The 288,358-nt window shown below is 39.8% G+C and overlaps 4 protein-coding genes across 11 annotated transcripts; 1 reads left to right on the top strand and 3 right to left on the bottom strand.

Moving 5' to 3' along the window:
• Positions 1-13,782: 13,782 nt before the first annotated feature.
• PTPN20 (protein tyrosine phosphatase non-receptor type 20) lies at positions 13,783-32,508 on the bottom strand. Its single transcript, XM_069864325.1, has 13 exons — positions 32,345-32,508; positions 31,830-31,894; positions 30,173-30,334; positions 29,117-29,288; positions 27,397-27,476; positions 25,240-25,319; positions 22,811-22,926; positions 21,277-21,425; positions 19,617-19,707; positions 18,584-18,918; positions 16,880-17,095; positions 16,523-16,585; positions 13,783-15,700 (listed from the first exon to the last, which is right to left on the bottom strand). The coding sequence occupies exons 1-13, from the start codon at positions 32,439-32,441 to the stop codon at positions 15,629-15,631; spliced, it is 1,698 nt and encodes a 565-aa protein (XP_069720426.1). The 5' UTR covers positions 32,442-32,508; the 3' UTR covers positions 13,783-15,628.
• Positions 32,509-34,253: 1,745 nt separating this feature from the next.
• FRMPD2 (FERM and PDZ domain containing 2) lies at positions 34,254-83,944 on the bottom strand. The gene is made up of 34 exons (XM_069864143.1): positions 83,551-83,944; positions 75,344-75,472; positions 72,517-72,674; positions 71,489-71,554; positions 70,139-70,324; positions 69,162-69,288; positions 67,282-67,413; positions 63,755-63,839; positions 60,545-60,695; positions 58,918-58,989; positions 58,088-58,262; positions 57,230-57,380; positions 56,995-57,133; positions 55,960-56,112; positions 53,523-53,708; positions 52,471-52,627; positions 51,524-51,734; positions 50,472-50,575; positions 49,365-49,463; positions 48,131-48,238; positions 47,897-48,013; positions 47,158-47,393; positions 46,475-46,573; positions 45,163-45,256; positions 44,578-44,663; positions 44,245-44,392; positions 43,010-43,221; positions 41,623-41,721; positions 40,113-40,477; positions 38,365-38,650; positions 37,661-37,819; positions 36,829-37,003; positions 35,543-35,753; positions 34,254-34,366 (listed from the first exon to the last, which is right to left on the bottom strand). The coding sequence occupies exons 2-34, from the start codon at positions 75,465-75,467 to the stop codon at positions 34,321-34,323; spliced, it is 4,917 nt and encodes a 1,638-aa protein (XP_069720244.1). The 5' UTR covers positions 75,468-75,472; positions 83,551-83,944; the 3' UTR covers positions 34,254-34,320.
• An 8,810-nt stretch (positions 83,945-92,754) lies between these two features.
• Positions 92,755-141,077, top strand: MAPK8 (mitogen-activated protein kinase 8). Of its 3 annotated transcripts, none has more exons than XM_069864330.1 (12): positions 92,755-92,822; positions 114,704-114,870; positions 117,438-117,567; positions 118,836-118,894; positions 119,030-119,168; positions 123,955-124,120; positions 128,902-128,973; positions 130,985-131,167; positions 132,018-132,142; positions 133,097-133,160; positions 135,104-135,181; positions 136,085-141,077. In XM_069864330.1, exons 2-12 carry the CDS (start codon positions 114,749-114,751, stop codon positions 136,228-136,230), a joined length of 1,284 nt encoding a protein of 427 aa, XP_069720431.1. In that variant the 5' UTR covers positions 92,755-92,822; positions 114,704-114,748; the 3' UTR covers positions 136,231-141,077. The 3 variants fall into 3 exon arrangements, with proteins under 3 accessions (XP_069720431.1, XP_069720433.1, XP_069720434.1); XM_069864332.1 differs by lacking the exon at positions 128,902-128,973 and adding an exon at positions 128,485-128,556; XM_069864333.1 differs by having other exon boundaries at positions 136,080-136,235.
• A 3,087-nt stretch (positions 141,078-144,164) lies between these two features.
• ARHGAP22 (Rho GTPase activating protein 22) lies at positions 144,165-276,979 on the bottom strand. Of its 6 annotated transcripts, none has more exons than XM_069863251.1 (10): positions 276,848-276,979; positions 259,207-259,406; positions 255,185-255,272; positions 177,480-177,656; positions 162,530-162,737; positions 158,411-158,543; positions 154,145-154,218; positions 152,365-152,501; positions 149,335-150,235; positions 144,165-145,057 (listed from the first exon to the last, which is right to left on the bottom strand). In XM_069863251.1, the coding sequence occupies exons 1-10, from the start codon at positions 276,879-276,881 to the stop codon at positions 144,829-144,831; spliced, it is 2,181 nt and encodes a 726-aa protein (XP_069719352.1). In that variant the 5' UTR covers positions 276,882-276,979; the 3' UTR covers positions 144,165-144,828. The 6 variants fall into 6 exon arrangements, with proteins under 6 accessions (XP_069719352.1, XP_069719353.1, XP_069719354.1 ...); XM_069863252.1 differs by having other exon boundaries at positions 152,365-152,486; XM_069863253.1 differs by having other exon boundaries at positions 177,528-177,656.
• Positions 276,980-288,358: the final 11,379 nt, after the last annotated feature.

Below are 288,358 nucleotides of genomic sequence, written 5' to 3'. Positions count from 1 at the left end.
AATTCTAAACAAATGACTGTTTAATTGTGTATTTAAAGAACTGAGAAGACTTGCCAGAATCAGAGAGATCCAAAGTTTAGAACAAGATGAAGCTTCTGCCTGCAAGAGTAGTTAATCCGCCTGCAGGCTACTGTAAGTTCTCTTTCTCCTGGGCATTTCTCAGCTGTAGAGATAGTGCTGACATAGACTAAATAGATTGATTTGGCAGCAAAGTACTTTCTTCTCTTACAGACTGAAAGAATACTTTACAGAAGGGCATGTGGCGTGTCCCCTTAGAAGTAATGTACCATAGCAGAATAAGTCCTGCTACGAGACTGAGGACACATTCTGCAGGACCAGAATTCTCCCATGCTCTACAATGTTACTGACTGTGCTCATGTGGAGGACACTAGCCTCTGCTTGCACAGTGAGCATAGTTACAGATACCAAACAGATCTTGCCTCCATAACTGACTGTGAATTCCCATCTCTGCTTCAGAGTACTCAAAACATAATTCTGTTTAGGGCTTTTGGCAGTTTCTGTTGCTGTATAAACAGCTCAGTTTGGCTATAGATTTAGGGAGAACTGTAACAGGATCATAGACTCCTCTGACTTGGAAATGTAGTAGAAACAATTGGAACTGGCTACACCCAAAAGCATCAATGAAAAATTCCTTTTGAGTTTGCTCTAAAATTCTGCCTTCTTTCAACTTCTTCCCACACTGTATCTCCTTCATTTATGGTGGTCTTAATCAAATTTCCCTGTTCAAACTATGCTGAACTAACAGAAGTTTGATAGCACAGATGAGAGCAGCTATTCAGACACGTTCCTGTTTTCTGATCTAAGCACTAAGAAGTGTTCATCTGCATCCATTTTCCTTTAGAAAGAGGGAACTGGCAGAGTAGCATGCCGAAAATTACCTGTAAGCCAGGGTATGAAATGAACTTATCTTAGCCATAATTGGCTATTGTTCCAAACTTGAACCTCGGAGTTTCAGAGGGGTGGTCAAAAGAGACCCAGAGCTGGAACCCAGAGAGATGGGCTGGCAAACAGTCCCACTGTTGTAGGTGTTGCAATTATTTGTCTACTTCTAAGTCTCCTGGATGCTTCTGACATCCACGAACTGCAGAAATGGTGTAAGAGTGGAAACGGTGAGAATATGGACTATTATATTCTTATGAAGAAGGTAACTTGTGTAGTCTTCTGTATCTGGACTGAAGATTAGGACCTGATCAGAGATGTAATTAGCTAAGTTTTCACAACCTGGCTAAGTCTCTATCCATCAGGACCTTACAGACTCAAGGCATCATTAAAGGGCAGGAGGCAGCTTCTTTACATGCTGGTACTGTCTAGTGATCTGAGGAGAAACAGTGGCTAGTGTGAATGGCTTTGATGAGCAGCACACCCTGCTGCCTGTCACAGTCACATGTTAATCAGGGTACAGTAATTTGTGAGAACATTAATAAATACAAATCACTCTCTAGGGGTCTTCAGTACATTATTTTACCGCTCAACAATAACAGACCTTGTTATCTTGCAGAGAGAAGTTCCTGTCAGGGCAATCAATGATGGCCACTTTTAATGAAGACAAATGATCTCTTTCAAAGGAGCGGTGAGCCTTGATTTGGCTTGATGGCTCACTAGTACAAAGCATGGATTTAATCAGAGTTCCAGCTTCTGTCACGCATGGGCCTTGAAGTCAGGTAATTGGAAGCAGGTGCTAAATACAATTTAAATGAAATGTCTAGTTAATAAGGGCAGTTTGAAACAAGCTATTTATATGCCTCCCCCAAGCCCTGGTTCTTTCAGGGACATGAAGGCAGCCAGCTGTGCTCAGGAACCAAATGACTTAATTCTTCAGCATTGCCTTTCTTATTCCCAACACTGTGCTGCTACTTTTAGCTGGCCAGATGTCCCAACTGGAGTGATCCTTTTTCAGATAAAATAGGCAACTGAGGGACTGTCAGAGCTCAATATGGCTTTTTTTTCTTTTTTTTTGTGCTGGAAGAGGCAGCTAAGCCAAAATCGGAACATAAAATCATGAACTCATAGAATCATAGAATTGTTTGGATTAGAAGGGACCTTAAAAATCATCCAGTTCCAACGCTTCTGACATGGACAGGGTCACCTCCCACTAGATTAGGCCGCTCTAAGGCCACATCCAACCTGGCCTTGAACATTTGCAGGGAAGGGAAATCCACAACTTCCATGGGCAACCTGTTCCAGTGTCTCACCACCCTCATCTTGAAGAATTTCTTCCTCATGTCTAATCTGAGTCTTTCCTCTTCCAATTTAAAGCCATTCCACCTCATGCTGTCATTTCATGCCCTTGTAAAAAGTTCCTCCCCAGCTTTCTTGTAGGTCCTTTTCAGGTAGTAGAAGGCTTCTATAAGTTCTCCTCAGAGACTTGTGTTCTCCAGGCTGAACAACTCCGACTCTCTCAGCCTGTCCTCATAGCAGAGGTGCTCCAGCCCTCTGATCATCTTCATGGTCCTCCTCAGGACTTGTTCCAACAGTTCCCTATCCTTCTTAAGTTGATGATTCGAGAACTGGACACAATACTCCAGGTGAGGTCTCACAAGAGCAGAGCAGAGGGGAAGAATGATCTCCCTCAACCTGCTGGCCACGCATCTTTTGATGCAGCCCAAGATATGGTTGGCCTTCTGGGCTGTGAGCACATGTTGATGGTTCATGTAGAGCTTCTAATCAAACAGCACCCCCAAATCTGCAGGGCTGCTCTGAATGACATCATCCCCCGTCCTGTATTGAAACCACAGATTGCCCTGACCCAGCTGTAGGACCTTGCACTTGGCCGTGTTGAACCCCATGAGATTGACACAGTCCCACTTCTCCAGTTTGTCCAGGTCCTTCTGGATGACATCCTGTCACACTGGTGTGGCAGCTGCATCACTCAACTTAGTGTCATCTGCAAACTTGCTGAGGGTGCACTCTATCTCGCTTCATTGGTGAAGATATTAAGCAACACTGACCCTAATATGGATCCCTGGTGGTCACCACTTTTCATGCATATCTATCTGGACATTGAGCCTTTGACCACTACTCTCTGAATGTGACCATCCAAGCAATTCCTTATGCACTGAACAGTCTGCATATCTCTCCAATTTAGAGAGGTGCTCAAACAGAGATGTGACCCATAAGATTTTGGCTTTTAGGCATCTCATAGTCCAGGGAAGGACTGGGAAGGAAGAAAGTAGCAGTGTTTCCCTAAGATGTGTATCATTGTTCACCCCTAAACTGTGGATCTGAATGAGGGGATTTGACTCACCAGGCTGTATTGTGCAGGTCACTTAAGGTGATCACAACTACTACGTCAAAATTGGAGTAAGTGTGACCCACAATGTCTCTCATAATACAAACTAAGGAGTCTTCTGAAGAACACCGTGTCCCTTTTCCCACCTGCTAAGCTGTTAGGCTTCAAGAAAACGATCACAGTTCATATTTATATTTTTTTTCTTTTTAGTGGGGGTGGAGCAGGGAGGAGAGCAGATTGTCTGAACTTGTGGGTGCTAGCAAGAAATGTTCCTACAGTCGATGTCCTCTAGGCAGGTCTGTTTGGAACCACGTAGTAATTTGCAGCATCATTAAGTCTTGTGCTTTAAAAGAAAATCTTAAAACATTTGTGGTTTTCCTTGAAAACCCAGCTCACACAGTTTTGTGCTTATGAAGTAAATAATAATTATGGCTTGGGAAGAATATTTTAACATGTTATCTAAAAGAACGACAATATCAACCCAACATTTCACTGAGAAAGAAATACTTATTTTTAAGTGATTCTCATATTTTTGAAAAATAGCCTCTCCTAGCTTCAGGCATTTGATGCCAGCAATGCTGAACCTTATAGTAAATTCAGGGAGTTATATCAAACTCAGTGAATTATCTTTTATATGTTTGTCATATTCTAGATTTTCAGATATGAATCAACAAGATAACAAGCTAAGTTTTAAACCCTAATTACCAGTTACTTAAAAGCAGAGTCTAACAGGCAAAAGCCTATTATTAGTGAGAGTATTACTGTAGGTACTACAGGATCTTCCTTGTCCCATTTGGGTCTTTCTGCCATCCTTTGAAGGTAACAGTTTAGAGAACATTCAGAAGAAAACAAGATTTTTCTTCTGAAGGAGAAAGTAATTAGCCACTGGGTGTTGAAGTATTTTCCGTTAACAATTTTTTTAAACACAGGCTGGAATGCAACTATGCCTGTAGGGGCTACGTGACTGGGAGAAACCACAGACCTTCCCTACAGGGAGAGGTCTATGATCAAGTCCTGAAAAACTCATTTCTTAGTCAAGGAAGTTCACACAGGCAGGCAAGGACCACTGATGCAATTAAGGAGTCAGGTGCCTTATGTGCTTTCTCAGAGTCACATGTTCTGTTTTGCTTTGTAGTAGGGCCAAGCAACAGGTAGGACTGTCTTTCTACAGCAGGACCAATGTTACAAAACCTGAGCCATGGTAGGTGTATCTACTTCTGGGAGAATGACATGGCAGTAATACTAGAAATTGATTTCTCTCCATTAATAATTTATTGTAGCTGGACCATTCAAGTTTAGTTGCTCTCTAAGGATTTTTTTAAGAGAAGAATTAAAGTAATCCCTGGCTCAAATTGTTTACTGAACTGCTTGAAGCAAGAATTCATCCTGAGGGCCTCTGCAGTTTTGTCTAGATTTTGGGAAACCAAAGAGGTTTTGGCTTTTCAGATACATTTTGAAATTAATTGTTGATTTTTTTTGGTACTTTTTTTAATTAGGAAAAAATCATAGGCTATAAATAACTGATGAGAAATAGAACAATCTTGATAACGCAAATTGATCAAGAAAAGTCAGAAGCAAAACACAGGCCTTTTAGATTAGAAGTTAGTGTTCAGCTGATCAGAGGCTTACTATCCTTCTGCTTTATGGCTTGAATTCCTTCCAGCAGCTGCAAAGGTGAAAAAATTTCCAGCAGTAACAAAATAATTAATAGAAAAAATATTCAGATGTCTTTCAAAGTTTACAATAACATTGTAATCATGGATGTGATTGCAACTCAGGTAGCTGCAAAAGACCTGCCAGCTATTAGAATTACTAAATCTAGCCAAGTTGGGTACCAGAAGCAGTGGACATTCAATCGTGTGAGCTACACCACAAACTGAACAAGGCTGACTGGTGTGTGAGCAAATGCACTGTGTCAGTTGTGATCATATCTGTCGGAAGTGCAGGAGAGAAGCAGCGTTCTTTAAGCGGCAGAGGTTTATTCTTCCAATTCCATAGTCACTTCCTATTCATGTTTATATAAGTAGGGTTTGTCATGGGCATGCATGATGATGAACGCTGGTGGGAGGGAGAAAAGTAGGGTAATTTGATACCATACCAGAAGGGGAAGGCTTACAATATCCAACTTGCCTTTTAAATGTTGGGTGTTTCTGTGTACCTGTTAAAGCAAGATGTATATGGCAGAAAGTGTAACTACTATTCTGACAGAAACTGAAGCATAGGAAATGGTATGATATAGGATTTATTCATCAGTGCAGCTGAGGAAAAAGTGAAGTTCCTGGGAGAGGAGAAGGAGTTTGTAATAACTATAGATCACTTTTGTTGATTGAAGGAAAATAGAGGAGAGAAAGCCCAGATGGGATTATAGTTCCCCCTGTGGGAAGCAGAATTGGGACCATGTAATCATGGAGCAGTAAATGGCTTGTGTCTGTTCTGCCTGCAGTCATGAACTATTTTAAAAAGATACACTCAATTTTTAGAAGCAACTTTCACTTTAACAATAAGATATTCCAGTTCTAGATTAGAAGCTATTTTAGTAGGCCAGGAGGAGAGTGAAACACTGACAGATGCAATGGGCAGGAGGCAAGACTACAGTTACCTACTGACTCACAGAAATAATGCCTAAGGCTAACTCCCAAGCGGAATCACTGTGTGACTGTTGTCAGCTTGCCAGAGCACCAAAGAGTAAGAGCTAACTGTGCTTGTTCTGTATGCCCTTGGCTGCTGTGTGCACTGTAGGGAGCAATACGCACTCTTGTTCCCAGCTACACAGGGCAAACAAGCTTTGCTGTTCTTATGGACAAGGATCTCTTCATTCCAATGTTATTTGTGAGAGCTGGTGCAATAGAAACCAACTGCCATGCTTTCCTAGGAGCAAGGCTACAAAAATAAGGCGCTTGGCCAAAAGTTCATTTATACCAATCGGGATTCACTTTCTCAGCTCTGGCTGCTGCTCACCGTGAGGCCAAGTCATTTTGTCTCAGTGCATACTTCAGTGTCTGTAAAAAGCCCAGAATAACGCTACCAGCCTCTCAGAAGTGAAATGATTTGAAGCCCTCCATGAAAGGTGCTATACAAGCCCAAGCTGCCGTAGTTAAGCTAGCCCCAACAATACCTCATGAAATGTGTTCCTTTCATGTTTTTCTGGGGCCGTGGAGAACAATGCCCTTTCAAGACAATAGATGTCTGTGATTCACGGTGAATTTCCTCTCCTTCTCTCATTAAAATCCATTCATTTCCAGTTCAGCCTCTTCATACCTCTTGGATATTTGTCAACTTCTATTCATCCTACTTAGTCTGTGCATCTAATCTCTTTGAGACCAAGCGTTTCCTCTGATGGCAGAGCCTTAAGAGTGCAATTCTGCCAATTGGGATGCATTGAGGAGAGCCTCTTGGCAAGCTGGCTCATTCTTGGGGTACACACATATTTGAGTAGTGAGACCTCAGGCATTTATGCTGTGCAAAACACCACAAAGCCCACTAAAACTCAGTAAAACTCAGAAGGAAACCACTGCCTTGAAAAGCAGGATGCTTATTGGAGAGTGTTTTTCAAGATGGGTATGGAAAGCTGGTGTCAGTCTCCAGTTTAACTCATGACTCCCTGTGCAGTTTCAGGCAGGCCACTTCATCTCAGAGTCTGTAACATGTAAAGCAGTATCACAAACTAAATTCTTGTGCATGTTATTGTACCTCCTGCCTGCTGTGCCTGGTGTTTCAAGTAGAGGAGAGCAGAAGAACTGTGATGGTAGTGTTCCATAGCAGTAAGTGAAGGGAGACTTGACTCCTTTCAGATTAAACTATCCAACAGCGATGAAATTATAGCAGCTTTGTCTCAGTAGCAATTCAGCAGTGTTGCATCCACTGACACAAGCAGTGCTCTGTCCTCAGCTCCTTACCTTTGCTGTTTTACCCTGTTCTCTCTAAAAGGAATAGACACCTTATTTAACTGGCACTAAAGCAGGAGGCTTCTGCTGCCCTGACTTGAGATCTCTGAGAGCTTGCTGACATCTAGTGGGAACTGGAAGTATCACAAGCTTTTTGCTTCCAACTGCCGTCAACCTTCTTCTGCACTGTGAGCTTTTCCCTCACTCTCAAGTAGTTTATGAAACAAATTTTAAAAATATTCCCACCAAACAAGCCATAATAATTTCTATAGATTTTATGCTCAGAATCATAACGTGTTGCTATAATGATGCATACTGAACACTGTATGGTTTAACAAAGAGCTTGAAGTGCTGAGGGACATGACAGATCTGAAACATGATGAATTTGGCATTGGATATTTGCAGGTATGTAAATGAGGTGTGGTCATCCCACTGCTGCTGGCCTCCCAGGCTTTGTCAAGATTCTGATTATGGGAACAGTTTTAGATCTTTTGATATAAAAGTGCTATCACGTAAAAGTCTATGCTAAGTGGCACAAGTTAGGTGATACTAATAGAATTTCTAGCTGTAAAATAATTACTTTGTTCCTACTCACTCTTCAAATACCACATTAACAGAATCCTACCTTTTCCAGGGGGCAGGCACATGCAATGGAAATAGCTCACAGTCCCTTAATGAAGCAGTACAAATTTCCTAATAATACAGACAGATGCTTGCTAAATGTACTCTAACTCACATACAGTATTGGAAAAAAAGTGCAACCAGGAGACTATTTTATCCTTCATATTGTCTTTTCCTTAAGTACTTCCTTGACCCTTAGCAAGCATTACCCGTGACTCACGCATCTCCTCTAAAATGGCAAGAGGAATATGAGGCATGATATTGTTAAGAAACTTGTCTCACAATTAATTAACATATGATGAAGAGAGGAACACAGGAATTTGGGAGGGATAAATGTAGTGCTTTCAGCACAGTGTTGCAAAAAGTGTCAGAACTCACTCTCTGTGTTCCTGTTGAATACACAACTATAAGTTTTGCCTAGCTTCTATGCATAAAATAAGTGTGCAATGGAAGCAGGATAGTTTAGTGAGAGACCAAGATTCAGTTCCTATCTCTGGAACAATGGCAATCCCCTGATCACCAAGGAAGTGTTATCATTAGATGGTTCCTTTGATGAAATGGTGCTAAACCTGCAGTAAAATCGGGAACCAGCTGAGTGAGGTTTGGGATTTCCTTGCAAAGACTCAGCAATTTGGGGTCTGTTGTTTCACCCAGCATTTCCAAAAGTGTTTGTGCTAAGTTTCTGTCTGCTATAGGTGTGCTTTTGGCAGGACTGCAGTGTCCAGGCATGCTCTCTGCTCATGCTGTATCCCAAGCTCCTGCTTTATCAGCACTTTTACATGTACAATAACAGCAGTTTCCTTGCACTCATGCTGGGGTTTTGCTTTGTGAATAGTAGTGTTGCTATAGCTACATTTCCCTAATGTTCATTATTTCCCATAGTGTTGTTGTCACTCATCCAGGATGCTGGCATTAAGCAAGCTCACAGCATGTTGTTTCTGCCTTGGGAGCTATTGGTAGGTGTACTGAATGGGCCAAGAGGTACTGCAGCTGGTGCTTTCCCCGGGCCAAATCTACTTCAGGCATGAAGGAAGTAGTCAGGATAATAGTTAGGAGCTCTTTTACATCAATGTGATGGGAAAGGAAAGCCTAAAATCACTAGGGCTCCTTTCCAAGAGGGCTGAACAGGAAGGAGAAGAAGGAATTATTATCTCTCAAGAGAACAAATGCAGGGAGGGGAGGGAGCACAGGCAACTTCAGTTAATTGCTAGGTTGTGTAATGGGCTGGGGTGCTGAACAGCTACTCTATAGTCCCCATTGTGTCAGTCGCCTGGTTGGGGGTGTATTGCTCTCTGGCATTTTAGCTGGGGTTTGGGTTTTGGTTTTTTTTTGTTTTTGAATGGTTTAATGAGCAAGCTAAATAGCTGTAAAATTCAGAGCAGGATCTCAAAAAGTTCACTGTCCCTCAGTCATGCATGTGTATCTGTTGCAGAAGGGGCAGTGAATTCTGAACAGCTACCTACTTCCTATGGAGCTATGAACAGAACTCAGATACACAAAGAAAGATACTAAAGACTTAAGAATAGCTAAGAAGTAGAGCTGGCCACTGGCAGATCTTGCAGACCAACATCCAAGAGGTACTCCAGGCTGCATCTTCTCTTAAAATCCCATATAAGCTTCTCAGGCCTTGATCAGTGTTTAAGTGGTATTAAAATGTCAACTTTCTCATACTAGTAGGCAGCAAAATAATATGTCTCATAATTTCAGTAGACATGTAGCTGTTGGACAGAATCTCATCCTCTCTCTGAATCAGCGTATGCCTATTAATGCCACTGAGATGATTAAGAAATTGGAATGTCTGTCTTGTAAGGAGAAGGTGAGAGAGCTGTGGGTGTTCAGTGTGGAGAACAGAATGCTTTGCAGGATCTTCTAAATATATACAAATTCCTAAATTGGAGGGTGTAAAGGAGTAAAGGAGTAAAGAATTGAAGAAGGTGGAAGTAGACTCTTTGTAGTGGTGTCAAGTGCCAGGACAAGATGCAGTGGGCACTAACTGAAATACAGGAAACTCCATTTAAACATCAGAAAAAAACCCATTTTTTTACTCTAAGGATGGTCAAATATGAGAACAGGTTGCCTAGACAGGTCATGGAGTCTCTGTCCTTGGAGATATTCAAGACCCAGCTGAACACAGTCCTGAGCTCTAGATAACAATGCTCTGAGTTGTGGGGGTTAAACTTGATTATCTCCAGAGGTTTCTTACAATCTCAACTATTTTGTGGTTTTGTGGTTCTGTGGTTTGGTGTTAATTGTTCCATCTTAGCGGGTATGGAGAAGCACGAATGAAGTATGAGGTCCTGCTGTTCCTGGTGTGCATTAAGTAATGGACAAAGACAAGAAAAACCACACTATGGATACTACGGATACTCTGGTTTCACAAGCTTATTTCTAAACCTACAGAGTTACATCAGTGCAAGATTGTGTGCAAATCACACTTTATTTTTACATATATCTTCTTAAGTGCTCTGCCTTTCCATCACAAACATTACTAGACATTTAAAAGTTCAGTCTAATAGTGGACTGTTACCCTCAGTCTGCTTTGCCTACAAGGGTGAGCTCTCTTTTCAGTGGAGACATCTCAGCTGGCATCTGTTTTTTGTAAATTACAGTAATATTCAGTCATCTTTGCAAGCAGTAGGCAGCCGATCTTCAGGTTGAGCCCAGCTTTGTGACTTAACAACTGTGAGAAATACCATTGTTCTTCACTTGTAGCGCAGTGCTTTGCACCAGGAGGTGCTATTCCATTATAATTCCAGTAAGAAAGGCACTGAGACTATGTAAAGTATCATTTAAACTGCTATTTACTACTGCTGACACTGTAAAGGAAGAGAGTGTAATACAAATAATCTTATGTCCCTTCAGATGCCAGGCTCTCCAGGTAATGTAGTACCAAACAGGCATCTGACCCAGGCACAGCACACCATGCAGACCCTATCTGTGGAAGGGTTACCTGTTTTGGTCATTTGAATTATTATAGGATTTTCTCACAAGAAAACAATTCCATTCAGCATTTTTATGCCCAACGGAAAGAAGGTTCACATTAGAACTTCTTGCTGCACTTTTAGGTAAAGACAAGGACTCACAGATGGCATAATTACCAGTAGCAAGTGGGAGCTGCCTCCAGGCTCTCTGATACAATTAGCTGGCTACCTTTATCCTGCAGCTAAGAGATATTCACAGCACAACATAGGCCCGAAGGCTAAGCTGTATGTGCAGCACAGCACATGCTTGGACCTACCCAGCTTAGCTGTTAGCTGAATCATATTCCTCAATGTGCAATGGTCGGGATCGTTACACTGAGATGTGTGACACTATCTCCAGTCCTCATTTACAACATACTTGACAAAAGAAAACAGTTTACAGGGATTCTCTTAGACTAAACATACCCCAACCCAATTGGATTCAGCTGCTCACAGTGTTTCATAAAACCAGTTTTTGTAAAACTGCAGGAGGATTTTCTGTTACTCATAATTTTCAGGAAAAGTGTAAAAAGAAAGCACTTCATTCCAAAAGCACTCATGGATTAAGGTCAAGATCAAGTTTATCCATAAGTTAGGCTCTCATCAGATTTGCACAGATCCCTTCAAATTTCAAGATACCCTTTCCTGAGACCGTCTGAGTACTTAATTGTCATTATTTTAGGGTCTGTAGGACCCGCAGCACTATGACTGTATAGTTGTCAGTAGCATGCAGCACCTGCCTGGCCAGGCTGGAGCAAGACTGCTGCATCCTGCCAGGTACATCTTAGTGATGCTGTTGAGTGAACCTCACTGAAAGTTCTTGGAGCTGTTCTGTGCCAACGACAGGAGTGACTGATCGGGATGAACCGCAGTAGTGGTTTGCCCATAGATGGCAGTATTTGCTATTCTTTTGCAATACTAATGGTATTTTCATTTACTGGATTTGTTCCATCACAGAATATTCTGCTGTTCAGTAAAACTACTCCAACAAAAAGACAGTTAGAGAAAACTTACTGACTCATCTCTCAGGCTTTCTAAGAAAATTAAAAGGAAGCCTGATTATGTTAGTACAAGTTGTAAAAATACAAATTGGGAGTTTTAAGAAGCCAGTTATTCAAAGTTGGCAATATACTTGTAGCCAATAACACCTGCTTTGGTATATGCAGATATTCCAAGGTATTTTACTGCTGCAGATGGGGAATTGGAATACATGGAGCCATCAGCTGTCCTGAGTTCATGGAACTCAATGAAAATGTTGAAGACGTAGACATTTCTCTCTATTCACATGTGATTTTGTAACTTAATAGCTATGAGATGGTTGTTCTTGCTATACTTGCTTTTAAATGGAGATAAAATGTTAGGTGTGAAAAATTTAGCCCCAGCCTCAATGCCAATAAAATAATTGCTTCCCCAGGGTAATATGGTGAGATTTGCTGTTCCATGGACGGAGCTGCTGTCTGAGGATAGAGTAGCACTGACAAGGCTTTGTGCTACAGTATGAATCTGAGGACTAGCAGATGTGTGTCTTGAGTGCTTATTATGGCAGGTACTGCCTCAAATAAATTCTGTTTTGTTTGCATTAGTGCTGCAGCTTGTCCTGATCGGTGACTAGGCGGTAGAGTAACACAGTTTAGAAATACAAACTGTGATCTCAGTGCTTCTTCTGAAGCAAGCAGTGTGACCATAGGCACAGCCTGATGTTCTGTACCATAATACACATCTTGCATGTTAGGACGTGTGCAAGTTCCAGTCAGACCACTTTCTAAGCTAAATAATTTCACATGAGAAACAGGCCAGGGCAGTATGATCCTATTTGCTCACTGAGGAAAGACATTTTTGCATGAAGGCACAGAATTAAGAGCTTATATCATCTGGTGTTAGTTCCCAAGTTTTCCAAAAACTCTGTAGATCTTGACCTGTAGTTTATCTACACTTTTGGCTCAGTTGCCCCATCTATGAAGGATACAGCTGTGCTCCAGTAGTGCAGTGTAAAAGAAGAAGCCTGTGAGGTGCAGAAAATCCTATTTAAGTGGTTTGGCTTATTCAGGAAGCCTGCAGCAGAGCTGGAAGTTGGATCCCCAGATCCTGCCTTTACAGGGGAAGCTGATAAGAGGTTGTTCTTTAACATCTCCAAGACAGCATGTAGAGAGACCATACCTGCTAAGCATTTTCTGGTGATGGCTCACTGTTTATTACTCCAAACACGGTGTCTGTTGTAGGAAGATGTTGTGCCTATCATTTCAGTTCTTTCCTCCTCAGAATTTATCTGCTGTACACTGACTGACAGCAGTGGAGCTCACTGAGCAGCACTAGTAATGAAGTTACCAGCCTTTAGCTTCAAGCGCTTGCAGAACTCTTGCAATTCTGCAGTTTTCTTAAAATGTTGTAATGTTGTGGACTGAGAGACTTGCTCTGGGACTGTGACAGATGCAGCCCTGCCACCCAGCATGTGGTAAATTCCATCTATCTGGCTCTGCACAAAGTTGGTCTGAGAGGCTTTGGAATTTTCTGTGGATGGGTTTCTTTGTTATTTAACAGATTACAAAATATCTGGAAGGAGAGTCCTGTTTTGTTTTACTCTGCTAGCAGACTTAGAGACTGGATCTGTGTGAAAGTGTATGTGTCATCCAAAACCAAGTTCGGCCTGAGTGAGGATGTCATTATGGGGATCATAACCACAGTGTCTATTTAAAAGTGTTTAATGATTATATTCCTGAAGGATAACAACATGGGATATGGTACAATGTCTCAGAGGTCAGTAAGACCTGCTCTGGGGCAATGTACAAAAGGTACTGTCATCACAAAATCTCTCCTCTAGAGGAAGTTTAAATATAAGTCCTAATTAATAAAAAGATTATTTTCCTTGGCACTCTTACTGGTTAGTAGTTAAGTAACATGGCTGCATTTTCATATAAAAAAATTTGACCTGAAACGCAGTGTTTTCAGAAATCTTTTTACTATCCCTGTAAACCAGGAAAAACTTCTGTCAAACAGCAAACACTTCTGCTGAACAAAGATGTTGCACAAATGAGGAGGAACAAATAATGCCATGAAGATTGTCTTCTAAATCCCAGAAAAAAACACCTTTGTGTAAAGTAGCGGAATCTTTTCACTGAGAAGATTTTTAAAATTTTGTGATATAAGAAATGAATTGTGCATTCATGTGCAGTGTAGTGCATTCATTGCATAGTCATAATTAAAATCAAAGTAAAAGGCCAAATATCAAATGAAGTTTAGAAAAAAGTTATGAATAAAAATTCAGCAGATGACACTTGACAAAACTGTGCAAATAGTCCTTTATATGCAACATAGAGATAGTAACTGCAGAATATATGGAGAGTAATGCTTCTGGGAAGGCTCAAATTCAATGAATTTAAGACAAAACATTGAATTCTGTTTATGTTTATATCAATATAAGTCCAGGGTTACTCCACTAATTTAGTGTTACTCTGGATCTCTATAAATATATTTTAAATTAGCATCTGGCTCACATAATACATTTCATTTCCATGTTTTCCTAACTTCCAGCAGATTATCTGAGGTCATAAAAAAAAGGCCCTTGGCCTTAGTTGTAATTGTATTACAGTGGCTTTTTCTAAAAGTCGTACTTTTAATTTGTATTTAATCCCTCATTCTTTCTGAATCATAAACCTGTAATTCATAATGAAAATAAACAGCTACTTTATTCCTGTTACTAATGCAGTTGTATATCCAAATGTCTCTTAATATTTTCCCCTTTCTTGAAATCAAAGAAGATTTAAAAATATGTACAATTCAATTAAATAAATGCTGTTATCATTTTATATGTTTAAAATTTACTCTTTCAATGCACATCTAATAACTTCACTTCCATATAAATCACCTTCTAGCTAAAGGGCTCAGAAGTGGTTCTATAGATGCAAGAACAATCTTACAAACTTAAACAGGAATCTGCTCAAATCCACTCAAACTTACAATACAAAATCCACTTTTTACAAGAGAAATAAACTGTACAGATAGTTATTTCTTCCAGTTTAAAGATCTGATTCAGCCCCTACAGAAACTAAGGAGGCTTCCCATAGATTGAGTCAGATTCTAGATAAGAATTACAAGATAGTTACTTACAGAAAGGATCAGGAGAAGATTAAATGTATATGTGTGCCACAATGCAGACACAGTACTTTCATCTGGCTAAGTGCTGCATTCCTTTTTACATGGATGCAGAATGAAAGAATGCTGATGCTATCTACAGCTATTCATATTGCTGGGAAAAAGTAATATTCCATTCAATTATTAGAACGCTCTTCTTGCTTTGAAGAGAACCAACTAGGATTTAAAGGCATCCTATTTTTCCATCAGTTACTTGATTTAAGATGTCTAGTGACAGTGGTATAAATTCCTGGGCTGGAGAAATGACTGGAAATTGTTCTACATTGTTCAAGCAACCAAAGGTAAACTCTTTCCACACAAAAGCATCACCTCTGTAGAAAACACTCATTTGCAATCCAGAAGCCAGTAATACACAACAATGTGTAAGAGACAACTAATCTCCATCAAACCCAGCATATTTTATGTCTTTATAGCTGCCCTCTGGAAAGTAAAGCTAATTCCAAAGGCTGCTATCTCCTTGTCACAGTACCAAAATATTTTCCTAACAATCAATATGTTATTAATCAGAACACAGAAATTGTCCGTGACAATTTATCAGCAGTGTTGCAGTGCTGGCTGGCTGTTTCTCCAAACTGTGAGCCAAAATTTAAATTACTTACCCAGGACATGTTAAGCAAGGCCTTGAAATGCCTTAGAAATGAGAGTAATGTAACAAAGCGTGTAATAGAACACTTGTCTCTACTGGCTTAACATCTCTTTAAAGCGACTGCTGAGTGGTCCCTGGAGTCCAAGGGGAATAGCAACAGGGAAAAATCATATTGCAGTCAGTAGGAATCCATTGCTTGAAGGTTCTGAAGGACTTCCAGCACAACTTCATAACAGAATATATACTCATCCTGTATACAGAGACACCAATGTGAAACACCTGATTATGTTCAACATAAATTCTAGACAAAGAAAGGACTGGCTGAAGTGCTGTTTATAACATTAACAGCTTTGTAACATGGGTAGAAACACTTTACGATCACTTTGTTCTTTTTGTTCCCACACTTGCAGAAGTTCCAGAACACGGTAACAGTAAGCATGTGCTCAAGTCTCATTTAGGTCCGGGAAGGTTACTTGCTCTATTATAATCACATGCTCAACTGTTATGCTGGAAAGAAACATATCAAAGCACATGCTAAAATATTTGCCTGTAGGAAGAACTTATCCTAGTTTTGTCTCACTTTTCTTCCCACCACCTGGAAGTTTCGTCTCAGTTTTCTCCACCACCTAAATGGAGTTAGCCACTAATTGTCTTTTCCTGTGTGAAAACTCTCCTCAGGGGAAGATTGAAGTCAGCAGTAGAAGGGTTTAGTGAGGTAATGGTAACTCCACAATAGCAAGAATTCAGCTGAAGGCCTCAGTTTTGCTGGGTAGATTTTATGGTATCTCCCTGGTTTTGTTGTTGATCCCTGCTTTTCTTATTGATTATAAAAAATGGGAAATGGGAGGGGCTGGTGTCTGTACTATACTGGTGCTTTACTTGTATTTCAATTAGTTAATAAGGGACAGACCTTTCATACTTAAATCTAGAGGTCATTTGCTTGGAAGGCTATTTTGCTCAAATGAGAGGGCTAAAATTATGCCTTAAGCCACAGACTTATCAAAGCATGTGGTTATGTACTACTAATTGAGGCTTTTAACAATCATTAGCCAGTTGAATATTGAGAACTTACCTTAGTTGGGATCATGCCAAAACGCTGATGTCTCAAATCTCTCACTGTCTGCTTGATGTTGAACTATTGGAAGAAAATAGTTTTTATTGTGTTGACATGCAAGTTACAAAGAAAGATTTAACCATGGTTACATGGGGAAGCTGTGACTCAGTTGTCCTACAAACAGTATTTTTGTAGTTATTATTATCTTTGTTGTTTTAAACAACAAAAGCTCAGTTTATTCCATTTTATTAGGATGAATTCTACCAGGACTTACTCTTATCTAAGATAGCCCCACATGTTGTTGACATCCACATCATTTTTTAATACTTAACAATGTATTATTTAATATTTAACAACAATCTGTTTAATACTTACACACAGATTTTTTTCTATGTAGCTGAGCAGAACTTCAACACACAGCAAAACTCCACTTCGTCCAATGCCAGTGTTGCAGTGAGCAACTATAGGCCCTGTATTGTGAGCTTTTCTCATGTAACAAATAAATTTTACAAGCTGCTCAGCCAATCTGGGAGTATTGTGGTCTGGCCAAGTGATAAACTGCAAATGACTTATAATGCGCTTCTCTTCTGTCTGGAAGAAAAAGATGAGAAATGTTAAAAATTATTAGTGCTAAGACTAATTTGCAAGGAATTCCACTGTTAAATTTTGCTTCAGCCTCACTCTTAGCAATTTTTTTGTGTACCCTACAATTCTCCAGCTTTTCATACTTCACCCTCTTAAGGTTTCTTCAGAAAGGATGCTTCAGAAATTCACTCAGAGGACACAGGCCTAGGAAATTTACTTCATGTAGTTTTGATGAGACATTGAAGTTACTATGTTGCCCCGAAAGGATGCAGTTATCTTATTTGTTGATTAGAAAGCAAAACCAAAAATGTCTGTTAAATTAGAGCATTCAGTACTAAAATAGTTGTTGTATCTTAACTAACCTGTACTGACAGAACAGTAGTGATATTATAGCCTTGTTGTTAAACAGAATTGTAAATATTCTTCCGGCTATCAGATATAAAAGAACAATTTGTGACTAGATACCCTAGCATACAAACCAAATCAACTGAAAAAATGCTTACCGAATGTAGATAAAATAAAGAGTATTATTAATTGACTAGTACTAGAACAGTACTTCTTGTTGTCAGCTTGCCAAAACACGTTAAGCTGAATGCAAAAGAACTACCTGGATTTTACCATCAGAACAATTTGAATGCATATCTGGATTTTTTCTGATGTAAATCTGTGGCATTCTGTATTAATTTCATACTGGTCCAAGACAAACATAGCAAACAGTCATTGAAACAATCATATATGTTAATAATCGTTTGTGAAGACTCATATCAAATGCTTTGCTATGCTTCTCACTCAGTAACATCAAGTGAATTGCCTTTTTCTTCACAGAGTGAAGTTGTTTTCATGATGGAGACACCATTTTAGTCTGGCACAATCTTTTAATTATTAATTAATTATTAATTAATTTGTCCTGCAGAAAGTTTTGCAAAGCTTTACCTAAACAATACTGTTGATTTGAAACAAGACTGTTTGATTTAGAGTTGTCCTGAATTCCATGTTCTTTCATATGAATCCTGTATTTGTCACGTTTCTGAAAATTTGCTGCTAGATTTGTAGTTTCATGTGTATTCATGTCATTTCATGAATGAAAGAATGTGTTCTAAACTCTAGGATGGAAACCACCTTCTTTGCCCCTTTTCTTCCAGCGACCACTACAGAATATGAACCCACTCCTGCAGCTTTTACTGGTTTGATTTGATGAGAAGAGTAAGCAATTCTGCAAAACAATAAGCTCACCAGCTTCATGACTATTAAAGGACTAATTTTTGGACATTCTTGTCCAAATGTGTGTAATATTGAATACATCACTTGTGCAATTAACAAAGAAGAAGCATCTCATTAACACTAATTTCATGCTCATTATTCAGATTTCTACATTCCTAAAAAATATTCCTGAGCAAATATTATGGAAGAATCAAATAATAATATTATTATTTACTCATGTAAAATATCTAATCAGTTGCATCATCTGTGAAAGTATTGGTATGCTCAACTTACCTGCTTGTTGACCATTTCTATTGTTCTAATTATGAAGTTTTCCAGAATCTGGTACCTGTCTAGCCTGAGATGGAAAACAGACAGGTCTATAGAGTCATGGGGGGGTTCAGGCCAGTATCGATGACATTTAACTTGCCCTAGCTCCACTTCTTTTGTCATCATGGCAATCACATCTGATTGACTCTCCCAGACCATTTGCCAGAAATCAGCCATAGTGGATGGCAGAGGCCCTTGGGTTGTAATATAGAAATGTTCCTCTTCTCCAACTTTCATTCTAATGTAACTTGCATTAATGTAGCCCTTCTTTTCTCCCAGAGGAACGCGTGTCTTATCATCTGTACAGAAACAGAAAGTTGCTTTTCAGCTATAGATCTGAAATGGAATTCTACTAACTCTATCAGTCAGGAGTGGTCTAACCTCAGACTCTAACAGCAAAGTCTGCCTCTGGATTTTAGAATACATTTGGCTAGTAGAACTAATATTAATCCCTGCTAACCGGAATTGTCATAGATTAATTGTATGGTTCACTACAGCTTTATTTTTCTTAAGATACTTGCATAACACTCTGACAAGCCTTCTAATTACCATAGAATTACTTGGTATTAATTCCAAATAGTGTATCCAAAACTGTTTTTAATGTATGGCATGGGAAGGTTATCACTGGATATTGGTGTTATAAAACAGGAAACTTCTGAGAATGTATGTTGTATCACTAAGGTAAAGGTAATTGTGCTATAATGCAGTAGATGAATATCTCTGAGAAAGAGGGAAGGAAACCCTAAGAGAGCTGCCCACCTACCAGCCCAAGTCCTGCCTTGTGGAAGACGAGGCTTTCGAAAATTACATATTGTGCAATGCAGTCATCCTTACGTGAACTCTACCTCTTTTGGAAAAATCTCAGTACGTTTCATTATTAGTCGAGCTCTATGTGGCTAAGGATGTGGTGGGATTTGCCTGCTACTTCTCAGTGCCATAGCTGTTTTTCTGGTGTCTTTATTACTTAATGTATGTTTTCATTAGCTTGCTTACTTACACGGAAGAATATCTTGGTATCTGTTCTTATCCTGGTTTTCTGGTGCTTTGCCAGTTCTACAGTCATCTGTTGGCTGCATATGTTCTAAAGCCTAGGTCAAAGAGAAATAGTCCATGTTGTTCACATTCATTGTAGACAACCTTCACAGAGCTGGTGTGAGCAAACTTTACTGCTGTATGGGAACCAAGACTTCTTACGGAGGAGAATGAATACATCATTCTCTAAACTCCTAGGCAAGGTATTTTAATTGTTTTGTATTTTCTTCTGACTGCACAAAATTTCTGGGGGTTTCAATTAGGATTTCTAACCCACATCCTCAGGCCCTGTCCCTACAGATCCCTGTTGTGTATTGCTGTAAAATAAATGTTTGGAATAATGTTTTTCCCAAATGTCACCATTCATAATTGATAATGAAGCACCAACTATGGCACTGTTAAGAAGTAGTTGATGTCAGTGAATATTTTTCAGTGGCAGATGAAGTGATGGATATAGGGGGCAGAATCAATGATGTTAAGTGCAATCATATGGTCGTAGGTACTTCATAGCACATTTAGGAGAACAGAATACAGTGTAGCTGCAAGCAGGAATGCACAAAGTTAATTTCATTTACAGTTTTGAATTACCTTCACTTCTTTTCATTCTCTTACCTCTTTGGTATGTATTGCACAATCCTCAGCCATCACATTATGCTGCTATACAGTGTATACGGACTGAAATACATGACAGTTCTTTAACCTCTTCATGAGTTATTACAGCTTTTACTCAGATAAAATATCCATTTCCTCTGGTAACCAGTGCCTTCCCTATTAGATCTTTACATTTTCTGAGTAGATGCGTTACTCAGCTCATACTATGCCTGCATCAGTAATGGAATGGAATGAATGGAAATTAATACATGCCCTTGAGCCTTCAGGGAAAGTCAGTAAATCCTGTGCAATTGAGCCTGGAGGATTTTATACCCAGAAAGTCAGAGATACAAAGGCAAGTGAAAGAAACTGCTAACATTGTAATCACTATGGAAAAGTGGTAGCAGTCAGATGATCAGTACATCCTTTAAAGGAAATTCCAGTACTGTATTGTACAGTTATGAAATAATTCATTCTTTGGGAATTTGCTGATAACTATTTGTATCCAGAAAGAATGGATTTTACATCCTTTCCAAAGTTACTTTTAAATTTCTTAAAGTTCCTGACCTTAATAGCATTTTGTGGCAATGAGTTCCATGGATCACTGGAGTATTGTGTGAAACAATTTGCTTTCATCAACTAAGTGTTTCAACACTAATGAATCCCTAGCAGCATGGATTTCTTGCTTTAATGCAGCCTCTAGAATAGTTCTTAGGTAGATGTTCAGCAGAGCTGAGGGGGTAATAGGAAGAAGTCAGTCCAGAAAAAAATGATTAATGCTCTACTTTTGTGTATTATTTATTTTCTGTTCAATGTAGGCAAGTATCTTTAGACTTGGGACAGTGTAAACCTGACCAATGTGGAAAGAGACATCCAATTACTATAGCATCACCCAAACAGCAGAGTAGAAGCACCATTCTGGCTGGAATAATTCTCTGAGAAAGCAGATCTCCGACACGGTATGCAGAAGGTTGCTAAAGTCACTTTCTTAGCTCTGCTAAACACTCAGATCTTAAAAAGGAATCATGCTTTACCATAAACTCCTTTAACACCTCTTGACTCTCAATCCGCAACTGAAGGCCTCGAATAAGACCTGTGATGCCAGTCCTTGGACCTGCTCCAGTCAGTGATGGTTTAAAGTTAATTAACTGAGTCAGTTCATCTCCAGAAGAAAAGGTACTCCCTATATATCAACAAAAAACCAAAGAAGTATTTAATTATTGTTGTTCACGGTGCATTCTTGGCTTTAAAAACTAGGGAGTTGTAGCACTTAAGTACATTTTGATGCTTATACTCTGGAACTGAAATGTGAAAAAAGTATTTTTGGTTTGCTTATGCTCACAGCAGAAAGAATAAGAAGTCAGCACCACGGATACAACTAGCACCCCATTTCCTGTAGTTTGGAAGCAGAACCAGCTATTGCAACTCAGTGTCTCATACAGTTTCTGAATACAGACTGTTCTAAACAAAGTGTTCCTGGAAAGCTGTAAACATTAATGCTAGTGTATATTGATATAGGAGACTCTGGCCGCATCTTCACTGGGAATAATCTTCATGCTTCAAACACTTCCCTGAAAAATAGTATGGCCACACCCCACTGCTGGGAACAATCACTGTAAATTTTTCCTCCATGAAGTAGGAAAATATCTTCTGTTCTTTTCATCTTACCTCACATTAACCTTAAAGAACAAGATGTTAAGTATCTTTGGTGCAACAAAATCAGGATTCAGTTTTACTAATGAGCTCATCCTGAAGTACGTGTTCTGATCCAAAACTTGACAGATTATGAAGATGGGTGAATGTTTATACCTACAGAAATATCGCTACTCTACTGGAGCAATTGAAGAATATTTTTTACCACGTAGTATAAAACCAGTATCTTAATTCATTAAAAAAGTGGTTTGAGAGAGAGGAATTGTGCAATTTGTTATCTTAGTCATTTAGGCTAGTGTTGGCAAATTATGCACTGGGGAGCTCTCACAAACTTGCTTCTGAGCCATACATGTTTTGGGTTTGGGTTTTTTTGTGTAGCCAATGTGCCATTTCTTTGCACTATCCAATACTGCATGATTTGACTAAATGTCATGATTTTGCTCAGATGAATTTAACAACTTTCATTTCCTCTTATTTGCTCAGTTTGTACACTGAGTTGAAGGTAATCAAGGTATTCAGAGATTTTCCTTTGGGGAAGGACATGAAATATAAAATTAAAAAACAAAAAAAAACCTATCAAACCCCCAAAAAATAGTTTCTTATCCTTTTAAAACTGGAGTTCCAAAGAACAGCTGCCCCCCTGGGTTCATTCAGACTCATGTTCCTTTCTTCTAGTGGTTGTCCAAAAGAATTGGGAGAATTCTTGATGTAGGCCTTCTTCTTATGGATGTTACAAAGGTTTGATGGCCTTCATATGTACCATTGTAAAAATTTTATCCTGAGTGCCCTGGTCTTTGAGACATAAAAAGCAAATTCTTAGCTTGCATACAAGGGATTAGTGTTGTTCTCACTGTCCATATATGGAGGACCTGGCCTATAATGTTAAAGAAACAGGAGAAGGTTTTGCATGTTTACTTCTAGGTATAGTGGAAATCCTGCAGGGCAAATCATTGTCTTCATTGTTCCACCTGTCTGTCTCAGACTGCTGACTCCCTCCTCTGCAGCCTTCACTTTCTGCATGTTTCTGTGACCTGTAAAACAGCATTAGTTCAATGGTCTTATGGAAGCCGGAGAAGCTTTGACAATCTGAAATGTACAAAGGTTTTAGTTTTAATCTATTTCGGTCACTTTGAACTTTCTTGATCAACTATTTTCAAGGATTACTGTGAACTCTGAGGAACATAAGTTCAAGGAGTCATTGTTGCATTTTGTTGAAGTAGTTTGCAAATATTTCTAGTGAGAAATACTACTATCTGTATGATATTTTATTTTTTTTGAAGAGATAAGAACATAATTTGTATAAAATGCTGCACAAAAATTGATCAGGAAATGAACAAGGAGAAATGATTGTCACAGTTGTAAGCAATTTTTCCTGTACAACATTTTTTAGTTTTGAGGCACTCATAGCTAAATAGGCTTTGCTTGTTATTGTTTCCTAAACTTTAGAAAATTTTAGAGCATTTAAAAATGTTTTAGGTAGAAGATACGATAGCAATCCAAATACAACAATAATATGTGCAGAATGTGCCAAATATTCCTCTACTGGCTAATTCTAATACCCTCAGACCTAACATTTAACTATGCTTGTAGGCTTAACCATATGATAGTTTTACATTATGTTATCCTGTGTATGATGATAATACATAATGTTAGAAATAGTAAAAGGTACATGTAGGAAGGAGAATAAGTAGCAGCTTTGCAAATATTCGTAATCATAGAATCATATAATGGTTTGGGTTTGAAGGGACCTTAAAAATCATCCAGTTCCAATCCCCCTGCCATAAGCAGGGACACCTCCCACCAGACCAGGCTGCTTAAAGCCCAATCCACCCTGGCCTTGAACACTTCCAGGGAAGGGGCATCCACAACTTCCCCAGGCAACCTGTTCCAGTGTCTCATCACCCTCATCTTGAAGAATTTTTTCCTCATGTCTAATCTGAATCTTCCCCCTTCCAATTCAAAGCCATTCCCCCTCATCCTACCACTACATGACCTTGTAAAAAGTCTCTCCTAGGCTTTCTTGCAGCCCCGATCAGGTACTGGAAGGCTGCTATAAGGTCTCCTCGGAGGCTTCTTCTTCATCTGGATATCAAGCCATTGACCACTACTCTCTGGATGCAATCATTCACCAAATTTCTTATCCACTGAACAGTCTAGCCATCGAATCCATATCTCTCCAATTTAGAGAGAAGGATGTTGTGGGGGACTGTGTCAAAGGCTTTACAAAGTCCAAATAAATTACATCCACTGCTTTTCCTATGTCCACTGATTTGGTCACTCCGTCACAGAAAGCCACTTCAAGTTAGCCAGATCTTTTGCAATAGAAATATCAGAAAATACTGGTAGTATAAAGGTTTAGATTACAGTAAAGGGGCCAGAAAACCATCCTGTTTGCAAAACAACCAGAAAAGATGCTTCTTATCCCTACGTATTTTAGGATGGCTTTGTATTAGCCATAGATGCATTTATGCATCTGCACACAGGGCAAGATAATGTAATAGTTATCACACCTGGTCACCTGGCATATCGCAAGATAATGTTATATTAGCAATGAGATAATAGCAAGTGTCACTGAGCCTACGCTCACATGGATGTTCTCACTTGCAGATGCTCTCAAAGCTTCTTTCAAACTTTATCTCTGCAAGCAGGTAAGTTAGGGAAGATTTTCATCCCTAATTCATTGGCCAAGTTCTTACAAAATTGTAAGTTTCTAATGTAAACATTTAGAATTTTTTTTTATGTGGGTTATAAATGGCAAAGAAAACAATCATATTTCATGTATTCTGAATCACAGTAACAGACAAATCTGCCCATGTCTTATCAACACTCCATGATTCTTTGATTTCCCATAATACTGTAGATTTAAAACTTGAAGTTAAATCCTTCTATTTCTTTACTTTCTTTGGAGTAACATCCTCAAATTCTCTTCATTTTCAGATGTTTGTAGTTCAACGCCTATATCACTACAGCCATAGTAGAACAGTGTCCAGCCTGGGCTGCAAAGCCAGCTTGGAACACTTAGTAAAACCCCCGGGGACCCTATCCACACCAATGCAATAGTGCCACCATCGTTCTCTCTCCTCCTCTGCTAGAAAGGCTAAAGCTAACTTTGGCACATCTGCATAAGCTGTTACATCTAGAAGCTTCTGTTTCATTTGTCTTAGTAGTTGTGTAGAAGCTATTTAGCAATTCTCACTGCAGATAGACCTGCATTCCAACATTTCTGTGATTTGGGACATCAATGCCCAGTGCCTTTGCATGCCATTTTAGGACAGCTCTGGTAATATAAGATAAATTATCCATACTATTTATTTTAGTAGTTTTACTGCATTTGAAGGACTTACCTGTCTGAAATGTCACTAATGATATATTCTCTTCCAGCCATCTCATCTTGCAGAGGGGAATTGTGTATATTTTCTGGACCCTGCAAATTTAAAATAAGAAAAGCTGTGAAAAAATCAGTACACAGAAACATCAAAAATGTTGTTTTCATCAACTTTCTTTCTTATATCTGGCAAAAATGTGTCCTTCACTTAAGCAGGAAAGGGAAAATAAAACCATTTCCACTTTTAAAACAAAACATTTAACTTTTATTCAGCATTGCAGTATCTATTAGGCATTAAGTGCCACGTCAGCTGTATTTGTGAGCTTCATATGACTAGGGTCTTCAGACATCTCTACAACTCAGCAAGCATGACTAAATTTTGAACAAGTTCACGATAGTTACATCCTCTCTGACCTCATAAAGAAAATGCAATCACAGGAATCATGAGTTGCACTCTATTCTTCACCTCCCAGCTCTTGGCAGCAGAAAGCAGTGTCTGAGATGGAATTGTTGGTAATAATTTCCTTTCTTATCTCAGACATAACCATGCCAGCTGTTAGAAGCAGGGCGCAGATGCTTTACTGAAGAAGCACTCAACTAACAGAGATGGCAGACCCTTGATCACTCCCCATATGCAGTAGAAGCAATAGTACTGGTGGCTGGTTTTCCATCCTAGGGAATTATAACTCAGTCCTGCATTTGAATAATGATGTAGGACATCTGCAGTTAGTAAATGGAAGTGGCTCCTTCTCCGTTGTAACATTTGATAGATAATTATTCAATTTTTAGTTCAGAGTGGTGTTTCTTCTTTCCCTGCTTAATATTCAAGAGGCACTCAGGAATCACCCTGGCATGTTACACAGCACAAACTACTGAATGCCCCACATAATCTTAAGAGAAGCTGCTGCTTATACCTTATTTTCTTACATTTGTACTTGTATTTCCCTACTAGACTAGGGGAATTAATTGCTGCCTATTTAGCCATTAGTTAATTTACCCAGTTTCTGCGTCCACTGACTAAACTGAGCAGAGTATGCTATATGGATTTTTGTTTTCTATTTGCAAACGAAAGGTATTTTACAGCTCTTTATTGCATCTGGTTTTTTTCAGTAGCTTGTCATTTTCAAAGTCTACATCTTTGGAGTAGGTGGCAGCTGTGCTCCATAAAGTAAAACATAAATAAACTAGTTTCTATTCATAGGAGACAGCTAAAGCCAAGCTGGAAATTATGAGGAAAAGAGAGTTAATGGAACAAATTCAGAAAAAAATAGCATATGCTTCAAGTTAGGCATGTTCTGTGCTGAACTAGATAGACTTGATCATATGCTTAAAACTAAAAGTGTGGTTTAATACCTCACTAACTCACGTATCTAATAAGGAACCTGCAACCTCAGTACTATCTCCTAATTCTCATTGATATTATTCCTTGGTTGTAATTCTTTGTCAGATCATGGACATGACCTTGGTTTAACACTACATTGCATCCATCTCTAACAGTTTGTTTCCAACACCCCTTCCATAAGTGTATTTAAAACTTCCTCCATCAAATTGCTCTTCAAGGTTTTCTCAGCTTATTCACATGAAGGAATTCTTCCATTTTTCTTTCTCCATTTTTATTATGTTGGTTGAGGCAGGGTTTGAGTTTTTTTTATTTGTTATAGAGGATAAGACAACTTATATTAAACACATTTTCTGAGGAGAGGTTTTACAGTTGTAAAAGTAGAAATAATAGATGCTGTAAAATTTGATATGGAATGTCTTGCAAGGCTTACTAAGATTCAAAAATATAACCAATTTGAAGAATCTTGGGTGCGTTGGGCTTATGAATATTAATGGCAGACAGTTGAATAGAAATCTTTTAAAGTATATTGTTTGAAAATACTGAAAGAATGGCAAAATTATTAAATAATTCTTTCAGATTTTATAAAGCACTAGAACTATACTTGCATATACACCCTTCTTCTCCCCGCCCTTTTAGCACATGTATTGCACTAATCGTATGCTTTTATCTCAGTGTGATTTCCCTGACTCATTCAAATGTTAGCAGTTCCAGTCATTGTCCCTTGCATTAATCTTTTTCACTGAGAACTTGTGATTCTGGCCTGCATTGCAGTATACCCATTTTGTCAACAAACATATTTTCTGATAACTTCTAGAAGCCTGATTCAGGTTTTACCTTTGTGCACATCTGGCTGGATTCTTCTTCTTCCATGAAAGTGAAAACAGGCGGAGATTCTAGGCTTCCCTCAGCACTATCTGAATACCGGAAAACAAAATTAAGATAAGATGCCTATAAAGTATGAAAAGATAGATCCATTTATTTTGTGCCACCCACACCAGAGGGCATAGTTAAAATCTGCTCTCCCTAGCCCAGCCCATTCCTTTGCAGTGCTGAGGGACAAATCCCATAGATTAACTTTGATGCCACTGCTTCTGTAACACAGTTGGGTTATACTGGTTTAGGAAAACAGTTTAAACTTTTCAGCAACTGTGTAATTCACTAATGTCACATGAGAGGAAAATAAACATCCCTGTTGCTAGTTCCTTGAATTTGCAGAGCTGGAGAAAAGGCTAGTCTTGCTTAAGTGAATGGGAGTATTTCCACAACCCTTAACAGTGTAAGACCTTCAATTACCCTTCTTATAACTGGCTGTCCTTCCATATTTTTTTGCACCATTAACCCCCCAAATTAGTTTAATTCTGCTTTAAAATAGAGATAGGGCAATGGACATCCTCCTTCCAGGCCAATGCTGAGCAGAGTTTTCCATCCTTATGGAAAAGCTTTGCTCTTGAAATGTACAGGGTAGCTCACATTAAGTGAAGGAGTGTCCGGTGCTTATGACCCAGGCTAGGAGTTCAAGAGGACTAGGTTTAATTTAATATTGAAAAAAAATAGATCTTTGAATCCTAGGGGCAGCTGCTGCCTAAGAGCAGAACTGCATAAAATACATATGCAGTTACATTTGCCTAAGTAAAGCTGACTATATGCAAAAATGTTTGCTGTACAGCATGTCCACAAACCACAGCCAGCTCTATATCTCTTCCTGGTCAGCTGGGAAGAAAGCAAATAGCAGCGGCAGTGGTTTCTTGTCTGAGAAGGTTTGAAACAAAGCCTCTAAATTGTAATCAGCATGCTAGAAGGTAACTTAGGGAGGAATTCTGTATTCCTCACATTAAATTTTCTCCACATTATAGGAAACTTTTCAATGTTTGAAGAAAGAAAAAGTTGGGGAATATAAACCCATAATCTATTGGTAATAGTATACTCTTGCCTCCACTCACAGCTTTAATTAGTATTTAGATTTTGAGCATTCAGTCAAGCAGAGCCTGCAACGCATGTTTCTTCTATTAGAGTTAGTCAGCTCTCTAAGTACTGCCCTGTGCAGGTGGATGTGCTCTCAAATTAGTACCAATCAGCCTGGGAGCAGAGACTTCTGGGTTTGAACATGAACAAGCACAGAAGGGAGAGGAGCTGTCTCCTAGGTACAGCAGGAGGTGTGATGTTTCTAAGAGATAAGGTAGGAGTGCTGGGATGTGAAATTTGTGAAAAATATACTTTTGCAGCTGGGTCAGTAATTGGCTGTGGTTCATGACAGAAACCTTCATGACTTCAAAACATAAGCTGAGTTACAGCATCTTTGATGATCTTGTAGTTTTGATTCCACTATACTTGGGCTTAAAAAACTGACACTTGAGCATTCTTTTCTTATAGTCCTATGTCTTGATTAACTTAGCTGGAGCTGTAAATCAGAATGAAAAGTTGTTTGTATCTACAGCTGTGAATCGGGAGTAACTGTAAAGTTAATAATATTGAATTGTTTAACTAACAGGAAAGTTGAATTCAGGCAACATGTAATCCCACTTTTGTCATGTGCTAAGGGGATGTGGCTGCTTACCAGGTTCTGCTTTTGTGTTTGGGGGAGAAGGCATATTATTGCTCTGATTGCCTGAATAAGCCCAATGCAAAGCCATGCTTCTGCAGACAGTGAGTTGAACAGTGCCTTGAGCCTTGCGCAACAAATCTATAACTGCTTGGCGTGACAGACCAGATACAAAAGTCTCATTCACCTGAAAAATACAACAATAGGGAATCCATATTCTTGTAATAGAAAGCTTTTTTTTAATCACCTATCCCAGCACTGAGTAATCCTACTGCAGCTGCTTCTTTGCACTTTGCAGTTCACTACCGCTTATCCTCATTCTCTCCCATTTTTGTAACTTGCTTTATCTTCTCCTCTCTACTTTTGTATATCACAATTGCCAGCAATACACCACAAGGATATAGTCTGCATTGCTTCTGAGATGCTAAGAGGGTGCTTTCCCCCCCAACCTTCAGATGGAAGATGGAAGAAAGATGAAAGTAGATGAAAAATAGCAAAGCAGTTAAAAATATTGAAACTCTTGGAGGGGGGAAAAAATAATTTGGGGTAAAAGAAAAAAAATCATTTATGTTAAAAGGCAGTTACAACTTTAAATAACAATTCAAAAGCTCCAGTTTCAGTGCTTTTTGCTTGTCTTGATAACACCTAAGTGGCACTGGTGATGGGTTCCTCCCAGTATCCTCCTGGTTAGTTGTTATATGCATACTTGGTCAGTTAATTCTTGTTTCCCTGTAATCCTCAGTGGGCACAGTTAAGCTATGGAGTAATTGCCCTTTACCACTCATCCTATTTCTCTCGGTCTGCTGCTCTGCATACCCCACAGCCACTTCCAGCTGCAGACAAGCCCAACCCTATGGAAAGTGGAAATCTAGGAAAGAGGGAAGGAAGAGCCTAGGGTGGAAGGGTGCCAGAACAGCCCTCTGACTCCCAGGAGCTGAGGGGCACCATCTTCTATATGTTACTGTGTCAAGCATCCTCAGATTTCTGATCTGTGCTGCCGTTACACCAAACAATATGCTCATTGTAGAACTAGAGCAAATGTAGACCATAACCATGAAGAACAAGCATTACCTTAAGTAGGATGTCACCAACTTGAAGCCTCCCATCCAGATCTGCAATGCTGTCAGGGCTGATAGCTTTTATTAGGATAGCCCTGCCATTTCTTCCACCTACCAGTGCGAATCCTAGGCTTCCATTTTCTGATTTTTCCAGCTCAATCTTAATAATGAAGTCCTACAATAGAAAAGGATGTGTTCTGAAGTGGAGTTTATTCAGGGCTGTTTCGTTTGCATATGTAACACCAGAGAATCTCATTATACTTTACAGTCCTCACTGGCTAACATAGATTATGAAATGTATCCTTCTCTTAAGTAGGTGTATAAAGATTCCAGTAATAATGTAACAGCTGCATGTATATTTCAGAATGAAAACAGTAGTTCCATAATTTCCATATTTTTTTAATAATTCCTGGAAGGAAAAATAACCTCTTAAAAGCAAGGAAACAAATGCTTTCATAGTCCTTTGATTTATTTTATGTATATATCAAATACATCACCTTCATTGATGAACAAGTCATTCTTAACTCCAGCTCCACAATAACACAGTATGTACTCCGTTCTTTTATTTTTCTGTAATGAAAATCTTAGCCTTGCAACCACAACATTTTTTTTTTTCTATTTGTCTTTAGCGTTTCATTCAGTTTTACAGTCATTTGCTTTTTAGGGTCAAATATTATGCCAGAAATAGCAGCAACCCAGAAACATTTATGACTTTCAGCATGACTAGTTTCAGTGTTTCAAATAATCATCCTCAGAAATTATTTTAGCAAGTTGAACAGATAAACCATCATGGATTAAATGGTGCCGAAGAATCAGCAACAGAGATGCCTTAAAAATGAGAAAATTGGTCCAGTTTTTCTACCAGGTTGGCAGAATCAAGAGAAAACTAGCAAATCTATTCCCATGAAATATCAGTCCCAATGTAATTTCAATTCTATGTAACATTATTTTCCACATGTTTGTACAAACAGAAGTGATGTTTGCATTTGTAAGAATCTTGAAGCATTGTATGTTCAGCATGGAAGTTGTTACTTTTTTCAAAGAACACACCTGTGTACTTTAAGAATTCATCATTTCAAAATTGGCATTATGTTTGCCAAATTCAAACTATTATGGTCTATGTCAATGCTGCAAAACACTCCAAAGGTCTGCAGTCGTTTTACCCTCTTTTCAGATGCCCCATCTGAGAATTATGAAATAAAACATATTGATCTCAAGTTTCAAAGACTGTTGTGGAAAATACTTCACAGGTACTGTTATGATTATACTTATTTTCCCCAGAATTCCATGTTCTGACATTCCGTATCTTTTTCCTGTGCTACTTTCTTTCTGAGCTAAGGATTAATCTTGTAAACTTTAAATACTGTGCCGACCTAATGCAGAGGCTACACCGTGTGAGTTGTACTTATGTTACCAAGCTAGTAAAAGTAATATTATGCGCTGAAAACAGCAACAGAAGAGTCTGACCCCAGACGGTGCTCAGCGCATTCTAGTCTGTGAATACTAAGGCAGTTCAGCACTTCACAGGATATTCGCCAAATGCATTATATTCACATTTTCAAAGAAACTGGAGATGAAGCAAATGTATTAAATACTATTATTGAAAAAATCTCACTCCATATACTTCACTTTACTTGATAAGTCTTACACTTGATAAAATTGTCACTTACTTTACACTCTGGAGAATCAGGAGCATTTTTCTGAGCACCACAATTTGTTTCCTCTGATTTTTTCTCTGTGAAAAATGCAGCAACATTTTTTTTTACACAATTGAAAAACACTGGTAAAATGTTCTGTAGTATAACACTCAAAATCATATTCAGATATTTAAGAAAACATTTTACATTTGACTAGCAAAATGCAGGAAAAAAAATCCTGTGGGTTTGTGTGGGCCTGTGCTCCTGAACTGTAAACTGAGCACTCTGCATGTTGTCCCTGTAGATGTTTTACCTCCCAGTGAGCACCTTCTGAAACAAGCTGTAAAAGCTCCATGTTATAGGGTCAGAGGGACTAGATGGACCAGAGGTAATGTATAAATGTTCTCTGATAGTCTGAATGAGGCAGCTTTGTTTATGAAGAATTAATCTTCCCCAGGTACTGCCAGCATCACCTACAGACTTTTTTTTCCTTTCAAAGAGGGTACAAAATTTTACGAAACCTAATTGAAAAATACGAAGTTCCTTACCAGGTTGATCCAATAGATGCTGTTCCTGGGATTTCAGGTTTTCATTTGAGAAAGAAATATTGGCTTTCACTGTCTCATCAAGTGGCCTTAAAATCATACGTGTAGGTTTGTTCTGACAGACCTCCTTCTAACCCTCATATGCACACAAGGAAATGTAAACTCTATGCATATGGATTCTTTCTTTAATAATTATGCAATGTTGATAGTGTATGAGGCTGTTTGAGAAGCTTGCTAGTGCATGATTAAGTTTGCAAATATGCACAATGATGTAAACAATTCTGTCATGAATTGCAGAGATATTGCATCTCAGTTGTTGCTATTTTTAAAACACTAAAAAAAAATCAGATCAGATTGAGTCATTCTAGACATGTGGCAATGATCAGGCAGAGAAAGAAGCAGGGAGCGTTAGTGTCTGCAAAGACGGATATGTAAGAAGACAATGTGCATTTGTTGACACTCCCACCTCTACCCGCCCCCCCCAGTTTTGGTGTTTTGCTTTCTTTTATATCTTGATAATCTTCATTGTCTTCCACAGAGTACCCTTAATGTATGAATTGTAGAAAATGATGAGTGTTCTGTTGTTTGGTTGGTTTTTTTTAAAAAAAGCAACAAAAAAAACGCTCCCTGTTGCATCTGAAATTTTAGTATGCATTTTTGTAACTAAGAGTCTATAAAATGAAAGCTTGCTTCCTTAATAGCAAATTGTTATAGGTCTATCTATAAATCTACTAGAGATGACAGCGAACAGGACAACAAGTATGAAATTACTATAGGTATTTTTTAGTGCCTTATAAAAGGGAAGAATCTCCTTTTATAAGAGAGGCAGGTAACTGTATCATTGTAGAGATCATAAATCCATATCAGAGGTGGATAATATCTGGTAATCTGTTTTGAGAAATCTTGGAATCTGCAAAGCTCATGAAGTAAGGATGTGTAAGCAAGGTAGTCCTAGGATATGCATTTGCCATGCATTACACCATGGTAGTTACATCACAGTAACTGAGAAAGTAAATATAACTTTATCCATATCTTGTAGTAAATTAAAAGAAGCTTTTTCTTCGGTGAGTAAAATAAGTTGCTTCAGTTTACAAAAACAAACACATGGCTAGTTGTTGTAGATTGGGAAATCTGTAACTAGCTTGATTTGGGATAATTTCTTCAGGTAGCCATGTGCTAGCACTGAGTGTAGGCATGTGAGCAATTCTGGCCCTGGGTTATTTATTCAGGACATTTTGCATGTTTAAAAAAAAAAATCTAAATATCCAGTCAGGTAATTGAGACTGAGTTAGGCCTGACTTAATACTCTAGCCAAGCGTACACTGGAAAGTGTTACTTGTGTAGCTAAAGTGCTTTCTGCACACTGATGTAGATGTGATAACTGTTCTTCCACCTGATGGTGTAGATGCAACCTCTGCTTGTGGAGACTCTTTCTGCTGCTAGAGCAACTTGAGTCAGGTCTTTGCAGTGCAGATGATTAATGAAGTTTCCTGTCAGTTATAGTATTAAACATAAATGAGAGTTCCTTTCAGGGGATTATTTACTGAGGGATATTGGTGCTACCTGCTTCTGATTTTCTATAGATATATTTTTACAAGTTTAAAAGGTTGGTCTAGATAATCAAGTAGTGGTGCTAAATAGCACCCCAAAGTGCTGAAAAACCCTTTAGATAATAGTTTCAATCAAAACAGATGTTAAAATATGACCATGTAAAATTCCCATTTAGTAAAAACAAATTAAAAAAATAGAAACTGACTATACAAAACGTAATAAATATGGAAAATGTAATTTTTTTTTCAGAGAACTATATCTATTATTTCTGTCTTTAAAGAGCTATCAATTTTTTTCAGACCCTTAAGACGACTTTAATGGAAATACGAATGCCAAGTTACAATCTGTTATTAACTTTTTAAATAACTTTATGCTTATTTCCAAAATCAGAAGCAAGTTTTTAACTAGAAAACCCCAAAATATTAGCCTTACTTACTATTGTCCTGCTCTATAGGAACCACTGGATTGCCATTTCTGAGGGCAGAAAAAGTGAAATATGTGAGCCATTAAGAGCTGCATGCTTTGTAAAGCAGATATGAAAAATATTTTTAGAAAGTCAAAGTCAGTTATCTAAATTGTAGTTGTACTTCTGTGATTTTGTTAGTGGTGCTTTCCCAAAGGGCATTTATATCAGTATATAAATTATTTGAATGTATCTAAGAACAGTGAAATATTTAAATGGATTGGAGAAAGAAAGAACATTTTAAACCATCTGTCCCAATACGGAACTGCTTTGTGGTACACTTTGAATTCAGCTTTAATTCTCCCTCTATAAGGTGGGAATGATCTTTTGTAATTTCCTTTACCTTATTTCTATTCTTGGGATGTGTTGCTTACTAACTGCTTGTACAGAAAGAAGTACAGTGAGGCTGCAGTTTCTTCATCTGCTAGCCCAGTGCAAATTAATGAAACATTGAAAGTTTGGACTACGTTAAGACAAGTGACAGACTTACTGTCACTCACTCTGGTATATAACTTAGTTATTCACGTACATTCGGATTACTGTTTGACTGTTCCCCTGAGATCTTTGGAAGCTATTTTTATATCAGTCCAAGACCTCTGCTGATGCTATCTATATCAGACTGTAGAATACAAGAAATCTAAAGTGCAGCTGAGAACCGATGAGGAAAATTCTTAATTGTGGGTTATTGATCAAACCTGGGGTGACTTTCTGTTATGTGCTGCAGATTAAATGCTGCTTTTTTAATACCTAAAACATTTGGCTGTTGAACGTGACTCAGTTTCCCATCAGAGTTCGTTTCTTCCCTGTAGTTGTGAATCTGAGAATTTATGGATAAGGCTGACACTAGTAGAGGAGGTACAAAGACTTTTCTTACAGAACAGGATATCCAAAAATGGTGGCCAGCCTCAGTTAAAGGATTCACATTTGTGTTTGGATTATGAAGTTTGAAGTAGTTCTTATTTGTGTTGTATGAGTCTGCTTGTACTCACTGTGTTAGCTGTAATTACAAGGAGTTAAGATATTTTACGGATGTTATGTATCAGGTTGCAGTGTTCAGACCTTTGAAGGAAATAATTTTTCTTGTGGTGTCTTGTTTTTATTGTTTGACTTATTGATGTAAAATTTAGAAACCCGCTTCAACATTAGGATTGAGTATGCTTAGATTTACCTTGTCAGCTCAGATTTACCTTGTGGCTTTGATTTGGACATTCTGGGTGGCAGATTCACATACTCTCACTGCGTCATCCAGGCTAATGCCCTCAGTCCACAGTCCACAGATGTAAACAATCTGATCTCGTGGCTGCAAACTGCCTTCCACACTGGCAGGAGAGCCAGGCACTATCTCTAGCACATAAATACCTCGCAACTTGCTTCCAGCTCCTCCTGTCAGCTTCAAGCCTAGAATAATGCAGAAAAAGCATCTTTTGTGGCAGCATGTTTTGCATTTCACTGTCAGTGATGTGCAGCCTAATGGAATAGATGTGGATCTTTGAAAGACAGGCTGAACAAGTCACTGACATTATAAATAACAATCTTGCCCCAATACGATGGGGTAGAAGGGCTGGACAGTGAGAGTGAAATGCAATTAGATGTTTAAAAAGTATGGAAAAAAAAAATGCTATTGCCCATCTCTATGCTTCAGGTATTCCATAGTGCTTTATTTCACCTGATGTTGAATAATCATTTGAATAAGACACTGTGGCTGGAAAACAGTAATTCTGTCATTACTAGGTTGCTTAAGCACCTTGCAATCTTTATAGTGCCAAAGGGAATGGAGGTATATGACAACTAAGGAGATACTTCTATTGTGCAGAACTGAATTGTGCAATGATATTCAAGCCATCTCTAAACAAACGAGTTTCTGGACTGGAAACAGGTTGCTATACCTGACTGAATGTACTTATACTGTTTCCTGGCTCTACAGGTTTATCTCTGTGCAGTACTTGCCATATTCTGCAGAAATACCAAGATGCACACTCTGTGGGGATTTCTTATATCACTTGTACTAAACAATGTAGGTAAAGTCTTGTTTCTGTGGTGAGTAATGGATCTGAGTGGAGGTTTTTTGAATAGCAAAACGTTGCCCTAACCAGTGGCTCATAGTTCTTAAACTTTGTCTTTTACCCCACCCGCTCCAAGCAGATGTTTATGTATCGCAGCAGGCAGTAGACATTATTATCAGTGACATAAGAACATGAGACTGGAAATCTGCCAGAAACTTCAGCTGATAGGGTGATAATACAACGATCACTTTTTTCAACTATCTTCATTGATCTAATAAGAGGCATTAGTCTTCCCTTTAAGGCCTGGCCCACAATAAAGCTCTTCATCCTTTGCTTATGGGTGATGGAGAAGAGCGTAAAAGGTGTCGTTTGTTCAGAATCGTATTTATCCAAGACCACTGTTGCTTATGATTATCTTACAATTGCTGTAATCCTTCTCCATAATAGCAAGCATAATATCTGCTACACACCTAGCTGTCCATTGGCACCTTTTGTGAGAGTAATTTCAGGAATCTCATCTGGCTTAATAGAGGGACGGGGATCACTCTCAACGCGACCAACCACAAGGTGCAGATCAGGAGGAGAGCTTTGCAGTAAAGTCAGGGCTTCATTGCATGGTAAAGATGTGACATCAATTCCATTCACCTGAATGACAGACCAATAAAGTGTTATTATAGATCTCATTGATCATAATATACTTCTCTCTGCACTCTGAATAGTGCATAGGAGTTTAAATTAGTTTTCACTTTCAGGTTACTGCTTTGCTATGGTATCTAATGTCAGTGAATGCAACAGTTAACACAGCAGAAAGATTTGGTATTTTACCTTTTGTTTTTCTGAACACAGAGCTTTCATAAAAAAAAATTTTGGTTTGTTTTTTTTTTTCTTGAAACTTAGTCTTGTGGCTAAAAATAAGGAAGACAATCTAATGTAACAAACTGAAGAACTAGGCTGAAAGCAGGATTATTCATACATTACAAAAGTCATAACTCCTGCTTCCTTTGTATGTCACCTATCTTATCAGATTAATTCAGTTTGCTGTTTAGTTGAGAAGGCATTTAATGTCTCGGGAGTCTACCTGTGCTGCTAAATGATTCATATTGTTTGCCTAGTCATGTAATCAATTCAGCCTGAAATTTGTCCTACTGAAGTCAGCATAATTACACTTATTATATGGTTAATTTGCACTTGCATTCCTATATATGTGATAAAGTGGACCCTATGAAAGGAAGAATACTGAAGCTAAATGACATTGATCCACAAATATTTTCTCCTCTGTATAAACTTAAAGAATCACTGTACCATAATGATTCTGTCTCCCCTTCTTAGTCTTCCATCAGACAGGGCAGGGTCATGCAAGATTTCATCAACATACAGACAATTGTCAGCTTTGTTAAGAACTACAGAGAATCCATAACCATTGTTCTGTGACTTGGTCAAAGTCACAAAGATCTCCATTTCCTATTAAAATAAGCATAAGATATGTTTGAGGTAGGCTTGGAGTCCTCTGACCTGACAAGCATTACAGTAGTAGGGTGCAGAGTTAAAGGCTGTAGCTGTCCCACTGGAGAAAATGGCTGGGCCTAAACTCCATGCTCTCAAATTAGTAGGAGTTCAGAGCTCATTAGTGTCAGCAGGAACATAAGATGTTCAGCATTTGGCAGGACTTAACCATATATTCTGAACACTAATTAGCACAAGGTTCAGACTTTCTTATCTGGGCATCACCGAAACAAAGTGATTTTCCGCATGGGTTAAGAATGTGACAGAAAAAAAAACAAGTAGCTGGCTCCAATTAATTTTAGTACGTATTAGAGGGCTTTTCGGCCTTTGGAAATAATACTGCAGAATGCTGGAAAGCTGAAGAAGTGCAAGATGGCAAAAGCAAGGAGATGGCCTAAGGCAAACGATAAAGAATTATAGAGAGCTGGGCATAGCAGAAGGTCTGCTTAACTTGAAGATTATGGACATCCTACCTATTAATAATCTTGATGCCTGTCACATACCTTAATGCAATCTTCCTTTTCTTCCTCTGGCTCCTCCAAGTCTTCCCATTCATTGTCACTGTCATGTGTCTCTCTAGCCGGCAGGGATGATGAGAAAGGACTACACGCGTGCGGTTGTGGCATCACCATGGCTGTGGACAGCATCTCGGAGCTTCCTCCTCCAGAAAGTGAGGTCACAGACATTGAGCTGATAGTGAGATACTCTTCATCAATAGGGGTTAGAGAGAGAGTTTCAGGCATACATTTTGTGTTCGATAGGTCATCATCACTCTTATTAAATATGTGGCTGGAAAATAAAAAGATCACAGTGCTGGTGTTTTCCTCCATATCCTTTATTTAGATGGCCACTGAAAAGTCTACTACTTATACGTGACCTGATTTTAATTTTAGCTGAAGTACTAGTCATGGTATTAAATTGTTGTCTGTGTTCTCCAGTGTCACTATAAAAATAAATAAATAATAAATGCTTTGTAAGGCTGGTTAAAAGATTAAAAAGCCTTCAAAGTTTGAAGACAGCCATTGCAAAATCTTGCATTTTTTTTTAAGTAATTCATCTGCAACAAAAAACTTAGTTAACCTATCTGGTAACTGTTATTTAACACATTATAACACTTCTACAATTTTTGTTTGCTGTTTTGTTGACAAAGGAATGCCAGTCATGTTCCTGGCTCCTACAGATCTTTCCTTGGTAACTAGAGCACAGACCAGAAATGTGAAATATAAAATTATTTGTCTCCCTATAAAAAAATTGCAAGTCTTGATTTTTCTTTGTAAGCCTGCTTTTATTTTTATCCTTGCATTAAAGCATAACAGTTGTCCTATGAAAACTGATGAATTTGTTTAATTACTTGAATTAAAATTATTATTGACTTGATTCCACTATATTGGAGAGACAGTGTTCAACGTTTTTAATGTTAAAGCCCAGACTGTAATTGTATGTGTTCTGTTTAATACTGTTTTGCCTGTTGTCATTAACGACCTTTAACAGACTACTATAGCAATGTCTATTTACCATTGAAGTTAATAGAAATGCTTGAAATATATTTTTTTAAATTATCTGTTCTATTCATCTCAATCTTCATTAAACTGTTGCTGAACTTTATTAGTCTTAAAAGCACTTGCAATGGAATAGTTGTTATTAATGTTTCACACAGCAAAGATGCAATGCCATTCATGTATAACAGTTGACTAGAACCTTTCTGTCTCTGATAGAACTGCTCCAATAGATATTGGTCAATGTGAGTGTCACGGAAGCTGTCTTGTGCCCATGGAGTGCTGACTGGCCTTCAAAGGGCAGGAAAGGTGTTTGGCAGAGCTACACAAGCTCAAAGTACTGAGCAACCAGTGGCTTAATCATAGCAGAGCTTGTAGCTCGTCTACATCACTATGAGAAATAACATGAATCTTGGTCTTGTGACCCTTACAGCTGCACTTCACAGGGGAAAACCATGGGTTAATTTTTTCAAAGCAGCTTTTTTGAAGGTTCTTGTTGGAGGCAATGAGAATAAGAGTTAAAGAAATTGCCATTCATGTAACTGTCTTGCAATGCAGACTTAAGAAAAATTGTAACAAGATGAAAGTAAATAGAGACAGCAAATTAGGATATTAAGAGTAAGATGGTAAAACAGAATCTTCAGTAAAAAGCAGTGATTAGAACCAGATAGCCCTGTATTTAAACCTAAGTAATTAACTTTCAAAACTCTGAGAGCTGAAGGAAAGATCGCAGAGCAGATTTCAGTATTCCCTACCTTTTAGCCCATCCAAATTCACATGGTGAGTAGCAGTTCTGCTTTACTTCTTCCTCTAGGGAATGGAAGGCTTCAGAACTGGTGGCTTCTTGATGAAATTTCCAAAGACGCTTATAGAAACTTTCCCTGGGAGCCATAAGTTTCTGCATGGGCCTCTCTTGAAACTCAGCTTCCTGCTCTTCATATGTTGAGCTGTCATCTTCAGGAGGCTCACTAAAATCTGCTGCTACTGGAGAATCCAGGCAGTCTTCGAGGTCTGGAGAGGTGCTACCTCCATCACTGGTAGACTGATACATAGTATTTCGTACCTCTGTATTCCCTGGCATTTCTGCCCCAAGCTCCTTAATTGGAGATGATGCTGGAGTCTATCAAAGTAACAGAAAGGTTAGTGAAACTCCTTTTTTATCTCCCATCTTCTTACCTTCAATAACAACATAATTTGTAGATGAAATATCAATAAGCATCCAAAATTGAAAATATCAAATGGTAGCTGGAAGGGAGGGTAAAAAAAAGAGGGAGGTACTCTCACTAATTAAATGCTTTGTCTTTATGCTCATTTTCTACATTCTTCAGGAGTTCCAGCCGTGGAGCTACTACACAAGTTCACTTATCACAATGGATTATTTGCTAGAGGTGGCCTGTTTTTATTTCTCATCATAACACGCCTCAACTCTGTGTCTGCATTCTCTTTGTTATGTAAAAGTGGCTTCCAGATTTAAATCCTGTGTGACTGACAACAGAAATCAGCTAAGGGCAGATTGCAGGAGAACAGAAGGAAGCAGTTTGTTATGAGGGGATGATACAGTCATTTCTGTCTGCTTATGGACAGCAATTACAAATCCCAGTGGGAGAGGAACCATGTAGGTTCATTATAAGAGTACTCATACATGTGTCCATGAGTTATGTTCAAGAAGCAGAAATAATAATTCTAGAGTACCTAATGGCACTGTTTTAGCCTCTGTGGTTCCTACAGTTTTTTGGTTTTTTTTCTCTCCCTTCCCCCCTGCAGTTTCTGCTAATTATCAATAAGAATCTGAATAACCAGTTGAAATGATTACTTAGTTTATTTAAGTTTATTAAGAGGTATTCTGGATAGGAAAAGTTCTTTATTTTCCTTCTGCCACAGGGCATAATATAGCTAACTAAAGCCAAGAAGTTTTAATGGCTGCACTTGAGAATTTCTGCAGATTCTGGCTGAGGATCTGGTAAAACATTTTTAGAAACATCTGTAGATCTGCTTGGGGATATGTGCTGTTTTATTCCAATGACAGCAGTGCAATGCGAAAGTTGTTGGTCTGGTATAAACATGTTTCACATCTTTTAGATTTCTATTATTTTGATTGCTAAGCAAGAATTAGTTGAGCTTTAGAGGTTGAATTGAGGTCAGGAAAGGAATCGAATAGACGGCCTTGAGGAAAAGGGAAGGTATCCTTGTTCAAGACTGGATAGAAAATGTAGTAGTGTTTTTTCCAGGTTTAAAGAAGCAAGTTTACTGACACCTTTGTCTTACCAGGGCACTCTGTTCTATTTCAGGAAGAACACCTTTTGGTGGTCTGCAGAGTAGTAATGTGACTTCTGGAGGAGCTCCTCTCAATAAGTGCAGGACATCCTAAGAAGGAAGGAAGACTATTAGATTTCTTATGGAACACAGCCTATAATACATCTCATTTTACCAAATGAGATGGAGACAATTTTTATTATGAATGCCAGATTCCTAGTATTTGTACCTCTCAGCAGCATTTGGGGGCCATAATTTCCTACTGTATGATTGTCATATAAGTGGACCATGGTACTCATGTGAATGGGTATCTAATTTCAAGTCAGTTCCCTTTACGAACTCTTCTTCTACCAACAGACAAATAGGTTTAAATGAATTCCTTTTACTTTTTTGAAGAAAATGGGATTTGTGAACCAATACTTTCAAACTGCGTGTGGCAAGGATGCATCTTCAGCCAATTGTATCAGCATAGCTCCACGAGCTGCTATATTGACATAACCAAAGTGCAACTTTCTCAAAGCTACTCCTTGGCATAATATCTGTTCAGCAGCTTTCAGCTGCAGTGGGTGATGACATACTTAATCTAGGGGGGAAAAAGAATAAAGCTGTATGCCAGGATACCCTGTCTGTCTTTGCACAAGCTAATTAAAGACTATATTTCAGAGAGGAAGAGTGCTGGAAAAGGACAGATTCCAGGCCAGGGAAAAAAAAAAAAAAAGGAGTAGAGTTACAGCACCTCCCCAGGTATCTAGGACTTACAGCACCTTGTCTTTTGCCCTATCTATTTAATGATATGAATAACCTGTCAGTTGGCAAATGCATGATTTCATCATTACTGTTTGTTACCAATATTATCTATTCAGTGCATATTCATATACAAAACCCAGTGATTTTCATCAGTTGAAAAGACTGTGATGAAAAAATAAGTCTACATGAGGTCCTTTTTGTACTATTTAAATTCTTCATGTGAGTACAGAATTTCTCCTTCAAGGTAAAAAAGTAATGCTGTTCTTACTCCACCTGGTAGAAATTTGAATCTGGGGCATGGTATTTAGCATGCCATTTACAAAGCACAAATGACCAGAGGGAAAAAATGATCCAATTATGCACAACAGCAACAAAGATTCCAACTAATTAACAGCTGGTGGGCATCTAACAACAAACAGTGTATCCGTAGTGGAAAGTTATAAATTACATAGTGGAATAAATTCCCTGTAAGAATTCTGTTGGAAGGAAATTCTCCATAAAAATACTAGAGAAGGATCCTACTTAGGGATCAGATTAATTATATGTAAATTCTGACCCCCTCTAGTGATAATTAAGTTTACATGCAGCTTCATCCCATTGTCTCTATTACATGTTACCCATCAGGAGGCCCAGTGGTAGTATTGCCTGGTACCTGATACAAGAGTCCTTGAAGAGGTTTCCCATTCACAGCTAAAATGATGTCTCCGACTTCAATTTTGCCATTCTCTTCTGCTGGCTGCCCTGGAAACAGTCTTTTGATCCTGACAATAGCTCCTCCAAGGTGCTCGCAAGCATCCTCTTCCATTTGCAGAACACTAAAGCCGAGGCCTCCAGAATTCTTAGTCAGTTTGACTTCAAATGTATCTGTTCAAAACAGGGATTGTAAAAAGAATGGGAGCCATGGCATATGTATCCCCTAAAGAGCTGATGTAAATTATACCCTCAGCAGACCTTTTCCTTGTGTCCTGCAGAAGCAAATCTACTGATACTAAGGACAAAAGAATTCCTTTAACTTATGTGAGCCCTTGAAATTGCACAGGCATAATGGGGAGAACCAGATTTTATTCCACTGTGTGTTCACAGGCTTTATGCCATCTGCTACAAGCTCATAAAAGAAGAAGCTTTTTGTACCAACGTAAAAAAGTCCAAATGCTATACTTCTCTGACATTCTTTTGTGAGCTGTAGCTGCCTCGTGTTAGTCTGCATTCTGCACCAGCCAGCCTAGCCTGCTCTCAGAGCTACTACTCTTTCAGATAAGAACAAGAGACTAGCCCTTTCCCAAATGCCATACTTACAGCTGAACCTTGTTCTGCTAGGGACAATGCCCCTTGGGAAAGTATGGTTCAGATCTAGTTTTTATGAGGCAGTCTTACAGTAAAAGATACAGCATTTATTTATTGGCTAAATTTGGTGAAAATGGTCTCTGAATATTCTGCTTTTAAGAAATGGAGTCATGGCAGTCTCCAGTCCTGGCCCTGGGGCAGCAGTTCACCCTAGCTTCATTGCTGACACAGCATCAGCAGTTGTGCTGGTGGTGCTCTCTTTGGGCAACAGACTGATAACATCAACACAGCTGCTGCCTGCTCCAGAGTACTAGAGAGTATGTAAAGGGATGTCCCCTGCCAGCCCTATCTCAGCAAGGCTGAGAGATACAGTAAGGCTAGGGTAAATTTGGCTGTATCTAGTGACCGTAGCTTTTAAGTATAACAGAAATATTTTGTTCAGAAATTATTTTTGATAATGCCATTAATATTGCAAATTATGTTTTTGTTCAATATGCAGTTTTCCTTCCAACCCACAGAAATTTCATTGAATTATTTTCATTCGTTCCTTTCTTGCACATTGTAAGAAGTCACCCTGAATTCCATTCTTTTTTTATTGCTCACCATCTGTCAAAAAGCAGTAGTCCTTGGTGCCATCTGTGAAGGATGTTGCCACAGAAACAACCGTGCATTCGTCATCCTTTCTGTCATTAGCCGTCAGGCATGGCTCTGCCAACTGGTAGTTTCCCCTTTCTAGAACTAGCTTGGCAATCTAAAAAAATGATGAACAGTTTCCAGTTACACAGTACACAATGAGCCCTAGGTCTTTTTTACTTTCTTTGTAGGAGAATGGGGTTGGATGGGGAAGTCTCTTTTGGCCCAGCTTTGCTACTGTGCTTCATACTAAATGCAGTTTATTCTGCTGGGTATGTTACTGAGCTCTGCTGTTGTCCAAACCTGGCCAGATTTCTTAAGGTGTTCCACAGCCTGTTTGTGGGTGATGCCACAGAGGCTGATGCCATCTACTTCTAGCAGACGATCACCTGAGGCAAAAGAAAACAAACAAAAAAGGGGCACTTTGCTTTGATGTTCAAATTCAATAGGTGTAAATCTTGAGGCTATCCGTGTTGCAATAGATCTTCATGCTTATGTTTGTCTAAGTATGTTATTTTGTACAAAAGCAATATTGCTTATTGTACAGTGCTTTTTAATTAGCACTTAAAACATACCAGATTATTCTGTAAGGAAATGCAGTCATAATATCTGATTATCACAGCAATGCTCAAAGAAGATTTCTGAGGGTCAGTAACCTGATGTGCAGCTATAGAGAGTAACTGTACAACACTGGTATGAGGCTCCTGGATTTTTTTTATAGTGGAATATCTACATGTAGTATAGGGAGAGGCTGAGGAGTATTGGACTGCACATAATGTTTCACAGTTTTGTGACCTCCATTCCCAAACATTTTTCATTGTCCCATGGTAAGCATCCCCCACTAATGCCAAGTTCTGAATCCCAGAGTTTTATTAGTAGGCATGTTACCTATCTTTATTTGTCCATCCTTATCTGCTGGTCCTCTGGGAATGATTGACTTTACGTATATCCCACCATGACGCACACTAGTGTTAATTCCACCCTGCAAGATATATGCCCACAGATTAGAATGGAGACTTCACATGTTCTTCATGTTGTAAAAATTAAAGCAACTTAAATATGCATTGCAAAGCTACTGCTTCAGGATTTTTTTTTTTTTAAATAAAGGTGGGGGAGTGGGGGGAAAGAAAGAGGCTATTACTCTGAAGTCCCATCTTGTTGTAATATACTTCCCTAGACAATAATCTTGTTTTATTTTCACAGGAAAACACAATACGTTTCTACATGGCTATATAAAAACACTTACTAAATGTTCATAAATTTTTCCCCATGTTAGCATAATGATGGGGTTGCATCTTTCAGTCAATCTCTAGCCTGGCTTCCTATCTGTACCATATGCGTTTAGCAATTATTAACCATTCAGACAATATATAAAGGATAGACCTGAACTTGCACAGTCATTTAAGAGCCTATATGAGAGTCATGTTCTGTCTACATCCCCTGGCTAAATTCAGGGACTGTAAAGACATCTCAGCCTGGAGGGATAAATTCAATTTTGATAGACAGGACAAGGAATTCGTATGTCGCACATACTGGCCTTCATTGTGGCCTTTTCTGGTCCTCTAAGTATATGCAGAACTGTATTTCCTTATGTTAGGAAATAAAATTGACCAGGATCCTTTCTCTGGCCTTCAGAGTTAGAAGCATGGCATATCTTGAGTCCATACAGATAAACTTCCAGTCCCCTGGCATGGGATGGCTTCTGTTATACTGCTTATGGAGGCACAGGACAAAAGCTATACTGGTGGCTGTCAACAATTAAATAGTGCCTAAGCCCATGCCATGGTCCTGTGTAATCTGCTGGTACAGATAAAACCTTTGAGTTGCAGGAGTTCCAGGGGAGCAGCAAAACCAGTCATGACTTTGGAAATTCTTTGCATTGCTGCATTTTCTAGAGACTCTGGCTGTATCCCTCCCTAACCAAACCAAAATTGTTCTTAAATTGAGTTAGGGTAAAAAGGGCTCGTGCTGCTGTGTGCTTTATGCTGGCACAGTTCTTTCACAGATCCTGTGGGCAAGAACTGCACAATGAGCAGAGCCAGTACTTCATCCTTCCTCTGTCAGTCAATAGGATACTTGGGTTTGAAATGTGCCGTTCTAGCAGTTTTTATTCCAAATATATATGCTTTCCTGTATGTTTCTTGGTCATGTAACACTTTGACAGACACATTGAAAGATTAACTATAACACTTGCAGTCACACTGATTCCAAAAGTCCCGTCTTCTTTAACAAGTTCCACAGCATAGATTTCCTTTGAGCTGGTTTCAGACGGAGATGGTAAGTGTGAAGAATCAGCTTCCTGTCTCAAAAATATAAACACTAATGAGAACACAACATCTCAAAAAAAAGGGTGGAAGGAATAAAAAATAGAAGAGAGAATTTCCAGAAGATGCAAAGGGTTTGATCCTATCCCATAAACTCATACTTACTATAAGCTCAGAGTGGTACCATTTATATCCCTGACATAATTTCAAGCTCACACCTATGTTACTCAAAATATAATCTGTCTAAATGTGCATAAACTGACTGTAGATTGGGAGGCTGTCTAATAGTAGGAAATTAGACACAAAATGTTGCTGTTCTGTGTCTGGGTGAAAACTTTAGAAGTTGTAAAGGAATAATCAAAATTTTATACCTCCTGTGGAAAGGGAAGGAGAATTTTTAATAATATTCTGTGGAGCAGTTTCCCCATTTTTTTCATACATTTTCAACATGTCTACCATTTTGACATTTTCAGTGTATACAAGCAACATTTTCCAAGGTTTTCTTTCTCCTTTCCTTATTTTTTTTAATTTTTCCATTACTTCCCATTGTTAATATAGTTGGCATGTTTAGAATTATGCTGAGCATTATGTTACTGAACAGCATCAAAATCTCAGTTACCTCCGCACCCAGGCTATCAGCTGAAGGTGCTGGAATCCTGGGCCCCAATTTTGGTGCTAAACTCCAGGAAAGAGCCTTCTCAAGTTCATCTGTCTTCCTGTCCTGTACTTCAGAGAGAGCTGTGTGACAATCTTGAATCTTTTTTCTCCCATTGTCTACGCAAGAGACCTCAGATCCACTAGTGCTGTTTCCTCTTGATAGGTTCTTTTCTTCATTTAATCCTTCTTCATAGATGTCTATAAAGCCATACCAAAATAAAAAAATTGCTGAATATAAATAGTATGTAAACCTGAGGGCAAATATTATTATACCTCAGCGGAAAAGGACAGAGTAACCTCCTACATCAATTGGCTGTGAAATTGGATCCACAAAATGAGTCACTCATAGTAGTCTTCCATCTTACAGTAAGTGTGGAGTATTTGCTTCATCACTACAGAGGACTATGACAATGATGCTGATTAAGAGCTGGACTGTAGGACTAATTGTATTAGAAAAAGAAATGCCAACATTCCCTCAGTATTTGGCACTACAGCCTATAATAGATTTTTACACACTGACTGCAGAACAGAGATTTACACCATACCTGCGAGTAGCTGGCTATCTTTCCTGCTAGCCTATGGTTATTGCAGCTGGCACTGAGTAGTGAGAAAGTACTACTGTATCCCATCACCTAACAAATACTAGTGTCCTGAGTTAACTCTTAGTGTTCCATAACTAGCCAAGGCATTTATCTTTATACCTTTGGGTTGAGAGATGATGAGATCCACTTCATCAGGAGAATTCTGTATGATTTTAACTGCAGTATTAAATGAAACACCCTCAAGACTAATATTATTCACAGAGATGAGTCGTCCTCCTTGAAAAAAAAAAAAAGATAAAACCAAGACAAATCACATCTAAATAGAGAAATAAAAGTAGCTAACTTTAAACCATGCAAGTATTTTAATTCTAATTACAAACTAAGAACAATGACCTGGTTTGATATTTCCAGCTCTGTCTGCAGGTCCCCCAGGGATAATTGAAGCGATAAAGATACCGAGGTCTAATTTTCCTACATTTTCTCCTCCAATAATTACAAAACCTGCAAAAATGAGATAGCATGAGAATGCAGAAACACTGGCAATATTAGAAAAGATGAACCTTAGGAACACAAAAGGCTCTTACTCCAATGGCTTACGCTTTGTACTTGGTCTGGAAAATGGGGAGTTCTGATTTACATGGCATCAAGGTCTTGATTTGGGAGGGATTTAAACTCCAGTTATAATTAAATGTGCTGGTGACTTTAGTGGCTATTTAAATGCAACTTCAAAATAAGAATACTTCCCTGGCTTGGGACTTTTAGAGTCCAACCACTTTCTTATTGGAGTCATAAACTATGTGGACTTTAGTATTTAACACCTGCAGCAGGAAAATGGTATAAAAGCTCATTAGATAAATGAGAACATTGTTCTACAACATGCAGTCTAGGGCCCCTGAGGTAGGCCATGTAAAATTTTAATGGATCTGTAAGAGATGTCTAAGAAAATTAAATCTATTGTTGAGTAGTTCAGTTTCACTGTCCTAGCTCAGAATTTTCTGCCTATTGCAGAATATGTTCTTCTCACAGGTAGAATAGTTGGGTTTTCAAATAGGATAATCCACACAAACCTGCACCATTTAGAAATTTGATGTCTAAGTTAATTGTCATCTGTGAAACTTGATGGTCCTCTGAATGCATCCACAATAACAGTATACACTCTGATAGTGTATTATATAATAAAAATGTTATCCAAATAAGAATCCAGAAGTCAGGAAACATTCATGTTAATCTTGTGTAAACACTATGCCACCCCTGAGGCAATACCTGAAGGGTCTGCAGAACATCATCTCCCCCTGTGTAAGGTCTAGGATAAATAAAATCTCTGCACATGTATTTCAGATATGAAATTAGACCCTTGTTCCTTTCATGCTAGTCTTAGCACTTGGTCCCTTTGACCTCTGTGGCCTTCATTAATCCCCTGAAAAAAACTGTGGTCTTGATTTACGTGCTTAGCCCTTTTCAGTCTTGGAAATTATAAGTCCTTTACAAAGACTGGTAGTCTTATCCTATAATAAGAATAAATGAGGTGTGGAAGGTTACAGTTTTGTTCAGGTTGAGCCAGCAAGTGTCAGTGTTATCACCAGGATCTGACAGTACCGGTGACAAATATAACAAGTTCCCTACTTACCAAATCCATTCTTAGGGTCACGTTTTAAGCAGACACAAATGATTTCTCTTTCTAAACCACTTAGCAAAACTTCCTTTTGTGTGGCTGGTGATCCAGGTGCTGCAGAAACAAAACAGCTAGAATAAATGCAGATTAATGCAGGGAGACAGTAGATGCATATAGTATGGAAAAGTGGGGCTTCAAAAATTAGAAATATATTTTGTCCTTGTTTTTAACATTAGCATTACTTCTGAATCAATGTGATTCAGGAAAGAAGCTCAAACAAGTGTTCAGAAATTTGCATTATTTAGAAAAGTACATGTACAGTAGCTAGGTAAGCTCTTTCTATAATGCTTCTTTCTGGGAGAGTAGTCATTTATTTGTAACATTTTTATTAAGATTAGGATATCTAAAGAGTTGGATATTTAATTCCCATTGAACAGGAGGGTGATTTGGACACAAAGTTTCCTATTGGTTGCTCTGGAAACTCTAACCTTCAGCACTGTGGACCCTTTGGCTCTGTAGATGCAATCCAATCAGCACTGATTGTGATGGTGACTATTATAGTGTTGACTCTACTTAACGCGGAGCAATTGCTACAGTGTTTAAAGTATAGTTCAAATTTTAAAATTAACTCACCAAATAATCATAGCTTTGTATTCCATATATCTGCTACTTGTGAGCATGTAACATGGCTTCTGTTAGAAAATTAGGTGTCCAGTTCTTATTCTGGTTGGTGTCATGCAAATCCAAGAACAGAGGAGGGACCTGGAGCCTACATTCTCTCATGCATTATTTCTTGAATTGCAGATTTTAATTGCAAGCCAAATTATGATCTCTGAGCAGATGAATATTGCCCCATGCAAAAGCTCTAGGTGCACTGAACTGCATCTCTGAAGAGCATTAGGCACCATTGATAGAATCACGAAGTCCCTTACCACTGATCTTGATGGAAAGCAGGAGTGAAAGGTAAGAAATAAGCTTGTCTTGCTAAACACTGGGTTCATTCCCAGGATTAGAAGTGCAAAAAGGTATTATTTAATCTGCAAGCAGAATGTATTTTGGTCTCCTGCTATTGAAACAATAAATATGGAAGGGTACTGTCCTTCTTATGATTATTATACTCACCACTGTTTGTGTTCTGAGTTGAATGAATAGAGAGGTAGTCATAACTCCTTTGCTTTCCATTAAAATTGATGTGCATTTCTGACTGGGATAGCCCCGATGTGGATCTGCATGGCAGGAAATGAGGACTGCATTATAATAACAAATTAGCACGGTATTTAGCACTCTTCATTGAGCTGGGTCTTTCAGAGCCACGTTAGGAATATACATTTGTAGCCTTTCAACAAGTGTTCTGAATTCTGGGCCCCATTTCTTTGTAGGGGAGAGGTAGTTTTTCCTGTTTCCTGTTTTCAGCATTTGCTTCCAGATAACAGCTGCCATTAGACCACTAACATCATGGACTGATTTCATCCTGTGTTTCAATTTGAGCTGAGTGCAGGCATCAGGAAAACAGAGGATAGCCTCAGCATTATTCAGTTAGTCCTTCTGCCCATTTAGACAAAACAACATTTCTGGTATTTCATGTTCTTCTTTGCCCTATTCTAACTCTTAGTGTTCTAAAAGGCAATAGAATTCACCGAAGTCCCTGAGACTGTATGCATCTATAGGAACTGCCTACACTGGCAAATGTACCAGTGCAACTGAAAAAGAAGTTCTTACAGTTCTCTATGATTTACACCTTTAGATATGGAGGAATCAATTAGGTAAGACCTGCTCAAAGCCAGCTTCCACTGTGCATTCAATTCACATACTGCCATTTTCAGAGAAGACACACAAACATTAAAGAGTTTACTTTTAATCTCCCTTATTTTTATCCTTCTTAGTAGCCCAGTAAGTGGTTTGTGCCTGAGCCTGGTACAAGTTTAAGTGTCACTAGTTTTCAAGTTCTCATCTGATAGACTGTTGGCTTCCTGCCTGTGTTCATACTATTGCTGGCATCACAGAGCTTCAGGTGTTTTGGTGTAAGCACAACAAAGACTGCAAAAAAAAAAAACCCAAAAAACCCCCAACCCAAATGTCTGCCTCGTAGTTTACTGTAGAGGTTTGCAGTGATATAGTCTATGACTGAGTATTCTTGTATTCTTACACAGGTTTATAGGAAAAAGCAGACCTACCTGTCAAGATTGCTTTTGTCTCTAGTTCTGTTGTTGGTTTCCACACTGAGGTTATCACAAGATTTGCTCATCATTCCTGCAGAAAGGTTTTCCAAGTTTGCTCCATAGAGCACATTTTCTGAACGAGACAGTCTCTGAATCAGTGCAAGGTGTTCATGTTGAGCTGCATATGCAGAACTTGATTTGTCTATTTCCACAAATTTACTGTCCTCTGAATAAGAAGGGAGAGGCAGTGAAGAAGGAAAGATAAATCCACTGGTATTATCCCATCTCTTTAAACTCAAGGGTACTTTCTGTCTAAAATTTTGAACATGCCAGTAGATATATTTGGTCTAGTATCCTTGAGGATATCTAGGCCTTGGAGTGTGTGGAAAGGGTTTCCAATCTAGTTCTTTCATAGGAAGTGTATGCTGTATTTAGATTTAATTTCTATGAATTATATCGCAAATTCACTTTCCACATAGTTGAATGGTTACAACTGATATGACCTTGGTTTAGTGGGTTTGCCCCAGGACTGACCCAGAGGGCTGAACCTCTGTCTGAGGCAAGCTATAACCAGTTAACTAAATTTGACTCCAGTGTATCTGGGCACTACTGTAGTTATTCTTTGTGTGGAACTTTTCTCAGGTTACATTTGGGGTAAATCTGAGATGTTTCTTCAGAATTCTCAGCATTTTTCCTGAAGGGAAGTGTAACCATGCTTTTTAAAATATCTGAGGTTAGCTACATAGTTTTGATCATCACCAGAGATTCCCTCTCATCCCCGTGTATATGCCCACTCACGTAGATGTGCCAAATTGGGCTTATACACCTCTAACTTCCACTGAAGTAGGAGACAGGATTTCCTAATCTGCAAATGAGAAACTGAAGAATAGTGGAACTGATGCTTTTCCTACAACCTAACCTTGTCCTATGGCCTGAATAACGAAAGTGCATTTATACCTCACCTGATGAAGTTTGATGAAGTTGCCTAGAATTCATCTGTGCATTGAATTTGTGCTGTGCAGAACAGAGGTCCAGTAGATATTTACATGTCTTTGCTGTGTCGGTGATGAAGGTGTGTTTCTTGCCACTGAAGCTGCTCTCAATCATGAATTTTTTTCTCTAAAGGGAAAAAAAACCACAGCTTGCTTTACATATCAGTCATTACAGTGAGGCTTTGAAAGTTAATTTGTTTGGGTTTGTTCAGTTGTATTTATGCCTGGTGTCATGCTTTCTGGGTGCAGTAAATGCCTATTGCAAATTCAACAGTTGTTAGTGAGATATCTGTCATGATGATCTTGACTGCCCTACACTGAAAGTCAAGAACCTCTGAGCTGACTGTGTTGAGAGCAGGTTGATGAAACTGGCAAAATTTGGCACTTCAGATGGTAAAAGGATTAAACTAATGTAATCTGAAAATGAAAATATCTTCGGGGGCAGAAGGGTCACTTTGGGAGAGTAAATAGGGTGGGAAATGTATGGTGCAGGTTGGTTGACACCCACACTGTATGATGGTGGATAGATATCCTCTAATGGCAGAATACCATTTAGAAGAGGTCACAATCTTGTCTCCAGTACTGGTTTGTTAACAGACATCAATATACTAAGATAAAGATAGCAATAATGAGATCTGGAAAGAGGAAGACATGATCCCATGACCTGATGTAGGTACGAAAAAAAATAAAATAAAGAGAGAGAGTAAAGTCAAGAGATGAATACGTAATATGTCATAAAGAGGTTTGACATAATGTCTGTAATAGTCAACAGCAGATTATTCAGTTTTCAGTCATTTGACTCCTGGCTTGGCAAAAAACTCCAGAACTAAACCCCAGTAAGGACCATATATCTTTGCTTCCACATCCAGTTCCAGCCCCGATTTTAGACTATTTTCAAGAAGGACTTGCCTGTACAGAATGATTCTAATTCTGGCTCTGAATGCAATAAATTTATCAAAGTGACTGGCAGAAGAGGAGTAAAGTAACAGAGTGGAGAAGAGATTCACTTGGTTCCAACTTACATGAGCTGAAATTCTCTCTGTTTCACGCCATTGGAATCTTAAACTGGCAATTCGTGTGTGATTTTTGACCTCATAAACAATGATGCCTTTGGCACAGATTCCCAGGATGATGTCTCCTCCTGCTACTTTCTTCTCCTGGGACACACGGTAGAATAACACTCCATATTCAGGAAGTTGCTGAGTCACCTTGTAGAGAAAAAGTGCATTTACCATGAAGTATTCAAAAAGAGGCATGGGAAGAAAAGGTAGGTAGATGGGAAAGGAAATGGTTTTAGTTGTCTTTACTGAATATTCTCTCACTCTGTCAAGAAACCTTTGAAAACCCTTACTGAATTTTCATACCTACTGCCTCACAAAAGTTACCTTACTTTGGTGTGTCCTTGAGCCACTACTTGCATTTTTTTTCCATGTGTAAAACTGAACTAACACTTTCCCACACACCCCATTTGAAGATGTAGGAGGATTATGTAGTTTCCTGCATAATAATCTAAACAATCCAGTGGCACTGAGGTACTTTGCATTACTGCTACTTGGCACTCCTCTGTATTTTTGAAGAAAAATCCATGCAGGAGGATTAATGCTTCTTAACTACTATTAAACCTTGTTTCTTTACATTTACTTTTCTATGTCTTTGTTTCCCTGAGTAAAACCAGAAACCACAAGGTACAGCAAATACGATGATCTTGGTAAAACTGTTAATGCATAGGTGCCAGGGCTACTCTGAATTTTTTTATGGGCTTCACTGGTTTCCTTTCTACAGTGATGAACAACTGGTAATCTTAACTGCAGTGACACCACAGCTCCCAGCCTGCAATAAACTCAGTCATGTACATAAGCCCATTCCTTAGTGGCTATCATCTTTTAAAATCGGACGTTATAAATTTCCATTGCCAAAAATCTTAGCTTATAGGGTTTGCAATTGTACCTCAAAATATCTCACCTAAATATAGTGGTGACATTTGAGGGAATTTCACTGCCTCAGAACTCCCATCAGTGCTAGAATTTATAGTAACAGATATTCAGTGTTGCTTCTTTCTTGCACAGTACTCATTGCTGGGTGAAAAGTTAAGTAGGATTATACTTCAAGGGACTGAGGGGCCAGCTTCTGCCTCTGCCACCTAACTGTGTGGAGGACACTCTGAGGAACTCACCTAGAGGTTCTGGGTGTTGTTGCTTGTCTTTCTACTTGCTGCACTTGGCCACAAAACGTTAAAATGTAACTCAGGCTTATTACAAAACTATGGAATATGAAGAGGGGTTTCTGTCCTCTTCCTTGATCTGCATATGAACATGAGCTTATTCTAAAACTGTTTTAGTGGTGGTGGTGGTAGGTTTTTTTCCCTGGGAAGCTAATGTAGAATCCTTAAATGATTTTAAAACCATGAATAGAGATTTTCAGTAACCAAAATAAAACACTTGAGAAGATCTGTTTTTCAGAAAGTATCCAGAGCACAAAATTTAGGTCCTGGAAACTGGGACATTTATAATCACTAGCTGAATCTGGGTTGTAATTTTTAATCCCTTTCATACTTGGAATTTGCATGTTCTTGCCAAAGGGGCTATCTTTCTCACTTTATATGATGTGTTGGCTCCTTCTACAGGCTTATTCATTGAAACAGATATTAACAAAGCTGCTTTTCTTCATTGGATTTGCCATGCATGATGGGACTGTCATTAAGGCTAAGCTTCAATCTCTTTCTTCAATTCCACTGACAGTGTTAGATGAGAAACTGACACAAATAAACAGCAACTGAACTAAAATGATGCTATAAATAAAAGCATGTGGCATTGCAGCAAAATGGCTAGTGATGTTTATCCATTATCTAATTCTTGATGTTTTTCATTTCATGGAAAGCAGAGAAGTTTGGGGGAGAAGGAGAAATTAGGGGGAGAAAAAATCATATGCCACATCATGACCTAGAGGCCCTAGAGAAAAAGTCATATGAGAAAATACTTCAGATAACTCCTTCCTTACTTCCAGGGTCACAGATATTTCTAAATGAATATTCACTGCATGTTTAGAAAGTGGCTGAACAGCTGCTCTAGTTTCAGAAGTCAAGAAAGTGCTTATTCCCATGGTTTATAATCATCTCTAATACATTCAGTAGGTATATTTATAATCATCCAGAACACAGACATGCTGGTAACATGCTGAAAATTTACATCAACCCTTAGGATGTTGAAAATATCCTGAAATGTGCATTAACCGTTTGTGAACTATCAATGAAAGGAAACTTACCATGTAAATGTGATATGAGTTTTTTAGTGACAGTATCTACAGTAGAATGAAATTCAGAGTTTTTTGTTGGCTTTTTAAATTTGTTCACCATATCTAACTCCATTGTATCAGGCAAGAAGGAAATAACAGACAGTGATAAATAAAGAGGGGCTTTCTACCTTGAAATAAATAAATAATACTTATGGTATGGCAAGTTACCTTTAAAAATTCTAGTTCAGCTTCATCCTCAAATAGGGAACGATTCATATGATGTAATTTAGCAAGCTCTCGCTGTACATATGCCAGGGTCATTTTCTCTATTCGGCTTGCTGGAATGTAGTCTTCAACACGAAAATAGTTCTTTCCATGCATCTTTGGGAGAAAAAAAGTAGGAAAAACGAAAACAAAGGGAGGGGAGCCTTTTGTTCTTTCATGACTTGTCTCATTTGGTGGATTTACATTTTCAGGGTGGCCTGTATGCTGAACTCAGCCCGTTCCCATTTCCTAAAAGAAGGTGGGGAACAGCAGGTAGTGCCCTGACAGCCAAATGGGCCTCATGCACCTGTGCTCAGCCAGGTACTCAGAGCCAGCCCCCCTTCTCTGTGCCACGGGGAGAAGAGAGCTGGGCCTACAGACATGCTGTGTTCTTGCACTTGGAGCTGACAGCTACAGCTGCACCAGTACAACTTACAACGGGGGACCCAACATTAGGGTGGATGCCACCAGATGGATCAGACCAGTCAAAGTTCAATTAACAGAACTACGCTGATTTATTTAACTGATGATATGGCAGTGAACATAAATGGGTATTTTCTGTACACATCAAAACTAGGGAAACTAGTTCAGGCATACCACTAGCGACTTTCCTGTCTTTGCAGTGTACAGCTGTGAATTATGGAGTGGTTTTTTGTTTGTTTTTTCTCTTCCATGTTTTCCAATGTCTTTAAGCCCCTTTGTACATCCAAACTATGCTTATGTTGGAAATTTTCTGGAGTGGCTTGCCTGTTATCAATTATGAACGACCAAAAGTCTTTCATCATTCTGCCATATTTCCTGCCAAATTTTTCTGGCTCATTACTGCTCCTTAATCAGGCAAATTTTGTAATTTTTTAAATTAAATCTATAATGTGATTACTGAAGGGCTTAGCTGAAATTATGTGCTATTCACATTTCTTCTTTAAACTCTGTGACAAACAAAAGCTGCAAAAGCTGTTGAGAGAGACCTCTGAGAAATACTGTAGTATTTCTCCACACCTCAGAAGCATAATTGCCGAGCTCTGCCTGTAAAGCCAAAGCGCCGAGTTTCAGGGCAGTCTCATCACTGCAGTATAATCTCTCCTCCAAAATATCTTTACGAAGCTGCAGGTAAAACTGATGCCTTGTCAAGCTGTGCCTGGAACACAAAAGGGTTTAGGAACAGAGGAGGAGCATTGGACAGTCACCTTAAATGCTACTGGCTTTCCTGCAGCCAACATAACCACGCACTTACTGGATAACATTAAAGTGGTTGACAAAGAATTTTATCCTTAGAAAGAGTGTGAAATTAATGATGGAGGTTTTCTTCTTGGGTTGGTCATTCCAGCCATCTGGGGCCACTTTGTAGAGTTTGGTCTCCTCATCCAAAAAGAAGAATTCTTTACCTGAAATGAGAATTTTGGGTTCTGTGAAACTTCAGTTGCTCAAATTTCTGCTGTCTTCATTCAGTGCATCATTAGCAGTGAAAAATAAAATGAATCATGGATATCAGTTGAGATTTACTCCTCCTTATCATGGCTTAACTTATTGTTTCTGTGATGGAGAAGTTAGGATAACAGTGTGTAATTTAAGATTACAACTGTTAGATGCTGGATTGGTATGGTATCTCTGGAATCACTCAAGAAAAGATAGGGCTTGCATTCTGCTCACCATTTAGTGTCTACACCCCATTGTAGTACCCCAAGGTATTCTTCCTACTGCTTCAGCTCTGCTTGCAGGGTGATGCCGGTCTTGTATATGAAATACCTAAGCATGTACTCAACTTATTTAACTAGGAATAAAGACATTCAGCCTTCCGCAGTACAGTGCTTCCTGAAATTTCTGCTTGAGCTTCATGGTTTTATTCCACTGCAAGGCTGGGATGCACAGAAATATAAGCTAGCAACAGTATGGCTGTGCTAATGCATAGTCCTAGGGTAGACATGCTTTACATCAGTGCAGAACAGTTCAGACCAACATACCTTACTTTTGCTTAAGCTTTGGATATGCATCATCTGAGGATATTAAAGGATCTTACTGGAATTCATTAATAAAGTGAATACAGAGGCACTGAGGGAGAGAGCTGTTACTGTAGTTATCTGCATCTCATTACCTTTCAGGTAAGCCAAGCCAAAGTAGAAATGTTCCACCAAGTTTGCATACGCCACCACAGTGTTGAAAACATCTCTTGCCTTAGACTTGATATCACATTGCACCTCAAGGCACTGCCCATTGAGTAGAATCACATTGATATCCCTTTGGGACAAATAGGACTTCCCTTTTTTAGTCTAAGAAAACATAACAAAGGATGGAGAATGTGTGCCAAGTACAAGCAATGCAAGTTCTGCGCATTTTACTACTGAGGTCCCCTAGTCTACTGTCTTTACAAACTGATGAAATAGATCACAACGCTTTTCTATTTTCTGTCTTCCTTCTCACAAAACAGTTCTAATTTTTTTTTAAGAAACAGGGGATCCCAATAAAACAGCTGAACATACTCAAGACTCTACAATCACCAGAGGTGTTCTAGATTTGAGAGTAATAGGAAATTTGCCCTCATTTTTACTGCTGTACACTGTCAGCCTTTTACCTTGCATTAATGAAAGGTAGGTGATGTGCCTTCAAACTTCAGGAGTCTGATATTTTGGCACTAGATGTCACATTGCTTATCTGCTTTATAATCTTTATCTGAAAAGTCTTGTGCAAAAGTGAGTATTCTTAGCTGAGAAGGATGAATTAAGCTATTTTCACCAACAGAAATACCTATGTAGCACAGAGAATTAAAGGACCTCCTTTCAAGCCTCAATACCTTCGCATGAACCCTAACTCAGTTTGGGAGGAGGATGTGGCAAAAATACTGGGTTGGGACTCAGATGCATCTTGCAAAGAGCCTCAACTAATAGGGTACCAGATTAGGTCTAAATTGTTAATGCTTGTACTTACCACAATTGATCCAGGCAGCTGTATGGTCACTGGTGGTTCATTAGACAAAATAATAAATTCTGGACCTGAAAACTGTAAGGACAGAAATGTAATAAATGTCTCCATAATGTACTGAAGATCCCAAACACCTGTACCAACAAAACATATTTCTGTTGATCTGTATACTGTAGCTAAGTTACTCTGGTGACTAGTAAGGCACAAATGCCGATTGAAGATTTCACTATTTGGGCACTCTCCTGTGTGAACTCTCTGGGGTCTAATAAGGGTAAGCTCATGATGAAGCCTTTTCCTCTGTAAAGGCACTTAACTAAGATCCATTTACTTTACAAGGCACCTGTTTTCACAACACTTACAGAAACTTAATTTCTCCTAAGACCTTTTCCCATTTGATTCCCAAGTTACTAGAGGACAATCACAGATGTATGAAATCATAGTGGTGTCTATGTATCTGTGTGTAAGCCTAGCTTCCATAGTGCAGACCTGCTTTCTTCCCTGTAATGAAGGCTGATTGATATTTCTTATTAACAGACATTGTACTCTTTTGCTTTAATTTCAACAAACTTTAATAGGACAAGATGCTTTTATTTGTTCTGAGCATCCACCTCAACGAATTCCGCATACTGTTGATTTTTTTTTTCTGGTTCCTTTGTGATTTCAGATCTTTGAAGCAGACAGAAATAACTAAATGTCTGTAAGTGGTAAGGTGTGGATCCTTCCAACCATTCTTCATGACTTAGTACCTTTAGCCATTTAGATTTTTTTTTTGAGAAAATTTATGGTTTCTGAATTTATGATTTGTTTCAAAGTACTAGTATTCTTCTGCCAACAGCCAATGCAATTTTGTATCACATATAAAGAGGGACTTGCACTTTGTTCCAACAGTTCCTGGACTCCTTCTGCAGAACTTAATTATTATCCCAGCAAAAATCATAAGAACAAAATTTAATACTAAATTTATATATAAAAAGGTAATTTTCTAAAGTGCCTAACTGAAACTCTTGATCAATGTTCTGTGTTCAGTCAGTCGGGGAACAGGTGAAAGGACACACTAGCCTGGAACCTGTCCCTTCTATGACAGAAAGCTCCATGGGCAGCAGCATTGAGGAGTTTTCTGTGATTCAGTTCTTTCTGGATTTTGTGAGTGCCAAAGAAAAATTATCCTTCCCAGAGTCCTACAACAAATCAGCAACTAGAAATAGTCCCATAGGTAAACTACTAGTTTGCAATACTCAGTGCTACTCTATGCTTTCTGTCCAGGTGTACACTGTAACAACAGGTTAAGTCCTTTGACCAGCAAGGGTTTCGGTTTGGTGTCTCTGTAAATGTTATTGCTGTTCTGAAGCTCCTGTCAGAATGGTTGGTGAACAGTCCATGTGGTGTCTGATGCTTACAGAAATCACATATGTAGAGAGGGTCTGATTATAAACTTTTGCTTAGTCTTTATGGGCAAGGGCTTTCACTGCCTTCAGTTTTGAGTTATCAGAACTGGAACATGCCTGATTTGGAGCCTGTCAATTTAAAATACTCATCTAATGAGATGACTCAGTAGATAATATGCATGTCACTAGCAAATGACAACTGAATGAGAGATTTCTCTTTAATGATACTTATATTTTTCATTAGTCACCTTTTCCTTCCTGTGGAACAAACATTTCTGTGATGCAGCAGCTGCTGTGTAGTCCTTTGTAGACACAGAGAAGGTGGAACCTAAACTTAGCACATTCTGTCTGCTGTTCTTCTGAGTTCCACCAGGGATTTCTTCGACAGCACTGACCGACCTTTAAAGGAAATGCTGTAGTTCGTAATACATATAGAATGCAATCAAAACAACACAGACTTGAGGACAAAGAGCTTAAGGTACATTGACTGACAGAATACTATGAAATCCAGGGCAATATCAGTTATAAGTTGCTAGATGTTTATTTTCAGAAAAAGAAAAAAATATTAATATCACTGATGCCCTTTATAAATAAATTTAAACTATGCTGTAATTCAGTAACAGTTGTCTTTTTCATTTGGTGAGATGGATCTAGCTGGTTTAATTCTGGTGAAGCCAATAGGCAAAGAATTTAGCTCCATGCCTTTCTGAGAAGTCTACAGGATTAATTCTTTATTTCTCATTTTCTAAACAAAAAAAAAAACTTCAGAAAACCCCAACATTTGCTCTAGTTTTAACATGTAAATTAATGGTGTCTTCCTCTTGAGCAGACATTTGTATGGTTAGAATAAAATTAAAATATAATATATACTCTTATTGTTGAGGAAAGAATTATTATGCGGTATAGAAGGAAAGGTTTTGTTGAGGATATTTTTGTTAATTTTATTTTTAACAAATGTCAGACTCACATGGAAGATTTTTTGTTCTCCCAAAGTTTTATCCTTTTATTTTGCATGTTGCAGAGCTGCTTCAGGGAACTGCTCAGGAAGTTTCAAAAGGTTTTTAACAAATTTACTGGAGTAGTTGTTCATCTCTTCTCTCTGGTATCAACTGACAGTACACATGGGAATGGTTCAAAGCTGTGTCAGAGGAGGTGTAGACTTGATATTAGGAAGCATATATTTACTGAGAAAGGTGGACAGACACTGCGACAGGCTTCCTAGAGAGGTGGTCGATGCCCCAGGCCTTTCAGTGTTTAAAAGACATTTGGACAATGCCTTAACTTGCAATATGCCTTAACTTTTGGTTAGCCCTGCAGTAGTCAGCCAATTGGACTAGATGAACTACCCTACCCTACCCTACCCTACCCTACCCTACCCTATCCTAGTTTGCGTTCCTCTGTCTATAATGATATCAGATACTTTTGTTTCTGTCAGTACAGCCTTTTTAACTTTTAACTAAGAGATCAACTTTTAACTAAGAAATGTGCCTAAAAATGTCCTGAAGTGAGTTTTGTGGGTATGAAATACTATTAGCTCAAAACTCAAGATGCTGTATTAAGAAGTCTTTATCTTCCTGTGGAAAACACTTCCTGTTGTTAGTCTTGCAAGGTGAGAGATGCCAGACTTGACAACTGTGTCTTCTTTATCTGTGGGCCATAGCCCTGCATATAAGCTTAACTTTATGAGATGTAAATTATTTCAGTTGGGCTGCAGTGAACATGATGACATTACTAAGCTTTATAGATAGTAGACCCATCACTGTTTTGTGTCAGTTATCCTCCTGTATGGGAAACGGGTGGTTTCCAAATTAATTATTTCAACTCCACTGTTGTGATATTTACAATAAGATGGCGACCTTGGTAGAAATTCAGTTGCAGATGCTTACAACCAAAAGTGGGGTTTACAGTCCCTGAAGTTCTATGGGAAACAGCTTGCAGGAATTTTGGAGGAGATACTGCATCTTTCAGCAGAGGAGGGGAACATTTTCTTGGCAGCATGATTTTAGATCAAGGGTATCAAGATGGTGCCCAGGTTGGCAGGCAGAGGCATGGCAATTGCTCCAAAATACTTGGTAAATAAATATTTTAATGTTGATACTGTTGCCATATGCATTGTGATGCATATATAGATGTCTGTATCCACACATATAAATATGTGTGTGTAGTTAGACAGGTAGATATAGAGTTCTTTCTTCATAAAGGCTGCCACCATCCTGCAACCTGCTTGTAGTTCTTTCTTATTGCAGGTTTAGAGCTGTTCTGGGGTATCTCACATTATTCAGATTTTCATTGCTGATTTATTGGGAAGTTCAAGCTGTTTACTTGGGATACATTTAATTAGGAGTTAGTTAATCTAAACTGAGCATTTCCTGTAGGCCTGAATTACTGGTGTCATGGTTAAAAGAAGAAACTCCTGTTTAACTGGGTCAAGAACTCAATTTAAATGGGGTGCCTGTAGGGATTACATGGTGCTTAACTATGAGATTCTGGTCTTTGTAGTGCCTAGAGGCTAACGTTACTTAAATTTCTCCTTCATTTGGAAACAGCTATAATTACAGCTGTTCTATGCTAGCACTCAGCGTAGAAAAGTTTTGTTTGGTAGCAATGATGTTTCCCTGACTTTTGAAAAGGACTTAGTTTCAGTTGTACAGTTCTCAGCTTTCATTCTCTCTGTACAGGGCTGCTGTACATGCCATGGCTGAAATGAGGCTAATCCCCATGACAGAGCAGAGGTCTTTATTACTTGTGTCCCTGAGTTACCTATAACTCTTTGGTGAAGTGGCTGCATAGGACTGAATATGATTGGCACAAGTGAGACAAATCAATCTAACAACTGAGATGGAAATGCAAGTAATCCACTGAATATGATGGATCATATACATATCTGTCATAAACACTCCAGAACACATCAGGCTTCTGCTAATGTAACAACGAGGCAAGACCAGATCCAAAATCTGAATGTAGACAAATACGTACCCTGCAGTATGCCTTGTCAGTAAAAGCAATGAATGTTCATACCTTCTCAACAGGTTTTTCCCTTCCACACTCTCTGTGGAGCTGCTTCCCAGTTATTTCAGTCACAGTGAGCTATTGCTGCTCACCTGTCTGATTCTGTCAGAGATACGCCAGGGCCAGCTCTTCTGGGAGGCCAGTCACATCTGGCAGGACCCAGTGGTGAAGAGTAAAGGTGGAAAACTCCAATTTTCCTGTTTTCTATGGATTAAGTGCCCAAGCTCCATTTAACTAGAGCATTTGTGCCAAGCAAACTTGGCACCAAAGTTTGCTTGGCACCAAATCAAGCCTAGGCACACTTTAATTCCACATAAACAATATCTATTCTCAAAATAGGTTCAGATGGTGATCCCGGCATTTTCTGATAATTACATTGCCACACTATTTGTCTGCTTCACCTAGTAATAATACAGCTTCTGTCTTTTAGGAATATGAGTTTTGGTTACCTGTTTATGAAGAGCTTGTAGCTACTTTGCGTCCTTGACCCACTAAGGGTGGGTTCCCTTGACCTGTGTGTCTGTGGAACTTTGCCTGAAATGAACAAAGGAAATGTCACAATTGAAGCAATTGTAGCAGCACTCAGCATTAGACCTTGGGACAGCAAAGAGGAAATTTAAACTGGCCACTTCCTCTCTTGTGTCCTTGCTGGGACATGATAAATAGCTATTTTACAAGACTAAGTGAATTCAACACCAGCAGTATTCCTACGTCTGTAGTTATTGTTACTTCTTCTTCATAACTCTTCATGTGAATATAATTTGGAAAATAGCTGTGTAGGTACGGTGGCTGTTATTTCCATATGTGTAGGAGTAATTTATGAAACAGCTTTTGCTCTTCAGAAATTACCCCTACTATTCTTTATTCTTCTATTTCCAGGCATAAAATTAGGCTTTTGTGGCTTAATCAGAGTATGATATAAAATCACTGAAATAAAAACTGTTTGTAAATATTCCACTGGCTATTTGCCACATTAATTATATTCTAAATCTTTTCACATCATAAAAATCTGGTGGGAATATAGGATGGTTTGTGAGTCATTAGCAAATAAGATTTGTATAATTTTTCACCTTCGGCTTTCTCTGCTGCTACAGAAAGGAAAGACATTGCTTTGTCCAAATACATGAAGGCTGTAATTTATAGGTAGATCCAGAAAGGGCGATGCAAGTGGTAGTTCCATGAGCATTTCTTCTAGCAGCAGAGATGTTTTAAATCCTTTAGGGTAAGGTGAGAAGGTTACATTTTTCTACACTTGGATCATATAATTGTTCTTATTTGAAGAACTGCATATCAAACTATTACATAAGCGGAATGATAGAGGTGATAAAATGAGCTGTGTGGAAGCAATCTTTTAGGTCAGCTTGATTTCCAGATAAAATACTACACCCTGAGACATTACTCTGAATTCTAACCTGAAAACATGACATTGAATTCTAATATACTAAACACTAACTGCCACTTTAAAATCTAGCAAATCTATAGCCGCATTGCTAAAATATGCATAAACATGTTTTATCAAGCTGCAGATGGTAGTGACAAAACGTGAAATTTGAGATAAGCCAACTACTTGGGGCTAGTTACCAAAATTGAGATTCAGTCCTGTGTTCTGAAACTACATGCTTTTTAATAAGGATGCCTTGCAAAATTCTCTGCTTACATTATAGGTTTCACATAATTGTATAAAAATACTTTGACATGCACATAAAAGTCCTGTAAGTTTTTCTGTCCTAGCAGTTATGGCAGTGGGACAAGTTGGCTAGTTTCAGTGGCCAGACTGCCACGCTTTGATCACAAATCCAACACATTCCTGATGTTTAACAAACGTGCGGCTCGTAAAAAAGTTGATCATGTAGATGACTAATTTCTAATATGTTAAATGAGCTTCTGAAGTACAGTCTGCACAGAGATCTCAATTTCCGTTGAGATGATGGTGCTCTATTAGATGGTAATATTTCTGTTCAGAGAAGAATGCATTTTCATGAAAGAACATCTGCAGCAAAAAAGCTCTCACGTTCTGTGTTCTCTTCTGTATTTTTAGCTGAGTACAAACAGTTAAAAATGTTTCAGTGAGAACTGAGACAGGCACAAATGCACTGGAATGAGCTTTTGTCAAGTTTATGACCAATATTTTTTTAAAGTGAACTTAAAAAACAGGCTCCTGAGTTTACTTTCATTATATGCCACTAGGTATGTGACTGACACATATGCATCACACAGGGAGCAGCTGCAGTCTTGAGTTTTTATTACTGCTGATATTGATTGCAATTCTGGATAATCAGAAAAGCAGTGCCTTTCAGGAGGTCTGTATCAACAGCAGTTGTATGAGCAACCTCACTTTCCTCATCCTTGGGGCTGAGAGGCTATTATGCTTTGGTTTTTTTCCCCAGGATGGATTTGCTTTCCCTATGCGAGTTATCTCCTGGCAGACTTGTGATAATGTAGTGTGCATCTTTCCTAGAGAAATTAGTCCCTTGAGATCATACTCTATGCCTTTCATTTTTGCCAAGTAAATTTTAAACCTTTCAAATTTGGAAGAGCCTGGGTAATATGTTCCTACGAATATCGTGACAATAAGAAGCTGGGTAGTATAAACTCAAATTAATGCTTACCAGTGAATAAAGAAAGGATACTCAACAGTTTTACATTATTTATGACATTAATGAACTAACCAGTCAGTATGCATACCTTGTTGCATTGTAACTGGTGTAGTGGATGCTAGGGCTATTTTCTTAAGGAAGAAATTTCTGAAATAAAAAAACCACACGTGCTTATAGAGCACTTGTGTGTCCATGCCACAGGAGGACCTAGTACTTCATTTCTCGTGAAGGCTTATAGAAGGAGGAAGTAAACTCTGAAATACAGAAGTAAACTTCCACTGCTACATCTGAAAACTCAGGATAAGTGCCCAAGGCAGGATGGAGGAAAAAGTTGAAAGCAGATGGGATGGTGGGTAACTGTGGAATGGAGAACAGAAATGGACAGGAGTCTAAAACGGGCAGCTGGCATGGTAAACTTGTTTTCTTTAGGAGGCTCTGATGATATTTGTCAGCAGGAACTATTTGCTCTTGGGCAGTGTGCACATCCTAAGTGCCCCTACCTCAGATTTAAATTTCAACAGGACAATACAAATGCAGAGCAGTACTCCCCTTCCTGCTGAATTCTCCTCTTTTCATTATAGTACCACCCTATACTGTGATTTAAGTGGCTTGGAAAGGACCCTGACTGATGTCTGCCATAGAGTGTTCACTAAATGGATTCTCTCCCCACCAGTTTCTTTAGTGCTGTTCCTGCCATAAAGGGATTGAAAGTGGAGCTAAGATTCCAACTGTGATATATACAAAGTAAATCAGAAAAGCAGCATTGCAACCTGACATTTAGCAAAAAAACCCCTAACACTCTGAGCAGGAAATACACAATGGCTTTAGGACTAAAATAAAAAGAAAACAAAGAGTTATTTGTTGGAGGTTTTTTCCTTTAGATATCAGAATTAATCACTTTGTTTTTAAATGGGCTTGAAGAAATATTAATCCCCACCACTTAAGTCCCAGCTATTATTCAGAGATTCAACTGATACCAGTGCTGCCATCTTGACTTTGTCCATCATACTCATTTTTACAGTGGCTCCACTGTTTCTCATCTGTTTTAAAACCCCATGTGTCAAAAACATGTTATTAGAAACATGTCTGTGATCTGCTGAATAGCTTCACCTGACAAAGGTGGCAAAAAACAAGAAAGAGATGATCGTGCTGTGTGGTAACCAGGCAATATATTGCTTTACAGTAGGACACCAGTAAGAAGGAATCCAGGATAAGGGGATCTTTCTCTGCAGCTTAGCACAAGTACACCTCCCTAATTCAAGTAACAACAAGTGCATGGGAGTGCCTATTACCTGACCATATATGGGTACTCTCACATTTCAGGGAACAAAAAAGATGAGTACATAATTCATAAATGTAATCTTTCAGGAAAATCTTACCTTTCCTGTGTCCTTGGTTAGAAAGTATCAAAGATGCACTTTCAGAAATACTATTAGAGTCACTGTAGTCCACAGAGAGTTGTCTGTAATCTTCTGTTGACCAACTGTAATTCATTAATCTGGACCCTTTGTCTGGAAAAAGAAAGGAAATACGGTGAATTTTTATACAGACCATGTCTTTCTGTCTTCTAATCCTGACTTCAATTCCTTAAGGACCAAGGAAAGCTTTGTAACTTCATGCTTTCACTTTCATAATCTTATTCTGACCCAAAATAATTCTTAGAGTTCTCCTCGACCATTCTGAATAAAACAAATCTAATATAATAATTCCATTCTGCATGTTTAGCTGAAAGGTGGCCAAGTGCAGATAACCTGTAAAGTTCCCCTTCCTTATATTCAGACGCTCAAACCCTTCAGCTATAAAGTATTCTTTCTGTGTGCTGGATAGACAGTGCCCAGACACAATTCACTGGCCCAGTTGGTGGCAGAAATTCCACTAAGGGGTGATCCTAAGTCATTAGGAAGTACGTACTTCTGTTGCACCCCACCCTGAATTTACTTTGATTGCATTGTCTCTTGTCTTTTTCCAGAATCTCTGAAGGTGATAAGTTCAAATTAAAAAAAAAAAAAAAAAGAAGTAGAACGTTGCTTTGAAAAGTGTTTCTCACACATTCTCAATGTAATTGACATCCTGATTCATTAAAGCCCTTAAGCAAGTGTAAGCTATGTGACCTGAATCCCTAGAAAACACAGAGATCACCACAGATACATAATCACTAGATTCAATAGAAGGGAAATGCCAGGAACCTGTGGCTAATAGGAGATTGAAGTTGAGACCATCTCTTTTAGCAGCAGCAGTTTTCACCAGTTCATGCACCGGTTTGACTCTGTAAGCTCAGTTTCTGAATGAATAAGTGAATCAATATGATTCAAGGCATGGTTTGTCTACGTTTTCAGAAGAATCTCCTTTTCTTATGACCAATAATACATATTAGGAATATTCCATGGTTATTTCAGCATATTTAATTCTAGGTGAAGTTAATGGAACTTATATCTGATTTGCTGAATAGGAACTGGATTCTTCATATGCCCGATGTTGAGCATGTCAAAAAAAAAAAAAAGCGGCTGCATAGCTTAAGCCAACCTTCCATTTGCCCCCAAATCAGAGATTTCTGTTGAAGTGAACAGCACCAGAGAGAGACTAGAAAAAAGAACTATCTGAACCTGAAGTCCACAGTTAGTTACAGTTAGAGAATTACTCTCAGAGATAATAAAATCTTGACCTTGGTCAAATGAAATGTGAAATTAGTATATGCTCGTTTATTTATATAGTGAGCAGGATCTGGCTTTGTGTCTTGAAATCACTCCTGCAATCCATGTAGGAATTTATAAAAAATGTCTAGAACAGAAAAATAGCTAAAATAATAAAAAAAAGTGAATATTTGCTTGAATAATCAAGTAGGAAAGACGAATATATATTCCTTAATGACAACAAGATAACTTTATGGAATTCCACTCTACCTTCAAAAATTCACTGGACTATCCATGTTACAAACACAGTTTTGAAAGTAGTTTTGTTTTATATGCACGGATTTTATGCAAAGTGCTTTAGGAGTTGAATCTGTGCAAGCTGATTCGTTATCGTTGCTTCACAGCCTTCAAACTGCTGTCCTTTGAGGAATGAAGAACAGAAACCTTGTTGACTTGCCTCAGAGTCTTTCCATTATGAAGTCATTTATATGTAAAGCAATAAATATCTCATTCAGCAGTACATCTAATCACTACAGCATGAAATTAATCAGTTTGCCTAGCTTGGGAAAGACTCAGAAAAGGCTGGCTGTATCCTTATTAGACAGTTCAGATTATAAGTCTTTCTTTACCTTCATTAAAATTCATCTGGGAAGACAGTGGTGAAGTGTCCAATATTTTCTCATGCAGTCTTTTCCTTATCACATGACTTCTGTTAAGCTGAGAGGCTGAGCTGTCGTCAGTAACTACCCGCTCTACCTAGAAGACAGCAGTACTGCAAGTCAATGTCATATAACATGTGAACTTCAGACTCTCATACTGAAGTGATCCTTGTCCTCTGCCTGTCAGAGGCTGCTGATTTGTTTGGCATAAGCCACTTCATCTCAGATTAGCACAAAGCAGTATTGAGTTTTGGTGGCTTTATGCTCTCATGCTAGCTGTGTTTAAGAGGGCACACCCTCTGTTACAGTGGGTAATAGAGTAAGAGAGAGTGCAAGGGAAAAGGTCATCTCAGAATGGTAATGAATACTGGTTGATACAGAAAAAAAAATATTTGCAGAGTGTTTTCTTCCAGTTTCATTCAGCTTTTCAACAAAGATATTGGTTGATATTTTGAATCTTGAAAAAGGCTCAGGTGCTCGTTTATTAAAAACTTCATGTGGTCAGGCTTGATTGCACGACAAATGTTTAGTCCCACTCAAGGATGATGAAATTCTCAATATGATGTAAATGTGATTTCTTTGAATTTCACAAACAAAGTCTGAAACCAGAGTGGCATTGGGGAAATCTTTTCTCTTGCGTAAAGTCCTTTGCTTTGGCCAATATGAAGTTTCTGTAAAGGTTATGATCACTTCAGTATTAACAAAAGAAATGAAGATACTATTTGCATATCATTTCCCAGGAGTATAAGAATGGTGTGAGAGATGCCTTCATTGCCTTATTTGCTTGTACACATCCCACTCAATTTCCTGTTTAGAAGGCTAGAACTAAACCCCATTTCCTTTGTACAAGCATTAATTGCAGGCAATTGGTCACCTGTATCCTATGTTGCTGCTAACATCTCTCACCAAAGTAAAGAAGATGGTTAGAGTATGGGAGTAGTACCTACCTCACTGACACTTCCCACAGCAAACTGGACCATTTTCTTGATGTACATATTTGCTGGTAAGGAAGCATATTCTTTCTGATGTGCCTCACATGCTTCCAAAATTGATTCAGGAGGAAGTCTTTTATGTGGCAGATCTTCACATAGTGTCAGCAAGAGCGTGTGTAGTTGGTCACTCAGCTGGAGGGACTGAGTCAAAATGGAGGTAAGGTTAAATGACATCTCTTAGTGGTCTGAAATCTTGTGTAAACTGGGGCCAAGAATTTCTGGAAGCCTTTCACCCTGGGTGAGAAATGGGAACTGAGTTCATTTAGACTTTGGGAAATTCCAGATAGGCAGCATAACAGCTCTAAATGGAGCCTCTAAGAGGATCCAGGATGGCCTTGGATGTAGCTAGCATCTGCAAGGAGGGTCATCAGCCTGTATAGGGGCTTCTTTGTGACAGACACCAGCTCAGTCTGCTCCACAGCTTTGTTAACTAGACTGTGAATCTTAAAGATGCATGCAAGTGAGACATGTAGCAGCATTAGCTTCAAAAAGGTGGGAGTTATACCAGCCAAAACTGTTGCCGTAGAGACCAGATACTTGAACTTTAGAGTCATTTATGTTACAGAGCCTTTTCTCTTAAAACATGTGTAGCCATGAAAGGAAGGTTAAATCTACTAAAAGCTTGTGCTTACAAAATCAAAAACGTAATCAAAAGCACAGATTTAGAAATGAAACAAAATGGGTGCTACAAACCTTTGAAAGGATTCTGTGTAAGCAAGTAGTGCAAAATTTCAACTAGCAGAAATTCTGGCATAATTTGCTCAGAAATAGGGAGAGTTATTAAGTTTTATTCCAGCATTGCAGAGCATCACAAGCATGCAACACAATGTTTTTCTTTTAGCCCTTCCTTAGAATAATTGAATTAAGACCTTTAAGTTCATTGAGTCCTAGTCCTTCACCTAGCACTGCCAAGTGCCCCAAGTGCCCCAAGTGCCCCACCTACACATCTTCTAAATACCTCCAGGGAAGGTTCCACTTCCCTGGGCAGCCTCTTTCTTATTACAATCTTGAAATAAATAATCTTCTACTCTTAAAAGCAAGGTAGGATTCATCTTAATGGGAACAATTCTGGTTTTTGAAGAAAAAGGAAAATAAATAGAAATAAACGTAAGGCCTAACTAAATTCCTGATTTGGATGAACTAGTATTTTTCATGCAGTCTGGACTGTGATAGAGGCTTTCCATTTCCTTCTAGTGGTCCAAAATATAAAGCCCTTCTTAGTGAGACTTCAGATCATGCCTTTGAATCTTTGAACCTATCAATATAAGACAGAATAAAAGAAACAAAAATGTTTGTGTTACTGGCCTGGTTGGGTGGAACCTGGTAGTCAGCTGACCAATAGAGGGTCATTCCTAAGGAATACACCAACATCTGTCAAACCAGAAAAAGAAAGCCTTTATGAAGTCAACATTAAATACAGAAAAGCCTTGTACTAGAGACACCATCTTTTTGTGTCTTTGGTCACAAAATGGCAGAAGGTGATCAGATAATTTTTAAAAAAGTCAGACTAGAGGAAACGTATATCAAAGTACAATAGTGAGTCTTGGCTTACAGACTACATAGCACACAATGACCATTGTTCAGCTTGAGGGACTGAGTTAGACTACTCTCTATCCAATGATGCCATGAGTAGGAAAAGAAATCTGAATGCCTTTGCTAGTTTTGAAGCTCTCCCATTGGCGATTAAAGCACTCCCTTGCCTGTGGAACTGACTAGAAGTCATGTCCAGGAAAAGGATTACTGGAATAAGGGCTATCTATTCCAAAGCTTCATGTTTCTGCACAGCATCTAAGCGATCAGTTATCAGTCTGAGTCTGAAATCACTATGTTGTGCCTGAGGGAAACATGTACTGAAGTGGTCCTAGTGGTATTTGAAACTTTTATATACCTAATTGCTGTGTCTTACTGTCTTGCTAGAAAGAGTCATTTCGCAAGGAGAAGAAAAGTAAATTGTTAACAAAGCTGAACATATTTCTGTGTGCTTTCACTCTCTGATTGCATAGATACTGCAGTCCTGCTGCTTCTGGGTTTACAATTACCATTATCTGGTTAAATATTATGTTCATGTAAGTATTCTTCCTTTCTGTGGGCCTTCACAAATGATACATTTCTGCAGGCCTTGAGGACCAGTGTTCAAAATTGATTTTGATATTGACAAGCATGCTAATCGAATGGCAAGCTCTAAGATACATGTCAATCTTTGTAACTATAGCCTTATTTGTTTAGCATTACTAGAAATGGAGTTTGACAGTAGATAGCTGATATGCTGCATTAAAACCCATAAGCTTATATTCATGAGGTACTGTCAAGATTTATTTTCTAATATGTCTCACCTTTGTTAGTCCGGTGCACTGATTTTTACTTTGTCTGTGGAGCAGTTCTGGTGCACTGAAAGGGACAGTTTCTGTCTGAGATCCATTGTTTTGGAAGGACAAATTTCCTTCAGCAGACAGTAGTACTGACCACGGACAAATTACGCAGATGGCAGGATCTGAAAAATATTGAAGAAAATAATGGAGTTCTTAGTGTTGAATTCACTATGCTCAGAAAACCATGTTGCTGGCATCTCACCTGCATAGCCAAACCCGAAGTTTCCTGAAGATGCACGCAAAAGTCAGTGGAATCATACATTTTTATGGCTGGCTGATTTTGTCATCTGCATTTCAATCACAGTTAAAGACTTGGTTTCTCTCTTACATCATTTCACACATATAAACACATTTCACACATATTGACTTCAATGGATTTCTGAAGCCTAAGGAAATGTAGAATTACATCCCATGTCCAGATTCTGGAGATCTCAACATTTTTGGTAGATCTTTATATGCAAAGCCCAAGGGAGTATCAGAAGAGTAGAACATTCCTTCCAATAAGGAAGCTTGCCCTCTCTGTTCCCTTAAACAGTCTATTTGAAGGTGTCTCAGTGATGGACTGGATCCTTCTGGTAAAGGGCTAAGTACTCTTAAAAAAATATCACTGCAGAGATTCACTGAGGTTGGTCCCACTGGTCTGAAGCAGGAGTGGAAGCATGAGGATGCGTAGTCTTCTGGGCACACACTTGCATATATACATCAAGTGAAGTTGACCAAAGACATCCAAGTGATTTCATTTAAAAAAATCATTTAAAAAGCACAATAAAAAGCTTCTAAGAGCAATCTCTTTGCTTTAGAAAGATGAAAAGCTGAATTAACCATGGCAATATTTAGATATAGAGTTCCTAGAAATATAGGTAATTCAAAAAAAAGGAAAAAAGTTGGCTCTTGAACCACCTTCTTCAGTCCAGAGTATGAGAACAGAGACTATTCAGATCTCCATAGGAAAAGAGCTCAGAATCTTGCTGTAAATACTATGGTATTTTAGCATTTAAAAAATATCCATTAAAAAATGGCTACATAGTTCTTATGCATGGTGACATTTATATTAGGAAAATGGACAGTAAAAACAGGTAAAATGTTAAGCTGGGAACTCATATACACTTAAGAGGTTTGTATAGCCAGAGGACTTAGAGATTCAAGACTTATGGACCACTGGTATTTGCAACATTTATGGCTTTTACTTCTTTAGAAAACCAAAGGTCTTAGAATCATCACCTAGCCTTCTCTTTTGCTCCTTCCCCATTTTCTGTAGGTTGACATGCAAATACAAGTAGCACCTGCTGGTATATTTGTTTGGGTTATAAACAATGAGCTTGTACTTTAGACTTGATGAAGACTACCTGGCCTTCTTCAACGTTGGCCAGCCAACAAGTCAGCATAACTGCCCAACCAGTCAGTGTTCACTGAAAATATTCCCATAGCAGGTGGTGCTGATCATCACCAGGTCTAGCAGGATTCATTACATCAAACGCATTGCAGCACAAACACAGCAGTACTAGCCCTGAGAAGCAGCTGATTCCAGAAGCAATATAGCTGTAATTAAGAGATGTGGAGCCAGAGATATGCCTTACTCAACTGGGATGATGCTATGCAGAGGCAGTTCACCTTCACTGCCCTCCAAGAAACTGGAACCCTGGGGATTCAGTTTCAGAATGCGTCCAACTTGGCATTACTTCTGGACATGAGCTCTCTAAAGACATGTTTAAGCAGCCTTGCAGTTGACCAGCTTGGTCCTATATCTCTATTTTGTTTTGTTTTACTCTTCGTCTTCTGATCATAATACCCTAGATTTATCTGATGCAGCATAGGGAATGTAGGCTGTTTATCTCACTTCAACAGAGATCCAATAAATCTTATCTTTTTTTTTTTTTAACACAGGAGATTAGGAAAGCACAGTGTCAGCTTAATATATGGCATTGATTTAATAAGCTGGGATGAACCGGAGCCGAATCTATCCAGATGGGTATCTCTGTGCTGCTCTCCTTTGCACATTCCTGGTGCCTGCCTCATTTGGGCTATTCTATCCTCTCGTTACACTAGATAATAGAGAATGGACTGTATAATCAACCTGCTGTTGTGGTCCAGTCCATTAAAAACTAGTTGGTAATAGAAGTTCACCCTTTCAGTTATAGCAGAAGTTACACATTGCTTGTTTTCTGTATTTTGTATTTTGATTTTACATGTTCGTGAGGTAAGAACACATCTCATCCATTCTCCTCTCAACAGGAATATCCATTGTTATAAACATTTCTCAAAATGACAGGACACTCAGCTGTGCTTTCTTTTACAGCTGGCCTACTTGGCAAGCATTCATCATGATGACTTGCCTAGCCTTTAGGATAACTTGCATTATTATCATCAACAATAAAATTCTCTTACTAGCTGGATGAGGAACCATGTGGATTTGTCTGTCTTTCTGTATCAGTACATGAAGGACATGATCCTAGCTGGCACAGCACTTTCTCTGTGTGTATGTTTTTCAGACTTTAGGAAGAACTGTTCTGTTGTGTTTCACTGTAGATTATTGTACTTAAATGAATTAATATCGGATGTGTAATTTGGAAAAAAACCTCAAACACAACTGCATGAAGATATCTTATGTAGGCACAGTGGTCTGCATGTGATCCCAGCAGCACTGAAAGATTTCTCATTTTTATTAGCAATATTCTATTACTGCCATTAGTGCTTTTTGTCTCAAAAAAACCAGCCAAAGTCAGAAGTGCTAAAATAACTCAGAAATGCATTTCCAACAGTTAGAACTTTGAGAAAATACTTTTCATCTCACCTTTGTGAAGGTCCTCCAGAAGCTGCTCTGTGGCCAGGTACAAGAGTGCCCATATTTCTTCTTCCTCCAAAGGGCTTCCTTTTGCCCACAGGACCTCGTCCAGTGTCACACAGGAACTGCTCATGCCTGCTATAACAGAAACCAGATTTTAGACATACTAAAGTAGACAGAACTGCTCAAAGCAAACCGTGTTGATTAGAACTGTACCTTTCTCTCACACTAAGAAATATTTTGTGAACAATCCCGCTTTTTTGTTCACAAAAGGTAGGTATTTTTCATCACTCCTAATCTGAGTGAGATACGTAAAGCCCTTTTTCAGCCCTTTTGCTCATCATTTGAAACCAATCAGAAGATTCTGTGGGACAAATCGTTTTTGTTCTAGAGATCCTTCATGAATATATGCTGTTCGGAATTTGTGAATGATTATCTGAATTGTAGGGCATTGATTTTGCTGCTTAATTGGGTGTTTTCATCTGTAAAAAAAAAAGACAGAGTTGATCTAAAAGAAAAAGAATGGCAAAACAAGAGATGCATTGTAAAATGAAAGGTTTATAAACACAATCCAACAGAGCAATTGAGTTTCATTCATTGCTCAGCAGATTGATCACTAAAAGCTTGTAGACTTTTACTGAATTCCCTGATGAGATATATTCTTATTCAGATACGTGAGACTCAGAACTTGAAGTTCACCCATGCCAATATGCCTATAAACTTGCTTTGTTCTAGCAAACAAAATTAAAAGTTGGTTCCCTCTGTGAGCTGATGAATAGCTATTTTGTGGCTCCACGTACATCGTCCTATCTGACAGATAGGTAAGACCTGGCGTACTGCAGAATGTTGGTCCACTCACTCTTCCTGCTTTGTCTCAGCTGCAATGCAGCATCAGATCATTTAGAGAGACTCATCTTGTAGTGAATCATAATTCAATGTTCTACCTATCAGAAAAGTATTTTCCTAACCCCAGCCAACTAGAAACTGATTTGTGACTTGACTATCAAGACTTCTTTTCCTCCAAATGTTTTATCATATGAAATATTGTCGAAGAAGTTTTTCTTCCTTATAAATGAATCTGATTTTCCATTTCACCAGTTTTACATTTCTGCAGTTTACTCATCTAGGCAGACCTGCTCTAGGAAGATGGGATCCAAGCTTAAAATTCGCTAAAATATTTTGAAATTAATTTACACTTTTGCTGTTGCTATCCTGTGAGCTCCATAGGCCCATGGTATGCTATGTCAATAGTGGCATAATGAGAACAGTTGGAAGTGATCCATCTATTGCATGGAGGTTTTTACACTGTCTGTTGACCACCAAGTGACCACCACTAGAGCCTAGGATGCCATTGTGGTGTAAAATGACTGTAAAATGACTACACTTACAGCCGGAAAACAGATCTTACCCCCTGTACCATTTCCTTACTTTCTGTACACAGCCCACTTACTCCTACCATTTGCTGTCTGCCTGCAATAGAATTTACTGTGTCTTAGAGCTGATTTCTTTGCCAGTTTCCCATTTATTATGTAGTCTTCAAGGGGTCACTACAAGAGCATTACAATGTTCTGCAAAACCATCTTGTTGCTGATTAATGGACTACTCAGACTTTGATTCATGGGATCTTGTCCTGGCTCACTAATTTCCAAACAAGGAATCACAACATTGGAAGAATGATCCTTTGCTGCAGTCAATACAGGATTATGGATGAACCTAGTGACATTTTAAACAGAAACAGAGTCCTAATTTTAGTCTCTGTAGCTTCAAAGGGTAGTAAAGCTTCTTAAGAACCTAACCTTAATTAGAAAAGACAGACAAATCTTCTTAATCTAAGCCATCACCATCTCTCTTAATAATAAATTACTGTGATAGCATTTCACTTAACCCTGTGGTACTGGGACTAAGCAATCAATTCACATCCCCAGAGCTAGAACCTGTGTGGCTTCTCCATATGAGTAACCCACCAGACTGTACTTAGCGCTGTTTTATTCAAGACTATGCTAGGGGAAGCATCCTCTATTTTAGACAGACATGCTTATACCAAGTGATTTCAGTGCTAATATTTCTAACTAGCTAATATTTCTAACTGCTAATATTTCTAACTACTCATTAAGCAACTATCCAGAGTGCAGTTGCTACTGCTTTATAGAGCCAAAGTGAAATCAGCATTTATACCAGAGCTGCTTACCTTTTGTAATGAATGTTTCTTGTAAGAGTAAAAGTAATGTCTTGGATCAAGTCAAAGTATGAATTAAATAAATTCTTCTAGCAATTATGTGCAAACTTCTTTCAAAACTGATTAGACTGCACGACCATGAAATCATAATCTCTTTAAAGAGATGTGCTGTTTTACAAGCAAATTATCAACTTATTTTTAAACATACTCAGAATGCCCTGTATTTTTGGGCTGTATTTCTGACTGTTGGTTTTCATGACCAGCATGATGTGATATTTGGAAAAATACTGTGTGAGTGGTTGAGGAAAAAAGACATTTCCTTTCCTTTTATTGCCGGGCACACTGTGTATGATACTAGAGTAAAAGTGATGCAAAGATATTGTAATCATTGTAGCATTTCACATATTCACAGTCTGTCAGTTTAATAAATGCTGTGATCTGGAACCAAACAATTCTGACCTTCAAACAAGCTACAACAAGCTACAGATGATAAGGCAAAACAGACAAATTAGGACACAAGAAGGAAAAAGTTAACAATAACCTTGCAAAAAGGGCCTTGATTGCAGTAACACAAACCATCAGGAAATCATGCTAGATCTATTTGAGCCTGCAGGGGAAAATTAGAGCAGCAGAATGTAATCACCCACTTCAGAGTCTGGCCAGGATGTAGAGGTTAACATTTGTGTGGCTGAAAATGTAGCAAAAGGCTTTCAGTGCCAATTTGTACTCCGAGGCCATAGACAAATCTTCTATTGACTTCTGTGGAAGAAGGTAGCACCAACCATATAGGCAAATTATCCAAACAATTTCTCCCCATTCTAATCTTTGCAACATATTCATTTATTACACAGACTGTCCCAAGTCAATAGATATTTCCCTGGAAGAATCTAATCTACTCTTCTTGCATAAATACGAAAGGTACACTGAGGTGTGGCTAACCATCATTTTGCCACAAACACCCACCTATTTGTCATATCTCTTTTTAAATTATTTTATTCTATGTTGGTACATCTTATTTTGTCATATGTGCAATATTTCATCCAAATTGTCATTGAAATCTGGGGTCAATGAAAGACATTGAATCAATTATAAACAATAATTAATTACAGTTTTGTTTCTGAATTTAACACTTAATAACAATTTCACATTAGTAATTTCATATGTCAGTGCCACTTTATGTGTAATTTGGCTTTACTGGATTTGGCAATCTTATTTAGTAAAATGTAAGGAAGCAACTTGGCTTTTGTCAACCTTCATTTTTACCTCTGCTGCCTTGTTAACTCTATAAAAAGAACAAAAGAGCTAAAAACTATTACTTTTGTAGGGAAACTAACTTTCCCTTATCAAACAGTCATGTGAATTAAACCTCCTCAAGGGGAACTGGGCACCTGGATTCCTAACTAAATGACAGACCTCTGCCTGCAAGCCTGTCAGAAGAAGCTTACAGAAGAGCTTGTTCAGCTCTAGAATCTGTTGCTATGGCATGAAGGTCTTAATCTGTTACTGGGACGTTGGTGAAAAAACAGATGAAAAAGAGAGATCATAGGACACTGCGGTGAATAATATGGTAAGGAAGGAAAAGTCAGGTTTAGCGTTTGAAAATATGGGTCAAGTTTGTTTCTGGTGTGCTTTTAAAGGCATGAAGCAAGAACGCATCGGTCCCGTTTGGGCATATGTGAAGAACAAGTGGAAATGAGAACACTGGCAAAAAGTTTGTGTGTAAACACAACACAACAACAAAGGATTAACCTTTGAGTAGGAACTGAGTGTTCTGTGAACTGAAAAGGCTTCTGTCAAGCTAGAAATTCCTTTCAGTTTTTACTGCCTGGAAGCTGTTCTTGCAAAGGTCTTGACTTTTTCTGACAGAACATCCAGTTCTGCATTATTGCTTTATCTGTATATTGCAAAGCACCTAGCTGGAAACTTAACCAGCTTTTAAATTGCTGAAGGGTGTAAACAGATGTAAATTTTGTAAACAGTTGTGTCTGAGAATGGTATTGCCTCTTTATGGTTTGGACATAAATGCCCATCGCAGCTCCACTCCTAGAAGTGACTAATTGATTTTGACATGAGAGAGACAGAGACAGGCCATGTAAGTAGACAGATCTGAGAGGTTGCTAACCTCAGCCACTAACCTCACCAAGAGAGTGTGAGTGTAGGCTTGTACCAACAGCAAGTGAGAAGGGTCTTGGAGTGTAACCTCTTCCATTTGCATTTGTATTCAGAAAAAGGTGTCTACACGTAACAGTATGTGTAAGCTGGTGCAAACCCACTGCATGTGAAGACATGTGAAGTTGGCTACTGCTACTCTGTGTGGAAGTATCTGAGCCTCTATCTGTCACTCACAAAGGCAACTTCGGAGACCAGGAATTGTTTCTTCTAGTGCTGCCTTGAAGAGCACACCAATAAAGCTACATAAGTATGTTAAAAGTTGGTCTTTAACCAACTTTCGCTACATACAGTGTTTTTCTTAGCCTTCTGTCCTTTTCAGCTGTTGTACTCCAACTTCCTAGCTATATCTAGCAGTCTCCTTTAGGCTTCAGGTGCTGCCTGGTAATCTAAAAACACCTCGAGCAAATAGATGACCAAAACGCAGAGGACCCAATCCTGCCTTACTATAGCCAAAGGCGAAACATCAGCAACAGGAAGATGAAAACAGGGAAAAAAAAATCTTTTTTGTAGAAAGGACTTAGTCAGTGGACCTCAGGTACTATTCTGTGAGGTGTCAAACCTAAGTTGACTGCCAGGAAAGATGGAATCGTGAAGTGACATTTTCCTACAGTGTTGCAGGGCTTAATAGACTGATCCTAGGGGTTGAAAAGGGGTCCGTAGCAGACATTAGCAAGAAAGACTTACTGATTCTTAAATATATTTTAGAATGAGAAGCAGATAAAAAAAGCATTTTTAGTCAGCATCCATTTACTTGACATGAGCTTCTGGACAACAGGTGAGTTGACAGATCAAGTAATGCAATTTCTAACCACATCCAGGTGAGGACTTCAACCTAGATAAAATAAGCCTGCCTATCTTACCTCTTGATTTTCCTCTGTGGTTCCGCTCAAAGATTAATAACTTGCTGAGCCTAACAGTACACTGATGTGAAATGATGAAGGCAGAACAGTCTCTGTAGTCATAGGTAGAAAAGTAATGGACCCAGCTTAGCACCAGTCTCGCTGCCTATGACTTCTCTGAGCTGTGGTGGCAGGAACAGTGTTTGGCACAAACCTGAACAGAGTCAGAATCTGGGGAGATTAGGTGCCCTCACTGTATACTTTTTTAAAGTGTCTTAATTAAACCCTGAGCTTCTTGTGTATATAATGTGTCTCAGAGCCAATACATTAACAGTTTAATATATTTACAGTCAATTATTGATATGTGCTATCATTAATCACAACATGAGGGTTTTCACCTGAAAATATAAGCATAATAACTGGAAAAAAAAAAATCTGTATAACTACTAATTAATTTGCTTAAGTACAACCTACTATATTTCAATGCTGTTTGTCCATAAAATACTGATAAATTTTACCTACGTGAAAAGTTGGAAGAGTCTGAAAATAACACATTTTTTGAAAGATCTAGTTTAAAATTAATTGAAATCATAACCTGGTTTATTCACATATATTCCACATAATAATTTTATATTCTGACTCATTGTACACTTGTTATTATAATTTCAGACAGAATACAGTCTATTCCTCATACCAGAGAGATTATTTTCATTAAATAAATTTGACTCTCTGAAATATGGCATGGAAATTTATGGGTTTATAATTTGAACAAACACTTAAAATGATGTTTAAAAAGTATGTTCAAATAAAGTATACAGGTGGAGCCAAATCTGTCAATAAGGGAGTTGCCTTGTTGGTAAAGCATGACTTTTCCCTAGAATGATTCTGCCACAGGAACAGCTGTAATGATACAGCCTTTCTTGCACAATATTTTTTCACCCTCTAATGTAAATATATTTATTTTATTTTCCATCTAGAATCATGCATTTTAATCAACAGGAGAATTAACTAGACTATTGCAAAGTGTTCAGCACTCAAGAAAATAAAATGTCATTCCTGAATCTAGTCATATTTCATTGCTAGGAAACCATAAACCTCTCATGGGTTGGACCAGTTCTTTAAAATGCCTAATCTTTGAAGGAAAGAGTTGAAATCTGAATTTAATAGTGTTGCTATGTGCCTATCTGTAGTGAATTTCATGCACTGAGTGGTAAGGCTTTCTTACAAGGTCCATGGACATTGTTCCTCAAAGATACAAGACATTACCGATGCCAAAAGAAAGTGTAGAAAAGCTCAGCACCCTGCAGAATCAGACTTACAGGGCCAAATTCTGACTTCCTCTCTACTTCAAAGGGAACCTACCTGCAAATTTCAGAGGAAAATATTACACTGTCTACAGTCAGTTTGCAAACAGATACTCTTTCAATAGAAATGTATAAAACCGTCTCACTGGATAACTGCATTCAAAGAAAAGTGGTGCTGTGTTTGTTCTTGCTAAGATTCCATGCCCTTTTGCCTCCACTCTGGCTGACATCAGATCCCTAGGACCTCACAGAATATCTATCTACAACAGAGAGCTACTGCCATTTCATGCATCTTTCATTACAAGTTCATTCTACAAGACAGCATAACTGGTGGCCCAGAACCAAATCTAATACATCTAAAAGATAACCTACAGTCAAGCGCTTCAAAGATTAAAACTTCAAAGACATGCCGTCTACTGCTGCAGTTCCAGAAAGAGTAGGACAGTAGAACTCAAGAATCATAGTAGTATTCCTCTCTTATGTTTATTGGCATATGCCCTTTTTTTAGGCATTATGTAATTCTCTGCAATGAAGAAGCCTAATTCCATACACAGGAACTGGGAATGAAGAGTCAAATTATGTGCTGATACTGAGGTTAAAAGATAGTGTCACAACACATGTAAAAGAACCTGAGTAGTCTTTACCCTAGCTTCTTCAGGTGCCAAACTAAACTGGAATCCCAAGTGAAAAACAAAGTGCTCTATTTTAGCATATACTGTCCAGGTTTCCCAGAGTCTCCCCACAGCTTCTCGGGTACCTAATCCTAGTGTAGCCAGCGCTACTGTGGTTTGACTATTGTTAATATTTAAATGGGGACTCTAAAGCTAGTTTTTGAGTCATAAGAATGTCACAATTGTATCTTTGTTTGTAGTCAAGTGATATCCAAAGCTTATGATCTTGATTTTGCTGCTAACTGGCTGAGAAAGTCTAAGTGCCTTCTTTCACCACATCACTGAGGATGATGCCATTTGCCATCATTACTGATCCATGTTAAACATAAATTGTAAATTGCCATTATTGGTATTCCTCTGGAATTTCCATCTAAAAGTTTCTAAATCAGTAATGTTTGTGGAGCATATGCCAAAACATCCATAAAAGAAGGCTGCTTTTATTTTAGAAACTGCAAACAGTAATGCAGGAACTTGCCTAAAAGCACATTAGAGAGCAGAACAGAAGAAATTAGTAAACCAGTTTCTTAATTGAGAGTCATTAATCCCAGGCTGTAATTACTAGAGACATCTTTTTGATGTTTGGAGCTCAGTGCTGTTTTCTAAATAACAATACGCAGTATAAATCTATGAATAAATAGCATACTTAAACATGTTTTCCAGAATCATGTGAACTGTGTTAAACAAATGAGGACTTACAGTAGTAATAATTTAACATCTTATATTCCTTTACCCTTGCTAGAAAATAAAAAGAGGTTGAGGTACTCTGAATTTTTATCAGTGAAATTCTGTCATAGGTAAATGTTTCTAACTCCAGAAGATGGCAGGAGGAACTGAGCACCGATAGTTTGGACCACAATCTGACCAACTCTGTGTTACAATTCTTCATAAAAGCTAACAGCCTTCTGATCAGAATTAGCTAATTACTTGAGAGAAATTAAAACAAACAACAGGGAACAGGGTATATACTAGATACTTCTGTATGAAGCCAAGAAGGTGAATGTTTTAATAATTATTTAATTGATAATGAGATTAAGAGAAATACATAAGAACCTACCTGTACAAGCTGGACAAATGCTGCATCCAGAACAGTCTAAAATCTTCTGTATGTTTGCCTAGTATTGATTGTTTAGATCATCATAGTTGTAAAACTCACATTAAACATATTCAGGACTTGCTCGGATTTCTGTTTCTTGTTTTTTCTCTCTTTCTCTTTCTTTCCTTCTGTCTTCTCACTGTCTTTCTGTCTTTCTGTCTTTCTGTCTTTCTTTCTCTTTCTTGCTTTCTCTCTTTCTACTGCTTTGTTTATATCTTGTAACTAAGCACTGTGTGGTCTGGCGAGTGGCTAAGCAAGTAAACAATAAGGTTCCTTCTCGTGCTTGCTGGCCAAGCCTAGCAGCTCCTGGTTTGAAGTTGAAGGCAACATCATGTCTGCTGAGGCTGTTTACACTTCTTCCTTTCCTTTTCTTTCTTTTTTTCCTTTTTTTTTTTTTGATATTTCACCCACCAGGTAGAAGAGTCAGCTTTTAGGAAGTGGCTCAATTTAAATCTCTGGGTCTGTCAACATATAAGAACTCAATTGGATTACCTGACGCACACGGGAGCATTAGATCTAAAGCCCTGCAGACTGATGTCACTTTCAGCCCCCTGCCAATCCAGAGAGAAGCAGTACACCAAATGAAAGATTGATGGTCTAAGGGGCTGTATGTGTCTTTTATAAGCAGCAAAATCCTTCAGACTCAATAAATAATGTAGACAAGATTCTGTTGAGTCTCTCTGGCAGAAGAAATAAAGAAGGGAATTTCTTTTTAAAGTGTTGCTCAATCTGAAAAAAATCTGGTTAATTATTGCACAGTGAACTTGTGCTTAGAGTAGGGCAAAAGGAGCTAGTGGGATGCTGCAAGGCAGCTGTGAGCTGGGCATAAGAAAATGAAGAAAAAAATCTTGGCAAAAAAAAAATTCTATTGGACATACTGAATAAGCTTTTCACATTAATTGTTCCTCTTCTGTGCTTTATTTCTCATGGCATTCTATTCTATTCCTTTATTCTTTCTACTTTCAAAACAGCTGTCTTCTTGTTTGAGCTAAATAGAGGTCCCTCTGCCTCCAAAATTCTGAATTCATTCACTTACTTCCATATGTTAAAAAACCAAACAACCCCCCCAAAAAAAAGATCCCAAATGAAAGTCAAAACAAAGAATGAAACCCCAGAAGAAATTATCAAAATGTATATTAGGTATTGAAATGGCAAATATCCACTTTTATGATAGATAGTATTCAGACAGAGCAGACAGCATTTTATTTTTAAAGAAGACCCTAAAAAGTTGGATGATACAACAGAATATATGGTATCATACAAAAGGCCAAAAACTATGATGATAAAATATTCACTTTAGGCAACCATCCCTTTTGCTGTGCACGTCTATGGGAGATACAAGTCAAGATTATTTTACCCGCAGAAGCTGAAGTCATCATTGCTCTAGATCCTCATACTGTTTGATTCATCAGCTGACTAGCAGCCACGTTCTTCTTAATGTCCACTCCTGATTGGTGTCTTCCATAAGTACTTTTCTGGGGAGTAGTTGGAAGATCCTTCACTCTCTCTTTCCAGCTTTGTTTAAGCATTCCACAAAGGTGCATTTGTTTACTCCTTCTGCCTACGTTTTGCCCATGAGCAATGTGATTTGCAAATACAATTTCAGCCCCATTATTTATGTCAATGCCTCACAGAAGCCTCCACTGCAGATTTCTCTCTTCATGTCCAAGTGAACACCTTGTATTGTCTCTCTTTGTATAATTTCAAGCAATACTAAAGTTCAACATGGCCAAAAAAACCAGTCCTCTTACTTCCATAATTCTCACTCCTTTTTCACTTTCTCAGGCTCTGTGAATGATGCCACTGTTATCCCTGGTGCATATCCTGGGTTCATGTCCAGTTTAGTCTTCTTCATAGGTCAACCCTTCCACTATATCTGGATCTTGACGTGTGCTTTTGGATAAAATTTATAAGCTACGGTCTTCTTTATCTGTCTTTAAACAAAATTTATTCAGGCTTTCATCATCTCAATTGCTGAAAATCCCTTTGTCCTGCCACTGACAAATGCAGTATTGCCTTATCCAAAATATCACTGAAAATATCTGTTTTTCTGCATTCTCAAACTGGGCAGATCACCCATCTTTTTGTGTCCCTTAACTTGTCCCTTTTCTTTATAGCAGCAAAATAAATCTTTTTTTTTTCTTTTCTTTTTTCTTTTTCTATGTATGGTCTTGGTCCAGAAGCCATAAATCTGGTCTGAAAGGCAGTTTGCCAGGTATGCAGGCAGGAATAAAAGCAGGTAGAAAAGTCTCACACCTGAAATGTTTCAAACAGAACATTTTGGTATCAGCAAAACAACATTTACTGATAAATCTCAGTAACTGTCCAGTGACGACTATTTGTCGACCCTTTTGCTGTGATCACTAGATATTGCCCTTCATTTTTTCAGATTAATGGTTCCAAATACTACCGATCAGCAAAAGGCTGTTGATGATAAAAAGAAGCTCTGAGCATTGGTGCACTTTAGGATCTGTTCAGCCTGATTGTCCAGGAGAAAAGCTACACAGAAGTCTGTGTCTGTTCCTTCCCCAGGTAATGAGTGGGGAGGAGAGATAAAGTTATTTGTAGTGGTGAATTTGTAGCTACCAGATTTGATTTAAGTAGATATGTGTACAGAGCTGTTTGTGGAGTTAATAGGGCGTGTGGCTTGTTTTGCTAGAAATAATGTGTTGTGTGAATATGCTCCTATTAAGTCAGGTAGAAATGTTGATTTGACAAACTAATCAAACTAATCAAAGCTCCTAAATATTTCCTAAATGCTTTCAGAAGACTCAATCAGTCTTCTCTTGACATCATGGGCCCAATGCAAACCTGCAGTAGTTCTGTCAGTGTAAGTAATGGTTCTAGAACTGTGAAATCAAATTCTAACAGTTCCTTCTCTATTCGAAATAGTTATTGAAAACAGCTGTTTTAGAAAACTATTCACATCATACTGATCTGTACTAAAGTGGTATTTCAGACTCATAAACTCAAAACAGAAAGTATGAGATCTTCAGTTGCATTCATCCAATTCAACTGTTGAATCCTTTACTGTACACACAGATGACATGTATATAATTGTGACAAAGTTTATGTAACTAGATCTATGAAAGAAGGTTAACAAGATAGAAGACTATTTATCCCAGTGAAGGAACTGCTGAATGAAGGCTTAGAATCTCCCTTATGTTCTGTCCAGCTTTCTGAGAACTGGCAAGGGTTAGAATCCAATTATTCTCTGACATTAATGCCTTTTCATCCCACAGAAGCTGAAGTGTGGGAAGCTCTTAAAGTTTACATAAAGGTGAGGATTATTGTACACTTCTCAGCTGATGGTCATACAAGCAGATTGTCAAAACTACAGCCACAGGTCAGGCACGGGGTTTCTATCAAACAGAGAAGACTAGCAGTGCTTCTGTTAAGTTATAACTTTTTTAAGTTCAGAGTCCCATGGAGTGGGCCATAAAATGCTTAAGCTGTCAGAGTTAAATGGAGGTCACTTGAGTTTTCAGAAAAATCACAGATTTTCCCTTTTAGTTTTAAATCTGCTCAAGTCATATAGTAGAATCTAACCACTTCTGATAGTGAACTTCCATGCAGCATTCCTATGTTCAGTATATATACAAATTAAAGATTTATTTCCATGTGGTTTCTAAGCAGATTGGAATTGGTCCAGTTATCTATATTTAGATTAGCCAAGTAATATAGGGATGTGAGTCTATGCTCTTGTTCTGGTCTTCGAGGTCAGGGGTATTTCACAGCAGGAGGGTAGTATATGTGTGCAGACACCAAGCTAGCACAAAGAGGAACAGTTTCACCCACTGGGAATCATTTGCTATTGCAGTTATCCTCTTTATTCTGCCTAGCGTGGTTTGCTTAGCGCTAAGTCAAAGTATTGTGCCGTATAGGCATAACACACACTAATAATTATTTTCAAAATTCTTCAGTCAGTTCATAATAAAATACCAAGTTAAAGGAGATAATGCTACATTGCCTCTATTCCTCAACCTGCCATTTAGCTCACAGTCCCCACATTTAGGTGTTTTTCAAAACTACATTCAGAAGTTATTAGGTTATGCATCGGGATCATTATGTGGAACGCTAGACATTTAGACAAGATGTCAGATAACTGATATTGACCAGTTGAAATTGAAATGCTGTAATTTTGTAGCTTTTTTCAGAGATAATGTATGACACATTATCTAACATGGGAGAGGTGTTAGTATTTACTCTGACAAGAGTTGGTACACTCCAGGTAAGTCTATTTTTAACTGGAAAGATGCATTGAGCAAGTTCAGGGCTAAGGAACATTGAATGCTTGCTGGAAAGAATCTAACTGAAAGTATGCCTTCTGTTCCTCTGAGTTCAGTGCCAGAATCATCAGTGGTGGTGTTCAGCACAAGGTCATCAAATTTCGGTTAAAGTTAAAATGTCCCATGTAGCAGAAACCATGATCAGGTGATGATGGTACAGGGACTTTTACAAACATGATCATCTTATTATGATAAGGGAGAAATGGCTGATATCAAATTCCCTATGGCCTTGTTCTGAATCCTGGAAATGCCTTTTATTCTGGAATTATTCTTAGAAAGCCAACGTTGTCCTCAGATAGTGCCAAACCCCAAGAACTTTTCCTAAATTTGCCCATGCAAAATTCAGTTGAGTAGTGGTAGAAGAAATACCCTATGCTGTGTTAATAGCAGTGTATAGAAATATGAAGCATATTATAACATAAACAGTGTTTTCTAATAGCTAAGTTACATTTCTCTCAACAAACAATTCCGAGTTGGTTGAGTATCTCTAATGATTGTGCATACTTTGCTGCCTGTTTACTCAGTATACCTATTAATATAAATTGGCTGTATACAGAATCATGGCAGCTCTGAAAGAACTTTGCAGGATCAGCAAGAAAGGGGTTAATAGCATTAACGACATTTCAGAGAATACAGTTTCTGATTAGACTTACAGAAATGATATTTTTACTGGACTTCATTATCTCTTAGCTATTTGCATGGACTTACCTTCATGTTCACATTTATAACCTGTCGCATGGTGCCCCATGGTGGCTGCTTTCCTCCTGATACATTTGCTAAAGCCAGGAAGTGCTCAATTCATCTTAGTTAACACGAAAAACATAAGCATCCCACCTCCTGATTATTCGCTAACAGGCAGAATTCAAGTGTAAAACACCATTTGGCAACTAGTGGCTGTTTCTAGTTCTATTCAAAGAGGGAGTACAGGTCCCTTCAGCTAGTTACTTGAAGTTGATTTCATACTGCTTTTTATGACATAATTACTTTCAAGACATAATTACTTTTAAGACATTATTACTTTTAATGCATAATTAATTTTTTTAAAATCTAGCTGTTATGACGTTTCTTTTATTAGGTTCCTTTCGCTATATTCATTATTAAAATGAAACTTTTTGACAACTGCTCTATTTATAAAAAACTAGAATGTGATTCTTGCATGATTTTTCTTTGTACACTTTTCCAGGCTGTAATATGTCAGTTCGTTTGGAGGTTGGTTGTAACTAGTTTATAGAAAACTTCCATTTTGCTTTCTTATGTGAAATGCAGCTTCTGTGCCACAACCAACAGTAAAAAAGATGTTTAAGTAAAGATATTATTAACAAACTACCTTGTTTATTTCATGAAAACATTTGTATTACTTCTGGAATTGTTTAAGATGTTTTAAAGCCTGGGTTTTCTTTCCACACATGCATGTCCTTTAGCAAATAATATTTATCAACCTGTTTTGATGAAAGGACACGGATGTTGATCCTGGCTGTGACTTACCAGGCCTTGGCATGGAAAAACTGCCGTCCCACGAAATACACACAATTCCTGTTGAGATCTTCTTGATGAAATAATTAGTGAGGTGAGGAGAGGGTTTGTTAATTTGGTTATTTTCCAAAAGGTGGCTTTCACTGCTGCAGGATACCTAGATGCCTCTGTGATGAATATATATAAATGTTTAAAATAAATAAGTGATAAAATTACAGTAGCTGCATGTTTACCCATGTGGTTCAGCCTAAGAAGTCCCAAGAAATTAAATTATTGTCAATGCAATCTGTTGAAGATTCCTTAAGAAAAGAAAGATTAAGTGGTCTATTTGTGCAAAGAACTCTTTTTAAATAGATAACAAAAAGAGATTTTTAAAAAGATCAGTACATGTAGTTCTTTTTTTGTTTAAATGCTGATATCTTGTAGTTACAACACGTGCCTAGAACATCTTGTTTCTATTTGCAGTTAGTCTAAAATTGACTGTCGGCATAATAAGATAATTACTCAAAACCCAGCTATTGTGGTTTAAGCAGTTTCTACCTTGTCTGTGTTCACTACAGACCCACTCAGCTGAAGCGTACTGAGTTACTATGCGTATTGTGCCAACCCATTCTGGTGCAAAACCAAATCACCATTCTTTACAATGGGTACTCCGTATATTAATATCAATATGTTAAAACAATGTTTACTATCAAGAGTGTGGTAATTGATAAGAACTTAATGAAAATATTAAAAAACAACAAAACTACATTTTAGTGTCACTTCATGACTGCTGAATCTAAAGGTTTTATTATGATGCTCATAAACATATTTGTATACCAATGTATGGGAGTAAGAAAGCTTGCAGTATTTTGACAGAATTCAGATTTTAGTGGCATTTTTTAATCAAGATATTTATTAAACACTCAGCAACTGCATATTTTAAAGCAGCAGTCCAAATCCAAGACTAATGCTACATAGGCACTGAAACTGAGGAGGTAAGTGAGTGATTAACAGTCAAATGTAAGCACAGAATGATTTTCATGCTGCAGATTGTTCATTAACTTAATTTTGGAGTTTCTATTATTAAACAAAGCTGCTCATAAGATTCTCCTTATATTGTATGTATGTATTATATATACTCTATATATAAAATAAACACATTATGTTTATTTCAGAAAGGGAAATTCAAGTTCTGAGGTTGGTGATTCCATGATTTTGCCAATCAGATTCTTATCGGCTTTCAGACCTTCTCATGGGCTACCATGCACCTTTATTGTCAAACTCGTTGCCAAACATCCTGTCAAGTCATGTCGTTCTGCAGCCTCCACAGGGACACAGTCTGGGAGCCCTGGCTGCTAAGACGCCGGTCCCTGCCTGGTAGTCACATTTGCTTGTGTAGTCTCTCTTTCTATTGCTCTGCAAAGTGTTTTTTGCCCTTCTTCTCCTGATCCTCTATGAACAAATATGACTGCTTTTGTACGCTTGCCTATAGGTTCTGTTGCAATGTGATACTTGTTTACTTTCATGTATATCAGGACTTTAGTTCTGTATTTTCTTGGATATCAGTTGGGACAATCAACAGTTTCCACCCAGGCATATGCAGTATAGGAGTACAGCCATTATGCTTGTAAGAAAATACATGTTTTCAAACTCATGCTATAGTGAGTGATGCTTGACAACGTTCTTAAAAGTTTTATTTTCTTATATAGTTTTGAAAAATTTATTATATGCACAAAGAAACCTTTGTCCTTACATAGAGAGGTATTATTTCAATATCTTTTAATTTTTGAATAGGGTAAAGATTTTACAGCCTATCATATTATCTTTATTTTTTAAACCATCATGCTAGTAAGAAGCAAATTTATGGTATGAAATTCTTATCTTCCTCTTATATGTTTCTTTGATAAAATCTTTACCTATTTTGGAACCCCTATTAAAATTTATAATGCTCCTTCATCATGCTTTGCAGCACCACCAATCTGATCTTTCTGTGTAATTTCTGCATCATTATTTCTGTTTCTTAACAGCTCTGCATGCAAGATGGCAGTAGATGCAGATTGCATACAAGGTTGTGAGGACTAGTTTTAAAAAGTCACTTAAAAATAAATCTCTGTTTAAGAATGTCAACTTTGTAAACTATAAAATCTTGATGAGATTTTGACTGTGCCCTGAAAAACAAAAGTAACCAACCTGGATCCTGTGCAAAACATCATTTTATACTTTAAAGGGCCTGCTGTCCTTCTTTGCTTGCAAAGCTCAGTGCAGTCTTAATTCAAATGGGATGATCAGGAACAATAAATCTCCCTAAAAGATTAGGAGTAACCTAAGTGATCTGTAAGGCCATGGGTCTTGTTGCAAATAACTGAATTGGCTGAACATGTTTCTTGCTCTGCCTGTTTCTTGCTCTACAGAGGAGACCAGAGGTTAATACCGAAGGTCTTTTGCCAACAGAAAGAAATATCTGAAGGTACCACGACCTGCATTAGCCCAAATAAGCAACGCTAGTTTCATCTGCTGGTGAAGATGAATATGACCTGCCCATATTAAATTTTGCTTGCAGTGTATTTTGGGTGTTCATATTGCCTCTTCTGCCAGCGGAGCTCTGCCTTTGGCATACAGAAACATGGAAGGAAACGCAATGTCTGGCCCTCATCTAACATATTGCAAGAAAAAGCCTAAAGGCTAAAAACTGGCATATTCAGTTCTGGGGCTGGCCCACAGAAATCATCAGTGGTGAGGTGGGAGGCGAGTCTTAGAAACACATTTAAAGCCCACTCTTAGTGGGATCCAAAGAAGTCTGGGGATGGAATCTGAGCGCTAGTGGTTTTTTTTTCCCCTGTAGATATAAAGCGAGCATCATGTAGCTGTATGCAGGGATCTGTAAAAGAGCCACTGCTAACATACGGAGTGAAAATGAGCTTGCCTAAATTAAGTAAGAATTTTAAGGGCATGGAGTACAGAGATGTCACTAAAATAGGCATGTGAGTAGTATATGAGCACTTTTATGGAAGCGAATCTTTTAACACCAAGATAGCGGGCAAAACTGGAATATTCTGAAGCCCCAAGTTTACTATGTAAAAGTCCATGCTTATTACAGATGGATAAATGCTGTTAGCAGCAACCATCTCAATAGAATCCTTGGCATCTTCAAAAACGTGGCATAGGCCACTTGAATGTTTGGCAGTGAATTAAATGTGAAATGCCCATTTGTACAGCGCTCTGTGCCTAAACCGACAGCTCTTAGGTACTTTTAAATACCGAAGGCCTTTTTTGTAGTAAAAATACACAGTCATATCGACACGGCTTCAAGGCGCCAAGAGGCCTCGAACCCGCGGAGTCTCAGCGGGCAGCGAGAGCCAATTCGGGGGAGCGAGCGGGGGTGTGTGGCCTGGATAGGGGGCGTGGCAGCGGCAACCGCGGCGGGCGGGGCGCGGTGCGTGCGCGCGGCCCCCGCTCATTACTCAGCGGCCGAGGCGGCGGCAGGAGGCGGTAGGCGCGGGGCCGCGGCCCCGGTGGAGCCCGGAGGGGCGGGGGGAGCGGGGCTGAGCCGGGCCGGGCCGGGCCCGGGAGCTTTGTTTACGTTTGGTCGGGGGAACCCGGGCGGCCCCCGCTCTTGCCCGCAGCGGGTGGTGGCGCGGGGCCCTTCCTCGCCGGCCGGGGCTCCCGGAGGTGTCGCGGCCGGTAATGGCGGGGGCCTCTTTGTTGCTGTGGCGGGAGGGGCGGGAGGCTCGGCCGCTCGGCTCCGGGAGGGAAGGGGCTGCGGTCGCGGGGGGACACCGCTGGGGTCAACTTCCGTGACCTTGCTCTTCAAAATGCCTCTTAAAGCGAAAAATACCGCTTGGGGGATAATGCAGCTGCTCCAGCTGCAGAGACGTGGGGAGGCTGGCCGCGTCCTTGATTCCTTTGCCTTTTAATTCTTGTATTCCTCGCGAAAGGAGCGAGCTGTCTCTTCGTAGAATTCCTTTCGCTTTTTAGCTTCTCTATGTCGTTAGGGGCATCCAGCTTTACTCTCGATGCCTGTTTCTTTATGCCTTTATGCTGGAGTGGTTCCATCGGTGAAGTTTGACCCGAGCGCCGCTGATAACCTGCGAATACCAACCGCGCTTCGTTATTTGTTCTTCCCCAGCTGCAATAATGGTTTTGACCATATAACATGTTCTTGAATTTTGGTGCTGTACAGAGCAGGCTTGAAGCCTTTCAGGCAGTCGAAAAATCCTCCAGGCTTTGGCCTAGCAGATAAGACAAACACAAAGGGTGTTCTAATTGTTCAGGGAGGTATTACTTGCCCCAGGGCATGTACGTGTGGAATGGAGCAAGCTTACTCCTTGCAGATGTGTTTTACTTACAGGTGTGGAGACTCAGCCTGTGATGGTGTCTGAGGTCCCATGAGACTTGGACTCACCTTTAGAGATGCCAACGAATGTAATTCTAGTGCAGAAGACCTACCTCTTTATGTATGGGCAGGTATATCAGTATATTAGATAACCAGGAAATGGCGTAAACTGTAACATGAAAAGAAATGGGGCCAAAATGAGTTAATACTGTCAGAGTGAGTTTACTGACATACTTGAGCATCTCTTCTATATAAAGAAGGGAAATTTAGTTCTTCTAATAGCTGTTAAGAAAAATGTGTTGAATTTCAAGTCGTCCCCAGCTTTGGTGTCAGTTTGTGGGGACAGCCATCTTGTCCTTTTTCCCCCACTTGATTTGCAGATGTGGAACAGATGAGTTAGAAAGTAGGATGCAGATATGGAGCTCTGCAGAATGTATGATGCCAGGGCAGGGACCAGACAAATTACAGGCTGACTGTCAGATCCTGACAGTTCTCAAGGCCAGCTGGGCTGAAATATGATAGAAGGGAGAGAGAAGCATCTGCTGAATGAGACTAATTTGGAGTTGCAAAGGGTGTATGAACTTGTTTTGCCATCACTCTGAAAAAGGAATTTTAACGATGTCTTCCAGTGCAGAATTTCTCAAGATTTTTCGACCATTGGCTCATATAAATATTTGAGGAAATCTTGTGAGCTACCATATGCTTCATGGCGACTTCTGCAGAAGCATTAGTAGGATGAACTTCCATGGTGCTGAGTCCTGTGGTTTTGGACTGCTTGTTCTAGGCCAAAGTAGAGTTTTAACCCTGCTCTTTAGGGACCAAGGCTTTTTGTAGGCTTTATAGACATGCAGGTATAACCTCCTCTGCAAAGGCTTTAGGTAACCTTGTTATATTGATGAATTGTTACGCAAATATGGGGAACAAACAAGTGTTTGGAGATTTTAACAACTGAATTTATTTTCTGCCTGCTGCTTGCCTGAAATGAATTGATATGTTTGTTTCATGTTTTGTTTGTTTATTTTGTAAACCATGAGCTAACTGGATACTATTTGAGATTGTTTGGTTATTCGCTCACTGTATATGTGTCTTTGTGTATGTGTCTTTTTCATCCTTCCACAACTGCCTAAATTGTTTGAAACATATGTGGCAAGTACATGCTCAGCTCATTATTTCTGAGGATTGATCCAGTATTCTGAACAAATAGAAATGCCGTTGATTGCCTGCTGAAAAGTATGGTGCTCTATTTCTTAAACTTCATTTCCCACTTACCCCTTTGGAAAAAAAGTGTTCCGTGTATGTAGTTTTGGTATATATTTTCACATATATGGTGTTCATTGTTGTATCACTCTGGAAATTGGACTAATCTGGTTCTGATCCTACTTTTTTTAGTAAGGGCTAAATGTATTTTATTGCTATAAATGTTTCCTTGAAAAAAAAGGTTGATCCTTAATTGCCATCCTCCAGAAGCAGGTTTCTGTTACGGAAAGATCTCTTGTCTTTTGAAAGCTCTTTAAAAATCCAGTTGAGACTACTTGTATTGTTTGCCTGCTGTGAAATTCACTGCAATTTGGATATGGATTCTGAAAAACAATTTTTGTTCAGTGTCTTAAATCAAAATATCTAGTTTTCAAATCTTTCAAGGATCCCTGTATTTGAATGGAGATGGAAATTAATCTTTAAATTTGATAAAGGCCCTTTCTGGCTAGCCTCATGAAAAGATAAGCTTTCATTGCTCCATTACAAGGTATATTTGTATGAAAATGCAGTGGTGGTCACTTTTATTTGCATACTTTCTTTTTAACAGTGACTGTAGTGGCAATGAAAGATTTCTGGTTGATAAAGTCCTAGCGTTTTCAGAGCAGTTATGTGATGTTCTAGAAATATAAACATGGTTTCATGTGCAGTGGTTACCTTGCTTATACAGTTTCTCTTACCTGCTGTGCCTTCTTGACAGCTGCTGTGTGGCAAAATAGATCAAGGAGCTAACTGATCCAGCTGAAAAATACCTTCCTTTTGGTTAATTAATTCCCTTATGTGTCTGTACAAAAGCCATTGCAAGGTTGGAAGTCAAGGAGGCTGGTTAGGTGGGGATTGCCATCAGCCATGCATGTCCACACAGATATTCACAGATCAAGTAGTGATTGCTGGAAGACTGAACTGATGGAAGTGGCAAACGTTTTATTTGAGAAGCGCTTGTTTAAAGATATGTTTGCAGATGATCTGCTGATGATGTTACGGAACAGCATTTTGAACAAGCCGTGTATTTTGATTTCCTTGAATGCACTGTAGAGCCCAAAATGAGTTGGGGAAGAGTACCCATTTGGTAATGAATGTTGATCTAGGAGTTATGAGTCAGTAACTTCTGTGTGGACAGACATCATCTTCCACACATAGCTGTGTTAATTGTTTCAAAGCATATGTATAGTATTAGTAGAGGCCTTCAAATAAACCAATCTGGAAATTTTGGGACTGAAGCAGGGCAGTGCCAATAACTGTCGATGTTTTCTATTTTCTTTAAATATTATGTTTGTGAACAAGAAAGTATTTATTTTAGGACTGTGTTTTACATGTAGGAATGCAAATACTCATTTGTCCTTTGTGACACTTCATAAATAAATATGGAGCATTTACCTTTTAGGTTGTTCCACTTGGAAGGGGCAGCTTTCAGCTTATTATGATATCTTGGCAATATGTGAAGCTTAGGAAAAAAGTTTGAAATACTGTACTTTTTAAAAATTTTTTTTATTTTGTCCCAACTTTTATTCAAAATTTGGGACTGCAGATGTAGATCACTGGGTAGTTTTCCAAGTTGTTTTTATCAAATTTGTACCAAATACTTAGTGGAATTTTATTTGTACCTTTCCTCTGTACAGGTTTGTCTTGCAACAAAACTGTAGCCTTCTTGGTGAACGATGGTATTTTTAAGAAATGTGCTGTCTTAGAAGAATTTGAAAATGATGCTGAGAAATTCAGAATGACTTGGTGATAGGTGGAATACATTGCCAATATACTGACTTGAAATTTATGGAAGTAAGTATCATGCATAGCTACACTTATTACTATAACCGTTAATTAAGGCTGTATCCTGGAATTTGAGGAATTAAGTCCGAGGAACTGAAATAAGAACCAGTCGGAATTGCTGGATACTTTTAAAGTATCAGATTTCCTTAATGTAAACTTTGTGTGAGCTCGAGGAACACACCAAGCACATGGTAGTGAGCTTCCTTTTGTGAGCTGGAAGGCTCTGCCATTCTGTATAGCATAAGGAGCATTCAGGCTTATCATACAGCCAGCACTGAATAGCAGTTTGCTTCTGCTGTAGATTTTGCAAAGCCTTTGCTAGAGAACTCCTCCAAGAGAGTGGAGCTGAATGCATCAAACTGTGAGGAAGAGATCCGTTACTTATGCTGAATCAGATTGGCATGGAGAACTTCCCAAACAGCTGTTAGTACTGTTACCTCAACTGTTATTTATTTTGTAAAATACTTTTATAAGGTTTTTGAAGAGCTGCATTTTTCTTAGATTTGTGTGTGATGAGATAATGATCTTGATGTAGCTTATAATTAATAGCAACGCATCTTCTTAACTGGAGATGCTTTTTTCCTCGAAGTGTTTAAAAACTAATCCTTCTTTTTCTTTCCAAATTGAATGCCTGTAAACTTGATACTAAAATAAACCTCACAGTTGTTGCCCATATTGTCAGTTTTATTGTTGGATAAATGCTGCTTGAGGTGTGGACAGGATGCTTATTTATTGTTCTCAGTTGGATATTGTAGACTAATGATAAAATGGGGAATGGCAGAAAATTAACAGTCTTTTGTGTCGCAAACAAAGGAAATACTGTATATGTGCTCATATGTGTGTATACTTAAAGTAAAAAGGGCAAGCATTCATTCTGCATTGCTGTTCAAAAGCTTGCTCACTGTAATTGATTTTGAGTATTTAGAAACAACAACAAAAAAACCTGGCAAAAGACACCTCCAGAAAACCCCACAAACAACAAAACAGGACTCTGACAACCTCCTGTTACTTAATTATATTGACATTTTACTAGAGATCTTAAAAGCATACAAGAGAAAGTCTTAACCCACTATTTACTCTTTTAGCTGAAAACTATCACCAAAATCGTGTTCCCGTTATTGTAGTCTCTGTCCATTCAAATATTTACCTTGTATCTTAGTCTGATGAACAAAACCTGAAATATCTCCAGTCTGCTATTTTGGTTGTTTTTCTGATCTCCAAGGCACAGAAGTGCCCAGCTCTGTAGGTGTGCATGTCTGTATGCACTTCGATACACAAATTGAAAATGATCCTCCTGCTGTAAGTGCTGGGAGGTGCTGAAGGGGCAGCACTGTTTTTCAGTGCAGGACCTGGGGCTCCTGATGAATGAGAAGCTGACCAGGAGTCAGCAGTGTGGTTTTATAACCCTTCGGGCTAATTAGTTACTGGGCTGCATTAGAAAGAGCTTTGCCAGCAGGTACAGGGAAGGAATTATTCAAATGTGGGGCTCCAGCTGCAGTGTTTCCCAGCAGGTCACACATATATGCACTCTGTGTGAGGGAGATGGAGTCCAGCACTAGGTTGCTGGCATGTCTGGAGCCTGGACTGTCTGAGGATGGAGGAGGAATTGGGTTTGTAACATGAGAGAGAGAAGGCTGAGGGAAAATGTAGTTGCTGTATTTAATCATCTTGAAACAAGGGCTTCTAGGGATGATTGAGCTGATGCACAGTGAAAAAATGAGTTAGTGGTCACAGGACATAAGAATGGAAATTTCAGTAGGGTATGATGGGAATGTCTTGATGCATGGGAATTAGTAAGTACTACCCCCAAGGGCCTGGAGGGGGCACAAAATCTCTATCTGTGGATACTTTCAACTGGACGAGTTACAGAGCAGCCTGATATAAATTTGAAATTCTACCTGGTCATTTGCAGGCAAATGATCTCTAGAGGTTGCTTTCAAGCCATTTTATCTTTCTGCTGTTCAAAGGTTTTAAAATTTTGTTTTTGAAGTGGCATGAGAAAGTTAGCAAAACTAAGGCACAGTAATGTAAATAAACAAGGATGCTCAGAACTGCATTGGAAAGGAGGGAGAAAGTAATGAGATGTGATAAGCATCTTCATTCAAGTCTGCTGGTGGCAATACTGGCATTTCTTTGCCCTGCATTGAACTTTCCAGCTGACTAGGCCAGAAGTGCTTGCAGGCTAGCATAAAGGACAAAAAAAGGTTATGGCACCTGTCATGCCTGTGATGAACATAAAAACCTATCTCTAAAGAAACAATCTGCGGTTAGCAGCCTGGTAGGCAGCTGAAGTTTGTCCAGGTCTTGGTTTTCATAGCAGAGGAGTGTGATGACAGTGGCTGCTGTAAGGCTTTGATCTTCTATGGGGTCAGTGAAGGTTCCTTAGGCTTAGCTGGAGAGCAGTTACTTCAGGAAGTGGCTTCGTGGAGCAAATCATTGCTGATTTCCAGTTGATCACAATAGCAGTTCATGAGTGCAGAGAGCTGGTAAAACTAAAAATAGATAGGAGAAAGAAAAAGAGCCATGGCAGGTCCATAAATCTGTCTGTACTGTTGTCCTTAATGCTTGTGCTCCCTCGAGAATATAGCATCCTGCAGCTCATTTGTTACTGTTAATTCTTATGTGTTTGTTCATTTAATGAAGCTAAAGTTAAATCTTAGGGAAAGGGAGATGAGCAGAATAGAAAGTTACAACCCAGTGTGACTATTTTGCTTCTTAGGAAAGCACTTGTCCTGGGGGTTCAACCTATAGTAGACAAAACCACAACTGCTCAGATGTGACTCAAAGATAGAGTTCTGTGGGAAAAGCTCATCTGTACAGCCCTAGGTGTATTCTATAATAACTGTAATGCCTAATATTATGTTGGAGCAAGGTTAATAGTAGTTATGGTGCTTGCAGGATCTCGTGCATAAAAGTACAAGCATAGTTTATAGCATGTAATCCTAATCTTAAGTTGTACTGTAGAAATGGTGAAAGTGAATGCTATGGTTGATGTGCCGAGCAGCATAAATCTTTATAAATTCTTGATCTTTTATTGTGCAAATGTTTTGGATGATGAGAGTCATCCTGGTCTCCTTTAGAGTAGGAAGGGTTATAACGTGATGTCCTAAAAAGCTTTATTAGGATGGAATGAGTTGAGTTCATTTGTTTTATTTACTGCCCAAAACAAATACTGAGGAGACAGTGATTAAGAAGGTCCTGCTGTGTGGCAGTGGTTTGTTTAATAAGCAGTGAAGCCTTCCAATAGTGAGTTGCTGCAATGTAGAGCTCCTCCTAGTTGAATGATAGCTGGAGTTTCTTTTGCTGTTTTTCACATTCAAGCATGACAAGATTCTTGTGCCAGTTATATGTGAAGATGGGGAAAAAAGACAGTTCGGTTCCTAATATGCTTATGTTGGAGACAAAAGAGTTTCGTTAATATTAGCATGGCATTGCGGGGAAATGAGAAAATCCTAGTGTGACTAGAAGTACTTTTATTCTCCTCCATTTATCTTACTTAAATTTCTTCCTGTTTTTCCCTAGAAATTTTCTCATCAGCATGTGGTGCACAGCAGTGTTTTTGAAGTTGTTTTTTTTGCTCTTGGGAGTTCTTAAGCTCTTCCTAGTTTGGGATCTTCTTTCTTAGTAATCTTTTGCTGGAACAGAGCATCAAGCACCGCTGAAGTCTAAGAGAAATGGGACAACAGAACAAACTGTTGCTGCTAGTAATGAATCATGTAGATTGGTGCAATTTCCTACAAACTACCTAAAAAGTAAAGCCTTTATTTTGAAATATATCACTTTCCCTCCCACCCACGGTAGATTATTGTGCAAAGTACTGTCCTGCATTACAGGTAGTTTCTGTGAAGGAATTGCCAGTACTGAGTTTGTAATATGCTTTGGAGTTTTTTATTCCTTTCTAGTGCTCTTATTACTGAGGTATTTTATACCAAATGCTTTAGACAGGATTTCACAGCATCTTAATCTGCTTGTACTTAACAGATAAATGCATGAATTAGTGAAAGTAGTGCATTCATAATTGGATTCTAAGTTTTTGTAACTGGGATTTTAAATTAAAATATTTTAAGTTTTTTTTTTTTGCAACTGCTGATGTAATTCTTAAATGTAGTCTTAAAACATTCTGAAAAACTCTTTTTTTCTCCCCTCAGCTGTTATGCAATGTTTTGCTTGCTTCCTTCAGTGTTCTCTTTCTCGTGGGTATTTTATGAGTTTTTTAGGTCACTTGTTATCTTTTGTTTGCTTTAAAAGAGTCAGAGAATCTTTTGATCTTCTGAAACATTTAGCTTCCAGATACTTCGTCTTCCCCTACAAGAAGGGGTTAAAGAACAAGCATTTTCTGTTACCTCAAAGTAATCCTGGAACGGATCTGCCTTGTGCAGGTCTCATTGAAGCACCCTGAGTCATATTTACTGGCTTACTTTGCTGATAGTTTGCTTAATTATTTTGTATCGCGGCTTTGCAAGTGGTCATTAGATGGGCAGAGGACAAGCATATGCAGACAAACTTCTGTGCTATGGTTAGAAACAAAGGTCCCTTAGGCAGATAGCTGAAACAGTACAGTGCCAAGATTAATGATTTATTCTCATGAATTTCAAGTTAGATTTTGGTTAAACTTTTTCAGATACCTGAATAAGTTGAATGGGTCATGTCATATGGTTCTGTGTGAAAAGGAAGTGTAGGAAGCACTACAAAATAGCATTTCCCTGAAAGCAGTAGTCCCAGTCGGTTGGCAAGATTACAGTTTGAGTGAGATTTTTAAACTGTTTTCTGGATCCAGCATCATGCATTCAGATTGCACTTCTGATACAGTTGAATTTGGCACTTAAAATGGGACAACTTTATGAAGTCTTGTGTTACTGGATTTTCACCAAGTTCAGGTTTTTTAAAACATTGAAAAAAAGAATGGAGTGACAAATAATGCCCTAGCATAAACCTGAATATTTTAAGCCTTTAAAATAATGTTTACCTTGACTTTTTTCCCCCTATCTACTGTCCTTTTATGTAATCTTTTATTTGAAAAAGGATTAAGGAATTAGAAGTTCCTTGTCTTATCCTGTTATTTCTGAAAAAGAGAGTTTTGCTAAGAATAGTCTCTTAATCTGCTGTCATAAGAGCTTCTTTGCCTATCTATAGAATGACACAAGTTTTCTTTTGATGGAGCCATTCTGGTTTATGATTTCTGTGGCAAAACTGTCTTGCAAGAGACAGTTGGCAGTGTGTTACTTCATATATTGTGATAATCGGATTCATCATGGAGCCATCTGTAGTGGAGCTTCATGTGACATTACACTGAAGAAGCTATGGAGATGCTCCCTATGAAATGTACCACAGCAGACTGTTTGCAGTGATAATTTTTTTCTGGATGTAGTAGTATTCATTCTGATAATGCATGTTCTAGAAAAATACCACCTATTAATTTTTTTTGTGATTAATTAAAGCCATAGTTCAAGAGACCTTAAAAAAGTTGAGGAGAAATTTAGGGTGAGAATCCTCAGCATTAGAAATGCCAGTTCACAGGCTGTTCAGTATTGCATGCTGCAGCCTGTCTGCCTCTTCATTTACATCCTACTGCGATGTGAATCTAAAACCTATTTTAAAGAGGAAGACATTTATCTTAGTCTCTGCTGATGTCTAATCACATCTTAAAAAAAAAAAGTTTGGATAATAGAGAAACTCTGCAGTATATTCAATTACAAATGCATCATTTCACTGTGCAGCCTCCTGTGTTAATCTGTGTGTCACATATACCCTGATCACAAAATACAACCCCCTGGAATACGTGTAGTATCAGAGTGTCACTGTAATAAACAGAAGCAGAAGAGATGTATAACTTGGTGTGGATATGTATGTTAAGTAAGTGCTATTGGCTATGGATGAGGATGTTCCAGAGAGGGTGCACAGATATTCCAGAGCAGCTGTGCTGAATTGCTGGTTGATTTACTGGAACTGATGTGACCATGTGAATTGCTGGGAGGTTGCGTGTGCCGCTGTCTTATTTCCTGCTTATTTGGATAACTGGAGCTGATTTGGCTGTTGCCAAAATCAACTCATAAGTCTCAGAAAAAGTTCAGATAGATTTTAAACTCTTAGTAGAGATTTCAGGATATTTTATATGCTTATGTTGGTGGCTCTCTAGAGATCTCTTCATGTTCAGAATATGTACCTTCTTAAAAAATGTATTCCAAAACCAGGAAATCCAGATAGCGCCAAGCATTTAACATTCACAAATGATGAAGTGTCCTATTTCATCTTCTCTGCTCCAAACCAGACTTCCCTGCTTCTGTGGAGGAGAGGGAGATAGCTGAAGGAGTGGTAGATAAGCACAGTTTTTCACATCTTTTCCAGGAGCTGGCAGCATGCATTTGCTTACACTTCTTTCTTTCCTTGCCTTCAGGCTACTGGAAGTCTGATTTTTAGACTATCTTCTCATTCTTTTGTTTTCTGAATCTTAATGTTGTTTTGCTTCAGGTTTCGTGTTATTCCCTTGTTACAGAGTTAGAGCTACTTGTGTCCATGACATGTTTTAACTAATTGCCAGGCAGGACATAAACCACCAATCTGTGTTTGTTTTCTTCTGTGACCAGCGGCTTTAGTGGCTGTCATCGTAGATGGGAGATAAGGCTGAGTATCACTGACCATGCCAGAGGTGAGGTTAGCTATCTGACTGTTCAGATACTGTGAGTGTGTAGGAGATAAAAAACCATATGGGACTATGTACTTTGTGGTGATTTTTTTGTCTATGTACTATTATCAAACAATACCTTAACTCTTGATGAATGACTATTATATGTTACTATTTTTTGCAGTGGGAGGGCTGCAGCTTATAGACTGGCATTAGGTGACAATATTTTAAAGTGCAGGGAAGCCGAGGTGAAAGAGTGAGAAGATGGATTAAGTAAAATCCTCTCAGTAAGAGCTTTATTGATAAAAAGCAGGAAAATGTCTGTTTTGAAAAAAGAGTCACCAAAAAACATGTATCAGTTGTGAATAATTTACTGTTTGTGTGCATTTCTTACTTTGTTCTTAATTTTTTCCTGCTGTGCAAAGTGTGGGGTGTGTTTGACTGAAAATAATTCAGTTTTTAGCTGAATTTGATTTGATATTAAGCAAAACAAATGTCTTAGCAGCAGCAGAAATGATATCAATTGTCCTATTTTGGATGCTTTTTAAGGGGTATTTCACAATATGAGAATTCTGTCTAGAAATGTGTTCAGCAGTTTAATATTGATCTTCATATAGAGGATGTGCAGAAGTTGTGAAGGCAGTTTCAGTGTTTGAAGTTGGTGCTGCTGACCCCTGTTGAGGAGTAATGTTTTCTTAAATCATTTTAGAAAATATTATTGTTTGATATTTGGTTTGCGTAAATGCATCCTTTGAGCTTCTGAGGAAAATGTGATGTGAAGTGGACATGCTGGCCTCTCCTGTGCTCCACAGGAACTGTGTATGAATTCGCTGCTGGAGCTTTGGTGGTTCTGTCTGTGCCAGCTGGCTGAGCAGTGCTAGGAAACAGTTCAGCTGCAGCAGTGTTTAACTGGAATTGGTTTTGCAGCTTTGTATATGTTTGAATGTGATCTTGCTCTACCTATTGCTAGATAAATGCCAGTATCTCAGTATGGTGCTGGTTGCAGTCTTCATTTTGTTGTTGTCAGTCATGAGTCTTCCCTTACCCTTAAGAAACCTCTGAGCTGTTAGTTAATCTGACGTTGTATCAAAACACTGCATTTCAGTTGCCCAATATAAAAGTCATTGACTGCTGCTCACTTTCTCCAACTTCAGGTTTCCCATTTCCAGGTTCAGCTGTTAACATTTTGGCACTGATGACGGTAGCCTGTGACTGAGTGCTATTTCTGGCTACTGAGTATTTGCACGTAATTTGATACTGGGAATTCAAGCAGTGATGCATAAAACATAACATTGAAAATTAGTTATTTGAGCTCATTCCTGTTCTTATATTAACCTATCATGGCTTGGGAAACAGTTAGGGTGACATTCCCAAAATGACATACTGCTTTGTGGAACGGTCTACTTTTGTCTGAGATGCTGTTGTATTGATCAGATGAGTCTGGCAGGAGCAGTGCTAGAGAACATGCCAGCTTCAAGTTCCTGTGTGTATGACTAACCCTGCACATACAATCCCTGGGCAGTCTAGCTTCAGGGGCACCACAGAATGTGTCCTCAGCCATGGTGGAAATGCCTTGTTTGAGAGAGGATAACCAAAGGGGCTGTGTTTGCCATCAGCTGCTGCTGAAGAGCTCTGCTTGTGAAATAAGTATGTTCTTCCCTGGAGAAATCCTTGACTGGCTGCCAGTAGTAACTCTCTCTCTCTCTTCCCTCCCTCCAAAGCAAACAAAGAAGCTTCCAAGTGCTAGTGGTGCTAGGTCAGGTTGTCGCCTGCGCTCTGCCCAGTGCTGCAGCTGCTGTCGTGGCCCTGCCATTCACTAACTGATGCGACCGGAAGAGGGAGCAGATCAATTTTATTAAGATGAAAAATGAAAAGTTGCTATCCTTATTTGCAAATGTGTTTTTTCTTTTAATAGCTTGTAGTCTGCCCCTAAGCTGGGAGCTGAATTTCAGTAGGTGAAAGATTTTCCAAAAGTATTCTGACCCCTTTCGAGACATAGCAGAGTTATTTTTCTTCAGTGGATAGCACAGTGTCTGGCTTGGGCATTACAGTTCAGAAAACGTGCAAGTAGGCTAGGGAAGATTTAAATTGCAGGAAGCTCACTGAAAGTAATAATAATAAAAAAAAAACCCAAAAGTGCAGGTTGTGTTTCTATGAAGGAAGTTTAAAGATAAAGTTCACCCATTTCTGCAAGAGGAAAAAATAGAGGGCTGTGTCTGGATGTCTTCTAAAGAACTTCTCTGAATTATTGAGAAGCTGATTATAATTTTCAGCAGCTCTGGAGGTAGTCCTGGACTCCTGCTAGAACATCTGTTCATCCTTAGTGTTGGATTCTGCCCTCCTGCCTTTTCCTTACTCTGCATTTTATGGAGGAGGAAGGAAATGCAAATAATTTTCTAATTCAAGCTTGTTTGTTTCTCTTTTTTGTTCTTTTTTTCTTCCCATTATCTTAGTGCATCTTAAATCTGTATTTGTGTTTTGATTCATGATCTGGAAAAACTCTTGCTTTGTTTCTAGTTTATAAACCTACAGTTTTTCTACAGTAATCCAGAGCTTTAAGAGGCTGAAAGAAAGATTCCTTTCTTCCAGGACAGTCCAGGCTGCTTTGCTGTTTTTAAAGAGCTACAGAGGAGACACGCTTTCTTGCCTAAGTGTGAAGTCTGGAATTTGTGAGGATTCAAGGAACTGCCTTTGGTCTGAGGAGGCCCAGGAAAGCCTCTGCTGGAAGCTGGAAATGGAGACAGTGTGGAAAAAGGAAAATATTACTAAAACCATGTTTACTTTTGTGAATAATTGAAGGAGTTATGAAGTTACATTTAAAATAAATAGAATGCGTTTATTCTTCTGTTTCATAAAGTGGAGCCTTTGGAATATTTATAAAATCACAGAATCGTTTAGATTGGAGAAGAGCTTTAAGATCAAGTCCAACCACAAACTAGCAGTGCCAAGTCCACCAGTAAATCATCTGTAAGTGCCACATCTATGTGTCTTTAAAAATATCTCTAGGGATGGTGACTCCACCACTTCCTGGGCAGCCTGTTCCAATAGTGAACATCCCTTTCGGTGAATAACATTTTCCTGATTTCCATTCTAAACTTCTCCTGGCACAGCTCGAGGCCATTTCTATCCTATCGCTCATTACTTGGGAGAGGCGACCAGCATCCACCTCACTACAACCTCCATTCAGGCAGTTGTAGAGAGCAATAAGGTCTCCCCTCAGCTTCCTTTTCTCTAGGCTATCCCACCTCAGTTCCGTCACGCGCTCTTTGTAGGATTCGTGCTCCCTATACTTCACCAGCTTTGTTGCCCTCCCCTTGACATGCTCCAGCACCTCAATGACTGTCTTGTTACAAGCGGCCCAAAACCGAACATAGTATTTGAGGTGCGGCCTCACCAGTGCCAAGTATGGGGGGGTGATCACTTCCCTACTCCTCCTACATTTGTTTTATTAAGCATCTGAAAGCCGGGTTCTATTTGCAATATCTGTTTATCAGATGTCTGGAAGCCTATAGAGGTGACAGCTGAAAATTAGGCATTCACAAACACACAACGCATACAAGTCATCTATGAGTGAACTGCATTTTCACAAAGAAATAAAATTAATTAATGCAAGAGCTTTAGAGATAGTGTGCATTTGTTTTTCTTTCAATATCAATCCAGTGTACACTTTAAATACTATTGGCTTTCTTCAGGTCAACCACAGATTCCTAAAGAATATTAATTTCACTAGTGTAAGATCCCTTCTCAATGGAGCTACTGAATTATCGCTGATATGTAGCTTATGTCATTATAATGTTGATAATGTTAGTAATTAATGAGTTAATGCACACAATTGTTTTATGTTTACCTTTTTCCATTTCTCCATCTGACTGATATTCCTCTTTTGTGATTTACTTCTCATGATCTGCTCCTGAGCAGCTACTGTAGGAATCTCCTTCCCTAACTGTAGAACAGTTTTGCTCAAGAGCCCCCAGTCTTCAGTGTGTGTAGGCAGATCACCATCTTCGATGGTATTTATGTTGTACCTAAAACATTTTTTGCCCCATACGCCGAGGGCTAGCTTAGTGTCCTAATTTTCTTCTAAGACTAAGCCTGTTTATGCTTGCTCTTAGATTGCTTTAGAAACATGAACATGAAAACCAAGTCCGATTCCATGCAAAACTTGTGAATAATGATGGTTGTTCCCTCCTATGAATTTTCTTATTTGTTATGTTTTATTACATTTCAAGGTATTTATGTGTGAAAATAACTTCTCGGCTGTGCTTCATCATAGTAGTAGGAACAAATTGAATATATATAATTTCTTACATAAAAGGGTAAGGTGTTGTGCACCATAGCATGGGATGAATCCTGGATTTTCATTTTATGTTGTCTAGTAAAGGTATGAAACAGCAATTAATGAGCAATCTTAGATACTTAGCTGCACAGAGCATGTGTTTCTCCACTCTTGAAGTTGACAGTGTTCTAGCCAAGTATACTTCCATGTCTCTAGTGGGAAAATTATCTCTTGGAGTCCATTTCTTTGTCTGAAAAGAACTGACATCTCTCAAATGTATGCTTTTTGTCAGTTTGCAGTGAAACCTTTGAAGCTTTCCTGTTAATTGTTACTATCTCTAGTGAGGGAAAAGCACAGAAAAGATCATAAAATATTTTGTGTTCTTACGTAAACTGATAGATCCTTTCTTCCACATAACCTATTCTATTTCTGTTCCTGGAATGCATGCATTCAGGTCACGATGTGAGAGAAGTAATATTATGCATAATTATGCGTTGTTTACAAAGTCATCTCTGTTAAAAAGTACAGACTTGCTGTCTAGTTGATGTGAAGGCTAGCAGGTGTGATAGCCAAGAAAATATTATTTTATACTAGTGCTGTGTAGAAGGTAAGTACTCATATGTCCTCTTGAAAACACACTGTTTTCTGATTCTCATTGGGGATACATAAACTTGCTGTGGTTAATTCAGGCGTACAACACTTGGGACCTGTGTGAGCTGGACAGGTTCTTGTAATTGCCTGCTGTTTCAGCTAAACTTCTTGGAGTTCTGGTGTATGTGAGCCTGGACTGATTTTAAAAGCAAAACGTGGGATTGCCCAAATCTAGGCATAATGAGTGACATAGTAGGCACAGGTCTGATAACCTCATCTGTACTACAAGGTCAGCATAGCTGTAAACCTTGACTGAGCCTTACTGGTGACAGCTCTAGTTTTGAACACACCAAGTTGATTTACGGTGCTGTTGAGAATTGAAGCTTTGTTACTTTGGAGGCCCCATTACAGCACTATCCAATGGTCTAGTTCATAACTGTAGAAGCGTTAAATACAGTGGGGTCTGGAATGAGCATCAAGTCATCTCTCTGCTTTATAAAGAAATTCCTTTGCACACTCTGCAAAGGCAAGATTGCCAAATATATGGCTATTGTTTATATAATGTTAAATTGTGACTTTTTTGTTTTATCTATGTCTAAGTCCATCTGGCTATTTTTAAGGTTTTTAATGCCCTTGAAGTAGGACTTTTTTAAGTGAAAGCTCCTCTTTCCTACCCCTCCTTTCTGTCCCCAAATCCGCTGTTTCTTACAGGCACTTAGGCTCTACTGGAAAAAATATTTGGGCATATACTGTCCATACATTGTTCTCTATCTTGATTAATAAATTTATTGTGTTCTGTATGAGAGACAAAGTATGATCTTGGTATTAAAATATAGCATTAAGTTATCTTCCAGGCTCAAGTCAGTAAATTTATAAGAACAGTCTTGTTGAGAAATGCCAAGGTACATGCCATTCTTTAGACAGAAGTGGCAGGTGTTTGCATGTTTGTATATAAACATTGCTGTACATAGTTTCTTTTATTCCAAGTCTTACTGTTGTTTTTAAACATTCTTATTTTAATGAAAACATTCGGTCAATTGTCACTGTTGGTATTACTCACTTGTAGAGGAGGAGAGTGAGGTGTCAAAGAAACATTTTTCTATATGTCCATATTCCTTAATGCTAGCTGTAATATTTACTTTCATAGATACATGCTACATGTCTTCTCAAGGAGCTACAAGTTCTAGCTGTCTGCATTCATGCTTTTATGCAGGGCTACTGAATTCCGGTTGCTTTTACTAAGACTTATACGTAGCCTTGCAAGTCCCCTAGGGGACTTCTTCTGTGTGGATATAGTATTCTCTCCATTTCTTATTGCACTTCCTCAGGCAAATACTACTTACGACAATCTGAATAATTAGTAAGTTAATGTGCCAAACCACACCATACTATTTTAGGGTTCAGTTTTTGAGTATCCTGAGTAATTTGGGGATGCTATTGAAAGGTTACCATGTACAGAAATTTGCTTAGGCAAGGTATTTTCAAGGAAAAGCTCAATAGTTGATGCATGAGAGGAAATTGAAGTGTTCTGCAGGATTCTTCCCCTGCTGACAGCATTCTGGCAAGTTGACAGTTAATGGGGCAAATAAATTACTGGTTTCCTCATTAATAATAGAAATCTGGAATCTGCATTATGTCTTTCTTCCCATATGCGTTTCTGCAAAGTTGCTGGAAAATGGAACAAAATGTCAAATTTCAGGCAGCTGAATGTATCTTGTATAGCTTAACCATGTTTTAATGAAGACATAGCAGACATACATTGTGTAAGAGTCTTGAAAGCCTGCGCGTTTCTGAATTTAGGCTTAGTTTAGTATTTAAAGACTGAGACTTCTGGTGTTGCACATCTTTGAAGATAGACTTCATAAGACAAGTCACCAGTAAATTAGCAGACAGGAAAAATGAAGTCTTTGGCTTTCTTCTGGCAACTGTATTTACAGAGCAGGGTGATACCAGACAGTTCTGAGAATGCTTTTGTTAGAAGTGAAGAGACAGGGAATACAACAGGTTCTGAGCTGAGTGGAAGCAAAGCCTTAAGTGAACTTGCTTATAAAGTGAGAAGCTTACACTTTCTATTGCTGGTGGATAGATCTGCATAAAAGTTATAAGAGACTTTGAGGTGAGGGGTGCAGGGGTTTTCAGGGCTTGTTTAGCCTGAGGAAACTGCAATGACTGGAAAGCTGAAGTACCAGAGGATTGTAGGTGATAAGGAAAAGCATTATGTATGTTTTGAGACCTTTGTTGTCTGTGCTGACCTGAGTGCATTACGTCCAAGTGGCTTATTTACATCCCATAACAGCTCACCACACAAAAAGTGCAAGAAGTGGCTTTTCTGAGAATTGACTCCCATTTATTCTCAAGCTGAGTAAGTCAGTTTTATGTTAGAAGAGAATGCATTTAAAGTGAAGAGGCAGACTATATCCCTTGCTGACACAGTAGAAGCTGATATTTTTTGATGAACAGGACATGGGGCTGCAGAAAAGGGAATAATTTAGATGTAGAGATACTCCACTCTCCCTCCTTCATTTATTCACTCTTCTCTCCTGCTGTCACTGTTTATTTGGTACCATTTTTCTATCCTGTCTGTTGGTCTGGGGTGCTTTGAGTTCTTTGTCTGCGTCAGCCGTTATTGTAAGCAATCTCATATGTTACATGCAATCTTATATGAAGCTTATGGGATCAGACTTTATGGATAGTGGGAGATAAACCAACTTCTCTAATTCTGGTTGTGTGTGTTTGAGCATATGTTTAGCTGCATGAAGATTTTTCAGGCTTGTGTCGATTGGGCAACAGGCTAATGTATGTATTCAGCTGACCTTTTCTTTTTGGTGCACTTTGGAATACAACACACAACATTTATTAGTCCTTAAGAATATAACATTAAATGTGGACTGGTGCTCCAGGGCTACTGTATACAAATGTAGGTGGAAGTACAAAATTTCCCAGTTGTATCTGAGTATTTGGTTTTGTTCTCTGTTTTAACTGCTTTTACTTGTGCCTTACACCCTGACTTGGAAGTTTCTCAGTTCTTTAAGCGTTTTTTCTCAGATAGCGGTCTCTTCCCTGAAATAGTGCCTTGGTGAAAGTGAACAAGAAGTTTGGTTTTGCTGTGTATAAGTGTAGGGCTGTTTTTTCACTTGTTTCCTCCTGTAAATCCTTCCTAAAAAATAAGTCAAACCCATACAAAACCCATCTCTCCAGTCTTGCTATTTAGTCATTTCCTAGGACTTGGAAATATTGTCAAATAGTGGTCTAAGAAACTTTTAGTCTTCACAGTCTTGCAAGGCTGGTGGTGCATGGGTTAGGGTAGCAGTGGAGTGTTTAAGGCATGGTCCAGGTAGATTAGAACTGTTATAGAATACCTGCAGCTGCTATAAGGGCATCCGGTAAAAGAAGAGTTAAATAACAGATTTCATGACTAAGGGGGAAGTGTTGACTGAAACTTTCTTGTAATTTATTTTGTAAAGATTTGAACAGATGCACCAGCAATCAAAAGTCTGAGGTTTTCGGCTGTCAGTGGAAAGACATAATGCGTGGTAGGCTCTTCAGTATTATTTAAATGCCATAGAATGGTGTGTTTTTCAACAACATTTTAAAGAGTCCCGTAGCAGGGAAAGTCTTTTAAACCATAATCTGATAGTGCTTTTATAGATGGTATAGTGCTTTTTTAGAATGTAATGGTTTTCCCCTTTTATTTCTTTATTCTTTACTAATTGGAGGTGGTTGTTTTGGGGGTTTTTTGGGTTTCTTTGGTTTGTTTTTTTTTTCAATTCCAAGTGTCACAGCTGATATCAGATGGTGATTTTTTTAAACAGGGTAGAGGCACATTTAATTATATCTGACTGTCATTAAATCACATGCCTCAACCACTTAACTCATTCTTTTTTAAGTAACCAATTATAATTACCATTGACAGCAGGAGTTTGTAATTTGTGTGGCATTAAGATAGGAATTAGCAATTCTTGGGACTAGAAAGCTTAGCAGGTGGGGTTTTTTTTATTTTCTAACTGTAACTCTTGAAAATTGGGATACAGTATGTCTACAGTACATTGCTTTAGGAATCTGTACTGAAATAGTTTCTCTTAATCTTTTTAGTAGCTACTTAAATAGATCTAAAATATTTGGATTTTTAAATTTTTTTTTTTGATTGTTGAAGTAGATGTTATAGATGTTTCCTTTCTCTGTTTAGTCATTCCAGTGAAAAGAAACTTTGGCTCTGAATGGTTTGATGTTTTGGAAGCAAAAAAGTTTCGTACTTGCTCTAAGGCTTGTAAAAGCCTCGTTAGATGTATTTGCTTTAGGTAAGGTTGGTTTTCTTCATAGGTATGGAAAGGAAGGTGAGGGGACAGCTGTTTTAGACAGCTGAGCTTTGTGCTGTTCGTGAACAGCAGAGAGTAGAAGTGGCAAATCCAGTGATTGTTGAAGAGATGCAGCCAGAATGAGTGAGATAGTTTTTCCTCTACGTGAGCACTGGTGCCTAAGTATTTGTCTGATAGATGGCTTTGGTCAGGACTACCGCAAGCAGGAGGCCAGCCCAGCACCAGCCCACTGTCTGTTGTGTGTTCTCTTTCTCTGGCCATGAGGTAGCTTAACCATCTTCCCTTGCTGCTTTGCTTTGAGAGACACTTGTAGGGTGCAAAGGATGGACCATGAGAGTGTAGGACTTCCTGGTGCTCCCATCTGTCCTTCATGCAGTCACTTGCTAAAGTGAAAGAGAGCATTCACATACCTTACCTTTTCACAAACATCTTTTTTAGGATCAGCATAATTAATGTGGTAGTCCAGAATGTGGGCTTTTCAATGATGAAGACTTAGTGTATGAATGGTATGTTTTTTTCACCTATCTTTGGAGCAGAGAGGGGCAGACTAACTGGTTTTAGGCAGTACCCAGGTGACTGCAAAGCTAACGTATCAGAAAGGAGTGAAAAATTTATTACAGAAAGATAACACACAGAATTCTTTTTTTACCGTTGTAAAAATAAGCAAGGATTTCTTTTATGTCCTGCTAGATGCTGAAACACTATTGTTAATTATAGAATGGTTAATAAACATATATTGCCAAGCACAGTTTACAGTACTGAATATGCAGCAAATGACAATAAAAATTGCTTGGCAATGCTACCCTATATGATATACGTGTAAAATCTGTGATATAAAGGGATTACTTTCTGAGAGATTACTGTCTCTCAAGATCCTTTTCTTAAACTGTACTTGGTTTGTTTCACCCTTTGGTCCTATGAAGTTTAGCAAATTGAAAGAAAATTCAGTTAAACACTTGGATTTGTCTGTTCAATATATTGACCTTTAAATGAATGGGAAGTTTTTTTTTAAATTTAGTAGTTTGGTTTTTTCCCAGCTGACAATGAACAGATGTAAGATGTTGTGAATGATTGTCTTCATTCTTTGTTTTCTGATTTTCAAAAATTTGTTTTACTGATGTCATACCTTCCAAAACAAGTTTTCTCTCCTAAGTCACGATGGGGTGGGGGTTTTTTTTCTCATTATGTATTTGTTGGGCATTTTTATTCCAAAACTTTGTGTGAGTACATCTGTGAAGAAAGCATTGAGAAAGAGGTGGAGTCTGAAGATGCAGTGATAAAAGGGGCAGGGAAGAAAGAGCTGGGGATGGTGTTGTGTATTGCTAAGAAATTTGGCTTTTTGGCTCCCTCTGATAGGCTTGCCTCCACCTCATGGAGCTGCCATTTACGGTCTGGATCACCGGCTTGTACACAGTTTTTGTTGTGCTAGATCATGGTTCTCCAGTCATGCTCCCCTATCAACTGGAGAAAGTAGCCTTTAACAATGCTGCTAAATACACTGATACAAGCTCCTTTGGTATTTAGTTAAGTCTCTGTGACAGCAACTCATTTTTCAAGTACCTTGGAAAAGGGGCTTGTTTAGTCAATGTTTGTTTTCATGTAAATGCCAATTAAGGCAGTGCATTTTTAATTTATATCAAATAGTTTAATAGTGTGTCCTTTCTAGAACTTCAGGGTACTTATTGCACCAGTATAGCTGAAATTAATGCAGGTTAGCTAGTTGAAAGTGGAATTTGGTAAGTTTACAGATTTTTAAAAGACTTCTACTTGTACAACATTTATGATTATTTGTGAAGGACACATTTGCACTGTCTGTGTTTTCAGGGGTTGTTTAAAATTTGACATATGTATAGCACTGTGGTTCACAGAAGTTAAAAATCTGTTTGGGGCTGTTGATTAATAATATGGGAAGATGTTCCTTAAGTTAGTAACAAAGGAAGAGAGCATGCTGCAGGTCTTGAATTGAAGACATTTCTTCTTCTAGTCAAATGGGAATTTACACTGCTAGGTATCTACTACAGCTACATCCAAAACCCGTGTGAAGGGAAAGTTAGAAGTGCACATTTAACATCAAAGAAACAGGAAATGATACACTGAAAGACACTGTGCAATTTTTTTTTTCTTGCATGAACATGTTCATTGAGATGTTGCCTTTTGTCAGATTACCTACAGTTGTAAAATCATAGTTTTTCAAGTTTTATTTCTTTACAGGCCAGAAGCAAAATTTGGATGAAGCAATCTAACTAAGTTGCTGTCATGAGCAGAAGCAAGCGTGACAACAATTTCTACAGTGTTGAAATTGGAGACTCTACTTTCACTGTGTTGAAACGATATCAAAACTTAAAACCAATAGGATCAGGAGCACAAGGGATTGTATGGTAAGGTTTCTTGAAAATTTGCATATACTTTTAGGTTCCCTTGATAGAATTTTCTGAGTCCTTTAACTGTTATATGTTACTCAGGAGGAATGTGGAGAGCTACCATTTGTGTGCCAACTGCAATAGTAATAGTTAGCTATTTTTCCTCAGTGAGTACTATTGCTGTTGCTTTTTGACCTATGTCCTTTCCTGCTTCTGAACTGATGCCCTTCTGTGCAAATTCAGCCAGATGTGCTGGATCCCATAAATTAACCAGGGAAAAAAACCTGGATAAAGAAAGTAATCCTAATCCACACTGCTTGCAGTGAAACGATAACTACAAATACTCTATAATGTTTGACGCTTGAAAATGCTTTTACTTCTTGTAGTGGTTTGTTAAGGGTCTGTTGCATATAGCTTTGTAGTCCTTGATACCAGTTAGTGAGCATTTGTGATGCTTCTATCATTGTAATGTGTAAATACTTGATGCAGTTTAGAAAAATATGACTTGACAATATAATTCTTTGAATAAAGACTTCTGCTGTGTGGATTGAAGAGTGTCCGATTGATTTAAGATTAGTGACAACTAGCTTGTAGGCACTCTTTCCTGTTCAGTGACATTACCCCGAAGTTATTTGTTGGCTTAAGCTGCTTGAGACTTTTTTGAATGTTCTAGAGAAGGTTGTGGATGGCATAGTAACTTTAGAGACTTTCTAATTTATTATAACTCATAAGATACTAACCTGGGAAATAAAAATACAAATGAAACATCGAGGAGAATAAAGGTGGGGAAAAACATAATCTTTTCAAATACTTCTCCCTGTAACCTGTTGACTGCCTTGATCTTGTCTGGATCAGTGTTTAGAAAATGTGAGGCACAGGTGTGTTTTTGATTTGTATTTGTGTTTTAACTGGTTTAATAATGATGTGCTTACTGCAAATGAAAACTCAATGGCCAGTACTCCAGAAAGAATTGATTTTTGAACGGTAGCTTCTGGCATTAAAAATATTTGGTCTGTAAGTAGCAGCAGCAGAAAAACTGCTCTGAACTTTGTTTGCATGTGTGTTAATGAAAGGAGGACACAGGCAGTTGTTTGACGAAAGTCTGCTTAGTTGCTGGCAGAAATACTGTCCTTCTGATTCCTATTCATACCTTACTGCCTGATTTCCAAATTTACTGCCCCTCCCTGAGCCAAGGTCCTAAAACTGACCCTGTATTTACTCTCCTGTCATACTGTAATTGCCACTTCTGGTAACTGTAGCCTTTTTAGTTAAACCTCTCTGATTACCCTGAGGACTGAAGTGCTTGCTCACGTCCTTAAATCTTACCCCTGTCTGAAGGAGATAGGGGGTTATTCTTGTGGTTTGGGTTGGGGTTGTTGGTTTGTTTTGTACTTGTGTGTTTCTTTTTTTTTTAAAAAAAAACCAACAAAACCAAAACAACTGATTCGAGTTGATTTAGAGGAATATTAAGCAAATGGCCTAAAGGCTCAACCGTATCTAATACTGAAACAGACTGAGGCTACCACTAAATACTGGGTATGCAGAAGTGTAAATACTGCTACTGGAGTCCCATGTTGGCAATCTTTTCTGGCCAGTTCTTTGCTACTGTTTCAAAACGGGGAGGAATTCTAGATAGTGGAAGATGTAAACCAAAGAAAGTTACCAGCATATGTTATTCACATTTTTTATTTTTTTTCAGTAGTGACTAGATGTTTTGATGATGTAAAAACCAAAATAAATAAATCATTCAAGCCTACGTTCTATAGAGACAACATGCTTTTTAAGGTCACTAGTTGGATTTAGTAGATGCTGACTGTTTACTGGCAGATCTTCTTCATCAGGTTTGAGTACCATTCCTGATAACAGACAAGAAAACAGTATTTTCCCATTGGAGGCTTTTTTAATAACTGATAAATATTTCCCGAGTCTACATGGTAGTCATCTGTCACATTACCTCCTACAGGAACAAAAACCATGCCGTCCTGTCATAGAAATGTGATACTTATGGGAGTTGTCCCCATTAACAATCTTCGTCAGTTGAACAACCTGTATCACCGGGTCATATGACAGTCTTGGCACTGGTCTGCAAACAAAATGTCATTCTTCCTTTTTACCAAATAAAAGCCAGTGACATCAATATGTGAAGGCTTTGCTAATGTTTTTGTTATACCTTTGTATTACATAATCTACTTTTCCTTTCTCCTTCTTTATTTTCTCAGTGGGATTATTTTGCAGAAAATTGATATATTTTTATGTTGAAGTATTTTGGATCTTTTTTTTAGGAGATCTGTTCTGGAGTGCCAGTGAGTGGCAAGAGCTCAGTATCTTTAGTAAGATAGTTTAGAAAGAGGTCCTGCATTTTTTTTGGTGGAGATTGTCATGTGTTTGTACTAGGAAGCTGGGAAGCACTTCTAAATTTTGAATCGTTTAGCGTGTAAGATCACTTTGCTGTTACGCTCCCTAAAGCTCACAAATACTGGAAACATGGTTTATATACAGACAGGATACAAGGTATCTGAAAAAGGTGGCAGCTGCCTCAGCTTAAAAGATCTTGACACTGGTAATAATGATATTTTTAATTACAGTGCAGCTTATGATGCCATCCTTGAACGAAATGTTGCAATCAAGAAGTTAAGCCGACCATTTCAGAACCAAACCCACGCTAAAAGAGCCTACAGAGAGCTTGTACTTATGAAGTGCGTTAATCACAAAAATGTAAGTGCAGTGTCCTGCTTTAAATGTTAAAGAATTAACGCGGAGATTATTCTTTTACAAAAGTCTTAAAAGTGACTTCAGAGGATGGCCTCCTCTATATATAATAGAGATTTTCATTGCATGGCTGTGTTTCAATGATAAGTGTAGAAGGATCTTTCAGAAGAGCTGTTATTGGCTAATTTTCATGCCTGCCCAATCTTTTAAATACCCCTTTAGACTCAGGAAGGGAGTCAGTGTTACATTGCTAGATTTTACAGGCAGCTGGCAAATAAAAATGTCCTGAGGAATAAGTGCGTCCTTGTTTCATTGCTTCTGCTAGACAAATTAGGAGGAAAGAAGGCTGCAATATTTTTTTTTCCCCAGTGTGTGAATGAATTAGGAATCTTGTGTTGTGATAACAGGAACTGTCTGATGCTTAAGTAGCTTTGGAGTAGACCAGATCACAGAAGTGGAGAGAGAGTAACTGATAAATTTATCAGAGTTGGCCTACAGAAAATGGGTATTGGACATTTTCTTCCTTCAGAGACAGCTGTGTGCAGTCTTCCTCACCTTCCCTCTTTATAGTCCTTCAGAAAGATAACATTCCCCCCCCAGCTGCTAAGATGAGGAAAGTTGTAGGAGGCTTACTCTACCTTATAGGTACATGGGAAAATTTAATGTTTTTTCTAAAGAAGTTTATATGTGGATTCTCTGAAGGAAGTTTTACCCAATAGCATAATTTGTATGTTGATAGACTATTGCAAGCCTATCAGACTCTTGATGAGTAGTAGCTTGACCTGTTTCTGCACATCCCATCCATTCTTTGCAACAGGGAAATACCCTAAAGTGGCTTCAATAATCTGTTTTTCTCTTTGCGTGGACTTGCTGCTTCACCTCAGTCAATGGCAAAGTGGTATCTCTTAGGTAGTCTTTGTCAGTTTTTGATTTTATTTTTCCTCTCATGCATTAAAAATCTTACCATCTCTCTTCAAACTGAAAGTAGGAAACGAGAAAAGACTGACTAACTTCTTAGGTTTTAAGCTTTCAATATAGTCTTACTAATGCATGCTGAGTGTCTTTTGATTACGTGATTTGTAGAGGAGAATTATTATCTAAAATTATTAGCATCTATGACAACATGTTAGGTCTAGTTGAGCTGCTGAGCATCTTGATCTTCAACGAATACCAGGAGGCTCACATTGGAATATCGGGTATTGTGTTTGAAATGTTGACTTTGCAACTCTGCTATTGCTGTGGTGGAATTACACTTCCTCTCCCTCTTCCTACAGATAATCGGCCTGCTGAATGTGTTCACACCACAAAAATCCCTGGAAGAATTTCAAGATGTGTAAGTCTGGTTTGAACTGAAGCTGAGAATTCATTTTAGAAGTATTCACGCAGAAAGATTAAATAAGACAAGAATGCAATAAAATCACTGTATTATCTGATTATTGTTCCTTTTTTTTTTTTTTTGCTTCATAAGCTACATAGTGATGGAGCTCATGGATGCAAATCTGTGCCAAGTGATTCAGATGGAGCTAGACCATGAACGAATGTCATATCTTCTTTATCAAATGCTGTGTGGTATCAAACATCTTCATTCAGCTGGAATTATACATAGGGTAAGTGAATTCAACTGTAAATTTTGCATTGCACCTGGTTTTGTCTGGAGTATTTAAAAGCCAGAAAAAATACAGGTGTGGGGCACACAGGGTGATCTGTAGCCTGTGGCATGGGCAGAGAGAGAAAGGTGAAAGGTAATCATCACACTTCGCATTTTCCATTGTAATTCTGGAATGAACCTTTCGAACATTTGAATGATTTGGTAATAATCTGCCCAGAGTAAATAAAGGTTTTTGCAGTGAGTTATATTACCTCATCTAATTCTATCTAATGTTCTGTCTTAGTAGTCATGGCAGAAAGAATATCTGAAAGCATCTCTGCCTTTTCTCCTTTGGTAACCTAACCTGAAACCCCATTTTTTGAAACAGCTGCCTATTTTATTTCTGCTCTTTTACTAGCAGAGTAATGAATAAATACCTGAAATCTCTGGATAAACAAATGATGAAAAAGACTTGAGTGGAACTTACATACACCTGTGTGTCACAAAGCATTCACTGAGACTGCCTGCTAACAAAACTGACTACTGCTTTTTAAATGGGGCGGGGGGGGGGGGGTGCTGAATCCGGTAAAGGAAGTTCTGAATTTAAGGTGCCTGTTCAAGTTCAGCATCTCATTTATATTTGTACATACTGTAAAGCTTTCAAAAACTTTCAAATATAATCTCTTGGGAAATCATAAGTTTGTATCTCTACAATTCTACATCTTTCATTGTAATTTTTTTTAGAGTTTAAAAAGTTTTTGTTTCTGAAATGATGCAGTAGATATAATTTATTCATGTGTGATGCTTTCAGTCACAACTATGTAGTCTTCCTCTTGGCTAATGTACGCAGGAAAGTAAATTCCAAATGACAGTTCTGATTGCTGCCATGGGAGTTGCTGTTTTGATGCTTGTTCAGTTCAGTAATCTGCCTTGTTGTGGCCAGGGTGTTGAGTGGCCTGCAAGCTGGATCTGGTGGTACGACACTCCTGTTCGGAATGCTGGCTTTCCCTCAAGAGAATTTGAGCAATTGTTTGAGGAGAGAATACAGTTAAAATGGCCAAACACTGCTTCCTTTTGCTCAGGTAGCTCTAGTACTCAATCTGCTCCCTCATTCCAGTGAGGAGCTTAGGGAGGAAAGGTGAAGGCTTCCTTCCTGTGTGCTATTTGCCCTGAACTGATGCATTTGAAATAAATGGTTGAGGTGAGTTAGGCAGAAACATCACCTGCAACCAGGCACCACACTTGTGCTTCTTGGTCTGCATGTGAGCATTGAGACAGGTCAGTGGGCTTCTTGCATTATTCTAGGAATATAGGCAAAACTAGGGCACTACTCTTAACCACAGTTGTCCTATTATATTGCATATGACTGATATTATGCTGTCCTTTGTGTCCTAATGCATGTGCCTATGAGATTGAAATAATGGTTTTGTATTCAGCTTTGCATTTTCTGGTCTTCTCAGTACTTAGCTATGCAAGTTTAATGCTGTGGTTTTTTTCTAGGTCTTTCTATTTTTGGAAAACTGCATATTGTATGGATGTGCTAGAGTAGGTAACGTAAGAGTATCTCTTTCTGTGGATCTTGGCACAGGCAGGAGGGAGCTTCTAAAACTTCACTTGCCTCAAGTTTGTACTCCTATAAAGCAGGTATCAAACCACTGATCCTGTAGAACTCATGGATAAATATAAACTTTCATTCATTTATAGAAAAGAAGAAACTATTTGGGCAGTTGTTGGAGAGGAGTAAAGACAGTTTTGAGGATAGAATTCCTGCCTGTGTAAGTGTGGGTGAGGTCTTTGAAATGCTTCATATTGTGCAGTAATAACCTGTTCAAAAGAGACTATAGATAAAATTGCTATGTAAATCGTAACATACGTATGCATGAATGCTTTTGAAAGACATGGACAGATATATTTCACTTGCATGTCTTCATGGTAGATTTCAGTTGACAGCTTCTTTGGCTGTGTTAGGAGATTAAGCACGTTCAGGCAAAATGTTTGCATTATGCCTTTATACTTCAGGGTGTGAAGTATGAAAATAGTTTTTCTTTGTGGTTCAAGTTAAACAAGACCACAGAAGACAAGGAGTACATGCTTGAAAGGGGACCTAATTCACGTGGACTGCGTGGCTGCAATAGTAATGCTTTATGCCACTTTTCTGGGCTTTCAACACCACTGGTTTTAAGCTCTAAAGTAAATTACTTTGTTGAAATTAGTGCCTCCTTAAATATAGTCTGTGCTGCTGTGGCTTCCCTTAGAGCATTCTGGCTGTGAATCTACTGTACTTCTTCACTGTCTTCTAAAGTTTTAGCTTTTTTTCTATATTGGTAATTTCACATGGTTAACTGGGTTCTTCAGCTTCTAACACAGCTGCAAAAATCTCAGCATCTCAGTAACTTTACAAAGCTTGCTGAACGAGTGAAATTACAATAATCTGTATATGTGCCTGTAGCACTGGATACTATCTGCCACAAAAATAAGTGTTTTTTTCATAGCAGGCTAGAGGCACAGAATAAGGCAGAAGTCAAACACAAAGGCTTTCAGACCATTGCACCTCAGAGTTTTAGGAGGCATACTGGGCTGCCACATCGATAGCTAAGGATTTGGTCTTGGAAAGGTTCTTACTATAGCTCTACATGGGCTTTAACAGATGTTAACGAATGACCATTACTATGTTCAAACATCTGGCAGAGACAGAGTTTCTAGCAAGTGTAGACATACACATTCATTTCCATTTCGCTATCTGAATAGGGTGAATGATCAGCATTGCAGAGTTGTGCCTCACTGATTTGCTGAAGGACATGAAGTGTCTCGTTAGTCTTGCATGGAGGCTCTCAAACATTTTCTGCCTGATTTTGAGCACTTAACAAAAGTTCCTGATTATGGAAGCCCTCCACCCAAATCTTTCTTTAGAAAGAGAAAAGCCTGTAGAAACTGTGAATTACCTGCTAGAGGTGCCCCTTTCTGTCTGGTTAATAGGGGAGGCAGCTGTGAGTAATATCTAATTTTTAGGCACTGGGACTTCGCATTTTTAAGGTTAGGCGAAATATCTCCTGTGAAAGGCTGTGGGTATGTTTATACAGCCTGACTAACTTAATCACTCTTATAGGAGCTTTTGAGTCCTTGTTTGTTAAAGACATAATAGATATTGGTTCTGCATTAATTAGGATGCAGTGTAAGTCAACTCTTGCCTCCATCATTTTGAAGGACAGTTTTGGATTTGAAATTACAACATGTCCTTAGGCTTCATGACAGCCACCTGATGTTCAGAAATTAAGGATGGACAGTAGTCTGTAAGCTTTTGCCTTTTATTTCCATAGTGATTTTTATCTTACAAAGGGAAGATCTGTTAACATTTTCAGTGTTAATCCTGCAGCTTTGGGAAGGATGTGTGTAGTTAATACTATGAGCAAGCACCTTGTATTCTGCAATGAATATTCCCCAAGTAATAGAATGGGCAAAAATAAAGCTGATAATAAACAGGATTGTAGCAGAATTGGAAACATACATATTAAATAGCTGGATTCCGTTTAATACTCCAGTTCATTTGTGGTGTTTGAGAATCTTTGAAGCCAAAGTTGTCTGCAGTCTTTGTGCATTGTAAGTGTGGTTTGGAAGTGCATATGTGAATATGTAAGTATGCAAGACTTAATTATCCATTAAAATTCTATTGTTCTGGAACTCTTTTTGTGATTTCCATTCTGCCTTGCCTTTTTTGCAGCTTTCTTAGCTTTCTGAGGAGTTTGCTGAAAGCCATACAAGTATAAATGAAAACAGATAGCCACTTTTAAGTCTTTATGAAACAGTGGAAGATAGGGTGCTTCTCAAATGCCTGCAGCTCAAATGCTGGAGTCTTCTGCCACATCTTGGGGTTTTTTATCTCATTAATTGTAGAGTATAGGCAGAAGGGATCCAAGCCTTATCTATGTCGACCTGTGTGTTATGAATTATTTTATGATGGAGAAGTTATTCTGAAGGTACTCTGTAATATTTGCTCTGTGACATTCAGATGTGCGTAAGATCATTCTGAGATAATGACAGGGTATGCCTGTTGTCTCCATATAAATAGATGTTGTAAAGCCACTATTCTCAATGTGGTTTTAGGGTTCAAGTGAAGAGAGTATGGTTACCAAGTTTCCAACTAAGACAATCTGAATCTGCATCAGGGCATTTTCCACTCCAATTAAATGATTGTGTTAATTTCTGGGGGATTTTCAATGGTGCCCTCGTGGGTTTGGTCACCAAAATAGTATAAAACAAAATCCTAGATAGGAAACTAGACCTGTGTGAGCACGGGGATTTCCTTCCTGTTCAGAGAAACATCTGCATTGGTTCAAAAGCAGTAATGCAGCCTTAAGTAGCAAGTAAAGGGTTTACATTTTATATTTGTTTTTATAATCCTTGTATCAAGGTGATTATTGCATCAAATTATTTTGGCAATTGTCGTGTTTCTTCTGTTCTGCGTTGTAGTAATATCCATTTTTCCAGTGAGAAGTTTCTAGAACTTTCCTCAGAGCTAACATTTCCTACTAACTTCAATTTATTTCAGACATTGCTAACATATCTTTTAACACTGGTTTTATTTTCCTCCTTTAATTGCTATTTAAATCTACAAGCACAATAAGGGAATTAATTATGTACTCTGCTGAATGCACATGAATTCATGCAAGGGGAAAAAAAACTGCAGTTATAGCAATGGCCTAGTTGTATGCTGGTGTTTAATGTTAGCAGTATTATCTTTTAGAAATGTAAACCACAGAGTACTTTGTGCTTGTCTTAGCAGTCATATATGATGTTTCTTTTTAAAGGATTTAAAGCCCAGTAATATAGTAGTAAAGTCAGACTGCACTTTGAAGATTCTTGACTTTGGACTGGCCAGAACTGCAGGAACTAGTTTTATGATGACGCCTTATGTAGTGACTCGTTACTACAGAGCACCAGAGGTCATCCTAGGGATGGGATACAAAGAAAACGGTCAGCAAATATAGTCTTTCTTTGGCATAGCTTTATTTTTTGTTTGGCACACCACATTTTACATGTTGATGTTTTTTTTCAAGCTGTAGAAATTTTATAAATTAGCCTTGTGACCAAAATGCAGATTCTGGATACACCAATTTGTTTATTCAACTCAACCCATTAGAAATGTTTGCATTTAATAGGAGAAGAAATTGAGGGCCTTGTTTGTTTAAAAATTTAAATAACTTGCTTGGTAGGTTAAGTTTCACCTAGGAAGAGCTGGAAATGTATTTTCTCAATAAGTGGTATGTAGCTTAATAAACCTTCACCTGACTTTATTCTTGATCAGGATGTAAACTGTAATTCATCAGTAAAAGTGTACCCTAAATTTAATGTCCAAATAACTATATTCAATATAGCTTTTCAGGATATAAAGGCTACTGAGGAACAAACGTGCCAAAACTACCTGCTGTGGCATTACTTTTTATTAAAACAAGCCTACTTTAAACCTCTTGCACTAAGATTTTAGTTAGTGTTGCCGAAGAAAAATTTGATTATACACTTGAGACAGGAACGCAGAGAGTACTGTTGTGGAGCATCAAAGATTCTCTGAGGTCCATGATAAATTCCAAGGAAATTTATTTACTTTGTTCCTCTGCTTGCATACTTTTCCCTCCTTTTTATAGTTGCTCTGTGGCTTTTCTTCTCTTGATATCTTCTACAAGTAAAATAAGGAAAGGATACATCACTTGAGGGAAACACATGATCGAGTACATTGCATCTTCTGAATGAAAGAACTGGTATCCTTTAGGAAACCAAAGGAGCATATCATACCTGAAATTCTGTTATAGTGGCCCTAATTCTGTTACCATTTCATTGAAGCACCGTCACTGTGGTCAGTTCAGCTCCCTTGGTTTTTCTACCTCAAGCAGGCGTGGTGCACAGAGGGCGAGGGTATTTTAAACACTCTGGTAACTTCTCCAGTGAGGCCTGTGAGATATGATGTGCTTGAGACTTCGTTAGCTGTCTCCTGGTGATGTGAGGCATGGCTCCTCTGGGGCTTGCTCTGCTTTTCAGGATTTTTAATATAGTCTGCAAGCTTCCTTGGCAACCATTACCACAAGTGACTCCAGGTAATGTGTAAACAATAACTGCTATGTAATGTATTAAAGCCAAGAAGCATAACTTCTGTCAGTGTTGAAAATGAGAGACGCCAGCTCAAAAGAATGAGAATACATCTTTTTTGCAAGGCTATGGTTTTCATTTCTGTTTAAATTGTTAGTGTGCATGAGAAAATGTACGTTCCTTCAAATGGCCTCTATGGTTGGCTGTTTCTCCTGTAACTTAGAAGTCAGAGGTTGAGCGGAGTAAGATTAAAGTTATTTTTTTAACTGCTAAAATTCTGTAGAAAGCATATATTTAAGTTTATCTTTTTATTTTTCTTCCCCAAGACTTTACATTATCCAGTTAAGAGACATTAGACCAAAGAACTTAACTCTGTAGTCTGAGTCATGCAGCTGCCTTGCAGAAGGAATTGATAAAATGGAAATCACAAATTTTCTGAATTGGCTTGCTCAGTTTACAGTTTTCTTGTAAATATGAAGAAATTTTGATTTGCAAAAATGTGAAACATTCTTTTCACTAAAACATTGCTTAGGTGGTTATTGGAGTTAAAGAGATTCTGTTCTAGAGCACCCAGTCATGCTAGTGACAGTCCTATACCTTAAGCAAGCATGAATTGTGTTATGCAGTAGAATAGAAATAAATATTTGGTTTCATCTGAAAAACTATGATGTCTTCCCAAAAGCCAAACACATGGTCATTGAATCGAGAATTAACAGTTTAGGAGAATGTGAAAAGAAATCTGTTGGCTAACAGAGTCAGAAGACAATCTGCATTGTACTGTTGTCATTAAAAGGCCATTTACATAAACTGTTACTCAGTCGCTGCTGGATGAGTTCCTCATTGTGGAGCTCCTCTGACACCTGCAGACAAGGCTGCGGACAGGAGGCAGGCAGGTATCATGGATATACTTACAGTAAGAACTGTGGACTGTCCAGGATCCTCACCTGTTACCATTGATGCCTGGTTTAGACCTTTAAAACCATAGTTAAGTTAACTTTTAACTTGTTTAATTTAGAGTTAAATATTGAAAGTTGGCAGCTAACTAATGGTTAACATTAACTTTTAGTGTATTTGAACAGTGTCATCTGCAGCTTTATGCTGTTTCAGTGCCCTGCTGAACTTCCCCTTCTAACAAGGTGTGAGAGGATTGCAATATGTTTTGATGACTGAGATGAGTACTTCAGGGCAGTATTCCTTTGGTACTATACTACACGCATATGAAATGTTTAATTGCAATATTTAATTTAAAAGCATATTTGGTTATATTGCAATAAGACACCAGGCCTTACACACTCAAGGACTCAGAGCTGAAGGACGTGAAAACTGTTCATGTACCCATACCTTAACATATGCATGCAGTTGCGTGCACAATTATCAGGATGAAAGAGGACTGAAAAGCAGGGAAATCCCAAACCATCTGAAGCTACTGTTTCCAGGTTTCCTAATGCGTACACTGAGCTTGAACTTAATTTTCGTTTAGATGTTTTTCTGTTAGAATTATAGAAAACAATGAGTTCATTTCAAGCAAGGCTTTTAACAGATTTTTACAGATCTGAAAAATCCGTCTAAAGTTTTGACTTACTAATCTATAGAAGTATTCATAGGAGCAGTCTTCTATGTATGAGTTGGTCTAGCTTCATAAAAAAGTTAGAGATCTGTAAATAGACAGGTTTTGTTTGATTAATGAAAGCAGCAAACCAAAAAACTCTAAACATTACAAGATTGGTTTTGTAGGATGACCAGAGGAATTTTCTAATGCTTTTCTTTGCCTCTGAAGTGATTCGTCTTCTGAGGCATGACAGTAAGTCATTGACTCATATTATTTCTTTTCTCAGACTTCTCTATGCAATTATGGGTGTTGGTTTTATCGTTCAGGACACAATGCAGAACATATGAGTATATTTTGGGTTGTGATGGCAGCAGATTGTTTCGCAGGTGAAAAAGACAACATTCAGAATTCTATTTAAAAGTTAAATGCAAAAACTTCGCTTCAAATCATTGAGTCTCTGAGCTAAAGAACATGTACTTCTCTTATGTATTTGAAAAGAATTTTCAAAGAAAAAAACACCTCTAATCATACCTTGTAGGCAACAATTTTTAAACGAACCGGGCCCTTAATTTTTACCTATTAATATGTACAACTATGATCTCTTATCACGATTTAGATACTATTTTAGAGGAACTTGTAAATAAGGAGAATGAAATATATTCAGTAAGAAGCAACATTGTTTGCTTGACGTTGAGCTCCTTCAGAACTTTTATGTGTGACATTTAGTATACAATTGTTCACATTTAAATCCTGTTCTTATCTACTTAATTGAAATTCCAATGTCACATTTGGCATAAAATTATTTGCAATAATACAAATCCATTATTATGGCTTCAGGAAAACTTTTGCATACAGAGTTAACAATATCTCTGAAAGCAACCACAAAAGAAATTGGCATACTTGTAAAAAGTACATTTGTGCATCTTTGAGTATGTCTTGTGAGTGATTTATTTTAAGGTAATATAGAAAATGTGTGTTCCATTTAAAAAAATTGCTTTTGAGTTTTTCCTTTCATATAAGATGTTATTTCAGCATAACTGGAGAAATATTTTTAAACAATTAATTTTAACTTAAAATCTTTTAGGAGCATACTAATGTCATAATTAACTGATCCTCTAAAATTCTAAGTGATCTTGTACTGATTTTGTTTGCTTTTTATTTAAAAGGAGAGAGAGATGCACAGTAATGTGACTTTCAGGAAATACTTGATGGCAAATTTTAATTCTTATGTCATAAAAATCAATTCTTCTTCTAAACTGTTTGGTTATACAACATTCTTAAAGTTCAGTTTACGCTGGTACTTTTAAAATTATTTTTACAAATACATTGGAATTACTTTAAAGAAATAAAGTTATCTTCAGTGATCTAATCTGATCAGTTGGCAGAGGTAGCTTTGCAAGCCTTAGAGCTTGGAGAAGGGCTTTGCTTTGCTTGATTTCTGTGTACCTCTCTCTCTTTGTGCTCTAGCTCTTGCTCTAGCACTATGTTAAATAAAAGGATGTTTTGCTGCCTTGTATTTGAGACAGTTAAAAGCTAATCCTTATATATGGTGTACTTTAAAGTGTTTTCATTGATTAATATAAAGACTTGCATTTCTTGCTCTTCCTGTGCTGTCTCTGCAGTTTATAGGATACAGTCATGTTATGCTTCTTTTAATTTTAAATGACCATTTGCTTTGCTTTTCCTTCTTTTTGTGCTACAAACATAGTGGATTTATGGTCTGTGGGGTGCATTATGGGCGAAATGGTTTGCCACAAAATCCTCTTTCCAGGAAGGGACTGTATCCTTGTGCTGCTGCAGCAGGTTGAATTAGTTAGGAAGTGATTAACCTTTTTATTGATGTTGTGTCATGAAAATGCGTATTGTACAATATTTTTTTATTAAATGAACATGCATTTTTTTCCTGTGATACACTTTAAAAAATTAAGAATTTCATTTATATTCAGGCTGCACCTAGCAGTAGGACATAGTCTCTGCTGGTCCTGTAGTTAGCATACATTCACCTTCACTCATTTTCATTACACATGCTTTTTATAGTCACTTCATGTCTGTCTGTCTAGATATTTTTATTTGTTTTATTTTAATAACTATCTTTTATGTTAATATCATTGCATTTTGTTTTCAGTTGACATTTGGTCAGTTGGGTGCATCATGGGAGAAATGATCAAAGGTGGTGTTTTATTTCCTGGTACAGATCGTATCCTTACCTTTGGCCTAGGATGTAGTTGTGAAAGGTCAAAAGATACTGCAACAGTATTTTTAAAATAGGGATTTAAAACTGCCTTTTCAAAATACCATTTCCACCATTTGCAAGTTTATAACTTCTATTCCAGGAAGCTGCAAAACTGTCCGCAGTTATACCATTTAAAGCAAAGCCGTAACAGAGCATTAATGTGTATGACTGTCTTTAGAGATTAATACTAAGCAAAATAAACAAAATACCACTTGGGCAAACAGGCTCCTTTTCCCCTCCTTTCTTCTCCCCCCTTTCTCCCCCTTTTACTCCCTTTTTTTTCTTTTTCTAGTTCAGTATAGTATCCATTGCTTTTGGATGTTGTCATATTTAAGACTGGTTTTTTGTTTGTTTAGGTGGTGTTTTGCTGGTTCACATGCATTGATTTTTTTTTTTCTTTGGAAATCATTTTTATGTAATAACGTATTAATTTTGTTTAGTACCTGAGCATGTTAGCAGTTATTATTCTTTACATATTATAGGAAATGTTTACAAAAAATTCCTAACCACCTTCATTACTTGTCCACTAGAGTTTTATATTTTTGTATGTGGAAATGATACTGCAAACAGCTTTCAGAAATATCTGGCACTTCTGTCTTTCTATTCCATGAATGACTTACTGGTATCTGTATGGGTTGTTTTGTGAACAAGACTTAAGGTAAAGGGTCTGCTCCAATCAAACAGAGCTGAAACCTCTGGAACATTGCTACAATTAGTGGATATCTGATTGGTATTTTGCATCTTATTTGTTTTGCTAGTAGTTCCATCCAGTTTTTTAGATGCTATCAGAAATCTTTCCTGCCTTTGCTGCAGGTTAACTGTATAATAATAGGAAATAACCACTTAGGGGTGTAGATTTGGAGAAGATTATGAAGCACAGGGAGAAGGAGATCCAGGGCATTTTTATTATTTTCAAACAGCTCTGTCACTGCATGAGCTGCACCATGCCTTGCTTTATGCATCTGGTTTGCTAGCACGGTTTTCCAGTTATGGGTCATTGCCATGCAATGTAAATACTTTTTTTAAAAGCCTATGCTAAAGCTCCGTAGAGCTTGAAAATCCTTAAATAAAGGTCTGCAGTTAAGTTGTAAGAACATTTGAGGAGGCCTGCTACACCCAACTCATGGTTTAGTTAGCCTTGTAATCAGTCTTTGATTGTAACTAAGAAGATGATATTGGAGAGAATATCTGACTGAGATAAGCACATATAAAATTTTACCTGAGCTCTCTCCCAGTATCTAACCATCTGCAATTAGGAGTTCCTGAGACAAACATTGGGTATCTTTTTGTGCAGTAACATGTATTAAATTCTTCTGCTATGAAATTGTCAAATCTCCCCTTTACCTTGTGTAAACTTTTCAGTTAAAGTGGATGTTCCTTACATGTCCTTGAAACTCTTTAACTTCTGCGTTGAAGTCTGATAAAACTGTCATTGACCTGTGTGGGCCAGATTTCATCTTTTATGTGCCCACTGGTGCTCAGTGTTCCATGTCATTAGTGGGAGATCGCCGAGTTGGGGGAGTACAGGACTGGGCTGAGGCATCAAGATGAAAACAAAAGACAAAGCACCGACACAGCTAATACTCTGAAGTGCCTTAGTGATGTGCAGTAGCTTGACTACTGTGGATACACATTCAGATCAGGAAGTGGGCTCTTCTCAAGAACCCAGACAATGCCTTTATGTAAATTCATTCAATACATTTTGTGAGTTTTCTAGTTTTCTCTGTTTCTTGGAATTATATTCTTTGCTAGATAGTTATGGTGTTGAGTAAAATACATGTTGCCTTGACTCTTCTGTGATAGTCTTGCTTTGTTTCACTGTTTTCTCTAAGAAGGTAGTCCTAATTAATGATGATGTACTTGGTGTTTTATTACAATTATTTGTGTTTTCTCTCTGTTGGTTGTTTCATGTGGTTTTAATAATTTTTCTAGCTGAAAATTAGACACAATGTTTTTCTTAGCTGCCAAACCTTAGATATTGATCAATGGAATAAAGTTATAGAGCAGCTAGGAACACCATGCCCTGAATTTATGAAGAAATTGCAGCCTACGGTCCGAACTTACGTGGAGAACAGACCTAAATATGCTGGATATAGTTTTGAAAAACTCTTCCCAGATGTCCTTTTCCCAGCTGACTCTGAACATAATAAGCTTAAAGGTAAGGTCTGTCTTCTATGTGTTTTCTATTTAAAAGGTATTAAAACTGTGATATATTGAACAGAAACGTATCTTGTTTATTATAAAATCATCCTGCTAAGGATGTAAATTTTACAATATTTGTATTTTGAGTGTAGATGAATGTGCTGTCATATGCTTACCTCTGCTTTCTCATTTTCCCCGAAACAGCTCCTATTCTGGAGATACCTTTATGTAGAAACATAAAAATATATATATATATATATATGTATATATTCCTCTCAGTGACAGATGCCAGCATGATTTAGAGAATGGCTGGGGGAAGGTGGAATAGAAGTTGTGCATGAAGAGCAGATTTCCTTTCTCTAGGGATGAAAATAAAGTTTTTATATTCATAATACATGTATATCCTGTAGTTATTTAAATAACTTACTGTTTGGAAAAGTCACCTACTTGGTGGAGTCATAGGTACGCGATATTTTTTGCGACTAACAGTATGTGACACTTTTTTCCCCATAAACTGTAATAGAAGTGTAGTAAGTGCTTGCCCACTGCTATGCCAGCCAAGGCTGTACGGCCAATTGAGTTATATTTCACATCACAATGCCATACCAAGGGGCACTGTCTGTTGAAAATGTATATTGAAACACATCCCACCCCTTCGCACATGTGTTATTCTCCCTTTTTTTTTTTTCCTTCCCCATGAAGTAGACCACTTTTCCAAATCCGAAATTATGTGAGGGTTGCATAGATGTTAAACTGGAATTTGTTTACTCTGGGTCTTCTCTCTTTATAAGCTTTGACTTACGAGCTTCTGCTTAGACTAGAGCACTATATGGCTCTAGTCTAAACAGAAAATTTCACTTTTGCAGCCAGTCAAGCAAGGGATTTGTTATCAAAAATGCTGGTTATAGATGCTTCTAAAAGAATCTCTGTGGATGAAGCCCTGCAGCACCCATACATCAATGTTTGGTATGATCCTTCGGAAGCAGAAGCTGTAAGTTCTTGTTTTAGGGCTCTGATTAGGAAGGTACTGTATTAAAGCAAAATTGTTGCAATGCTTGATATAACTGCTTGAAAGAAGGTTATTGCATGATCTGCACGTTTCACTAGAAGTTCAGCTTGAGCCATAATCGTTTTTATTGACATGTTTATTGAAATAGTATCAGAAATGGGCATAAACTTACAGGTAGTTGAAGTACCTGAATCTCTGTGTATGTGTATAATTTTGCATATCATCTCCTGGACATGTAGTAATGCATCTGTAATCTTTTCTCTAGGGTTCTAATTTATTGAGCTTCATTTATTTCAGTGTGGTTTGTTTGCCCTTGATAAGATTCTGAGTTATTTACTCCTTGGCAAGATAAATATTTTCATTAGTTGTAGCAATTTATAGTACTCTTGAACTAGAAAATAAGTTTTTCAGCAAAATCAGAGTAAAACATCTTGAGCTTTCAAGGGTTAATTCAATTTCTTGAAAAGCTTAATTTTGGGAGAATTTTAGCTTATGAGAGAAGTGTCTTTTTTTTTTTAAGAGAAAGGTAGTTGGTGATGGCCCACTAAGAATAGAAAAAGGTGCTTGATGTAAATGGTGTAACTAGAATTTTGCTGATCTATAACAGCTAGAGAGAAAACTTAGTAATTAATAGTAAGTAGGTAAAAACAGCTGCTTGGACTGGAGACTGCTACATTTAGGAGCTCTTTTATCAGAGTATACAGTTTCTATTTTAATTATTACAGTAATGTAAGCAAATTTGTTAATCCAAAGACTCTTAAAATTTGTAGCAACACCTAGAAAATAGGCCGAATCCAAGTATGAGAGAATATTTGACCATGTAAATACAGTATTTTTAAATTGCATTCATATTCTGAGTGCTTATTTTAATTTTTCATTTATTCTAGTTTTGTATTCCTTTTGATTGCTTTATCATGAGTTAATTCTGTTTTTCAGCCTCCACCAAAGATACCAGACAAGCAGTTAGATGAGAGGGAGCACACAATAGAAGAATGGAAAGGTAAGAAGGTAGTTTTAAGTACAAAAAGGGAATTTGGAGTAGGCTGGGCCCCAAACATTACTGTTACTAAGGTTCTTCTAAGTTACCTAGTACTATTTATTTAAACTGCTTGGAATGGCAAGGGAATGGATCAGTGCTTCCCAAACTCTTGATTGTCAAGACACTAAAAATATTCCTGCAAAGGTACAGAACCTTTTTAGTGAACTTAAGACCTGCTCATTTCAATCACCTTTTGCAAACCATAATGCAGCATTTTGAGAGAGGATAACTCTTCTGGACAAACTGCTACAGTTGAAAAAGATGCAGGAGATTGAGAAATTTTAGTTTGAAGTAGAAGCAGTAATTTTCAAGGGAAGAGCATAAGCATATAAGCAATAATTGTAGTCTTTTATATCAAGCAGAGGATTTGGAAGAAGCAGCCATAAGGAGTGATAGTAATGGGTGAGATACTGAAGTTACAGCTGCCGTGGGAGACGCTGAAGTTTATCAGCTGTGAGATCTTGAGAAAATAGCTGGGGTTGAGGTGTGGAACAGATCACTGTATGACATAGCACTCATACCTCCAAGAGCATGATTTTTAGTGTTCAGCTCTGATTTAGTATCTGTATTTCCTGGTCATAAATGAGGTGTAAAATGATAATGTATAAGGAGAACATCTTTGTTACTTGTAAAACTTGTGCTTCATCTTGAAATTACTTCTAAAAGGTGTGGTGTTACTGCAGAGGTTCTAGCGTTAAGAAAATATGCCCGTCCAGATTACTGTGATTATAAATGTTACATTAAAGCAAGAATTTAGTGCATTGAGCAATTTAGTACTTCGTTCGGAAAAAGTCTAGGAAGGGATATTAGATCTGTATAATCTTTTTATCACCAAAGGAAAAGAGCAGGGAAAATATTTCATGAATCATTTTTGACAGTTTCATTGTGTTGGCCGCTAATGGACACAAGTCTGTAAAATCTAGTACTACCACACTTTTAAGTCACTTTCTATTAGAAACTGAGCTTTACTTGTAAAGGCAGAGATTGGGTGCACTATGGAAATTCTTGTCATCCTCCTTCCAAGCAAGTTATTTTCCTTTTGACGCAGATGTGCTGAGGATAAATATTTCACGCAATATGGAGTTTACTTTTGAGGCTCCCACAGCTCTTGAAATTATATTCCTTAAATTTTTTTTTCCCAAAAGTGTTTGTACATTGCAGTAGTTTGCCAGTGACAGATAAGAAGTAGTATTCTGCCAGTCAGTTCTTATGAGCTGCATTTAACATGTTTAGTCCTTTTATTCTGTTGTTACTTCTGTAGATTCACAACTGAAGTCTTTTCTGGGTAATAAGCAGCCATCAGCCTAGAAACTTTCTGGTCAGTACATAGGATATATGATTTATGTTACAACCATTTCTAACCTGTTTGTGGATGAAGAACTGCTGTAACTGGAAGATAAAGTTGCAGCTTTTATTTAGAATAGCTGCTTACATACCAATAATGCATTCTGTTTTATGGTGATCTGGACCTTTAGATGTTGTTACTGAGGAAATCTAATGGGAAAATTAAAATGGCAAGGGTGTGTCAGGAGGATGGCAATGCTGTTTGGGCTTGTTCTTAGCTGTTTCTTTGAAGAATGCTAGTTGAACTTATTTGTACCAAAGAAGCCATTGATAAAAAATGAGTGGTCATTAGCATTCAGTTTAACCTCAGGTCCCCAAGCAGCCTGGACGAAAGTGTCTTAGCAATGTCAGTGTGTTCTTGAGAGTGCTGGGCTATTGTAGCTCCAACAGAAAAGAACTGTGCGTTTTTATATCAGTTGCCAGTTGTTCTGCAGCCTACAGCCTGTTGTTCAAAACTAATTCTGGTTAAATTTAAATGTACATTTTAATGAAAGATGTATTATCAATCCAGTATTACGTTTGTGAATTCATTTTTTGCCTTCCTTCCTCTGCGTTTTCAGAGTTGATATACAAGGAAGTCATGGACCTGGAGGAGAGAACCAAGAATGGGGTTATACGTGGACAACCAGCCCCTTTAGGTTGGTTACAATAAAAGCATAGTACAAAGCTGCATTCAGTTGTAGGTTAGGAGGGAATAAATCTGTTAAAGACATCCTAGAGTAACCTAACTCAAAACTATGGCTCTTCAATAACCTCTTGAATTCTCTTTGAGATATTACTGAATGGAATGTATAAGGTTGACATCTCTTTTTATTAATCTGGTAAATGTCTCTGTTATTTACTGGGACTCTGGGTTAGATGTATTACATGTAGCTGGTAGTTTCAGATATATATTACCACTACTTACATCTGTTAAGTAAAGAAACAAGATTTCTAGGTTGGAAAATTATGGAGCATTTTCAGAAACTCTTGCTGCCTTTTGGAGCAAAATATGCCAAAAAACTGACCACTGATAGGACTATATTACACTGTTGAACAGTGATGGCAGAGGTTGCACAGCTGTTGCTGAATGCTTAAATCCAGTCTCTGAAAAATCACTGTGTATCTGAGTTTGAATGTACGTGATGTGGCTGGACACCTGCTGTTTCCTGGCCTGAAGGAGAGGATCTGATGGAAAAATAAAACAGGCCTTTCTTTATCAAAATATATATTCTAGCTTTGGGTCTCAACATTTTGTAGGGTATCTTAGCTGTGGTTTTATGCAGTACTATCTCTGTGATTTTTAATCTCCAGCCATTAGAATTTACTGTAATCTGACAGATGTGGTACCATGTGAGTTCTGTGGTTGTTGACATACAATTCATTAGGTCCCACCTTAAAAGGTTTGCAGGGTTTATTTTGACAATGGTTTGAGACGCATTTCTGCAAACTTGCCAAAACATGGGAAAGTAATGACTATTAGGAAGAGGCAAACTAATGCAAGTACTGAACTGTGCAACTGTATCTGCAACTGATTTGCTGTTTTGTTTCTCATAGCACAGGTGCAGCAATGATCAATGGCTCTCAACATCCATCTTCATCATCATCTGTCAATGATGTGTCTTCAATGTCAACAGATCCAACATTGGCCTCTGATACAGACAGCAGTCTAGAAACGTCAGCAGGACCTCTGGGTTGCTGTAGATGACTACTTGGTCTTTTGGGGGGTGGGAGGTGGGTCCTTTTAGTCATTAATAGGGCACCTTTAAAATTTGGTGGTATTTTTGAGTGTTTTTTCAAAGATAATCGTAGAATTCATCATAAAGTGCTGTAATTTTAAACTGTAAGTTGTGTTAAAAGCAGCCACTTTTTTTTGCTGTAATTAACTGTAAAATATTAAACCTGATAATTTTTATTGTGGTTTTAAAATCTGCATATTTGCTTTACTATTATATGCTGCTGATCTTTTTTTACTGAATTTGTAATATTTGTTTTATCAAAGCACATATTAATGTTGTGGTCATTACCATATAATGAATTATTTAAGATTTTATAGGTTTTCGATTTTTTAATTAGAGTTTATTCTAGATGTTTTGTTCATGATATCCTTCAAAGTTTTATGCTTGGTCATATGTCTGTGTCCAGGTAGAAAGGGAAGAGAATTCAGTGCAGCCAGCTTTAGTTTGGGCATTCTACCCTGGTGCTGGCAGCCAACAAAATCTTCTCTTACTTTGGCCACTTGCCTATAATGTTTCCGCAAAAGCTACAATTAGTGACTTTTTTTAAAGAAACAGTATACAATTCTTTGCAAAGTAACTTCATCTGAATGGTTTGATGAACTTAAGAAAGCAAAGCATATCTTCAAAGCTGCAGGAATATCTAGCCTAACAAATAATGTGATGCTCTCTGCAGAGTTGTGGCATGCCAAATCTTGTGATCACCATAAAACACAGGGATACTTCATGAATAATACATTTCAATGCAAATAAACAGTTTACTTCTAGCTTGTAGCCTGTTTTTGTACACACAAAAAGAAGTGTATCCAGGATGTCTAGACTGCCAACGGGGAAAATGAATATGCTGTAGCTATACTTTCATGTAATATGTGATTCTTGGGAGTTTTGTTTCTTACTAGTTTTGTCTACTAAGGAGAATGGGTTTTGGGTAGAAGAGGGTATGACATGAATGCAGTAGGGGCAAAACTTCAGCTATTCTTTCTCCACCAGAAGTAACTGATCACTAAAAAGCATTATGTGGTAGGAGAACCTCAGGATTTCTGTAGCTAATGCATTAAGTGAGCAATATATGCCATCCAAAGGAGAAAGAAGTAATGCTGTATAAATTAATATTTATATCTTTTATTTCACCATGAGACCAGTGTAGCAGAAATCTTAATAATGGTTCATTTTAAGTCATAAATATTCAGTAGTTTTCAGCACTGAAGCTTCAGGTTTCAATAGACGTTTAAACAAAAGATATATTGAAATATATAGAACAGTTACTAAATAGTCATGTAAAATGGTGCTGCTCCTCACAGAAGTATTTTAACTGTTTACATTTTATATTTACAGAATGATTTATGTATAACTGACCTAAGTTTATGTATGAGTTAGTCATTCAGAATTTATTCCTTTGGAAAATGCAGATTTTTGGTGAAGCTAGGCTGTATAATTGATTGCCTTGTGTAGGTGCATATTTTGTGTAGTGAATTAGAATGTGAATAGGGATTTAAATTAGTAATGTTCACAAAAAAATGACCATAAAAAATACAGAAGTCTTGCCAGGCACAGAGCGTAAGCAGATCATATATAAGTGGCTACAGAGGTCATACGGGAATGGCTGATGATCTTCAATGTGGTTCCTTCTGCTTGTTGGGTTACACAGGTATCTTTTTGAAGTTCTACTTGGAAGAGAGAAATTTGTCTTAGCAGTAAGTTTCAGAAAAATAGAAGTGATAGTAATGCTTTCAATATCTAATGTGTCTATTTGAAAAACATACAGGGTTACAAGGAATGGTAATGTCTCAAAAATGACTAAATTGATTAACTGTACAGTTGTTTTCCTGGCCTGGCTAGACTGCTGGTAAGTGCTCTGTGCGTGTAATTTTGCTTTCCTCCGTTGTATTTAATATTTCAATATTGCCTTTCTAAACCACATTTGTTAAGGCAATTATTTTTCAAGGATCCTGCCCAATTGTATATTACATCAGACTAGGCGGGACATGTTTGGATTCATCTCACACTGGAACATAGAAAATCTGCTCAAGTTAAACAGAGACCAACAGAAACAGACTATTTTTTTTGGTTTTTTTTTTATCAACACTTAAGCTGTCAACTAAGCCAGAATTTTTGTCATGCAGCAGTACTCCATTGTTATATAGGGTCAAATGATATTCAGGTCAGGCCAGTGTAATAAAGTTAAGACTGACAAAACCAACTTCCAATGCCTGCAAGTGCTGTAAAAAGAATTTGGTAAATATAATGCCTATTTAAATATATTTTGGACCCCTCTGGATTGCAGTGGTGACTGAAATATTTCAAAACTTTAAAATTACTTTTGCCATCGCTTTCCAGTGTCCTAAAGAAAAATCAATTTTTAGATTAATATTGAGTGAAAAAAATTACTAGGCTCTTACTGCAATGTGCTATCAATAATAGCTTCATTGGGTTCATAAGCTCTAAAGGAAATTGGGCTTTTCTTCTTCTAAGGCTGATGAATGGATGGGACTGTTCACTGCAACCTGTTGCAGTGTGAGTGAGCTGTGTTTAAAGGGGTTGTTTCATTAAGGTCAGAGCTTTGCCTGCAGGAACCTGGGGTTCACTTTTGGCATCATCTTCATAGTGTTGCCTTTTTTTTTTTTTTTTTGCCAGTTGCTTGCATTTTGGGCCAATTAAAGTGATAACAAATTTCAAAGACAAGAAGATCATGTTCAGTAACCATGTTCATGCAACTTTCCTCCTCCTAGGGCCATTCCAATCCACTGAAAATTGGGATTTAATTGCAGTGACCTGTCTGATTTCTTATGTCAGGTGAGGTTAAAAATTGGGCAATAATAAAGAGATTAATTTCCACCTTCTCTGGTCAGAGCTGTGGAAGGCATCAAGGATCAAGTAGCTAATCTCCTTTTGTGTAAAGTAAATTCTTCAAGAATGGGTAATAGAAGGCAGGGAGAATGAGTACTTTCACTGCTGCACCTCTGCTCTGTGAAGTCTTTTGTTGATGCAAGACAGTGGGGTCAGAATTACAGGGTTTTGTGTGTTAGTGTGTGAGAAGCCTGACTGCCAGAGCAGTACCCGTCAGCTGAACAACCTTAGACCAGCCTGACTTACCAGGTCACCTCTATTGTATTCATTCTACTAAGCTGAACAGACAAGGCACTTTCACTATGTAGTTTCTGTGTGGCTTTGTCTTTTTAGTTTTGAAGTACCTTACTATGCTATATGCAATAGTGTCTTTCTGGGTAGGAATTCCAGCTGGATACAAAGATAATAGCAGCATATTTTTTCAATAAGCACCCCTCTGCCAGCACACAGGGTGAATTTAGGGGAGGATGTGGTGAGCTTTATTTGAGGCAGTTGTGGCAGTAGCACCCTCTACTGCCTCAGTGCCCAAGTCAGTCGGATGTTACTGATATGGCTTTGTTTTGTGGATAACTGCTTCTCTGAACACAGGCTATTTTTTTAGACAGCAAAAACATTCATGAGTATGATGCTGCTGTGTTAATGTATGACATTCATTGCAACATTGCATAAAGAAAAACAATCAAAAATCTAGTACAGGATGATAGTTCCTACCCATCCAATAATCCAAAGCCTATGACAGTAAATGCTTCTTGATTAAGATTATGGGGAAAGAGGAGGAAGACAGTTCAGCTTACACTTCATGTTACTATTTCAGGTTGCTAAGGAAGTCAATTACTATTTCTAGATATTTTTTTATTTGCTGTTGACAGCTGCTTGACCATACCGTTACATTTTATTTTCCTATCAATGTCTTGCTTCTTACATATTTAGCCAGAGGATGGGAGTTGACAGAGAGCTGTCTGCATTTTTCAGGAGCATTAGAAAGAGGATTTTAATGAAGAAATATGGTGAGACTCTACTGACTACCCAAATTTTCAATTAATTTAATCTAGTCTTAGTTAAGGGCACTGGATAAAAGTAGTATTTTCAGTGATGTCTTTCACTCCCTTCTCCTCTTTAGGTATCTCTACATTACAGATATGTGTTATGAATCAGATCACATTGTGTTTCTACTTCTGCAGTTAAAAATTTAAGCTAGGTTTTCTTGAACTACCTCACACAAACTTTCTATGTTTCTTAAGTAAGCAAAGCTAACCCTTGCTATTGGAACTACACTGAATGTGAATAGAAAAATACACTTCCTTTAGAAAAATTAATCTGTTGGCCAATGTTGAGACAATATCAGTAAGTATGTTTCTTATATATTTCACGTAAGATGTTCATGTGTAATATATAGCTTGTGTACAATAATGTACATCTAGAATATTGTGTTAGCTGTAAATTGGTGATTTTATTATTGTTTTGGTGGAAATAGCTGGTTTTGTAGGTGAAAATAGCTTACTAGTAATGTCAACTCATCCTTTACATTTTACAAAAGGAATAATTCTTGGTAAGCTTTTGCATACAGATGAATTACTTTTGTAGGCCCAATATCTAGTCTATTTTTGAGAGTTCTTTAACTTTTATTACTAAAGTTGAGAAAAAAAGGTAATTATTGTGATCATTCCTTCTGCCCCTTTTGAAGTATATTCTTAATTTTATTTTGTCCCAAGAAATATGAAGGGCAGGATAAACCATCAAAAATACCGAGGAAAACTGTAATTTTTTTTTATTCCCCACATTTGATACCTCTCCCTGCTTTTCCTTTATTCCCTCCAAATAAGCTGTTGGTGGGCCATTACTGAGAACATTGTGGTTTTTTTACTCATTCATGCCATAGGTCATTACATGTGCACCACTGGAATGTATGCATTGTTATCTAGTCTGTCAATTGGTTATAATGATATTTTAAATAAAAAAGAAAAAAAAAGTTTGCCCAGTATGCATTTAGTGCTTCTTCATTGCTAGGCTGGAATGAATTTCATATGGATTTCATAATAGGGCTGCAGTTGGAGTCTTAGCATCAGTTCTTCCTCAGAATTTATTGGTACTTAAAGCCTTGTCTTGTGTATGAGCTCATTTGTGGACAAAAAGTGACATGTTTCTTCCATTTCTCTATTCCCATGGACTTAAAATGTGCCACAGACTGTTAATACCAAGTGTCTTTGTGACCACCAGGAACCTGTTACTTGCTGCCAAATCTAGCTACCTTCTGTCCTGGAAATAGAGTTGCTGAAAACCTGTGTTGCAGAAGGAGGTAAGCCGTGGGCTCTCTGGTGTATGCAAGGAAAATCTTTCTCAAAACTGAATCTTAGAGAAGCCTGAAGGATCTGATTACTGAAGAGCTCTTACAGGAGTGTTAACTTGGGTGCCAGGAACACTTTGGGTACTGGCACTTCTGCAGTGGGGCTAAATCCTAATGTAATGCATTTCATTGCCTTCATTTCCAGCAGACTTCCAGTATTTCTTTAAACGAAGACTTAAGATTGAGTTGCCTGTGTCAGCATGCTGTTATATTGTCTTTGGGTACTTATTTTAAGGGAAAGATACTGTGACCATGGACAGAACAGTGCAGCCTGCTTTGTTTCTCTGGAGCAGCTGTGGAGGTAGGTGCTCTTCTAAGAATGTGGTGAGACCCAGAAATGCTCTTTTTTGTTTGCATATGTTGGCATAAAGTGTAGCTGATTCCAAGTAACGTATTAATGTACAGTAAGGCCTGAGACAGTCTCAGCTCTGCCAGGGATTTTTGTGTGTGACTTCCTCCCAGAGCCGAAAAGTGCCATAGAGGGGCTGGTTTAGATGGAACTTGCTAGTGAATGTAGAAAATCCAGTAAGCTATCATTATTAATTTACTGTGGTGCATTTTGATGTGAACTGAGTTGTTTCCAGCTTCTTGAAGACTTTAGTTACTGTAGTGGATCATCTTCAGAAAGACCTGGAATTTATTCCTCATGAACAAGAGCAATAGATGATGCTGGAGGACACCAGTCAACTGGGAAAAGGTTACTGCCATTAATAGCTTTGAGTAGATACAATTTCATTTATGAAACTGAGGAGAGGAAGGAATTCTATCCTAGATGCCAGATTAAGATTATGCTGTGCTACATAGCTGACAGATGATGCTATCCTGGAGCTGAAGATTTGAAATAGGTGGGTTTGATCCTCAGTACGGCTAGATGCAGCAGTTACCTAGGTTTAAATAGCTAAAGAATATTTAGAACTCCTGCTGCATTTGATTTCACCAAGAGTTAGCCAGCACTCCTGTTTAGTGCTTGTCTTGCGTTTTTGTTCTTTAGGCTCCCAGCCAGCATGGCTTAGTTCTTAAGTCTGTGGCATGCTAGAATTCCAGGGATCAGTCTGCGCCCAATACACACAGGAGCTAATGCAATATCAAGTCTTAAGTGATGTGGGCTGTCTGGATGGTTATAATGAAAGGTAACCATGTTGGCAGTAGGAATAAAAGAGAGTATTAAAATAACCTCATTGCTACTACAAGTTGGATTGAGTGACTGAGGTAGTAGAAACTTTCTTTTACCAGACCAGATATTCTGACTGCAGAGAATTACTTGCAACCTAGTTCAGGCCACTGTCTAATATTAAAGTTTATTTTGTGATGCCTGGCACAGTACTTAACACTACCTAACCCACTGTGCTGTACAACAGCTGCTTCTCATGCTATGCATCTTAACACTGCTGTTTTGAACGGACCATAATATTCCTTGCAGGATCAACTGTGACTTTCAGTAACAAAAAAGGTGAGGGGAGGAGTAGAAATAAAAGTTGCTGGCGATGCTTCTGCCTGCAGGTGGCAGGCTGCTCCTGTTGAAGGCTCAGGTACCTGCCACAGTGCCTCACCAGGGGTGGGAAGGAATCTAGCACAGCTGGATCCTTGGAGAAGAAGGGAAAAAGTACTTGAAATCACTGAATTAACCTATCTGCACAGCTAACACTGTCGCCTTGATGACTTGCCTTGACCAGGAAAGATTAGGTTAGAATGTTTCTTTTTGCTCACTTCAAATGATTTACATTTCTAGAGGAAGAAGTGTTACACTGAAGTAGAAACAAGTTAACTTCTAGACATTTAAATATTGAAATACTGTGTATCTGTGAGATGATGACAAAGTCAGTACTGAAAGGGGTAGGATCTGCTAGTACTTAAAAAACATTGCAAGGTAATTTCAAGATAATTACTTAAATTATTCTTTTGTAAGAAAAGACAGATTGAGGTAATTTTTTTGAAAATACTTAAATAAAGCAAGTACCTTCACTACAGTCTATGCTTTCCCTTTAGCCAGTTCATGTTGTTGTGGCACTTTGCCATTAAAAATCTTTCTCATCTGAGACTCCCAAGTTGCCTCAGCTCCCAAAGATATGCACCAAGAACAAGTGAACAGGCCTATGAGTGTTGGGCTGGCAAATGCTATTCAAGCAGAATCTGGTGAAAAATATTTCTCTGTTTAGGCTCCGTGTGGCCCAGACCAAGTGTTATGCAGGGCTTCTTGAAGAAGTCCCTTGAAAGGTAAGTCACCTCTGGCAGCTAGTTACTGGAAATTACAACTTCATTCTAATAATTTTTCTTTAGTAGAAGTAATGAACTCAGACCGTTGGGTTGTTTGTGATCCTCTTCCTGTCCCCTCATCTCCCTATGAACTGCTAACAACAACACAATGAGCTGGTGTCATGGGAAATGTTACAAGGCAGCCAAGTGAAGTTGTCCTGGGAAGGTTAAAGATAGATCCCCACCTGCCTCTCCATTAATATCCCCACCCCCAATTGCACGAATTTCTCTTACTGTAGGTTTTGCTATTAAAATTTTATAGATAAAACACATCCAGCTGCTGAGGGTTTTTTGATCATAAGAATCTTCTCCTACCTTGATGTCTCATCAACTCATGAGATGTTTGGGGTTTTTGCTGTTGTTTTTTTTTTTTCTTGCATCTAATGCTGCTTTCTTTTTGGCTCAAAATCCCCAGATACCTAGGGCAATATGTGCATATTTAACATTCCATGGAGTTTGTGTGGCTGATGCAACTTTATAGTTGCATTTTTGTGAGGAAGTGGAACTGGTTGTTGGGTAAGGGGCAGTTTTAGTGAACTGTCAAGATTTTGGTATCTTCAGCTCATTTGTAGACTTTTTTTTCACGTTATTGTCATAAAATAATGCCACTTAACAGGAAATTTGAGCAAACTTTATGGAGGCAGTAGGGAGAAAACACCACCTCATTAAATCCATACGTGAAACCACATTGAATATGGTGATATACTGGAACTGCCATCTTCCCAAGCACTAGGTGCTCAGCTCCAGGCTCAGTCTGTCCATCAGTTCTGGCCATTCTCATCCACGCTGCAAGACTTCCTGTTGTCCTTAAGCCAGGAAAGGGATGACGTAGTAAATCCGTGGATGGCAGCAGTACAGCTATGGAGAATGGTACCTTTTGATTTATGGATAAAGAGGTTGCTCGATCTTTCTTGGCAATCTGACATCTAAACTTTGAAGCGTCACGTTTAGCAGTCTTTCCCAGCTGGCCCAAGTACTACAGCACATGTTAAGACAACATAGCAAGTGTCACTGAGAGCACAATCACTGTAGAATTACTCATGATACATGAGTACACCAGAACAAAATGTGCATTTTCACTGGTTTTGCCAGAAATAGAATTTTCTATGCTGCGCATCAGCTTGTTCTACTTAGGGACTTTAGAACTTTGACTCCCAACAGTTAAACATCCCAATGTTGAAAAAAACTCTTCCATTTCCATCTGTAGAAGGTTATTTCTCTTCTCAGCATCTTCACGAGCACGTTCAGAATTCCTCAGCTTTATCTCCAGCATCGTGAATTTCTTTCGTTCTTGGTCCAGTTCTTCTTCTAACCTAACCACTTGTTTCCTCAGGTCTGCACTCGTTTCTTCAATTCTTAAAACCAAAGGAGAGAGAGAGAGGGAGAAGAAAGAAAGAGGGGTTTTAAGTGGCTGGATAAGTACTACTGATTGATAGCTATAAAAAATATAAGCTGTTCCACTTAAAGCTAAAATATCTTTGCGCTAAAAAGAAGTTTTAAAGAAGGGTGCTAATTGCCCTTGTTGAGTTTAAGGGGAGAAATTCCTTGAAACTTGGAGCCTCCTTTCTTTGTACCTTGAGAAAATATCAAGTCTTACAAAACAACGGTTATTTTGGGCAACAGCTGTGAATGTCTGAGGGCATGTATTAACTCCTCAGTTAGGTTGAGTTCAAATATATAATTCTAAAATAAATATTTTAACCTCTGTTTTCTTCCTGATACAGTGTTTCCCTATATGGATGTCCAGTATAGAGGAACATCCGTGGAGGTCCAGGTGGCAATAAGATCACAGTCCTTCCTCACTCCACGCCTTTTATGGTATTTTCTGTAAAGTTAGTCACTGACATTGAATTGGGGGAATAAGAGATGTTCATAGTGTACAAGATTTTACCAAACCCAACATTTCATAGGAGGAAAAACCTGAGGAACACACATTAAATTTAACTGTGCACAAAGCTCTAATGCAAGTCTCAGCTTTTTTCTAAGGACGTCAGAGAACAAGGTTTAGTTTTTGATTTGAAACAAGCACAGAAGGCACATAACTTGCTGCTCTCCCCATCATGTTTCCTAATCACAAGACATAGTAGTGCTGTTAATACAGAGGAGAGAGTATATCCAGATAGAATATTCAGAAAGGGTGTGATTTTAAAACTTTGGCTTTTCCTAGGAAAAGTGTGTCCCCCCCCTTATTTAAATAAACCCCCAAAACCCTGACAAACCACCACCTCTTTAGTTCATCGACCAGAGTAATATCCAACTGTGAAGCTGCGCTGCCTGTCTTCTGTGTGAAACTGTGAGTGGGTTACTTTTAGACAGGGTAAATGACACTCAGCAAGGGCATGTTACAGACTCTGCAACAACAACAGCAGGAAGGGACCTTTGTGACAGATGCAGGAGTGTCTGAATTCCATTTTGTTACCACCAAGAGGCAATTATGCAGGTAATGCAGTGCATCTCCTTAAACTGTTCCTTCACATACAGGCAATGATGGCAATATTATCATTGCCACAACTTCACAACAAATTAGAAAGTCACGCACAGGCATGCTGGATCATCATGTCCAGCAGACCAATAGCTGCACTGATGAGAGTGCACATTTCTGTTCATTTCTGCAAAAAACCACTGATCTCGGTGCAGGCAGACTTTTAGCAGTCTGTAACACTAGAGAACTTTTCTGAAGTTGGGATGATCCCCATACACACACAGCTACCCCCCACCTTTGTAACATTTTTGTTAAATCTTACAGCTCTGAGCTTACCAATTACCTTTTTCTATGACAAACTTTGGGGCTCAGCTACAGCAGCCTAGACTAGCTCTACAGGTTCTGAATTAGGTAAGGCTGCAGTACTTGCTGTGTTTCCACACACACAACATAATAGTCCTCTCCAAGATACTCCCAGTTTAAGAGTTGCAGGTAGTAAATGTGAATTACTGAAATTCAACAGAGAATGCCTGATAATTATACTAATCTCGAGGGAGAAATGCTCTGGAATAGACTGGTTATAGGAAGGCCATAAAACTTGCCTCCCTCTGACTAAGAGAGAGAAAATGGGCAGTTGATGATGATAAATAATAGCTTTTCCATCAGCAAGTGTTCCTCACCTCTCCCCCAGGCAGGTACTGACTCTGCTTTCCCTCAGCTTACATATGTGCCCACAAAAACTCATATTCCTTCATTAAAACATGTCCTGCTACACATACTGAGTTCTGAAAACAACACAAGCACATGTGCAATTGTAAAGGAACTAATTATTACTTTGGGGGACTAAATAATCTTTAAAAAAAACAAAGCAGTCTGAAGTTTTCCTGCTAAGCAGCATCCCTTCTTTACTAGTTACCTCCTGCATTTCCACAAGGGCAGACTTTCATGCAGTTTCAAAAGGAACGTATTTTTGCACGTGTAAGTTTCTACAGATGTAGTAAAAACATTGCAAAATTTTAAGAGCTTAAAAACTTGGCTTGAAATTCTTAGACTTGACAGCAAGATCCTTCAGGCTGTATTCCTGAACAGCTGGAGTCATCCTGTTTAATACAAGGCGGCAGTGATTGCATCTTGCCTGGGTTTGTGAAACTTAGTTCATTAGGCATTTCCCTCTTAGCTACTTTGCCCTGTGAGACCCGGCCAGTTCATAGTCCTCCAGCCACAGTGCTCTCCGTCCAAGTCCAGATGGAGGGGAAAGGCAGGTGTTAGACCTGGAGCAGCTGAAACTGCTCAACAGCTGGAATGAAGAACAAATCTTCCTGGATGTCCCTGATGTCAACAGCTGAAGGACCCATGGGAAGAGTTTTACTGATAAAAGTTAGAAAGCCATCTCCACCTCTTCCCCCAGGCAGCAGGTAAAAATGTGCAGATATACATTTCCAAGTTTTGCAGCCTGGTCTCCTTTCTGTTACTCTGTATTCCTGCAGCAAGGCTCACCAGGGCAACTGCAGAATGAAATGCAAGGCACATACCCTCATTTCCCTCCCATTCTACATCAGTAGGGCACCTGAAAAAAAAAAACAGAATCCAAATATGCCATGAACTAGCATCCTCATTCACAGGCCTTTCCCCAACACGCCATGGGAGCACCTGCCCTTCTCTGTGGAACACAACAAGGTGGGGGTAAGCTTTTCTCCCACTCTGTGATGTTAGGTGTGAAGTGAAACCGCTACATGGCTCAGTTCTCCTTCCAGCTTTGCTTACCAAGGCAGGACAATGCAAGAGGCACAGAAGCTGTAGAGGCTGGCAAGCCACAGGATAATCACCAAGAAACAATTATGCCTCTTGGATATTGTGCCTTGAATTCCACCATAGGAAATCATAAAGTAAAGCAGGAAGGTACCAAGTGAAACTCCTTTAAAAGCTGGCCCACTGGAGAAGGAGATCACAGTTCAGATACATTTTTTTAGAAACTATTTTAGCAACAAACATAGGCTAAAACTGTGCTTTTGGTACCACGTTTGGAAGACTGATTGGGAATTGAGGCATGTAAATGCTACTAGATTTTTAATAACTGAAGGAATGTAACATTAACACCTTAATACACAAAAAAACCCCTGAGAACTCAACTATTTGTAAGAAATGGGACTGCAGCCCTTCTTCAATGCAAAGTACCAGTGCTGCAGAGCTCAGGTCTTGTGTATTATAACATGTTCTTGAGTATTCTACCATGGTTTGCAATTTTGCATACAGCTATATCCTAAACATATCTAATATCTTTAAGCAACAATATTTCATGTGCGTATTTCCCTGAGTACTTGCCTAGAAGTCATTTATTAAGCATTTACATTCACAAAACTTAATTCACACAAATTAATAAACATGACTTCCTAGTTATTAATACTTTCTACCTTTGACAGTCCCTGTCCTCAAACACACCTCTTCTGAAAACTGGAAGGAAGTCTTCTGAGCAGAGATCTAAAATACAGCATCACCAGTTCCAGCTGTGCAAGAAAACAGACTGGGCAAAGAAGTGCAGAGCTCACGTATCTGCTGTACAAGTAGCACATTGCTGCTGCTTTGAGTCAGTGGCTGGCCATTTGAGCAAAGGACTGCTACAAGCACATCAAAAATCAAAAGTGAGGTTACTAGAAGTTCAACACAAAAGGGCTTTTGAAAAAAGTCGTAGCTGAGATGAAGTCCCAACACCACCACCACCACCAGTACAAACCCCAGAGAATAGTCAAGATTAGTTCCCTGGAGAATGTTTCTGCTGGAAAAAGCAGCAAGAATCCCTCAATTTCAGAGTGATTTGGCACCTCTACAGACCAGCAAAGTTCCTTGTTGAGGCCTGGCCACCCTGGGTCCCAATCCATCTGTCCCAGAGGTTTGCTTTGCCGTTTCTCCCAGGACACTGACAAAGAGCAGACTTTGGCATTACCTGCACAATTCTTATTTCCAGTGAAAAGGTAGAATGTAAAATACTGAAATTCCCTGTGTGACAGAAATCCCTTTTTTCCGGTTCTCTCTTAGATCAGAGGGAGAAAAGTTGGATTCAGAGAGCAATGTGGAAAATGCAGAACCAAATCTGCTGTCTCCTAAACCTGAACTCCATGTCTGAGAACCTGATAGCTTTGTAGCCTGAACCCATGTTCAAACAGGGGCAATGCTGACAGACAATCTCCTTGTCCCCCCTTCAGATGACATTACCTTTTGATACTAGTTTCATACTCAGTCCTCTGTTTGCTTAGTTCTGTCTTTAGCTCTACCACCAAGCTCTGTAAGGCCCTAGAGCATTTGACAGAGTCTCTGGAAGCTGCAGCTGGGTTGCTCTGTTCACTGCTGCCGCTGCATTCTTCAAACCTATCAATGCTGTTCTCCAGATCTGCAGTCTTGACCTCACTCTGAGACAGCGAGCCCTGAGTGGTCCACTCAGTTTTGAGAGAGCTTAAAGCAGAAGAGTCACTGGCCCGGCAGGCTGGGCAGCTGCTGACTGAGTCCACCACGGAGATTTCACATGATGACGTAGACCAGGTGGTGCTGGCCATACTGTGTGTGCTAAGGGAGAGGCTGGATGAAGGGACATTGTCGTAGGTAGAGAGTCTTTGGGAAGAACACAAGTCTTTAACTCTCTCCCCAGAGGCTGTCCGGCGATGACCTCGGAGAGAGTACAGTCCATTCATCAACCAGTTCCCACTGGCGGAGAGGTTGGGAATATCTAAAGATGAGCTGCCCAGCTTTGGACTCACAGACCGTGCTCCCTGCTGGCGGAAGGAGTATTTCCATGGAGGCAGCGTTTGCACTCTTTTGCTGGGGCTGGTGGCAGGCTGAGTCACTTTGCCACTGTGCTCCGAAGGAGAGTTTTTCTCCACAGGTCCAGGAGCAGCCTCTAGTTCTACAGCATTGCTAGAAGGCAAATCAGCAGGGCTGGCAATGCTGTTCTCTGACCTGCTGCCCTCCCCATCCTCCTCAGAGATCCACTCCACAGTACTGCGCTGACGCACAGGCCTGATTTCCAACTGGCTCCCTGGCACGTCTGCCTGAGGAACAGCAAAGATTCGCCCCTGTTCACTTATCAGCACAGTCATCAGGTGCTGAACTAGCGAGGTGCCTGTGGGAAGAAAACAATGGCAAGCAGTTGATGAGACATGGAAGATCTCAGAGACTCACCCTTCATCTGTGAGACACGCTGTGAGCTCCTGGTGAGGCAGGCGTGGAGCCACCATGCAATTACCAAACCCAACACAAAGCACTTTCTACAAAAGAGAAAAACCTCAAAACCAGTAAATATATGATTAATTCTGTCTTTAATTGTCTGAAATCGAGAATAAGACTAACATATTCAAGGTTTCAATGTAAGAGTCTGAATTTAATAATGAGGTTTTGGCCTGATAGAAGTTGTAGCTGAGCTCAGTACCACTTACTATTATATGTCCATGAGTGTGGGGAGAGAAATAAAGGCATTTTCTGGAGATAAAGGCATTCCTAACAGTTTAGCTGCCAAACTTCAGATATTTCTACTTGAAATTCATAGTTTAAGTCTGAAGAAAGAAATAATTCAAGTGTTTTTTGTTAAGAAATGGCAGCAGTATTTTTCTTTATCATTTGATTTAGCAGATCCATATTAAAGATAAAGAAGCTAAAAACAATTTTGAGAGTCTTTTCACTTCTCTGTTATTTCTATTTAACCAATCTTAACTAACAATTAAGCAAAATATTCCTAGTGATGTTGCTTATGAGTACAATGATTAAGTCTAAAAATTCAGTCACTGGATCTCCATTTTTCTGTAGTTCAGGACTGTGCTAACACAGAACTCCAGGTTATATCACTGTGATATTTTTATTTGATGACTAGGACACCATGAGAGCACCGTATCTGTGGCAGCTGTGCACCTACACAAAGTACAAAGACCTCTGCCATCAGCTGAACTGTTTAGTGAAATGCCTGAGGTGAACTGAACCCAAACTTATCATCTCTACTAACTGAACAAAAAGCAGGTTGTTGGCTAAGGGCTGTAAGAGTCTCACCAATGCTGACCAACTGGCCACAAGAGGAAGCCACAGCATCACACAACAGATTGAAGTTTCAGATATTCCCAACTCTGTAACGCTGAATAACCCAGCATCGGCTCCTGCACTCTCTTTGCCTCCTCTCCACGTTTTCGTATGTTCCTCCCTTCAAAGGGGGTCTCAATGCTACCCTTAATACTATGCCTCGCATCTCTATGTTAGGCTTCAAGACCCTGAACAACTATAGCATGCCAAGCCATGCTCTGAAGTTGACCTGTTACCTTATAATGTTATCATCTTTGAGGCATAAGCTTCAGTGCCTTTCAGAGGTCACCTGTGCAGAGCTAAAGGTGCTGCTGCTAAGGTGTGATAACGCTGGGTTCTGTGAAGGATTTCCGTCACACAAAACACTGTGTCAGCTGCCCCCTGCAGCTAGGGAGCAGTGCCAGGGCTGAGTTCAGACATCCTGGGCACAGCATCTCCATCTGTGCCTAATGCTGGATGGGATGACTCCATCAATTGCAGGGCTGCCAAGACCACACAAAACTTGATGCAAACACGCAGCTAAAACTTGCACTGCAGGAGTTATGCTCCAGTGCCACCTGGGAGAGGGGCTGTATCCCAGCCCTAGAGTCAACCAAGCAGACATCATGCCCTGGGCATTTCCTGGCTCATATGGAAGATAATTTTCAAGCTTCAGATTTTTACATCCAAAATTCACAGCAATTTTCATCATATTCATTGGGTTCTATGAAGTTCTGACCCATACACACACTGCTTGTAAAAGAACACTACTAAGACAGCTACTTATAGCCACTGTGGCACAGCAAAAACTATATATTTTTCATCGCGGGCTGGATGTCCTTTACAGGGAGCTGTCTAACTAACAAAATGCACCAAGACTAAATGACAGCAGTTTGGTTCTTAAACATGGTCCTTCTGAAGAACATTGGAGCTTCCAGTTTAGCTGTGGATTCACAAAGAGTTTCACATAACACCTTACAACAGGACAGAGGCATCTCCATGTAGTGGTGATGAGAGACACTACCAGTCCAGTGGATAAGAGAAGCCAATCAGTACATCCCCTTGCAGGCACTAATGAAAGGGATTGCTTGACTTGTTGCTGACTGTGCAGTCAAGTGATACACCTAAGAAAGAACATGTGGCTTTCAGCATGCTCTTACACTCCAAAACACAGATGGTGTGCTGTCTCACAAGAGTAATACCTACCTTCCATCATTGTCACTGGATCTTCCATTTTGGGCCGTAATATATTTGGTCCAAACACAGTAGCCAGGTTCTGGACACTCATCTTGTTAACGCTGGAGTGAGCCTGAACTTCATCAAGGAACCTTGAAAAGCCCCCCCAGAAAAGCCAAAGGAAGAGAAGCATAATAAATAAGTCACTTCTTAAGACTATAGGCATTCTGAGGCAGGAACAGTTTTGTCCTCTCTTTATACAACCCTGATACCTGAAAAGCTTCTAGACACTAATGCAGTTTAGATACTCAGTAATAATCCCAGATCCCTCCTGGTGTATGAAAGAGGAAAGGACAGTATGGTTTCCACCAAAAGTACCAGACTACTAGGGACCCAGCCTTCTACTGGGTACAAAAGGACAGACTTATTCCACATTTTTATAGGAATTCTCCAAATACATGAATTGACATCTGCCAGATTTCACTAACAAATATGACAAATGTAAAAAGACATTTTGCTTATCTCCTTGTCCTAAAACCAGCAGCTTTGTTGCATGAATCGAACAAAATGCAAAGAGGTAGCTCAAATACTTCTTGTGAATGCATCAGCTGAGTAAACATCAACACAATAAAAGACTAGGCAAGCCAAAGCCAGCACATGAAGAAATCCAGACAGACTGGTTACCTATATGTATAAGCTGGAAAACAGCAGAAAGTTTCCAACAGTTACTGTTTTTGTAATTTCAAACAGCCTTGCAGCTGGAGTTGTAGTAAGAGAAAAGCTTTTAACAAACACCTAAATAGCTTGTTAATTAGCCAAGTTGTAAAAAGCACTACATGACATGCAAACCTACATGGCAGGAAATAGGACTCAAAAGCAAAGTTTCACCCTGTCTGTACTTAATTTCCTAAACTATTGTTAATTTTTGGATGACTGGATGGGTTTTGGCAGGGAAAAAGTTTCCTTGTCATTCTGCACTACTTGGCCAATTTTTGAAAGCTTCTACTTGCAGCATGACTTTTTGAGGCACTCCCATGTTTTCCTGTGACTTTGCCTTGTGATGGACACTGTGCTGAAACCCAAGAACCCTCAAACTTTTTTTGCTAAGTCAGAAGGAAATTCTACTTGCCTTTCCTCAGTTCTTCACTTAGAAACATGGATAATTATATTCCCCTGCCTTGGCCATTCATTTCTGAGGTGCGTCTGTATTAAGCAAATGGCTAAAGAGGCACATAGTGCAGCAAAATAATTTTTTAAAGCATTCAAAAAATGTAGTTCAGAAATGCTATCTGTCTGTACACTTGGGAAGGGTGTGACGTATCTTGAATAAATCATGGGCTTCATGTCAGTATTACTGTCTACTGCCTGCTCCAGATGCGCAAATCCCACTGGTCATAAAAGGACTAACTACCACGGAGACTGGAATACAAAATAAAGTTCACTATATTTTATCTAGGGCACCAGTCCGTTCCAGCTCCCAGAACACATTCCAGCCCACTTTGACAAAACTAGGAGAGTCACCAGAGAGATGAGGGGAGAAAAGGCTGTGGAGTCCCTGGTATTCCAAGAGGAAGCCACTCACAACCCCAATTCCAAATGAGAGCGGAGGCCAGAATGGCTACTCTGACTGCGGCTGCAACTCAGCTTGTGTCATTAATCTTCCAAGTGTGCAGTACCTGGAAAGAATGCTTTATAGTAGCATGTGTCAGTGATGTCTGAATATGCTTACTTTCAGAATAAATTACTTGCATACCAGACTGAGCTTCACAAAACTTAGTGACTTTTCCAAGTGTTAATTAATTTCACTTACTTGCATATGTATTTGAGGAGGTTGTAGTTGGCTTGGGGCAAATTCTTCACCTGTTTAACCAGTTCCTGAGTGCCCTGAAGGACAGAAAAAACAGGGAGACCTACTAATACAAAAGATGCAAAGCAGATGTGACTTTCCTTCAGTACTACAACATCCTCCTTCCAGAGTCACCATGAACAACAGATGATAACGCAGAAAGGTTTTGCTTTAAAAAAGGTGTCATCCAGTGTGTTATGCCTTTCAAAAACTCAATGTCCAGAACGTGAATAATTTCTCAGAATCAGTGGAAATACTTCTGATAACTTTAGTGGTTGATGTAGAAGTTTTCAATCATAGAGGCCTGCTAGCATTCAAAGTCTGCCCAAGGCATTCGCATAAACATTCCACCAAATGTGCTTTTTCAGTATGTGGCCTATTCAAAATTTTGAGGCACCGAGTGTAGTGTAAATACATTGCAGTAATGTTCCACTAACTGAGCAGAGAAAAGTCTTTTTTTAAAAAAAGCTAAATGATATTCCAGTTGAACTACTTCCTTTTTAATTACTTATTTCCATTTGCAGTCATTCTGAGTTGTGATATTCTTCCTCATAAAATTTCTGTCTTTGCATTAACACATAACATGAGACATCTGCTGAAGTAATGACTTAAAGCCCTGAAGCTACTTTAATAATCTGTCGAAAACTTCTGTCTCAGAAGGCTATTGCCCTTCTACAGTCCCAAGCACTGTTTGCCTGTTCTTTTCAATGTTGCAGTTGCCCCGGAGATTTGCTTATTTTCTGATACAACTAAATCTTTTGTGGGAAAACAGATACCCAAGCACATTTGGAAAGAGTGACAGCTGCTAAATAATGATGGAGGGCTGCTAAATAATGATGGAGAATTTTCAGAAGCAGCCGGTTCCAAGCCAAGTAAGTGCATCTAGACATTTATTTCAAACTTTCTCAATTTATTAAGGACTGTTAGGGAGGGAATTCTGTTGGCCAGCCTCTTGCAAGATCAGCCTCTTAGTACTTAAAGGGCGGCCATGCAGAAAAGATGGGAAGGGGATCTTTATCCATGAGTGCAGGGATAGGATGAGGGTAACAGTTTTGAGCTGAAAGAGGGGAGATTTAGATTAGATATTGGGAAGAATTTTTTTACTGTGAGGGTGGTGATGCACTGGAACAAGTTGCCCAGAGGCGTGGTGGATGCCCCATCCCTGGAAGTGTTCAAGGCCAGGCTGGATGAGTCTTTGAGCAACCCAATCCAGTGGAAGGTGTCCCGGAACGAAATGATCTTTAAGGGACCTTCCAACCTAAACCATTCTATGTTTCTATGGTAACCACCTGACCAATAGATGTCAGAAGGCTAAGCCTAGTAACACCGCAGCAAAACTGTAAAGGAAAATGTGAGCTAGAAACTGCTGAGTTATTAATAAATAGCACTGATCATGCTTATGGCTGCAGCCTTGCAAGCAACACAGGCACTGCACATCATTCATCATGACAATCTGCAGCAATAAATCTTACCTCCTTGAAAACACTGCATGTCTAATTCACCACAGATGATGCATGCTTTCCAAGGAGTGATCCTCAAACCAAGAATTTTGCAATGTATGTCACAGATCAGCACCAGTTAGGAGCTTCTACTGGGGCTGGAAAACTAGCAAAACTTCAGATGTTCACCCAAATTCAGACCCCTCTTTAAAAACTCAAATGTCATGTGCTTTGAGAGGATATGTGCATGTCCACTGAACTGCTGGGTGCATCTCTACAGTACAGGCAGCAGTGAAGGCTGAAGTACTACCACGTCAAGTTAGCTCAGTCTCAAATGAGTTCCTACAGATTTGAAGATCTTTTATTCATTCTCACTCTAAGACTGTTTTTCATTTTCAATCCACCCTCCCAAAGGTTGAGATCAGAATCCAATCTTTTTTAATGCTTCAGTCCTACTGAGCTACCTGGAGGCCTCAACTCAACCCAAGCTCTCCGTTACGTTTCTGTTTGCATACCAACACAAGAGACTACTTGGGAGCAGCAGGAAGATTAACAGCAATTTGAGTGAAAACCAGAAACCTTAGAGCCATGCTAGAGTATTTTTTTGCTGTAGATGAAGATTAAGCCAAGCTAATATAATAATTCTTACCTACAGTCACAATGTAGCAGTATGAGGTGCCAATGATTTTATTTGAGGGGATATTTTGCCTTAAGTAACTCTGGGGTTTTTTTGGAGGGGTGGGGGGTACAAAACTAGAGAAAATTATATTTTGAGTCTAAAAGCCTCATTCAAAACTTCCAAGTGAAGAACAAAAACAGCATGAAAATAGTACTTCAAATTGAAACAACAGATTGTATTTTGTTTCCACATAATTTTTAAAAATCAAACATATGATTTTGACATTCCCTACTTATTATTTCATGCTAAAAAATTACGGTTTCAATGAAATCACATTTTTGAGTGGGGGTATTTTCCACATGAGAGGTGAGCCAGGCCCTACAGGCTGGGTATGACTTTGTGCTACATTCCGCTCCACAGCTCCTGTGCATGTACAGCCTCTGCACCCTTGGTGTGTGCACTCCACCTTTCTTTCTGAAAAAGTAAACAGTCCTTGTTGAGGTTCCAGGTTTTCCTGACAAAGAACACGGTTATGTTTACAACAGCAGTTTAACAAGACAACTTTGTGCTATCAGCAGTACCATATATTATATGCTTTCATTTTGGCTGCCTAGTGTTCCTGATAGCCTTTCTAATCCAAAGAGAATACTGCACTGCAAGTCATTTGAGTCTGGCCTTGCTCCCATAAAACCAACACAGATGTTGCTTACCAAACCACTGCAGCCTGTGCAGGCAAAATCAGGCAAACTCTGTAGTTAATAAGCTGAGCTGTGATACACAATTATGTTTACCCAGTTTGGCAGTGTCTCTACTCTTGTGCAATAGTGCTTAACGGATTCAAAACTCCCAGTCTGCACATCTTATGACCAAAATGGAAATCAGCTCCACTGCCTCAGAAATGCTGCTGTTTCCTGTGAAATCAACAACTGTGCACCCTGCAGAGATGCCCGAGTTGACTGAGGATAAGGTAGAAAATAAACAAGTGGAGCTACTACTGCACTGGTGCAGTGATGTGGCTGTGTCTAGGACACAAATGCATATCTCTGTGTGGTAATATGCTGTGTTAGGGACAGAGATGTGCTTTCTCAGATTTGACTAAAGGATATACCATATGAGTACATATAGCAGCAAACTTAGCTTTTTTTTCCATAAAAAACCCTGACATTACCAGATATACTACATTTGATGAATGCTAACAAGCATCTTTCTATGGTCATCATGAAAGACTGAATCTCCCCAGAGCCTTCTGCCACTTTTACTAAAAGAGAACCCCAGCCTTTAAATAAAGCACAGTTTTTACAATTCCCAGAGACAAAAATGTGAGTTTGCTCACACACAGAAAAGGGACAGAACTGTGAACTGTGACTCATAAGCCCTCATGCCTTTCCTTCTTTAGCTGACACTAGCAGCAACCTCACAGCTTCTTTAAACCTCTGGTTTAGAAGGTGGCACAATTCCACCCACTGCATTAGACCAGATCCAACATGCCCCTGCAGTCAGCAAAGAGCTAAGGCATCATCACAAGAGGAAAAACATGGATGAAACAGATCAATCAATCACATTGTAAATTATCCTGCTCCTCCCAAACAATGAATCAAAATTTCCATGATTGCCACAGGTTTGGAGACTTTAGTCAGTCTCTCCCCTTGCCTGGAAATCAAAGAGAAGAACATCATAAGAAGGTTCTGGAAAAGTATTCAGGGCATTATTTCCTTGTTTTGGGATAATATCATAGCCTGCCCTTTTTGTAGTGGTTTTCATCTAAGAATTACAAAGATGATCGCACTCATCCAGCAAAACCTTTGGGAAGCAGAACATGTTGTTCTGATATATGAAACTGAAAACACAGAAAAAAAGATTGACTTCATAAAGCTTGCTCATGAGTCAACAGCAAGACCTTGCATCTCTTGCTGATTATGCTACAGAACAGCTTTGTTCAGAAGAAAGACACACCAGGCTGCATGACTGACTTAACAAAAAACCTCCTGTTTCAAGCAGGAGCCTGTGATATTAACACCCATTTCACAACTTCAGAAAAACTCAGAGGAAGGTTTCCAGGAGCTTCACTGATTTAAATCGGAGTGAAGTGATGAGAAGAAAGCTGTACTACATTGAGTCTTGGGAATAACCTTTGAGGTAGGGGGAGGCATATTAGAAAGAAGTATCACTGACCTCTCCCTCATCTTTTGACAGTAGCTGTCCACAAGAAAGAAAGTCTTCATATTTGGCAAAGGGGATGACAGGCTCTGGCAGCTCTCGAAGGTAAAGCTTCAGGAGAGACGCCACAGTGTGAACATCCGTGTTGCTGCAACAGAGAAGAGGGAAGGAAATTTAGAAACCCATACTACACCAAATCTTGATGCCTTTCACTGGGTGTGCATCAAGGTCCCTCTTAGAAATGGGCATAAAGCAGGCACATGGAAGGAAGCTGTTCTGCCACATTTTTATACTAGGCTGAAGGGAACAAGGGAAATCTCCCATTTTGTCAAGACATAAATGCATCTCAGGCAATACAGGCAGTGGAAGGGATATGCCCTTGATACTGCTTAAGGTGGATGGTACTGTGGTTCCTCAGCCAATGTGGATCAGGAACGTGAGCAAGACAGTCCAGGTAAATGCACAGTGATTACGTAGTACTGACAATAGAGCCCTGCATCCTTGCGCATTCAAACATAACCTCTAATCCTCTTACTGATCTCTCCTGACTGATACTCCCCCAGCCAGCACCCATCTGCGTTGATCGGACAGACTCCCAAGTGTCCTGATGAATCATTCAGAAAAAAATGGAGGAAACTGTTTTCTCCAGACCCCCTATTGCTATTTGGCATGGATGCCCAATTTTTGGATTATATCTCCTCCACTAGGATGGGGTATATGGCATATCCTAGCCCATCTGTTATGCGAAGATATCAGCTTTTCTTTTCTCTCCCACTCCAGGAACATTTGTTTTTTAGCTCTTTTCTCTCCTTTGCTTTAAGTTGGGGTTGAGGTGTCAGATCCCTCAATGAAGATGCACCTGATCTTTCTTTTCCATTTGCTATCCAGCTTTTGATGCATGGCAGTACCTCTCCCTCATTTCAAGTCTCCTGTTCTACAACTTTGTTAACCTTTGCAGATGACCTCCTCAAAGGTTTCAACTGCTGGAAGTCAAAACAGATTCTGTGACCAGCTCCCCATTGCCCTGGCAGTCTTTAAAGATCTGAGAGAAAAACACATCAGTAACCACAGGGCAATGGAGCTTCAAATCCTCACCTCTATATAAAAGCTGAATCTCTTCTGCTCAGTATGTTTTTAAGCATTTTTGGAACACACAGCTAAAACAAAACAGGAAAAATTACAATGCGATGCTGCCAGCAGATACCACGTGCTGATGATCCTGATAATGCTATTTCTATTAAACAGCTCAATTGTATTTGAGAATACCAGTTTCACACAGTGTTTTTCTCAAGCTGATTATAAATGCTTTGCAAATTAGGTCAGTACTCCCTTTTTTCCCCCCCATTTTTTTAATGTGGAGTTTAAGGCATGGATGGTGAATTTAACTATCATTCGGAAGCAGAGCCCAGACTACAGCTTCAGCTCTACTGGCTCCAGTTACTGTTTAGTCCACAAAGCCATGTGAAATCCAGCCAAACTTTCAGTGTTATGAAAGTGCAACAGGAGCAGACTGCTGTAAATGCTTCCAAAACAGCAACATCTGGCCTTTCATGAGAAAATACATATGCATTTAAAACCTAAATTGGAAAATCAAGCCTTTTAAAAAGAAATATTTTAATTATCAGTCATAACAGAATCTGATCCACCATGGAACATGCATGTTCTATCATTTGGAAGGTCACTGTAGATACAAAAGGCATCTAGAAGCACTGACTACAACTCGGGGCAGGAGGGAAATATACCTTTCACTACATCTTATTTGGAAACAAGCAAATAGACTTCACAGTTGCAGAAAATATTTGTTGCTGCCTAGGTATCCTGGGCCATACACGGACCGGTTTAGTTACACATAGAGAAAATCATGCTTGCTAGGAGAAGAATCATTTCACTTAGCCACGGTGGAACTACCTTCCGCCTTGACATTGTCTGTGGCTATACACATCAAAGACCAGAGCACTAGCCCTAGAAGTCAAAGAGGACACGGTGGAAACAATAAAGTACTACTTGAGTGCCCATAGGCTTGTGTCTTTTAATTCTTTACTGAATCTTCAGTTATCACATTTCAAATCAGCTACCTAAAAAGTGGGTGATCTTTATTGCCTCTATTAAAGGTGAGATACAGCAACTGATGTATGTAGCCAATGCAAATGCCTATGGAAATAAAGGTGCTTTCTACTTTAAAAATGCTGGGGGAGGCTTGGCTTATCTTCACGACATAGAAGTTAGTATGGATTAGACTGAGGTAAAACATGAAAGTGAAACTGTCATTCCTAATTAACTCCTTTCATAGACACGCCTGTTCAAGAATATGAGCATTTTCCAAAATAACTTTGTTTGCTTCCACATGAAGCAAGATAATTCTAGTTCTGAAATAGAACACTCAGACATCCAGTAAAAAATACGAAGAGTTTATTTAAGAAAAGATGAAGTGAGACAACTTGACAATTTCAAACTCCACTTTTTCATGAAAAATTCTCTAAATATTTGGCACTTCTATTTAGGGAGCAAGTACTGACTGTGGTTAAGAATCAAAGAAAAGAGGATGGGTGGTCTGGGAAACTGAAGGGAGGGAAGAATTAGAAGAATGTTCCATATAGATTTTAAGGATATTCTTCCCAGGATGAGACCCAAACTGTGCTGCCTATGCAGGAGAAAGCTAGAATGCAGGGATGCTATTCGCAATTGATATGTGCTGGCAATGTTGCCTGCATCACCTGGGAAAGTCATGCTAGAGGTCAATTAAGAAACAGAGCCAAGTTTACAAGTAAAGATCACAAATCTGGTCCCACTTCTGGACCTGTGATAAAAACGGGGCCAGATCTATCCCTGGAATTCAAGGTCTCTGTTAAGATCAAAGTCCATTTCTCAAAGCACTGTTTAGGTTAGCACAATCCACCCTTCACTCAGGGTAGTGTGTACATATGAGAGAGGGAAGGAAATGCTAATTACAGAGTATGGACGAGATTTGGTTGCAAGGGCCCTGAAAGAATTTACCCTCCTGTCTGGGCGCAGGGACGATGTAGAGAGAGACAGAGCAGCTGAGACCTGTACCCCTTCTCTTGCTGACCCTGGATGGTGCACCCTGAGCCAGGGCTGAGAGTCTTCAGTGGGAAACAATATTAAGCTGAGCCTCTATTATTTACCTCTTGCCTGATTTACAACACGCTGATGCATGGCTACAAATCCTGTTGATCTGAACCTAGACCCTGACACTCAGAAAGATCAGCTAGCTTGATCTTGGACCTGCCTCATCACTATGGGCTTGCCTGGTGATGACTGGACTGTGTCAAAGCCTTTGCCAGCACTGTTCCTACACTTGGCTTCTGGCTCACCTTGCTTTGTGAAGCAGCTGGCCTCTGCTGCTCCCTGACATTGGCACTGTCACCAGGACAAAAAGGCAGCTAGCACGGCTCTGTACCAGGCAAGGAGCAATAATACTAACATTTTTATACTGGGAAGAAATGCGCAAAATTGCAAACTTTTTGTTTCAGAAACATTTGACTCAAGTTTTGTTGAAAATCAAAAGATGTATTCAGTTTTGAAATAAACATTCCACCTCAGCTGCTGAAATTGTGGACCAAAAAAAAGCCCATTTTGGCCAATAATTCCCCAGGGGTCAGAAAGTGTTTAGTTATGACATGCTGACCAATTCTATACATTGCATGCACAACAGCCAGGGAAGATACGTGAAATGGTGCTGACTATTCCAATAGCTGGTGACAAAGAGGAAGTGTCAGGATGTTGCCCCTGGGCAGATTCTCTGTGGTTGTGGCAAGCGAGAATGCAATATCTGAAAGTAGTAAAATGCCTAGTTCACCTCTGACATACCCATTTCTATGGTGGGAACTCTCAGCTGCTAGTATGCTGCACCCAAATACAGCAATTTCATTCAACAAGTGCTTAAGCTGAAACACTGGATTCATCTAGACTAATGGGCTAGATTTCTCCCCCTGCTCAAGCACTTACTTGTATGAAGGTCTCTGCACCCAATACCATGCAGGAGAAAACCTCTTCAAATGAAGAGAACAATGGTGTGGAAAGAACATGTAAATTAGGATAGCTACCACAAGGCCATTCCTGACAGACTTTACACGCCATAGATAAATCAGCCTGAATGTGGTGATGTCAACCCACCTATCAAAAAGGGGCTTCTCTCCACAGTCAAAAGAATCCTGCAGATCTTTGACAAGATTGGCTTGGCCAGGCATCCGAAAGAGCCCCTCCTCTGTAAGACCTCGCTCCCGAATAAAATCCACACACTGTTCCACCAGCAGTGGGGCCAAGCGCTGGCCATACTTCTTCTCATACTGTACGGTGTCCTCCAATCGCTGTCCAAAGATCCCTGCCAACAGAGAGCAAGAGAGACATCTGGGTGTCAACTTAAACTCTTCTTGAGCTATTACTCAGGGTATACAATGAGGGGAAACTTTCATATGGAGGGGGATGAGCCTATGTGAAGGTCCAGCTTCTAAGAGACTTGGAAGAATAACATTATTTTTAAGACCAAGAATTATATGCTGAGTGAGTTTTTTCATGCTTAAGGGTGCTTCAAACTATCCTCTGCCCTAAGACAGCTTATATCTCATTTTACATAAGGAAGGTGGGGTAACAGTGTGTTTAAGGTTATCCACAGCGGTGCCAAATCTGAATTAACTAATCATATCTCATTGCATCTTCTATCCCAAGAACACCAAAACAAAGACTACGTTGACTTTATGTGACACAATTCCTTTCTAAATGCCTGCACTCTTAGCAGTCACACAGTTGCCCTTCAACAGTTTGCAGCAGCCTAGCCCAATAGGTAGCAGTCCCACTGGCAGAAGATTGCCAACATGACAGAATAGAGCTGTCGACACTAAAACTAGCTATTGTGAAAATCCCCCACCATCCTCCAAGCTTTACATTTTTATTTCTTTTCCTTTAACTAAAATTGCTGAGTGAAAATTAAAACACAGAGTAAAACACAAAATACATTTCCTTTTCTGTTAAGATGTGTGATACTGAATTTCTTGCACCTTGAAAATATCAGCAGCATCAGATATTCTAAGACCAAACTAGCTTAGGTTAAGACAGACATGACAGGGGAAGAAGCCAAACTACCTATCATGAGGAGGCAAAGGAGCTGGCACAAGTGTGGGTTTCTTCTTGTGTGACAGTGTGCACCAAAGGGCTGGGAAGGTGAGATCACACAGCCCTCACAGGTCATTTTTTGCTGAGGGGAAGAAAAGACTCTGAAGCCATTGCCAGGATGAAAAACTTCTCCCAGCCTCATGCTCTTTGCTGCTTCTACATTAGTTTGGCAGCCCTACTCCAGCCCATATCCAATTGTGGATCTATGTTTTCTCTTTCCTTCAATGCTGAACCCCCTTTTTCCAGGGAAACACTGGAAAACGTCAACAAGCATTGCACAAAGTATTTTGCCCAAGCGAAGTCTGTTTGCATCTACAACTTTCCCTTTGCAGTCCCAGTCACACTGCATCCCTGTGCTTTATCTTTCTCTCTATCCTAGTCATAGTGGTTTTTTGCTGATCCTTAGACAAGGACCACTCTTACAGCCACTGCTCAGAAGGAAGATTGCTTCCAGGCCAAGACTTTTGGCAATAAGAGCATTAGAGAGAGAAAGCACAAAGCCACAGCTAGAGTGGGGCTGGAACGTTGGCCTTGGAGAAATTGTTCATCTGTGCAGTGGCTGAAGAGCTTGTTCATGCCTTAGAAAAGGAAATCAGTATTAGAGTTCAGAGAAGGGCCAAGCTAAGAGCTACATTTGGGTTGGGGCTGGAAAGAAACTGTCATAGGGAAGCTGCTTACAGTGCTGGGATTGTGGAAATTTTTCATCTGGGCATCTGCTGGGAGGCCTTGATGGAGTCTGCCCTTGGGAAAATTATGACTAGGGCTCTCACAGCTACACTGGGAAGAGAAATAGCAGATGCAGATGCATCTGTCTACTTCAGTCTCCCAGGGCTAAATAGGACAGACTGAGGAAGCAGTGGCCTGCTAGCTCTGTAAAACTCATCTCTCACTTCAGTTAGGTCTCAGAAGAGCCTGTAAAACTCACGTGTAAAATGTCCCTGAAACCACCAGGATATGACAGCATTGTTGGGCTGGACAGGGACTACCCTGCCTGGCAAGGAAAAGCTAACATGGAGCCAGTCACACACAGCCTCATCTGCTGGCTCCCCGAGGCACAAGACTGTTTTTAATCACTGAGGCCTGCAGCTCAGACTGAACTTGGCAGTGCTTCACTCCATGTGATGATTCTGCTGGAAGACATTAAAATCTTTCTCTTCACTCAGAAGAAGAGGAGTCAGTGCCATGCAGTCACACTCCCAGACAGAGTTAGACAGCAAATAAAGCCAAAAGCTACTAGTAGCCCAAGGGTTAACTGTCCCTGTTACACCCTTATCTACAGCTAGGCTGTTTTGTTTGGTTTCAAAGCAGAAAAAACCCAGCATGCCTGGGACCATATCCTTAATCTCAGAAAGATGCAAGAGATACTAAAAAAATGGGCTAGCAGTGCTACAGAATTTATTTCCTCTACTCCAACAAGCTGTCTCTGTTCTTTAAAGATTTAGGTGGCTCTTTGTGGAAAAAGCGAGCCAGGAATGATGTACTGCCTAAGACACAGACAGGCTCTCTGTCCTGGCCTGAATAGCTCACCCACCAGCTCCAGGCGTACAAAGTCTATACATTCAGTTATGCTGTCCAGACATGCAGTGGGCAGGAAAATATACGCTCCCTGCTTCATTTTTTCCTCATCAGAGCTCTGGTTTCAACCAAAATAAACTAAAGACAGAGATAACATAGTCAGTTCTTGAGTAGATTTTCTTTACGGGAGGACTGAGGACTTTGTATATGCGTAAAGTGGGAAAAGTCCAGACACACCTATGTCAGCTGTATATACAGCTTAGTACACACACACATTAAAAGATGTGTGGGAAGGTAATCAGGCATGCACCTGGATGTTACTATACAGCAGCACATACACCCGCGCATACATGTGGTGCCTCACAGACAGGCAGTTTACAGATGTAAAGACTGTGTACGTGCTCACCTGCACAGGTAAGTGCTTTTACCTTCCCACATTCATTCTTATGTTCCCATTTATATGTCCCTCTCACACATGAAAGCACTGAGAAAAAAACACGACCAGACACTCAGAAATGCATATGCTTCCATAGCACAAAACATACAAACCTGTAACTCTTTTTTTCCCCCTCCCCTGGCCCACGCAAACACACACTGCAGCAGCAATTGAAAAATGAGTTCCACATTAGGAACTGTATGTACCACCTAAGAAAAGATAGTCCCTAACAACTAAAGAATCAAGCCAGATAAAGCACGCAAAAAAAGGATAGGAAGTGAGAGGTACTTAGGAATCAAGAGAAACTGATGAATTAATTTGGCCAAGGTCACAGAAATCGGTCTGCGATAGCACTTGGTGTCTTCTGACTCCACTCCCCACATATAGTAATCTCCATATACTAGGAGCTGATTGCTCTCATACATTTACATCCATTTAAATATTCTCCATAAAGGCAAACAGAAACACATCTCCCTAGAACTATCGTCAAATGGTAACTTGGCATCCAGTAGTATTTTTGGCCATAGACTGGGTCCTTCCCACTCCTCTCCCCTCTGCAAAGCCAGCTTCTTTTTTAGATTCTTAGCTTCTGTCTGAGGCTGAGCTCAAATATCTGCTTCTCCTCTAGTAAAAGAAAACCACAACAAATCTAAACTCTGGAAAATCATCTCATACCTCTTGTTCTTGTGCAGCACTCTGCTACATGACAGGCGCTGAGCTTCAAGCAGAAACCAGGCAGTGTCAGACAGCAGGAGCGGCAGAGAAAGAAAGTCCTGACTTCAGGCATCAGACACATTCTGAGTCCCAGCACTGGCAGCTTTCCATTCACCCAGCACTACAGAGCAGAGAGAGCAGCCGATCTGCCCTGGGAGATAATCTCAGCAGCACATCTGGTCTTTGCTCTGCAACTCGGCATTAATTATGACTTGTGCAGAAAGCATTTGAAACACCCAATGAGACGCAGAGCTTCCCGGCTCCCTCTGCATGGGGAAGGAGAGCAGAAAGACAGGCAGGTAGGGTCTTGCCCACCCTCGAAGCTGCTGCCAATGTAAACAGCAGGTAAGTATGGGTCACAAGTTTTAACAAAGGCATCCCCCATCGGCTCTGTAATATATTCATGCTCTAATTGCTTGTCAGATCTATTCTAGATAGCTGGAAAAGCTGAGCAACAGTTGCTGTCTGCATGCCACACTCTGGATCCATTACTGATACAGGCAACCTGGTGCCCTGGTCTGGTCTCTGATCTGCTTGCAAAGCATCAGAAGCACAGACTTTGTTTTGGAGAGCACATCCCCCCACTTTAGCCTTCGCATGCTCTGAGAGTATCTCCACAGCTCTGGGATGTGTTGAAAAGTTTTACACAGCTTAGGAAAAGCTACAGTTTTCAACCTGTGCATCTTTTTTTGTGCTTACAGCCTCTGCTTTAGTCCTTTACGGAGAGGTTGCCTGATGATGAATTACTTAAGAAAAAAAGTTTATCACACAATCCCAATGTAGTTATACAGAGATCAGCCCTCCATTCCACTTACAAAATGCACCCATGTGATTGCAGATCTGCAGTAGTCATCACCCAAAATTTTTGCACCAAGTTTTTGGGGAATTTTACCAAGTTCAGCTAACTTCACCTCCCTCTGCAGAAAAAAAATTAAAACATAGTCCCTGTCTACAGCTACTCATCTGCTTCTGTTGTTAAAATATCATGTCTCTAGTCACTGCATTGACCACATTCATCTGAACTTAACGGCCCACCAGTGTCTCAGCTACACTGTGGCTCAGTTTGAACACATATGTCAAAAAAAAAAAAAAAAAAAGCTGACCCAGCAGTCAAGCTCCAAGATTTCAGTCACTGACACAGTGTTGTCCCACAACTTAGGAAACTTCAGATCAAACTGTCAAACTATATTTTCTGTTTTGATCAAAAGCTCCTGAAGAAATTACTGTCTCACTACAGGTGAAGGCAGTATCAGGATCAAAATCTCCAATTCTTGAATGGCAAGGTAGTGAGGTATTCCTCAGCTATTCAAGGCATACCTTGACCAGTAAGGTATTGCACAACTAGACACCAGAAGCCTAGACAATACACTAGACAATATTTAAAGGTCACTAAAGAATGTTTGAGAAGTGATGGAGATTTTTAAACAGAAGTTACAAATTAGTATTCTTCACCCTTTTATTATCCTCTCTTCCATCTTGGTGAACACAGCAGGCTGCAGGTTAGGGAGAGCCTGCCCACAGTGAAAACTGGTGAGCAGAACCAATCCTCTTCTGAATGGCTGAGACACCTTCAAGATTTTTGGCACTATTCCTTGGAACAATGTTTCAAAATGTGTTACATCTGCTAATAATATTATGGACCCTGGGACTCAATGGCTGCGATGAAAGACCAGGAGATAGCAAATGCAGACTTTCATTCTTCCATTCACTTCTCCATTCCTGTTTTATATCTCTCAAAACAAAGAACAAGGAGGTAGCCAATAAAATAGCCAAAAAAAGGAGGTAGCCAATACATGTTAACATGTATATTGCTAAACTCTAATATTAAGCATATTAACCTACGAAACTCACTGCCTCTCTGTGGCCAAAGACACAGCATGACTCAAAGCACGATTAGACTTCAGCATAGCTTATAATACCATGAGTTGTATGAGAGACAATGAAGACAATGTAAACTCTTCTCCAAAGAAAGAGCAAACACAGCTCTTTGGTGAGAGAAAAAAATGCAGAAAAAGCACATGCTTGCTTACATGAGCATCACAACTAAAGCATAAAATGGTAGCTGCTTTGGTGGTGTACCCTGCACATGGTAACTCTGCAGCTGTAGGTTTCTTTTGAGAAGAATGCAAAATTGTGCTGCATATCTACACACTCCACAGTTATCACCTATCTTCTTATATGAAACAATCCTCAATCCCTTTCAAAGCATTGCGTTAAAAATCATGATTTAGACCACAGAATATGACGAGACTGGACTAAAAATAACTCTATATATATAAAAAAATTTAATCTGTCTCTTTTGTTTTGAATATCTAGGTTTATGCCTGGATCCTGCTTTCTCTGTTAACTACATCTCTCATAAATGAAGTCCAAGTTTCACACATAATCACTGGATTGCAGGGGCTGCAGACTCCAGAAGTATACTCAACACTGCAAGAATAGCAATAAATTCCAGACAGCTGGTTACACTGCATATAAATTACCATCAAAGTTTTTACCAGGAGATCTCCCTATACACATGTACCAAAGAGAGAAGGGGTAATGGAAACTGAACTCCCTCTTTCCCCATTGCTGTGAATTTGTTTAGCTTTACAGAAGTTTACCACTAGGAGGTTCTTATTTTCCTAAAGAACTTGGGTTTCTATATCTGTTTAGTGAGCTTGAGGAACTTTTTTCCCTGGTGTCATTGTATGGAGAGAGTCCTAGTAATATTCTCATGAGCTAGTACCACTGCAGATATTCTGCTGTAGGTACCAGACAGGGAGAAAGTGTCCCACCTGTACGTGTCACTACAAGCCTTTAGACTGGTTGGGAAGTTCACTACCACTCACATAGCCTCTGAAATCCAGGCATGTCTCAGGCTTTGCATGCAATTCAGGTCAAATTCAGTCTTGAATCTAGTTGCAACAGACAGGAATGGTGAATCCACATGAACTTAGAAAATACTCCTCCTCATCTCTGACTGTGAGCAAACTTGTTGGCTTGCACAGCTCCAGAACGTGCCTACAGGGTGTGGGTATTTTTAGACACTGGCTTACACTGAGGATTAGCTAATACACAGATATACTCAAACAGACCTGTCTGAGGGAGCTCTGATCTAGGACACTGCTTCATCTACTTGTACAGAAAGGGCCTAGTATCAAAGTTGGAATTAGAGCTGAAGTTCCCTGATTTTCAAGTAAGTTGAGCCTTGTACATGCTCATTTTCTAACCCTGGCAAACATGGACACTTGAACATCTCCTTGTATTCTGCTGAAAGCTGGCAGTGAAATGGCCACAGGTTACAGAGCTGAACCCAGCAGGAAAGACTTCAGCAGTATGTCCCCAGTACACCAGATTCCTTTTCCACTTTCCTCCCTCTCTGAACACTTTAGACAAATCCTTCTCTGAAGAAAATAATGCCTCCATACCGCTCCACTCTTCTGAGCTGGGGTCTTGACCTTTACTGGTAAAATGAAATCTTTTGAGAATTCACAGGCTTCTGCTTACTGACTGATAAAACAGTTCACCCTGGGTTAAAAGGTTATCCAATAACTACATTCATCCTTCTATTACAGTAGATTCTGCCTAACCTATGTGAGGTGTCTTCCCTTCTTTCTAAAATATGTCAGGAAAAGAACTGACTGAGCAGCACTGTATAGTACTCCGGCACAGACCCTGACCAGTTTATGCTCTAAACTGAGATTCTAACTGCTTGCTCACAGAGAAAAAAATATAAACAGATTAAACATTACTTAATCACAGCATTCTGAATCCAGACCTAAACCCCTATGTTTATTGGTCTATTTCTCTCTAAACAAAAGGCAAGAAGCATTTCAAGAACAAAACATCAATAGCAACAAAAATTGCCTTTTTGCAGGCAGTGATCTGGACAAATGTGCCCTGGAAAAATTCCTTCTCCGCACAAGATTAGAACGTCTTTTACAGAACTTTTTATTTACTCTTGCACATGCCTGTCTGCATTTAGTTGCCAGCTTCCACAGACTTGACTGGAGCTATGTCCGTAGAAAGCATCTGACCAGGAGATCTTCTCTTTTAGATGAACTGTATATTGATGCCCTCCCTGCATAGAAAAATTTTACAAAAATTATGTGTGTTAGTAAGTAAAAAATTATTATGACATAGTGTAATTGTTGCTATTAGCACCTCAACACTAGAGAAAGATGAGAATTCCAACTGTGGGTTCAAATGCAAGGCTCACAGAGACTGAAATCTGTTGTTGATCCTCATCTCTTATACAGCATGAAACAAGCCACCTGGATTTCTGGCCACCCTGGAACCTGGCAGGACCTGTGATCGAGATTCATATCCAAAATTTAGAAGACCAGCTCCTTTTATCCATTCAAAAAACTAAACAATCTTCTGTCCTCAAGCCTTCCCATATCCCAAGCCTGAGAGGATGATAATCTAACAACAATCATTCACTGAGAAGCAGGTAGGATCAACATTGAACACATGGGTGCTTATTAAACTTCATGATAAATACCTGTGCCAATGTGTAACCTGCACTTGTAAAATTTGCTACCAGGTTACTTGTATATGTTTTCACTTTGTTGCTTCCTCAAACCCAAACAATTAGCTAACACATCTGTTAGCTAATTCCCACATATTTATCTTTATCTTCCATTATCCAACTAAAATCCTCTGTCAATATAAAGCAGTTCTACCAGTTTTCACCACCCCTTTCTGTCTATTTATCTAGCATGTACTTTATGAATTTGTAAATGAGGACATTACAGGAGATAGAGCTGAAAGCCTTGCTAAATTTAAGACAAACAATAATCACTGCTGTTCCCTTAACCACCATTTCATCACAGAAGGTTATCAGGTTGGTCAAGCATGACTTCCCCTTCATAAATCCATGCCGATTGCTCCCAGTCACCTTTTAGTTCTTAATATGGTTGGAAATGATTTCTGGGGTGGTTTGCTCCATCACCTTCCCAGCAACAGAGGTGAGGCTGACCAGCCTGTAGTTCCCTAGGTCCTCCTTTTTGCCCTTCTTGAAGGCAGGAATCTTCAGGGACCTCACCAGTTACCATACCTTTTCAGAGATTATCAAGAGTGGCCTCATACATTGGCCAGCTCCCTCAGCACTTGTGGATGTATCTCAGCAGATCCCATGGACTTGGGTATATATATTTTCTTTAATTATTCCCTAACCTGATCATCCTCTACTGAGGAGAATTACTCCTTGCTTAGACTCTCCCACTGGCTTCAGGGATTAGGGAATGATGAAGACAGATCTGACCAGTAAAGTCTGAGGTGAAGGTGGCATTAAGTACCTTGCCCATTTTTATGCTCTTTGGCATCAAGTCTCCAGCCTCTTTCAGTAGCGTGCCCACATTTTCCCTGTCTTCATACTGTTGAGATGTCTGAAGTAGCCTTTCCTGTTGCCATTCACAGGTGGGTTTTAGCTTTCCCAAGTCCATTCCTGCATGTTCAAACAGTTTTGCTGTATTCCTCTTACATCACCTGTCCCTGCTTCCACTTCTTCTATGCTTCCTTTTTAGGTCTGAGCTTTGCCAGAAGCTCTTTGTTCATCCATGCAAGCCTCTGGCCACCTTTCATAGGTTTCCTGCACGTGAGGGAACACTGTTATTGAGCTTGGAGGAAGGAATACTTGAAAATCAACAAGCTCTCCTGGACTACTCTTCTCTCTAGGACCACGTCTCAAGGGATTCTTCCAAGTATATCCCTGAGAAGCCCGAAGTCTGCTCTCCTGAGGTCCACAGTAGTGATCTTTCTATTCACCTTCCTGAACAAGGCTGCATTCAGCGTGGCTGTTTTACAGATACTCATGGTGACCCCAGGCAAGCTACTGGATTCCTCAATGTCTCAGATTCCTTCTTTACAAAAAAATTAAGACAATAGTCCTTCCCTACCTTAAAGTGATAATAGAAGCCACAGATATATCTGACAGAGTTAAGTTAGGAAAAATAATTTAATTGGATCTCAAAACCAGATCTTACAACTTTCTGTGTCTCGGTTTCTATACCCACAAGAATACCCTCTGTTTGCGATACCACTGCCTGGCGTAAGGCTAACCAGCACCTCCTCACAGTGCCCTAGTCCTGATATCTGAACTCATAACCCCCATCATCTTTCTCTTCCTCTTCCCTTGCCCAGGCCCATCTCCCAGCATAAGACAAGACTGAAGAGCAAATACTGATAAGCTGCATCAGGCGCCAGCTGTCTGTACAGAGATAACAGCACACACCAGGCACAACAAACACCTAGCACTACTCTCTCTACACACCTATGGGAACCTGCACAAGGGAAGCCTACCCTGCTGTCTAGTGAAGGGGCTCCTCTTGGCCCACCCAGGAGTCCCACTTGAGACTGTCACTCTGGGGGAGCCCTCTAGCAAGAAAGAATGCACAAACCTCCTTTCTGTCTTCCCACTGGGTAGATAACAGAAGCCACCTCCTCTTCTTCATTACTGTGGCATCTTAGCATCTTAAATTCACTGATATGATTCTATGCTTTCGATGCTCCTACTGGAAAATCCCCATCTTACAGGTGGAGAAATTAAATCCCAGACTCCCAAGACTTAACATCATATCCTAACTCCTAAACAGTCTGGCATTGTGGTGGACCTGCATCTAATACCAATATCTGAATCTTCAAATATAAAATTACACCTCAGAGACTTGTCCCCTAATTTGCCGCTCTCCTCTAATACAAGAGACCAGAGAATCACAGAATCATTTAGGTTGGAAAAGACCTTTAAGATCATCAAGTCCAACCACAAACCTAACACTGCCAAGTCCCACTAAACCATGTCCCTAAGCACAACATCTACATGTCTTCTGAATATCCTCGGAGATGGTGATTCAACTACTTCCCTGGAAAGCCTGTTCCAATCTTGACAACCCCTTTGATGAAGAAAGTTTTCCTAATATCCAGTCTAAACCTTGCATGGCACAACTTGTGGCCATTCCCTCTTGTCTATTGCTAGTTACCTGGGAGAACAGACCAACACTCACCTCGTTACAACCTCCTTTCAGGTAGCTGTAGAGAGCAATACGGTCTCTCCTCAGCCTCCTTTTCTCCAGACTAAACAATTCCAGTTCCCTCAATTGCTCCTCACAAGACTTGTGCTCTAGGTGGTCTTCACAGGGCCCTGATTACCAGCAAAAACATTCTTTGCACTGTTTTGCTGGCAGAAGAAGAAAGAATCATGGTTTATCTATATGAAGAAGTGGACTGGAATTAATGATAGTTGAGTGGCTCCCACAGTGGACACTACTTTAGAATTAGAAAGTGACTACTGCTCCTGAATGGAGAAATCACTTGTTCTTGCATGCTCTTGCAGCATGATTACTTCGTCACAGGGTAAAGCTCTCCATGTTTGCATAAGGGAAGCACATCCCTTCCATCTGCTTCACACTCCATCAATCACAAGGAACTGATGAAAGCTTGGGATAAGAAGAAGGAGAAATTAGGATAAATTAATGGAGAAATAAATGGGCTGTGACATGCATTTTTGGCAGAGGAGCAAGGAACTGCTCATGGCAAGAAAGAATATGTAAACAGAAGAAAACAAACACAAACATAACACAAGATCAACACAGACTGATTCTGTGTCCATGCAGTGCTGGTTGTGTGCTGAGCTGTAAGTGGGAGTTATGCTACTCAACTTTCAACTCAGGCACCAAAACACTCAGCTTTTGTACCTTGTGGCCCAAAATTCATTTCTGAAAACATTACAGGTTACATCTGATGCAAGACAAAACTGAGAGGTGAGGAGATACAAAGGGATTTCCTTAAAGCAGCTGTATTTCTTCAGACTAGAAGTACAGCACATGTACAGAGCAAAGAATGACCTCCTCTCCCCCCGATTACGCCTATCATTTTCAATGCATCCACCTCTGGATTACACTGGCAGGCTCACTCTCTTCCAAGCTTAAGGCAAAGAATCCTTTGCATTTAGCACTAAGGCATCGCTACAACCACTGCATATTATAGAGCAGCTGCAGAACAGCATCACTATGGGGCATAGAGAGACTCTCCAGACAAATTTTTAGTGGTGTAAACTCAGCAAAAGTTGCTTAGCATGGAGGCAAGAAGGATCATATGGAACAGTTTTAGTCGCGCTCTGTCAGAATGCACTCCAAAACTCACTTTTATCAAGCCACCATGACAAACTTTATTCTTAAAGGCATAATGAAAACATGTAGAGTACTCTCAAATTTCAATTTACAAAATCTTCTGCTCCAAATGAGATGGACCTGACTCAAGAATTCAGGAGCCTGAAACTCGGGGAAACTTGTTAGGAACTATTTTCCCCATAAACAAGACAGCTCGTCTTCAAAAGAATTAGGAACTCTAGGATTTTATTTTAAGGCCACATTTGAAGTGTATTTCAAAGCACACATTCCATACGACTTTTAAGCCTGAATGTGTCTCCTATTAATGATTTGGGTTCCTCAGCAACTTTGGGGATTTTTCTGTTTTATTTTAGGAACCTTTGCTGCTCACCTTTAAACATAGTTCATGTGCCCGCATCAAAACATAAGAAGATACCCTCAATATTTTTGATTTATGTTTCTTCAGTACATCAGCAAAGATTAAAATGTGGCTAAGCCTCCCCTTTTATCTTGGCATAATTCGTTTTTACACCATATCAACCTTCTCCAGGGCTGGATATTTACATATTAATAATGAAGCCTGCTTTTTAATCCCTCCCCTCATTCCTTTAACTTTGTATATTAGAAAGTGTCGATAGATAAGACTTGGCTCTCAAATTAGTGGTGGTAGCAAAGCAGAGTTCAATTATTCAATTAAAACACAGACACAACTATGTCTGCTGTCCTCCTACATTTGAGCTAAGCCTGGTTTTCACACACAGAGAAATTGCCCTGCTCTGATTCTGATGGAAGAAGAGTAGGTTTGATCATTTCCCCAAACTAGCTAAAACCATTTAGAAACAACAGTTTAAATGTCTTAACTAGCTCTTAGCAATCAACATACTTCTAAATACTTTGTGAAGTGCAAAGAGACTGAGGATGCAGCTCCACAGTTGCTTCCAGCCAGTTTATCTGTGGGCGGCAGTCAGAATGAACAAGCATGTCCGCTTCCACCCCATCATCTTTGCCCACTGTCCTCATTTTGTTGGAACTACTAGTCCTGCAGCTGCAGGGTTATAGCAGGGCCAGGGAGCCAATCCACCTACAAACTAATCCTCACCTGCCTTTTTCTCCGGTCAAGTCATTTCCTACTGCACAGCTGCATAACCACTAGCATTAGCAAAATGAAACATGGTAGGAGCTCATGTGTGCAAGGTGGGAAAAGATCACTCCTGATAGCAGCTAGCACTTCAGTCAGCTCAGAGAAACAATGAAACTATAGCATAAGAATCTGTTCGTGCAGCTTGGACTACAAGCAAACATAAACAAGGGAACTGATGCATTTGAGTATCAGGGTAGAGGCAGGCAAGGCAGACCGCTCAGGATGTACCATTTTTTTGAGTAGTTTTTATTCACAGATAGATAAAAAACGTCAATACATAACTATCATTCTCATCAACACTGCAAACGTCAGTGCTTCTCTTCCACAGGCCTAAGCTGGCTCTCACTAATAGCAAAAGCAGCCTTTTCCCTGACATTGATGGAACCTGATCAAATCTGCAGTATGTGAAAACACAAACAGCAGCTGCTCTCTTCCCTTCCTGCACTGCCCTGCTCCCACATTCTCATGATTTCATTCCATGTTTTTTGATTTCTCATAATGCCCAGTTCCTGGAATCAAATGTAAGAGTAAGATCTGTCTCTTTTAAAGCAAAGTCTAAATATTATCTGACAGCTTTGTAGAGAAATTTTGAGGTGCATAAAAGGAGGAGATTGATTAGGACAATACTGCCTCCATAAAGAAGCAGCGAATGTCTCCTTTTTCCTCACAGTATTTATTTAATGCTCACAGCAAAGCTGTAACATACATACTATAAGGTCCACTACAAATATCCACAGAAATATCTCTGAGATTCTGAGAGCTCTGATGGAGGAATTGTGGGAACCTGCACTGAGCTTAGAATCTAGAAGATCCTTCACTGTGGACTTCAGAAGGAAAAGAAACACATACTCAGCATGGTAGATCAGTTTCTACTCGTGAAAAGGATTCTTTCTACCCACAGCACAACAGCATCACATGTAGCCTCTCAGAATCAGGTAAAAGCTGCCTTTTCTACATGCGCCCTTTCCTCAAAGTGAAAGAAGGACCTAGGAAAAAATTACATCATCAGTAGAGATTGTATCTCCTCCAGACAAACCAAATGCTGTTACAAAGAGACTCAAAATCGTAAGAATCATTCAAAAGAAAAAATAAATTAAAAAAATCAAACAAACCAAAGCCAAGATAAAAAGTACTAACAAACACTGGGTCTTCCTAGTGATCTTGTGGTATCTGAGCCTCCCTCAATTGCATCAAAGTCACTTCTTACCCCTAGATCCAGGAAAACTAGTAATTCCATTTCAGCAAATGTAATTGTATTATCTAACCCTTATCTGGCACTTTTTTAGCTGTGCCTCTCAAAAGAGGTCAATACCACTATTTACATGAACTTCAGCAGCAGCATACAAGTCACTTCAAAGCACAGAGTGTCCAGCACAAAGCCAGTAGCTGCTGTCATCAGCAGTGAATGCAAAAGAAAACAACCGTGAACACTTGCTCTATGCTAAACCACAAAAACACCTCCTATCTTATCTACTGACTTGAGAATTTGAAGATTGTGGTATAATATTACCACTGAGAGTCTGGATTTTTTGTTTGTTATAACAACAGGCTTTGTCAACAGCTGTATTATCTTAGAGATGTTCACTCAGCCTGACCTTGTTGTTCTTCCTCATGCTGCACTCTCTTTTAAGCCAGTGGGCACTTTGTCTTCTCAACTGGGCTGTATATGAGCTAGATGAAAAGTTTCGCTGCCTCTGGCTGCATGGATGTTAAAGATGGGCATCTGTCCTTGCAACAGAAGACTGGGACAACTCAACACTCTCCTTTATGTCCATAAGGATAAGAAAGGTCATCAGAGTAGTTCATAATTAGCAATAAAAATCTAAGAACTGACAATAGCGATATGTTTATTACCACCACCCATTTCTGACTAGACGTCAATTATACAGTCTGGATATGCCCTCTCTTCCCATTCCTTTCCATGCCCTGGCAAAAAAAAAAAAAAAATCAACCCAATCCCCTTGCTCCAAAACACTTCAGACAATCAAGAGCTTATCTAGGCTTCTCAGTGATTTTACAGCATTACGCATATCCTAGTATCATAAGAATATGTTTTACCTTGAGGCAAATGTTTTAATTTATGTGCATGTGAGCTATTTGCAATACCTCCACCAAATGGAGCCCATATAACCCGTCGGATGGCTTTCACCCAATCTTCCATTTCATTCTGGGAATTAGCCATAAGCAAGAAAGCCTCATGATTGACAGGCATCTTTTCCCGGTCCCCTCCACCACCTGAAAGACAGAATACAAATCTCTTTTAGCATTCAGTTCAGAAGAGAGCAACCAATGCTTTTAACTACCAAAAGTCTGGGTCAATGGAATGATCAAAGGATTATTTTAATTCAATAGTTTTACACACAAGTTCTACTCATGTGCTGCACCATTCACAAAGCATGGGCTGGTCAGACTGGAAGACTGATCAAAGCAAAAGTGCAAAACATACATTTCCAGCATGAGAACCTGGAGATGTTGTACCTGCTGCCCCAACCATAAGAGAAATGAAAGCATAGGCTGTAAGACGCTTCTGGAAGAGTACAATATGAATTCCACATACCCATGCTTAGGTATTGAGAAATTATTACCCAAAAGGGGGACCAAGTGAATTGTAAAACATTTTAATGCTTGACACGCAGAAGCTCCAAGATCATCCACTTTCCCCAAGACCCTGGGAATTTCTAGTCTCAGTATAGGAAGAGACCCATTCTGATTTCGGATCCAATTCAGAAGGAACATTTTGAAGAGGAGTTAACACTTGGGGAGATGAATCTGATTCTCCCACTTGAAATAAGAATTTTAGGAGCTATTAATGTTGGCACACAGTATCTTGTGAAGTACTGACCAGAACATCAAATGTACAGAATATCAAACACACTCAGGCTGTTGTATACATCTGTCACTTGTGGATACTCAGAGACTTACAACATTTTCACCCTTCTTTTCCCATTTTCTTTTTAGGTCAGCACCCACTTCATTAAGTTTAAATCTTCCCCTCACCCCTCATTTTATGTTCCAGGGCTGGATACAACCTAAAGAGAGCCATATAAACACATTAAAGCTTTATTGGAGCAGCCTCTGTATAAAAAGGCTACTGATGCTGTCCAACACAGCAGCTGCATAATTAGGGGCCTGGAGCTGCTCCATCACCATGGAAACTGCCTTTGGCTTTGCTACAGAGGTAACATCTTAGCTGTTGTGTCACTGTCATTTCCATGCTTACATGGCTTTCAGTACCTACTGGCAAGCTAAAACTGCCAGCCTGTGCTGAGCAGCTGAGATTGTCTGTCCATGGAATTTAGAGATAAGAGCAGGATGATGGTATGCAGTGGTTTCTGCAGAATTGATTTAGCATACATAGAACGTGTGCCTCCTAAATCCTTGCTAATCTGGGAAAAGGAGCAAGCTGGGAGTTGCCTGCAAGCCAAGGAAGTAATTTTTCTTGCTATTAATTGCAGCCTGACCTAGACACACTCATGGATCATATGCTGATTTGCAAAGCAAAAGGGGTAAAATGAGATACGTTGGAAAGGATGTTGTGGCTCTCTGAGAAGCAGTTCACTGAACTGGGAAACTGAGGCAGCCTTCCAGTAAAGAGGAGATAACAGCCACCCAGGACTAGGCATGCAGCTTAAGAAAACAAAGCCATGCTTTTTCCTGACGTGTCCAAATTTTGCTTCTTTCCTCTGACTTTTTCAGACAGTCTACAACTTTGAATTTACTGAAAGATTCATAATCTTTAAGAAATATGAAGCAGAATAGCACCCTAGCTCAAGGCTAGGATGCAGGCATCTGAATAGATCAATGGTCCATCATACTCCACTGCAGGAGGACACACGTCATCTTTTGCATACAGAACTGCTAGAGCAGGAAATAATAGTCTGCAAAATTCCTTTTACAGTCTAATTCTCTTACCAACATACTCAGCCTCTGATGAAAGCAGAGGTAACCAGGTCTAATTCTGGTACTTTATCTGGCAGGCCTATTGCCATGCCCTTTCACAGACAAATAACTTACAGGAGACACGAAAAAAAAAGAGGCTTTTCACAGCCTTCAGCACACATCAGAGACAGGGGTTCAGGATCTACCAGACTGATGGCCTGAGCTCAAGCTAGGTCTTCAAAGGAATGAAACAGACTCTAAAAGCATGTACTGTATGGGTCACACCACCAGCAAACAACTGGGCTTGGTCAAGATAAAACAAAGATCCTGTTCCTAAATTTCATGTGATTCAGCTGAGATCTTGCCCACCAAAGCCATGAAGGACAAGAAGAGACCAGAATCTTAGCTTAGGATTAATTACAGACCACAAATTTAGTCAGAGCAGCTGAACTAACCCATACAAAGATTGCCATATGAAGACAACTTTTTACTGGACTTCTGCAGATGTGGTGTCTCAGCATCTTCCCACTGAATCACTGCACCATGGGGATCTGACTACAACTCCCCTTCCCTTAAGATGTGACTTCAGCCAAGACAACTGCCTTCTAAACCTTCACTGGCCTTTTTCATACAAGTACTCAGCAAAAGAAACCAAAACCACTTATACTGCTATTTGAGTCTATAAAAATTAAAAGCGGAATGGAAAAAAAAAAAAAGATTCTTGTACCTGATATTGCCAAAAACTACATATAGCTCCTCTGAGATTGGCTTTCCCTACTGAAACTTTAATTAGGAGCAAGGTCATGACCCTACAAGCTGCCTGTGGGAGAGTCAGTAGTGATAGTCACAGAAGTACAAGCAAATGAGGGAAAACTCCACACACAGCGGCTAGCTTGGAAAGAAGAATGCAGTTCAGAATTGCTTCTTGGAGAAAGCCTCGTATGTTAGCATGGCATGAATATGCAATGGCAGAGCATGCAGACCCAATTAATTTTTTTTAAAAAAAAGACAACATTTCTTGTTCTTTTCCACACACGGCTGGCTCCTTTCACTACATCCTTGATGCAACAAGCAGAACCAGAGTTCCCTAAAGGGCAAAGTTCAGACATGTCTCTCTACGTTCTTGTAATATTCAACAGGTTTTGAGTCTTAGTAATCACAAGACTGAGAAACAGCCAATATTGAACACTTAGATCTTTAAAAAAAAAAGAAGTGCCATATAAGCCTCCTTCAGAGGTCCAAAATTTTACCTGCAATGCACAGATGCTTTTTTTGCCTGGGCTCAGAGCCAAAACAGGTTCTCATTAGGGGTTCGGTCATTGAGCTGGCAACACAAATACTACATCAATTAAAACATCCTAGTCTTTAGGAATTATTTTAGAGAAGCAGTTTTAAACTTTCCTGCCTAGAAACACATGAAGATAGAATTTTAGCTTTTCCTTTCAGAAGAGTATGAAGTTTGCATTCAGATACTGCATTCAAACCTCTTCTCTGCCACTAATGAAGCATCAGTCCTTACTACAGTTGTCATCAGACTAACTCTGAAGCACACAAGCTCTACTTCTACTGCATGAATTAAACAGGGCTCTGGCTATTCAGCACCATGACAGGGAGGAGCATTCTGCTAATGATTTTAAACATAGACAAGGGCTTTCCATTCCCCTGAACAGAACTACTCACTGACCTTTTATCACATTCTCATACAAGTAAGACTAGCCTTCAGAGACCAGCTCTTTGTAGCTCAGGATTGCCACAGGCAGGCATTCTAGTCCTTCTGCTCAAAGCTACTTTCACCTCTAGACTAGAGGAAAAATAAAACTATCTGCAAACATAAACAGAGTGCAAACATCTCAATAGAGGTGGCAGAAGCATTAATGTGTTAATGCTGCTTCAGCATTAACCTATGACCAGAGGATCCTGCATTTAGTTGCCTGCTCTGCTGCAGATTTCCAGTGCACACTGCACGAGCAGATGCACTGGATTCCATCCCTATCCACACAGCAAGTTGCCAGCACTACTTGCCTCCCTCCCAGGTGTACAGAAACTGAATAACTTCAAGTTTGGGAAAAATGAAGGCAATCATACAAGTACATGCAGTAAATATAATAGTGTAGAAAGATTAAGGGACTTGTTTTTTTACTGCTCACCAAAAGGGCTGCAGGTCCCACCTGACTTCAATGCTTTGCCACCCCCGTCTCAAGGTACCTTTGTCAAGTTGCTTTACATGAACTGGTAGGTATCTTTGCCTTGAGGGAACAGCATTAGCTACAGGCCCCCAGCTGCACTGCACAAATTCTCCCTCTTCCAGGCCCAGACTAGTTAAAACTGGCAGAACTGCTCTCATACGTTGTCTGCTCATGCGGTTTGTGCAACTGCATTTCATATGGCCTTGAAGCTGTTTGCTGCTGATGTCAGCTGTACAGCATTCACCTCAGAGTAACATGCTACCTCATAATCCTTAATAACAGTACTCCTTCCAGCTTGCCCCACAACAGGGAAGGTTAAATACCAAAAGACTGGGGCTAAGTGACTTGCTGAAGGTCAGATGGAGTGTTGTAACAGGAGTAGGAATCACAATCCACACTTCAAAGCCCTATTTACTGAAAATTCTTCTTTTTTTTTTGACTACCGTTAATCTGGTACGGATTCACTGCAAAGTGTAAAGCATATGGCTGCCATTATGCTGCCCTGTGTTCCTGTTCAAAAAACTTGTAACAGATGCTGAATTGCATCTCTCCCTTTATATAACTGTTTCCAATGAGGAAATACTGGAAGCTTTTGTTTGCTTTGAAGTTCATTTACAGAAGCTAAATCTTCTTGAGATCAACATTTGTGTTCAGGAGGAACAGGACTGTACTTCCTAAAAGGAGATGTTCCTGCCCCACTGCATGAAAAAGGAGGAACTCTTCTGTTCTCAAGTAAAGCTTCTGTCAGGTTCTGCTGAAGCTGGCAGCTTCCTTTTTCAGTCAGACCATTTCCCTTCCTTCCACCCCCCCATCTGGTTTGCCTTTCACTCATTTCTTACAACATTATACTGACTGATGTGCTTGTGTATTGTCCTTATTGTCAACTCTACTGAAAATTTGCACAATTACAAATGCTTGCATATGTGTACATGTTTACGTGTTTGTATTGCTTTGGTGTGGATAGTAGAATGGTATTTTCAGTAAGAGTGAAGTCTAGTTGGCCATGTGCATGTTGCTGAAGGGCATGAGGAAGCAAATGGCAGTTGAAGGTTGAATTATGGAAAGGGTGGCTGATGGGTAACACAATGCCCAGCTGACACATTTGCCCCCAGTAGTAAGGAAAGAAGTGACAGGAAGCCTTTGCTCGCAGACAAGCTGCAACAAATATCTTGACAAATGGACAAGAACTAGCACCCACAGCTGAAAAGAACAATTACAATAATTCATCTTCCATGACCTGCTCTTTGTGATTGTCTTAAAGGTGAATATCAGATTCAGGGCAGTAGGATCTCCCCAATAATGAAAGAAGGTGAAAAATAAGGTAGATTAATTCTGTCAAGATTAAGGTCAGCTCTTTCACAGGGAATATTTCTTTGCGCAGCAGGAAAAAAGCCCCACAAAAACAACAACCCACCAAAATCCCCCAGTCTTGATCTTTGGATTATGAAAAGAGACAAGAAAATACCAGTGAGTAAGCAAAAGGTCATTAAGAGTGCTTGGAAGAGTGCTTGGAAGAGTGCTCGAAACCTTATTCCATTTCTTCAATCATTGCCTTTGATTCTAGCTAATGCTGAACCTCTATCCTGAACAATCTCCCCCTAATAAAAATTTCTTTGAATGCTACAGATAGACCCTATCATATCTGAATCATCAGCACGCAGTCTGAACGTCACTACAAACACTAACAACTCTCCTGCTTTTCTGCTGGTTTTCTGGATAATCCCCTAACAGAAAGGAAAACTTGCTGTGAATACAAAACTGATCTTGAAATGCTCCATTTAGGCTATGTGAGAGCAGAAAAAACAGCAAGGAAATTCTGAAGGAGTCAAGGTGTGATGGATAACCACAAGGAAAACTGACAGGATTTACAAGGGTGTGATCTGCGAAATACTGAGCAGTACAGTAAACAGTGACATGTGCTTGCCATGACTCTTGTATTTGTATCTGTGTATCTACACCCACCTACTTCCAAGCTGGAAGTTAACTTGGAAGCTGAGAGAGTAAACTTTTGACCACACTTCAAAAAGTTTACAAATTTAAGAAAAAAAAACCGTGGTTTGGAGATTTAGTATCATATGGACTGCAAATAAAAGCAACAAGCTTTAAATCAAAATAAATTTTTTGTGCCTCAGTTCCAAAGGACAACAATAGCATTTTTTTCTAAAGAAACATCCACCTTTGTAGCTGAAGGATGTTTAATTTCCACAGTTTGGAAGGAGTTTAAGAAGACTCTAACAGTCACCTTTTATTTTGTTGTGTCAGTGAGGAAAGTAAAATCTTAAATACCCTTTGTCGTACTACATAGTAGTACTATCGTACTACTTGACATGGTTCAGATTTTCTTAGGGCAGGATTTAAAAACATGCACTAAAATCTCATCGACTCTTCAGTCAAGTATAAACGCCTGATTTCTTTAAACCCTTCTCAATCCACCAGGTCTAATGATAGTTACAAATGGATTATGAAATTTTTAACTAGAAATCCTTGCAGAGGATTTTCATGGGTCCCTAAATGATTTTTAGATCCCAGTTTTTAGACCTCATCCCAAGAATAAAGCAAAGGCAGACAAACACTCTAAAGGCCACTGCCATCTATAAACTAATCCAAATGCCCTGTGATCTGTTCTCCCCTCCCATGCCTTCTGTGGTTTCAGGCACCATCAAACTGCTTTTAAAAAGCATCAACAAAGAGATCAGACCTCAGAACTGTGGTTTCTTATGCAAAAATTCTGACAAGACTTAACATGAACAGAGGCACAACAGATTCTCTGTACTCGTACACAGCCTACAGAAAACTTTAAAAATTTAAGGCTAGTGCTCTATTTCAGTTGTCAGGATAAAGGGTATGATTACTAAAACTATATGTGAGAAATGAAGATTCGGTTTAATTTTTGGCCTTTTATACATCAAAATTGTATCAGGCTAGCTTGACTCTCCTGCCTGGGAAATGCCTCTCTTGATAATGTGCGTGACCTGTATTACTCTAAACTTCTCTATTAAGTAAACTGAAGAACTGGTTAATGCTACCAATCACTTCAAATAAACCAAAACCTTGAAAATAAAGAAATCCGTATTCCAGGTAGGCCACATGCTGGTAAGTGATGTCACACTCCAGGAACCATGGCAAACAGGAAAAATGATGCAAGATAAGAGGAAGGGAAAAATACTATCTCAAGTACTGTTACAGGCAAAGCAGCACTTAAAGCAGCATTGCACACATGCCACCTTGAATTTCTGCTTATAAAACCTGCTTACATGTGTTCAGTGTTTTCCAACATTTAAGTCTACTTAAGCTGATTTTTTTTTTTTTTATGCTTTATCTGCCTTAGGCTGAACTGTAAGAAGTTTCAATAAAAAAGGTTCAGTCATATGTTCCCATTTGAGAGCAGGAAGGCTCTACAGAGGGATCTGGACAGGCTCGACTAATGGGTCAAGGTCAGTTGTATGAAATTCAACAAGGCCAAGTGCTGGGTCCAGCGCTTTGGTCACAACAACCCCATGCAGGGCTACTGGCTTGGGTATGAATGACTGGAAAGCTGCCTAGCAGGAAAAGACCTGAGACTGTTGTTTGACAGCCAGCTGAACGTGAGCCCAAGCATTGCTCAGGGACGTGGTTTAGGGGCAGATAGGAATGGTTGGACTCGATGATCCAAGAGGTCTTTTCCAACCTGGTGACTCTATGAGCCAGCAGTGTTATCAGGTGGCCAAGAAGGCCAACAGCATCCTGGCTTGTATAAAAAATGATGCAGCCAGTAGGAGTAGAGAAGTGATCATCCCCCTGCACTCAGCACCAGTGAGGCTGTACCTGGAATACTATATTCAGTCTGGGGCCTTTCATTACAGGAAAGACATTGAGGTGCTGGAGCACACCCAGAGGAGGGCAACAAAGCTCATGAAGAGTCTAAACAAGTCTTATGAGAAGCAGCTGAGGGAACTGAGATTGTTTAGTCTGGAGAAGAGGAGGCTGAGGGGAGACCTTTTTACTCTCTGCAATTAAATGAAAAGAGGTTGTAGCAAAGTAGGTGCTGGTCTCTCCTCCCAAGTAACAAGTGATAGGATGAGAGGAAATGGCCTCAAGTTACATCACCAGAAGTTTAGATTACATATTGGGAAAAATTTCTTTACTGAAGTAGTAGCCAAGCACTGGAACAGGCTGCCCAGGGAGGTGGTCGAGTCACCAATCCTGGAGGTGTTCAAAGAACATGCAAACATGGCACTTTAGGACATGGTTTAGTAGGCATTGTGGACTTGATCTTAGAGATTTCTTCAAACCATAATAATTCTATGATTTTTAATTTATACATCTGGCATTAAAAACATATTTATCGTAATAGTACTCCAATGTTCTTGTGCCTCCTTGTTTTCAATAATTTGAAATTCCAGAGGGGCGACTACTATGCTACCTGGGATGTGCTGCTCACTGTGGCCACAAAGTACACTTTAACTTGGCCACTTCTACTGCAGCAGCCCAATATTTGAGGTTGAGATGAGCCCAGGCATAATACACAACTGCTAAGTGCATAGCATCTCCCTTGTACCAACACAGATCAGGCATAATTCCCTCCAGCTCCTGCCCACAATTGTTTTGCTCCATAAAAGGAGCAACTGTTAACAATGATCATGCTGCCTCCCTAATTCAAGAGGTTTCAGAAGCCTTCGAAACACGCCTGTCTTAGAATGACAAAATGACAACTACTGTCCCTCTCTACAGGTGCACTGGAGAAAAAAAGCAGAAAAAAAGACTGCCTTTTCTTCCCTTCACAAAAGATGACTGACCCTGCAATAAAAATCAACTCTGTGGTGGTGATGGCAAGTGGGGATGTCAAGGGAGAGAAAGAAAGGTTGTGTGGCTTTTTCCCCAGTACATAGACAGCCTTGTACCAACAGCAGTCTGCTTTCCCTCTCTTTCCTTTCTTCCACTCCAGAAAACTAATGCTTGCAGTCATTCCTCAATGTTTTTCAAGTCTAGACTATTGCAATGAGCCTAGTCTTTACTAGTAATGAAGTATGGAACTGCCTGCTCTAGGCAGAGGTCTTGATCATTTCACTGTCCTGTGGTTGGTTGGAAAGGAAATGAATTTTTCTCAGGCCAGCAGAAGCCACACACTCACAGGGAGGTGATTCAGGACAGCTCAGTGACAGGAGCTGTGTGCCCGCCCCTACAAGGCACATTGCATGACACATCTAAATTAAGGCAACTATGAATCTGAAGGCACCAAAAAAAGTTACAAATGTGTGTACAAAAGACAGACCATAGTGGCACATCTATGCAAAGCAGGCCACACGGTTCCATGTGGTTCTACAAAGTAGCAAGTGCTCAACTCTTCCGAGGAATATATCAAATTAAAAATTCCAGCTGTGGTTAGATTTACATGCTATTATAAGGAAGGAAATTCTTTCCTGACCAAAGATGATGAAATTTGTTTTGAAATACCTGAATGAGAATGACTGGATAATTTTTATACAACCACAAGAAATTTTCTAATTCTCACATATTTCTTCAAACCTTTACCACTGAAGACAAGAATCAAGGGACATTTTAAATCCTGACAAGAAATGATTTACCATAACATCAGAATGGCAATCTGATCTATTTTTCTTTAATAACTTCATACTAGAGAGATAATATGCAACTTCTGTATTCTTCTGGAACTCAAAATTTCCAGGTCTGCTCCCTAATAGTAATGAAGTGATTCTCATGACTTCTAAACAACTACCTTCTATTCCTTTCCCTTCATGAACCTATTTTTATTTCCGTCTCCTGCACCTAGTCCACCATGAAACCAAAGACATCCTGACTGTATTTTTGAAGAACTGTGTGCCTCCCATCTCAGCCAACACTCTGGACTTTGAATTGAGAAAAACAGAAGTGAAGGCATCAGCTGCTACAGCTTAGGCTGCAGACACCGAAGCTTTTAGCTGAGTCTGTAAAGACTCCAATTCTCTGTAGACTGAATACAGAGTTCCGCAGAAATTCAAGCCAACCAATTACAAACATCATTATTCTCTTCAGTGAAGTGACTGAAGCTTTACAAGCACAGTTTTGGCAGCAGCAAATAAATGGACTATCATTAAGGACTCAACTGTTGCAGACCAAAAAACAAAGCTATTTGTCACATCAATGCAGAAAAGGGATTGAAATGCAAAAGCATATATACTGTAGACCTTCGGTAAATTGTTGGCAAATTTGGAAAAAAACCTTGCCAATATTAATGATAAGACAATGTAGATGTAAGTATTACTGATCTAAATCCAGACTGTAGAGCTCAGGGATATTCTGATCCAAGTCCAAGTCTTGTTATAGTTTGCACAGAATAGCAGTTTTGTAGCAATCTCCTCCAGTGTTTGGCTAGGCATTGGGTACCCAATGAATCTTCTAAACATGACTGCAACACACAGCACACTTCACTGTGGCAACAGTACTCTTCGGCAAAAACAAGGTTCATATTTGGTACATGGGCTCTGCACTGGAGCCACTCAGAACAGAACTGTGAGTGGCTAACGGACTCAAAGTTGTGCTGATGCAAAAAGCAGAAGCCTCAGTTCATTCTGCATTAGGACAACAGTCAGTGAACTTGTAGCAGAACAATGCTTAGAAAAATCAGTTCTAATTCTCTCCACCCATTGGCCATGCACAAATTCTTCCTAGTTAACAGCATTAACAAAAAGTCCATAGAAGTTCCTTTGAAGCAGTTAATCATTAGCAGATGTAACCTCATTTTTCAAAAACATGCTGATTTAGATCAGATTTCAACAAGAAATGAAAAGAGCCTGTAAGGTAAACAACAACTAATCCTGAGAGATGTCTTCAGCTGGTAGACTTGTTCCCACTGAAATTCACGGGAGTGTTGTACAGAATGCTTTTCTCTGAGACCCAATGGATTTACCAATGGAAGTCCTGTCCGCAGCATTCCCTGCCACTATAGCACACTGAAATACTACAGTTGTACCTTCCCACTGCACCTTATCTTGATGCTTGTATGTCTCCTCCACAGTAGGCCAAGGGCCCTGTTCATAGCTAGCATCACTTCTGACAAGCTGAAATAGTCACCTTAACGTTGTAGGGGCAGATAATAAAGCTCATGTGCATATCATTAGAGGCCACAACACAGTTCAGGATGAGTTGTGGTTGTAGAAGCACATTTATAGTTTGGGACTACTCACCTTTTTCATCACACACTGGAGAACTGTCTCAAGTACTACCTTGCAAGTTTCCACTCCTATAGTACAAAAAGCTCCCTAGCACCAAAGCAGTCACTGACCTGTTGCTGTCCAGCTCCTCTAGACAACAGCAATCTGCTTCTGGCTGGTAAGACCTTTCCTATCTGTACATCTCAGTACTTGTGGAACTGGGACAAATTCCAGTTGAAGTGACCTCCTTCCAGCAGAAATCCTTGAACTTCTGCTGGTCTTCCTAGATCTGCATGGCGTTGTAGTCCAATTACTGTCCTGGTAGTCTCCCTCCAAAACAGCTAGCTGTCAGAAAGGAAATCCTCATACTTGAAAAACTAGATGAGCAGCCTCTTCTCCACTACGCCAACACGCATAGCCTCTTAGCAAAGCACACTGTCACCTACTAAGGGCTATGCTATACTGCCAGAAGGTCCTTTAAAACATCTTCTGTTCTTTGATAGTTTACAGGGTTTTGTCCTGCCTCAAGCAAAAGCTGCTGACCAAAGCTAAGATCACAGTCATGGCAAGATAGAGTCTCTTTGCTAACAAGGGAAACTAAAAGAATTTCTACAAAGGAGGACAGAAAGGAGACAAATGCTCAGGAGACATTAGCTCACAGGAATGTTTCCCAAAAGTCCTTAAGTCTCACACAGGCACTTACAGCTACCAAGCATCATAGTGCAACTTCCTCCTGGTGTGACAGCATATTTGCAGCAGGGATGTTCACACTGGCTAGGCAAACTCTAACTACACTCCAGTCACCTCTAGACCAAGAAATGTTACTTACGAAAAATCTCCACTTGCCCTAAGCTTAGAATCAAGTATTGTACTAGGTAAAGGGTCAGAGTAGGTTTACCACATGCAGTTTACACATACCAGTTTAGGGGACACATGTTCTGGGGAAATCCAGCCATCAACATATTTTATGATGTTCAAATACAGAAGATTAAGTTCTCATTCCAAGAAACAAAAGAGCCTTGATCAATGCACTTTGTGATATACTATGCAAACACAAATGCTAGGGTTGCCAGTTTAGCTGCGTTTGCCAGAGTGACATTAACTTTGCAAATCAGATCTGTTTACACAGATTTAGGCCACGGAGAATTAGCATCTGGGTGAGACTGGAAGAATATCAGAAAACATTCCAAGCAATGAGGCTATAGGCAATATATTTTGGTATTTTTATACTTATAGAAGCAGAAAGCCCATTCTAACAGTGCTGGTATCTGTGGGCCTGCTCCATAGATACATTTAGCCCAGTTGGTTCAACAAGAAAAACGAGAACTGAGAATAGGGCACATATATCTGCTTTGTGTGCCTCCTCCCTCTCCTCACCCTGCTCCTTTCGTGAGAGTGCAGAATTGTATGCAGCTATCACAGGCACCATGTGTTGTAAGAATTTTTGTCTTTGCAGTCAAAGGCAGGATAACAGCCAGAAACCAGGATCTGCTCAGCCAATAACATGGTATATTTAAAAAGACTTCCAGCTTCTGTTTCAAAACAAAGAAATTTTGATAAGCCTGAAGTCAGCAGCTGCAGCCAGCAGCATGCTGCTTCCTTACCTTGGGGACACCTGCTGAGTTGCTGCCTGTTTAATATTACATTAAAACAGAAGCTTTCCAGATAATGAATTATGTATCTGCAGTGGAGCTGTGGTATGCAGGGAGCTGGGGAGGACAAGGGTTGGAAATGGAAGAACTATTTGCGTTAATGGTCTTCAAGGCTAGAAAAAAACCAAAAACAAACAAACAAAAAAAACCCTGATGGCTCTGATTTGTCTGAGTCCCAGTTGGCTAACAGAGGGAATTGAGGGAGCATGGTTAAGTGCTGCCTCCTCCTCCTTTCCCCATGTTTTATTGAGAACAGTCAGGTAAGTTTGAAAGTCCCTAAAAGGGCATACAAACATAAAATAAGGGAAAAACAACAGGGCTATAAGCTGGCTTGTGACTGCAGCCAATTTTACTGCCCTAGCATTAAAGACACAGAAGATTACCTTTTACCATAGTTTTTATTTAAACAGTCTGCAGTATGAAAGCAAGAAGCAAACCCAGCAGAAACGACTGCCCTGAAAGCTTGATCTCTGCCAGTTCTCTCTCTCTTTCTCTCTCTAAGAGAGACCTCAAGCTATAGCCTCTGAAGCAAATCTGCAAGCACTTGCTAAATAGACAGAGCTCCTCTAGCCTACCAGAGAGAAGACTGAAAAATACTCTTGCCCATTTAATTTGTTAGGTGATCTGGTTACGTAGGTGCAAAAGTGTTACGTAAAAATAATCATAAGGAGTGAGCACATATGCAAATGCATAATTAAACATCTCTAAGCCTTTAATGCTCCTGTTTGCAGATATTCTAGTCCTGTCCCATGTTAGGGTCTAAACATAAGTGGAGGCTGATTCTCAGAAAGAGGCAGACAGTAAAAAGATCTCTTCATACCATACATTTTATCTTAAGACATCTTATCCTAAGATCAGATTCATCCAGTTTAGTTCTGTTACTTATCCATTTAATTAAAGATGTCCAGCACAGCTCAAACTGATAAGGACTAGTCACGCCACAGCAACTGCAAAACAATCTTATAACAAGTAGATGCACATACGTAGAAGTCATTTCAGTTTATGCTTGAGCTATTAACAAATAAATTAAAAGAAATAAAAAGGATCTTCCATTGCTGGAATATGTTTGTCCCATAGAACTAAACACTTGTTTGGGGGAACAAGCACAGAGAGATTAAAATCACTTTCCCAGGTTACAGTGTGCATCAGTGGAATATGCCTTCTCTGTATTTAAAAAAAAAAAATAATGAAGCCTTCAAATCCCATAATAAGGAATTCCTACATACCAGCAGAGAACTAAGACACAGAGATACTGCTTTCTAGTATGATAGTGGCTAGTGAACAGCAAAGCCATGAATGAAAACCAGAAGTACTACATCCAGCCACCCTGGATTAATCAAACACTGATTCTCAAAAGCAAGGAATACTATTTGGAAAGTTGGTCGCATGCAACTGCAAAGGCAGTGCCAGCCCTAGAAAGCAGAAAGCAAAGAATTACAGAGAACAAGCTGAACAGCATGAAGATTGTTCCCCCAGCACAGGGTGGAAAGCAGTCCACTTTCTCATCAGTGTTCTTGAAATTGGACCGCCACGTTAGAAATTAGGAGCATATTGTGTCTCAAAAAGCTATTTCTTCACTCGGCAGCCCCAGTGTTTGCCTGGCACCTCCTCTTTTTGGAGAGCTTTAACTAGTGAGCTGAAGTCACCACTCTCTCAGCAGCACACGCATGGCTCATTGAGAGGCACAGCGGTGTGTTGGCCAACTCTGCCCCTTAAGCACTATGCTTCTTGGCAGCACTGACCTGTCTGGCTTCTGAATCCCAGAACCCTGTGGAGAGAGTGGCCTGGATCCCACAAAAGCCTAGATACCGGTTGGATAAAGCCCCAGTTCCACTCAGATTTTAACACCAACAGAGCCACATGGCTCTGGAAGTAATTTGCTGAATGACAGATGCACCTCTGTGGTGCACTGCCAGCTCCTTTTGTATCTCCAGCCCCATGGAGTCCAGCACACTGCTTCCTGGAGTCTCTAACTGCTCAAAGCAGCAGAGTGTGTATCTAGAATTCAGACTGCATGTGGGCTCATTCTCAACCCAAATGCCTTGCTTCGATTCCAGATACCTCACCACAACATGTCTGCACCTTCCTGCATCCCAAAGCTATGGAACAGATCTATTTGTAGGGGGGTTTAAGACTGATTTCTAGTCAAGGAAGCAGTCCTAGAAAACAACACATTCACTGGTTCAATAGGTAACATGGTTATCCGGCGCCCTTTTGTGTCTCATCATGATGCTTTTGCTCAATTTTCTGTACTGGAGCATCCACAAGATACGTGGATAAGAAGTTTAATAAAACACAAAGGGTCAAGTCACACTGCCTGTGCTTCAGGGTTGGAAGTAAAGCCACACACCACCATAGTTCCTAGGTCCATCTAATAATGGAGCTCTTCAGCTTCTCTTCCTCCCTGCTAGCCCTGCTAGAATGAACTGATGATCTATGGTTAACTGGGCAAAGAATTAACAGAAGAGCAAAATCACAACGGTCCCTCTTCAACACAACTGTAATAGATGCAGAGCATCTTCATCACCAGTCCTGGTCCTCACTCCCCTCAAATCACAGCATTGTACAGATTGAGATGCACTTCTCCCATCTTCCCTAATGGATATAAAACCACTCACTCTTTGAGCACATCAGAGAAGGAAAACAACCAAGCACAGACATAAAAGAGCAGGAGAGGCAACATAGCTTAGGGCCAAGTCCTGCCTTTAGTATGGCCACCCCCAGGGTTCTACACAGGCAGAAGTTCTGAGCATACTAAAAGCAGACACCGAAAGTCTCGTATGTTGACACAATACAAAAATAACCCAATTTGCAGCCATTGGATAACCCTGAGGGTGCTGGGTGTGGGATGCTCTTCTCAGGCAGCAGCTAACAGACTTCCCTCCCATGAGTGGCAGCCGCCTCATTTGTCTGCTGCACGTCGCATTTTCCCTGGAAGCTCTGTTTGCTGAACACAAAGAGTGAGCCCACAACATTAAAGCACACCTCCCTCCTTTGAAGCTGAGATTGTTTGTCTTGCCTGGCTACAAACTAAAACTGCCTTAAACATACAGCTTTGAAGTCCTGTAAATCTACAGTTGCAGCAAAGTAAGGACCACTTGGCAATAAAACATTACTTTAATTTTTTTTTTTAATTAAAGAGAAAAAGGCTTTCCTGAATCCAAAATTTACACTTTCTCCCATTAAAAATCAAGAAGCAGGTGAAGAATCAATGGTGACTTGCCAGATCAGAGACAATGCTGACTGTGTGACATTTTATAGCCCAGCTTTGAGTAGTGTTGAGACAGTGCTCAGTGAACGGCCAAAGGAAAACAGAAATTTTATTGTAGGAGGGCATCTGAGAGAACAGGGTTTTAACAATAGGCTGCAGAGGTTAATAAACCTTTTTCATTGTTTTGATGCCTTATTTAAGGTGTGCATGTGAGGGGGTGTAACTGATAGGAGTTTGATGGTGCTTAAATCTGGCAATATGAAAAATAAAGGAGCCCTTATTTGTATTTTTCCCAAATCTGTCATTGCTGCAGGTTTCACCAGAAGGTAAGAGTAGGCTAAGGATACATCACCAAATGAGACCTGCAAGAAATCTCCATAAGCACAATAGTCTGCAAAGCAAAATATGTACAACAAGACAGAACACCATGCTTTGGCTTGGCTGTTTCATTTCAGGGATGCCTGGATGATCTCTCAAGCCCCATGAAAAAAAAAGAAAAAAGATAATTAATCCAAAACACAGTGAAAACTGACCAGGAATACTACTGAGAAGACAAAATGGAACACAGTGAGAATAAAGTTCACTTGGGAGAAACAGGCTTCAGCTACAACTTTGTACAAGCATTGTCCAAGGAGCTAAGAGGCAAACCCCTGCAATGCCTCTGTTTTCAGGCTATAAAACTTTGGACAATCAGGTCTGCTGGCCACTTCCTGTATTAACTGGGGCAAGTTCCCTCTCAAAGCTGAATTAGGAGTGTTTATCTGGGACTTTTCTTTCGCATACGACCGATATTTCCAGCCATGAATTTGTCCATAGCCAAGCTCCTGCCCCCAAGCCACCTGAAACTGGGAAAGAGATCACACACAAACCTCACTGCTCTTGCTGTCTTGCTCCTTCCCTGTTTAGAGACATAGAGAACAATAAGGATAGATCCACTGGAGCCTGTGGCTACTGTAGCCTTTATGCAACTGCACTTTTGATGCTACTCCTAAGGCACTCTGTAATCATTTAATGCCCTCTAACGACCACATTTACTTACTAGGAAGGATCTCCTTACTCAGATCACAGTAAAACCTCTGCAAATGAAGTACATTCTGAAAGGGAGCTGGAAGAGATTGCCTTAAGTGACTGGATGGAAAGAGGCTCAAAAACTGGGAAGAGGCCAGACTCTTCAAAGCAAGATTAGTGACAGGCTGATGTTAAACAGCTCATGGAGATGCCTACCTCTCAGCACTCCCCACTCAGACACATAGGTTCTCCCTTAATGCTACGGCACTTCCCAGACTGTCCTGGAAGCAAGAGGAAAATGGTTAGCACAGAGAAGAACAGTCATCAGAAGGGAACGGGATACCTACCTACCCTGCCAGCATGCCTGGACCAGGAGGTATCCTGGACAGCTAGGAGGATTTCACAGATCAGATAGATTTTGGCAGAAGTAGGATCACAGAGGCAACATCCTCTACCCTCTTTGGCACACCAAGATGCTTTTAGGGAAAAGCTATTTGGGATGTTCAGTTAGCTGAAAACTTTCATGTTGGTAGTGACTCACTAAAAATACATCTGATTGCTTGTTAGCTAAGCTTCCCCCAGTCATGTCTTAAAGGCCCAGATTACGTTTGTGTTCATTCTGGTTTAAAATCGGTCCTTCTAATTTGTGTAGGCTGGGCACCAAGCTACTGCTCCCAGTTCCTCACTGCCTTCTTAAGTATGCAAGGCTGGCTCCAGGGCAAGGAAAATCACCGCCACAGCACTGCGACACCAGTGGTGGCTACTAATAGAAGCAGCCCCACCAAGTCTAGACCTACAGCCACAGCTCCTACCCATACCTGCTGTTGCTAGAGGCTTAGTCCTCTCCTGCATCAGCACAGCACCCACCCTGACAGGTGGGAATGCCAAATCACAGCAAGGCAGCCACAAGGATCAGCTGACTAGGCAAAGGATTAAGCAATGAGTGACTGCTCTCCAGCTTCAAACTTTAACCTTTAGAGGGTCACATTAACTCATGCTGGGTGTCTAAAGTGGGGCTCCAGGACTAAAGGGACTGCTGTGCACAGCTTCTTACGACAGAGAGACAGGGAACATCTCACAGCAAACTGGTAGGCATTCAGAAAGATGCACATACCCCGCTCTCACAGCAGGTATCAGGGCTGGGCAAGTTTTTCTTCAGGTGCACCTGCCACAATAGTTTTACCTTTCCTGCCTGTATCATCAGCCCTTTTCTGCAATGCCTGCTGCTGACAGAGGTAAAGTAGGCACATTTCCTCAGCATCTGTCTAGAGAGACATTCCTACTGTGGCATATGCTGTAAGGGGAAGAGGCACTGGTTAGCTGAGTGCCCCAAGCAGATGAGCAAGAAGAGAGAGCAAAATCTGCTCTATGCCCCCTTGTAAAGTGGCATATAAGTGTACACACGTACAACAAAATTATTGAAAAGAACTTAGAAAAAAGCAAATTAAGGATTCAATTATAATCTTTTCTGCTCCTTTCTAATAAAAAACTTGACATGACTCTATCCTTAAAAATTCCCGAACAATTGTGTACATTTGTGTACATGTGCATACATTTTGCTCAACAAAATACAAAAAAAATTGGTACCAGTGACTAAATATCAGCTTAACTCACTTCTCACATCTCAATGACTAGTTCTTATTGTGCAATTCACTTTTTAATAAAAATAGGAACCCAGTAAGAAACACAATGGTAGGTTAAAGAAAGCAAATTTGCATTTCTTCAAATCTTTTCTTCAACCTAAAACTTGTGATGAAAATCTGTACAATTCCACCTTCTAGCTATAACTTAGAGGCAACTTATATTCAAACAAGGAATAAGGGTAATATATACAATAAATAAAGGTATATAAACACATGAGCATGCAAATATATATATGCTTAGCCAGGTAAGCAGGTCACATTCCTCTGATCCCCTGTCATTGACAGGTGTCCCACCTACAAGAAATCACTGTTGTTTCCCTTTGTGCAAAACCCACATCTGGACTGCTGTTTCTCTATTAGGAGCTTATTAAACTGTCAGTTTTTATCATGCTAGATAGATCTACTTGGAGGTAGAACAATCACACGGCCATTCTTAAAGCAAATCTCACAACATTGAGCTGAAAATCTACATGGAATCATGCACTCAGGTATTCCAACATAGAAAAGATACTAAGAGGAAACCTGCTTTTCCTTCACTTGGTATTATTTAAGTTACTATTTCAATGTAATTTTTTTTAATGCTCATTTTGGACACCAAAAATAAAAATACTCAGCCACCTATGTAAAATTATCTGGAAAAATAAATATACCGAGACATTCTGTTGCTGTTTTTTTCTGCACTAGGGATTCCATCCCTGTGCAGAACAACATATGTCTCACATTTAAAGGGTTAAACATATTCTGGCTTAGTCGGCTTTACTGAATGTAAAATGCAAGATAATAACATACACTGTATCTTGAACCAAAAATGCACACAACATAATAAAATCCCCTATGCTAACCAACCAGCAGTATGAATAGATCCATTCCCACTGCTTGTTAATTCAAAACAAATCCTTTACTGTGATTTAAAGCGAAACAGACAACAGTAAACTAAACACACCAAAAAATTATGACTTACCCTTTCGCAGACACTTGCTTTTCTTAAGATATTTGGCAGTAAAAAACGGCATGGCTGCAACACTAAGGTTTCATCCAAAGCTGACCTTTTATTACCAAGTGCTAAGAGCAAAATGACTAGACCAAAGAGAGAAAGCAAATTATGATACCAGATCTTTAAAATGCTCAGTGATGAGCAAAGGGAATTCAGAGTGGGATAAAGTATGTCAAGTTGCACGGTGGGGATTGCAGATATCTTTCTGCTCATTAGCACTGCTGTTGGAGTTATTTGAAGTGTGCTCAGGGGAAATGAGGACAATTTCCATGACAATATGTACACTATCATATAAGGAGGAAGCATTGTTTTCAGGCAGAACTTCTGCATTACTCAGCTGCTGCAACAACCACCAATATATTGAGAAGGAAAGAAAAAACCACATCAGGCTTGGATAACGTAAAAAAACCTGATTCTACTAACCATTTCTTGTCTAGAGTGGAAAATGTATCACTATAAACCTCCCATGTCTTGTCACTGGGCTATCCCCTCATTTTCTTCTTAAGCCCTTCCGTAAAAATAGGAGCCTTGCTAAGTAGTTAAAGAAAACATCAGGAGATTTTTACTCCAGTCACGCAGTACCCTATGTCTCAATTTCCCTGTCTTTCAGATGGGATGACAATGTGGCCATGCCTGCATTTGTAAAAAACTTTGAGGCTCTCGGGCAGTAGGTACCAAAAGAAGGACAAGTGCTTAACCTCATTGTTTTGCCCTCCATTAATACAGCTGTTTATATTCCTTCACTCTACCATGCAACTTTTAGGACCAAAGGCTGCCTAAAAATTTCTTACTTTTATTCAGTCAGAAGGATCTGATCTGGAAATTCAGTCTTATTCTTGTTGCTCCTACTGCCTCTCTGGAAAAACTGAAGGCAGTTTGGTACTGATTTTATGTCCTTTCAAGATGCATAAAATGGGGATAGTATGTTTGATGGCGATGACATTTATCCATGTCTGCCTCCTCCTAGTCATTTAGCTCTAAATTCACTCAGCCACAGCATATCACTTGAGCAGGCAACACCTCTACCCTCAGTCTTTGGAATATAAAGGACAAATCCAGAAATTTGACTATGCAGTCTTGGGCACACCAGTTTCTCTATGCCTCGAGACTTTTTGTGTAATGACTACAAGATGGGACTCACTCTTATAAAAGCTGATAGACATGTCATGGAAAACATGTAAAGCACTAGATTTATACTTCTGTGGGTGTTTCACTCCTTGGATTTTACTACTTCCAGCCTTTAGGGTACTGCCAAGTCATCACTGCACTGAGATGCAAGTAAGCGTTACCTGAAATGGAGAACATTTATAATCTGTAATCAATAATCTATTGACTGGATGAATTTGTAGTCAGCTTTCTAGACAAGCAAAGTAAGTGATCTGAATCAAACTAGTACTATTCTTACAAAGTAAAAGAATTCTATAATGAAGATTGCATAAACAGTGTACTCTACAAGGTAGAGAGATGATAGCAGGGCCTTTACTTGAATAATTTGTTGTCAGTGCACAAATACTTATTTTTTTAGGAAAGCTAAGTTTTATGCTCAAAGAAAATCCATTTTGTGTGCAATCTCAAAAACTTCACCATAGTTTAGTATTCATAAATCCTGTGATGCTCAATAGGTGTAATATATCAGTACCATCATACCAAACCCTCAAATTTCTGCTCTTTAGTTAGACAGTTTGGAAATTAACTGACAAGCTTTCAGACACACAAACAATTCCTCCATAACAAACTTCAAGGTAAGCTCAGGTTAACTTAATTATGTTAACCTCTTTGAGCAAAAGGGTACTTAAGCATATATGGAGCAAAGAGGAACAGTAGAAAAGAAAGAGGTGAGAAAAAAGTCCCAGTGAGCTGGTGACACAGGCAACTGCAAACCACTGCAGCTGTTAGTTGGACTTGGGGAATTCACATGATCTCGGAATGGGGAGGGGACAGGGGAGCAAGCCAGTCACTATCCTGCTCTTGGAAATGGCCCAATACCATCTCCTCAAGAAGCTGGAAAAATCTTGCACACATGAATCTACGTGTACCTACTACATTGGTTCCATCCATGACCAGACTGGCATGCATTTGTCACCCAAAGACTAGGGGACAACACTGTATGTGAGTATAGAAGGAACTGGTCTAGTAAATCCAATCTACACCATATTTAAACTTGAAAAAATGCATGATCCTAGTCTAATGTCCTCAAAGACTACTCAGACTTTCTCCCAGATCTAACACAATTTATGGCCTCACAAATCTGTCCATGGATATCTGGAAACATTGGCAGGGAGGGCTTTCTATCACTGCTAATTCCTTCTGGAAGACCCCAAAGATTTATAGTAGAATTTGGCTAATTTGAAAGAGAAACTAGTTCACCCATGAACCTCATGACACTTCTTCCTGCTTTCATTGTGTGGTACATGGGAAAAAATATCATGACCAAACAGCCCTTGGAAGATCCCCTTTGTCCTTCAGCTTCCTCTTTGCCAGCAGACATGCCTCCCGCACAGGAGCACACCAAGCTGGAGTTTCTGCTGAAGTAAGTCTACCTTTTTGCACACAGTAAATTAAAAAAAACAACTAAGAATAAATACCCAGAAAAACCACAGCACCACAAGGGAATCCCCTTCCCTTCTCTGCGAGTTTAATACACAGTCAGATTTAGATTACTGCAGTAATCCCTCCTGGTTGCCTAAGAATCTGGCCCTTTAATGACCTTGCACAAAAACCTAGTGCTTTAAACTCCAGTACTCCCCTATATTCTGCCTCATTTCCAACTCACTCTGCCCTTGGAGCTAAAAGCAGAGGTTGCCCTCCTGTTAGACTTGTAATTTCCAGGGAGAACTTTGAACTTACATAAACAAACATTTCTGTCTCTCATCCAGGGCAATGAAACACAGGCTCTTTCTCTTACATTCCTCACCTTCTACTGCTACCAAGCTACTTTGAGGAACCCCAAGGGCTTGTATCTTCATGATGGGGAAACTATATATTCTTCATCCTCTACCAGTTTTCTGTTCCTCAGGCACAGCTTTCTTTAATCAGCTCTCCAAACATGTCTGCAATAAGGTGAAAATTTCTATCCTAACAAAAATCTGCAAACACCAAGAATAAACTGAAGTGGTTGCAAACAATTAAAGGCTATTATTTACCCCTCTTTCAGTCTGCTTCCTTTAGTAATGCTTTTAGAAAAGATTAGATACAGCCAGGACTGCAACAAATCTTTTCCTGTTATCTATAATCACTTCAAAACTCCATTAATATACAGTTATTGGGTCCCTCCTCTTTTGACCTTCCTTCACCCAACTTCAGATGCCATTTCACAAACAGAGACTGACTGCGGAGTGCACAGAGCACAACCTTTGCTGTTAGCAGCAGGCCAGCTAGTGTGGAGAAAAGCTCTTATGACTCTTAATACTTAAACTTTTTACAGAAGACCCAGCATCAGGTTTCAAAATGGCTTGCTAAGAAAGTCAGCATCACCTTCCCCATCTTACAGACGGGAATTGGAGAAAGGGCTCATGACTTCTGTACAATCACCACAAGATTAAGAAAGGGAGTAAAAGAGAAACTTTTCTGAATGTACATAAATGAATAGCATACAGTTTTTTCGGTTCACATTCTTTATCCTGTGGCCCAAGAGGACTTCACCACCTTGCAGGAACAGCGGACTGACTGATGAAAGACGTGAAAACTGTTGCTTCCTATTAAAGACTATTAGTTGTAGCCACATGTTGGAATTTTCCACTGAAATACAGCCTGGGGGGGACTTTCTGCTGTTATTTCCCACCTGGGAAAAGTTAGCATGAAACTCCAGGAGAAAGACATAGAGACTCAACATTAATCTTAAAGCATCTGATCATAGCCTGTGTGGTAAGACTACATGGCTTTCTTAGCCCTTAAATGTAGGGGATGGCAGTGACAGGTTGGGGAGGAGGAGGAGGAGTGGTGGAGGAGCAGATCCCTCCATCTCTCAGTAACATGATGCTGTAGAACAAGCAGGTGATGGAGGGGCAGGTGCTCCCTCCCTGACACTGCCACCATGTCTGGGCTAGAAGGGGACTAAGGGTCTACAGCCCAATGTGGTAAATTTGCAGGCCATCAGATGACCACATGCTGGGCAAAAGCTGCTGTTCTATGCAAGCCCTAAAACAGGAGGGACAGAAGACTACTGCAGTAATACTGACATTCAAGTCTGCTGCCATAGCCCCAGCTTTTATTTTACCGGATGGAAAGAGCATGTACCCAGGGTACTTGTTTAAAAAGATTCCTCACCCCTGCAAAGTGACCAGGAGAGATTTCGATCTGCTGCTGATTGAGCTGATAAAAGCAGCCTTTTTCCCTTTCAGCAGTTCAGAACTCAGCCTGCCCTGAAACAAGTAGAGTCATTTTAGTCTGTGACCACATACATAAATTGTATCTGCAGAACAAAGGAATCTCCAGTCGATTAAAAAGATCCTGTGGCTACAATATTCTTCTGGGAAGATGCCATCTACATATGCTTATTATAGCCACAAAAATCCCACCCTCTCATTTGCCTTGAGCAAGTAATTGTCTTTATAAGCAAGTAAAATAATTATTTTTCCAACATACTTGTCATCATTAATTATGGCCAGATAGCCAAGTAGGAGCTCATGCCTGGGCTTTTAAATGCTTGTAGCTAGTTAGCATGGCTGCCTGTAACTTTACAAGGTTTTTTTTGGTGTTAACATTAATGTACTATGGCTTCGATAGATCAAGGCACTCACTGATGAGTTAAGCATGATTCATCTGCAGAACATGAAGACCCTTCATGCTTATCTGTCCCACAGTAAAAATGAGGTTTAATTTCGGTCTATGTTATGTGTTTGTGATGAGCATTACTGGCTGTATTCTGAATGTCACATTCAAGCAAACACGTTACAATGATGAAAAGATTTTCCAAATATGAAGACTGGTGTTTGCAGGAATTTAATGCCAGAAGTCCACTGAGGTAAAGGCATTTCACTGCTCCACTGGCCACCTTTGCAAAGCTCTTGGGCATTAGTTTGGGAACATACAATATTAACTTCCTAACAACCAGAATGCAAACTTTGGCCTGGCTCCTGTACTTCTCTCTGAGCCAAGTCCCCAATGAAGTTGATGCAACTTTCTCTGCATAAAGGCTACAGAATTTGCCCTACTTTTCCTTTTTTTTTTTTTTTTCTAGTTTAACAAGGCGGGGGTGAGAGGGGAAGAGATGCTGTTTCACTAGTACATCTCTGTTATTTCTTTATTCTACTTAGTAGGACTTTACCTAAACTTCCTAAGACAAAGAAGATGCTGTGTTGAAAACCACTGGATACAGAAGATCACAATGTAGCATGAAGTTCACTGAGAGCTCCCAGAAGACATTTTTTATCTTTATTTTTTTTTATGACATGTTAACGGCGACTTTTGTTTGTCAACCAGCCTGCACACAATCTAGCTTCTGAATCATTGCCGCTCCAGGCATTTACAGATTTCAGGCCAGCCTACCCAAATCAGGAGACTGGCTTCCAACCAAGAGGACTTTTTCATTATTATTCATCTTCTGGTTTCTGAGCCTTTACAGATCCTATTTGGTAGCTTTATTTTAAATCTACTAGTAGTAAGAGACTTGCTTTTTATTAATGAAAGCTTCAAATTTTACATAATCACACTATTCAAAATGAAGGATTTTAAGGGCAAACACATACATAATAAGATACAGCATATGAACTCAGGGCTCTGTATTTCAAAATGGGTAACTCCACAGCCTTGTTATATTTCTCTTGATTCACTTTGGAAATGAAATAGATTAAACTATGTAGGTATCTCAGCGAAAATAAGGACAGAAATACATCTATAGTACTAACAACGCACAACAGTACAAAGTGGTAAGTCTACAGCGCCTAGCTGAAAGATACTGATACAGCAAACTGATTCAGTAACACATTTTTGCCGGCAGAACTGTTGGCAAAGCATGGCTTAGTGGCACAGTAGGTAAAACAGGACAGAATAAATCACTGTAAATCTGTGTTATGAGAGTGGGGAAGGAGCCTTTGACTATTTCTTCAGCACAGGAAATAGATGCAATTTTGCTCCTACTACCAAAAACCATTTAATGCAGGCACCTCTACTCTCCATCCCAAAGTGGATAATGCAAATGAAGACAAGGACACACAGAAACGGGAGCAGAACAGAAAGACTGCATGTGCAACATAAGCTAGCAGCATAGCTTCTATGAGGTATCCTTATCCTGCAGAGCCACTGGGTATACTCCCAGCACTGCGCAGCCCCTCATTGCATCCTCCAGCACTGCCGGTAACCGAGAGTCACAACCTTGCCCCACATCTGCAATCAAAAGGATGAAAGTCCCCAGGCACTAGTTAAGGGAAAACATTTTTTTTTATCCCCAGAGTAAGCTCTGATTTTCATCCTCATTACACAACTGCCACTCCACAGTCCCTCAAGCATGCATAATGCAATATAGTAATGCCAGCCTCACCATGCAAACCTCCCCAGGCTTTTACAGGGGCAAGAGGAAAACGGAATAAAATGGCAAAATGCAAATCAGCCACATACTTAATTTAAAAGCCACCTTTAATTAACATTTCTTCCTGTTTCCCTGGGTGTTGGGAGCACTGCTCTAAGCAAGCCACACTGGTAAACAGAGTCCTAATCATCTTGTTAAATTCATTCAAGCACATTACATATACCCTGGCAATTCACTGGCTTTAAACAGAATCTGAATTCTAATCTACAATCAGGCTGAAGTACGGAGGTATTATAGTTCAGTATATCTATTTTCACATCCCTCCACTGGGCAAAGACTGAGACAGAACTTCTCTTTCACGTAAAAGAATGAGGAAACAGAAAGAGGTCAGGTTCTCGTAAGACACCTAAACCAAGAAAGTGCCTTCTTTAATAGTTACACTGATGATTGCCTGCAACCTGCATCCTGTTAGTCCTGCACTCAGGCCAGGATCCCTTCTGCTTGGATGATGCCTCCTCAGAACAGTGACCTGACAGTTAACTTCCTATTTCCTCTTTCTCTCTACCAGAGCCGACAGCAGATAAACACCTTCTGTTCAGATCGGGCAATTACAACACTAATTGTCTCAACTAGAATATAGGCCTATTCCATTAAACAGAAGTTGCCTGTATTTCAAGGTGCAGCAGGAGAAATAAATATAATTGTGATACTGGGCCAAATTCTCATCAGGCAGAAGTAATTTATCTCTAATGATGTAAGCAAGGCCTAATTTATCCTCAGCTGAGGATCTAGCCCCATTTCTTTCCTGTGCTCAACCACAGCTGAGAGTTTCTTTCCCCAGATTTCCTCCCGAGATGGCTACTTTTCTAAAAAAAAAAAAAGTAGGGAAGTAATTAAAAAAAAAAGAAAGAAAAATAGAAAACTCCCAAACACCAACAACAAAAGCCTTTTACTTTTTTTTTCACTGGTATTTTGATTAAGTCCTAAGAGGAGTTCTTTGTTCAGAAAAGGCCCTGAAGCTGACAATATTACAGGGTCTCAGACAGCTCCTTTCCCAGTGGAGGCTGAGATGGAGGAGATGTTTCCACACCCTGTGCTCTGAACTCCTTTGATCCATTAACATCTGCCAGATAAACATCTCACACCACTAGCCCTGCTGATAAGGACAGTCAGTATCTTCACTGCTCCTCTACTGCATACAGGTCCATAATCCATAGGTGCAAACACTGTGTTTACATTACTTTGCTTTACTTGTTTGTCCCTAGGGAGTGAAACCTAGTCTCTTCACCTTTCATATCAAATATGGTGGATGTGAGGCTTTACGTGCTATGCAAGCACACCACTGTTTAGCTTTAAACAGGACTCTGACACCTCCGAGTTTCTCTACCCCATTGCATGACAGAAAACCATCCTAACATACCTGAATCCAATACAGTGATACACACGCAAAAACATTTGACAAGCCAATAATTGAGATACTAACTCTGACACCCAGTAATGGCAAGGCAAATATCCTCATCTAACAGATTAAAATGATTTGTTGCTAATGATTTGTGCACAAACTTAGAGGTAACACACTTAGCTCCCCTGTCACCACTAATTCCCAGCTGCACCATAACAATTTCTATTTCTGAGTGGGGACAACTGCTCCCTACAGTTACCAAAAATGATGTTTTTCTGCCACAGTACTCCTTTAAGGACTGAGAATCAAATAATTAGACAGAGAAATCATTACTGATTTGATTTGATAACAACACATCAATAGCTTACGTCATTCATGTAATGCAGCCCCAGGGCAGGGAGGAAGGGGGATGTAATCTCAGGAAGGACCAGAGCAGAGAGTATTCAAAAGCCTCACATGTTTTAGGCTATATGGCGCTTGCTCAAAAGGGTTGGGCCCCTTGGATTTATCTAACATCCTGGAAAACTGGACCAAGCCTGAATCACCTTAATTCACAAGTCCAACCCTCAGTATCAGTGGTAAACAAATGGTTTAGTTCAGGGAATACCATACATCCCACAGTACTGCAAGCTAAAAAAAAAAGTTTGAGAACATAAAATAAATTCAAGACTTTAGTTAAAACAAAGAAAAAAACCTATAAAATAAAAGAATAGCCACGTTTGGTCAGATCAAATTTGGAAGTATAGGAAAAAGACACAGAAAAATTAACAAATATAGACTGGGGGAGGTTGCTGTTGTATACAGTATACACATATACATATGTTACAGCTGTATGCAACAGCTACCAACAGACTTGTAAACCCATGTATGTCTAATCCCATTCTGAAACAATTTAGGTTTTAGCTCCTTTAATAAACTATGGTCATGGGAGTCTCAATCTAATTGTAAACTCTCAAGAAAAAAAAATCCTTTTGTTAATTTTAAAAATAGTAATTCTGACCATGTAAGTGATCCTAGCTGTTGTATTATAAAGTGCCCTGAGTAACGAATTATTGACTTTTTGTTTTGCCTGTACTGTTCAGAATTATATCCCGTTTTATCGTATCTACCTCTTAATCATCTCTTATCATGATCAAGGCAGTTTCTTCCTGCATGGAAGCCATGCATATATCTGAAAATATTCCTGTTGCTCTTAATTTTGGCATGTCTGCTGCAATAGAGTAGGGGAGATCAAGAACACAATCGAAGTCTTAAATCTGTTCTACAGAAAGGTAAATCTGCTGAGTAAAAATGGACAGATTACCATAGGAAATGGATTACTGAAGCGATTGTCAGAAATAAAGCATCAATAACTGTATAACTGAAGGTATTTTCTCTAATTTTTAAATTGATGGAAAGTTGTCAATAAATACCCAGCCCTGCCTTGCGTCACAGAACAGACATGGGGCTACAGGACTCAGGTGAGGCTTGGGGCACAAAATCCAGGACCAACTGTAAATTTACAGATGCAAGAGGCAGGCCCCTAAACAAGCTCAGTTTTCCAGAGAGCAATGCTCTACTCAAGTCAGCAGTGCAGTATTGACTTTTGTTTATTCAACACCATTCCTGTTAGAAAAGTGTGCAGAGCAGCATCAGGTAACTGTTTCTTTTACTGTGTGCTCTCCTAAATGATGGGATTTGCTTTATTTTGTTATAAATTACTTATACATTTTCCATTTTAACAGGTAGGATGTGTTTGTACAGAGCAGGAACTGAGCAAAAGAGGGACCAAAACAGTCTCCAGCATGCACAAGGAATGTAGGAAAAAGCTTCTGATATTCAATAACATTACAGTGATGATGACTACTGTACTCTCACTGGAAAAGCTAGACCTTCAATAAAAGCGGGTCAAAAGAGGAATAACATTAATAGCGGCTTATTCTTGCATTTCAGACTTTGGAACTGCCTAGCAGAGTTTGACGATCTGCTTCCCCAGGATACAAGAATCTTGCTGGCATTGAGGTGGAGAAGGGAAACAAGACAGGTCCTCTTCGTGTAGATTTTTTTGCTTGGCTGTTTCTTCTCCATTCCTGCAGGATGTGTGTACAGTGTGTGTTCACAGTACAGCCATATGATGACTGCAGTTTCAGTTGTAGCACTCAAGGCTTTGATCTAGAGATGGCTGGTTTTAGGAGCTCTGAACAGGCTGCTGCAGTTCAACAGCATGAGAACAGCTTTTGGAGTCATCTTATCTCCTTAGATCTTTTTTGATATGCTAATTAGAGGAACAGCGAGCAGTACATTAGCTAAGAATGCTTCAGACTTCTCCTATTTTGATGCACATAAAACAGTGCGCCTCACTGTACAGCAGCTGATAGCACACAACAGACATGCTGTCACACACCACCTTTCACCTACGCGTGCTCAAGGAGCCATTACAGAAGCCACTGCTCAGTCACAGCCACCTTCCCTGAAACTGCATCCATATCACTGTCACAGGAGGAACAAGCAACAATATTGCTCTGGGTCAGACCAGCGAGCCTAAGTACCCATGTTATGGTAATCCACTAAGCAAGAGAAGAAGGATTGAAAATCACATTGCCTGCTTTCCTTGTGTTCAACTCTGACTTAAACACAGCATTTTGCTCTATTGCCAAGCTGGGCACATTGCTGCTTCTTAAGAGCTGCTGCCCAGCAGTACCCATTGTAAGCCTCCTTCAGTTGCCTGCAACTTTGCCAAAACACAATTGTTTTGTATAGGGATGCCTGTGTCTTGCAGACTGGCCAGCTCACCCTGGGCAGAAAGAACTGTGTTATCTGGGATGGATCTGCCACCCCAACCTGGACTCAATGGGCTATCCAAGTTTTTCTTTCATCATGGAAACGAGACAAATGAATTCTACTGAGTCTGATTGGGTCACCTAGGGAGGGGAGCAGGGGAAGGGAGATCATCTCTGCATCTGAGTCTTCTGAGATGGTAATGTGAGCAGGAGATACAGCTTTCAGATCTTTCCTGTGGTCCTCTAAAGGACTACTTTTCTTTATAAGCACTTTTCTCTACAGCCCTTCCCACAGACTGGTTCCCTAAAAGGCCAGGGGCTGGTTCCCAGTCTGGGAGTCCTGGGAGATCTACGCAGCATTTCAACCACTCCATTCATGACCTGGCAAAACAGAGCTAAGACTGACGGTTGGATCTGCAGGACCGCATACAAGACTTATAATAATTAGGCTTCCTAATTTTGCTGTAATGACCTTGCATACATGACAGTGGGTTTGCTGAGTGGACACCAATATGTGTTCTACAGATGGTACTAACTCTACATTAAAGGAGAATCAGGGGCAGACAATCCCCCTGAAAAGCGGGATCAAGTTAACGTTGCCATTAAGTGCAGAATCTCCAGCTAACTATAAACCTTAGTGTTATAATAATCTATATATTTTACAAGCAGGCAAAAAAAGAAGGAGAAATAATCCGCATCATAGATTGGTATGAGTTGGGAAGGACCTTAAAGATCTAATTCCAACACCCCTGCCATGGGTAAGGACACCTCCCACCAGACCAGGCAGCGCAAGGCCCCATCCAACCTGACCTTGAACACTATTCCCCCGTGCATCCTGTGCCAGTGATTCACCACCCTCATCTTGAAGAATTTCTTCCTGATGTCTAATCTAAATCTTCCCCCTTGCAATTTAAAGCCATTCCCCCTCAACCTATCACTACATGCCCTTGTGAAAAGTCCCTCCCCAGCTTTCTTGTAGGGCCCCTTCAGGTAGTGGAAGGTTGCCGTAAGGTCACCCTAGAGCCTTCTCTTCTCTAGGCTGAACAACCCCAACTCCCTCAGCCTATCCTCACATCAGAAGTGCCCCAGCCCTCTGATCATCTTCATGGCCCTCCTCCAGACCTGTTCCACCAGTTCCATATCAACAGTTGCTAGTCTCTGTAGCCTCTCCAGTTGGATTGGTGTTATTAGCAGTGAAGCACACACACTTCTTAATCAACTTTATTAAAACTGTTTATTACAACATATACACATCATTTGCACGTTTATGACAAAAAATGAACCTCAAAAGCTTAATTCCTACAATATTAACAAGTCAGTGTGGTGAAACAAATAAATCTGCTTTTTCTAGTAGAAGCAAGATTGTCTCTTGAGTCACAGTCAAAGAGACTGACTCACTTGACTTCTCATGGCTGGTTTAAGATTAAATGTACTCTGGCCTCATATCCTATCAGCCTTACTCCACCTATATGCTTCATTGCTTGTAACTGTTTTCCCAATATCCTTGTACAGTAGGGAATGCAGTGTAAATCACATAACTGACTACCAATGCCTATGGCTTCATTAAATAGGGTTTTCTAACTTTTCTGTTTCTCAAAACCTTATTTATTAGTGTTTATCCCCAAATTTATTTGGCTGCTATTATGTCTAGTCTCAGTCAAATACCATTACAGTCTATTCCTTTCATCCCTCTCATTACATGTTTATATAAAATATAGATGTCTACTTTTAACTCTATAGAAATATATTTCAGTTTTAAGAGCTATGTTGAACATAATATTCCACTGAACCAGAAAGGAGTGGTCCTTCTAAGAGATGTAAATTATTATGTTTATAGGTAAGTGGTAAACACATGCTATCTACTGTCTGGATGAACACAGGCCATCACCATCACAGAAGTTAATGAAGTAGCTAACATTCCTGCCGAAATAGCACTAAAACTGAATTCCTCCTTGAGTCACAAATAGCAGGAAGCCTCTGGATCTTCTTAGAAACTATTTAAAATATAAGCATGTGAATGCTAGTATTTGTTGAGAAATAAAGGTTTTTTATCCTAATGTTTCTTTAGCGTTCAGATATATTTCAAGTTAGCTGGCAATCTATCAAAACTTTCCATTCCCATAGGTGTGGTAACCCTAAATCAGCTTGAGATCTCTCAACTTGAGCTGCCCATTGTGGATAACCAAGAAGCAACAAGGCTGCTTCTGCTAAGCTGCATGGTCTGCTTTAGGAGCTTGCAATTCAGGTTGTTAAGATATCCCTCAGCCAAAAGCCTGTCACAGCAAGGAAGGCAGGACACAAAGTCACAGACAGTCTATGATGAATCCACACCCTGGGTCTAGGTCCTTTCCGTCCTTCTTGGGCTAGACTTTTAATGTTATATGTAAAGCCTTACCAGCAGCAGCCTAAGGATAACAGTAACAGCTGCTCTGATTATTAGAGACAACCATAGCCATAGATGTTATTCATCCACATACTAAAGCCAAGGGTTTTCGAGGATTTGCAGGAAGACAGGGTTACAATAACAGATCCAGGACATAATAAAAGACAGTTTCATTTTTTTCTCATCAGAACAGCCATCTCCACTCCCATCACCAATTCTGGATCAATAGAAAAAGCTTCTCAGTCTGGAATTTGTCCCTTCCAGATGAAAAATCACCCATATAATTTTCACTCATTCAGAGAGATACAGTAAATAGCATTTAAAATAAAGTTAAAATTGTTTGCCCATTTTTTTGGCACAGACAGTTCTCTGGGCTTGCAACAGTCCACTGAGTAATTTCAGTCTCTACAATTCTTTCCCTTAATCCGACTCTGATGACAATGTCCTTTGTGATGACAAGCTAACCTAGACATTCTTTGGATGCACAGAGGAAAATCCTAGCAATAACACTTCACATGCCTTGGATACCCTCTGCTCCCAACTCCAGCACCCAAGGGGATACCTTCAGTGGAAAGAACAGCAGTTACATGGGGTGAGCATTTCAAATTGAACCCTAAGAAAGGCCAGCTGAGTCATCTCATTCACTACCCACAGCTGTTGCAATCAAGTCCCTAAAAGCTACCCAGTCACGTGGGGGAAGCAATGTGATTAGAACCTGACAGATAAATATCTCCTGGAGACAGCATCCTAACCCCTCTACCTACCCTAGCTTTCTTGCTTCTGTCTCAGCTGTCTTTGGTTCCTCAAGAACTGAGGATGAAAAATAAACCAAGTGATCTCTATTAATAACAGCTGAAGGGAATGAATGGGACAGACCAGGTCAGGGCAAGGAAAGCAAAAAAGGGCAGGCTGGGCCTGAGCATGCCAGCAAGGGCTTCACATTCTGAGAAAGAAACTTGGAATTAAATACACTTCAAAAATAAATCCCAGTAATTTCTGACTCTCTCTCTCAGGGCTGCAATTACAAGCTGAATCTCTGCCCACAGCAACGTATCTGGCATTCAGCCAAAGATTCGAAAGTCACTGTGATCTTTTCTCCTCTTCTCCCTAGCCGTCCACAATTTTTAAGCATTCCCACAGCTGTGAGTGGGCAGTGCTTGGGTTGAGAGGCTCCTCTCTCACACTTGCTCACAGCTGGAACTCTTCATGGTCTTTGGCACAACCCCTTGCTACTGCTGCAAGGGCTGCCCTTTGAATGGGTGCAGCTAAGAATTATTTCTAATTGGACAAATATTGGATTTTTCCATAAGCTCACATAAAAATGGGCAGCTGTTTCCATGTGAAAAAAAACCCAAACCCAAACAAATGTAGCAAGTCTATTTGGAGTAGAGGTTTGTGTAATTCAAGAGACGAATATTACAGACTTCAGCTTATGAGACATAGGCTGCATTCTCAACCATCTTGAGGTCATGACACCATTTTCCTTATTCACATGGTCCTTACCTCCTAAAACTAACTCCACTGTGAAGTTCAGTTTGTGGCACAAGAGTTGCTGAGCATGTGGGGAGCTCCTGGAGAAGTAAGGGCAGCAGCCAGGAGTCACTGCGTTCTCCAACCTGTCTAATAGTTCAGCATGGGAAATACTTGAGATTCAGTCTCCTTCTACCCGATGTAAAACCAAAACACGCACACACACCAATTCAGTGGTGCTTGACCACTCACCTGGTACAGGATGAATCACCTCTTCTAGAGGTCCTTAAGAATTTTACACTGCCTATCACATCATTAGTGATGTATCACATGACAGGTAGGTGTTACAAAACAGGGACAGTTGACATCTTGTGATGGGATGAGCACATACAGAGTCAAATGCAGGTGTTCCCTGCACTTCCCAACACATCACCAGATCTGCCCTATTGCATGCATAGGAACTGTTATAATTTTATTCATCTGAAATATTTACTTTGTTCACATACTGGAAAAAAATCTATGGAGCCTCTGGGTAGCAGCACAGCAGGGACAGGACTACCAGAATGATCCTTCCAGTCCTCGACCCACTTCCTGCCCACATCTGAAGAACCACCACTAAATGGAATGAGAGGGGAATGTTCTAGCCTGTATGCTTGGCATCCCTGGATTAATCTTTTTGAAACCTCAGGCTGTCGTGACAGTTTTTAAAAGACGTAAATACAGGATGAAATGTCCCAAATTAATATGCCTGCCTAAACCATGAAGATTTTACTTTGGCTAGAGAAAGCGGATTTTTTTTTCCACTCAGTTTTCAGGAAACAACTGAATTCAACTTGCTTTTTTACATACCACTGCTATTGTGCAATTTGTCCCCTCAAATTATGCCTCAAACTTTACCCTTCTCAGTTTGCAAACTCAATGCTTGAGATACTGAGGAATGGCTGATACCAACACCATTGAAACAGCCGACACAGATGCCGCAGTCAAAATTTTAGCCATATCAGAAATCAGTTGTGTCATACCACTTCTAAAATATAGAGCTCTAAAACAGAGTCATGGCAGTGACTAAAGACGTTCACTGAGTCTGGGCTACAAGGTGCTAGGTGCTGTCTGAACATGCAGCTGGCAGTCTCCACTGTCTACAAGATAGAAGTAACAACTGGTTGAGACAAAAACCAACTAATAATAGTCTAAAGGTGGGAGTGGTAGCTAATGAGGATGTGCAAAAGTTTTTTAGACTACAACAAGAAATGGTCCCATGCCCTGCAGAGTTTAGCATCATGACAGACTAGAGAACAAACAGGCAGGGAACTGCAGGCAGACCAAGGATGCAGTGTGTTCACAGTCGCAAGGTAGGCATCAGTAGAGCCAGGAGCAGGAACTCCTATTCCTCTGTTCTCTGTCATCTGTCATGCAACATCTACTACACACAACATGAATGTGCTGCACACAAATATACACAATCCCAGTAGATCTACTTGCTGCTTTATATTCCACCTACCTGTCCTGATTTTGGTTGAAATAAAGTTAATATTTCCCATTACCTGCTGCTTTTTGGATTTAGTGTGAGAATAATGTTGATAACTCATAATAATGCTTGGCTGGAAGAGAATTAGTTTTCTTCCCAGCGGCTGCTGTTTCTTTTAGTTTTACTATGATAAGAACATGGAAAATACATGGATTTTGCTGATGTACAGGTGCAGAGCCAAGACAGCTAATCCAAACTGGCCAATGGAATGTTCCATGCCATAACATCATGCTCAGTATAAAAATGGGAATTTAGCCGAGGAGTGGTGAGGTGATCTGGGTTCCACATTTGTTTTTCCCCTCACTGCTATTGCTTCACTTGCTGTGATCTCTGCACTTGCTGGAACTGCTGCTCAGGACAGGCTAATCATTGCGTGGAGAGCAATTGTATTTTAATATATTCTTTATGTATTACTATTGTACTCTCTTCTTTTATGTTCTATTACAACTGTCTTTATCTCAACCAATGAGTTTTCCTCCTCTGTTCCAATTCTCCTCCCCATCCCAATTGGGAAGAGGAAGGTACAGGGTGGTGGCGAGAGAGTGACAGCATACTGCTTAACAACTGGCTAAGGCATAAACCACACCACCACCTCAGAAGTACCGAGCAGTGTGCACAATTAACTTTCACAAATGTCTTTCATGAACTCTGCAAGTTGATTACAATACCAGGGGATTGGAAAGTATGCCTGTTAAATTTAGTATGAAAGGAAAAAGAAAAAAATGATGCTATAAGACAAAATGACTAGGTACTTGAGTCACCTATTATAACAGCACACTCGCAGCAAGAATAAAGTAAGACAAAAGGCAGCTTTATGCTAGCTATTCCTTACCTTGGAAGTGCTTGATTCTTATAGTGTTAACATACAGTCAATCAAGGTGGATTTTCTAAAACAAAAAGTAAACCCAGAAAATATCATCACTTAAGACCAAGTGAAAAGCTGAACATGGGGTAAAACCTGAACTGATAGGAGAGCAAACTCACAATATAAAATCCCACTATGAAAGACTTGGACCTCGTCAATATTCATTTTTACACAGATTAAACTAAATTGACATAAAACCCAATAGAGTTAAATAGATGTAGCCCTTCAGCATAACTGACATCAGAGTACATTAAAAGTATATCAGCATGACTTGGTTGGATAGTGAATTAACTAAAAATTATTGTCTACTTGGTCAAATGGGTTTAGCAACAGAGTGTCAGCCAGACGCAAGCAATGATGAATTCTAACCATTGATGCTATTTTTTCCCTGGGCTCTGGCACTATGATTGACTCACTGAGTAAATCAATCTGCAAGTTTGATTAATAAAATCTTGGTAATATATACCTCAAACTGAGATCTAATCATAAATCATGCAAGAACCACTAGGCAGCACTGATTAGACAAGGCTTAGCTAGACTTTCCCCATCTCTAGCATTCCAGTAAGTATGGGCACAATGACAGGAGGAGTTCAGCTCCAAAAATCTCCCTATCCCTTTGTGGGGCCTAAAATGAAGGCATGAGCAGAACTGCCACAGTACAGTTTCCTCTCTCTGGCATTTCTCATGCTCTCCCTCTTGTGGCAAAAGAAACTTTTTTCCCTCAAAAACAGCAAAACTTTCAATACATTCAATAACAGACTTTCTTCATGAGCTGTCACACGTTGCCACACAACACAGAGGAAGAAAAAAAAAAAGTTGTTACAAACCAAAAGAGAGGCTCCCTACTACCTTTGTTTTTCATTTGTAATAGCCAAACCGCTGATACCAGAAATCTGAGATCCCACCACATCTGACTCCTCCCTCCTTTCTACATATGGTTTTAAACCACTTCCTTTGATACTCACATTTTCCCTGACACAAGTATGTTGTACATAGTACTCACTATCACATAAAGCTCATTGTCTTGTAAGCTTTCATCTCTTTAGCAGAAATGACATTTGCATATATGGAAAAACTGCAGCAGCTGAGTAAAGATGTTAAAAAGAGGGAAATTAAGGGACCAAAAGCCATTCCCTGCATGCAGCAACAGAGAACAGACCAGAGTACAGCTGTCAGTTTTGCTCACTCTGTTGCCCAGCAATTGAAAATGAAGATCCATGAAGCTAGTTCAGCCTCAGCATCCAGTTTCAGAGAATAGGATTTTAAGAACCATGGCATGTCAACACCTGTAATAATGGTCTTTCGTGAGACACATTTCAAAAGAAAAATTAGTATGTCCTCACAGAGGTTAAACTACCCTCATTCTCTTTCCAACCCTATTTTGTATTAGCCAGTGTCAACTCCTCTCAATTAGATGCACTCGTTACTCCAGCTAATCCAACATGCCCTTGAGAACTGGGATTAGGAGACAAGGGTATCATTGCAGGGATAGACTTATCTTTAAATGACTACAGCTTTAAACAGTCCATTGATGGTTCAGTCAAGCCAGAAGACTGAAAACAAAATTTATCACCCAGATTCCAGATATAGTCCAATTCTAGTGTACCACATTTTTATGCTCAAGAACAAACATGTTGCCTCTAATTACAATTTTATTCTACTGAAAGAATTAAATAAAGCAGACAAAAATTGAATATCGCTGGTTTAACTACTTCATGCTTTCCTTCCATTATTTAATTTGTAGACACTAAATATTCAAATTGTTAATACAGAGATCTCCCCATAAGACTTGGAATGTCACTACAGCAGGAGACCTTAAATTCTCAGACAGCGTGTAGGAAAGCTTCAGTACAAGCAATCATGCAATTTACACACTTTGATGCTACTGTTCTTTAAGGTCAGAAGTTGCAAGCCCAGGCAGTCATGAGAGAGAGCTAGGAAGACCTAGGTCCTACTGAAAGATAAACGTCTGTAAGGATGCAGAAAACAATCCCAGCACAGTGCTAGGAAGATCTGTGCAACAGCAGCTGCTGACTTCCAACATTATGAGCAAGCAACAACTAAACATTTGCACGTGTTCTGTCTAACATACATAAAAACTATGAGGCAATCACTCCACTGGAAGTAACAGTTGAAGCCTAGATTTTAAACCTGTGCAGGAGGGAACCACAGGAGAATAGGAATTTAGCACCACAGGAACAGTACATCAGGGCAGAGCCCTTTTTCCACTGTCATATAAAGACTTCCTAGTTTGTCCCTCTAGACTTACCAGAATTAGCTTGTAGCATAATTTTTTATTCTCTGATTAGCTGAACCAATCTGTTCTAGAGCTTGTAGTCAGTTTTGGACACTGAGGTGAAAAGTTCACTGCTATATGCAACATACTTATCTTTTCCCATGTGTCTTTTCTTCAACACTTTGGCCTAACTTGGGATAAAAGCCCTAACTTCTAAGCAGAATTTACAAAATATTCTGGTGTCTGCAGAAGCATTTTTTTTTATTATTTTTCTCCAGAATTTTCATGTTTTTTATTCACACAGTCATTTCTTATTTACTTTATAAACTGTATGTTTTCTTGGCATCTGTACCAAGCATAAAGGGGCTGTAGGTAATAACTAGGGCCCTTAAGTAAAGCTACATCTACATTTTCAGTGTCATTTTAATGAAGGCTCACTGAATTTGGAGCCAACCTGCAAAGCAATTCCTTTCAAATGGTTCATAGCATGCTGGTCCTCTCTACACTTAATCAACCACAGAGCATAAGGGGGATGAATACACATTGACAAGTATTGCTAAGAAAGTCTGCCTCCTAAAGCAGCTACAGAGAGAACTTCAATGTGTAGTTCAACAATTAGCACTTCAAATAAATTCTAGTCAATCCATCTTGATCATAATACTGTGATAGGCTCCAATTATTTGAACTTTTTCAAGGCAATAACAAGCTAAGAACTAGGATTTCAAGGAAGTGGGCAAAAAAAGGGGGCAAGGAAGGCAAAATAAATTTTAAAAAACCCAAACCCAACAAAAAAAACAACTCCCCCAAACAAAAAAAAAACCATCCCAAAATCAAAACAAGCCCCCCCCCAAAACCCCACAAAAACAAACTTGAAAAATATTTAAAAAAAATAGAAAAAAGAAATAAGAATTAATCATGACAACAGCTATTTGCATATACACATTTCAGCCAGTCCAATAGGATAACACCAATAAAATGACAGTTAGTTCGCAGTACACGGCACTTTAAATTACCCAACTGCAAGAAGTGATTAAGAAGTCAGAGAAACTACAAAGTGAGAGTAGTCTGTACATTTTAGTCATCCAGGTACTAGGAACAGAGAATTTGCTGGGGTGCCCCCTCACCCAAATCCAACTATGAAGACAAAGTGGATTAGAAGTTAGCAGCAGAAGGGAATACACCTCTTCCCTAATTGTACAGCGCAAAATCCATCTACATTAGCACACTCTGAGCAGACTGGTGCACAATACCAAGCACCACCTCACAGCACCAGCCTGATTTTGCTCCAAAAGTCCTTTACAACACGGTCAGTACTGGCAAAGGCTGGAGATGTGTTATATGCAAAACAACTTGTGCTGCCCCTTCAACTATCTGCATCCTAGGGGGACACTTTGGTTGCACAAAACTTACATAGAGTCCTTAAACAGTGCCTCATTTTAATAAGCAGCAGTTATAAAGGAGCATCTTGGTTATTGACCTTGGCTCCTGTAGAAACAAAAGCATTTAAAGGATAAAAAAACCCCAAACAAGCTATCTCTAGTCAAAGCAATCTGAATGGGCTCCTTACATAAAAGCAACTTTTAAATGAACAGAATAATACAGATTAGCAGTGAGCTCATTGGACAGCAAGCCCATTGAAAAGCAGTGCCTACTTTTTTTTAATATCTCCTGCATGCTTAGATGAGTTTAGAACGATGGGTATGTTTACTTTCATCTGTACTGGGGTAATGTCTCTGTGCCCTCACATCATTGAGCAATTACTATAAAACCAATGTGAAGGTCTTTCCCTCAAAGAAACAAAGAACAGAAGCAGCTCTTGCAGCGCACACATGATAACAAAGTGAAAACATTGAAGTTACGGTCAGACTCAGCACAGCTTCAGGATTCACCAGCCCTTATATATAAGTTTCCATTTTTAAGGGAAATGCATTAACATATCCATTGCATGTTCTTCAGCTAACACATTTTATATTGCACTGCTACCAGATACAGGCATATCCATAAGCTACCATACCTCTGTAAAGGATAAAAGTTTAAGATACATTAACTTAACAGCCAGTTATCACAGAATAGAATATAAAGCTTACCTGAAAAGAGAATAGATTTTGTGATGATTACAATGAAAGAGCACTGAGGAAGGATTACAGTCAGTCACCCCACTTTCCTCTTATTTTTTAAGAGAGCGTCATCATGTTAAGATGAGAAAATACAGGTGCTGAACGCTTTGCCAAAAGAGCTTGAATTGTGCACAAGGAGTAAAGAAATATGAAGTTGAATTTGATGCACTCAAAGAATGCAAAGGGAAGAATGGAAGTGACCAAGCAGCAGAAGACACTGGTACCTTAAGCAGCTGCCACTTTCCGACACTAATTCTTATCATTTTTCAAAATCCATGAAAAGCAATAGTTTTTTTCTCTAAAGACAATCAGATCTGACCTTTTGCCAAGAGCAAGGACCCCTTGGGGCAAGGTTTGGATTCCATCCTCCCAAGACACATGCTATCCTCCTCACTATATTGTCCTATGGACAACCTCCTCCACATAAGAAGAGCATCAGAGACTTCACATATGCTTTTATTCATCCTCTGTTTGTACTTGCAGAGGTTACATAAGGAAACGTTTTCCTTTGTTGTTGACAAACCAAAGGATAAAAATAGAGATGCTCTCGAATATTAAACAGACACATCCATTTGTAGAAACAGAATAGCTGCTTTGAGGCTGCCATCCATGTATTGCAGAAGGTAAAGAAATTACAGTTGTGGTGAGAGGAAAAACCATTTGCTTGGCTTATTTAGGGTATGAACTAGTTCTATGCCATTTTCAACATGCTGCACAAAATGAACCAGAGCATTTGGCTTGCAGATATACCTGATGCTGCTGCTGATGTGGTGTTAATATCTATAATATTCAGCATAGACTAAATAGCTATGAGTATCTCAGGGGAATTTCATAGGTATGGTCAAATTTGGAGGTAACTGAGTAAAATTATGATATAAACTTACATCTCTTCCCAGTAAAGTATTCTTAGCTGGACCTTAGCTACAGTGTGTCTCTGGCTTTCTCATTTATTTGTATGCATTCAAATTCCATTCCTGGTCAAACCTGTGTAAACAACCTTTTCTAGACCCACAAGCAAAATTTGCCTCCTCTGCCATTTTCTGAGGGTATCCCTCCCCTGCATTTTCTTAAGTTCATCATCTTCTAGGGATGCTGAAAGAACTGAAATGCAGACAAAGCAAATCTATGTTTTAATGCATTATTTAGCCATTCCTGGAAGTTCTCATGACCGCTGAATCCTGCAAGGCAACTAGGACTGGCTCCGCACACAGCTCACAAAACATCAAGTCCACTCATGTGGTAGTAATTATGAAACTCCCTGAGGAGCAGATCTTGATGGATGCTTCAGTTAAAAGCCATTATCTAGTTTGTATTGATTCCAATTAGTCACTAGGTTTGGGAACAGAACAATAGGTCAGCCAGAACAGAAAACTGCTGGGACTATTACTCTTGGAGATCTAACTGGATACAACATCCTGACACCGGATGAGGATGTCAGAACTCACTGATGCCCCGCAGGAGAAACCTATACAAGAAAATTATTCCTCCCCTTATTCTTCCACCCAATCACACAGTGAGATTCTCCTTTCTATTATTATTTTTAATCCAGATTACCAGGCCTCATACCTCTGGCTTTGATGATGACCGTGGCCTCACTGGCTCACTGGGAACCAAGCAGTAAAATAGCTGGCAACTGCGGCCTTAACGATTGCTTTCACTTAAGATGGACAGAGGAGAGGTGGCATCTGTTGTGCTCCTAAATAACACAGGTTTGGACCAGTAAATACTACCTCTTGGGATGAGGGATATGGCATCCCAATATTCCGTGGGTTAACTGGATGGCTAACAGCAGCAGAGGTTTTGTCAAGAAGCCACATACACAAATAATTTTGTGCCCTGCACATTAGTTCTGCTCAGTTCCAAACCTGGACTGATGTAATTAGATTGAAAGAAGCGAAAAGTAAAGAGGTGGAGTAAAATCCACTGTGCTACACACCTCTGGGATCTGTTACTCAGCTATACTTAAATGGCTTATTGAGCTCACTCAGTGGCATTAGCTTCAGGGACTGCCACCTACCCTTACTGTATTAAGCCATTACTCTTCAGAGCCAGAACCTTAACCTAGGAATGATTTTTATGCGCAGCATGAAGGAAATTAAAAACTGGACAAAAGCAAATTATTTCAGGAGGTTTTCACTTCTATGCAAAGCCTTTCCAGCATTCTGGGACGAAAGGACACCAAGACCCCTGGAATACTGCTGCTATTTAAGAATTGTCTCAATATATTTAATCAACACTTACCCCACACATACACCCTTGGAACGAACAGTCTGTGCACCTTTTGAATCCCAAAGACAGTAAAGATACTTGTTTAGATTAGTCTGCATACATCCTCATTGATCCTCTTTCCTCTGGGAGCTCTGCATCCTTTCCACAATGGAAACAAACCTGTGCTGTCACCTAGTAAAGCATAAGGTTAAGACACCTTTCATCATTGCATTTAAGCACACATTTTTCTGGATAGACTAACAAATGTTGATCTGTGCTTGGAGAAAGGAATTCGAACTCTTCTCCCAGTCTGTCAAGGGCATGCCATACAACTTTGACCTTGTCAATTAGGTCTTGCTTTTCAGAGTTTCCATGTCCTCCTAACTTCAGAGCGTGTTCTGAACTGCACTTCTGAAGGTCACCCCCTTAACTGCTCAGTGTCTCATCTACCTCACTTGTAAAGTAGGAATAGATTAGACCTGTACTTCAGCTGAATTATTCCTGAACACTGTGTAGTAATGTGCAGCATCATGCATTTTCTACCTTTATGTTGCTCTGAAACAACGGAGCACTCAACTGCAGATTTACAGCAGTTGCAGGAGGTTTCTTCAAGCAATGCAGCTCTGGAAATCCAAGTTATTGTTCTAGCTGCCTGTACCAGGTAATCCACCAGCAGCTGTAGGGTAATCACCCCAGTTAAAATTTGCAACAAAATAGGGCCTGCTGGGACCTGAATTTGAACTACACCAGGTGATGACATTTGGGTGGTGCACGCTGTTAGTAAGGCTACTACATTCTTGGACTCAGTGATTCTCAGATCATCTAACACTTTGTATTTAGCTGAACTAACAGATAAAAATCTCACGAACAGACTTTTCTTTGACAAATTGGACCTGAGATACCACATTCCCTGGCTTAAATCCCAGCTGACCAAATTACAGTCTTGGTCTCTGCCGCAGTTCTTCTTTTGTAGAATGCAGATGATTCAATTACAGAAATGGAGAAATTTTTACTGAACTCCAGCTAACAAAAGACCAGAGGAGGTGAAGTTATCTATACCTCCACAAGTGTTCAGGCTGCGTCCAGGCAACAATGGGTTAACACTGATCAGCAGAGCAGCCTCCAAGAGCAGTAGATAGCAGCACTTTTATCATCACTGCAGCTGAGCTGGCTTCAATAAAGAAAATGGTTCTTTCAAAAGAAAAAAACATTAACAACTTCTCTGAGGAGTCAGTAAGGCCCAGTGGAAGAACTGACAGTTCAGTAAACAGGAGTAGTGTATCCCTTTGGCAACCATGTGAGAGAAACTGATATTTTGAGGTACTAACTAAAAAGAAAGAAAGAAAAAAAAGACTACAGAAAACTCCACAAAATTTATGATTCAACGGTACTGTACACTCCTAGTTCTAGCAAGGCTACCCAGAAGGCTCACTTCACTATTACAACAGATACTTGACAGAAATACTGAAACACCTTTTCCAGACACTAAGTTATCTCTAGCTGTTGAAGACTTAACATAGGGGTAGATTATGTCCCACTTGATGCTGCAAAGCCCAGTCACTTCAGAGACATCTGGTACTAGCTCCCATAAGAGACAGAATATCAGACCTTGGGTAAGATCCAGTCTAGCAACTTCTGCATTCTCAGAAAAAGAAAACAGACTCAGATAATTTGATAATTAACGGTTCAGCAAATGTTCTGCCCAGAGAAACTGAACTGCAGTGAAAACAAGCCTTGATCATGCTTTGTACTGCTCCAGAGATTTCAAGTGTGAATTATCTAAAGCAGGAAAAATATCAGAAAGGAGTGTTGATAGCAGAGTATGAGGTGTGGAAATCAGCTTCAAAATCAAGAAATTGGATTATACTTAACTTCTGTTCAGCAGAAACCCCAAGCTTCCAAAGTTTTACTTGTATTCTTCTAGTCAAATCTTTGATCACTTCTACGCTATCAACTACTAACCTACAGAATCAGATAAACAAAAAATAAAATTCTTAAGCCTTTCCTGGACTAGCCAAGTCTGCAGTAACACCAGCTTGGGGGTCTTACACATTGAACAACTCAGTATGGATAAATTATTGGGATGCTGTGAGTGAGAGGAGTGACTTGGTTAATTATGAAGACCATGAATTCACATGGGTGGCTTGATAGTGAATAGTCAAGAGGATACAGCCTTGTGGGGGACTGGAGTGGGTGATGCCAACAGACTCAAAGGATACTGTCCGGTGAGGCAGTAAAGCAAGTTTTAAGGCATTTCTCATTATATCAGAAAATGCCCTTGCTGCAGCGCACAACAAGTGAGTCAATTCTTCTGTTTGCCATGTTCAGATGTACTAGAATGTTATGAAAGTTTAAACTTCTGTTGAAGTTTAACGTTGGATCAGGCACAGTCTGCTCCCACAGGCAAGATGAGGCATAAAGTGCCAGCACAAAACCCTAGTATATGCTTTACATAATCCAATATAAACACTTATAAATTGGTCCTACAGATCAGGATCACATTTGTACTGCCAGGTGATCTAGCAACACACATCTCCTATTAATAGGCATTGGACCAGGATGCTTAAAAGCAGTAATTCACAAAGCAGTACTATGCTCAGGGACCCTTTCCACTAAACAGCTAAGAAGCCTCTCAACTAGTCTAGTCCCTTTGCTTCAAGAGAAGAGTTCGTCTCACTCTCCTTTGTGTGTTTCTCCTATACTAAAGTCATTATCAATCATATGCCAATACTGGATATCCAGAATCAAAACCGAAGGTAACTACAACATGAAATAGAAATGTATAATAAGGCTCTTAGCCAATGTCACTTCCAGCAGGCACAAAGCTGCTCAAGCCTGTCTCTGTTTCAGACTGGTAAACCCCTTACTGTAATAACTTAAGTCTCCTTCACATTGCTGCTATTTTCAAGCAGATTCCCCTCATTTCCTTGGAATCTCATTCTCCTCCCTACAGTAAGGCTTAAATTATTTTTTGTCCCCCAGGGGAGAGCTGGATGCCTGTCACTTGAATTGCTTAACAGCCCAGCTGGACAAAGCACATGAGAATATGCTGGGGGGGAAACAATGCTGCATATGATTTCTCAGCACTCCTGAGAGCTGCAGACAGAAAAGGATTGATGTAGCCAAAGCCCGCCCTCCCACCACCCTTCAGTCCAACTTTTCACTCTGGAGGGGTGTCTGACCCAGTGCTAATCAGCAAGGCACACACACCGGCACACAGAAACCCAGAACACTGAATTTTCAAAGCTTTACCTCAAGCACTTGACACAAAAGGCCTACATACTTTGGGCAATAGGAAAAAAGCCCCCCAATTCCACCTTTTTAGAGGTACTTTTAAGTGGTTTAACTTCAGGAAGGTGCTACCCTCCTTATGGGAAGGAAACCAGTCTTCACAAAGGGTAAGGAGACAGTGGTGAAGTGGAAGGTTCAGACAGGGCTTTCTATCTCTCATCCTAGCAACTTCCTTCCCCCAGCCAAGCTCTAGGTAAAATTATCTTAGGCAGCAGACTGTGATGTGAAGGAAACTGGACTTACCCCCTGCTCCCTACTTAGGTCCTACTGGAGTCCTGAAGTACTTTCTCAGGTGTCACTGGGAGTAGTCTGGGCTAGCTGGGACATCAACTGCCACAGGACAGGAAGGCTCTGTTCCAAAAGCAAACGTAGCCAGTGTTGACAGCATCAAAAAAAACCCAGCCAGAAAATACAGTTAGAAAGTGTGAGGATTTAACATCAAGCTAAACAGACTGACCTGAATTTATCAGTATGGCATAAGGGTTTTCACCAATTACACAGGAATGGTGCGGGATGTTGGCTGCATACACTGGATGCAGAGAGTCAGCAACATGAACGGAAATTATGAGCGCGAGCAGAGAAACACCCTCTTGAGCATGTAACACCCTAGAGCATGAGATGTAGAACACTTCAGGGCAGAAAACCACCCTGTTGTTATTTTCACTGTATTTACAGAAATTACTTCAGGGGGTTGTTTAAGCTTTTGGTTTTTAAGCCACACGAGCACAATTACTTAAACACACCCAATTCACATAATCAAAACCACCCTAAAGTCTTGGATTTTGACAGATCACTCAAAACAATGAGGCAAGGAATAAAATCAGGCACAGATGTTTTAAGTTTTACACCCTTTTTCTATAGCTTAGAAGCCAGTTTGTAGCCCCTTGTAATTTTTGTTCCATTTCTAATTACCTACATTAAAACCATTGTCTCCAACACATCTGAGATACTCTAAGGACTTGGTGCTGAGCCAACTATAACCAACTCATCATGCCTCCAGTATTATTTTCAAACATTTAACATACCTAAGAATGAAATTCGAAGAAGTTCCATACAGGCAGATCTCTGAATTTGACTTTTTTTTCAGTACTTGCTACATACAAGCAACTGTAGATGGTATCTTACCAAAAGTGAATAAATAGTCATTTATTATGTTGGCATCTGGGGGAGGAGTGGCAGGACTGACTCTATGAACTATTTTCACAAGACGTAACTATCAAATCTTACTGCACTTAACCAGAAAACTCTAAGAAACTTCTCTAAAATAAGAGATAATTTCTTGCCACCATTAGATACTCAAAAAAGTCCACAAGAGTACTGGTAACAGGAAAAAGAAAGCTTTTATGCTTATTCTGCTCTCCAGTGTTTAGTCTGACTTTTTTAATGCTTTCAATATTTAATACAAATTTTCCTCAGGTAAGGCTTTCATCTCCATAGTGAACTTTACAAAGAATTATAAATGGTTGAAGATAGGGAGCAAAATAGCATGATTGCATTTATAACCACAACACTTTGCAGCAAATAAAGAGTAAAAAAAAAAAAAAAAAAAAGACATTGTCTACCACTGCTAAAATGAATAGTTACTAGTATGTTATTCTATTACTTCATGTGTTATTTTCCTGTCATGTCATAGCACGTTTACTCATACAACAGTCTCATAGACTTATTGGTTCCTACTATGACAGTATCTGAGCATATCACAAAATTTAGCGTTCAGTCACAATCCCAGGCATTTTTAGCTGTCTTTCACAAATAAAGAACTAAGGTCTAAGCAACTGGCCTGGGGTAACAACCACGAGTAAGCCAGAACAGGGTAAACTTAGACTGCCTTATATTACCAGACCCTTTATATTCTAGTCATAATCCACAGGAAGAACATAGACGAAAAAAAAAAAAGATAACAAAAAATCTTTCTACAAATATATAAATAATAAAAGGCGGACTAGGGAGACCATACAGTCCCTATTGGACACAGAAGGAACAACAGTAACAGGGGATGAGGAAAAGGCTGAGGTACTTAATGCCTTCTTTGCCTCAGTCTTTAGTTGTAAGGAGGGTCGTTCCGTCTGTGTACTAACCCAGGAGCTAGAGGAGCATAATGAGGCTCCCGTGATCCAAGAGGAGGTGCTCAGTGCCTTGCTAGCCCAACTGGACAGCCACTAGTCTATGGGGCCGGATAGGATTCACCCTAGGGTACTGAAGGAGCTGGCGGATGTGCTGGCCAAACCCCTTTCCATCATCTTCCAACAGTCCTGGAAGACTGGGGAAGTCCCACTGGACTGGAGGCTGGCTGATGTTGTGCCCATCTACAAAAAGGGCCGCAGGGAGGACCCAGGAAACTACAGGCCTGTCAGTCTGACCTCAGTGCCAGGGAAAGTCATGGAGCAGGTGATCTTGAGTGCTATCATGAAGCACATGCAAGAGAACCAGGTGATCAGGCCCAGTCAACATGGGTTCACAAAAGGCAGGTCTTGCCAGACTAACCTGATCGCCTTCTATGACAAAGTGACTCGGCTGCTGGATGAGGGAAAGGCTGCGGATGTGGTCTTCCTGGACTTCAGCAAAGCCTTTGACACAGTTTCTCACAGCATTCTGCTTGAGAAACTGTCAGCCTCTGGCCTGGACAGGCGCACACTCTCCTGGGTAGAAAACTGGTTGGATGGCCGGGCCCAGAGAGTGGTGGGAAATGGTGTGAAATCCAGCTGGAGGCCAGTGACAAGTGGGGTTCCCCAGGGCTCAGTGCTGGGTCCAGCCCTGTTCAATGTCTTCATCAATGATCTGGATGAAGGCATCGAGTGCACCCTTAGCAAGCTTGCAGATGACACTAAGCTGGGTGGAAGTGTCGATCTGCTGGAGGGTAGGGAGGCTCTGCAAAGGGATCTGAACAGGCTGGACCGCTGGGCAGAGTCCAATAGCATAAGGTTTAACAAGGCCAAATGCCGGGTCCTGCACTTGGGGCACAACAACCCTATGCAGTGCTACAGACTAGGAGAAGTCTGTCTAGAAAGCTGTCTGGAGGAGAGGGACCTGGGGCTGTTGGTTGACAGCCAACTGAATATGAGCCAGCAGTGTGCCCAGGTGGCCAAGAAGGCCAATGGCATCTTGGCTTGTATCAGAAACGGCGTGACCAGCAGGTCCAGGGAGGTTATCCTCCCTCTGTACTCGGCACTGGTGAGACCGCTCCTCGAATACTGTGTTCAGTTCTGGGCCCCTCACCATAAGAAGGATGTTGAGGCTCTGGAGTGAGTCCAGAGAAGAGCAACAAAGCTGGTGAAGGGGCTGGAGAACAGGCCTTATGAGGAACGTCTGAGAGAGCTGGGGTTGTTTAGCCTGGAGAAGAGGAGGCTGAGGGGAGACCTCATTGCTCTCTACAACTACCTGAAAGGAGGTTGTAGAGAGGAGGGTGCTGGCCTCTTCTTCCAAGTGACAGGGGACAGGACAAGAGGGAATGGCCTCAAGCTCTGCCAGGGGAGGTTTAGGCTAGACGTTAGGAAAAAATTCTTTACAGAAAGGGTCATTGGGCACTGGAAGAGGCTGCCCAGGGAGGTGGTTGATTCACCTTCCCTGGAGGTGTTTAAGGCACGGGTGGATGAGGTGCTGAGGGATATGGTTTAGCGTTTGATGGGAACGGTTGGACTCGATGATCCGGTGGGTCTCTTCCAACCTGGTTATTCTGTGATTCTGTGGTTCTGTGAAAAGGCTATGGTGAAAGAAAAGGCTATTCTTTTTCATTTTTTATTCTAACGGCAGTGGTTCACTAAGGAGTCACTGCATATCCCAACAACCCCATAAAAAATAGGACGCTCAGTGGAAAACACTTTACAGTTTATGGAGATAACCTAATGACTTCCTCTACCAACTGCAGAACTGATTTATGTTTTGATAAAATAAAGGTGCTGGGAGACAAGGCTATCCCACCGTGGTTACTGCTGTAGCCATTCAAACTACTGAAGTGTGCCTGCTGCTCATCCAACAATAAAACTTTAAACAAGGTTTGGGGCAAAAACAACCCCAAACACCCTTCATACAAGCATTTTCTCTCTCTTCCTCATGATACCAGTAGTAGAGCCCAATCCACTTGGTTGGTAACAGTCACCTCACAGTAAATGACCAAAGTCACAGTTGGTCCTCCTACAGGGACACATGACCAAGAGAAGCCGTATCTGAAATTAGTGGGAAGCAACAGTTGTACCTCATACTCCTGGGTACCGTGGGAGCCCTCAATTGCTAGCTCAGTGTCGCAGGTTATTAATGAACTGGCACATACATTACACTTCCCAGCTGAAGTATAATGGCCTTTTTATAGATTTGTTAGAACTGAGTTAATTTAAAAAGAGATTTTCAAATAGCTCATCTCATTAATTTCTCAACTCCCTGCCAGATTCACTTGCTCAGTTCATTAAAGCTGCCAACATAGCATGACTGACTATCTACTTCTACTCAGAGATGTTACTGCACTTTCAAAGTTTACAGAAAACATTTTTGCTGTAAGGGCTGTGGGAGGGTAGAGAGCATCTCCTGCAGCCCCACACGCTCCCAAAGCAGTACTGAAATTCATCAGCCTTACTCTTACAGGACCTGGTCCTCCCAGAAGCTTATTCAAATCACTTAGAGTTATTGTCAAGGTCTCTGCCAGAGAGAAGGACACTGAATTTTCTCTTGTTACTACCAACTTTTTAAGGCAGGAAATTCCTATAAGAGAAAAAGGACAGTCCTGTTCACAGGGTCAAGCTATGGCAAAATCCAGTGCCATTTTCTCATGTAGCATCTACCAACTGTAGAACAGAAAATGCTGCCATCGGTTCACCCGCACAGTACACACCTTGAGTAATGTTTTATATAGCACACCCTCTTATTGCTTAAAAACAAATTGAATCACTTATTCCTTTCAGAAGTGTGCACACTGATTACATCAGAGCTGCAGAGTCTACCTTTCAGACTGTTGTTTCACTGCCTAGACTGAGGCAAGTGTTGAAATTAAAGTCAGTGGTAACAGCAACGTGTTCTACTGTTTAAAAGTAGTAAAATGAAGAGCAAATCTGCTTCTACAAAGTATCCTAAACAAAGATCATGACAGTTCCTGATCTTTTTCCATAATACATAAAAAAGACAAAATAAGTATTAGACTTATCATACTATAATACTGCCTATACACTTTGTTCTCCCTTTAATACTGAGTTTTATACTGTAAAACTGTTGTTGGAACACAGACTTCCATCTTGTTACAAAGTGCTGATTCAAGTATCCCAGACCAAAAAAGCTCTTGATTCACAGAGGAGCATTTACTCTAAACTTCTTAGATAAACGACATATTAACGATGGAAAAAAGCACTGACTTAAGTCCTACTCTATTCAAATACTGGAAAAGCCTGCCCCATGGAAATGACCTGAGGAGGTGGGAGAGTCCATTCTTATATGGAATGAATTGCCATGTAACCACCTGGATTATGCAACATGACAACTTTCTGAATGTCAAAACAAAATGCCTCAAAATCTTGAATATTATCATTCCTTAAAAATGTAGTTGACTGCTTTTGTTGCTAGATTTATATTTGCTAATACTGCTAACATTATACTTCCTGAGAATAAATAAAAAACAACAAAATGGCATTGTTTATTATTCCAGTAAACATTTAACAGAGGATTTTTGTTTTGTTAAATCAGTTGCATCCCTAAGTGCTGTCAGTAACTGATCTGAAAGACTCTTTTGCTTATAGCAGCTGCTTGCAGCTATATGATCACCTACAACATATGTAAGGCATCCAGAGTTAATATTTGAACAAAGAATTGTATATTAATTACAGTAAAGCCAGCAGGTAACAAGCACAGCTGTTTTCAACATATGAAATTGAAGTGTTAACCCCTTCAAGTCAGCAAGTATGTCCAAAAAGCTTCGACTAGACTGTCATTCACAGGCTGCAACACCAAGAAGACTGTTCTGTACAATCCCCTCTGTAGACTGATACCTGCAGGAGTCAGTGGACTACAGCAAGCCTGGAGGCAATTTCCTAGGGCATCTTGAGAAGAAGCAGTCAAGACACCACCAACACACTCTCAGCAACATTTTGACTTGCATAGGCAAGATCTCCCCTACTCCTTGGTTCGCTCATGACTTGCTTGTTTGGGGAATAAAGATTAGTTTTTTCACCTTCACCCATAAGGTGACAGAGGATCTCAGTAGTGCCAAACCTTGCTCAGCACAGCCTGCAACTGCTCCACCAGCAGGTTCAGGCACCCAAACAGGTTCCATTACTGTCATTTCAGTGTGAGAATTGTGCCTGGCACATCAATTATGGTTTCACGTTTTGTTATTAAACTGTTATGGAGTGGGGGAGGAGAAGAGGGAGAAAGATAAAAGAAAGACTTCTATGCCAGCTTTTCCAACTAACACCTCTTTGGTTAGCGCTCACATATTGCTGTTTATGGTTCTTCTCCACAGCATACACTGATTAAAAATCCAGACACCTCATTTGCTGAACAAGTTCTGCATCATCCCAATCAGCAACAGCTGATTATTTACCTATTAAGAATACTATTACTTAGCAACATAAATGCTCCAGACCCAACAGGATGCGTGGTTGGGAGAAGAGAATTGACATAAAATATCTAACCTGCTTTGGTCTTCAATTGATCAGACATTTTTAAGAGACTGTGCAGGGTACTGAACACTTAGGCAGCAGGAAAGAAAGCAGAATTGCTGTGATCACCATGTAACATACCATAAGCCTTCATCCCTTGTATAAAATGTCATTTTAGGCCTCAAGACTACAGTCTGGTGGATCTTTCTCCTAGCAAAACCAACCCAGTTGGTGCATGGTGAATATTTTCAGAGCTTCACGGTTTCACTAACTTCTTCAGATCGAGGACAAAATTGTAAGTGACAGAACAACCTGATCCAGCACGTCTCCCTGTCCATGGCAGGAGGGGTGGAACTATATGATCTTTCAAGTTCCTTCCATTCCAAATCATTCTACAGTTTTATGATTAAGTTTCAGCCGTTTTTTAATTAAGTGCTTTCCATCAATGGAGATTAGGACAGGATAACTGAACACTGAGTTTTCAAATCCAAATTAAATAACTGAGTTTCTAAAAAAAGTTCAGATTACTTAATATGCTTTTTAATTTTTCTTTAACATGTTAACTGTCTTTAATCTTAAGTGAAACAGATTAAATACTTCATTCCATATCTTCAATGAAAATGTACATTTTTGAGTCACTGAAAATTTTACCACACTGTCACATTAGGTTAACTCAAAACAACTTTTAAAAACATACAATAATGCAACAGAATAAGCAGCAAATTATTCTCTCAATACCTCCTTCAGGAAACAAGAATTCATTTTCCTCATTCTCCTGAGTATCTGCTGGGTAGCATTTGCCAAGTCACTTTCCTTCCTTGTGCCATAAAATTAAGATAATGAGGGGGTAGAAAAAGGCTTGCCTTGTTTAGCTTTTCAGTAGGGTGAACCACAAACCAAATAATGTAACTGCAGCAGAAAGGCAAGCCATTCTGAAATTTATTAACAGAACCAGCAGATTTTCTGCAGTCTTCTCTATCCGAGCATGTCAGGCCAGATTTGGAAACCAGAGGCATGGACAGACATACCACAGAGGATCAGGTAAGAATAAGAGATTTAGCATAAATCTCGTAGAAATGAAGGAAAAATAGTGGGTTTGCTTAGTCTAAAGAGACTGAAGCGAAGACTTCCAATAGTCTCATAGTATGTTAGTGGGTGTCACTGAGGAATAAACCTTAACAAAAGATGCAGATAGGCTTTAGGAAAGAAATTCTGCTATTATTGCTGCCTGAAGAAGCTGAATAGAAAACTTTTTTGGTGTAGTGGAATCTTTCATTAGAAGCTTACAACCCTGCTGTATGACATCTGTCTGAGATGATTCAAATGCATATAATTTGGTCTGAACACGAGAGTCTTCACTTGGGCTCTGGCCTCTGCTGTTGCTTGTTGGCATTGCAGAAATACAAGGTATAAGTGAGTGTAATACAACACAAGATGCAGCTACCAACAGAGCTTGAGGAAGTTTTTGCAAATGTTTCAGCCAGCAAGTCCAATAAACATCCAAATCTATCACACTGCATATCTCGCTAGATATAATTATCTAATATTTCAAATTCAGAACAGGACCCTCCTGATAACGATTTTCACATATATAGTGTGGGTGACAACTACTTGCGTACAATTAGGTGCTCTTTAACCTTTGTGGACATTTAGGTAAAAGCCACGGTTAGTAGAAAAGTCAGTATTCCATGAAACCTCAATTCCTGCCATGCTGTGATATGCTTTAAGCATAAACCGTCAAAGCTGTATAGCTCAGGCCGTCAAACAAAACCCGAAGAACCTATAAGCCTGCTTTCTACATAAGGAAACTAATCAGTGGACCTGCTTAGCTGGAGTGCAACTTGAAGAATAGGCACGCTTTCTACCAATGCTTAATACATTTTAGTATCTCCAGGTAAAAACTTCATGGGGAAGGTTGAGCAAATTAATAGTAGGTAAGGCTTCATCAGTCAGAGAACCTGTAAGTTCAGCATACTAATGAGCATTAAATACCAAACACTTTCTAAACAGCATCTGGGCACTTGATATTTCTACAATAGCCATTAACAGGATGGCCTCTATAAAAAAATCAATTTTCTAGCAGTCTGAAACTTGCCTTCAGCTGGCTTCTTGAACAAGTTACCTTATTTCTCTATGCCTCAGTTTGCCTACTGTATTTTTTTCATATATACATATATATACACACACACATATATATATATGAAAACGCACTCAGAGATCACTGTATGTATTCTAGATAATAGCCAAATGAGATCAGAAAGGCTTGTAGGTATTCTCCATCTAAGGGCTGAAGTATTCCCTAGACACAGATCTCTACAATATCTTTTCACTTTATTAAAATGCTGAGTTAAATAAATTAACACCTTGGAAAAGAATTCGCAATGCTAGCTTGAAGAAGTCTTTTCCACAACACATTTAACTAAATAACAGCTGGTTTGTACATTTCAAGTCTCGAGAACAATGAATTCAAATTCTGCCTGTAGTAGGATGACAGGCTGAAAGCCCTTGTGTATAAATGGATGCTGTATTTAGGAAAAAAAACAGCAGGATATAAAAAGAATTGGAAGAGAGACTACACCCCATTTTATGCAGCTTAGGAAGCTTTTCTGTTACAAGCCAGTGATGTGGCAGCAGCAGAAGCAATGTCACTGTAGGGGTCCATGCTGCCTTTATGAGCTTTCTCACTATGACAGTCTGAAATCAGATCAACAAGTAACAAGACTCTGTTGACAGTAAATACAAGCCAGAGGTTGTGTACACAGCAGATGTTATCAAATCTTCAGGTGTTAGCTTCAGTTGTGCACAGATTAAGCACAGCAGGCATTTTAACCTATAAAAGGCAGTTCATTGAAGGGGCACTGAGGCTGTTCACAAAGAAAAGAATTGCTTAAGCTTCTAAACTGACGTAGTTGTTACACATTAAAAGTCTCTGTACAGCTATCCTCCACATACAAGCAAAGATACACTACTTGTGCTGAATCTCAGCAGCCCCATTTCTGGTTTTGGTCCCACATTCTTGTTCTGCAAAGTTGTGTCCCTCTCCAGTCCTGTTTTCTCAGGACTCCATAGGATTTTTGTTTACTGAAAGGGATTTTTTTTTCAGCAGCCAAAAAGTTAAGACATTTGAAATTTTATTTTACAAACTACAAGCGCATTAATGTTTTTAAATGCCGTCCTTAGGAGGAAATCAACTTCTATCAAAAAAAGCCACACTTCTTTTCAGGACTGGTGCTCCCCAGAGGTCCCTGTTGTTCTGTGACAGGAGGCACAGTGAAACTCAGCTGCCCCACTGTCTCCTCAGTGCCATTCCACACAAACACTGATGAGGCTGCTCACACATTATCTCCTCTTAGAGCTCCAAAGTCCAAACTACAGGCTTTCACCAAAGGAAATGGGATGCCCGGGGCTGGTCCCAACAGGTAAAGCCATGGAGGGCCCGCATTAGGAGTAAGTGACAATCCACACCGAGATGGAGAACAACAGTAGACTTAACTTGTGTCAGAGACACCGCCTCCCTGCCTCCTATACCAGCCCCTTCTAGACTCCTGGGAGCTTGACCCTTCAGAAAGCACTCAAGTCGTCAGAACACAGAACAGACGAGGAAAGACTATCAGCCAATCCTGTTGCAACATTAACAACCTTTCTGAAAAAAGAAAAGAAACAATCACTCCCCCTTCCACCAAACTTCACTTGCTAGCGGAGAAAAAGCAGCAGCAGCGGTGACCTGTGCGTTAGGCAGAAGATCACACCCAGAGATAGTTTGTAGGGTTTGTTTTGGCTTTTAAACGAACCGCAGAATAAGCGATGGCACCTCCCAAAAGACTAGCTCCTGAGGACAGAAGGCGGGGGGAAAATGTCCTCGTCTCCCATTCCCCTTGCCCTGCAGCAGCAGGCGCGCTCCAGGGCAGCCCGCACCGAGCCCGCGCCTCGGCGCCCCCGTCCCCTTCGAGGGGACAGTTCGTTACCTCCGGGCTCCTCCCCGCAGCCTTTGCAGCAGCGAAGCCCCATGGCAGGTGGCAGCGTCCCTCGCAGCCCCGGCTCCCCCCGCCTCTGTGCGCTCCAGCCGCCCGCCCTCGGGGCAGACCTCGGAGCTCCACGACTCGCTCTGACCCTTAAACTTCACCGCTTATTAATTATACCCGTCCCTTTGAAGGGGTGAGAGCCGCCGGAGGCTGCTTTATGCGAGTGGCAGATGCTTGCTCTCAGATGGCCAGAGGGCAGCAGACAGACACCCAGTGTAAACCCCCAGCGCGCACAGAGAGAGACTAAAAAGGCCGTTTCCCCTCTTGCAAAATTATGTCAGTACAGGACAGGGTCATATCATATGCTCTCCTCCTGCGAGAGTAAACACTTAACCATGTATCTCTGGGAGTCTCTGCAGAGATTGCGAGTACTGAGAGTTAGGGGGATCTTGAATTCTTGCAAAGGTCAGCACTGCTCTGACGATATTCAGAAGGCTTGTTTGAACACTTACTTTTAATTGCATTAACCTGACTAAATCAGTAGCCACAAAGGGGAGATAACAATTTTGTTTTGGGATAAGGGAAGAACAACATTCCTAGAACAGATGGTTGCTGGTTCTCTGATTGTTCAGTGTTTTCTAGACCCCACAGCCCTTAACTTTAAACCAGCAGGGACTGATAATTCTATCACTGCATAGTAGCACAGCTTTGTTTTATACAGCAACTCAAAGACAAACAGGGTGCCTTTGGAAAGCCTGAGTCAAGTGTTAAGAGCTAGAGGTCACAAACATGAATGAGAGCAGTAGCGTCTTCCAAGCTGGGCACTGCAGAAAAGAATGCTCTTTGACAGAAGCATGTAGTGCACAAAACAAATTTGAGTGTAGATGGGAGGTGGGAGAGATACAAAAGAGAAGTTTTGGGAGTGACAATAAGTAGCTGTACCTTTAAATATAATTCAAATACCAGTAACAGCTTGAACTTGAGACCTGATGAGAATCTGCAGCTCCTGCTCCCATATGTATCAAAGGCTCTTCAGAGTACTTCAGGTTGGACTTCCAGAATAGTAATAGAATAAAATAAATAGAAGTCTACTGGGTCTCCCATCATCTAAAAATTAGCCTATGATAATGTGCTACAAAGAGGTCCTCCTGCAGAGTATTCAGCTGTCACCATACACTTGACCCATCCCAGATTATGAGCATTCATTATTCAGCACAAAAACCAAACCAAAGCCGAGACAGGATGGACAGGGCAGAAGAACTCCCTCCCCCCCAAACATGCTACAGCAAACTCAAGATATTCTTGCAGGAGAGCTGAAAGAATCTAGTATTCTTGCATTGCTGGTACCAACTTGTTCCTCTTGGAGAGGGCCACGAAACCTCATCTCAATTGTTTTGTTGAGTCGCAAGTCTAGTCTCTAAACAATGCCAATAGTTCATAGCTGCTTTGAAATCCATCTCTTGTGCAAAGTGCTACCTGCTCCTTGTAAAATAGCAAATACTGCTCTTCTTTCTTGGCTAGAGGATGATCCGATCTCAGAGAAGAGGCACATAAACTACCTGCTTGAGCAGCTGGACACTCTCCTAGCAACACTCCTGCATTTAATACACAGCAAACCCCAGAGAGCCTCCTGGCAGGGGTAAGAATTCAAAGTTCTGGAAAACTCACACAGAGAGTTTACTAGTGATGTCAGATCAGTGGTAGATAAAATGTATGGAGAGAGCACCTCACTCTCCAGCTCTTCCAGCCTAGCAGCCAAGTCAGCTCTGCTAGATCCTACAACTCAGAGCAACCCCTTGGACCACCTAAATGCTCAAACTCCAGCAACTTAAGTTTTAGGACTGCTATGAATATTATATCACATTTACAGAGGCAGCTGTGGAGTTAAACAAACATGCTTATTTTAAACAATCAAGGTGACAGCTTCAGTAAATAATGTCATCGATTTTTGTGTTTCTATTAATGAAACATTAAAATTCTAACTTTTATTTTCATAAAATATTTGGAAAACTGCCAAAAGGTTTTGTCTTTCCTTTTCATTATGTTACATTGCAGAAGGAATTAAATGATCTCAAATGAATATAGCTGAGATACCTTTACTGCACTAACCATCACCATATATTTATGGTGATGGTTTATTTATTTATTTAAGAGAATTTAATTTTATTTATTTATTTAAGAGAAAAAAATCTTCAGATGCATACATTGCAAGACAGCTTTACCACATGGACATAATGTGACATTACACATGAGCATCATTAAATAAAAGGGAGTTAAAGAGCCCTTAGCCCTTCCCTCACTTGCTCTGGATGGCAACAATAATTACAGTGAAGTTCAGCAATAGCACAAGCCTATATTGACAGCTTTCAGAAAGCCATCCACAGTGTGCACGTGTGTAAACCATCTATGCTTTCAATTTCACAGAAAAATTCTAAATTTAATCCAAAACAAAGCAGTTCTTCCATAGCAGTTCATTTGAAAAATAATAAAAAAAAAGGGATGATACATTTAAGAAAGATCTCCACAGTACTGGTGACTTTGATAAATGTTTATGCCAGAATTTTGATAGTGAAAGTCTGAAGAATACACTGGGGAAACACAAAGTCCTGGAAATAAATTCATCATCTTTCTGTAGCTTAAAAGTTGTTCACTGATAATTCCACCAAAGAATTGGGAGTGGGAATACAGGACTAATTCACTGATTAGATGTATAGGATTAAGTACAGAGACCTAATCTCTAGTAAACTAAAATACTACAATCACTTTATGACGTGAAAAATTTATATAAGCAACGTAAGCCAGGACACACATGCTGTATACATTCAGTGCATTTCGCAGTTCATTTGTCATTTTAGTTTTACAGGGCGTGTGTTTTCTTTCTTAAAACTTAAGCCAATTCATGCCTGTTGTCAAACATACTGCCAGTCCAAATACTGCCAGACAGAAGCAGCTAGAAGCGCACATCCATATATACTAGACACCTTTGTTGGGGAGGTGGAAAGGGGCAGGTGAAGAAAAAGAAAAATAAAGAGATAGCAGGGCAGTGACTGGGAGATGGAAGCCAGGCCTATCATCCCATGGGTAATTCAAGATTCTACAATGGCTAAACCTAATTTAGTTTCTGTTTTGAATGCAGTCAAGCCCAGACAGATCACTGCAGAACTGCCACCCAAATCTTTTGTTTAAATATGAAAGCAACCCTAGAGACTCTCATTCTAGACCCTAATGTGTTGATTGAATGATACCGACTCTGCTCCAGAAGAGTTTGAAAACTCAACACGGGACAATATCACAGACATAGCCAAACCTGACAAGGTCAAACAAATAGATATTTTATTTCTAATAGCATATAAAATCTATTTACAGTTACATACACTGAAACTTCCCAGTAGGCATTAGCCCTCTTCATAAAATAAGAAAGGTGGATATGCTTGCACTTTTCCAGCAAACAAAATCCATTTCATCTGCAGTAAGACTCTTTTGAGACTCATTTCTGTTAATATACATAACTCATTCTGTACAGCAGGAGCCATTCAAAGTGCAATTTCTGTAATTCTTAACAATTTGATCTTTTAGATTTATGGTTAAGCATGCAGCTCTTCTCCTTACATACCAACTTTAGACTATGGTTTATAAAATTAGAAGCTCATAGTTCAATGTCTAAACGTTGATTACAAGTACTAACCAATTAGGGTGATCTTTCTAAAACACCAAGTACTTAACAGGTCTCTGTGAAATGAACGGATGCAAACTGAGTGCCCTAAGTTTTTCTGAACAGCCAATATACTTTGCATGACTTTCCATAAGTATAGCTCTCAGCTTCACCATCTGAAATTCTTGATTTAAAGTTTCCACACCCTCCCATTTCTTAAGAAATACAATACTGTATTGGCTGCCACTGAAAAGGAAACCTGTCTGCTAAAATACCCTAGTGCGCATAATGAATTTTTCTTATGTTTCCAGGTTGAATATGTGGAAACCAGAGGTAACAGTATCAGTTTTAGTTAAGCCAGTAACTTACATTCAGTGGTAAAAAAACTGCAGAGGAATACGCTATCCTACTTCAACGATTCATTCCAGATGTGGCAGCTCACTTATAGCTGAAGGTATTTATTTTCCATTCCCTTACTGGGAGACAAATGTTTTTTGAGATTCCCAAATGCATCAGAGTAGTAGATTATGATTCCTGAATGTGTCAAATATTGCTTTTCAGACTTTTAGGCACAAGGCAAGGATTATAAAGTTTGGGGGTTTTCCCCCTCAAACGTTTCTAAAAGGCACAGAAGTTGGCAACGCCTTGAGTCACTGATATGAAAACTATGCATCATACAGAACAGATCTGAGCCAGCCAGTACAAAGCAGATGCACCTGTGAAGACCCATCAAATTTATACTACCGCCCATGTTTAAAATCCAGGAAAATGTGTTAAATTTTTCAAGCTTAGCCAATAAAAAGTCTAATCTGCAAAATTATTCATATATGAGCTTTACCGTATCATTCAAAGATCTGCAAGTCAAGGAGTTGGTAAACTACAGAGTTCCTTTTCGAAAGTTAAGAGTCTTTAAAACGGCAACTTTGCTTTTTTTGAGAAGTCACATTCAACCCAGAATATGCCCTTACTTGATTGCTAAAATACATGGTGAAGCTCAAGTAGAAGCAACTTGCCAGACCACAGTGGGAACACCTTGGGATCCTACACAGAATTCCTAATAGCCATTGAGTCTTGGGAAGAAAATAATTTGGCAGTGTAACAACATAGGTAGAGTACATTACAGTCATAGTTCATATATCTCTAAACGTTCTAACTCCCTTATAGACCTACTTTAAATCTTATACGAGCCTAAAATAGATTAGGTGAGTTTTCTAGGTGACTATTCATTACTAAAGTGACATGCTACTTTGCCCCAAGGCTTGTTTTCTGTAAGCTCAGAGGAGTCAAAACAACAACTTCATCATCCTCTGCCCTCAAAGTGCAATCCTCCCAATACACACTTCTAATGTCTTTAGTATAAACTGTGAAGGAAATGTTTTTGCAAACTCCAGCTCTCCAGGCCGGTTAGACTCTAAAAAATAACCTGCTGGGGGAAGAATCAGACCTTCACAGCTTACAGGAACAATTTGCAGTTCATCTATCCCTTATGTAAGACATAGGCACAGAACACAAGTTGGATGTTGATAGGTCACAAGGGGGCTGTTCAGCCTGGAGAAGACTCTGGGGAGATTTTACTGTTGTCTTGCAATACTTAAAGGGGCCCTACAAGACCAATGAGGACAAACTTTCTAGCAGGCCCTGTTGCAACAGAACAGGGGTAATGGTTTTAAAATAAAAGAGCATAGATATAGACTAGATGTAAGGAAGACACTGTTTATAATTAGTGTGCTGAAACACCACAACGTGTTGCCCAGAGAGGTGGTAGAAGCCCCATCCCTGGAAACTTCTGCAATCAGGTTAGACATAGCTCTGAGTAACCTTATCTAGTTGAAAACATCCCTGAGCACTGTAGAGGAGTGGGGCTAGATGACTTTAAACGTCCCTACCAACCCAAACCATTCTATGACAACCATATGAGAAGTAGGTACTTCATGGAATTTGTCTTCACACTTTGCCTTTTCCTCCAGGTGATGTAACAATGCATTCCCATTAGCCACGCTAGACTAGGTTTATAATAGGGCAGAGTTCTGTCAATAAAGGGTTTCCAGGCTTAAACATAAAGAAATCTTTTAAAGCACATGATCAAAAAATCACCTTTTTGGTTAGGAACAGTATTTCAGAACATAAAACCTTGTCCTGTTAAACAGTTTCTAGTCCAGAAAGAGTCACAAGATGTTGAATTTATGAAAAGTCATTCTAATTTGAATACATCTCTACCCTCATCTTTTCCCTCCAATCACTGTAATTCCAAGAGTTTCATCATCTGAAGTTCACAGACATGAACTATGAAGCTCACAGAGAGACTTTTCACTGACTGTAGAATGGGAAAAGGGTCTGAAAAAACCAGAAAATATTCTGACTCCTACAACCTAGGATGCCATGGCAGAGGTGGTGAAGAAACAACTTATGCACAGCTTAATCATATTTTCATCACAGTTACCAAGAACAAAGCACAACTCTGTGATGTTGTCAGCATTACAACTGAAGGCAGAACTGTACTTTCCAAGAGGAAAAGCTATGACCTCAAAGCACTACTGAGGGAGGACACTGAAATTCTTCTCACTGTTCTTCCTCAGTCCTTATGCATTCCATCAGTAAGACAGCAACCCAAAAGATCCACAGGCATATTTATGACACCTTCCACAGATCCCTACTCCTACAGGAGCTTGGGAGGGAATATTATTCTAACACAATTACAGGCACAATATTTTATTTGTACTAAATTTGGGGGTTTTTCTGCTGTGTTGTGTTTGGATCACAGAGCTAACCAAAGGAAGGATGTGTCCTTTCATATTCTGCAGTGTCAGCAACACATGACATTGATAGCCCACATTCAAGACCTATAAGAATATAGGGACAGAAATAAATTGCTGAACCCTCATTTGTCCATTCAAAACAGACCGCATAAACAGATCTTCCACTGAAACCTCCCCAGAAGGCATTTTGACAAACCACATGGTCTCAAAGCAGAGCCTTTACAGCCTCTGTGGAGTGGGAGGATTCTCGCATCAGCACAGCTAAAAGACTGCTTATCTTTGTAGACACTTACATTTGCATGAAGAAATGTAATCTTTCTCTACATTACAGTAGTATGCCAGTGCAGGCTTTCTTTTGACATAATTATACCAGCATAACATTCCAAATGTAGACAAGGCTCTTCATCTTTCAAGTTAGCAGCTGGCAGTGTGCTGATAAATTCTCATACTATAATTCACAACTCCAAGTGCAGGGAAGCAACACAATTTGTGCAATTGTGCTTAAATGCAAATAATATATGATTGGTTACAACAGTCCTTCCTTATGACCTCACAGACACTTCATGCTTTTGATTTCATAGCTCTTTTCTTTGTTATCTCAAATTCCAGAACTAAGAATGATGCTACATGAGTTGAGAATTACATTTAGCATCTTTAGCATATATTTAGCATTTTAGTGGAGAGGCATAGATATCAGTATCTTCTTAACTGGAATTCAATTAGATGAGCAATGGTTTATGGGTGTAAAATGGACTGTGTAAACCTGCAGTTACAAATACAACTATGTGGCTGAGATCCAAAGTCAGACTTTGGAAGAACGTATATGCACTGGGCTGTGCACCTGCCAGAACAGAGATAAGATGACAGAAACTTGGAGAAAGTAAGCACTTAGGATCTGTTAAAAGGAAGAGTTCTAGAATTATAAATGATCCGAACATTATCTTCTTCATGGAAGAAATCATATCCATTTCAATTAGAGTGGCTGAGGAAAATCAGGAAGATGAAGCTTATCACAACATGGTATGCTAAACAGAACATTTTGTTTATCCCAGCTGCCTCACTGCCTTTATACAACAGTACCTTGAGCCCCTGTGCTGGGTAGTGTAGATTAGCTGTGAAGCTTTTATTAAAGTTATGAGAACAAAGTTGTTGCAATGCCACTAAATTCAACACAGATTGTTCACACTTCAGTAAGTGTTCTCAGTGCTCACTATGTTGAGCTCCTCTTAAAATCTTCTTGAAAACAAGATAGGAAACATTGGTGCAAAATACAGCTTTTTCAGGTGCTTTTAGTCGCAAGGAGTCTTTCCAAGATCTAGTATTTCACACCTGTTTAGAAAAAGACTGCTATCATAATGAAACTAATGTAATTCCTAGTGTCATTAGTATTTACACAGAACTAGTTCTTTACAGACATAGCTCAGATCTATTAATGTAGTGCAATGCAAAATTTAAAATGGTATGACTTCCTCTACATAGCAGAGGATACATCATGCAGGCATACTCATGTATCAAGGCATATTCATGCACATTCAGTCAACAGAAAATTCAAACAGCTGGTTAATAACGAGTTCTTAATTGAAACTGTCATGAAACTCCCCCTTTAAGCAAAAAAAAAAAAAAAGTTTAATCACATCAACAGGCTCTGTTCAAGTTAATTCCACTGAAATTAAGTAACTTCTCCACAGAGCATAAAACCATCAGGAAGGAAGAAGTGGTCTCAGTGTCCTGAAATGCATGTAAATGCAATATCCAAGCACCTACAGGATCCTACCTGTTAGGAAAGCTTATATCACACAATCCTACACATTCTGGTCATGCCAGAGATTCCACTTCCATCCCTTGCTTAATAAATTTCTTTCTACAACAGGAACCAATGAAAAAAAAACCTGATGCTCTTGTAATTTCTTAATTTTAAAACACACAAAATTAATTCCTTAGTTTGCCACTCTAGGGGGACATTTTGAAGTAATAACATCACAGAATCACAGAATAACCAGGTTGGAAGAGACCCACCAGATCATCGAGTCCAACCGTTCCCATCAAACACTAAACCATATCCCTCAGCACCTCATCCACCCGTGCCTTAAACACCTCCAGGGAAGGTGAATCAACCACCTCCCTGGGCAGCCTCTTCCAGTGCCCAATGACCCTTTCTGTAAAGAATTTTTTCCTAACGTCTAGCCTAAACCTCCCCTGGCGGAGCTTGAGGTCATTCCCTCTTGTCCTGTCCCCTGTCACTTGGAAGAAGAGGCCAGCACCCTCCTCTCTACAATGTCCTTTCAGGTAGTTGTAGAGAGCAATGAGGTCTCCCCTCAGCCTCCTCTTCTCCAGGCTAAACAACCCCAGCTCTCTCAGCCGCTCCTCATAAGGCCTGTTCTCCAGCCCCTTCACCAGCTTTGTTGCTCTTCTCTGGACTCGTTCCAGAGCCTCAACATCCTTCTTATGGTGAGGGGCCACATTTCATTTTATATATCATTAATGTTGGTATCTGTCTTGGCTGTACAAAATGTTCTGCTTGTTTCACATTTTATAATACCATATTTTGTATTGTACTAGTTCTTCAGAGCTTACATTTTCAACAATTCACGTGTCAGACCAATTTGTTTCCCTGTGGTAACTTGCATCTTTTAAAGTTTATTCACAAACATAAAGCCCAAGAGGGACATGTACGATGACCTCATCTACATTCCACATAATACGAAAGAATCTTATGAACAAGTTTGCTAACAGGCATATATTTCATGACTAATCAAGCTGATACCCCTACTCTTGGATAGGGTCTATTTACAGGCATGTCGGTAGAATAAGAATCAACCAGCCTTCTAAACAGTCCAAAGACTCCCCTCCAGAAGTCCAAGGTGGCAGTGCTGCTGACACCCCTCCTTACTTCTCCTAGAACTGAGAGTTCTATCCTCTCATGATTGCTGTGCCCCAGGCATCCTCCAACTGTCACAACTCCCACAAGGCCATCTCCGTTCATAAACAGCAGGTCCAGCAGGGCACCTTCCCTAGTCAGCTCACTCATCAGTTGTGCCAGGAAGTCATCTTCCATGCATCTCAGGAACCTCCTAGACTGTTTCCTTTCTGCTGTTTTATACTTACAGCAGACAAGTAGTAGCATAGAAAGGCTAAAGAAAGCTTTTACAATGTAACATTAAGTTCCTGTTCCTTTACAGCAGGATGACTTATTAACAGAGTATGAATCCTAATTGTTATGCCCTAGGCAATACATCTCTGCCATATTTCTTTCTCCCCCCAGTGAAGTTCAGAAAGCCCAGTGCAAGCTGTCTCTCACTGACAGCATGCTGGTTATTCCTATAGCATTTCAGAAAAACAGTAGAGTAGGTTTTTTCCTGTGAATCCTCACAGGTGTTTTACAGCCATCCAGCTGCCACTTCAAACTGGCATTCATGCAACATTCAAAAACACAGTTGCATAAACACCCCAGAGAGCTGTTTCCCAATTAAAATTCCTTTTGGATGCTGGAGCAGCACATTATCAGCTTTACTATCCTTTCCACCCCCAATTTTTTGAGGGCTGTGTGAACCAGAGATATGTTTTATTTTTAACTTTGCTTCCCAAAATAACTTCTAGCTGGTATTTTTAAGTCAGTATATTATAATAAGCAGCTAAGCAACCAGCACTAACAGGTACCCCAACAGCATCAGCAGTGCTGCTGACTGTCGATATATAGTATGTTTTGAGATGATGGTCCCCTCTCTCCCCTTTAGATAAGTGGCTTTGAAAATTTTGTCAGAATTCCTTTCTGGAACAGCCTGGAGAGAAAATATTTCTGTTTGTTTCATTTATATGCCGTCGTGCATTGGTTTAGAGATCAGTTCTGCTTCTTGCCCTTTTTTCAGTGAATGTAATCTGACTGATGCTGTTCCAGAGTATGTGTTTATATTTCTCTATATTCTGCATAGCCCGTACCTGCTGCACACACCACAGAAAACAAATCCACAGCATCTCAAAGCAGGTAGGAAGTCAGAGTAAAACCACAAGTCATTAAACGCTTCAGGATTTACAGCAGTTCTGCAATGACAACAGCAGGAGTATAGCAGGTACCCAAAAAAATCAAATACCTCTCCCTCTCCACAAAACTTTATATTTTAGAAACAAAGAGAAGTTTTCTTCACTCTTGCTACATAAACCATTAACTCCGCAAGCAGATGCCTGCATCCACTAACAGCTTCAGGATTCACAGAGTATTAAAAAAAAATAAACACCCCAGCAAAAAAAAAAAAATCATCACCCATCCATCCAAAATTCAGCAATTGACTCGAATGTCAGAGCTAAAGAAAATGCACTCAGCGTAAGTAGAGAAAATAAAGAGGAAAGCAGTCCCTGAGAACACTGAAGGAAAAATGAGCAAATCTGACTGCATCTCCAGTTCACACTTCCAATACAATCAGGCAAATTAATCTTAAAATGCATTATATTCATAATTTATCATGACTGCGCCAGATCAGCTAGGGACAATAATTAACCCACTGAACCACACAAGGCAAATATGAACTTGGAATAAAGTCTAAGGTTACAAGCCTTAGAGATGAACTCACTTCAGTAAGACTATTGAGCTGGTAAAACTTATGTGGAGATAGTGCCTAAACAGTAAACTCACTTGTAGCTTGATGTTTTCTTTCTTCATGTGGATGCTGACGCCTCACATACTTACATTTACCAATGCTAGAATTTGCTGTGTGCTATGAACTGCTTTGCCATATACCATGGGTCTAATTTTATTTTACTTCATCATGCTAACCTACAAAACATTTTTAGCCTCAGGGATCCCAAATATTGCATAAATCTTGTGGAGAATTCATCCATCCTTATTGCAAATGGCAACGCACCTGCTTCTGAGACCAAACAAAGCTTAATCTGCAACAGCAGCACCAAAGCATACAAGCTGCAAGACAGCACCAAAGACTTGATTTCTAACAAATTAGGAAGAAATATATGGAAAATACTATAAAACTGAGCACGGTGACAGTTTGATACACATATCCTTATGGAACAAAGCTGTTCTTACACAGAAATGCTAAAAAAAAAAAAAAAAATTAAAAAAATTACTCTACTAACCACACATGCCTGAGGGCTTAATATAGTACCCTTAAGGCAGAATGCTCAATAGCAGAGCTTACTCTGAACATCTCAGAAGGAAGAATTAAAACTCTTACCTAATTTGCACTAAAAAGCCAACCTGATGGGATCAAATAATGCCTTCTACATTCCAGCAACAACATGCCATCATCTTACAGTGTCATGTTTACATACCCAAAGGGCAGCCTACACAAAATGCTAGGCAGGCATACTTGACTCTGAGGAATACAGTGGGTTAAGGAAAATTGCTCAAGGACAATCAGTGATTACATCTTAATGACCCACACTAGCAGAAAAAGCTATTAATGAAAATCCTTAAACAGCCCCCACCCCGTGCTCCTTTCCCAGCAGGCATCATGCTGTTGCAATTGAAGTTGTAAAATTCAGCATTCTTGTTGAAAGCCAGCACAGGCATTCAAGAGAGCTTGGAGCTACTGATCAGGGATCAAATGCAGAGTTTCTCCTGGAGATGCAAATTTCAGGATAGCAGAACATGTATCCTGTCACAGCTCATCGCCAGGCATACTTTCAACTGCCCAAGGCCCCAGAACACTGAGGGATGTAGACAGTGTAACTTGCAGTAGATCAAACATTTATAATGAAACAACTACAGGATTTTGTTTATTTCATGAAGCATGCCAAATGCTAACATAATGCTTGGGCATTGTGTATGCTAGGGAAAAAAAAAAGAATTAGAAAACCAAAACAAAAAGCAATTTACAGACTGCAGGTGCCTCCTGATGCCCTTCAAGATCTTTTAAGTTGATAACACGAGGTGAGCCAAAACATTCTTAACTACCAGAAAGCCTCATAGCCCTCAGGTGAAAAAGGAGCCCAATAAAATTTCTTTACAAAAGTATGGATGCAGTCCGATGACCTCCATCAGCAATGAGTCATTACCTGAAGTAGGCAATAGTGTATTGGTTCAGTTGTAGGGGTATACCACTGGACTGAACACAACAGTGTTGAAATTGGTAAGGTTAAATGAATTCAGAGTGCAAACTTCAATCCTTTTTTCCTTTTTTTTTTCCCATGTTCTCTTTCTGGAATCATTAGGTGACATGGTACTGTCAAATATTCCTGGAAAGTATGGATGAGGAGACAAGCAAGCAGAGATGCTCTGCTTGCATAAGATTTGTTAATGCCTAATATTTCCATGAGGGAAACCAGAACCTCCATTAACTTACTCAAATAATAGTTGTCCAACTCAAATCCATTTATATAAATACTGGCAGCTAATTGATACTTCTGTCAATGCTGAATAAAGCTGTCAAGGTCTGAACAGGTCACAAAACCTATTTTTTTCAGTCAGATAAAACAATTTCAGTAGAATTAGGAAAAATAAACCTAAGGAAGACAATTATCAATAGTGTCTTTTGGTCATAGAATCATAGAATAACCAGGTTGGAAGAGACCCACCAGATCATCGAGTCCAACCATTCCTATCAGACACTAAACCATGCCCCTTAGCACCTCATCCACCCGTGCCTTAAACACCTCCAGGGAAGGTGAATCAACCACCTCCCTGGGCAGCCTGTTCCAGTGCCCAGTGACCCTTTCTGTGAAAAATTTTTTCCTAATGTCCAGCCTAAACCTCCCCTGGCAGAGCTTGAGGCCACTCCCTCTTGTCCTGTCCCCTGCCACTTGGGAGAAGGGGCCATCACCCTCCTCTCTACAACGTCCTTTCAGGTAGTTATAGAGAGCAATGAGGTCTCCCCTCAGCCTCCTCTTCTCAAAGCTAAACAACCCCAGCTCGCTCAGCCATTCCTCATAAGGCCTGTTCTCCAGCCCCTTCACCAGCTTTGTTGCTCTTCTCTGGACTCGCTCCAGAGCCTCAACATCCTTCTTATGGTGAGGGGCCCAGAACTGAACACAGTATTCGAGGAGCGGTCTCACCAGTGCCGAGTACAGAGGGAGGATAACCTCCCTGGACCTGCTGGTCACACCGTTTCTGGTACAAGCCAAGATGCCATTGGCCTTCTTGGCCACCTGGGCACACTGCTGGCTCATACTCAGTTGGCTGTCAACCAACAGCCCCAGGTCCCTCTCCTCCAGGCAGCTTTCTAGACAGACTTCTCCTAGTCTGTAGCACTGCATAGGGTTGTTGTGCCCCAAGTGCAGGACCCGGCATTCGGCCTTGTTAAACCTCATGCCATTGGACTCTGCCCAGCGGTCCAGCCTGTTCAGATCCCTTTGCAGAGCCTCCCGACCCTCCAGCAGATTGACACTTCCTCCCAGCTTAGAGTCATCTGCAAACTTGCTAAGGGGGCTCTCAATGCCTTCATCCAGGTCATTGATAAAGACATTGAACCGGGCTGGACCCAGCACTGAGCCCTGGGGAACCCCACTTGTCACTGGCCTCCAGCTGGATTTCACACCATTTACCACCACTCTCTGGGCCCGGCCATCCAACCAGTTTTCCACCCAGGAGAGTGTGCGCCTGTCCAGGCCAGAGGCTGACAGTTTCTCAAGCAGAATGCTGTGAGAAACTGTGTCAAAGGCTTTACGGAAGTCCAGGAAGACCACATCCACAGCCTTTCCCTCATCCAGCAGCCGAGTCACTTTGTCATAGAAGGTGATCAGGTTAGTTTGGCAAGATCTGCCTTTTGTGAACCCATGTTGACTGGGCCTGATCACCTGGTTCTCTTGCATGTGCTTCACGATAGCACTCAAGATCACCTGTCTTTCCATCAGATCCCTAAGCGGCAATTCAGTGGGAACTTTCATTGAACTTCTTCACCCTTATGCCCAGATGGAAGAGGGAAACGCCAATTCATTAAAACTGGAAAAACCTTAAGATATACATTTTGAAAAATAAGTTTATCAGGCTCAGAATGGGGGAACGGGGAAAGCAGTCAGATGCCACAAAATAGTCAGTACCTCCTGAGTCAGCATGTTTATCCTGAAATGGTGAATGCCTAGGTTCAAGCAGCTCCCCCACACAGTCATTACTGTACATGTCTATATAAAACATGCTTTGCTCTTCCATAACAAATAATTCTTATTTTCATCTTAAGAGTGAATGGGTAAACAATTTGAACTTGGATGCTTTCAAGACTGTTGATTTTTGCATCTGTGACAGCAGCTGAAAGCATTCAGTTTCTTGTGTCCTATGGATTCAGACAAACATGCTCATAGCAGGGCAAATGTGTAGAGATACATGCAAAATTATATTCTGTCTGCAGACCACAATATTAGCTTCACAGGCAGGGCCATAACACCGTTAGGCTTGCTGATTTTCTTTTGAGGAGACACCAATGAACTATAAAGAGTCGCTTATTTCCTTTCACAGGATGAACTTGCTCTCAAGTGATTCATAAAATTTCCCATAACCTACAGCAAGGGTCCAAGCGCAAGGTGGAAAGAACCAGCACCATCTAGTGCTCACTTGCACACAGAGCAAGCAGAACATATAGAAGAAAATATTAAATTTATTAGGCATAGACGTGCAGGATACACCCTTCCAAAATGACTCAGGCTGCGCTATTCTTATGTATGTGACTAGAGACTCTGCAGCTGGCAAAAAACAAGCAGAAAGTGTCTTCACACCAAGACATTATTACCTTGAATGTCTTCAAGTCAACTTATAAGATAGTAACAGCTTCCAGACCCTGAGACTGCAAAGATGGCATGCAATTTAAATCATTCTGGGCACTCCTTTGGAAAGACAGATCAGAAGACATTTTAGTTTTCTCTCTCCTTAATAATGAAAAGTCTGCCACAGGTTCCAAAAGACAGTTACCACTTTTTGCAACATATAAATATTTGCGTGCCCTCACCCGCACTCCAGACATGCAGAAGTGTTAAACACAGATCAGACAGTGCCCTCCACTATAGAGCCAAGGTCAGTCTTCTCCTACAGGTCAATGCAATGCCGCGGACAGTGATATCCTCCACTCTCACTTACTAAGCGTTTCTACAGTGTACTGCTGAAACTACATTGTTTCATTCTTTACAGTAGGACCCAGAACTACTTCACTTGATGCCATTTCCCTAACTCATATGCTGAGTGCCAAGACTCAGAAATGTAAACAAAAATCCTCAAATATCAACATCATTGTATTTCCAGATATGCAGTCTGTTATCAGCTGCAGGCTTCAGGAGAAAATTTAATTACCAGTTGTAAGCTCAAGTTTCCTGCTGTTAGTTAGAACTGCAATTTACATTGGATAATAGAGAACATGGAATGATTTTTAATTTTTTAATTCCTAATTTCCCCTCCAAGTACTTTAATTACACACTGTCTGCACAGGAACTCAGAGGAAAAGGCCACAAAAATAACTTAATTGATCCTGATCACCTGGCATGCAGAAAAATACTGTAGAGCAGACCTGCTTTGTAGGTACCATTCATCCCACTGGGACAAAACAAAAGCTGCCACTCCAAATGGTCTCCAAGACACTGCCAATAACACTGACAGACTCCCTATAGAACAAGTAGTCAACAATTACTGTCCCTCTAAGAATTGGGATGCACACCTTCTGATTCTGCCTTCATTTATTCCCTACTCATTATTTAGCATGAACAAGGCAGTGAAATAGCTTCTACATAAATCCTGCACAGAAGTTCCTGGATGATGCATTTTACTCTGCCCTAGCTTATCTTCTGGCAGAATGCATCCACTAGTCCAGCTTTAAAGGAGTCAATATTGAATGCAGGTCCCATTTATAACAGCAAGCTGCCTATATCAAGTTCAGTCTTTATAACTGATCAAAGAGCACACCATTAAGGTCCATCCTCTAACAATTTGAAAATAACCTTCTATATGTAAATCAAGCATAGGTAGTGATCTTTGTTCTGGCTGAGTCTGCAAAAAGCTCAAGACAACAGTTCTGAAGAGGACTGAAGTGCCTCACTAAAGAAAGGGCTGGTGGTGTTACTCAACTGAAGCACAAAAAGCAATCTGAAGGTGGAGTTTTCATCAGGCTTAACTGGATTGATCTGAAATCCAGCTGGTTCAAAGGCTGGTTTTTCAGTCACAAGAGCTGAAGTAAGAGATGTGATTATATATTGGGGAAGAAGGTGAGGAAAGGCAAGGAAAGCAAATCAACCCCTTCAGCAGTAGTTTCCAGTGAAATCAAGTTAAATTTATTACAAAACTGCACTGTTGTTTTCAGAGAAAGATCCAACTAAGAGCTGATACTGTTGACCTTGCAGAAACAGTAATTATCCATCATCTGTGATAAGGAGACAGAAATGTATAGTGCGAGTTTTGGTCAGGAATTTTTCAGAAAGGCTGCTTTCAACCATATCATACTAGTTTGCTGAAATACAAAAGGCAGCATTTTCTTTGGACAAGAGGATTACTCCAGAATGATTCCATAGTAAAAAAAAAAAAAAAAAAAGAACAAAAAAATATCTTCCCCAGAAAAAAACCAAACAGCAGTCACTGAAGGTACTTGTCTGTTCTGCAGGTGACAAATTCAACTTCCTGGTCTAAACCTAGTGGAACAGAAATTTGGATGTTAGCCAAAGAGGTACCAGGTAATCCATTGAAAATTTCTTGTTCATGTTTCTATCTTTCAGCTCTTAATCTCCATTAGAGTATCAGTTGAAACAATTCTGAAGCAGAACAGAAGAACCTTCTGAAAAGTCACCAAGTTTTCTACAAAGAAACCTCCTAAAATCTGAACTTTCTACCACTCCTGTCCTTAACTCAGAAAGCATCACAATATCAGAGAATTATCTCTGCAGAGAAACTTGAGCATATCATCTCAGTGATGACCAGAGAATAAAAACAGTCAGACTATTTTCCACAAGGCATTAAAAGCATCAGCTTCCTAAAAGGTGAGGCCTCAGGAGCATTTAAGCCATCAATATTCCTTAAGACATTCTCAGAGACCTGTCCCTGTGGTTCTTACACACTGCATTACACCATTCTGAAATGCACTGTAAGTCCAGCCTAAAGCAAGATTGATTTGTAGTCCCTAGCAATCAGTCAGATGCTCTTTCTGTTACCAGATTTGGACTCCTTTCCCAAACAACATACAGTGGTTATTTACATAGCAGCTGTTGTGTGATTATCCCAAACAGTTAAAGCTTCACACCTGACCTCATACTACCCTGTCAATTTTATAAAAAACAACCTCCCCACCTGCTAACATGCACTGGAACATGAGAACAACTTGAACCCACAGCCTACCCTGCCATTCCACTTTGTATTTCACTAGCTGTGAGGGAGGAAAGCATAAATGGGTTAAAAAAGGGTCCAGAAATTTACTGTTTCCCTAGAAAAGAGGGCAGAGAACACCTCTGCCAAAGGAGGTATTTCGGGAAGTCCGGCCACCAGATCTAACACTGATTTGACTGTAGAACTACTCTGCCGTCTCTCATGTCCCTAGTTAACCCTTCTCCCAGCTGCACTATACAGCTTAGAAATGAACTTGATGAAACATGAATAATACACAATGCCCATCATTAGTTCTTGTTACTCAGCAGAAAATCAATACGTGCTCTGTTACAGTGCAGGACATGCTGTTACTCTAATCCCTGCACTCTGAGAAAGCAGCTCCCACAGCCAAGCTTACATAGCCTGCAATGAGGATGCTGAAAGCCTTAGCTATTTACCACAAAATAGGGTTTTGGAGGTAATTGGTAACACAGACCAATTGAAAGTTTCCTTGCTGGAAGATCTCAGCCTCTCCTCTTTGTCAGAAAAGTTGGTATACAGATGCTATGGGAATATTTTAAGAATGCTGCACCCTGTTCTTAATTTTGTTAGTTAAAGCTCTGCCCCTTACAGGCACAGTAAAACCCTGTTTCTGTATTTACAGCTATGGCAAATATTCATATTCACAAGAGCCCCAACTTAGTTAATACCAGTAAAAGATTTCAACATCCCTATAGAAACCACATAGTCCTAGTTTACAGTGGGAGAGCTGAGGCACAATTAGGCAGAGATATAATCATGGCCATACACTCAAGACAGGGGAAGACAAAGTGGTGGAAAACAATTAAGTGCTTCCATTCCTATTCAGCATCCATTTAAGAGCTCTTCACTACGTGGGTGTTCTGCAGGCTGGCAACCATGAAGTCATTTCAGAAGACATACAAAAAAGAAAAGGCGCTTATGCCAACACCAGCACAGATTAAATCTGCAGCGAACAGAACGCGGAACTCTTCAGGCCACATTCTGTAGTGACATCTGTATCAACTGGCTATTTAAGGCATTTTTCAATACTCTCTATCCACGTAGCAACTGAGCTTGCTACAAAAACAAATGGGTTTAGCCCTACAAGGTACAGAAAACATGTTAGTTTTGCAGGCGAGATAGTGTTGCACTAAGACTGAATTGTTTTTCCAGGGTATACACAGAGAAGGGCAATGTTAAAACCACAAGCTGAACACAGATGTTCTAGGATTTGCAACTATATTGTGAACAATGCCATTTTTTTTCCCCCCACCCCTATGGATAGCCTTTATGTAAAACATGTGGCTTGTTGAAAACTCCACTGAAGTAACAACCACCTGCAGTTCAGGACAATTCTTTTGCAGCCTACGGCAACATAACCTAACGGGCTGGGCAAGAAGTACAGAATTACTCTTTTCCCACCTGGAACCACAGGGCAAAGTCAAAACTGCAGGGAATTCAATAGAGCCAGTGCCTGACTCGGTTAATTATTTTAGATCACCGCCAGAACAGATGGGATCATTTGCAATTACAACAGCCCAAGTGCTTTCACGTCCTGGGTCCACAGTCCTTCTACAAAACATGGTGCACAATCTTTGCAAAATTTTGCAGAAGGCATCTCAAATTCAGACAGCAAACGTCAATTCCTAGGAGATCTTCCATGCAAGTAACACTATGAGCCCAATGCCCTGCTATGTGGGGAAGACTTTCCTATGAGGGCATGGTGTGGTATAAGAGAAAAGAGCATTACCAGATATCACGCAGTGATAAGAAAGAGAAAATAATAATAACTCTCTTTTTCCCAAGCAGCTTCCTGTGTGCCAAACAGAATTCTGTGACTGATTCACTGCAAACCCCTGCCTGCTAGTGTAATTCAAAACCTTGCAGCACTATCTGCTCTACTTACACTGCCTGATACTGTGTTAAGAGGGGTGTGCAACACAGTCATTTTAAACCAGCCTGATTAGTGGATAAGAAAGAGACATGGGTAAAAGCACACCTGCCTCTATGACAGAAGTAGTCAACTACAGGGACAAGGACTCCCTGTCTTGTCCATTTAATTAAAGAAGGAAAAAAAAAATAAGACAGCCTGATAACTAATGTAATTACTTTCTTCTACCCGATCAACAGCACCAACAGTGTGCAGAAACAGACAATAAGATGCACAGAAAGAAGAAACTGATCATGAAGTAAAGCATGACTGGGTCCATACAGTCACATATTCTTTACCACAGTCAAGTCTGTCTCCCTCTGTTTTCAGGAACTCAGTCTTCAGGTGTTGGGAGATAGCTGTGGGAGGACTAACACAGTTCATCTTTCTCACTATTCTGGTCTAGCACTCCTAGTGGTTCAACAGCTTTCTTCTCTGTAGAACCTGCCACAGAAAGCTACCTCTAAAATCTACTGTATTCAAATCTATGCACAGGGACAATCCTCTCTCAACTACAATCAGAATAAAATTAAATACAATTGCTCTTATGCTGCAACAGGGAACTTAAGCCTAAATATATCCTGGAGGTACCAAGTCAGTCCATAGGACGCTTTTACAGGGAAGCCAAAAAGATTGCAAAAGTTTATATTAAGACTAAGCTGACAGATCATAAAGCTTTCTACGCAACAAAATTTCAACCCCTCTTCCATGGCAGCTCATCTCTTCTCTTTGATCTTTTATGGAAATGTGGAACACAAACTTTTTTTCTTTCTTTCTCCACCTTCCCAGCCCTCACCTCTCTTTTCTCAGAACAGGGCAGACTACTACATAGGAAAGAAATTACATCCAGATAGCACATGCCCCTTTTCCATAAGTTTTTGTGCTGTGCTCTGTGCCAGCTTCTCCTGTAACAACCAGAGAAACACACCAGCTTGAGAGACCATATATAACACTCCAGTCAAGGAAAAATAAGAAAACAAACAGAAAAATCAAGGAGCGTGACGCAGCTCAAAAACTATTTTCATGAGGTACCATAGCAGCAGTTATCTCCAAACAAAGAACACAGTAGTCTGTCAAGTCTCATTTCCCAATCTCTAGATAAATCTGGCTAGTGTATCAGAATGCTTAAAAGTGAAGTGGTCAGTACAGTTCTATTATCATGAATGACATCATCTCACTTCCAACTGATTATGTTAAAAGTACAAGGAAATACTGGCCTACCTGGGATAATTTCAAAGAGATGCTTTCCTGGTTCTTCAGGATTAGGTGGCAGCTCATTCACCTGATTGCCTTGTAGTACTATCAAACCCTGTAAAGAAGGGAAAGGCTATGAAGAGGGTAATGAAAAGAAGATAAAATTAACAGACGTACCAAATAAAAGCCCCACCCCTCCACTGAGTCCATCTCCTTTCCAAACCCATCCTTCTAAGCAAAAGATTGAGCTTTCCTCTGAATTAGCAGCATTCTGAGCATGCGTAAATGATTCTCCTTGATTTCTGTAACTAATTTTCCCTTGCAAAAGTATCACCTCACAGTACATCTATATTTTATTTTGACTTTTAATTTCTGGCTATAGCCACACGAGGTGGCTGAAGTTCTACTCATAAATCTTTATTTCTGCAACTGAAGAAAATGGTCTAGTTTCCAGAGATTCTCAGGTGACTCAGATTGGCTAGGCAATGTGACTACCTTTTAATTCAAGAGTTTATAGCTTCCCTAGCAAGAAATCTGAGCCTCTTTAGTCCCTGAGTTCAAATGCAGCCAGAATTCTGCCGCCCAAACATAATTAACACAATGTATTCCAGCTCAGGAATTCTGCATAGCTGTTGGCATAGTATTTTAAATTGGAACAAAATCATTTTCCTCTATGGAAAAGCTAAGAGATCACAGGAAGCTGGTGTCCAGTAACTTGGGTGGAACAAAACAAATGCAAAAATCACAAAGTTGGCCAAAAAAAAAAAAAACAAACCCAACCCAAAACCCAGCTCTTAAAGTAATTTTGTTGGTTTAACTTAAATATGGCATTCATGCATTCTCAGCTGTAAATTTACATTTTCAGGTCATTACCTTATTAACACACAGCAATAAAAACTAATACAATATCAGTTGATTCCAGCTGACCAGACTTCCATAGCTTCAGGTATCATTTGAAGGCTAGCAATAGTTGTTTCTATCAGAAGTTGTTGCTCTTAAATGTTAACAGCTGCTTTCCTTTGAGAACCAATTTACATTTTGTAGAAAGAGAAGTTGTTATAGAAACAGTGACACACTCTTCCTCTAAGGTACAGCCCTTTCCTCAGAAGCCCTCTAAGCAAAACTAGCCAGTCTAAAAAATGGATAGTGCCTACAAACCAGCTCAAAATAAAAGGTTAAGTCTTCCTTACCCAGTAACGTAAAGCAAATAAAAATCCTCACTTAAACAGTTACTTACACTTCACATTTATAATCAAGCAGAACTCAGGACTCTGAATCAAGCCCTGTGTTACTTCGGAAGAAGGTACACTTTTGTGGAGGGTTCTTTTCCCCCTGTTTGAATGAACAAGCTTGGAAAAAACATACAGCCAGGCCACACATACTTCAGGCAAAACCCAATGACATACATGCAGGTATATACTTTTTCAGGTTCATATCGTGGAATGACGATATACAGCAGTATACATATAGCAGGAAATTCAGAGTGTATTTACAGTAAAGAGCAGGAGCAGTTAACAGAAAAGTGCTGCCAAACTGAAGAGTTCCAAAAAGCCCTTCTTTTCTGCAGGAAATTTAAGTCAGTGATGAAGCCAAAGGGTTAACCCAAAATATCACTCTGCAATGCCTTCCAGAGTTTGTCATTTTCTTGCCTCAAATCACCACTTCTGCAAAAAAAAAAAATGAAGCAAATGGACCTTCTCTATCCTTGGTGCACCATATGGTGCCATGTCAATTGCCCCCCGTCAGTCAGACATACCTTTGCTACATGAGGGCGATGTTTACTCTAGAAGAGATTATAGTTCAGGCAATTTATGCCTCTAACACCCTAAACCAAAGCATTTCCCAGTGAAAACTGCAGCTGCTTCCACAAAAGAAACTGAGTCTATAGAATCAGCTCAAGATCTTTGAAAAAAATCATCATATTCACTGATGCAGTTCAGAAGTGCTCAAATCTCTCCATGCATTGTATAGGAAGATAAGGTTCTTGCCTTAAAAGTGCAAAATCCAGCTGTTGCTTGTACAGTCCTGAGCAACAATAAGTTACATCACCACGTTTAAGTCTCTCTAGCCTTCAAACAACAAGCTACCCATAATGACTGATCAAACCCCTCACCCGATAAATGCAAGATCTAAGATGCAGACAATCAGTATCCTCATGAATCTATCATGCATGTGTCGGGCTTGCAGGGGTAAATTCATTTCTGTCCTCACTCTACAATGAAATTTATTGAAATTTATTCAATCTACAATGAAATTGATACAGCACACAGCTGTATCAAGCAGTTTAATAATTGGCTATAATGAGTGTGTGGATGGTGATAGTATTACACGGGCTGCCTGTCACTCCGTAATGCCTACACTGACTCATCAGGAGGCAGCAGTACAGGGACATTGTCTGGCTCATTCAATTATGTTCCTTCTGTTCAATTACTCTGATTAGAAGCCTGACAGTCTAAACAACAATTACATTAAATATGCTACCTAATATACTATAGCAGCTAGGAAAGCCCTTAGCTCAAATGCTGCAAGTGTATTTTACAGGCGTACTGAAGAAATTTAATAAGAAATTCTTCATCTCAGCTGTAAACATCATCCCATCCTGGAGTACAACACACCTCTCCACAAAGTGATCTAGATATAGAATGTTCAGAAAAGAAGAAAATTGTCCTGAATTTAATGCCAAGTTCAGACTGACAAATGCAATGTCCTCAGCTCTGCATTTGCCTAGGTGCAGGAGCAGTGTCCTGCCACTATAACCTGTTTTAGAGAATCGCATTTAATTTTAAGAAATCAGTGCTAGACCAGCAACATATACGAAAAGGCATGTGAAACAGCAAGAAGTTAGTCATAAATTCCATTAATTAATACTTAGCTTAAGAGTGACATACTTGCACAACATTCACTTTATTAAAAACTTTTAAAATTATATGCTACCAAAAAGTTGCAAGTTAAATATGTCGCGTGCCCAAGGGAACATTGACTGTCTATTACCCTTTATCACCAGCAAACTGCCCTACAGCTGCTCAGCACAGAGTTAATTGGAATCTCCTAAGTTTCTTGCAAGAATAAACATGCTTTTGAAAGCTTTCTTGCATACATCTGCTGTCCCATGGACAAACTGATACAGCTGATCTAAACTTACTTTAAGCATCCCTACTGTGGTTTGATTTATTCAATTATTTAGTGATTGTTATTAAAGTATCTAACCACTAGCTGACCTCTTCTCTCCTTGCTAGTCTTGAAGCATTTTGATCCTATCCCCTTCCTCCGTCCATTCTCTTTCCATGGCCTACTTTGGACAACCCTACAACACTGTCCAATATATATTGCATAGTAGGACTTAACCAGTGGTTTCCATCTAGAAAAGAGTTCTTTTTCATTCATGCTCCATAAAGTCTGAAAGTTTTGATAAAGGCAAGCCTTAGATAGTTTAATTTCTCCCCCCCTCTCCAGTTTAGATTTCGCTGTCAGGTACGCAGCCCTCCTTACAGACATAGGCAGCAAAAAGCCTTGAGTACATTCTTTCTCTCTGAAATTTGCATAGAAAAGTAATAGCTCCCAAGTGTGTATAAAACACATATCACACCCCATTCTTAAGCCCTGCATGCTCTCATGTAACAAAACCTGCACACTCTACTCATACAAGCTAGCCCTAAGCAGCTGGCTTACATCCCTGCTTAACAACGAATCACTGGGGAGATAATGCATTCCCAGCTGACAAGCAACATTTTTCACTTCTGCCTCAGTAATCTGGAACTCCATATCTCTTCCTGTCAAACTCCAGTCTCACAGATGGCCATACTAAGATTTGGAGGTTAACATGCCCCAGTGGGTAAATAAATACCTTCTAACTTTCTCCCAAGCTCTACTGCCTGCACAGATAGTAGCTAAGTTTCCCTGTGATGATGTGTCTTGCCTTTGAGACTCCTAAAGCATGTATGATTTCAGCTAGGATAGAGAGCAACTGAAGTGAGCTGTCAGTCAAAGTAGTGACTTTGACCCACACAAGTCACAACCAACATGCCCTACAGGTCTCGAAGTAGTCATACCTGAGGTTTGGTTTCCTCTTCATCCTTATAATAGTAGAGATGGTCCCCACGCAGCACAAACCATCGCTGCTGCCAGTTCTTCATAATGCTCCTTTGTTTCTTTAGCCAGCCACACTTCAGCACATGTTCTTGAGGGTTTGGAGAAGAAGGTCTGGGAGGAGGCCCAATCTGTTCACCCATCACCAAACTCTTTGACCGTGCTGAAGAAATAATTACAGAATAAATGAAACAAATAAAGATAAGAACAGATAAAGAGGCTAAATAACTGTTCCATACTTTCTTCTCAGGTACTGACAAATCATTACTTGCATGCTCCCTCTTCTAATAGTTACCTGTTTTTCAGGGTGTACTTTCAAGTTCATGATAGTCAAACACAAGACCGATATCAACATTTTGAACACTCCTCATTCCAGCAGCCTTCTAGGTGACAGACTATCTCCACCAAGGTTCCACTGCTCATACTACCTTCCTTTGTGGCAAGTCATTATATGACATATATTATTATTTTATAATATTATTATATTATATGTCATATATTGTATGACATAATGACATTGCTCTCCTAAAGGATATTTCCCCAGTGAAGAAGTGCAAATGGTGAGGGATGACAGAAAAGAAGGAAGGAGAGAGTATAAAAAAAATTCTCCTGCCACACACTACCACTACTGGGGTGATCAGCCAGTGAAACCAGCTGCTACAGGAAGAAAAATTGATTCAGAACTGAGAAAAATTCAAAAAAGAGAACAAGGCACATATAGATAATATAGCTATAGAGAATAATTAAATGGAAATTTTTAAAAAAGAGAAGACATTGAAGAGAAAGATGGATGTAAATCTCAGGAAAGGCTTTAGAAGCAGAACAGAACTATCCTGTTCTTTCCTTCCTCTTCTCCTCCCACATGCCTGCTGTAAGAGTACTAAAGCTTGGGGCATTTAAAGCTAATCTGGAGTAGCAGACAATAATTATATACTGCAGGCAGCAAGCCAGTCCTCTAGAACTGACATGCTAGATGACCTCATAGGTCTTTTTTCCACCTGTACTTCCTTTGGATTTACAAAAAAATCTTATAAAGGTTATTTAATGTCTCAAGCCATTTTCTTTCATTTGTGCTAGCACGATCCTTTATCTTCCTATTTTCTATTATACATTCAGCTAACTTAAAGCACAATCAATAACTGCCCACTTGAGACAGGCCTACATTTTACAGGCCAATATGTTTAAATATACATCATTAATGCCTCACATTAACATTGTAAACTTCTGCAGCCTAAAACCAGGCAACCTTGTTCAGCCATTCCAGATACACTACAGCTAATTCTATCTGTAACAAAGGGCAACCCTCTGCCTCTCAGCATATCATCTAGCTTTGCCTATTTTGGGTTTACACATTTAAAACACGCAGCCCTGATGTTTCCACCTGCCTCTGGTTTCTGCCCCTAGTGCTTCACAGTGATGGAACTGACTTTTCTTTCTTTGGCATACGTTATAAAGTAGAAGTGATGGTTGAGGAATAAAAAGTAAAATAGCATAATAACAATTACAAAAAAAAAATCACAATGGGAACATTAAAGTTGATCCTATTTCTTCTCTTCCATTAAGCAAGCTGCCACAGAAGGAAAGGCAGATAGGGGACTGAATTCAGATCTTTGGAGAGCCTCCTCTGTGTAAACCAGTGAGGGAAATCACATTGGTGTCTGCAATAAAATCTACTTCGACCTTCCTCATGACATGACAGTCAGGCTATCGCGTTCTGCTTCTCACAGAAATATAAACCCAGCACTTTTACACACTAAACACTTCTGTCAGCAGAGGGCAGATCTGAATTGCACCACATCATCCATTACCAAAAAGTCAAAGCGACAGCAACCTCCATTTGTATAGTATCATACACTTTCCTCCCATATCTTGGCTTACAAATCCACTCACCTCCCCTGTAACAATTCAGCAGGCACTCAGTCTGACAACTTTGCAGTTTTATAGGGAGAATATGGCATCACTTTATTAGTCTTAAATTTCAGAGTCAGTGAAAGCCCCATCTGATAGGCATAGAGGATTTTTTTTCCCGATTTCACCAAACTGCTAAGGTAAATTCTGTTGCTCTCAACAGAACTTTGAATAATCAGTTTTGCCTTGTGCCTTAGTTAAGATAAAAGAGGTGACAATCTATAACAGCTTCCCACTATACGGAAATAAAGTGAAACTAAAAACAAAATTAAGAAATTATTTAAAATTTTTAAATGGTATAAAAAGCATTGATGCAGCATCATAGCTTTTCCAGCCTTTTACTTCCCCTATTTCTGGCTAAAATGCCTTGCTGAATTTAACCTGAGCTCACATGCAGCGTTTGTCCTATATTAGTGAAGTTTACCAGCGAACTTCAAACTTGCTTAAGTAAAGCAGCACTTCTCAATCCTGATTTATACTTTTTTAACATAGACGAGGGGGGAAGTGAGTGTATGAACCTTATTACAAAATTCACTTCAAATTAGGCTTTGATATATCCAAACACATTCTCTAAGTATACTGTCTGTACTCTAAGCTTTAGTACACAGGCAATTTAATTCCAGCAAAACAAATGAAGAACCGCTTTTCACCAGGATCCTTATGCCTTAATAAATCCCATTCTGGCAAGACAGTGCCCTCTAGCAGACGATTACTGAAAATACCACCACAACTTCGGCCCACAACTCATCACAGCCAAGAAACAGAGGATCCCCTTTCACACGAATGTAGTAAGAAAACAACTTTTCACTTGTAAAACTCTATTGCAGAAGCCAATAAGGATTTAGTTGAAGGAACCGCCTCTGCTTCTTCCCAGGCCACATTTTACAACAAGGACCAAACTGTAATCAGGTTTAGACTTGTCTCAGACTCCTTTCCTCATGTTAAAACGTTGGTTATTACAAGAACAAATATCCCAAGAATTTGCTTTTCCAAATGGAACTATAATGTTTCTGGGTCAATATCTTGCCTATAAATCTAATCAATCAGTCTAATAATCCCAAAATCATTGAGAGTACCTCAGTCATCTCCACACTGGAGCACGTCAGCACTCTCCAGATTAAGCACGGCATTCCCAGCAGTTCCAAGTTTTACTAACTTGCATGTAGTTATACAAACTCTCTCCGACTTCATCCCTCTCCCAAGCAGAACCATAGCCTTGGTGACCCATAGTGGCTATTAATAAAGAGCCAATCCTGGTTTTTGGGATGACAAATCATCAGAAGGCAAGAATCAGAACTTGAAAACACTCCTGTGACTGGAAGTGACACTGGCATATTGAACTTCTCATATCTAGATGAAATTGGGAAAAGGAATATAAGCAAAGATAGTGGGGTGATGATCAACATCAGATGTGTAAATGCCTGGGCTACACTAAACAAGACCCCCACCCAAAATACCTCAAACATTATCCTAAAGAGTGAACAGACCAAATCAGATAGAGCCATGGTGCTATTCCTTACATAGATAGCAATCCCTACCCCCATCCCAAATCAGGGCTCCCAAACTACTTTTTCTCCATTTCTCCTCCTTTCCCTATTAAGGCAGCACCATACACTTCTAGAAGTGTTCCCCTGCAACAAAGATCTGGCTCCAAATGATATACACATTCCTGATTTCTCATCACATCTGTTTTCTACCATAAGTACACACATAACAGAGACACCTTCTTCCTTTCCATTCCGTTCCCTTCCCACATCATTCTCACTCCCCCTCCCATGCTATTCTCCCTTCCTGAAGTAAATCCTGCCTGGCAACATTATACAATCTCTTCTGCTCCCCTTCGCCCACTCACAGCTCTGAACGCCACTACAAATCTGAGCAATCAATATGAACCTACTTCTATCAGGGACGTGGAAATCAATCAATCAAGTCAATGCAATTCAGCATCAGCTAAAGTCATAAGGTTTTGAAATTTCATGGGCAGTTAGCTTAAATCAATAGTCATCATTATTGATTCTGGCTGACAAACAGTTCTACAGTGATGGCACTTCACTCTAGTGTTTGTTCAGTTTAACGACATAGTGACACGTCATATTACTTCCGATACAGCCTTTGTTTAAAGTACTAATGATAAAGCAAAGTGGTTTCACATACTATAAACAATTTTTTCAGTTGTTTTATACAATTCAAACTTTGCCTTAAAAATGAATGTACTGAAAATACAAGACTCGCTTGCCTTCAAAAGAGATAACTGCATTTCCTTTCACTAAATTGCAGGAAATAAAATACTTGGTTTAGATTTGTTTTCTGTGTCCATTATGCATCTGTATGTGCGTCTGGATTTGATTGCTAGGTTACCACAGCCAGCGAGCACAAATAAAAACAAGAGACTTAGTCAACACAGTCTGAAAATGCATCATATTGAAATACAACAAGCAAAGAAATTAAAGGCAGAATATTTGAAGTGATTGGTGTTTAGATAACTAGAAGGGTATCAGTTGCAAGTAACTGGGAATGGCTTTTAGCTCCCCCAAGCCAAACAGTGGCAATCTGTACAGAAACCAAATGGTGCTACACAGCCACATGCTTGCTCACATTTTGTGACCTGGAGGACGCCTGCTACATTCAGAAACACTACCATAAGACCAGGTTGTGCTCTCTTATTTCTATTCAAGAAAGCTACACCTCTCCATTCTGAACATTCTATAGATCAAGATGACATGCTGTGTACTACTTCATTCCTTCCATTTTCTTTAAGTCAAAATAAAAATATGAAAGGATATTTTGCACTGGAAAATAATTTTTCATGGCCATTCATCAGCTATTGTTGAAGAAAATGAAAGGAAAAATAAATGGGTTTGGAAACTCACATATTTTTCCCCCTCAGAGAAACCACACATGCATTACACTGGAAGCAGTTCTGTACCTTTACTGTTCCACCAAAGGAAAAGGAGGAAGACAATTAACATTACATATGTCTGTCCAGTAGCCCATATTTTCTGTAGTGGTTGAGATACCAGACTGCATGTACCAAAGCAGTAGACTTGTCAAGAACAGAAAAGAATCTGACAGCCTGAGGGAAGTATCTATTTATGCAAATGTTTTCTTGATATTATTAAGTTCCTGCAAAAACAATTGTATTCCCGAAGGTCACTTCATAAATCTGAAATCCAACATATAATGGTATAATTTCACTCTTGGACTAGGGATAACAGCTGTTAGAAACTGGCTGTGTTGACAGGCTAATACACTTTCTGGTCCTTATCTGAAGGGCAGAAACTTTGGTCATAGGTATTTACCTATAGGAAAGACACATTCTGTTTAAAAACAAAACCCAAACCCAAGAGAACAAACAAACAAAACAAAACAAACTCACCCCATACTAACCACAGAGCCTTTTGAGCAGAAAGTAGAAATGTATGAAGAAAGATCTGAATAGCAAGCGAATGATTGAAAAATCACACTTCAGCTACAGAGCACAGCTACGGCCAAAGAATTTGAGACAGACTGAAGGACTCTGACAAGAAATAAATTATATGTTGGAGCAGAAGTTGCACCAAAGTCCCCAAAAGGGAGCCCAGATGGTCTGGGAAACTAGACTTGTTCATGACGGAGCACCCTGTCTCTAGACTGCAGGTTCACCCCCTCTCAGAACTCCCAAGACAATTATATATTTTTGCATCACCTGATCAGTCACTGTTCTTTCACCTGCAAAAGGGAAAGAGAAGAAAACTACACATGCACCAAGAAGTTCTGAACAGTGAAACTAGACTGCATAAATTCTCCATACCAGCATGTTCTAAGGGTAGGCACACCGACAGCACCTGGCAGAACATTAGGCAAGATTTCCTGCTAGCTAGCAGGTTAGTTTGGGCACAGAAGCACATATTTAAAGTTGTCAACAGCCTTTCTAGAGTCATCAGAGCTGGCTCAGTTCTTCGCACCAATCTTCAATAAATAAGCAGCATTTCCTTTGCAGAACATGTAGAAAAACTATGACTGTTTTCTACCTACAGTACAGCATTTATAGAACATGGTCAGAACCAAGAGGCAAAAACACACTAGTATGAAGGGAGTTGCTTCCTAGCTGGCATGAAGAAATTAATCTTGGTCATCTTAGTAGTGTCCATGGTAACAGCAATGACCTTTTACCACCTTACAAATGCTATAGTCAGCTCTGTATAAGGGACGTTCTAAATCAGAAAAATAATTTTATACTCCAGTGACCTGTACAACATGACCATAAAAGCCACTTTACTGATCAATTACTTTACAAAAGTATACAGGTAGTGTACCTGAACAAGGCAGTGGAGGGATCAGGATGAAGGAAGGCAAGAATTGATTTCAATCTTAGTTATCTTTTAGAATGATGCAAAGCTTGAAGGCTGCCATGAAACAGGCTAACAGATGACCTGCTAATGTCTTGTCTTTATTGTATCAAAGAACACATATACAGTAGCACATACATTATTGCAGGGCTTTTCACAAGTTAAGGAAAATTCATGTCTATTTGATAATGAATGCAACTCACTCCACACAATGAAGAAAATCCCAACATAAGCAGTGGCATAATTTAGCCCTTTACTCTTGAAGAACAATTTAGATTTGTCTTCCAACTATTGCTACAAATTCATGGCATCTTGGACTCCAAAACAGGTAAGGACTTTGGCAATTCATTGCTGCTGCAAGCAAAGGAGCATAGGTTTGTTTGTTTACATTCCACTCCAGCTCTGGAGACCTCATTGACCTCTGGAGACCTTTGACCTACTGTACAAAGAAGTCTCAGACTTATTTTGCTGCCACTAGCAGCTGGTAGGCCATCAGGTCTCATCTCCACAGAACAGTCTGTAAGAGAGTTTAACCTTGTATTTTCAAAAGGATTTGAATTACTGCCCCGGGTTGTGAGAATGGAGGGGGAGGCACCTGCCAATGAATAAACCTTAAATTTCACAGGTAACTTGCCACCAGCTGTTCACAAGAGTGAACAAAATATCTAAATACACAAAGCCATGCCAGCCTTATCTATCCACTAGCATCAGATCACAGATAAGTGCCAAGATGGAAGGGTGATTGCTTGATTCTTTTTGCTACAACAGACTGACCTATTGATTTACTACTTAAATCCAAACACTTCATTCCAAAAAAACACAATGAGTCATGGGAAAACACTGAGAACTGTCAGAATTCAGATAAGGTACCTTGCATCTCCTATATGAAACTGAAGAATTTGGCTAGGTCTATATTATAAAGCAGTACAGCACACTGGGTGTACGGCGGAACAAGTAGGGAGGAACAGCTGGCAGCACAGACCCACCATCTACGCAACACTTATTTCAGGGATTTTTTATTTGGATTGATTATGGAAGCATACTGCACATGAAGCACGTTCTCATTCATAAGTAATCCAAGACAGTGCTAGAACACCAACAAAATCACAGGAGGCAGGAAAGATCAGGAGATCTGCTTCAAAACATATCATTGATCTAAATATATTGATCTAAACCAAACTGAATCCTTACATAGTCAACCTTAACAACTCCAAATGAAGACAATGGACAGGGTTCATCTGCTGACCCAGTAGCTTAAACTAAGGACAGAGGCACACACTTTGTAGAACCAACAGTAGATAGTGATGCTTCTAGGTATTATATTAGTAGGGTTTAATAATTATTACTTTCTTCATTTAGGAGTTTAAGTCTTAGCTGTTGAACCCAGCTGTTCCCATCTCTAGCTTTACTGCTCCGAGTGCATCTGAAATAGTAGCATGGCTGCATCTGTACAGTATGAATAAAAATTCATACAGAACAGGTAAGAGAAACTATTGCAAAAATGTCTGTGATAGGTCAAGGAATAACAATATCAACCATTTAAAATCCTACCTACTGGCTCTTTATTTCTTAGTAGACAATATCGCATAGAAGGTGTACAATGCTTATGCCTTCCTTTCAGTATCAACCACCTTGCTACAGCAAAAAAACCATACTCACACAGCAGTATGAGTAAGCTTCTCTATGACAGACTGCACAAAATACATTAACACACAATCATTCAAATTTGCCTTCATCATGCTCTTAGATTTTTCTTTATTAACAGTGACCTCCTCTCCCGCCTAGAAACAGGAGGATGAAGTAGATTTGCATAGACTGCTGCGGGTCATACTTTAAGGACCCCATTTAGCATACTTTCTCCAAGCCAATGACTAGAGACACAAAAAGCAAGGAACAATGAGGTAATACTCAATATGCTTAAGGCAAGGTCACAGAACTACAAGCTCCTGCCATGAATCGAACAGTAGTCACTCAAGTAATGCTCACATGCTTCATTTGTTTGCTAAGTACTGAAAGGGACACACAGAAGCTGGGGGGCTAGTCCATTATAGATTTATGCTAATCAGCACCAATAAAGAGCAGGTTCAGGTCAGCTTCATTAAAAAGAGAGATTCAATATTTTTTAATTCTTTTTCCAGAGAAAAGATATTTTTACTCTTCTCCTCACTGATCACAAGTAAACTGTGTAATCAGCAGGTCAGAGCCACAAATCCAACTTGCTGTGTCCTTTGTTATCGCAAAATCAAGAGTTATAGGCTATATTGACAGGCAGTCCAAGTACAGAAACCAGCACCCAGCAAAAGATACAATTTTAATTTTCAGGTTCCTTTATCTGCACCATCCTCTGATAGTCCCCAAGAGGATCCTCTGCAGATTATTCAGAAGACAGATCAGCGCTTGCCAGAGCACGCTCAGTTGTCACACAATGGACAAAAAAACCTATCTATTAAACCCAAGCACCAGGTCTCCATTCCCACTGAACCTTGGCAGAACCTCCTGAAAGCTGTACATCTTCTCCATGTGGCTGATTAGAACTGTATACCTGACAAGCACTGCTGAAGGCGTCTCTGCTGCGGGAAAAGCTCTGTAATTCCATGGGCAACCACAATGAGCAACAGCCCACGGCTGCCAGAAGTGGGAAGCCTTACTCCCTTCTCCCTACACCCACACTGCTCTTTCCTTTTGCCGATACACTCAGCCTTACATTCCTACACTTCACTACAAGATGAGACCTTTTTATAAGAATAGTTACTCACTAGAATGGCAGCAAGTTATTTCAGATGTTTTTCTTGCTATTTTAATGAGTCAAATCAGGTCACAGAGGGAAGACTGAATGAATATGTTGTACTCCCTCTGCAATCAGCAAAAGCTTCTTGTAATCCTCCCTACGGGTATGGCTTTAAGACTTAATTTTTAATGGCTTTCCCAGCCATAGTAGACTGAGGAACAAAAAAAAATTGCTGACCAGGTTAACACTCAGACTGGAGCTCAGACTGGGCCCTGAGGCTGTACAAAGGTAGAAGAAAACCAGGATTTTGTTCCTGCATTAATTCGTACTCTGAACCTAAGTACTCAACTTAGATTACTTGGCTGTAAGTATTTATAACAAGATTTCACTTGTTAATTAGGTAAGGGTAGCTCCTCCTAAACTGGAGGTCTACACAGGACTAAGTATTAACCCTGCACCTACAGTTGTGCTGAAGGGATCATGATCAACCCAGTCCTTTCCCCTGCAACAGAAACAGTCTTTACCTTAGAACTAATGTATACAGCTTCCTCATAATTTAGCTCCTCATACTGTAGGTTCAATACCAGTTCACAGGATGACTACCTTACTGAAACATAAATAATTCTTAACACCTGCATTTAAGAGGAAGGATATTATGAATAATCTTTTTCAACCACAGCAAAACCCAAGTATCTCCTCTCTTTAGCTCTTCATAAAAATCTATTTACTGCTTTTTGGGCACACAGAAAAGGTTTGTGGAAGGAACACACATTAGAAGGACTATCAGCAGCAGCTTCCCTCCCCTGTGTTTTAAATACTTTAAACACACGTAGGCCTGGGCAGAGCCTAGGCACAGATCCTTTCCTCTTCCAGCTTACCAGATGGCTCCTACTGTAGCTTCATCAAGAGTTTTTGCCTTCCCACCACAGTCTTCAAGTGCCTTTATTGTTGCCTCAAACCACCTCTGCCCCTAACGCAGGGAGCTGAAGAAAACAAATTAAGCTGTTTGTGCTGCTGTGCTTGCCTATGAGCTACCATGAATGCAAAGAAAATGCCAGCAAACAAAAAAGTCGTTCTGGTAATAACCTTGCAATGTAGAGAAACATATTTTTATATAGACACTGAAAGTAGCAACTGACCATCCTCTCGGGAGAGGCGCTACCATTTCTAGTGCTTTCACTGTGCTCTTTGCAACCCTGCCAGTTTCACTTTGTACTTACCCAGTGGGTATTTTACAAGTCATTAGAAAGCCTATGGCTTTTTCATTTAAACCCCTTCCTGCACATTCTCTCCCCAGCAGTCCACCTACCCTCTGAGCTGTATTACTGCTCCTTCTCAAGACCCCTTCCCTTCCCCAGGAGGTGAGGCTCATTATTTCAAGTTGCTTATGCTTAATAAGCTGGTGCTTGCCTGTGAACTTTTCAGAGCTTTTCCTAAGAAGAGTAATTTCCTGCCTGAACCTTCAGGCAGGAACAGACAGCTGCTATTGCCAACAACAGCGTTTAAAATATACACCATGAATCGCACAGGGAAAGAGAAGGGCATCTTTATAGATACGGATTACGCACCTTTGAACAACCTGGGTCCTTCTTCACAGGACACACCACAAAGCAGGAAAGGCAATCTGAACCAGTCACTGGAGGAATCCTGCAAACATCACTTTCTTGACCCTTTCTATACATGCACACAGCCACTGAACCAGGACAACAGAGACAAAGTACTTGCAGCACATATCTGATAATGCAGCTCACTGCTGCACACCCCTGCAACAAAACAGCACAGTGTCAGGAGACAGACCTGGTACCAAGGGAGCAGAAATTATTCCCTGTCTCATTCAACTCCCTACAGCTGTACATAGTAAGAAGGAACACCCAGCTCCCTACTTGTTCACTTCTCCTCTACACATTACCCTTTAGTCTTTTCTTCCCACTGCCTTCGGTGTAGTTAGTCTAGCAGTGCACCAACTCCAGCCCCAATGCCTTCCTCCACAGCCTCTATAGCATTGCCACAGGATTTTAAAGTCTTTCCGGCAACTTTATCCCATGTTCCTCTAAAGCAAAAAGATAAAACCCAGACCCACACCACAAGCAGGTACACTGCTGCCTCCCCCTCAACACACACTTACCTCACAGACATCTTCATCTACCAGCTCACAAACTACAAGCTATAAATTAAATCATATTTACTAGCAGTTCATCCTAGTTTTTTATTCATACACCTTTCTAGAACATTTCTCCTGAAGTTGCCACTCCAGCCTTGAAGAATCACTCATTTAGAGAAAGAGGGTAGCAAGCCTCCCACCTGCAGCTGAGCTCCCCCTTAATGGTGGCTCTGCCGTGCCAGCTGCAGTTACTCACACTGAATGCTCCCTGCCCCAAGGAGCTGGTGTGCTCCCAGCAATGTTGGTGAGCTCTCAGGGGGCTGAAGGAAGGGTTCGGAGGAGTTCATGGCTCCAGGGCTGTTTACTTAGGTTCCAGGAGTTAGAAGCTGAGTGTTTGCATGTTAAGCTGGAGGTGCCAAGGTGCTGGCCTCCCGAGTGCCCTGGGATAGCTCTGTGCAACATCAGCCCCTCAAACAAGAACTGCAGAGCTGTGGCAGCACAGGTGTTCCTCTTTGCAGAGCTAAGAGGCTGCAGGTGCTAAGCTATGGTTTGGTGAGGGGGATTAGACAGATGAGAGAGTTCCCCTTTTCTGCATTTCACTGGCCAGTGAAAGGAAGGCTTTTCAGACAGCATGATTCTTAAGGCAATATGGTCTGAATAGTCCCTGAGCAGTGCAGGGAATACCTGCACTGAGCAGTCTCTGAAGTCCAGGACTTGTTCCAGCAGCACAGAATCACAGAATCATTAAGGCTGGGAAAGACCTGCCTCTGATCATCCGGTCCAACTGTCAGCCCTACATCACCATGCCTGCTAAACCATGTCCTGAAGTGCCATGTCTACATGTTTTTTGAACATCTCCAGGGAAGGAGACTCCACTTCCCTAGGCAGCTTGTCTCAATGCTTGACCACTCTTTTGATAAAGAAATTTCTTCTAATATCCAATCTAAACCTCCCCTGTTGCGACTTGAGGCCATCTCCTTTCATCCTGTCACTTGCTACAACCTCCTTCAACTTAATTGTAGAGAGCAAAAAGGTCTCCCCTCAACCACCTCTTCTCCAGGCTAACTCCCAGCCCTTTTTCCACCAGGCAGCTTTACAGCCGTGCTTCCCCAAGCCTGTGCCATTGCATGGGGTTGTGACTGAATGGCAAAAGCCAGCATTTGGCCTTTTTGAACTTCATACAATTGGCCTTAGCCCATAGATTCTGCCTGTCCAGGTCCCTCTGCAGAGCCTCAAGCAGATCAAAACTCTCACCAGTTTAGTATCACCTGCGAAAATTAGGGAACGGTACTGGCCTGTGATAAAGGAATTAATTGATGTGGCAGGAGTTGAGAGGGAAAGTGCCACCAGTTCACCCCTGATGACAGGAAAACAGAAGCATGACAATGAACTGTTGTGCACAGGGCAGCAGGATTGCCTCCTCTCTGTGGAGGACTCTGAAAATAGCCAGAAACTAGAGGGCTGAAGCCTTGGTAAACAGAGAAATCTGTGTGCACTTAGGACTGTTTGGCTGGCTCTGGGTCTCTATGAAATCTATTTATTTCACTGTTCCTAATTTCTTCTCTCTGCCGTGTCCTTTTTCACAAAACTCAGTTTCACACAGTTTCTTTTTCTCCTTTTTGTTGAAATGGCCTTTAACTACTGGGTTTTGTTCCTGTGCTGGGCCTCATCTCACTCAGCTCTGTGCCTGTTGTACAGACCATCCTGCTACCTGTGCCTGCTCGTGGGGCTGTGTGGTTGCCTCTTGGGTGCGGTCTAACTCCTAGAACTTAAAGTGTGCAGTGATACTGAAGAATTACTAATTGGCTGGGCCAAAACCAAATCTGAACAAGGAACATGCTCTAACAGTGTCAGACGTCACCTTCAATAGTCTAAAAATGCCTAATTCATGTTTTCTTGGATGTCATTCATCATCAAAGATTATTCCTGAAAGCCATGGCTGGTTGATAGCCTTCTGCTGTGATTAAGACTGTCTTGAAGAAGTGATTAATAATGTCATTTTGTTTAGACAAGATATCTCTAGGGGAATGACCCCAATCACTGTATGTTTCTGGTACACTAGAAAAGTACCTGGATGTGTCCTCCCACAATTTCATATCAGTAGGTTCACCTTTTTATGTTGATGCCCTCCATTTACTCAAGAAATAAAGTTGCATGTTTGCATTTTTATGTCTAAGTTGTTCTTAACTTGTGAGTTCTTATGGAGTTGGATGTGATCTGATGACAGAGAATGGCCAGGAAAAGCTGTTGAATGAAATGGAAGGATAATCCAGTATTTTTTCACATACACTCAACCTTGGGAAATTAATCTCAAGTCCTGGCTCTGCCCTGGATGTCATATGTAGTGTACAGGCTTTCTCTAATCTACAGAATGTAAATGTTACTTGTGTTACCTGTAAGAAATTGTTGGCCACCTAAGTAATGGATTAACATGAAATTATCAGTACTGAATACAAATGTTTTATGACTCTGACAACTTCAGAGAGATCTAAATTAGCAAACAGTGCAGATTATTATGAGTAGATCTGTTAGTTAATGGCAAGGAACTAATATCCATGTTACATATGCATTTCAGGAGGCTGTGTTTTAGACTACTTCTATTCTGATCTAACAGATTGAATACCCACTACTGGCTGGAAAGCATTAGATGCACTCCTGAAAATATTTGCCCACCTAATATAATCCAAAAGGAATTCTAGTTTGTTTATTCTGAGAGTGCTTCATGACAACCAAAGCACAGCAAGTGATGAGATTGTTTCAAAAGCCCATTTCTAACCCTAAAATGCTCATATAAATTCCGAAGTGTACTACTGTAATTCTCGTAACTGCCATTTACTTTCGCATTAAATAATATGTTTTCAGTCTACAGAATTAAGGAAGTCTGAATTCCCACTGATTACTACCTTATATTCTTCTATCCCAGTTCCTCTACATGTTCCTCAAACTTGCATAATGCTGTCTCTTCACCTTCCTCAAACACCTACTTACTTCCTTACCCCAACAACCCAATACATTCCTACATGACTTATCTTTTTAGCTGACTTGAATATGTGTGTGCTCTTACAGGGCAGCCAATACATGTCTTTAGGATTGTCAGTTGAGCATTATACTTCAGAACATATGTTTCTGTTAAGTACCATGTTACTGTTTGCCTTAGGTGTACAGATATGGTTATCTTTCCAATTCTTTTTGAGTTTATAGAAGTCAAATTTATTTGGACACTTCTTTTCTGCTTTCAAATCTGGTCAGGTTTAGCCAAACAGCTCAAAAATTGTTAGGACAGAGACTGATAGAGAAATCATGCAATCATGTATCTTTGCTGCCATAAGAAAGCAGCTTAACTATAGGGTATTCACAGAATCACAGAACTGTTTAGGTTGGAAAAGCCCTTTAAGATCATCGAGTCCCACCGTAAACCTAACATTGCCAAAATCCTGCTCCTGCAATTAAAGACACAGCACTTTCATTAAAAATACAATGACACTATGGCAAAGGCATTGAATATTAAAACCTAGCTGTCTTCACTGCAAGCACATGAAGCTTACATTGTAAAAATGCACGCTCCCAGAGGGCTATAATAGTACTTTACCCTCTAAAGTCCCTCTTGGTAGCATTACTATACACCACTCTTAGAAACATTTTAAGTATGCTAAAGCCCACTTCTCATTAAAATTGAATTATGACAAGTTTCAGAGAAGAAAAGAGAGAGAAATAACTCTGTTCTACTAAAGCCGTGCTGAAGCACACCTGAGGTAAAACCAGTTTGCCTGCAGCAGGCTAGTAAGCAAAAGTGTCTCCCATCACTTTCTCCAGGCTCCAAGTTTTAATTAAACAAACCAAAAAAAGTTTAATTATTTTGACTGTGAAGAAAATTTTCAACATACGGTATCATATGTTTCAGCATGCTGTCAAACGGAAATAATAGGTCAGAGAAATGCACACAATTCCATAAATGCCAGATACCCATTAGTACAAAGCCCCAGTAAAGAGAAAATGTTTATTCTTTGTACCTATACAAATCAGGCAGACTATGCTGAAGACAGGAATAGTGTAAAGAACCTATCATATCAGCAGGCTAGTTCCCTATCTATAAAGAGCAATCCCAACATTTCACTTATTAAAAAAACAAATGCATAATCTTGCGGTCAGTGCAGCTTCCATTTTCTAGCACATTTAATACAACTGGGCAGGTACAGCCTGTTTGAAACATGAAACCAAGAAGAAAAATGCTTTAATTATTTTCATCTCTTAAAAACAATGGCATAAATATGCATTCCTTGTGGCTGAAGGATGTAGCCTGAAAACTGCTTTCCCCTGCTCTCCCTACTGAAAGCTCTCTTGCCTCCAACTCTGGCAGTATTTCTAAGCCTCATCACATAGAAAGAATGTGAAAATAGATATTTTTCCATTGCAGTCATTTATTTCAGAGTCCTGCACTCTGCCAACTGATGTACATAAAACATTTTAGATGAAAAAGTAATGCAAAATCCGTTCAGGCCTAGCCAGGATGAATGATTTTCCAAAAGGCCCATTTATACACATTACGATTTTCAGTCTGTGAGATTTTACACCTTCCTGTGTCTTATGAAAACATAATGTACCTCTGAATGCATGTTCCCCCATTACAGATGTGAATTTGCTGAAGGAATGGCAAGGATTACACTACACTTGACAGTTACCTCTAGTAAGGCAAATTATCTCTTTTCTCTATCATACCTTTCATAGATATTAAGAACTACACCCCAGATGCCAAGCTCAAGTCCAGATTCAGCATTTTCAAAAGCCTGGACATCTTTAAACCCAGATGCTTTCTTAAGGATCATCCACAAGTCAAACAAAAATAACAGCAACAGATATCACAAGTGAAGGTTTAGAGGCACATTCTCATCAGAGATTTGGAAAAACAAGGGAAGCTGATGAAGCATTCCTATTTGCACATATGCAGGGAGCCTGAAGCAAAGAGTTGGACATGGACACAAGGCGGTTTGAATAGTTCAGCCACAAGAAACCAACACAAAATACATGAACATCCCTAGCGCAGCTTTATTGCTGCTACCTACCACACTCAAGTGAAACCACAGGCTCTACCCAGAGTATCCTTTCTTGCCATTTCCCTTCATTCTGCCTTCTCAGCGAAGTCATGCTGACCCCCTTACACAACTAAGTCTTCAATGGCAGAGCAAACGGCCACTACTCTTAAGAAGTCAGCCAAGCTCATGCAGCAGTTTGTAGCAGATCTACCCTTGTTGATGCTCACTGTCAGCAACAGATTCTTGCAGCCTTCTCAATACTTTGCTTGCCCACCATTTACCACCTGAACCTTCACAAGCAATCCCAAGTGAGAGTCCAGGGAGTATGAACTACTGCACCACCCTTTCAGCAAAGAAGGTTTTCCTAATATCCAATCTAAATCTCCTCTGGTGAGGAGGAAACATTATTTACCTTGTCTCATCAGAGCTATAATAGCCCACAGGAATGCTGGATAACAAACATATTAAAAACCGGAAGGAGATTAGACACCCTTAGAATGGCAGAGGCAGCACCTACAAAAGACTCGCTGAACTTCTACAAAATAGTGTAACTAAAAAATAAGTACATATGACTTTACTGTGGGTGAGGCTGCACATGTCTAATCCTGACACATCCAGATGGCCGGAAGCTTCTTCCTTCCAAGATGCTAACAGCTATTTAATGGCTGTTGGTATTTTAAGGATGGTTCAGTGTGCAATACTGCTTTTATATATAGGATGCAGTGACATTCAGCTGGAAGTATCTGTCTTGGAATCACAGCAGCTAGGATCAGTGACCCTTTCCTATTTTATAATGCTGGCATGGCTGAAGACTAATCTGTACATACTCTTCTATGTCTGATTTTCCTCATAAATTACATTAATCTAGGCTCTGTTACCAATGGGCAGGAAGATACTCCTTGGAGACTGTCATTAGGCTGCTAACAGCAACAATGCTCAACAAATGCCACGTAAAACGAGGAATTAGTGCTGCAGCAGGAATCACACAATACACCTCCTGCCTGAGCATCTCCTCCGAACCGGAGCAGCGACCCCAGTTGCACCCAGCTCCGGCTCACTGCATACTACACCTCGCAGGTAGGAACGGCCGCTCAAAGCAGCTGTTGCAAACCCAGGGTTTTCCTTCCTTCCTTTGTCCCGACCACAGATCACACTGAACGACTTTCCCCGTCTCCCCCTCCCAGCCCCGCAGGGATAAGGCATCACAGCCAACAGGTAAACGAGCCACAGATGCTGCAGGTAAACTTGTCGCAGCCGCCTCCTGCTGTTAGGGTGCATTTCAGCATCAGCAACCACCGTAAAGCCTCCATCGAGGCCATTTTTTTAATTATCCGGCTTCTCAGCGCCGGCCTGGCTGGCGGACACTCACACGGGTCCCCTCCTGCCGCGCCCCCTCCGCGCTGCGGGGTCCGGGGGCTGCTCCGCTGCTCCCCGCCACCCCCGGCAAGCGTCCCGCCGCCGGCCCCGCTCCCCACGATGCGAGGCGCACGGGGTGGGGCGCACACTCACCTCTCCTGGCCTGCCGGATCTTGGGGCTCAGCATGGTCCCGGCCGCCGCCCCGCAGCCTCGGTGCCTGCCCCCGGCCGCCGCCGCGCGCTCCAGCCCTGCCCGGGAGCGGCGCTTCTCGGGGGCCGCCTCAACTCTGCTGCGTTATTTATCCGGCCTCAAATTAATTCCCCTCCAAACCGGGCATTAAGTGCCTCGGTAATTACTGTCGATAAATCGCTAGCACAGGCACGAGGGTTGGACCCGGCTCCTTCTGCTAATTGGCCGCGCGGCGGTGTTATTAATACGCCTCTTGCAGGGAGCGGCGCTCAAACCGCTCTCGACAGGCGCTTTGACTCGACAAGGATCAGATCAGGAGCTGAATCTTTCCCAGTCGAAGGAAAGAAAAAAAAAAAAAAAAAAAAAAGGCACAAACGCCGAGAAGCTTGCGCATCTGGTAAGATAGCACCTTAGAAGAAATACCGAGTGCGCTGGTTCAGAGGGCAGCGGCGTGCTGGGCGCAGCATCCCTCCTGAGGAGCTAATCCGTTGAGAGCTGGGGGGCGAGAGAGAAGCGACCCACTGCTCTCCGCAAGGAAGAAAAATATCTTGTGTCCTCACCGATAGCCTGGCGACTGGGCAGAAGGGAATGCCGTCACTCCATTTTAGCACCCATCGTTTTTATTTGTGCTCCTCGCTAAGATCTCCTTCACCCCTCCTCGGGGAGGAGGCAAAGTCTGCAGTCAGTAAGGGGAGGATGGGGGGTGGAAAGGACTATATAGGGATATATATACATGAGAACTAGTGACTATTAGCTATAAGTAGATATTTGGATGAAAAATTGAATCTAAGTAATTGACACATCCTGCCCCTGGGCTGCTCTTAGCACAACCTCCTTTCTCACCATCCCCATCTGCCTAGCAGGTCCTTCTGCAGTGTAGAAAAGGAGGTGAATATTTCTCTGCCAGCATGCATGACCTGCAGTATCACCCTCCAGGTTTGTATTGCTGGGTTGCATTGATGAAAAAATATCTGAGATTGGCAACTTCTTCCTCTGCTAAGAAAATCCATCATATCTTGGATACTGAATGCTGGCTACCAAGTCAAATCTCTAGTAGCTGAAGAGGTTCCCTGGCTCTTTACAGAGACTGTGGTTGTCAATATGCAGGCTGCCGGAATGGCTTAAGATATTTTGAACCTTGACCTTTAGCTGCTAGTGGAACCATTTGCCTAGAAGCTATGGTAAATTGCTGAGTTCATTGTGTCTGTCTCAGATTTACACACTTGTCAAGAAGGCTAGAAGGGGGATATGAACTGTTGTCTCTGTAGGTTCCTGCAGTTATTTCCCTGCTAATCATTTGTATCAGCTGGGCTTCAGCACAGTGAAGAGTAGCTGAATTTTTCAGATGTACTTTTTGTGGCAAATAAACTATTTGCCAAGTTGGGGGGTGGTGGAAAGAAAACTATAAAAAAATGCCAGCTGAGAAAGGAAAAAACCAATCCCTTCCAGCAAGTGGTTCCATGCTGGCTGCAGTGCTTTGCTCTTACAATTTGAAGAAACACTTTCTGAAAGAGACACTGAGAATAGGTCCAATAGAAAGGTATCCTAGCAAGCTTCTAGAAGGAACTGGACCCTACAGGAATGTTTAGTTCCTAAAGCTTGTATACTGAACTACTTTGAGCAGGACAACTGGGACAACACATCTCAATGTTTTGTATTTACCTTAACTCTCCAGTGAGTTTCACAGCCCCTTTCCATTCCACAGCTAGTTTCTCAGAGTGTGTTTTCCTCAGCTGTACTGACCCCACTTCACGCAAGGGCTCTGCCAATGCAGCAGTGCTGGGATCATACTTTTATCTGTAGCTCCAGTCACCTCTTCACCTGCATCTGCCCCACACCACCGGCAGCTTCCCTTCCAACACATATACCTGGAAAAAAGCTTTTTGAACATACACCCATCTATAAAAAGCCAGCATATAAAAGGTGACAAAGCTCAGGTGAGTCTGTAGTGATGCAGAAAGCAGGTAAAAAAGGTTGAGTAACAGCTGATTTTGTTTATTCTGCCTACATCAAGTCTTATCTGTCTCAGATGCTGCTGGTATTGATGACTTTAATTGCTTGTGAAGGACAGTAATTATGCCCTGCATAATTTAAGTATACTGAAGTTCAGCTGACAGTTCATCTAGGAACAATTATTTCAATGCAGTACTTTTATTTAAAGGAAAGGATTGTAAAGATGTGAAGAGTGAAGGAATAAGCTGTGAAAGTTTTACTTTCACTGTATTTGCATCAGGTGGCTACCTGAATATACAGTCACATCGCAGAAAAAAGGGATGCTGGTTTAGACCAGCCCAAATGGGGATATATTAGCTCCACGTTTCATTGATAAATAAAAGCTGGTAAGTAGAGGGGTGATGGTACTGAGAAAAAGAGAGATACATTTCTATTACACCAGTTCTGCCCTCTCACCTAGCAAACGTATCCTTGATGGGAGCTTGAAAATACCCTGATTAGAGAATTTAGACAGAAATGCAAGAAAAGTTATCTAAACAGGCTCTCCTGTTGATAGTACCTGAAGTTGTGTGCTGAGCCTCAGACTGAGTCCTTGTGCAGGCAATTCTGTTCAACATCTGCCTGCTGCTTCAGAATACAACAAACTCATGTCCTTGCTATTAAAGCCTATGATTATGATTCTAAAAAAATTATTTCAGAGGGGTACAAAAGGAGTTGCAGTACAGTCACAACAAGCAGCAGAGTCATTATTGTACCTAAGCACTCCACAAAGACTACAGAAATTCATATTGTGGCCCTGAAGTGTATTAATAGCCATAACAGGCCTGACCAGCCCCACCTGGCCACCATCCACACCCTGTGCCCATAGGCATAGGGAGCTCTTTTTAAGCCCAGGCTTAGAGTTTCGTTTCCAGTTTAATCTGTCTTGTAGGAATATTGATCTTCAGCTCATCTCTAGTGATGTATGGGCCTGGACTGTGACTTATGGCTTGTTTTCTTAGCTTAACCTATCTGTCTTGTTGCTGTGGATCTACCTAGTAGTTGCTGGATTGTGTCTGATACTGGTAAACTTTATCCAACCTATTTCTGACTATGAGTTGTGGGTAGTCTTCGTGGCTTGAACCTAGAGCCACTTCACCATCTTAAGTGTGTCTGATCTGGGCTTCTGGTTAAGCCTGATCATCTTTTCTATGTCTTTCCTCCTTACCTCATTCAGATACTGTGGGGACTGTACCATACCCTCCTGTGTTGTCCCTCCCTTTCTTTTAAGGAGTAAATGGACATTGCTAGTCGTTATATCTCATAGCTAGGTAGCTCAATCTAGCATGTTTCTCAGAGAGACTAAGGAAGCTGCTGATCTATAGGCATTAAAATTTTTACAAATGACCGAGTGATCTGAGACAAGAAAGGCATTCAGATGGTTTGAGACACCAATGTCAAAGTGCGTACCAGTTGTTGGGAACCACTGCTCTCATGATTATCCAAATCCAGAATGGTACTTTATCATAGAGCAGTAAGCATCTACAAGGTTAAAAAATATAAATCTGATGATTAACTAAGGACTAGAGAGGTGCCACTATCTCTTATGTGAGTCTAAAAATAAATGTGCTCATTAATTATCTGCTGCTGGCTTGGAACGTGGCACTTGTATATCACAAGTGTTTACCATTGATTGCTAATGACACATAATGAAGGAAGGTCGTGTGGTCTAGGGATTAGAAAATTTAAGGATAGTGGGGAAGCACTCCCTCTATCCTTAATGCCAGCTGATTTCCTGTAGTCACAAGCAAGATATTAAGTCCCAGGTCCCATCTGCATCCACGCAGTATTTTGAGAGTGGGGATTGGCAAGTGTTATCTAAATGCAGAGGACGATAATGGTCATAAGTTACTGCAGCAGGGATACTCACAGAAGACATGATTCATCTGTTGGCGCCAGGCTGATGGCTGGAGGCTATGAAACATGTTTGGTGCTTGAGAAGGAAGAGTGCGTGGGCCTGTGAAGTTGCGGAATCTGTGGGGGGTCATTGAAGAGATCTCCATTTCCCCAGGCTGCACGCACAGCATGCTGTCACCTACCAGTTATTACATGGCCTATGCTTTTTTCCCTCCTCATCATCTTCTGCTTCCATGTGCAGGCCAAGGACTTGTTGTAACTAGCTGATTGATATGTTTTCTTTACTCATTAGCAAGATGGGTCTGGATGAAAGCCCAAGATCTAATCACCCTGGACTTTGGCACCATTGAAATCCAGATCCAGTTTATTTTGATTGCAACTTTGGTTACAAACTGTTCTCATATGGTATAAAATGGAGCTGATGGAAAAGGATCCAAAGAAATAAGGGGGACTGTTGTGTGCATTTTGAGCTCAATAACTGCAGCAGCATTTCTTCTGCAGGGCAAGCTAGAATAATTATGTATACAGGAACTGTGGGAATTCTACGGAAGAATATTGGGAAGGAAATTGACAGTTCTTCAAGTGTCTAATTACAAGAAGGAATTTCAGTTTGATATGACCATTGCTTCCACACCAAGTGATCACCAGTTCAAACCTCTTCATGATGATGCCATCTGGTTTTCCAGGTAAAAAAGGCCACTAGTCTTTCAGCTGCCAGTAACCACTAGTTTAGGAGATATAGCAAGAAATACTCAGACCACGAAGAGAGAATTGCCCCGTTCTTCTTTTAAAGTTGCCCCTCTAATATAAGGTAAGCTGATGATGCTGGGTGGAGAAGGCTGTGCAGATATTCTAGAGCAGCTCTGAAAACAACTAGAGACTCAACGTTAATTTTGAGAAAAAAATAATAGTTCAGGAAATATTTTAGTTCAGGGATAGAAAATGAAACAGTTTCTTTAGGTTTGTCTGAAAATTAAGAAAATGCATAAGCCTGATGGCATCCTGGGCTTCAGAGATAAAGCTTCCTGGACGAAGCAGTGAATATGTCAAACACATTAAGACTACTAAGACAGGACAGAACTAGGATCTCGTGGAGTTACATTCAGGAACAAGGGGTGGGAAGCAGAATGTAAACAAGAATCATTCAGAATGTTTTGCAGAGTCAATCTAGGTAGCTTCTGGCTATCTTTATAATTTTTTTACAGTCTTCCCATCTAGTCAAGTTGGAGTAATTCATCTTTCATTTCAGGATGCAAGAGACAAATTCTAGAGAGCAGCTACAGCTTGAAAGAAGGGTGTAATACAGCTGTTATAGACTTCAGTTGGGCAAGAAACTTACTAACCACAGGAACTGCTGCTAGCCAGAGATAGTTTTATATTTTTTATTGTCTGCAGTGATGAACATTCACAAACTACCTATATCCCCTCAAGATCTCTCCTGCTACTGTAGCAATTACCTGATAATTATTTGACTTTACTCAGAAAAGTGCCCTGTCAGTAGGAAGAATAAGCATTTTACTTAAATCACCTGCTTACTTTGAGAAATGCATGTTATTCTTCATATGAAATGAAGAAAGTCTGACTTCATAGTTTCTTTCCCTTTTTTTTATTTATACTTGACAAACATCAAAGATATTGATGTGCCCTTTATGGTTTTGCTATAAACAGTGGACCCTGACCATGTCAGGAGTGTGTACTATTCTAATAAGAAGTGAAATAACACATATTTCTGACTTCCAAGAAGTTGCTAGGCAGAGCAATTGAAGAGATGTAAAAAGAATGCCTAAACAATTCTGAACTATCCAGTAAATATTTCCGACTTTGTTTTGCAATGCACATTCATACAATGGCAGCAGGGAAGACAGGTTACGAATGTAAAAGCTATCTTAGAAAACAACATATCTCTTATAAATCATAACATTCTGGACTTGTCTAAGCTTTTTAAATAATGAGACAAAGCATGTTCTTAGTTCTTATTTAATTTTGTACATTTTACGTTCTATACTAGTTTTTGTGGCATGATCCTTGTTTTACACCAAGGGAAACTCCAGGAATGGAGATTATATGCTCCCTTGAATACCAGAAATTCTCTTGCTATAGCAGTATTCCTAAGCATGTCTGCAAGTAAAGTTTTCTTCAGTAATGAAGGCGGACATAGGGGTACTGAGATGAGTTGGCTCCAGGTATTGCATCTCATTTGCCTTTCACCAGGTAAGGGGATAAATTATATATCAAATGGATATGGGATGTATGGACATCCAGTGCCTATCTTAAATTTGTGCCTAGATGATAGCTTTATTAATGAGGCAGACAGAAATCTTTTTACATTGCAATATCTGCTGGAGACACTCCAGGCTAGATCAGAGACTTTGAGTTATTAGTTTCTGCTCCATATAAGATCTATTTGATATTTTCCGATCTGAAATAGAATGGCAATGACACAGCAACTTTTCTTTCATAATCGTAGAAAATACTTAGTGACATTATTAAGGTAAATGCAAATAAATTGTTCCCAAAGTACTTGGCTTGACATGTTTTCTCATCTGAATAAGGGGTACTCAGGTGGTTGAGGCCTAAGGTACATCACCTACCAGGAAGTGCTGAAGGAGGCGGAGTTGTTTAATCTGGCAAAGAGGCTAGTGGTAGATTTAATAGTAACTCACAAGCAATTAATGGAAAGTTTTGAAGACTATAAAATCAAACACTTCTTGGTGGTGGCAGACACTAAAACAAGAAGCAATGCCTCCAAGTTTCAGCTTAGAATCTCAGATTGGAACCTAGGAAAAACATTTCCACCAGGACAGTGATGAAATACTGGCGTAGATAACCACAGAGTAGTCAAGATCTGTCTTCAGAGGTTTTCAAGATGGCTAGATTAGGCTGGTTTTGGTGCTAGGTCTGCTCCAAACAGAAAGCTGGCACAAGTAGCTTCCAGAGGTCCCTTCTGTCCAATGTTTTTGTGAGTCTGTCCTGTTTTCTGCCACTATATCAGTTGATCTAGCAAAATGCTATTTTTATCACCAACCCTTACCTATCACTACCAGATCATCACAGATTTAACATTTACAGATTTAATTGCAATTACAAATTACAAATTTAACACAGATTTAATTGCTGCTGCAATCAAACCTATCAAAGCAATGAAAGAGCAGCTGAAGATGTTCCCTTCATCACTGCCTCTTTCAAATGGATGATTCTCTCAGAAATTCTCTGTGAATGATTCCACTATGGAAAAACATTTAAAGGCTTACCTTAAACCATGAGAGACTTCTGACGTGCTTCATATCAAAATACATACTGAACTGACCTACTGGATCGGAATTTATTGCAGTAGTTCATGTAGTTGGAATTTTGTAATTCAAAGACAAAGCATAGAGCGTCAGACTTTAAAGGAAGCTACCAAGTCCTAGTCCTGATTCTGATTGTATTATGCCTCCAGTTGTATCTTGATGTCAGCCTGCTCTCACACAGATCTCCCAACAAAATTTGTCTGAGTTTCTCTAACATTCCTAGGACAGGCAGGATGTGAAAGCCTTGGAGAGATTACTGATTTTTCGTTTGCTCATCTGTTTCTGTACACTCCTGTACCTTCCCTGCACCTTTGAGAACAGTGGCAGCAATATATCCTTTAGCCAAGAGCTGAAGTGACCTCATGAATTGGCTATATTAGAATGCAGTAACCTGTGCAATTGCTTATCCTATCTGTCATCTGGAGAAAAAATTGCCCAATAAAATGGGAATAATGTGACCTTTCTTTTTTTTTTTTTTTTAGATTTTGATGTCGGGATAATTTAGAGATCACGGTCTATAATCCAAATAAAAGTGGCCTTAATTTTGGTAATCATCTTTTTACAAGGATACCTATTTCCTGGAAGGTGACAATTTCCTGCCCCAATATCAGTATGTGGACTATCCAGCTCTATATTTATACAAATATGTTCTCAGGTATTATCTCTTGGGGAGGTTGCCCACCCATAGCAGCTGCATTGTAAGAGTCTGTGTAGGGATACTTCCTTTGAAAATCGGAACTCTGTAGCACCAAAAATCCCCCATGCTTCTAAATCCTTAGCAAGACAATTCCTAAGCTTGTGTTCCTGCAGGGAATTTACAACTTGTCTTTTTTTCTTCTCTTTGCTAACACTGACTAAATTTACAAGTAATAGGCTTCCCCAAAGATTCATTTTCATTCACAATCTTTTATCTCCTCTGCTACGTGCTGACACCTTTAAAATCTGTGTCCCTAGAGCGAGAGAGTCAAAGTAGACCACTGTTTTCCAAGTGGCTTCTTTCCTGAGTACCCAACTGAAACCTGTTTCCTTCAGAGGCTGGTGGGAGTAGAAAATGTAATTCTAGAAATGCTCAAAATGCTGAAAATAAAGAAACAGGCAGGTCATTATATTTTGTGCTGTGATACTCTCCTGTCTTGTTACTTATGATGGACTGAGGAAAAGAAATAGAAGCTGTACACCTGAAGCTATTGATGATTTCTGCTGCCTCATTTAACAGCAGATTTTGAAAGCCCTTCTGTCTTGCTGCCACCTGGCGACGCTCAGAGAGGAAGATGCCAACACAGAAGATGCTCAGAATGAAGACTGCCCATGTTACTGCTGAGACCCATAAACCAGGTAACGTCTGGAGCTGGGGCAGAGGCTAAAAGGCATAGTTTCCTGTTTATGGTCTGTGGGGACAAAATAGATGCAAGGGAAAGGAAGAGCTCTGAATGCATCTTTCAGGAATGCCTGTATTGAGCAAAGGGTGCCTGTTTGAATTTTTCATCTTTAATCTCATTTGAGAAAAAAAAATTTAAAAAAAATTAAAAATTGAAACTAAAAGTTTAACGGAAATGAAAAAGGATAAGAAATAGAAATAAAAATACCCCTAGAGCCTGACATGTCTACTTTAAGTACTTAGTCACACTTTTGTCATCTGTGTGTTTGGGATAGCTTTTAAGATAGATCTGGTCTCTGAGCTATTCCTCTAGTTGTGCAGAATAAAACATAAGCCCTAGGACTGCTTGGACCAGGTTTTTTGGGGTTTTTTTTTGCACTGGTAACTGCCAATGGTCTGAACGTAGATTCTGGTGCTATTCATAGTTTGTTGGTATGTAGTTGCCCTGAAGGGGACAAATCTTGCTGATTACATTCTGAATGTATGTTGGTCCCAGACTTCTACAAGGAAGCCTTCTGCTCCCTTCAAGTTAGAGGCATCTGCACGTTCCTCTAAATGTTCTTTAGTGACCGATGCTTTGAGACACAAAATAATTCTTTAAGTTTCACCTCGTGACTGGTGTCTGTTTTTCAGACAGCTTAACAACTCTTACCATTGAATAAGCCTTCTTAGACCTTCATGCGAAGTCTTTCATTGACATTTCCCTGCTTACAGAAACAGCCCTGGAGACCCTGTGTCTGAACTGGCACCCTAATACACAACCTTGCAGAAGGAATTTGCTTTTTTCAACTCTCAGCCGCTGCTCTGCTGCCCTGCAAATGTGGTACAGCAAAAGGGACTTTTTCTGAGACATAACCTCTGAGGAGCCTGTTGCACTTCCCTCCTGTGGTGAGCATCTCTGCAAGGTAACTACTGCATTTTTTTACCAGTTCCTCCTTTAATCCATGTGGTAGCAGCCTCTGCTTCACAATTGAAAGCTCTACTTTCAATTTCTGTTGAATGCACTGAGCTCATAAGTGATCACCCATGAGGCCCATGACTAGTTTCTTTGTTACTTCTTAAACAAAGTATTTCTACGTGTAGGGTTTAACTTCGAGTCTAGTGTTTCCTTTCTGCTGAGAAGCAGCAGCAATTTTGTGTATCCATATAGGTTAAGTGCTGGGCACAAAAGAAAACACTAGTGTAGAATCTGGCTGTAAATTAAGTAGAGATTAAGGACATTTTTCTTATTATTTACCTGCCTAGAACAGAGTTATTTGAACACCCTTAAAACAGTTCTTTCCTAGGAGAAAAAGAGGAAAACCACAGTCTCCCGGGTAGCTACTCAGTTTCAAGCACTGTATTTTAAGACAGAGTATACTGGATAACAGAACTACTGCTTTCATCAGTTTGTCCCTATTCCTTCTGTCCAGAATTTTGTATGATATGGCAGAAGCTAGCAACCAAATGCATTTGAAGTATTAGTTCTGTAAATCAGGAATTAAAGAGAGGGGAAAATTTATGAGTCTAGTTCAGAGAGCTAGAAAAATATTTGTAGAAAAGCCAGGCTTATCCATAAATAGTGTGTGACAGCTCATTAAGCATGCTCATTAGTTACTTGAAGGTACCTGAGGAGTTATCACTGTAGGAAAGCAGTCTTCCTGGATACATGCAGAGTCTCTCTAAGAGTACAGCTTATAGGAGGGCAAGGTCATGGGAGAAGTATGTCTGCTCTCAAACTTGTCTTGCAAGCATTTTGCTTAATTTATTTAGACTTCAGGATCTTTATTTCCACTAAGATGACCGTAAGTTACTGCAATCTGTGTGAGCTACACAACATCCTTGCAGAGAGAAAAGAGAGGTGGTAAGCAAGAACTAGGAACAATTTTTGAGGCTTGAGAGGGTGGTTCTGCTTGCAGAGGTTTTGGGGCTGCTTCTGTAGAGAATGAGAAGCTTAAATAGTCCAAGAAAATAGTTCTTGGTCAGTATGAGTTTATGTAATTGTATCTTGTGCTCTTGTTTGAGGCTGTGTTTGAGAGTGTATTTTCTAGTAAGCACTATGTGTTGAAGTCTACCCTTCTGTTTTGTAAATATTTGTAAAAATTTTCCTGCAGAACTTGTGTATTGTGATCCTTTCATTCCACAGCCTTTAAGTGGATCATGAAAACAACGAATTCCTGTGTATCCTGTAGTAGAAGGTTTAGCTGAGGTACTGGGTAGGGGGAGAAATGGTATGCCATTTTATTTTACATTAGCCTGTTGATTTCCTCAGTCTCATTATAGTAACATGCCTTCTAGTGTGGAGATCATGTGTTCAGTCAACCTGCCTTAAAAATTTTCCTGCACAACATTTTTTTAGTCAGTAGGTGGCATTTAACCAAAATAGCAGCTTCCCACAGGAACTTGCATGGAAAAAAAAAATTCTGTTAATTTGATGAGGATGTTTGGTTTTGATGGTTTCAAAAAAGAATGTTTTCACTTTTGTTACAACCAGTTTTAAAATGTGGCTTATTTTAACTTGTGTTCTTAAAAGCAGATATTGTTTCCTAACTCTGGAGTAATTTTGGTGGCATTTAGTTATGCACAGATTTTTTTTAAAAATGTAGTTTGAAATTAGTTAGGGTATTTCTGTGATTATATAGTTCAGTGATTCTCTCCTCTCTCAGCATGCATGTGCGACACACCACTGACTATTTTTAAAGGAGCCACAAGATATGAACAAAGCTGGTGGCTGTCGAGCAGCAGACTTAACATTTGGTGTGTAAGGGTTCACAGGAAACTACTTCAGTATTGCACTGATTCGAAAAGGCTGAAAACTTCTGCACCTTCTAAACCTAAGATGCAGGCTATTGGATATACTGTGGTTTGCTCCTGTTTAAAATCAGAAAAATACCCCATTTTTATGTATATGTTTTTGTTGATGGAAGGAATTTGTTTCCATTTCTAATGAAACATTTTGAAATAGCAGAATGTCATGT

This window comes from Phaenicophaeus curvirostris, chromosome 9 (genome assembly GCF_032191515.1).
Source record: "Phaenicophaeus curvirostris isolate KB17595 chromosome 9, BPBGC_Pcur_1.0, whole genome shotgun sequence".
In the NCBI taxonomy this organism is placed as follows: Eukaryota; Metazoa; Chordata; class Aves; order Cuculiformes; family Cuculidae; genus Phaenicophaeus; species Phaenicophaeus curvirostris.
This window is presented reverse-complemented; position numbering and strand designations above follow the sequence as displayed.

What these genes read in the sequence shown, in the direction of transcription:
- PTPN20 (XM_069864325.1), bottom strand. Translation starts at nt 32,441, where the DNA reads ATGATTTTAAGGCCACTTGATGAGACAGTGAAAGCCAATATTTCTTTC. An exon ending in CCAGCCAGATGTGCACAAAG is followed by an intron (nt 25,320 to 27,396) that starts GTAAAACCTGAA and finishes TTAAATTTGCAG; the next exon opens with GGTCCAGAAAATATACACAA. An exon ending in TAGAAATGGTCAACAAGCAG is followed by an intron (nt 17,096 to 18,583) that starts GTAAGTTGAGCA and finishes TTTTTCTTCCAG; the next exon opens with ACAGAAGAGAAGCGCATTAT.
- FRMPD2 (XM_069864143.1), bottom strand. Translation starts at nt 75,467, where the DNA reads ATGAGCAGTTCCTGTGTGACACTGGACGAGGTCCTGTGGGCAAAAGGA. An exon ending in TGGCTTGGCTTACCTGAAAG is followed by an intron (nt 57,381 to 58,087) that starts GTAATGAGATGC and finishes TTCTCATTTCAG; the next exon opens with GTAAAGAATTCTTCTTTTTG. An exon ending in GAATTTGGATGGGCTAAAAG is followed by an intron (nt 38,651 to 40,112) that starts GTAGGGAATACT and finishes TTTATTTTCCAG; the next exon opens with CCACATATTTAATAAGAGTG.
- MAPK8 (XM_069864330.1), top strand. Translation starts at nt 114,749, where the DNA reads ATGAGCAGAAGCAAGCGTGACAACAATTTCTACAGTGTTGAAATTGGA. An exon ending in GGAGCACAAGGGATTGTATG is followed by an intron (nt 114,871 to 117,437) that starts GTAAGGTTTCTT and finishes TTTTAATTACAG; the next exon opens with TGCAGCTTATGATGCCATCC. An exon ending in CACAATAGAAGAATGGAAAG is followed by an intron (nt 133,161 to 135,103) that starts GTAAGAAGGTAG and finishes CTGCGTTTTCAG; the next exon opens with AGTTGATATACAAGGAAGTC.
- ARHGAP22 (XM_069863251.1), bottom strand. Translation starts at nt 276,881, where the DNA reads ATGCTGAGCCCCAAGATCCGGCAGGCCAGGAGAG. An exon ending in ATTAAAACATTTGCCTCAAG is followed by an intron (nt 162,738 to 177,479) that starts GTAAAACATATT and finishes CTCTGTTGGCAG; the next exon opens with GGATCTTTGGACAGCGATTG. An exon ending in CTCCTCAAATACATATGCAA is followed by an intron (nt 152,502 to 154,144) that starts GTAAGTGAAATT and finishes TTGGCTTTTCTG; the next exon opens with GGGGGGCTTTTCAAGGTTCC.